The sequence below is a fragment of the Rhodamnia argentea genome, chromosome 6 (assembly GCF_020921035.1).
Source record: "Rhodamnia argentea isolate NSW1041297 chromosome 6, ASM2092103v1, whole genome shotgun sequence".
Taxonomy (NCBI): domain Eukaryota; kingdom Viridiplantae; phylum Streptophyta; class Magnoliopsida; order Myrtales; family Myrtaceae; genus Rhodamnia; species Rhodamnia argentea.
This window is the reverse complement of record NC_063155.1, coordinates 6968595-7231435: the sequence shown is the minus strand read 5'-3', so window position 1 is coordinate 7231435 and position 262841 is coordinate 6968595. Positions and strand designations below refer to the sequence as shown.

General features: G+C 40.5%; 27 protein-coding genes, 2 long non-coding RNA genes and 1 pseudogene across 46 annotated transcripts; 12 read left to right on the top strand and 18 right to left on the bottom strand.

The window, feature by feature from the left end:
* Positions 1–5255: 5255 nt before the first annotated feature.
* Positions 5256–8594, bottom strand: LOC115745159. 2 transcript variants are annotated; one of them, XM_048280325.1, is made up of 4 exons: positions 8135–8594; positions 7031–7802; positions 6287–6670; positions 5256–5506 (listed from the first exon to the last, which is right to left on the bottom strand). In XM_048280325.1, exons 1-4 carry the CDS (start codon positions 8465–8467, stop codon positions 5274–5276), a joined length of 1722 nt encoding a protein of 573 aa, XP_048136282.1. In that variant the 5' UTR covers positions 8468–8594; the 3' UTR covers positions 5256–5273. The 2 variants fall into 2 exon arrangements, with proteins under 2 accessions (XP_048136282.1, XP_030536427.1); XM_030680567.2 differs by having other exon boundaries at positions 6287–7802.
* An 889-nt stretch (positions 8595–9483) lies between these two features.
* Positions 9484–11098, bottom strand: LOC115745892 (annotated as a pseudogene).
* Positions 11099–14576: 3478 nt separating this feature from the next.
* On the bottom strand, positions 14577–16408 carry LOC115744918 (UDP-glycosyltransferase 89B2-like). Its single transcript, XM_030680339.2, has 2 exons — positions 16319–16408; positions 14577–16148 (listed from the first exon to the last, which is right to left on the bottom strand). Exons 1-2 carry the CDS (start codon positions 16406–16408, stop codon positions 14643–14645), a joined length of 1596 nt encoding a protein of 531 aa, XP_030536199.2. The 3' UTR covers positions 14577–14642.
* Positions 16409–29713: 13305 nt separating this feature from the next.
* Positions 29714–31459, top strand: LOC115744639 (E3 ubiquitin-protein ligase Praja-2-like). The gene has a single exon (XM_030679919.2). The coding sequence runs from the start codon at positions 29792–29794 to the stop codon at positions 31139–31141; it is 1350 nt and encodes a 449-aa protein (XP_030535779.2). The 5' UTR covers positions 29714–29791; the 3' UTR covers positions 31142–31459.
* Positions 31460–47808: 16349 nt separating this feature from the next.
* LOC115743794 (protein SOB FIVE-LIKE 1) lies at positions 47809–49261 on the bottom strand. Of its 2 annotated transcripts, none has more exons than XM_030678765.2 (2): positions 48959–49261; positions 47809–48566 (listed from the first exon to the last, which is right to left on the bottom strand). In XM_030678765.2, exons 1-2 carry the CDS (start codon positions 48995–48997, stop codon positions 48126–48128), a joined length of 480 nt encoding a protein of 159 aa, XP_030534625.1. In that variant the 5' UTR covers positions 48998–49261; the 3' UTR covers positions 47809–48125. The 2 variants fall into 2 exon arrangements, with proteins under 2 accessions (XP_030534625.1, XP_030534634.1); XM_030678774.2 differs by lacking the exon at positions 48959–49261 and adding an exon at positions 48689–48948.
* Positions 49262–54366: 5105 nt separating this feature from the next.
* Positions 54367–59298, bottom strand: LOC115743753 (serine/threonine-protein kinase 16). Its single transcript, XM_030678690.2, has 6 exons — positions 58665–59298; positions 57994–58136; positions 57478–57621; positions 56129–56314; positions 55399–55523; positions 54367–54758 (listed from the first exon to the last, which is right to left on the bottom strand). Exons 1-6 carry the CDS (start codon positions 58876–58878, stop codon positions 54533–54535), a joined length of 1038 nt encoding a protein of 345 aa, XP_030534550.1. The 5' UTR covers positions 58879–59298; the 3' UTR covers positions 54367–54532.
* Positions 59299–60952: 1654 nt separating this feature from the next.
* On the bottom strand, positions 60953–65799 carry LOC115742159 (agmatine deiminase). 2 transcript variants are annotated; one of them, XM_030676286.2, is made up of 10 exons: positions 65603–65799; positions 65346–65459; positions 65149–65238; positions 64991–65066; positions 64464–64519; positions 64019–64097; positions 63002–63136; positions 61942–62174; positions 61306–61464; positions 60953–61076 (listed from the first exon to the last, which is right to left on the bottom strand). In XM_030676286.2, the coding sequence occupies exons 1-10, from the start codon at positions 65681–65683 to the stop codon at positions 60984–60986; spliced, it is 1116 nt and encodes a 371-aa protein (XP_030532146.2). In that variant the 5' UTR covers positions 65684–65799; the 3' UTR covers positions 60953–60983. The 2 variants fall into 2 exon arrangements, with proteins under 2 accessions (XP_030532146.2, XP_030532153.2); XM_030676293.2 differs by having other exon boundaries at positions 65611–65748.
* Positions 65800–68732: 2933 nt separating this feature from the next.
* Positions 68733–76452, top strand: LOC115742139 (inorganic pyrophosphatase TTM1-like). Of its 4 annotated transcripts, XM_048280067.1 has the most exons (12): positions 68733–69047; positions 69696–70080; positions 71254–71368; positions 71552–71747; positions 71869–71982; positions 72100–72273; positions 73742–73936; positions 74423–74545; positions 74614–74726; positions 74905–75025; positions 75225–75497; positions 76170–76452. In XM_048280067.1, the coding sequence occupies exons 2-12, from the start codon at positions 69741–69743 to the stop codon at positions 76380–76382; spliced, it is 1977 nt and encodes a 658-aa protein (XP_048136024.1). In that variant the 5' UTR covers positions 68733–69047; positions 69696–69740; the 3' UTR covers positions 76383–76452. The 4 variants fall into 4 exon arrangements, with proteins under 4 accessions (XP_048136024.1, XP_048136025.1, XP_048136026.1 ...); XM_048280068.1 differs by lacking the exon at positions 71869–71982; XM_048280069.1 differs by having other exon boundaries at positions 71869–72273; positions 75225–75227; positions 76252–76452.
* A 912-nt stretch (positions 76453–77364) lies between these two features.
* Positions 77365–79645, bottom strand: LOC115742175 (H/ACA ribonucleoprotein complex subunit 2-like protein). Its single transcript, XM_030676306.2, has 4 exons — positions 79445–79645; positions 78670–78739; positions 77943–78048; positions 77365–77764 (listed from the first exon to the last, which is right to left on the bottom strand). Exons 1-4 carry the CDS (start codon positions 79581–79583, stop codon positions 77603–77605), a joined length of 477 nt encoding a protein of 158 aa, XP_030532166.2. The 5' UTR covers positions 79584–79645; the 3' UTR covers positions 77365–77602.
* A 3125-nt stretch (positions 79646–82770) lies between these two features.
* Positions 82771–84239, bottom strand: LOC115741193 (protein STRICTOSIDINE SYNTHASE-LIKE 12-like). Its single transcript, XM_048280070.1, has 3 exons — positions 83986–84239; positions 83448–83723; positions 82771–83277 (listed from the first exon to the last, which is right to left on the bottom strand). Exons 1-3 carry the CDS (start codon positions 84237–84239, stop codon positions 82800–82802), a joined length of 1008 nt encoding a protein of 335 aa, XP_048136027.1. The 3' UTR covers positions 82771–82799.
* Positions 84240–94037: 9798 nt separating this feature from the next.
* On the bottom strand, positions 94038–94445 carry LOC125315471. Its single transcript, XM_048280626.1, has one exon. It carries the CDS (start codon positions 94443–94445, stop codon positions 94038–94040), a length of 408 nt encoding a protein of 135 aa, XP_048136583.1.
* Positions 94446–102956: 8511 nt separating this feature from the next.
* Positions 102957–106350, top strand: LOC115745073 (plant cysteine oxidase 3). Its single transcript, XM_030680482.2, has 5 exons — positions 102957–103235; positions 104329–104480; positions 104738–104888; positions 105647–105847; positions 105963–106350. Exons 1-5 carry the CDS (start codon positions 103016–103018, stop codon positions 106076–106078), a joined length of 840 nt encoding a protein of 279 aa, XP_030536342.1. The 5' UTR covers positions 102957–103015; the 3' UTR covers positions 106079–106350.
* A 264-nt stretch (positions 106351–106614) lies between these two features.
* LOC115745049 (enolase 1, chloroplastic) lies at positions 106615–110643 on the bottom strand. The gene is given in 8 exon segments (XM_030680460.2): positions 106615–107021; positions 107212–107262; positions 107358–107504; positions 107906–108223; positions 108331–108485; positions 108608–108915; positions 109978–110123; positions 110125–110643. Coding segments are annotated over 8 exon segments (1485 nt in total). The 5' UTR covers positions 110419–110643; the 3' UTR covers positions 106615–106955.
* A 3577-nt stretch (positions 110644–114220) lies between these two features.
* LOC115745061 (tetraspanin-11) lies at positions 114221–115443 on the top strand. Its single transcript, XM_030680471.2, has 2 exons — positions 114221–114882; positions 115061–115443. Exons 1-2 carry the CDS (start codon positions 114373–114375, stop codon positions 115373–115375), a joined length of 825 nt encoding a protein of 274 aa, XP_030536331.2. The 5' UTR covers positions 114221–114372; the 3' UTR covers positions 115376–115443.
* Positions 115444–121897: 6454 nt separating this feature from the next.
* On the top strand, positions 121898–122722 carry LOC115745084 (ethylene-responsive transcription factor ERN1-like). The gene has a single exon (XM_030680493.2). It carries the CDS (start codon positions 122009–122011, stop codon positions 122720–122722), a length of 714 nt encoding a protein of 237 aa, XP_030536353.2. The 5' UTR covers positions 121898–122008.
* A 1515-nt stretch (positions 122723–124237) lies between these two features.
* Positions 124238–127012, bottom strand: LOC125315631. Its single transcript, XR_007198895.1, has 2 exons — positions 124922–127012; positions 124238–124464 (listed from the first exon to the last, which is right to left on the bottom strand). It is a non-coding gene; the product is annotated as an uncharacterized LOC125315631 (long non-coding RNA).
* A 3412-nt stretch (positions 127013–130424) lies between these two features.
* Positions 130425–131713, top strand: LOC125315630 (probable calcium-binding protein CML15). Its single transcript, XM_048281183.1, has one exon. It carries the CDS (start codon positions 130886–130888, stop codon positions 131372–131374), a length of 489 nt encoding a protein of 162 aa, XP_048137140.1. The 5' UTR covers positions 130425–130885; the 3' UTR covers positions 131375–131713.
* Positions 131714–132555: 842 nt separating this feature from the next.
* Positions 132556–138838, bottom strand: LOC115745034 (putative phospholipid-transporting ATPase 9). Its single transcript, XM_030680448.2, has 11 exons — positions 138022–138838; positions 136310–137649; positions 136021–136131; positions 135648–135924; positions 135344–135432; positions 135158–135266; positions 134858–135067; positions 134219–134344; positions 134025–134123; positions 133662–133853; positions 132556–133575 (listed from the first exon to the last, which is right to left on the bottom strand). Exons 1-11 carry the CDS (start codon positions 138412–138414, stop codon positions 132943–132945), a joined length of 3579 nt encoding a protein of 1192 aa, XP_030536308.2. The 5' UTR covers positions 138415–138838; the 3' UTR covers positions 132556–132942.
* Positions 138839–140439: 1601 nt separating this feature from the next.
* LOC115745095 (protein Dr1 homolog) lies at positions 140440–144290 on the top strand. Of its 3 annotated transcripts, none has more exons than XM_030680511.2 (6): positions 140440–140603; positions 140718–140809; positions 141712–141801; positions 142344–142438; positions 143141–143209; positions 143940–144290. In XM_030680511.2, the coding sequence occupies exons 2-6, from the start codon at positions 140755–140757 to the stop codon at positions 144099–144101; spliced, it is 471 nt and encodes a 156-aa protein (XP_030536371.1). In that variant the 5' UTR covers positions 140440–140603; positions 140718–140754; the 3' UTR covers positions 144102–144290. The 3 variants fall into 3 exon arrangements, with proteins under 3 accessions (XP_030536371.1, XP_030536378.1, XP_030536363.1); XM_030680518.2 differs by having other exon boundaries at positions 140447–140595; positions 143943–144290; XM_030680503.2 differs by having other exon boundaries at positions 140447–140595.
* A 405-nt stretch (positions 144291–144695) lies between these two features.
* On the bottom strand, positions 144696–149136 carry LOC115744689 (kinesin-like protein KIN-8A). The gene is made up of 7 exons (XM_030680014.2): positions 148127–149136; positions 147082–147355; positions 146795–146845; positions 146606–146698; positions 146154–146519; positions 145329–146015; positions 144696–145138 (listed from the first exon to the last, which is right to left on the bottom strand). Exons 1-7 carry the CDS (start codon positions 148987–148989, stop codon positions 145112–145114), a joined length of 2361 nt encoding a protein of 786 aa, XP_030535874.2. The 5' UTR covers positions 148990–149136; the 3' UTR covers positions 144696–145111.
* Positions 149137–155392: 6256 nt separating this feature from the next.
* LOC115743767 (piriformospora indica-insensitive protein 2-like) lies at positions 155393–158000 on the bottom strand. Its single transcript, XM_030678717.2, has 2 exons — positions 157536–158000; positions 155393–156684 (listed from the first exon to the last, which is right to left on the bottom strand). Exons 1-2 carry the CDS (start codon positions 157764–157766, stop codon positions 155401–155403), a joined length of 1515 nt encoding a protein of 504 aa, XP_030534577.2. The 5' UTR covers positions 157767–158000; the 3' UTR covers positions 155393–155400.
* Positions 158001–164017: 6017 nt separating this feature from the next.
* Positions 164018–166921, bottom strand: LOC115728827 (single-stranded DNA-binding protein, mitochondrial). The gene is made up of 4 exons (XM_030659232.2): positions 166555–166921; positions 165951–166177; positions 164877–164977; positions 164018–164350 (listed from the first exon to the last, which is right to left on the bottom strand). The coding sequence occupies exons 1-4, from the start codon at positions 166822–166824 to the stop codon at positions 164271–164273; spliced, it is 678 nt and encodes a 225-aa protein (XP_030515092.1). The 5' UTR covers positions 166825–166921; the 3' UTR covers positions 164018–164270.
* Positions 166922–170674: 3753 nt separating this feature from the next.
* LOC115741201 (protein decapping 5-like) lies at positions 170675–178279 on the top strand. Of its 5 annotated transcripts, none has more exons than XM_048281182.1 (13): positions 170675–170958; positions 171889–171989; positions 172271–172348; positions 172429–173301; positions 174539–174604; positions 174703–174765; positions 174850–174915; positions 175084–175146; positions 175261–175322; positions 175439–175511; positions 177595–177789; positions 177894–177977; positions 178079–178279. In XM_048281182.1, the coding sequence occupies exons 1-13, from the start codon at positions 170826–170828 to the stop codon at positions 178205–178207; spliced, it is 1986 nt and encodes a 661-aa protein (XP_048137139.1). In that variant the 5' UTR covers positions 170675–170825; the 3' UTR covers positions 178208–178279. The 5 variants fall into 5 exon arrangements, with proteins under 5 accessions (XP_048137139.1, XP_048137137.1, XP_048137138.1 ...); XM_048281180.1 differs by having other exon boundaries at positions 178061–178279; XM_048281181.1 differs by having other exon boundaries at positions 177879–177977.
* A 4863-nt stretch (positions 178280–183142) lies between these two features.
* Positions 183143–183563, bottom strand: LOC115745225. Its single transcript, XR_004015900.1, has 4 exons — positions 183523–183563; positions 183394–183453; positions 183278–183314; positions 183143–183200 (listed from the first exon to the last, which is right to left on the bottom strand). It is a non-coding gene; the product is annotated as an uncharacterized LOC115745225 (long non-coding RNA).
* Positions 183564–203774: 20211 nt separating this feature from the next.
* On the top strand, positions 203775–206416 carry LOC115743352. Of its 2 annotated transcripts, XM_048281499.1 has the most exons (5): positions 203775–204169; positions 204278–204399; positions 205739–205903; positions 206046–206198; positions 206229–206416. In XM_048281499.1, exons 1-4 carry the CDS (start codon positions 203948–203950, stop codon positions 206155–206157), a joined length of 621 nt encoding a protein of 206 aa, XP_048137456.1. In that variant the 5' UTR covers positions 203775–203947; the 3' UTR covers positions 206158–206198; positions 206229–206416. The 2 variants fall into 2 exon arrangements, with proteins under 2 accessions (XP_048137456.1, XP_030533956.1); XM_030678096.2 differs by having other exon boundaries at positions 203776–204169; positions 206046–206416.
* Positions 206417–209283: 2867 nt separating this feature from the next.
* On the top strand, positions 209284–214367 carry LOC125315429 (putative AC transposase). Of its 3 annotated transcripts, XM_048280333.1 has the most exons (6): positions 209284–209861; positions 209976–210040; positions 210232–210305; positions 211282–211503; positions 211825–212702; positions 213226–214367. In XM_048280333.1, exons 3-6 carry the CDS (start codon positions 210266–210268, stop codon positions 214138–214140), a joined length of 2055 nt encoding a protein of 684 aa, XP_048136290.1. In that variant the 5' UTR covers positions 209284–209861; positions 209976–210040; positions 210232–210265; the 3' UTR covers positions 214141–214367. The 3 variants fall into 3 exon arrangements, with proteins under 3 accessions (XP_048136290.1, XP_048136289.1, XP_048136291.1); XM_048280332.1 differs by lacking the exon at positions 209284–209861 and having other exon boundaries at positions 209974–210040; positions 210205–210305; XM_048280334.1 differs by lacking the exon at positions 209284–209861 and having other exon boundaries at positions 209983–210305; positions 211825–212165; positions 212271–212702.
* Positions 214368–214650: 283 nt separating this feature from the next.
* On the bottom strand, positions 214651–218700 carry LOC115742389 (translation initiation factor eIF-2B subunit delta-like). Of its 2 annotated transcripts, XM_030676640.2 has the most exons (7): positions 218019–218700; positions 217347–217481; positions 216564–216925; positions 215488–216232; positions 215303–215399; positions 215166–215220; positions 214651–215026 (listed from the first exon to the last, which is right to left on the bottom strand). In XM_030676640.2, the coding sequence occupies exons 1-7, from the start codon at positions 218557–218559 to the stop codon at positions 214964–214966; spliced, it is 1998 nt and encodes a 665-aa protein (XP_030532500.2). In that variant the 5' UTR covers positions 218560–218700; the 3' UTR covers positions 214651–214963. The 2 variants fall into 2 exon arrangements, 1 of the variants encoding a protein (XP_030532500.2); XR_007198681.1 differs by lacking the exon at positions 214651–215026 and having other exon boundaries at positions 215204–215220; positions 215303–215409.
* A 551-nt stretch (positions 218701–219251) lies between these two features.
* Positions 219252–246027, top strand: LOC115741208 (protein CHUP1, chloroplastic-like). The gene is made up of 2 exons (XM_048280394.1): positions 219252–220354; positions 245270–246027. The coding sequence occupies exons 1-2, from the start codon at positions 219830–219832 to the stop codon at positions 245561–245563; spliced, it is 819 nt and encodes a 272-aa protein (XP_048136351.1). The 5' UTR covers positions 219252–219829; the 3' UTR covers positions 245564–246027.
* On the bottom strand, positions 237022–252329 carry LOC115742403. 2 transcript variants are annotated; one of them, XR_007198692.1, is made up of 2 exons: positions 251633–252329; positions 237022–237031 (listed from the first exon to the last, which is right to left on the bottom strand). XR_007198692.1 is itself a non-coding variant. In XM_030676673.2 (2 exons), the coding sequence occupies exon 1, from the start codon at positions 252241–252243 to the stop codon at positions 251695–251697; it is 549 nt and encodes a 182-aa protein (XP_030532533.1). In that variant the 5' UTR covers positions 252244–252329; the 3' UTR covers positions 251434–251587; positions 251656–251694. The 2 variants fall into 2 exon arrangements, 1 of the variants encoding a protein (XP_030532533.1); XM_030676673.2 differs by lacking the exon at positions 237022–237031 and adding an exon at positions 251434–251587 and having other exon boundaries at positions 251656–252329.
* LOC115741215 (oleosin G-like) lies at positions 247698–248637 on the top strand. Its single transcript, XM_030674999.2, has one exon. It carries the CDS (start codon positions 247800–247802, stop codon positions 248361–248363), a length of 564 nt encoding a protein of 187 aa, XP_030530859.2. The 5' UTR covers positions 247698–247799; the 3' UTR covers positions 248364–248637.
* Positions 252330–262841: the final 10512 nt, after the last annotated feature.

Below are 262841 nucleotides of genomic sequence, written 5' to 3'. Positions count from 1 at the left end.
TGAATTTTTAATTCGATCAACAATGGTCCGTGAACTTTAGACCAATATCCAATGTGGTCCACGAATTTTTAATTTGATCAATATGATCCCGAACTTTTTAGAACATGTTTAACTTAATCCCTAAACTATATGAAGATGTTCAGTGTAGTCCTTTAATTAATTCAAGCTCGGGGATGACATTGGACATTTTCTTATAGTTCGGGAATTTAGTTGAACATATTCCAAAAGTTCGAGGACGACATTGAACAAATTGAAAGTTCACGGGCTACGCCGCACATTATGCTAAAGTTTAGATATCGTATCGATCAAATTGAAAATTTATTAACCGCATCATATATTTTGTTAAATTTTGGAGAGCATTTGCGTCATTTTTCTCAAAATAATAATAATAATAATAATAATAATAATAATAATAAAAGAGGGGGTTGAAGTGGCGCCGGTGAGAGGAGGAAAATATCGGAAAACGCCAAAATCGGAATCGAGGTTTCCTTCGGGAGGGGAAGGGCAAAACGGGGAATTCGCGGTGGCCCGAAGTGGTGGGGCCCGTGGGGGAGTTAGTTGGAGGCGCTTGGGGGCCATGTGACTTGCTTACGTCGCTTGACGTATTGACGTGGCGGGTCCCACCACCCCCACCCCCCACGCCCCCACAACAGAAAAGGCCATCGCACGTGAGATAAAGACGGATGTGAAGGCGTGTCGCTGCTTTTGCTCTCCCTATTAAAATCCATCGTTCTTCCCTTTTTTGGTTAATCCGCCATGACGTCATCGATACGTTGAAATTGTGCCGCACAAAAATCTCAAATTTGAAAATTTTCTATTTGTGTCGTCGAAACCCCGAATTTATAACATCGCGACCGGCCAGAAGATCATAACTTTTTGTCACCCTGATGTAAATTTTGGATATTATAAATTTTTTTTTTCTAAGAAATTGGAGTCACGATGGGAAAATTTAGAATCTCCTTCGTGATTAACGGAGGGTACTTTTGTCACGCTTATACGAGTTTAGAGGATTTTAGAGACGCGAAAAGGAAAAGTTTCGGGCATTGATGTCGACGCATGTACGGTTCAAAATTAAAAAAATTTAATAATATTTTTCATTTCATCTTTTTTTTTTTATCAGTCCGTCTTGTCTTCGATTTTCCTCTGTGACTTATGCTCTGCTTCTTTGCAGAGCGCGAGAGCCGAACCCGCTTATGGAGGGTGAATTGAGATCCGGGGTGCCGGTTTCAGATTTCTTATGTTGTCGGGTACCGGTTTGAGGTTTTTTTTTTTTTTTTTTTTTTGACCTTCCTGTGAGATAAATGTCAATCACATTCCGTGGAAAATAATAGGAGGGAGAGAGAGGGTCACGTGCACCCATCCCCTGCCACTCTGCTTGCCGGCTCGCGTGCGGTGGGGACCCTCCCTACTTCTTTCCCCGCTTTTTAATTTTTTTAATTTGTGGGTCGCTGAAAATTGCGGTCCCCCGTTCCGTTCCCCTCTTTTGACGGCGTCAACTCCGGACTTAACGTCCCGTCCGACATCTCCGTTTCGTACAGGGTCGTGCCCCGTCGGACAGCGAGCGTGATTCGACGGCGTCAGGACCGCGCACCCGCACGAGCCTGATTATTTACTGTTTCGGCCACGCGGCGTCGTCGGTCGTAGGTTGTTAAATCAGTTAATTAGGGCCTTGAGAATGTGGTTATAAGTGACCGGCTCTATCTTAACGTGGCACTTCTCGGATTATACCGATCGTACATTTGTCACACGGATGTGTTGAGTTAGGCTGGATTAAAAAAAAAAAAAAAGTTCAGCCCAAATTGAATTTGGATCCATTTTCATACATTATAAATCCGAATTATCGTGTTTAACCCGACCAATATCGGTAAAGGTACTTTTGTATTTAATCAAATCTATGAAAAAAAAAAAAATCATATCCAAAATGACGTGAAAACAAGGAATGAGCGAACACAAGATCGAATGAGGGCGAAGATTGATTGAATCTACAATAAGTTGTGAACCGATTTAGCACCCTTATTATTTTGGGCTTTACCATTTTAAACTCATTTATGACTCATATACTAAATATAATTAAATCATATAACAACTCAACATTTCAAGAATGGGTTAAGAAATAGGTAAATGGCCCGTTTTGACAAGTCTCCCTACCGGCGATCTTCGTTCATCAATAGTGGTTACTATAAAAGCCTTCCACATCATGGTCTATGGAATTTCATACTAACTTCTCTCAATTTGTCCCTCCTTGTCATGTTAACGGGGTCTTCGCACAAGTCGCATGAACAACAGGACAAGGGATATTATCTCTAACCGCTATCTTCATTAGTTCGTCGATCTCTGCTTTTTATTATTTCCGGCCATCCATTTTACTCGCGCAAATACAATTAATGGTTAGCATTTTTTCTTTTAGGTACGGCGAGAAAGGCGCTTTCGAGATCGAGCAAAATCTCCATCCTTGGAGCACTTTGCTCGAGTCTCACGAATCGGGTAAAACGCGAGCTAAAATCACCCTTATCGAGTGCTTAACAAATTACCATAACAAGGTTGGCCAAAAGCATTTCGTCTTTGCTTTTTCTACTTGTCCTTTTATCTACTTGTCGACATTAAATAGCACGTCATTCTCGTTTGTTTCTCAACCGTCTTAGATTGAGGTTAGACTCATAGCTTTAATTACGATGGCCTTGTCTCATTCCACTACTTATGCCTCCAAGCACTAATTTGTTCAAATAAGAATTTAAGGGGTTCGATTTGGTTGCACTTATAGAAAATAATACTCACCGGCTATCCCGCCCAATAGAAAAAAAATTATAAGAGATAATACCATAAAAAAAAAAACTCTAAATCAATGCATCAGTGCTATATTTATCCCATATTACTATTTATGTCACAAAAACTCCCCAACATGTAAACCCTTGCCACATTTATCTCGAACTAATGTTTATGTCACAGAACAAACATCCTAAACCAGTACACATATGCCACATTTATAAAAACCGGTGCACCCGTGTCACATCGCAAAAAATCCTAGATTTACCATAATTTGGGGTAATTGGGATGGACATATAATTTTGTGGTATGTGTGGCATGAGCGCAATAATTCGAGATTCTTTTTATACCACAAAAATTAGTTTTGAGTAAATGTGACATTTGTACTAGTTTTACATTTATGGGGGAAAATTATCAAAAAAAGGTCTTCAGCTTATAGAAATTGTGCAGAAATTTAGTTCCAAACATTTTTTGGCCAATTCAAGTATTCGACATTTTGCATTTCTTCCAATTTAGTCTATTCAACGAACCTTGGCCGGCCGAAGGCGGCGTGACGCTGACGTGACATTTCTATTTTTTCCTTCTCCTTCTTCTTCCAATCGATCGCCAAAACAATGCAGAAAAAATAAAAAAAATTTAAAAAAAAAACATGACAATAAATATTAAAAAAGCCAATGGCCGGCAAGGTCGACCTTGCCCCCTTGGCCTCCGGCCGGTTGGCAATTCGACGATCCGCTAGAGGAATAAGGAGAATAAAAAAAATAAAGAAAAGAAAAGGAAAAATGAAAAACAAAAAAAATAAAAAAAATATTAACATATTAGTAAAAATTGCATGTTAGCGTCGGCCGGCTAAAGTTGACCTTATGGATTGAATTGGCATAAATACAATGATTTATGACTCCATTGGTAAAAGAAGATTTATGAATGAATTGACATAATTGTAATAGATTTTAAATTTTTTTTTTGATAATTTTCTAATGGTATTAGCCCAAATTTAAACTAAGCATGTTCAAAATGAAGTAAAAAACAAAAAAAAAAAAAGTAAAAACAAACATTAAACCCACGCTAAGTATTTGAGCCCTTGTTGGAGAAATGAGCCAAATTTGGATAATTATAATATAATCGTACCCGATCACTTGACCCTCTGCCACAAGGACATAATCCATATGGTCTTTAATTGCCAAAAAGTGATTGTCTAGAGACAACCAGTAGGAACCCTCAATTGTTTATACACCATTTCATCAATGTCTCTCTGTCCCGCCATTTGATTGATTAATGTTTGTTGCGTACAATCGCCTCTTTGCTTGAGGCCGAAGGTATCGCCCCGAGGACCGCCCCGGTCCATTTCGACTTCTCTCCGAGAAGAAGAGGGGGCAGGGGGGGGGGGTTCGAGTTCGAGCGTCGCTGACGATCCGTCTCGGGCGCGTGGTCGGCGTCGGGGGGGGAACGCGGGACTTTCGATTCTGTCTTGTCCGTGTCCGAAAAAACGGTCCTTTCGATCTTTGTCGCGGCTTTCCGATCGCTCAGTTTGCGAATCGATCTCAAGATGCTGTGTCCGGAAAAACCAGCAGAGGGAAGGAAGAGAAGGGTGGCGGGGCAATGCCGTGATGACAAGAAGAGCCCGGGAAGGCAAGTGGGGCCCTCCGTTTGTCAAAAAGAGCCAGCGAAGAGGACGTGAGAGCACGTGCTGGTTAGGAAGACAACGAAGCGAACCCCGCCCACGCGCCTACGACGGGGCTCAACCCCTAGGCGGTGCGTCGCCGTCTCGTGACGGTGGTCACGTGGGGGGGGAGGGTAAAAGAGGGGACCCACAAGAAGAGAAGCCAAAAGCGGAACACCTTTGTGGGGGCCACCTGCTTGTGCTTCCCCTGGCCCCCCACCTTCCCCAAATTCTCACCTATCATATTCATAGGTTAGGTCGGGTCGGATCGGGTTTTCATGACACCCCAATCAATTTGAAACATAAAAAACGTGTGCTTGCTTATGGACCCGACTCGCGCATAACCCGAACTGCTGTGGTTCGAGTCGGATTGGGACTTGGGTCGATTTTTATCGATCGGTCAGCTCCCACGGCAATAGCACCACACGAAGGAACATATATTAATTTGAAATTTTTCGTAGTATCAATCGTTTTTTTTTTTCCCATCGTCGCCAAGAACAGCAAATCGACCCATGGATTTGGTGATATGATTTAGATGCATTCCCCACGTTTTATGCCACTGTCGGTTGCCGCTGTCACATCCCATTTTGCTCTGCAGTGAACTTGGTCATTACTTTCGATCATTACTCTCTTTTAACATTGGAGCTTCTTTCAAAATCTGTCATTCCACAGAGATAGAGAGAGAGAGAGAGAGAGAGAGAGAGAGCAGACATTCACTATAGATTCCAAGTTCTATGCATCTACCCTATTCTGGAGAAAGTGAAGAGCCCACCAATTCTCCCTTGAAAATCCATGGTGACTCTGATAAATGTAGAAGCAACAGAGGCAATTGGGGAAAAAAAAAAGACCTTTAATTAGCTTCACTTAGCTTCTCAAGCAGAAGGGTGTCGACGACGGTCTTTACGTAGACATAGAAACACTCTCTGCAGGAATTAGGCATGAGAGTGGACTTGTGGAGCCTCCGAATGTCGTCGGTGTGACGACACACCGACCTGGGAATGACAGACTTAGGCCGCTCTAAGCCACATGCGGCCAGTATGGTATGGGTCGCCGCTCTGGCGATTTCTTTGAATGCATCAACTCCTGCAGGAGCGACAAAGGATGAGAAACTCGCTATTAAATGACAAGAATGAAGAGTACAATAACGAGTGTTCAAAAATAAAAAACAAAAATGAGATCGTTGGAGTAAGTTAAGATGGTGAGATCCCAGGAATTGAGTGAGATGATGTTCGACGAAAAGTGGCAGTCAGGACTCTAGTTACCAAGCAAGAGATGATATTAAGATTAGCTACTCAACCCTAAGTCCGAGGAAGCAAGACTCGCAGTTATGGTTGATTCCTTCGTGTCTGAATCAGAAGTAATCCTTGCACCTAATAACAGGTGTTAACAAATTACATCCAACCGATTGGCTTCAAGGAGGAACTAATAACATGATGTGCTGTCTGCGCTTCTGTGTGAAACTCAACATCTGATTCTTCACAACTAGACGTGTCAACATTTCACTTATTTTTCTCACTGTACTTAAACAAAAACAGAATGATAACTACAACGGTCACGTTAACTGAAAAAGGTTCTCCTCCTACTGTGTTAGACATGCTGTTTTCTCGGTGACATTTCCAAACATGTTCAGGCAAAGCAAGATATACCAACTGAAACAGAAGATGCGATTGGTCACACAAAAGCCCGTAATAACATCCAAGAGAATCTTCTGGAAGAAAAATATAAATCTGTCGCCAGGTAGAACAATATCTTTATGATCCCCAAAGAAACTCAATCAAGATTACGCCCTAGAGATGTTCGTTATATCAGATTTATCACCAACTGAAATCCATAAGTAAGTAGAAGGTTGCTTAACGAACATACCGAGCCGTTTATTGCAGCTAAGCAGTTTCAAATTGAACTTGACAAGAGATTGGATTTCACTTTTTGCGCCATCACCTCTTCTAGAGTGGCCAGCTACATGAGCCTCTTCCAGCACTCCTTTCCCCTGGGAATTCTGTGATGAAGCAATGCTGGCCGCAAGTGTGGCAGGAGAAGAATTGGAGGATCCAGACACAGAACCAGCTGCAGATGTCACAGAAGGACAAATGTCTTCTTGGTAAGTGATGCTGTGTAACGTTCCGACAGATTTATTTGGGTCATACCCATGCCTTTGCAAGCCAGCTTGGTCCATTGTGGAAGGAGGCAAGCCTGGACATCTTTTCTGTCTCTGCCTATTAATTACTGGAGATCTAGGCCTAAAGGATCCCGATACCGAACCAGCAGAAGATGTCAAAGAAGGACAACTGTCTTCTTGGTAAGTAATGCTGCATGATGTTCTGACTGATCCATTTGTATGATACTCATGCCTTTGCAAACTAGCTTGGTCCATTGTGGAAGGAGGCAATCCCGGGCATCGTTTCCGTTTCTGCCCATCAATTACTGCAGATCTAGGCTTAGACAATTTATCACCAGCATGACTGACCTTATGCTGCAAAGCTGCTGCACATTCAGTATGGCTACTTTTATTTACTTGATTCCTCAATTCTAAGTGACCAATATTAAGACTGGCTACTTTTGGAGCATTTCCTTTCCCGACCAATTTGTTTGCTACATGGCGAACACTACCTGTTAAATCACGAGCTTGTCGTCTGGACTTGGCTCTATCCATCATTTTCCATGCTTTGGTGATACCATACTTATCTTTGTTGTTGGGAGCAAAACCTAACACAGAATCTTCATCTTCCGATGGTTGATGACTCGAGGATGGCTGAGCTAATCTGTCGTGCCCAGAATTATTATGGTCTTGCTCTTTACTCTGACCGTGCACAGACTCCACATTACCTGAATGAAAGCTCAATGAACCATGTCGCAGTGCATCCCAGTTCTCACGAAGTGCCTTTATACGAATATGCACATCACGACATCGTTGTAGAGTTCTTGCACCTGAATATTCCGCTGCTCTTTCTGCAACACCGGGATCCCTTCTTTCGCCTTCTTGGGACATTTCCCCATCAATTCCATCTCCACTTTCAGGTACGGCAGCACTCGAGTCTAAAGGTGACGACATTGTTGTAGTGGGGCGCCCGATGTTAGAGGCAATGCCGTCTCTTACGATATCGAATATCGAAACTCGCGGCTCAATTGATGGCATCGAAACATGTCCAATGCAGCTCTCTCCTTCATCAGTTCTCGCATGTTCATCCCTCATAACAGCGCAGTCATGGCAAAACCAATCCCCTTGGGGTACAGTGACACCCAAGCCCACACAATAAGTATGAACAGCCGAATCGCAGAGATCGCAAAGCAGCAGACACCATTCATCTTGTGTGCCTCGACAGACACCACACCGAGTTTCCATATAAGGATTAAAAGATCCAATTCCATGGGGATCATATACCTGCAAAAGAACACAGATAGCAAATTGCTTCCTTCACTAGATTACTCGGTGGAAATCAAGTCCACGATCATATGCTCAAGCAGAGCGGAGGCAAAAATCACCAAATTAAATCAAACACATTCAACTCAAACCCTTCATCCGAGACTGTAGCTCGAAACCTAATTCAATTATAAACCAATTTCGATCAGAGGAAGCAGGGAAAACCAATGACTCGCCATAAGAAGCCCGATCAAAATCTACGAGTTTTGCCGATTAAGCGCAGGAAAGAAAAAGGACCCAGTTATCAAAACCCGAAACTCAATCAAACCCGAATTCGAAACATCAGAACGGACCTGGTCACGAGGCGGGACGCACACGATCCTTTCGCCGGCAAAGACGCCGTCTTTCGGAGGCCTGAGGATGGTGGAGAACCTGCGCTTGCACATGGGGCACTTGGACTCCACCTTGGCCCACTCCATGACGCACACGAAGCAGAAGTAGTGGTCGCAGCTGTCGATTCGGCCTCGGACGGCTCTTCCCCCCTCCGTCAGGCAGATTCCGCAGCGCACGTCGCCGTCGCCGCCGCCGTTTCCCTCCCCCATCGGGCGCCGCTCGTCGTCGTCGTCGTCGAGGGCTTTCTTCAAACGCTTGCTCGGCGGCGAGGTGGGTGTGGCGGGACTCGCCATGGTTAGCGAGTTGCGAGGGAAGGCGGAGTCACCCCGGGAAGGAGGATCCGAGAAACTGAGAGTGGAACAAGAAGCCCAAAACTTGTCCTGCGGTTTCAAACTGAACCAACAGAATCTTTTCCCCTTTGGTTTTTCTTGGGCCTTCCTCCCTAATTTTACAAGATCACGAATTCGCGAAAATCTAATAAGGATAAGCATAAAAATTCTAAAACTTATCACAAAAATATAATTCGAGTTTAAAAATTATAAAAATTGCAACGAAACACTAGAATTTGTTCAATTGATGCAGTGAAATCCTTCTATTGACATCGTTCAATGAAAAATGCTCACACGTGTTTTTTTTTTCTTTTTAAATTTTATTGTTTTATATCGTACATGGCAATAATATGATGAAAATGATGTCGTTTTGATCAAAATTTGAATTTTCAATGCAATTTTTAAAAATATTTAAAAAAAAGGTGAAAAACCCATGGCGGCCGCCGCTACCCAACAATGGTGGGGATGGCTCGGCACCCTCGCCCGCGACCGGCAAGGGTTGTTGGCTCTCCCCCAGATATGGCCAAGGGCTGCTGGTGGATGGGGTGGTGATGAGGGCTCACCTGGGTTTTCATCTTTTTTTATATAAAAATATTAAGCTAATTTCTTAAGTTTATATTACATAAATTTTGGATTAAAAAAAATAAGATTTGGAAAAAAATATATATTATTTTAGCCTTATGCATAATGTCGGATCAAGTCATAGAGAAACTTAAAAAAAAAAAATCACATCACCATCTAATAGAAGAATTCGATTTCATCAATTTGATCAATTTTAGGATTTGCTTGTATTATTTGTAGATTTTAGGACTTTCAATACATTTGTTTCAATCTAATGTAAACGCAAATTCGTGAGAACTCGATTAGTACTGGACAATACATATTGAACATTACATTTCGTTGAATTCGGGTTAGCTCCTCATAATCCGTACATATAACCCTAGTTTATATCCCCGGAATACTCTTATGGCCGATCTGTCACCCCAATCTACTTAAACAATCCAAAGGCTTCGCCCCGTCCCGTTTGGAGAACGGCCCCTCGTCTTTACGTTCTCTCAACGTTGCTCGTGGCTTCGGTGCATAGAACGTGAAGATGCTAAGTACGGATTTTGCTCCTCCGTTGCTCGTCCACGCGCCTCACGAAGTCGCCCAAATCTTCATCGGAGCTCCCTCCTTTGATCGCGCCCCAAGCCGCGCTGCTCATCTCCTTGGCTCGGACCCTCTGGGGCAGATCACCCCTCAACGACTCGGCCAGAACCCGGGCCAACTCCGCCGCCTCCGGTACCTTCTCCGACCCCTCGCCGACTCTGATTCCCACGCCCAATTCGTCCACCAGCAGCTTGGCGTTCACGAATTGCTCCGCGCCCATCGGCCACGTCAGCATCACCGTCCCGGCGCTCAGCCCTTCCAGCGTCGAGTTCCATCCGCAGTGAGTCAAGAACGCGCCCACGGCTCGATGGCGCAGGATCGCCACCTGCGGGGCCCAACCCCTGATCACGAGGCCCCTCCCGACCGCTCGATCCTCGAAGTCCTTGCTGACCGTCCCGCAATCGCCCGCCACGTGTCCTCCTCCCCTGCCTGGCTCCCTCACGCATAGGATGAATCTGACCCCACTTCGCTCCAGCCCGGCTGCCAGCTCGTCCATTTGCCGCTGCGTCAGCACGGCACGGCTCCCGAAGCACACGTAGACGACGGACTCGTCCGGGAAGGCGTCCAGCCACGTCAGCACCTCGCCGGCTGATACCGAGGTGGGCCCGCCCCTATTGACGGGCCCGGCCGTGTCGTCGGCCTCCGCTGGCAGCAGCGGGCCCACGGCCCAAACCCGGTCGTGCCCGACCTCTTTCCTGATGTGATCCAGGTAAGCCCGATCCAACCCGTCGAACGAGTTGATCACGATCCCCCAACTCTGGATATTGCCGATGGCGCCCTCCCGTTGGAGCTCCATTTCCGGATCTCCCGCCTCGTAATTCCTGTATATCTGGGGTATGTGCGACCAGGGAAAGCGGGGGCAGTTCGGCAATTTCGGGAACGAGACCATCGACTCCTCGTCGGGCCTGGGGGGTCCGCCACAGGGCGAAGGAGACGGAGAGCGCGAACGCGCCGGACGGCGAGAAACGACGCGCGCGGGACGCCGCGCTCGCGGGCGAAGCGGTGGGTCCAGCCGAGGAAGAAGTCGGAGACGACGGCGCAGGGCGGGGAGGGGTGGGACTCGAACCACCGGGAGAGGAGGGGGAGGTGGAGGTCGCGGAGGGAGCGGACGTTGGCGGCTAGGCGCCTCTGCGGCGGAAGGGGCGTCGCGGGCGGCTCAGGGGAAGGCAAGACGAGAGGCTGGAGCGAGGAGGGGGAAGAAGAAGGAGAGGAGAGGAAGGGGTCGAGCAAGTGGAGGTTGTCGGGGGTGACGAGGACGGTGACGGTGACGGAGACGGCGAGATCGGAGGGGCGGAGGTGGAGGAGCTTGTGGGCGAGGTCGAGGAGGGGGATGATGTGACCGGAGGTGGGGTAAGGGTACATGAGGATGTGGACGGACATGGCTGGAGCTCCAATCAGTTGCGGTCGTCGAAGTCAGCGGAGGGATGGAACGTGTCTCGCTCTCTCTGCGCTTCGAGGTGGGCTTCAATGGAGGTGGAGGACGACGAGGCAGAGCAGGTGGTATGATGATGGGGGATGATAAAAGACGAATTCATTGAAAAAGAAGGGCCCAATATATATATAAAAAAAAAATCTTTACCTTTAGTATTTGTGATATTCGACCCTTTTTTTTTTTCCTCGTGAAAAAACTCTAACTTTTATATTTGTCTTAATTCTACTCCAAACTTTTATATTTATCTCAATTCTACCCCAAACTTTTAGTTTTGTCTCAATTATACCGATATAGTACAAAAATAATCATCAACTTTAGCATATGTCTCAATTATATCCAAAACTCTTTTTTTGTCCCATAAAAAACCTCAAACTATTACTTTTGTCCCAATTCTACCATTGTTAGCCTTCAATCTATAATCACAATTAATTAATCTCATGTGGTATTTTCATGTTATTTAATGAATTAAAGACGGCACGTTTCGTATTCTTTTCGGCACTCGGCAGCTCAAAAAACGGCTAGACATTGAGATATTCGAACTAACGATCTAAAACCTCGTCGCCCTCGAAACTTATTGTTTTTAAATTTCGAAGATTCATTAGTAAGTTCGGCGAGAAAATTTGAGCTACATAGGATTAAATAATGGTGATTATAGACGGAAGATTGACGGTGGTAGAATTAGGATAAAAATAAAAGTTGAAGATTTTTATGAGATAAAAAATTTTTTTTGAATATAATTGGGACAGATGCTAAGATTGATGTTTTTTGGGGTATTAGGCCGGTAGAACCGAGACAAAAATGAAAATTGAGAGTTTTTAATAAGATAATAAAGTTTAAGATATAATTATTATAAATGTTAAAATTAGAGTTTTTTTTGGGAGGTTAGGCCGCAAAAGAAAGAAGCTTTCTTTTTCTAGGGGCGCAGATGCAGCGGACATAGAGAGAGGGAGATGGTTTTCCGTTGACTTGGAGTCCATTGGTGTCGTCACCACTTACGAACTTCCAAACTTCCGACGACGGCGACGAAAACCCGACACGACAAACGAGTGGGACCCACCTCGGTGGAGTCTGGGGATAAAGGACTTAGTCGATAAATTAACAATCGAATTATACTAAATTACTCTTCGACCAAAAAAAAAAAAAAAAATTATCGATCTCGTCCTCGGATCAAAATGTATTGCCATCTTAGAATGGATCGTGCTCTTACAAAATTTTGAGGTTGAAATAATCCTTCGATTTAATTTCGAACGCGGGTAGATTTGTGTCATTTTCTCGTTTTTCTTCTAATTAGATTGCGATCACTACATAAATGTATTCATAATTTTAAGCTTTATTACATGACTAACACAAATATAATATCAAATATAATCAATCAATGATACGTAATATTAAACGAGATATTTGCACAATTCATGATAGATGTCCAGAATAAACTAAATATCTTAATATTGCTAATACGAAGGTGCAAGATGAGGAGGTGGCGATGCGTGGAAGTGGCCGAAGGGGGAGAGGGAGCGGAGCATTGGCCCTCTCAGCCAGGGGAGGTCCTTCTTCCGGTGGTCGACACCATTTTTCCGTTGCATTAGAGAGAGAAAGTAGAGGTTTTTTTTTTTTTCAAAGAGAGAGAAAGTTTTAGCAATATATATTTTTAAATATTCATAAGAACCAAGTTCTCTAAACTGAATTTGATTCTATCAATATGAGTCGGGCTGGGTTTGGATTGGGTGCGAGTTGGATCGGGTATGGGTCATTGAATTTATATTGCATGAACATGGGTCAACACAGATTAAATGGATTAATATGGTTTGGACCATACATGACCCGATCCAAATCTAATCCGACCTACCTATTTAACATCTCTATTACAATCGAGTTTCTTCCCAACTCCTTATACTTCGCTAATTTATTATCTTAAGAAGTCATTTGCATTTGTTGTTCATAAAATTGCTCATATTGTATGATAAGAAGGTTCCTTATTAAATATGGTGTTTCGAGAAATATTATCACAATTTAATCTCTTTAGATCTCGTCGAGGACTACCAATTTATCGACTTTATAAAATGGCTATATAGAGCAACTAGATATTAGGGTATTGATTATAATTGACCGAGAACATGCATATTCAAGAGAGGTATATACATAATCTCGAGAGATACGTCTCTAACAGATTAGAATGGTAAGCATCAAGAAATTCAGGCCGGTGAGACCATGAAGAGCATATTCAATGGTAGAATTTAATCTCAAAGTAATTGTAGGTGGTGGTATTGATCTACTCAAATTCTAACTCCAATCTAAGCTACCGTATTAATATAACAGGACCATCACCCGTATATGCAAATAATACATCACATCACATTCCTTAATGCTGCAAAATATCTCAAACTTCCTTTTTCGCTGTGGCCGATCTTCTAGTTGCATCAACTTACTCCAAACCTAACTCCAATCTTAGGTACCGTTTTAATACTCAAATACGTAAAAACAGGACCATCACTCTCTTGCTCATATACGTGTTATACATCAGATCACATTCCTCAATATTGCAAAATATCTCAACCTTCCTCGCTCGTCATTGTCGCATTAACTTACTCAAAATGTAACTCCAATCTAAGCTACCGTGGTAATACTCGAAAAATAATGTGGTAAAAACGAGACCGTCGCTATCTTGCTCATATACGTATAATACATTAGATTGCCTTCTTTAGTGCTGCAAAATGTCTCAATCTTCCCTTCTTGCCATCGTCGAACTTCTCTATAAATTCCCCACCAAGTCTTAGAGATTGCACGGTGCACTGCCAGCGATTTGGGTGCGCTACCAAAGATTGTGCTAATGGGATGTGCGAGAGTCAGGTGCACTTGATAGATCATTAGATCCAACGAGGTTTCTCGTGCTATCATGGTGAAGAAGTATGCAAATAATTGATATCCGTAAATGTTGTGGAGCTGGAAACTGAATTTACTGGTGATTTTGCAACCTACAGTCGATCGGATCGGTCGAAGTCCGAAAAGGGGTGAGAAAATTTCTGATGAATGGCCTCGTTCGCCCTTGATTTTTACTATTGATGAGAAATTGGGGGTTGAGTCGCTAGAACCGATGGTTGATAAGACATTCGACCGTTTTTCATGGGTTGCGGAACGAGAATTTGAGGTGAATTGTTGAAATATGTCATATCAAATTGGTTGTTATCGTGAAAATTCCGTCATTGCTTATTAGTTTTTTTTCTTTTTGTTGGTCGAATTTTTGCTTCTTAGTTGAGCAACAACTTTTTCTTGAATAGACGGTAACTTGATCTTTAATTGTTAATTTGCCTAATTCTTTAAATAATAAAGAAAGTAGACGGATAATCTTTGCATGGAAAATTGATACGCTCCTTCCATTACTCTATTAAAAAAGAAAAGAAAACTATCTTTCCTTGGCGTCCTCGGTTTCTATGTTAAGTATTAAATATTCACCCTTACACAAAATAATAAAGAAAAAAAAATGAGTCTGAAAAAGAAAAAAATAAAAAATAAATTATTCATATCGGACAAGCCATCAACCGCTCTCCGTCAACCCCCGCGTCACTTCTTGACGCGTTGAAGCTCCGCTAGACTCTTCACGAATCCGTCCAAATCCTTGTCCGAGCTTCCGCCGTTGACCGCGTCCGCCGCCGCCTCGCTCAGCTTCTTGATCCGGCCCCTCTCCGGCCTCGTCTCGTCGAGCGACTCGGCCAAGGCCCGGGCCAGCTCGGCGGGGTCGGGCACGGCGTCGTCCGGGGCCTCGCACGCCCTGATCGCCACGCCCAGCTGGTCCACCAGCAGCGTCGCGTCCGTGTACTGGTCCGCGCCCATCGGCCACGTCAGCATCACCACCCCGGCGCTGATCCCTTCGAGCACCGAGTTCCAGCCGCAGTGCGTCAGGAACCCGCCCACCGCGCGGTGCCGCAGTATCGCCACCTGCGGGGCCCACCCCCTGATCACCAGGCCCCGTCCCGCCGTGCGGCTTTCGAACCCCTCTGGCACGAGCCCGTGGCCGCCCAGCACGAGCCCGTCCGCGGTCTCCCTCACGCACCATATGAAGTGGACCCGGCTCATCTCCAGCGCCGTCGCCAGCGCCGCCATCTGGTCGTTCTCCAGCGCCGTGCGGCTCCCGAAGCACACGTACACCACGGACCGCTCCTTCCTGCCGTCGAGCCACTTCAGCACCTCCTCGGCCGGGACCGAGCTGGACCCGCCCCGGCTAGTCAGGCTCACCGAGTCATCCACGGGCGGTAGGAGCGGGCCCACGGCCCAGACCCGGTCTGGCCCGAACTTTTCCTTCATGTGGTCGACGTAGACACGCTCCAACTCCGTGAACGTGTTGAAGACGACGCCCCAGCTCGCCGCGTTCGCCAGCCAGCCCTCCCTATGAAACTCCATGTCGGCTTCTCCTTCCATGTATATCCTGAAGAGGTGCGAAATCTGCCACCACGCGTACGTCGGCGAGTTCGGCACGTCACCGAAGGTCACCGTGGAGTTCTCGTCGCCGCCGCCGTTCTTGGGTAGGTTTTGATAGAGCGAGAACTCGATGGACACCGCGAAGGCGGCGGAGGGGGAGAACACGATGCGGGGAACGCCGAGCTCCAAGGCCAGGTGTCGGGTCCACCCGAGAAAGAAGTCGGACAAGATGGCGACCGGCGGCGAGGGGTGGGACCGGAACCACTCGAGGAGCGCCGGGTAGTGGTGGTGGCGCATGGAGAGGGTCTTGACGATAAGGAAGTTCTTGGAGAGACAGGGGGTGTCGGGGGCCGGGATGACGAGGGGGTGGAAGAGGTCGGGATGGTCGGAGAGGAGGGGGAGGAGGAGGTGGTGGTTGGAGGGGGTGACGAGGGCGGTCACGCGGACGCCGCGGCGGAGGAGGCGGTCGGCGAGGTCGAGGAGGGGGATGACGTGGCCGGAGGAGAGGAAGGGATAAACGAGAAGGTGCGGAGGGCCGGCGGGCACATCGGCGGCGGCGGGGGCATTTTTGGTCGACGCGAGCGAACGACTTTTGGAGCCAAACGCCGAAGAGCTGTGATGGAATAAAGACTTGGGTGTACATGGACGGTCCTCATGTCGCGGGGAATAAGTACCATTTGGGTGGTGAAGTCAACGGTCGGATTTGAGCCACGATTTTAATTGGGGGGGGATTCCCATTCTTCTTTTTGATTAGTGGACGGTGAGGACTTTCAGTTGACTTTTCTAGAAAGAGAGAACTTTTTCTGTCTGGTTGGACCTACCGTGGAGCCCCTGACTCCTTCGATCCCGCGTATTTTCAGTTCGATTTTGATTAATGTTTTACCATTTTCTGATTTGAGTGCGTCACGCATGACGTCACGAGGGTTTTTGGGGGTGTTTCCCTTTGCATTTATTGAGAAAGTACCAAACCTCGATTGATGGGCCTGTTAAAGGCCCGCCGACAAAGTGGGTCTGTGAAAAGCAGGCGTGCTTTTGATAAAATAAAATAAAAAACAAAAAACAAAAGCAGGTCGGCGTGCAGAGCACGGCTCATCGCCCAGAAGGAAAAGGACAAGGAAAAGAAGGAAGGAAGGAAGGAAGGAAGAGCATGTGGGGCCCGTCCGGCGACGTGTCCGTATCGGACACCACGGGGGACTTGCGGGGCACGCAATAAAACCGTAACGCACGAGACAGAGGGACCGGCCGGTTTCAGCTAACTTTAATATGTCCAACCGACTCGATTTTTTTTTAGTAAAAAGTGTGCGGTCGTGGATTCGTCGTACTCGTACACACCGAAAGAACAAAATAAACGAATCTACCGCACTTTTATAAATGTAGTTTTAAATCTTTTAATCTTAATGATTTAATCTTAAATTCATCAATTCAGTCGGTCCAATCAATTTTAGACGAAAAATTACCGATATGGATACCGGTCATCATAAGTTGTACGATATGCACCGACGTGAATCATTTTTAACGGTATTTAAATATTTTTTCACAATTTTTTTTATTAATTTCTTTGATTTTTTAATTATTTTTCCTTTTCTTTTTTTATTCTTCGTAATTTTTTTTTTTGCTATGGCCGGCGAAGATCGTTGGGACCAAGCATGCTTGCCTACGATCGCGATGGCCTCATTCGTATTTGGGGGAGGTCGGGCGAGGGCTCGATGACCTCATCGGCCACATCAAGGGGAAAAAAAAAAAGAAACGAAGAGAAAAAAAAAAAAATTGAAAAAGCACAGAAAAAGTAAAAAAAATATTAAAATTTGTCTAGGTCAGCATCGGCTATGTTACGTAGGGCGGCCGACGTCCATGTCGTTGATTTTTTATTAAAATGGGTCCGATAGACTCAATTGACACAATGTGAAAATATTTGGGGTTCAATTAATAAAATTTAAATATTTAGAACCGAATTGACCAAAGTGCAATAGATTTAGGATTTTATGGACAATTTTTCCTCATGCACAATAAAGAATGAAACCTAATTCTATCGAATTGAAGGTTCGATTCGGTTTGAATTCGAGATCCAATTGGATAACTAAGCGCATTGTGCGTCTTTCCATACAACTCTACCTTGAAAACTCACTTTCACGTCCTTAGTTCTAAGTATCAATCCTATAGAATCAAGCATGGAAGGAATTCCAATCAAAGTGCACCGAATTAAACCTACTCATATGCTCACTAGCCCTGGATTTACTTATAGAACTAATTAGGAAAATTTACTTTTCGATCAAATTTAGCGAAATCTAGTTAAATGGAGGCACTTTTTCCACTCTTATTATGGCTAAAACACTCCCTAGCACATTATTTTGATAATATTGACCTTTGTGAGTCCCACCTTTTTTAAGCATTTTTCGTTTGCTTTTCTTCTTTGTCTTTTTTATGTCACTTTCCTTCTTATTATTTATTTCCGTGTTCTCTATTTCTAAAACACCCCTCTCATGTCAATAATATACAAGTTTTTGACGCTCCAATGTTCGACACCAAATTCGACATAAAAAAAAAAAAAAAAAAGAAGAAGCCCGTTACCAACACAAAAGAAAACGCCCCGTCACCGATACAAGCAATTGAAGTAGTTGAAGCCCGGATTTATAGAAACCTATTCCTTACTCTACTAGTCCTCTTCCATATTCACTTTTTCAAAACAAAACTATTGTAAGTGAAAAAAAAACCATCTCATTTATGTGAACTCTTCAACCTCATTCCATCCCTTTTGCTCTTTGTTGTTCATTTTTCCATTTTGCATCAAACACTTTGATCGATCAAAAACAAACGATCACGTGCATCATAATTATTTCCTTTTCCTTAGGGCCCCGGGAGAAAAAAAGTTTTTTTATTTCCCACCACAAAACATCACAAAGACAAGAAAAACCCCATTGAAGATTCAAATCCAGGAATTGAACCGCTCATCCAAATCCTCATCAAGCTCATCAGCAATATCCGCTTATCCGTCTTCGTTTTCTTGGTCCTTATCATCACCTTCATTGCCAATTCACCGTCATCTACCCGCCTCCGGATCCATCACCGGAATTCGTCCATACTCTCACTAAGTTGTTTACTCGTGAGGGTTTGGCCCTCATCATCCTCATGATCTCTCCTTCTTCTATGCCGATCTAGGTGGCTGGACTGCCTTCGTAGGTGATTGAGAGGACTGAAGAGATGATTGCGAACTCAACCCTCATGTCCAAGCCCTTAAGCAATGAGGAGGCTCCATTGTCTATCAATTGTTTAAATCTCCGTGCAAGAAGTTCAATGCGATAGCCTTTAGGTCAATTGTATTCTTGGGTGTCAAACTTCGATTAAAGATTCAAAAACCAATGAGTGCGAAGCGGCACAAATGACAAGTGACAAAGGCAAACCACATAGGAGAGATTTTTTTTTTTTTTGATATAACTACTAAGGCTTGAATCATGGTCAGATTAAAAGTGGCAGGGAGAAGTAAAAATAAATGAGGAAAATGGGACCCACAAGAAAAGACAAGAAAAAAAACACATGACACCATAACCAAACAAAAAGGATTCTTGAAAAAAGATGGGACCCACAGGAGTTAATATGATAAAATACCTTAATTGAGAGCATTTTAGCTACGGTGGGAGTGGAAAAAAACATAATCCCGAGTTAAAAATGAAGGAAAAAAAAGAAAGTTCTTCTTCTACAACTCTCGATTGTTCTCAACGGGGAATTCGCCACGGTTGGACGAGCGCATGGCCGCTCGGAACTTTGGACAGGGCTCCCTGCCACTCGACTTCATTACGGCCATTCGATCCTGGAACCCGAGGTTGCACAACCGTGCATGCTCCGTCTAGGAGCTCGGCCATGGTCTCCCATGCACACTGTCCATAGTGGGTGTCCATGTTGGCAAAAATTTATTCATGTCACACCTTGCCAGCATCTATAACCGACAACCACGTCAGCTGGATTTCAATAGATATGATGTGGGTGCTAGAGGGACTCGATCGCTCAATTTTGTAGAAATAGAAGGACTCATTAAAAAGATAAAAAATAAAAGTGATTTGGTTAGACAAAACATAAAAGCAAGAGGATGGACCAAACCACACGTACCCAATTTCGTCCATCAACAGAACTTTAGGAAAATTATCCAGAAAACCCTAAACCTATTGGTCATTTGACAGTTCAATCTTATACCTTTTAATTTTACCAATTGAGTTCTAAGCATTTTCATATTTTGTTAATCGAGTCCATCCGGCATCCACATCTCCCGCCAAAATTGGCCGGCTTGGCTCAATTGGTAAAACGTGAAAATGATTTAGAACACGATTTGCAAAATTAAAAGGTTCAAGGTTAAATTGACAAAAGTGCGATAGATTTAAGATCTTCTTTTTTTTTTTTTTTGGACAATTTTCCCGTAAGACTTTTGCACCGGTTTCGGCCCGAATTGAAATATGGGCCAGCCACATGGGCCCGGAGCTGGCTCTGTAAAACATTGCATTCGACAGTCTTCGATCAGCTCGATGCATCATCTCTCCATCGCTTTTGGACCGAAGCCCATCTCTGCTCAATCCCACGCCACATTGCGACGAAAACCGCTCGACTCGTAGGACAAGAAGCCCACCAAGACAAAAACCCCAGAGATCGACATTGGCTACGTTTGAAACTTTTTCCTCGTCAGTGCCAATCTTCTCGTTGCTAAACAAGATTGAAAACTTCATTTCTGCTTCAATAACGGAAGTTTTGAAGCTTGCTCCGCATGGATCGATCTCTTTTTCTCGTCGCTTTGACCATGTTTTAGCAGGAAATGGAAAAGCGGCGAAGTGTCGGGTAAGTCCATTGAATCCTCAACTTAGAAAGAAATTACAGCAGAAGCTATCATATGATCATGTCAGTAGTTTATACTGTGGTTTACAGTAAGCGAAGACAAAAAGGATTGCTTCTCATATAGAACGAACCCAAAATTTGAGAAGCAAGTTCGGGAAACTCTGAGAGAGACAACTAGGGCTTGTGCTGCCCAGACAAGGGTTGTCCGTTGTTGATCGGAGGAGGGTGTCGGCCGGCCCCTTGGTGGTAGTCTCTGTCGGTGAGGGCCATGATTTCGCGAGCAGACTCCGTGACTTCCTTTTGGGCATCGAGATTCTGGAGGCTGCCCTCGTGATAAGGTTCTTGGGATGGTGGGAATTTCGAGCTTCTCGTTGTGTCACGATGAACAGACCTCGAATCCGGTGAATACGCCATCATCTTCCTTGAGATGGAGGCTCTGATGGGCCTTGTTGTTCCTCCCTTGCCTCCTTCATTCTATGGCCAATATGAGTTAAAAGGATCAGAAGGCGGAGTTAAAATGTGCTGCAAGAAATGAAGACATTGTGTTGGATCTATGGTTGATATTGTATTGGTCTTAACAGTATGTCAGGTAAATGTCAGGGAAGCATTTTCCTAGATAGTATAAGTATCAACTTTCTTTCATGGGATTTATTATCGTCGTGGCGTGAGTAATCTGAGCCGTCAGATCTGGTGAGTTGCAGGGAGTACCATGATTCAGACTGTCCGATATACCACGGAGTACCCATACATAGAAAGAGAGAGAGAGAGAGGAACCTGATCTTCCATGTACTCGAGCGAGCTTGGTTGAGGCAACTCTGGAGCATTTTGATCCTTTCCTGCAACAATTCAAACAATCGGTACGATCAAACGCATAACAAAACCGTTTTTCCAACTACTTTGATCCATCTTTTGGTGTCGCATTGTAACAAACTCAAACAAATCTTCGATATTCGCGGGTTATTCTGTCGTTATGCGCTTATGCAAAGTAAAGGCACATCAATTAACTTGAGAATAGAAGGGGAAAATGAAGAACAAGAAAGATAAGGTAGAACGGGGAAGGAGCTCTGCAAAAACAGAAGCGCCGAACAAAATTTTTCCTCTCATATCATTAAAATTTCTGTAGTTTGGATACATACAGGTATGATATTCCGCACTTGCATATAGCTTGACAAAATTTCAAAGAAAGGGATAGAAAACAAAGGAAAAGAAAGGAAAGGGCAAAAAAGAAAGAGCCTTTTTTTTCCTTTGTGTGGCTCTCAATGGATGCAATCAGTCATTAGTTGTTCCTAGGAGGGTGTGGTTTCGGCACATGATAATCGGCATTGAAAGCTACAAAACCGCCCGTTTTGGCTTTGACGGAACGACGACGGGGGCTTCTAATTCTCGACGACTCGTAGTCTACGTCCGACATCCTTTTCCCTCTACGTAGGCTACTTTTTCCAAAATAATTCTTGGCACCTGTTGATGAAGATGATGTTGAACTCGATGATGCACTCTTTGAACTCATTTGCACACTCAAAGTCGCTTCTTTCGCCATGCTTCGTCCTGAGAACTTTCTCAACTTCAACTTCCTTTCCTCGATTGCCCCATCTACGTCTCTCGCTACTTCAGCAGTAGGAGGAATGCCACCATGCGGAGCCTGCAAAATACGAGCACCAGCAAAATAAATAACTGGTCGAACACTCCGACAATTGTTGAGTACCATCTTTATCGACGACGGTGATGTGCGCACTCGACAATTGTTCAGATGGAACGTAATTTCTTCTACCTTCTCAACTTCTGATGAGGAGCCTCCAGCTATGAACACCTCCACTCCATCTTTGTCGAGAACCGACTTTTCGTCCATGGCTGCGAAAGAGTTTCAAGATTCAGCGAGGCATGCACCGCGATACGACACACAAATTCGTAAAACTTACGAAGCATATTCTGCTTACCCTCGCCAGTTCGTGCATAGGAGCTCCATTGTTCCAGCGAAAAGAGCAGAAGCGTGAGCAGAAAGCTAGTGATCCTTATGGACACCATTTTTGATCCCTTTCTCCCTCCCTTTTTTTTTTCCTTCCTTTGGCTTCTTCAGAGTATGTCTTCTTGTTTTGAACAACGAAAGAGAGGGGAACATGTGGAAGCAGACAATGGTCTTTATAGAGTCTAAGACCTCGGTCAAAGGCTAGTGTCCCAAAGCTACATTTTTCCTTGTAGTTTGTTATACTTAGTATTAAAATTGATCAATGCCCGGCACTACTTAGAAGAACTCAAAAGAGCAAGCTAGGGTTTTCAGAGAGTCTTTGAGTTGAAAAGTTTGGAAAGCGGTTTTGTTTTTTGGGTTGGGTAGGCTTCAGAATATTAAGAGGGCTTTCAGCATGTGATCGCGTGGAATTGAAGATACGGTGTTCAGCGCCTGTCTGCCGCCATGCATGCAACGTGGAAAGCTTTCTCTTTCTTGATATGTCCAAACCCCAATTTTCTTTTTCATGTTCAATTTTCGATGATAGATATCATTCGCTAACGAGTGTTATAATTGTAATACTAAAATTAGGGAAACTAACGATCCCGATTCACTGTCTCACGAACAAGACTCGTGCAAAATCGAGAACGAATGTGGAAATGTGAAGGAAACGATACATACATGTAGCTATTGATGAAGTCGGACGAATACGGATGCGCAAAATGTTGAACGATCGGCAAAAGGGTGCTTCTAGCCGATTGCTCTCACCGAGCGATAGTGTACATATTTGATAATGACGGACGTTCTGTATGTATGTTCTGAAGAAAAACCGATTGTCAGAAGCATTTTGACTTAAATGGCCTTTATTTAAATACCGTCATTTGAACCTCTTCAGATAACCTCTCTCATCAAGACGGTTATTGGGTGATGCGGTTATCACGTAATTAATATGCATAATATAGCGTTAATAAAATTAAATTTCGGTAATTATCAATTGAATGTCAAATCATATTATTAATATTATAATAATGATTTGATTTTGAAGGTATTGATTTGTGCATAATACGCCAAAAAAAAAAAAAAAACAGTGGGTCCGGAACTTTTAAACTCTTTTTTTATGCAGTTGATTAGCAAGTGGGCTCATTAAACAAAAGATTCATGTTTCCATGCATATACTTTTTGGTCTAGAACTTCAAGCTTCACCCACGTTTATCGATGCCATGACAGTGTATAAGAAAGAGGTTTTTAGGTTGGACAAGAGAGATTCACAATGGCCAATGCTGCCCTTTGGGCACACATCCTCATAGTAGTGGAGGTTATGCTGGCTGTTAGCTCATTCATTTGATTATTTCGAAATTTATAATGTTTTGTGTTTGGCAAGTGAATTGTTTAAAGTTTGAAGAGAGGGTTTAGCTTCATGACAAATTTGACTTTGCTGTTTGAAAGCGTTTTGGTTGAGAATTTGGCCTAGTTTTGACTGCAATCAGTGATTTACCTTTGGAGAAGCCACAAAGATTTTGACTAGTAGGGTTAGAACGCCATGCACAAGTTAGGCCACGATATTTTTGCCTCGGGAAAATTTGCAGAAAATACTCAAATCGCGTGGTTAGGGATGAGACGAAAGCATCACGCAATGGATTCCGAACACTTCCATTCTCCGAGAAAGATAAATGATCAGCAATAAGTATCGTATCATTAGGTAAAGTTTGTGAAGACAATGTGCATACATACAGAGACTCGAGTTGTCGCAAACATGAATGGTCAAGATATTTGGTGTTAAAGCATCCAACATTATTTGTATTTGTAGTGTCAATTTGTCTTATAGACATAAAGTCTCCATCCATCTAATAATTTTTAAACTTTTTGGTTTGGTATTGTAACAATAGAAAATGGAAGCAGCATAGGATCTTAGATTATTTATTGAAGGTTAATTTCTCATACGACACTTGAGTTGATGCATGTTCGTCAACATGAGTAATTCCAGAAAAAAAGTGTGATGTTATCTGAAAAATAGTCTTCCTTATAATTAAATGTTCTTTGTTGAATGACTATATTTATATCTTTTCTAGCCTGACTCGACCTTCATGACTAGGTGGTCTGGATCCTTAAGTAGCAATGCGAGGAATGATCATGAGTTTCCAATCAAATCGGAAGTTTGCGGTTATAACATTTTACTTAGCTACTCTTCTCTCTCCCGGCTCTAAGTGATTTGACCACTTTCATGCTTCGAATCGCAGGAGATAGTTGCCCATCATACAGCTCACCAACTTCACTTGCTTCTATGGAAGGCTCGCTCCGGGCAGGTTTGGACAACCTACAATACACGACTTTAAGATGCCGCAAACAAGCCTAGTATTTGAATGCTCTATGTTGTTAACATTAGGAAATGGAATGATCGGGAATCTCGAGTAACCGACCGAGCCGGCTAAAGTAGCTAAAGTGGCGATAAATCCTGTCAGTATATATATTTGCAATCATCACATTATGCAGAGTAAAACACATAATATTCTTGTGTCGCATTTTATTATTATTTTCTCGTGTAATTAAATTCGAAGAGACACACTTGGTGATTGGGGCGACGTGGTTCCCTAGAGGCAGCATTGGAATTGGTGGGGAACATGGAAAAAGCGATCTTACCACCTTGAATCCGCCAGCCCTTTTGGTGATTAACAAACAATAAACAGTTATTAACGAATAGATTAAAGGGCTAGGGTTTCACGAAGTATAGAACACAAGGGCGTGCTCTCCAACGTTAACCTCTCGCTTTATTTTAATTTATGAGCAAAGACATATCTTAGTTTACAACCTAAGTCGCTTTCAATGTCGGAAAACGAGCCGTGCAAAGCGTAGTCGTCGGCCATTGCACATGCAAAGGTTGTATGAACTCTGCCCCTTGTTTTTGTTCTTCGTTTGTCTCTATTTTTTTTTCTTTTTTTTTTCTATAGAGGAATACAATATTCTATGATAAAATATAATGAAATTATAATATAATGAAGCTTGACCCTTTTGTCTATATACGCATTTGCAAACAAATATTCTCAAATCTGAACGCAACGTCCAAGCACTTTCTCGTCGGCGACTTGCTAAGTTAGCTAGCTCCCCATTGACTGCTGTTATGTGGAAAAAGAAAGATATATGCGAGAGCAAAACGTTTTTCTAGGGGCCGTTTGACATACTCATTGGAGCTGTAGTCAAGACTAAAGTTTACCATTTAAATCACCACAAACTACTTCCAAAACTAGACAATCGAGTGTGCAGACGCTTGGAAATACTACGACCTCGAGAAAGCCCTAATCGTCCGTCCGATCAGATCCGGGCAGGGTCCCGATCTTCCCTTGAGAATTGATTAGGTAACAATGTTTAAGTAATCGTGTGGCTCACAACATACGCTTATTCTCACGATAATTGATTAAGTAATAGTTTTTGGATGACTGTTATGCTAACGGTCCGACTTTGGCCACAAAAAATTAAAAAAGATAATCAATTAAAAATTATTGTGAATCCACTCTTTTAAGAATTTATAACTCACAACATACTGTTATTTTCACATTTATCTAAAAATTATATCAAAGTCTTATTTTCACGGCCCACCAAAGACTATTATGTTTGCAAAGGGTTTTTTTTTTTTTTTTTGACTTTTTTCTGAGTGACTGATTTGATCTCATGTTGTGGATTTCTTGCCATGTTTAATGTTATGTAAAGCTTTCTCGGTTTTCACCGGCATTGAGAAGGGGAAAAAGAAAAAAGCTTTCCGGGTCGGTCCGTGAAGTTCATGTCTTTGACTTGGACCGAAAGTTTTGACTTCAACGTGTGAAAATTCTCTTGGCTGTGCTTGCGTGGAAATTGAATGTTCGAATCACGTGAAGAGGGACAGCGATCTGGGCATGTTCCCACAATAACATTCAAGAGACTTTAAGAGATATTAGTAATAAATTTATTGCAATTATGTCAATTCAGTCCTAATTTTTTTTTTATGGCTAATTGAGTCCTAAACCTTTTGTATTTATGCCAATTAAGTCTATCCAACCAATTTTGACTGAAAATCACCGACGTGAATGTCGATCATATTACGCGATACAACTTGTCCTGACGTGGATAAGTTTTAATAATTTCTAATAATTTCTTGGATTTGTTACTTTTTATTATTCCTTTATTTTTCTTTTCTTTATTTTTTTTTTCCTTCCCTTCTTTCTTTGACCAGTTGTCAGACGTCGGAGATTGGCTAGAGGCTCTCCAAAAATTGAAGATACCCTGCCGGATTCGGCGAGGTAATTCTCAACGCATTGTCCATTAGTTGGTTCAGTCCATTTTGTTCTACCAATTGCAAAGTATGCCGCATGCACAAAATACAACAATAGGCAGCAGCAAGAACGAGCGTGCACAATATTACGAGGTCGAGTTTTCCTATCTTCTAACCCCAGCACGTTAGTTTCGAGAGGCAGGGTTACATCCGGATCGACTAGCCGCGTGTATATGGACGTGGATTCGAGCATATCGATTACAATCTTCGCAATAAAGACGGTGAATCAACCATGTGTTTTTTTTTTTTTTTGAGCTCCAAGGCCATCTTAGGGTTCTTTGAATTTTTGGGTGTAGAGAAAAGCTTTTGTACCCTCCCGACATGTACGGAAGGAGATGGGTTCGAGTTATGGAGATCCTAAAGATGTGTGGATCATAAGATTGTTGCCACTTCCATTCCTCTGTAAATAACATATTTTAGTTGGAAAGTGGCTTTGGTTAGGGAGCTTTCGATCGGCATTCAAAGCTTGGGGGGGTTTCAAAAAGGGGAGGAGAAGTTTGGCCTTCCCTTTACAGGACATGGCCACATGATTTTGTTGAGACAAGGGTCGCATGATCATTTTCCCATGAAAGGTTTGTGTTTTTTTTTTTGTAGGTTTTTAAATGAATTTTCTTTCTTTTTTCTTGTTTTTTTTTGGATGTGATCAAGGAATTTGAGACAGCTCTTGGCATGCAATGTGTCTCTTGTACGTGCACAAGGGAGCTTGCTTTTGGCAAAGTCGGTGCACTTTTTGATAAGTTGAGATTGTGGGTTGATTTTGTCGAGATCTATTCATGATCTGTGTTTTTTTTTTTTACTCAGGCTTGCATTCAAAAAGCTACGATGTGCAAACTCTTTGTTGGAAGTACTAAAACTTTTGGTCTACAAAGGGGGTGGCTTCATTGAATTTGGTGCTTTTGTTTCGCGAGAAGTGAACGTTTTTGAAAAATATTTTACTAAAAGTGATTGCTTATATCGCTTGAAATAATTAGTTGCTAAAAAATGTTTTTATTATTGATGGAAATGTTTTTTGTCCATTCATTTGTCGTAAACGATTCAAGCAATTTTTTTTTCCTCTTTTAAATGATTTTCAAATCATTTGTTTTTTCTCAAAACAAATGCACCCTAAAGCACGAGTTGATTGTTCTTTCAATAGGGGCTCTCGGGCCCAAGTAAAACAATTTTGCTTCCGTTGAAAGCATTATTGATTCGACGAATTTAATTATAAGTGCATTGGTGTTTAATTGTATGTACACACATTAGTCTCTCCTCGAGATGTTCTAACATTTTTCAACGAGGAAAATGTTCACGAGTGTTGTCCCGACACTCATTCAAATAGTACTTTGGAAATGCAAGAACCTAAATTCGCATGTTCAGTGTTGTTTTGGGTCTGGGAATATGAAATCAATACTACTATGTAACCCATCACTATGTTTTAGATATATGGAGTTCTTAAACGTTGTTGTGCGCTTAACAAGTGCTCGGGTCGAAACCTTGTCATTAGTCTATTTAAGTCGAGATATATTAGGGAACGCCCACTTGTTAAAACTCATTAGATCTGCATTTCAAATAGCAAATTTTTCCTATTTGGATGCAGATGATTGATTCTCTCGGCATCGTACATTGTTAATATTTCATGAGTTACAATATAAATTCTTACCGTATTCAGTATGATCGAACCAAGCCCATCTGAAAAATTGCTGCCCTGCCTGATGGTCAGGTTTGGTTGGGCCTACAAATCAGGCCCGAGCTTAGTCATGCGATAAAAAAACCCATTTAGGGGGCTTTCGAGTTAATTAAGATTAGCAGGTTGAATTAGGTTGTTAGGCCTCGGGGCCTAATCTATCTGTACTAACAAAGGCTTGACTAGAGCCCGACATATCTGGTGTGTTTTGATCTTTAATCAAATTCGATAAATGCCACTCGTCGAATCGGATCAGCATTTATCCGGCACGTTATGGGCACTCGATTATGCTTGAATTCTCTAATACGATTGTTGTCGGTTCCTAAGTCGTGATCACCTTATTCAAAGGGAACAAACGGGATCGTAAAAACTATTCTTTCGGCATCCGACAATGTTGAAGGGATTACTTGGCTACTCTTAATTCGAAATCACCAATTCCTTTTGCCAAAGATATTACCAAATCTTTGAATGGAAGGGGCCCGTTACTATTAACGGCTAAAGACCACTAGAGGCTAGAGCTCTCTCCCCATGTTCCTAAGGACTGAGATGCGCTCGACGCAATACTTATGTTGGAAAATTCATAATTTAAAAAATATTTTTTCAGGAAAAATAATTGCTTATATCATTTATAAAAATGAACGAACGAAAAATATTTTTATCATCCATGAAACCTTTTAGACTTGAAATATCGTCGATGATGCAAACATTTTTATCTGATTTTTTTTTTCAAGAGATTTAACCAATCATTTTTTTTTGAGAAATTATTTTTCGAATCATTCTTTTTTCTGAAAAAGAAACGGACCTTAAGAGCTAATATAATACCTTACGATTCATATTGATTAGGATCAATCATGTGCATATGACATCTAGACACCGCTCGATGAATTTGAATCCACCCAAGCCCCGATCGAACTCCTATCGGCATTGTCTTTGGATTTTCTTTTGACAGAGCTATTTGTGACTTGGAAAGTGGAAATGCCGATTTCTCCAATGCAATAATGTAAGGATTTTTATCGGTCCACTATCAGCATAAAAGATTTTTTTTCTAACATATTCATCGTGGAGATTAGCATCACATGGATGAATTCACTTGCACAATTATTTGACGTTATCCATCTAACAATGTATGCGTTGAATTTTTTTTTTTTTAACACCGACAATGAACCTAATAATCATCCATGATTTAATGGTCATCGACCAGAGAAAAAAAATAGTCAAAGGATTGAAAGCGCCGATAATTTCGAGCCTATTTGAACATTATCCTCTACTATGATTGGGTAATTTTGTACACTATAATTATAGTTACTACTATCACATTTATCATGAATTGCTTGGTGTCATGTCAATTTCCTTCCTACTATGATCCTTGGTATATAAATGGTTTTGTGTTTTTTTTTTAATAATAAAGTCAAAGAAAAAGAGAGTTTGACCAAAAAAAAAAAGCAAAAAAGAAAAAAAGGAGAGAAGAAGAATCACCTAACAACCTTCGAATTCCAAAGATCTCCACGTCACCTCCCAACCCTCCATCCACTCTTTCTTTCCCCGACCCGAAAACCTCGAAGCGCAAAGGAATTATGTCAGCAGAGGCCACGATCTCCCGCCTCCGCCACCTCGATCGCCGCCGCCGCCGCCTCCACCACCGGCGCAGCCTCCGCCGTTCACTCTCCCTCGAGCTCGACCCCCCTCCCCCCAGCTTCTCCCACCACCAGCGCCGTCGCGCCCGCCGCGCCTTCGATCTCTACGATTCCGATGACGACATGACGTTGCCCGTCCGTGATCCGATCGCCGCTGATCGAATTGGAGCCCTGAACGGCGACGTCGCTTCCGATCCCGACTCCGTCGATCTGCTCCTGGAGCTCGACGGCGAGGCCAGTTCTGGCATGGATCTGTTCGTCGAGCATCCGCAGTTCGTGGGCGGCGACGCGGATTCGGTGTCCGAGGAGGTAAATAGGTTGGATTTCGGGGTGATTGATGGGAATGATGACGTTTGTATGGATAATGTGGATGTAGATTTAGGGATCGGGTTAGGGTTTGGCGTGGGTGGGGACGAGAATTGTAGATTTGTAGACGAGGATTGTTGTGAAGATGAGATTTTTATGGAGACTGGGGCTTCTGGGTTGGATTCCTGTGAAGCAGGGATGACAATTTGTGAAATGGAGCAGTGTTGGAGTGGTATACGTGATGTCAAGTTCGATTCTGATTTGGAGTTGGAAGATGAATTGGGGGTTTGTAGAGATTCAGAGGATGAATTGAGTTTGAATCACGCGATTGATGAGGATGACTATTTTTGTAGTGTTCCTTTGTGTTGGGATGATTCCCTTCCATTGGAAGTGGATGCCGGAGAGGTTGAGGATCTCGATTTGGAATGGGAGGAAGTCGAGAGTTGCTTCGATGATAGAGAGATATTGAGCTTGTTTGGTGATCCTCTCAATGATGATGGATCCATTTCTGTATCTTCAATGCCTATTGTTGCAGATGAAGGGGAAGATGTGAGTGTTGAAGTAGTTGGAGGTTCTGGGAACTTGGAATGGGAGGTTTTGTTGAATTCAGATAATTTAGTAGCAACAGCAGGATTGGATCATGAGCTGGAAACTTACTTTGATGACGATGATTACTTATTTTCTGCGGAATATGAGACCATGTTTGGTCAGTTAACTGAGAACGAGAGTTCTCTGGTGGGAGGGTCCCCGGCTTCTGAAGCAGTGATCCAGAATCTACCGAAGTTGGCTTTGACTCAAGAGGATGTGGATGGAAAGGACGGGCTTTGTCCGGTCTGCAAGGATGAATTTATGGCTGGGGACATTGCAATGCAGCTGCCTTGCAGCCATGGATACCACGCCAATTGTATTGTGACATGGCTGCGCGTGAGGAATACATGTCCTGTTTGTCGTTATGAATTACCTGCTGATGATGCGGTATCTTGAGCGGGAAAGGACCAGGAGATCACAAATTGGCTTCTAATCATGAGTCGAGGGCGGCATTACTTTGTAGAAGTCAGACTGAGTATTAAGATGTGTAAAAATGTAGATAGCGGCATCAGAGAGACCCACCTATACCTTGTACTTTGTAGCAAGGAGGATTGAATTCTTTACAGGTTCATATTTTTCGGTAAGGGCAAAAGGAAGTTTTATTCCTAAAGAACCCAAATTGTTAACTGTTGGGTGAATAAGACTTGATGTAATATTAGGTTTTCTCCAGACAACTCTGCGTAATCTATGACTGCTTGTGCTTGTTGTCTCCAAGTCTTCCCCTTTGCTGGGCTTGTGGGGCAATGGCTTATGAAGTTGAATTTTTTATACTTCATGTAAGCATGTCTCTATAGGAACCATTTTGACTTGTTTGCCTCCTTGTGGTTTGCGAATTAAGGCAAGTTTGGTCTTTTTTGTTTGAATCTAAATCTTCCAAAGCCTTCAGTGGCTAGTGTACTTTTTCTTGCGCCCTTCTTCGTGCATGCCATATGCTTTTCTTTGTTCTCGAAATAGGAATTGTATGTCTCCTTCTGTACATGGTGGATTGCTTGTATGAGTGGTAAAGAGTTCTTGTTACTGGCCAATCGAATCTCCTATAGGCTGTGTTTGGTGGCTAGATATAACTTCACATACACGCGAACTTCCTCTACCTATAAATTTTTGTCATTTGGATTGGACATTTTAACATGACATTAGAGTGGAGTTCTCAGCTTCAGTTTATTTTTGCATGTGTTGTATCTCGTTTGTCAAATTCTACGGCTGTTCTTAATTCGATTTGCACTTGTGAGGAGGTGTTAAAGTATCTCGTATCGCTTGCCCGCAATATTCATATATCTTTATATGCACATGAATCTCCCTCCACCTATAAGGGTCTGTTTGGCGGTGATTCTGATCCTTTGTTTCTGTTCCCAAAAACAAAAAAGGATCAGAAACATGTTTAGTAATGAAAAAAAAAATGATTTTGATTCCGATCCCGGGAACACTTTTGAACCACTTTTCAGAAGCAAAAAAAAGATGATTCCGGTGTTTTGGAACACTTTTGAGAATCACTTTTTTGCACTTCAGATTTTTCTCCACTTCAGTTCTCCGCTTCAGTCCTTCACTTCACTTCGGTTCTCTCACTTGTGCCCTCCACCTAAAAACCAAGGAACTCCTTCACCGCTTGCTTGTGATTCACGAGCTCCGCTACCGCCGCCGCCGTCGCACTACCCCTATGAGTTCCATTTCGTCATTCACACCTTGGTCGGGTCTCGTCTCCCTTTCCATCTCACTCTAGGCTGCTGATTTGGGTGAAGACCCCTCATTGGCCTCGAGCGAGGGTTGACCTCAAGGGTCGCTCGCGGATCTTGGATTTGTCTCGAAAAAAAGGGGAAAGACATGGGGGTGTCGGATCTAGCAATTCTTAAGTCAAAAGGGTGTCTCCTCTTTAGTCAAGAGCCACGATTGAAATTTGGTGAGAGCAGCAACCCATCTCCGGGCTGGAAAGATTGCTGCGTTATTGAATCCCCGAACAACACGAGAAGAAATTGCGATTCCGTTATTTTAGCAATTTTCGTTTGAGAGTATCAGCATTTTTGGAACCGAACAACGCTATTTTGTGAAGTTCTGATGAGCCATTCTCTTGTATTTTAGAAGGGTCCGTCTGCTTTTTTGTCGCCAATTGATCCACGGTCCTCCTTTTTGTCTTGGTATTTCTTTCCCGCTTTCGAAAGGAATTTTCCTTGTTACTGCAAACCTCTCTTTCCCCTTCCTCTGTCCCTTGAAACTTCCATTCTGTTCCGGTGTTTGGTAACTTGAAAGTGACCCTAAGACCGATTACGGACTTTTTGGCGTCGTAATAGTTGAGCTTGCATTGGCAAATCTCCTTCATCGGTTCAATTGGAAACTACCCGAAGAAATGAGGGTCGAAGATATTGACATGGAAGAAGCTTATGGCCTCACGACTAACAAGAGAACTCCTCTTTGCCTAATAGCGACCCCCGTGAACGGTTGATGTTATGTTCCGATACTACCTACCAATAAGAAAGTTCGCTTGATTCACTCCGTAAAAATGCAGCTCTTACTCCGCTCTGCTTCACACCAATGAAACAAACACCGTTACCATCTGCTCCCCATTGTTGTCGGTGCTACTTGTGCCTTTGGATTTTGTTTTTTTGGTCTAGCCTTTTGTAGTCGATTTTTTCCCTTGTTCATCAAAGAAGCTTGGTCTCTTCCTCCTCTCAATGTAGGTCACTAGTGGAGCTTCTGCAACGATGTTAATCTTGCCTTTTTCTTTTCCATACTATGAAACCGAAATTAGTCGAGAGCCAATGTAAACTAAAGTGTTTTGTTGATTAAAATTGCTTATCACGAACCGAGTTTGTCTTGATTATACAGGAAGTGTTTAGAAGGGCCATACTGGAGCCTGTACCACTTGAGAATTTTGCTCTTTTCAACAGTTCAAGAAATATAACCTCGGGTATTTCACGCATCCCAGAACCGGATTCTCCTTCTTCAACATGTGACTAATGTCTTCGATCTAAAATGATTGAGTGTAGAAATTCTTTTTTCGATTATACCTCACACCTGCATTTATCAAGTTCGAATGACATGATTGTGCCGTGGGTATTTGGATTTGAAATGTCCAACATATGTATGCACAAAGGTATTGTCAGCCATTATATTGTTAGTTTATATTAAAGTCAAGAAAACCCTAGCTACAGTGTAAATAAGGCCCAAAAATTTTTTTTCGGGGGCGTTGCCCCCGAACCCCCATAAAGATCTACTCATACCACTAAAGAGATTTAGTTCACTTGCTCCGGGTTGGGCCTATTGGCCCAACTCTCCGTATCGCGAACTAAATCTCAACTTTTTCTCTTCTTTTGGGCTGCACAAAAATAATGTCAAGTTGGATGATAAACCGGACCGGGTACATAAAATTCAAGACATATTTAACAATTTTAAATGTTCACTTTGGTTGGTACAAGTCAATGAAATAATGTTTGATGAGCTCAAGAACTTATCATAGTCTACTATGCCTTTTAGTGGCTTAGAGTCTCCCTTTTCATTCTTACATCACTGTCTATATGCTCTTACCTTGCCATTCTTTACTTAATGTTGTCCACAAAATTTATGCTAAAGGTCTAATTTGGTATCTAGTTCGGTTGCAATGGAGCCTCCGCACTTTCAAGCTCTTTATGCTTGAAATACCTTTTATGTCTTGACAACTATCTAGGTGACGCAAGATTTGTGCTAGTTGCTTCGAATACCCACCAAGCATTCCCTGTTGCACTTTGATTAGTTTCAACTCTATGCACTTCCTTTTTTCTTGATTAACATCACAAGTATAGTAGCGAGGTGTGAGTTATGTGGACTGTTTTTCAAAGCGAGTGTTATGATTATGTTATGGTTGCATGTGGTAGCAAATGGCATCCCAAATAGAGGTAGGAAATGCAAAGTGGACCGACGCTGCCACAAACCTCTTTGTGAGTTTGATAGTAGAAGAGGTCAAAAAGGGAAATAGGACCTCTTGTACTTTCAACAAACCATGGTGGAAAACCATAAGGATTGAATTCAATACTCGGTTAGGACTTGGATTTACGCAATTGCAATTGAGGAACAAGATGAACAAACTAAGAAGACAGTTTGGTAGTTTTAAGAAGCTTCTTGGCAAATCCGGATTTGGCTGGGATAATGTCAATAAAACAGTTTAAGTCGATGATCCAAAAGTATGGGAAGAACACATCAAGGTATCATAATACCTTTGTTCATGTTGACATCATTATGTATGTGTGTTTAAAGCGGTTTGCTTGTATTGCCGACATATGTCATTATTGTGAAAATTGCGGGGTAATACCGAGTGGGCAAAATTCAAGAAGGATGGATTTCCTTATTACTCTGAGTTGATCCTGGTATTTGGTGATACTTATGCTACTGGAGAACAGTCAGTAGGAATTGCTGATGATTTGGAGTCGGAGGAAGGCAATAATGGTGGTGACAATGCGGATGGTGATCCATCCTTCTTATGTGAACACCAAATTGATGAGGGGGTTTTTACAACTGGAGAGCACAACTTGGAAAGGACTCCAAATACCAAGAGGAGAAGAAAGAGTAAGGCATTTGATGTTGCCAGAACCTACAAAGCCTTGCAAGAGATGATAAAAACTAGAGCAAGTCAACTGAGTGACTCTGCAGCCTACCTCACAGTCACATTGGCACCCGAAGACCTCTTTTCCGTATCAAATGTGATTAAGGTCCTGCTGAGCATTCCCGATTTAGAGGAGGATCTTTACCACAAAGCATTGGAACGTGCATGCGCTAGTGCCACATGGAGGGAGGCTTTCATCCAAACTCCAAGTGAAATGGCAAATGGAATTCTCCGACGTCTTTAGTGGATATTGGAAAATGTACTTGGGGTTTCGTGTGATTTTATGTTTGGTTTTATGTTGCTCTATGACTTATGTTATGATATTATTTGGTTTTTAAAGATATTTATGTTGAGACTCATTTATTTTTGTGGTGGCATGGGTACGATACATGCTGTATGATTGTAGTATTTGATTTCCTCCTACTTTATAACTTATGTTATCGGTCGTTATTGATTTTTTTCTGCAGTTGTTTAAATTAATGTTATTGTATTTGTGTGATGGCATAGGTATTATGGAAGGGGAGAAAATAGTTTGTCCGATGAGGAGGTAACATCGTTTGGACATTATTTGAATGACTTTGATATTGACATAATGATGATGTGGATGTGCATTGTCATGATTGACAAGTTTATGCATACGAAAGAACCTATTAGGGACAGTCGGTTGTCAAGACCGGAATGGATGAGGGAGCTTCTTTGTGGACATTTTGATAGAATATATGAAGCTTTTAGGTTGGAAAGACATGTGTTTTTGAACTTGTGTGATTAATGAGAGCAAGAGGCTGATTGAAAGATAATTGGTATGTTAAGGTAGATGAACAAGTTGGGATCTTTTTATCTTTGATTGGTCATGGTAACTCTAATAGAGAGTTATGTGAGAGATTTCAACGCTCGGGAGAAACAATCAGCAAGTATTTCACCGATGTGTTGAAAGCATTTATCAAACTAGCAAAGGAGAATATCAAACCACCTTCATTTGATGTTGTCCCGGAGGAGATTCTTATGGATCATAACCATAAATGCTATTTCAAGGTATAATTTCATAATGTTGTCACACATATCACTCCACCTTGTAGTTGATAATCTTATGTAACAGTTGACCTTCGTGAAATCATAGGGCTGCATAGGTGCTATTGATGGCACCCATATTAATGCTTCCATCCCCGTGTCGAAGCAAATCCCATATAGAGGCGGGAAAGGGATTACAACTCAGAATGTGTTTTGCGTTTGTTCATTTGACATGAAATTTACTTTCGTTTGTGCTGGGTGGGAAGGATCCGCCAACGATTGTCGAGTCCTTTCGGCAACACCGGAGACTCCTCGACCGCAATTTCCTCGACCACCACCAGGTACTTGCTTTGTTTATAATCTCATGATTTTCTTTATGATTATATTGCATTTGCATATCATAACAAATGTATATATAATTTTTTGTAGGCAAATACTATGTCGTGGATTCCGGTTATGCAGCACTTTCGAGATTTTTAACCCCATTTAGAGGTGAAAGGTATCATCCGAATGATTATAGGGGTAGAGGAAGGCGACCTAAAACGACAAGAGAATTGTTCAATCATAGGCATTCTTCGTTAAGGAATGTCATCGAGAGGTCATTTGGGGTATTGAAGAATCACTTTGCTATTTTGAGAAAGATGCCTCCATTTATCGTTCGAAAGCAAGCATTTATTGTCATTGCGTGTTGTGCTCTCCATAATTACATTCGTGACCAAGATAGGATGGACAAAAACTTTTCCCGATATGGAGATCCGGAGTTTGTGTGTGGACCTTTGCGGGAGGAGGTTGGAGATGATATGTTGCATGAGGAGGCTGCCGGTGGGATGAACATTCTTAGGAAAAATATTGCAAATCAAATGGCAAAGGATAATAATATGCCTGAAATTCATTGACTTTATGTTTCTCACTTTTGTAATCTTGTTTTTTTGAGTACTTTGCAATATTTATGTTTATCATAGGGTGATGGCTTGCCACCGGCAGATGCATTTTTTGATCTAATTAGTATAGGGTGATGGCTTGTTGATATGTACTTTTTCAGGGCGGAATGTCAATATGCACACCGATTGTATGCAGTTTTTACATCCGTGTTACTGGTTCTGATGATTTGAATGTATAAGTACTGGTATACTATGTTTGAGGAGATCCTGCAGATTTTTAGTTGAGAAGTCGGTGCACAAACGAACATTTGAAATGCTTGTACGATGTGTAAATAGGGCTCACAAGTCTCTCATGTAACAAAATTCTCTAATAAACGAAAAAACCCTAGCCACAGTGTAAATAGGGCAAAAAAAAAAAAAAATCCAACCCTCCACGTTGCGAACTAAATCTCCATTTTTTCTCCATTTTTCAAGCCGCACAAAAAATTTGTCAAGTCGGGTGAAAAAAAAAATCAATGTGGTTGAGTTACAAGTCTTATAAGCTTGTACGATGTGTAATTATAAGAGTGTGAAACTATAGGCGGTTACGCAATGAGGAGCTTTTCTTTCATTTTTTTTTTTGGTAATCAATATAAAAGTCACAAGAAATAATAACAAACAAATGATTTAGACAAAATTTGTAAATGTAATACAAATTACTTTTCAAACAATATAAACGATCGTATACTCATGACAAATCGACAAACGAATTAAGAACGAAAATTTTGTTGCTTTTTTTTTTTTTGCTCCATAATAACTATTTGATTATTTTCCCTATTCTTTGCCATCAAATGTGATTATATAATTATTTGATTTAAATGAAAAATTGGGAACGGAAATTTTGTGCAGCTACCAAACGCGTTTTTGTTCTAGGAACAAAAATTTTAAATAGTTACCAAACGCGTTCTAATTCTCAAAAAATCATCTAAGGAACAGAATAAAAAAAAGTGATTTTGATCAGAATCATTTTTTGGGAACAGAATCAACGCCAAACAGGCCCTAAGTCTAGGTGCTCGGGTTGTACTTTCTAACTAAAATGAATTAGCATATCGTCCTACTTGACTAATCTTGCCCCTCTCAACCGAAGTCCCACATTCCGCATTCTGCCTTTTGTGTAGAGTATGGTATGATAACAGGATACGTAATGAGCCAACCCAAAGGGTTGAAAGTAGCTTCCCCGAAATTAGGAAGCATTGCCGTTTGGGCAGGCACAAGAGATAAGTTCTTAGTTTTCTTTGTCGTCTAACTCGGATAGTAAGCTGATAAGGTGTTTCACGACAGGCTTCAAGTCAATTCCGGACAATCGGTGAGGAAAATTTTCCCTCCATGTGCGATAAATATGTGTCCACTCGGGAGATCTGTGATTTAGGAGATGCCCTAACAACTGAACATCATCAGAACATGAGTTTGGGAGGTTGGGCGTCCAATTTCTTCACCTTGCTCAACACAAGAACCACCCTCAACCACCCCATCTTACCCAATCTCTCAGCGAAAATATCCTCTCGACGGTAGCTGCCGCAGTCGCAGCCTCCTGCACCGTCCACTCTAGACCTTGAAATGGGTTGGGGCACACGACACTCCGCGTCGGCAGGAGACGAGGCATAGTCTCGCCTGGGAGAAGATCATCGTCCCGTTCTGCTTGATATCGCCCACGAAATTAGCCGCGGAATCAATTCAGAAGGGACATGACCTCACTCCGGCATATTGTTTATACTCGGGGGCGGTTATATTAGCCTCTAGCTTTCTCCTTTTAAGCAAATACGTCAATGGCAGCAGGCATACTTTGATGAGTTAAGGCAGTGAAGCATTTTTTGGTCTGGCATGCTATTTTACACTGCCCACAAAATTGATACACTTAAAAAATAATGAGCAGAAAAAGAAATGAGGAATTTCAATATATTTTGATACATAGAAAATGTTAGAATTCGGCGCACATTCACAGTAAGGTAAAGTTTAAAACAACGAGAAAAAAATCGAGACATGGGATTTTATCATGATTTCACTCTTAACTAGGGTTACGTCAAGCATGTGATTCCACTATAATTAGCACATCGCAGCTTTCGTTATATTCTTCAATTACAAATGAAAAAGAATAAATATATAACAATAACTAAATAATTATTCATGATACCAAAACCCAAACTACTAACCAAAAATTATTGGCTAAAAAGCGGGACCCATATGCTTTCGGGAGTATGAAACACACCCCAAAAGAAAAGAGTAAAGACTATTTAAAAAAATCAAATCAAATATGCATGATTTAAATGGATATAAAAAAATCAGAAGAAATATCCTAAATATCTCTAGAAGACGTCTAAAATATCTCTAACATCCTCACTCAAACTCATGGTGACTAAGTTACTTTGAGTTTGCATCAATGTCGAATAGTGCTCCAACATGTTACGTGGCATCAAGTTTGGTGGTTCCACAGCAGGGCGGTATGTGAGGCGGTGTCTACCAAATCCAACTTGTTTGAGAACATTGAGTTTGGAAAAGTCGAGAATCGGGGGAATTCGAGCCTGTAGACTTTGCTGTCGAGACAATAACTTAACAAACGCGGCCAATACGGCCGAGCGTGGCTATAACAATCGGAGTAAGTCAGGCACTGCTAAGCGAACATTACTGTACGAAGACGCAGCGTCGAAAAACACCTCTGTAGAAAAGAAAAGCTCGTCTTGGCGACGAGCGTGGCCAACGTTGTAACACGACCATCGTGACGAAACACTCGGGATGAGCACGGTCGAGTGGTGGGGGATTCTTTAATTTGCTACGGGTGCACAGGTAAGCACAGGGTTGCGAATTTCACTAAAAAAAGAGTTTGAATAGAATGATTACAAGTTTTTGGAGATTAAACTTCACAGAATTGTAAAGAGAATTCCAAATTTCAAATTCATTAAAACATTTGAATTTTAGAGGATTCTAAAAAAAAAAAAAAAAGAGGATTCTAAAGTGAAACTTTTGCTTCCTTTTGAAACCCAAATTGAACGGAAGCAACGCAAAGCTCGAGAAATCTTTTCATAAAATTAGAGCCTGAGTAATTAGATCCGGATCTCGAGCCTGCTTACTCTTCAATATGACTCGGCCCTCAAAAACAAAAGAGAATAGGAGTGATTATTGGCCTTACTTGACTCTTCATATTGGTTCGGGAGACCTTCCCTGTCATCCTCCAACTTGGACAAAGTATCTATGCGGAAAGTAATCAGACAAGCCAAGAACAATTATATTAGGAAACAGTTGGAGGAAGCTCAATTATGATCCATCATATGTGACAAGTGAAATATTCAGTTTTTCAACCGTTCTCTCAAATTAGGCATGGTGGCAGTAATTTGGGTTTCAAAAGGAAGCAAAAGTTTCACTTGCTAGCTTGTCTGATTTTCCATTGGCGGTTGAGTCTTTTCTTGTCTGGCCTGTTTTTTCTTTGCAATATTAAGTGGTTCCCTGAAGAAATATCTGGTCCTCCATTGAGTGCAGCGATTTGTGTTGTTCTCATCCCGCTCTTGATTCGTATGGTTCAAACTAGATTAGACTGCGTGAGCAATTTGCGTTAACTGTGTCACTGTTGGAATTAAAAAGTGGGCATCATGAGAGCTGTCTCATGTTCCTTAAAATGGCCATGCTGATTGAGTTGGGGTTTTATTGTGAGACCACATTAACGTTGGTCTATCAGTGAAAATGCATGTGTCTTGGGGTACATTGGAGCATTTAAGCGGAAAGCTTGCGGGTAGTCTGACATTTTCCTTTTTGACTATTTCTGCAGTTTGTGCATGTAAAGCCTCACTGTACATCTGTCTGTTGGTTGATAAATGAAAGAGCTGCTTTGGATTTTTCTTCCTTCTCCCTTTGCTCTTCCTGTTGTTGTTCAGATCTCTTCATCAGGAAAGTCAGATGCCATTGCTAGGGTGAGACCTATTCTCTCTGGTTTAACCATTCTTCCTCCTGACTTTATGTTAACTACTTAGGTTATGTGTATTGGATTTTGTTGTGTATGCAGCAGTGTCTGACAAACTACACATGTTTGAGATATTGGGGCAGGAAGGTCTGCTCAGCTTGATTACATAAAGCTCTGCCTATTTGGACGAATTGTTTATGTTTCTTATGGTCATGCCGTGCTTTAAGATTATATATCTGTCAAGATGTCTATAAATGTCTCTTAACTGTATCCTGGGTGGCCTTCATCAAGGAGTAAATGGTTTTGAGTCCTTTTGTTTGACTAATAAATTGTTACACTAAGTGTTGGATTTACGTTGCAGCAAATGTAAGTTGGTTAACGATCTGCTTTGAGGGAATTCATTTGGTTACCGCAGCAGAGGCAATTTGTATGGGCGTCAAGGCTGGTATTCATCCTTGGATTATCTATGACATTATTTCTAATGCTGCTGCAAACTCATGGTGAGAACATACTTTCTGTGATTTCACTTCAGGCAATCATAAGTGATGTTGTTACCAGGCAGTCAAATCAAACTTCTTGAGTCTTATCTGTTTGCTCTCTCATTTTTCTGTCGTAATTCACGGCACATTGCCCTGAAAATCAGTCAATTCTATATCTTCATCATCAAGGCTGGTATTCATCCTCGGATTATCTATGACGTTATTCGAATGCTGCTGGAAATTCATGGTAAGAACAACATCGATTCACCAGGCAATCAAAGGATCGTTACCAGGGCAAATCACACTCCAAGTCTTATCTGTCGCCGTCATTTTCCGTCGAATCATGGCACATTGCCCTGGGGAGTCATTTTACTTACCCTTTTCAACTATATTTAAAGGGTTGGGATCATCTCAATTGCTTGACTCAATCTACGCATCCTGGATCATGCCACAGTACCAAAAAACAAGAGCGGTAGATCAATCAGCAGCGCGATTCCAAGAGACCTAATCGTGTTTCAAAAGATAGTTCTTAAAACTTGAGGCCAGAAACAGGACCCAAAAGCCAAGTTGTTATCACCTAAAATGTACAAGTATCCCCAGTGCAGGATGCAAACCTCCTGGATTTCTCAGGTTAGTAAGACAGTGGGGATCCATTTTAAGTTGGATATATAGTAAGACAGTGTACAAGTATTCCTCCAGTGCAGGATTTTCAAACCTCCTGGATTTTCTTCAGAAGTTAGTAAGACAGCGGGGATCCATTTTAAGTTGGATATATAGTGTCTTAGCTGGGTCCTTAATCTGTATCTTCGTCATCCATCGTTTCAATTTACACTTTTCTTATATGCTGTTGCAAGTGCTACAGGTTATATCTGTTTCTCCTCTAGCAATTTTCTTCTTGTAGACGTCTAAATTATTTTGATCATATGGAGAAGGATCCTAGTGAAGAGTGTCTTTTATTCCTATTTGGTTATGAGTTGCAGGGTCATCCAATAATTCGTTTTTTTCATGACTGGACGATAATTTGCTGCAAATTGAGTCAGTCAGAAGTCATTCGAGTTGGTTTTAATTGGTCCTGGGGAGGGGGATTTGGCATGGCAACTCACTTCCTGAAGTCGAATTGCTGCATCACCAGATTGGATGCAATTGCTCTCCTCGGCTTCCCACCAGTGGTGAAAAGTCCTTGCTAGCCAGAACGGACCCAGACCTAAGTATGTTACTGTCATCTTATGTTAGCTCTTGATGCATCTGTTTCTATCCATATGCACTGATTTTATCTGTTCAAATTGCTTCTCAGAAATATCCTTACTGTGAGAACGGGAACTTTAAGGTCATGGGGCCATCTTCGAGTATCATCAAATGTGGTGATGTAATTTTAGGAGCTATTAGGGGAAATGACATTAGATGTCTACAAAGTAAAAGATTTTTCACCATGAAGTTGAAGTTTGTATACTCCATTTTAGCATGCCTGTATAGTAACCATTTTGGCTTGTTGTCGTTTGCACATCAAATGATCTGTTGCGAGTCACGGCGGGTTTGATAGTTTTTGTTTGATTCTAAGCCTTCCAAAGCCTTCAGTGGCTGCGTAGCAGTGTACTTTTATTGTGCCCTTCCTGCATGGCATATGCCTTTTGTTGTTCTAAGATACAGAGACTCTTATGTATCCTTTTGTACAAGGTGGATTGCTTACATGAGTTCTAGGAGTTCGGGTTACTCGCCATTGGAATCTCAATATCCATCCAAAATTCATATAGGCTGTACTTGGTGGGCCGGATGTAACTTCACATACACGCGGTCTTCCTCCATTTATAAGCTTCAGTATTCGTGTTGGACATTTTAATATGACATTGTCGGGTTTGGTCCAGTTTATTTCGCATGTCCTGCCTTCCGATTGTCAAATTCTGCGCGTTTGTTCTTAATCCAACTTGCAGGTGTGAGAAGGTGTTAAAGTATCTCACATCGCTTGCTTATGAGATTTATATGCCTTAATATGCACGTGAATTCCCCTTCACCTAAAAGTCTAGGTTCTCGGGTTGGACTTTCTAACTAAAATGAATTTTCTTATCGTCCTAGTCCCGCCACTCCCGACTAGAGTCTCACATCCCGCATTATGCCAATTTAGTCTTAAACCTATCGCATTTGTCCAATCGGCCCAAACTTTCAATTATCTAATTCGCCTGAATCTTTGACAACCGGTCAATTCAATCATAAACCTTTCAATTATGCCAATTTGGTCCTAAGCCTTTTCACGATTTATCAATTTAGTCATCTTGGCAAATTATTGAAATAATAGGTTTAGGACTAAAATGGGAAAATTTCAAAAGATTTAGGGCTAAATCGGCAAAATTTCAAAAGATTTATGACTAAATTGATATAATCGAAACGTTTAAGACTAAATTGGCAAGTTGTCAAAAAGATGAGTTTTTGGTGCAATTGCCCGAGAATTGAGACAGCTATTAGGACTAAATTAGCACAAGTGTAATAGGTTTAGGACTTTTTTGGTGATTTCCCATCTATAAATATGCTTCCGCTCAGGAGATCTGTGATTTAGGAGATGCACTAATAATAGAACATCATAACATGAGGTTGGGCAGTTGGCCGTCCAATTTTTTCACTTTGCTCAACACAAGGAGCACCCTCACCCATCCCATCTTTCCCAATCTCTCAGCAATAACACCCTCTTGGTCGCAACTGGCGCCGTCCACTCTAGAACTCAAAACCGGTAGGGCACACGACCCTCCGCGTGTGTCGGAGATGAAGCATGGTCTGACTTGGGAGAAGAGCATCATCTCGTTCTGCTTGACATTGGCCACGGAATTCGCCGTTGCATCGGTTCAGAAGGGAGATCACCTCCGTCTGGTGTTTTGTTTGTACTCCGGCATCGGTTATATTAGCTTTTGCCTTTCTCTTTGTAAGCAAATACATCAGTAGAAATACTGATGTACATGACGATATCCCTTGCTCTTCAGCACATTAGCGTATTGTTTGTGGCAACCGCCTTCTTCGTCGCCATGACGGTTCCATTCCGTTTTTGGCTCAAGTGCGGCGGTTGGGCCATGTATGCCATTGCGATTTTGGCCACTTTGGCTTGCAGATTCTCATGGACATCTTTAATTCTCTTTATATGTATAAGGGATTTCATGTACCAGCAGATATATTTCAATGTAGTCTTTGGAGCCATCAGACAAGAACCTGCGGGTTTTCAGTAGAATTCATTTCTCTGTTAGGTTAACCACAAGCCTAGGATTGAGAGCTGCTTGGTGTGGCAAAATCACTTCACAGACAGAAACAGGACAATCATGGAAGCAGTTGAAAAAAATGCATTGCATTTCATCACCCCTAGAGCTAATTCTAAAAGAGGGCAGGACCGGGCCAGGACGGGCTGAACCTTTCAAGTTTCAGTTAGCCCCGCTGGTTCGGTTTGGTTCGGTTCGGCCTACAGCAGCTCATACAGAATCTCGCCTGCACTCGATCACGGACCAAGAGCTCAATTTGGTCGACAGATATGCATCGAAATTCGCCTAGCCAAGGAAAATTGAAGCGCAACTCTTCATCTCCCCCAGCACGATTTTGGGGTGCTTTTTGGGCCTGATGGGCCAAGTGCTTGTCCAAATCAGCCCAAAAGGGATTAGAGGCCTATCTTCTTCACGGGCCGGCCAAGCCCATCAACATCGGTTACTTCCCTTCCTCTTGAGATGATGTGCATACAGGACAACTATCCCAGCTTCTACCGTATTTTGGTGCGAAGTAGGTCTTCGCAATTGGGAAAAATACGGTAATGTATTCGCTAGACCTGATCACCGGGCGAGCCGAATGACACGTCTACATAAAACCTAGAGCGGCACGATTGAAAAGACGGCTCTATTTTCGTCCTTATACCTTTCATCGTCTAGTTTTTGGTTATCCATGTCATTCTCGAGCCAACTTAACTAAATCAAACATGGCCAATAAATATGCTGGCGAACACCCGTTTATTTTGTGTTTCTAGCCTAGGCCTAGGCGGACCTACTAAGGTGCCGCTGCTAGGACATGAATCATGATTCGGTCTCGGTACTCACCTCCATGTTATGGTACCCCTCCTCTCAATCTCAAAACAGATTGGTCTACCATGCATCTATGGAGCAGCTTGTCCCAATTGAATCTGATCGAAGGAAAAGAAAACGAGGTTTGCACATCCACATTCCGCAGATTTGATGAATGACAAAACGGATTCTTTCAATGTGTAAAATACAAATTCCAATGGCTTTTTTCCCGACAGTCAAGATGGTGCAGGATGAAGTGCGATGCTTTCAATTCAGCTGAGATAATTCGTCTCGATTTATTATTGTGATAACAACATAAATGGTCTCCGAACTTTGATTAAAAAATGCAATGTCATCCCCGTAGTCTCTGAATTTTAACTTAATGTGTAATATTATCTCCGAACTTTTGATTTGCTCAATGGTACGGTATAAAGAGAGACATTGACGTTGCAAGTTGGCACATTGGTAATGACATTTTGTCAATAGAGTTGTCTTCATACATACATACATACATACATACATACATACATGTAACCCACAATCGGTAGGTTTTACCGCTTGTGGTGTTCAAGGCTTTGTTTGTCTATTTACATATCAACAATTTAATTTATCAGCAATTTAATTCATATACCCCGCAATCGTCAGGTTCTACCGCCTGTGGCTGGTACGCATTTCATTTACTATCAATTTATTTGTATAATTTTTCTTTTATATTATATCCTTACTTCTTATCATTATGCCCTTTTCATAATTTTATGCTTAGAATTTTATTAGAATCGACATACCATGAGCAGATTTGGAACTCTTAGGGAAATAGGGTAGATGAGATGAGGATATTGAAGAATACTTATTGGATATGGTTCCAGGAAGTAAGTATGAAAGATATTCAAGGTTATGAGGAGGGTACTCAAGACCTAGAAGGTGAGAAGAGAAGTTTTGGAGAGAGAGAGAGAGAGAGAGAGAGAGAGAGAGAGAGAGAGAGAGCCTTCTGGATCTGGGACTCTGGATGCTCTCCCTTGTGTTCTCCGAAAATTGATTTTGCCCCTCCCATCGTCTGAGATAGAATATTTGAAGAACATATGAAAGTACTGTGGCTATAGTGTAGCGCTACAGTGTATAGGGATATAAAAAGCCGCTATAGTATACAGTGAATGCTACAGTGTACAATGCTGCTAAAATGTTACGATGCTTATCAAATATTTAATCAGTTATATATATGTATAATTCATTGGTTCTTTGGTGTCTATTTAGCTGATATTCTCTCTCCCTCCTCCTTCCGCCCCCCACCTCACGTGCAACATATCATGTCCCGCAGACAAAAAGCAACCAAAGGATGTTGGTTTGTCGACCTATTCATGTGAGAACTAGTTTCGCACTAACCCTGTTCTTTTTATCGCACATGGTTTCGTGCTTCGATGCTCCTCGTGCATTGATTTAACTATTTGGTCCCTTTGGACTTTCTTCTTGCTGATGAACTTGCCGGTAAAAGAGATCTCTCATACCAAGTTGGACAGATTTCATTCATGTGCTGATGCAGCTATCTCGCTCGGTTTATTGCTGCTAAAGGAGAATTAGTGGTGAGCATGATTTTAGGATAGAACCGAGAATCGGAGAATTGAACGGGTGGAAACTTTCCAGGTTTCAGGGCATGTAGAATTTGTTTCAGGTTCCAAAAGTTAAGGAGCCAATCAGATGGGTAGGCCTGAAATTGCTCATTCCTAAGGAGAACGATGTTTGAGACATGTGAATCAATTTTCCATGTTCCATTCATGTCTTTTGCTTCAGCGGATTGTCTTGAATGTGTGCATTTTCACTTTGCGACAGCCTATGGCCCCTCCGGTCCTGGAGCATTGGCTCCGCGCGAACATGCGCTCGTGATCTGAGGACAAGGTATAAATTGCGAACTGCTTCATGGACTGCACAAAGTAAGCTCATGATGCATCTGTTTCCAATAAACTCGGGGTCCGACATGAACCCTCAATCAAGCAGCTTCACATGCGATTGAAAGAGCCAGTGGTTTGCTATGTCCTAAGAACATCTCTTTAGTTTCCCATGAATCCTCAGCACAGATCTCGCGTTTCTGATCGAACCATTGATCGACTTAGTCTACAGCTTCTCTCATCCGGCGCATAGTCTACAGCTTCTCTCATCCGGCGCATATATATTTATTCGACACCATGCGAATACAGTTGCAAATGCTTGCATCGATAATCCAGACGCCGTGCTGCACGATGCGCTTTTATAAAGTTGGACATTACGGAAGCTCTTTCTTTAGATATTTGCAATCTTTTCGTACCTTTCAACAACATCATACAACTTTGGATCGAGCTCTTACACTACTTAAGATTCAAGAAAGGAGCAAAAAAGGCATATCCCCATTGACAATTAGCTAAGAACCCCCTATCTCATATCAGTGAGAAAGAAAGAAACATTTTCTCCTCTTCATCCCCAAAAAGCTACGATGATTTCTAGTGCAGAACCAAAGAAAACACATGTATTTACTTCCTTTTCTTCATCCTCAAGCTCTTGCTCACCTTGCCTTTACTGGGAGAAGGATTAGTGCCATCAGCTCTTTGCTTGAGATCATCGTCGTCGTCGTCGTCGTCGTCTTCCTCCTTGTGACCATTCTTGGACTTGCCCTTTTTAGCAGCACACGACCCGCCATTTTTGGTGGCGACGCATCCTCTATAACTCGGACGTGAAGATGCGTCGGAGGCCATTGAATCATCGCTCTCAGCTTCACCATCGCCGCCATCTTTATCACCTTTATCACCTCCATCTCGTTCATCATCATCATCTTCATTATGAGTAGTGCCTTTTTCGTCGCCAGCGCCTTCATCATCTTCTTGCATTGGAGACCCGATATACATCGTCCACCCAGACTCGCTGCTCAGACATTCCTCCGAACCTTCAAACGCTTGGGGCGAAGACTCCATTGCCTCGAGAGAAGGAAGTAAGAAAGAGAGACCCAGATCAGAACCGAGTGGGATATAACAGAACTCTAGCTAGGGTTCTTAAATAGAAAGCCTTGGCCTTTTTCGCTTTGTAAGCATTTAGACACCTGAGGGAAACGATCTGGTCTCAGCAGGCTACTGCTTTTCTGACTCCGAAAGGCCCCTCCTTCATTAACTGAAGGCAAGAGAACACAAGTTGGAGCTATTGATAGAAGCAAGTAGACAAAGGGAGAGAGAGAGCTAGGGTTCTTAAATAGGAGATTTTCTTTGGCTTTGTGTGTGCGTTTGGGAAACCTGTGAAACACAACCACTGGCGTTATGCTATTTTCCTCTGACTCAAGAAAAGATTTTTCCTACACAAAAAGAGCAAAACATACGCATCTCATGGAAATCTTGAAAGCTACTTGGAACCACATTTGGTTTTAATGGCCCCCTGCACGGACAATCCAACGCCCCACCTGGCAACTCGATACCCCTTAAATTTTCTCTCACTGCAATCAGAAGATGACAGCTAGAGAAGCAGCCAAAGACAGAATTTTCATCTCTCTCTCTCTCTCTTCTCTCTCTCGAGGCATCAAAAAGAAAATGAAAAAGAGAGCTTCTTGAATTTGAAAGGACATGGGTTGTTCACTGGGTTCATGGGGCTTCACAAGTGAAGATACAACCTTTATTTACTGCTCTGCAATCTGTCATTAATAAAGAAGGGCAGTCTTAAATGCAAAAGGCCAGGTGATGAACTGAGCCTTACAAACTACATGGAGAATATATGTAAAGGCTCTAGCTTTTAAATGGTGTAAATAGGAAGACCTCTTTCACTGCCTCATTTAAATTCTTCTGTCCCGGCATTGAAAAACAAATGCGGACCAAGCTCTTTTGTTTTTTCCTCCCCAGCTAATAGTGCCAAAGAAGCAAGAAGATAACTCCAACTGGAGCTTTAGGTTCTGTAGATTGGGCATTGTGGAGGAAGTTGTCAAAATGGTATGTCTACTCCTGATTTTTCTGTCTCCCTCTAATTTTGTTGGGGGCTCTGTCTCCTCCGAAAGCAGGTTCATGTCTTTATTATACCTACATTCTTTGTGAAAAACAGGATTTTTCCAACATGGGGAGTTGAGGACTTTTCCTGGGACAGAAATCCCCTTTGACCTAATTCAGACAAGTCACAGATATGTAAAAACAAGAAGGGCAAGCCAAAGAGTTGCACAGGTGCTGTGATTGGCAACCACAAAAATACAAAACCCCTTCTAAAGAATAATGCCATATATACAAAAGCTTGTTTATTGGTCGAGCAAAGCCACGTGACGGATTCTTATTCGATATCTGGTGCGATCCGCTTGTTTAAACATGCACTCGCCATTATCGCACAAGGTTGTGCAAACCAATCCCGATATCCCCTACCGGCCCTCGAGGCCGAAAATTGCCATCAATCGTGCTATAAAGAATGACAACCACCCTGATACTAGCTAAGGAAACAAAAGGGCACCCCTCCCCCCCTCTTCATAAACTAGCAGGAAATCAGTAGGGAACTGCAAAAAATCCCCCTTCTCTATCTAGAGGATCTTCTGCGACCAAAATTAAAAGAAAGTCACATCTCTCGATTCTTCACAGTCGATGAGCAATGAACTTACAAGACCCTTTGTGGATTCCTGGTGGAAACTTGAGGGCACTAGAGTGTTCTAGGGCGGGGGATGGAGAGGTATTAAATCTTTGGCAGCACTCGTCTCTCTCGTCTGTTCCAATGCCAAAGCCGCGTAATGATCTGACCAAGTTTTAATGATCCCCCCTATAAGTTTTTGTCACGTGGCGATGGATGACGTACTCACCGGTGGTGATGTGTCAAGTTACAGTGATCGGACAGATAACCTCTTGAATTTACTGCACTTCATCATTATCCGAATCACGTTTTTTAAACACCAATAAGTGTAGCGTGTAACCGGTTACCTAATTTTTGAAATTTGAAACCCACCATGCATATCTTAAAACTTAGAACTTATCCTGTCACAGCTTCCAGGATCGATTTTAGGATTTATCCAAGTTTCACCTATATTCTTAATTGAACGATTGCAATGAATTATTACATCTAACGACCATCATTTGCTATTACAATCTACTAACCATAACTCATATTTAGACACACGAACAATATGAAATATTAACAAAGTAAAAGTCTCGGTCATAAATATTATCGAAAATGGAAGCTCACACTAATGGTTTCGGATTACACGCTCGTCATCGGATGTTGTGGAATACCGTAGGATCGCGCGAACGTATAAAACAAGAAAAATATAAAGACTTGGTCTTGCAACCGTCGAAATCGATTCTCTAATTTTTGAAACCTGAAATTTACCATGCATATCTTAAAACTTAAAACCTACCCTGTTTTTTACGGATGCGATTTTCCGGTTCTCCGTTCTGCCCTAAGGCCATCACTCACCCCTAACTAAATGAGTTTCCCCTCTAGAGAGATTTGCTCTTATATAGTGTCACAAGTTCTTTACATGTATCTGCTGCAATTAGTCAGTAACCTTTCAAGTTTTCGAGAAGATTCGGGTAAATTCTCATCGAAATGTCCGTTTTAATTTGAACTGTTTGATTGTTTACCACACGGCCTCAACGGTCATGCATGTACTCAATCGACACGACGAGGGACCATTATCAAGAAATCATTTTGGTTTACGTTGTGTTTCCTTGTCGAAGGATTCATCGTTGCATTCCCGCCATATACCCAAGGGAGAGGGGATAGTTGTCCGGCCCATTACTTTTTATGTCTGTGAAACCGATGGACCCTAACGCCGGACCATCTGTTTGCTTCGCGATGTCGGAGTCGTCACATGAAACGTGGCATACTGTTACCCTAACATGCTTAACAAGATGAGCTAATAATGGAACAGAAAGGAGCATCACCTCAAATGCTAAATCAAACCACAGAGAAAGAGAAACAAAAGACAAAGAAAACATCAAAGAACGCATCCAATAGGCATGGCCACACACTGTTCCCACTTTAGTGGGCACGATTCTGGCTGTTCCCCGCCTCTGATCTCCTGTCACAATTTGTAGACAAGTTAGGCCCCATGGGGATGAATTCTTGCTGCCATGTCCTTGTTGTAGGGACACATCTTGTATTCTTCTTTTCTCTTAGCACTAGTCGCAAAGTTTTCAAAAGCTCGGACGTATGCGACGGTCGCTGAACCTGACTTCCCTTTCACGAGATGGAAACGGGTATGACCGATATGCCCGTTTTAGACCGGTCCGATCTTGATTAACATAAGGATTGATTAACTAGCTAGGGCTAGGGAAGAGAATTCGTCACTTGGTCAAAAGGCTTTGCTCATGCACGTGAGAATGGGTTATGAAAATCTGGGAAGAGGACACAGTTTTTCAAAGCAGCAAGATCCGGTTGTTCCTTCACTTTGGACCTTCGGTTTACCTGCTTTAAGGATGTCTCCATGTGTGCATGCATGTGTTAAACCTAGTTTATCCAGAGATGTTTCAAGAATTGAGTCACGCATGCTCGTGGGGTTTGTGAGAGTCCCATGATGAATCTTTTTGACTTTTGGGTGGGGCTTGAGATTCGCTTTGCCCTGTTTTCCTTATTATGAGCTGGCTTGCAGCAATTGGGCTCCATGACCAATGCAGCTTCTTCTTTATTTATTTGGACTAAGGTCCAAAATCATACCAATCCCAAGGTTTTCTTTATTCCAAGAGCTTAATGCACGTGTGCAAGGGAAGTGACAAAAACATTTGACGCTAAGGACATAATGATAATTGTCTAAAAAAGTCTTAAACCTATTGTGTACGGAGGTCAATTCGATCTTCAATATTTTAATTATGTCAATTGAGACTTAAATATTTTGATGATTTGTTAATCTAATCCTAAACTGGTAAGCAATGGGAAGAGAGCAAACAGTGAGTGGCTTCCTTTTGTATAGGCCTAGGACTGTGCAGACACGCTACATTATGAAAGGTTCTTTAACTTAGGTTCTTCAGGATAATTGTCCCAAAAAGTCTTGAATTTGTTCTAGGACGGTTACTTCGGTTTTAAACCATTTAATTGTGTCAATTTTGTCCTAAACCTTTTGACGATTTGCCAATCTAGTCTTAAATTTTTTCGATTGTGCCAACTTAGTCATAAACTTTGTGAAGATTTGTCAATTTAGTCCTAAACCTATTATTTGGATGATTAGCCCGAATGGTCGTATTGACAAATCGTCAAAAGGTTTAAGACTAAATTGACGAAAATTTTTAAAAAAGTTTTAAATATTTCACACTTTTGCCAATTCAATCCTAAACATTTTAAGTTTATCGATTGGGTCCTAAACCTTTTTACCTTTTGTCAAAATTTGCTCACATGGACGCCGGACGTCTTACGTGGCACCGGTGACATTGATGTAGACAATTTTTACTAATTTTTTTAACATTTTTATTTTTAAAAATCGATTTTTTTTTTTTTTTCATTTTTCTGTTTGCTAGCTTCAAGGTCAACAACCTCCATTGGATTAGAGCCAACAAGGGTCGCCTACCCTTGGGCAAGGACCAACGGGGTCGTCGGCCCCCGGGTGAGGGCCGCGAAGCCCTCACTACCGAAGGCGATTGGTTATAGCTGTCGCCATCGTGGCCCTTGCCCGCCCTTACCAACCCTTGCATGCCTTAATCTGGTCGGGGTCACCGGCCTTGAAGCTAGCAACGAAAAAAAAAAAAAAAAATTAAAAATTATCACCAACAAGATTTCCAGCAAATAGGAGTTAATTGGCTAAAAGTGAAAAGGTTTCTAACTAAATCAACAAACTTAAAAAGGTTTAATACTCAATTGACAAAAGTGTGAAAGATTTAAGACTTTTTTGACAATTTTCCCCTAAATGTCAAAAGGTTTAAGCTAAATTTGACACAATCAAAAGATTTGGAAGTGAATTGACTGTTGTACAATAGATTTAGGGCTTTTTGAACAATTTTTCCGAGGAATTTTGAAAAATGTCGAATATAACATCACACAAAATTCTCTTATTGTGTACAGTATAGACACTAGGGGTGTCAAAAAAGCCCGCACTAGATGAGCCGGCCTGTCACCATGACTTTTTTAACACCAATGTTTTCTTTTTAATTTAATTCATTTTTATTTTTTCTTTATATATTCTTTCATTTGATGGGTTTGTTAATTGATTTTGATTCCAAAAAAGAAAAAAAAAAGAATCAGACCAAAATCCAACCCACCTCGAGTCGGGCCGGGTTGAGCTTGGTACTGTTCTGTTTCGAGCCAGCTCGGGCCGGGCCAAGACCCAGCCCATTGACACCCCTAATAGACACCATCTCGTTGGATACATTGAATAGAGGCGTCATAAATTTATCCCAAAGGATTAGCCTCCATGTCTAGCATTGTAATGACATTTCTATGTTCATCTTATCAAGGAGCAATACTAAATGAAAACACTCCTCTATTAGATGCACTGCAAACGTCGGTCAAATTTCACCCACATTTCCACCTAATGCAGGTTCAACAAAGAGTTGAATGCCGAAATTAAGGAATTGCTCGAAAAGCAATACCACGACGAACGACGAACCACGAAATATAAGACAGACGAATGCTGAAATCTTATTATCAATGTCAACTAGGGCAACAGAAATTATGGCAACGATCATGCAGTAGGGTCAGCAACCACGACTAGTATTGTCTGTACATAGTAAGAGTCGTCAAAACTCGGAATGTTCACCGAAAGAATTCAGAAGAGCGCGGCAAAGACCATTCAACAAATGCATTAGCTGATGAACACTACAGATACAAGAACCGACAAACTTTTACCTTAGTGAAATATTTTATAACGAACTGTTAAAACTGCTTTCATGGACAATCACAGAAGAGGATAAGAGAGGCAAAATAGGAGATAGATATACGGACTCTCTTTAAATGACCATTCTCTAGGACTAGCGCTACTCCCACATCGTTCTCATCCTACAAGAGCTCAGTGAGAGAACTTTGAGATCAACTTGTCGACGTGAATTATGACATCATCAATGTGCGGACGGATCGCGACCTGCGGCTGAAGCATCCACGTCACGAACTGGTGGAGCGCTTCTGGATATGGAGGATTGGGTCCAGCCGGCCACTTCACCTGCGCATTGACTATCGCTAATTGTAGGCTTCCTCCGGATTCTCCAAGGGCATACTCAAATGGAGATACACCAAACCTTTTGGGGGAAAGAAGAGTGAGAACAAGGATGAGAAAACTAGTAGTAAATAATGGCCACAACACCACAGACTCAAGCCTTTGGTTTTACTGGAAAGATTCTTTGTAGGGATAACTACATGCATAGCCCACATGGGAATCAAATGTTCCAGTCAAATTTCCGGCATAGCATTGAATGTGCAAGAGTTGGTTGTCGTCTAACCAAATATCCTTTATATGCCTGATTAACTCAGATAAAAGAAACAGGCTTAGGTCCTGCTAGCAAACTAATTGCACTCCCATTTGATTTCAGTCTAGACTAGTCATTACAGAAAACCAACAAGACTGGCAAGTCAAACTAGTCGCCTACCAGATAAACAAGTATAGGGCTCGAACAGATAGGCAAGAAAGAAGTTGGAGTACTTGTAAACAACAAAATCACATGATGTTTTGAGTTTTTTGACTGTACTTGTCTTTTGAGAAGAAAATACACACACATGTATGTATACATAAATATGACATACGTATAGGTAAATGCCCAAGCAAAAAATTGCATTATCAGATCCAATAGGTTTGTGAACGCATATGCAAACAAGAGCATTTAAGTTCTCCCAAGGCAAGAGTGAGATGAACAGAAACGACGCATGAGGATAATTACTTACATTATTGCGTACAGCGTACATCCTAAAGACCATATATCAGTTCTCTCATCAATGTCTGCCTGGCTCGGGCAGTCCCATAACTCAGGTGCCCGGAAAGGTGCTGAACAATGTTCAGAAGCCCACTCCTGTACAATGGCAAGCCATGGACCAACATAAGAAAGCAATACAAAGTGCAATCACTCAGCAAGAGATGAACCGGGCTTCTTTAGTTCACATGGATAACATTTTATATGGCAGAGGATAGGCTAGCCTCATACTAAAATTTTCACTTTACACAAGCTTTATTTGATAACACTTGGAAAAGCCAACTGAAAAGAACATACATCATCCAAATTGATGAAGCCCACAACACCCAATAAAATATTCCACATAATGGTACTATGACATAGACGAAAGACAGACCAAGAGTTTTTTTTTTTTTTTTGGTAACCGAGGTTTCCCATGTGCAATGGACTATTCCTCGGGGTAGTGGAGGTATGAGTGCCAATGCCACTAGTTAAGTCCCCCAAGACTCGGCCGGGGAGATTCGAACCCGGGACCTCATCGGTTTAACTGTCTAAGGCCCATAGATCTCACCAACTCAGCCAACGCCTCATTGGCACAGACCAAGAGTTATTGATGTACAAAAAATGCAAGAGATTTTTTCCTCAACCAAACTACAGACAAAAAGTTATAGACACCCCCCACATGCACGCACACGCATCCACACAGGTATAGGATAAACAAGCACCTGTAACTGCAGTGCCTCTGAACGAGAGCGAATTTGCCTCCTTGCAGGCCGAGCGCTTCCAAAATCCATCAATATTGCAAGAGGAGGTTGTCCCTTCCTATGCGTTATGAGGACATTACCAGGTTTCACATCATTATGTGCATAAGGTGGCTCCAAACTGTGCATATGTTTAAGTCCTGCACAAAGCTGTATCACCTACTTGCTTAGTCCAACAGCTCCTAATACACTCTCAACACATTGTGCTCAACTTGTAATGTCAACATACCAAGATATTAACAAGAAAAATGACACGGAATTGGAGCATTTGCTACTGCTCTTAATCCAACCGAGTGACATCGAGAGGGTGGTTAGATTCGCTGAAATCCTGTCTCATCAGGAACTTTTAAGGTTGGCAGCTTTATTTGATTAACTCGTATCAGATATTCTTATTTGTTCAAAATTGTTGGTTTTGGGCGTTGACAAGATGATGTGGCACCCAGCTAATAACAAGAATTTCAGTGTTAAATCATGTTACTCTATCTTAGGGCTTTATCCCCTCGCTCATTCCCCTCTAAAGCAATCTGTCGGCTCCTTATGCCTTATAGTATCTCTCTGTTTTATTGGACAGTAGCTTGGGATAAGATTCTAACTATTGGAAATCTCAGAGAAACCGGATTTCATTCTCACGGATTCGTGCTGCATGTGTAAGTATTCAGGGAAATCCATTGATCGTCTCTTTCTTCATTGCGACTTTGCTCTTAAGCCTTGGACTCATGTACTTAGCTCATCTAAGGTGGCATGGGTTATGCCAAGTCATGCCATCCAGCTTTTTAGCTGTTCAAATGCTTATCGAGGAGGCTCAAATTCTATGAATTCATGGAGTGCTCAACAAGTTTGCCTACTGTGGTGCATTTGCAAGGAATTCAACAAAAGATTGTTTGAGGGTTTAGAATCGTCGGTTGCTTCTGTGCAGTACTCTTTTATTCAGCTTTGGACATCTTGCTCTGACTTCTCATAGTCTTGTGATGCTTTCCTTTTCTTTGTTTCTTTCTATGTTCTAATAAATTACTTTATAAAGTCTCGAAAAAGAAATCCAACCAAGTGACATGGCATCAACTCAAGCAGCACTTCTACTATAAACACAATTCACTCTTTTAATATATGTTAATAGCTGCCGTGATTTTCTAGTTAGTAAAATTCAAGATAGTATTAAAAGAACAGATTGTATTGTGTTACTATGTAATGTGAACGAGCAAGAAGTGGTTCAGACGTGAATAAGCAATGGCATGTCACAGGGAAACATCTGTATATCAAGCACCTACATTGCGTGAACAAGAAAGAAAAAAATAAATTGGAAAATCGTTGTTTACCTGTCGGAATATTTGGAGGACATCAGCGGTTGAAAAGAACTCTTTTTTTGCTTTCATAGCTTTGGCATTATCAAATAAAGTTCCATCCAGATGAACTGGAAATAACAAATATGCTTCATGGTTCCAAGATCCTTCTTGTGCAGTCTAGAAAGTAGATCTTTATCAATATCATAACCACTCGCTCAAATCATATGTAACAAGAACAGGAAAGATTCCAGCCTCCAAGTATGTTAGTCAGAAACCATTTATCATCTTATGAAGATGATGCAAGCAAAAAAAGGACTCAAAAAAAGCTGGAAACATATTTCAGCAAAGGGAAGAAGATGGTGACACTATTTGGTTCAGAAAAAGATTAGTTGTTGAAAATGCAAGAGAAGCACCCACGACAACATTACTAAAGCCACTAAGTGAATGATTATTCTGTTTGTATCAACAAAGTAACGGTCATCTACGTGATAACATGCTGACAGGCGATCTATGCAGAATGATACCAAAGGTCAATCACTTGGTAATTACCTTAACAGCAATGATGGCGTGATCCAGAAGGGGAAGCAGATTGGGGTGACTAAACAGAGATGAAACACGAATCTCTTCCCTCACCAATTCCAACTGTTCACCATTCTGAATGAGAACTTTTTTCATTGCGTAAGTGCCATCATCTGCATAGAAACGAAATTAACAACAGAACTACAATGCAGAAATATTAAGATCCAGAATGAATTTCAGCAAAGTTAAAACAGGCGAAAAAACAAAAAAGCCACTCCTGAATTTCTTGCTAAAATCTAACAAAAACCAATGCAGACACCAAAGTATCCAACTCAAAGAGACTTCCGTGAAAGCTAGATGGCAGGACTCCTCAAACATAAACAAGCAAAACCTACCAACACCATCTAGGAACCAGATTAGACACATAACGGGGGCTCCTAATGCTTCTTTTAAGACACCAGAAAGTACCCCAAAAAAATGCAAACATCTTCCAAGCTGGACTCACATCGAGTCCAAATCGCAATTGAGTCTTTCGATTGGATCAATAGCCAGTTCATGAGAATCACAACCAAGCAGTCAAATCACTAGACAAAAGCACCCAGATCAGGAATTCCAAATACAGAACGAAAAGGGGGCGCCAACAAGATCTGATAGTACAAACACACAGCTGCAAAATTCAATCGAAAGGAATAAATTGGGACCTGAAAGATGAGAAGGGTCCTTCACTTTCTTGGCCAGACCTCCACCGGAGACAGAGGAGGAATCGTTGACCACCTCCTTGACCAGATACACGAACGCGAACCCACCTTCCCCGAGCTGCCTCAAGATCCTGAACCTGTTCTCGTTGATCCAGACGTCCCCTCCCCCATTCACGGCGTCGTATAGCGCGTTCAACCCAGAAAATGTACACCCCATCTGTACAAACTCCTCTCGTTCTTCAAGCACGTAGAAAGAAAGAAAGGAAAAAAAAAAATTCCCCCCTTTTTTCTTTTCTCACCCTCTCTCTGTGAAACGATTTCAAGATTGCTAATTTCTCATTCCTACTGTTTCACCATTCAATAGAAATGAATTGGGGATCTTGAAATCTCGTGGGCTCTCTCTATCTCTCTGTCTCGCTCTGCGTCTCCTTCAAGGCTTCTTCGCGTCAATGACTTGCAAGCGAGAGAGAGACGGAGAGCGAAAGGGGGGGTTGATCTGTTGCAATTCTGCGTCTGTGTGTGTTTCGTGATTATATATTTTTGGGCTTGCTAAATTGCTCTGATCTCTCGTTTTCCTTCGCGAGCATCACGTCCGGGATCCCCTGCAAAATTACAATCGACCACATGGGTTTCTATAGCTTATGGTCGGTCACACATTACATGGAGCTTCACTCGTTCAGTCAGTGGCGAGATGGGCGTTGACTTGTCGGTTGTGTATATATTGTGGGCGAGTGGCGAGCATCAAATCAGGGAGTGTGCAAAACGAAAGAGTTCGCCTACGTTGCTCGCTTCGCGGGGAATCAACCTCGGCCCTTTTGCCGTTACAAGTTCCCCTCGATTTCGTCTTATACAACGTTAAAGATCTTTTGCAACCTCGTAATTGCATGTAATAACATTCTGATAAAAATTGTATGCAATATGTACACGCTCAGATCTCTATGTTTTGCGACCACTATTTTAAGAATTTTCAGATTTTCTAGGGAAAAGTCTTAAAAAAGTTTTAAACCTATTATATTAGTGTCAATTCAGTCCTAAACTTTTTTTTTTATGTCAATTCAGTCCTAAAATTTTTATTGGTGCCAATTCAATCATAAACCTTTTGCATTAGTGCCAATTTAGTCCTAACTATTTTGTATTTATGCTAATTGAGTCAATTCAATCAATTTTAGCCTAAAATCGCTGGCGTGGACGTCAATTGCTTTACGTGGCACGGTTGGTGTTAACGCGAATAATTTTTTAATATTTTAAAATATTTTTTAAAAAACCAAAAAATGCTTATAAAATTATTTAAAATATTAGAATAGTATGAAAAAATGTCTAAGTCAGCACCGGCGATGTCACGTAAGACAATCGTTGTCTCCGCTTGCAATTTTCTGCCAAAATTGGCCGAATTAACTCAATTGGCATAAATACAAAGTATTTAAGATTGAATTGACACCAATGCAAAAGGTTTATGATTGAATTGATACCAATAAAATTTTAGGACTTAATTGGCATCAATGCAATAAATTTAGGACTTTTTTGACACTTCTCCCGATTTTCCATCATCATTCGATATTTGGAGATTATTAAGTAAAGATTTTTTACGAATGGCAATTTCAAATATCATAAGATTTCAAAGTTAAATGATTTCTAAAATCTATACATAATACTTTTTCCTAATATCATCTCCTTTTGTCTATGCCAAAGATTCAATCATTCGAAATATATATTTCCAAAAAGATTGATCATATCGCTGAAATAATTAATCAACAACTTCCTTTTTTATCATTGATAACAATTTATGCCTAAACATTATCATGTACGATGAAAATATTTTTCATTAATTCACTTTTATAAGTTATACAACCGATCGTTTTCAGTAAAATATTTTGCAAATGTAAGTTTTCCACAAAACATACCCTAAATTTGTCTCAGTTAATGACCCCTGACCGACCGTTACATCAGGGGACTCATGCTGCGCTTGATAATGAGCTCAAACTAGTTAGAAAAATCAACAAATGACCAGAATAATACTGTCAAATAGCTTATCACTTCACTGTTGAATGTTCTTCACGAAGAAGAAGGTCTTATGATGTTTACTTTGACGGAGCTAATGATGGTACATACGTATCCCAATGTCAGAATCGAATCCAAAATACAGGGGCCATCATAGGGCACACAAGAAGCAGCACTCGTGGAATCAGCACTCACGTATCAGAAAATATTTGGCAGTGATAATTTAGGTGGATGAACTTCTCGTGTGGTTTGGGAGCTTCACAGAGGTCCGCAAGCATTATAATGAGTTTTTGCCATATATTTGGCAATCGGCCATGAATCGTGTTACTCGGCAACAGTCGCTGGCTGCTGTTGCGTGATGCAGTGAATATTTCCACCACCTAATACAATTTCCCTAGCACCCTCAATTGTCACCACCTGATGCAAGCATCAATTTGTCAGTATCTTCGAAAGACCAAAAAAAAAGGGAAAAAAGGAAAGAAAAGAAAAGGTGACAATCAGATACGTGAAATGATCATGTTTTGTGCCCTTGCGCTCGTGTTTTCATTTGTAAGTGTGCTTCACAGTGTAACAGACCAAGTACAACACTGAGTAAGTTGTAAAATGAATCGAGAGAAGACTAAACCGACTAGGTAGTGTTACATACCCGATGATCTGGGAAAGCATCACCCAGGACTCGAGCTGCTTCATTATCCCACTTCTGATCCCCAAATTGAGGTACAATAACTGCTTGATTAGCAATATAGAAGTTCACATATGAAGCAGCAAGTCTTCTACCCGACGGTCTTGGTACTGCATCATCACCCTGTCATAAATTATAGGACAATCACCGGATGGATGACGCGTTTTCATCAACAATATAGACAGCTATTTTGGGCCAAAAATGAAGACACCATCAAAATTTCAAGGGGAAGAAGAAAGCTGCATCCTAATTAAATCAAAAGATCTATGCAGAAAGCTGAGTCACCGGATGGATGACGCGTTTTCATCAACACTATAGACAGCTATTTTGGGCCAAAAATGAAGACACCATCAAAATTTCAAGGGGAAGAAGAAAGCTGCATCCTAATTAAATCAAAAGATCTATGCAGAAAGCTGAGACATTGGAAAGCTTGCACACGTCCAAGTTCCAAAAAGTCAGTGTCTCCTTAAGCTAAAACAGATCCACAGAAAAGGAGCGTGAGAATATAACCATGCTTTTCATCACTCTGGTGACTGATCCAATACTATGTTAAAAGGAAGTACATACATAAGCACCTATCTAAAACTCTAAAATGCTTGCCTGCGTCAATCCAGCAGCCTCTTCATCTGTCGCATAAAGAGGATCAGGTACATGGAGTTTAATTATCTGCAATTTCCGACCAGCGGCATCAGTTGCATTAGAGAGAACCTGAAATGCTTCCACAGATCGTTCGTATTGAGGATCTGTTTCATCATTGGTCCACGAGAGTAAAACCACACTAGGCTTCACAAAACAGCACATATTATCAATATGGCCATTTGTATCATCATCACCTGCAGAAAGCTCATTAATCATTTAAAAACATAAGGAAAAGCACAGTATCTAGGGAAAAAGCCACCAAAAACCCTAAACTATGCCCGCTGTGACACATTTACCCCAAATTTTTATTTGTGACACAAAAAACCCTAAACTTGTACGCATGTGACACATTTACCCCAAACTTATGTTCGTGTGACACATTTACCCCAAACTTTTTGTTGTGACACTAAAAACTCCAAACTTGTATTCGTGTGACACATTTACCTCAAAATATTGAGGTAAATGTGTCACACGAATATAAGTCTGAGATTTTTTATGTCACAAAAAAATATTTTGGGGTAAATATGTCGCACGGGGTATAAGTTTAGGGTTTTCAATGTCACAAGAAAAAGTTTGGGATAAATGTGTCACATGAGTAAAAGTTTGGGATTTTTGGTGTCACAAAAAAAAATTTAGGGTACAGTTGGCATAATTCAGGATTTTTAGTGGTTTTTTCCCCAGTATCTACTAAATAGATGCGTGTTTTTTTATTCATGTACGGTCTTGTGAAAAGGCTACAACAATATCAGCGGGGAGCTGGAAGATTCCCTAGATTGTGAGAATAGTTTCCCGCGTCACTACGTGAGTGGTGGATAACAACACCTGAAACTACCTCATCATCTTACCTTAAGAGGAAGTCTGTTATGTTTTGGATACAAGCACAAGTATGCTGGGAGACATTGAGATGCTCTGAGTTATAGTATAAAACAAATATACAAGAGTTTGAAGAAAATTAGAAGATGAAATCCCCAGATTTTGATTTCAGCTTCATGATATAATTGCCAACTAATAAAAAGTGTACCATATAATCCACGAGGCAGCCATATGATCTTCTTGACACCAAGATATGCCTTGAGTTCATCCTCGATTTGTTCTCTGTTTAAATGCGGGTTCCTGTTCTTGTTCAGGAGGCATTCTTCGGTGGTAAGACAAGTATCTGAAGAAAAACGGCAATGAAATAACATGGGCCAATAGGTGAAGCATTCAGATAGCAAGAAATCAGAGTGGTTGAGACTGCAGCAGGACCAAAAGAAAACAGTGCCTTTCAGAATCATTGATAAATGTATTAGGAAGAGTAAATTTACTCTGCAGCGCCTCTGATAAAATTCTAGAGCAAGTTGAAGTGGATCTGCAAGAGCTGCAAAAAGCTTTCAACCCTAATGGACCCCAGGAATTACAGGCGGAGATAGCAGTCTGAATGTGAGCTAATTTCCCAGGCTCAATTGAACTGTTCATGATAGTTCAGATGGAGCTGAATTGCAACTAGAATTTCCTAAGCATCTAGAGGGACATCTTAATAACAAAGATGGAGAGCGATTTCCTCTACAACTCAAAAAATTACCAAGAGAGCTAATTTGGAAAAACCTGTACGACGATGATGCCATGGAAATATCTGATAAGATTAACGTGGGATGACACCGCAGACTTTCTTGTCATGCACTCTTCAATGCGTCCAAAGCACTTTGACTCACCAAAAACATGTGGATTCAAACAGAAACAAACCCCCTGTTTTAGCTTTCCTTGTTCCTGATATTATCTGGTTATTATCATTGAGAAAACTACACTGCAGTGAGCCAGGCTGGATCAAACCGAATGATGAATGATGACAGTGCACATGGAAGGAAGAAGTCAAATTTGGCAAAGGATCTCCTCCATGTATCCACTAAAAAAATTGAAAAAACAGAGTGCGAGCACAAATTACGCATTCAAGTATAATACCTGTCTGCATATGTGTGCGTTGCGACTAATATCTAAGAGTCAAATATCTTCACTTCTAGAGTGTTAATAAATTGCTGACTAACCAGCATGTGGATAATACCTTCTCCATCAACGTGGATGCTTCCACCTTCAAGAATCATTTCATGTGAAAACCTTGGAGTCTCCTCAATTTCAAGAATCTGACAGAAGATTTTGAGGTAATTAATCCACATTTGACTAAGAGGGAACACTGGATACAGGACATGAAACATAAATGAGACTGATGTAGCAAAATACAAAGCACAATGCTGCTCTATATTAGCAAAAATCTGCCTTTAATTGGTGGTAACTGCTAATTGCACCTTGTCCATTTTTATCCTCTTTATGTGGCAATGCATGCAATTGAGTGGGACAATGTTGCAAATCTGTCAGCTAACAGCTTTGGGATCCAAACCCAAAAGAGCAAAGGAAGAAAAAAGTATAAAAAAGGACAATAACTACTTAACTAGCAGAAATCACAAAACAAAAGAGAGACGCTTCACACTGTTTGATGTAGCCATACATACCTTCCTAGCATTAAGAATGTCAAGACTCCAATCTTGATAGCAACCTTCCTCAATACCTATACTCAAGGGGGATAGTGACATTTTAGAGAGAGAAAGCATACTTAAACTGACTGGTCATATCCTAAGATAATAAAATCTTTATATCTGCAGGTTATCTGTCAGAGCATGGAGTGCTGACTCTGTCCTGTAAGGGAAAATAACTATTTGTAATGAACGGTGACTTTTTATCAATTTGCAACTGGCTTTGTCGCTATTACCTAGGGAGGCTAAAAGGGAAGGAAACGTCTGGAATTGATTTAAGTATGAGCACTTTCTCAGAGCAAAGAACATATCTTTTTCTCCAATCCGTGATAAAATTACAGTAACAGCAGAATCGATCCAATTTTTCGTGTCAGTTAGAACATGGTTCTCCCACTATCTTCTTCTTTTCAAACTTGAGATATCAAGACACGAGCAAACATGACATCAGTTGTCACAATAACAACCCATCCTCACAGAGATAAACTCTTTAAAAAAAGCCAAGTTACCTCCATAGCTGTTGAAATTCCAATCGATCCCAGCTATCTTCCGCTCGCAACCGGGAGATCCGTCCCTCACCACAAACTACAATGGCCAACACCATGAAAAGCATCAGGACATCGACACCTCTAAAAAGAGACTCGAGGGGTTATTCATAGACACTCACAGTCGGTCCAGTGTCCCTTAACCAGGAATCGTTCATACTCAGCTCAATGACCCTGACATTCTCCGGCAACATTTTCCGCGCATTCTCCCACTAAGCACACAGACACCCGTGATATTAAAACCCAAAAAGCGAACCACAGGAAAACCCACACGCCAAGAAACGTCAACTTCAATCGTCGAGAAAACGCGGAACCAAACCTGAGAGGCACTCGCGCAAACGGTGACGGGCTCGAACTCGGATATCGCGGCGGCGACCCTGGCAAAAAGGCGCTGAGCGTGGACCGCGTTGTCTCTCCAGTTGTCCGGGCGTTCCTGCGAGGAGCAGAGTCACACGCCATTCACCGACCCATCGGTCGCCGGCAAAAAGAAAAAAAAAAGAAATTTAAGGGGAAAAGACAAGAGGGTCGCGAGGATTTCCGATTCCCCGAGACGACGAAGAGAGATGAAGGGTTTACAGGCCAACCGATCCAGCACCGCGAGTGGCGCTCCCACTCCGCCAGCATGCGGTATCCGTGAGAAGCTGGCGTCCCTTTCATGGCGTCTCTCTCTCTCTCTCTCTCTCTCTTCTGCTTGCAGTTCGAAGTGGGTCGTCACGGCCACTATTTATGGGTCTTCGGGTCGACAGGTTTCGGTCTCGGACAAGACAGGCTCCACCCACACAGAGTGGGGAGTGGGAGTGGAGGGTCCCACCTTCTTCTTGGATCTTAGTTAAGGGCGTGCTGCGCTGACGTGGCTTGCCCGACCTTTTTTTCTTTATTTTTGATAAAAAGGATTTTGCAAAATAAAAAGGAAATTGATTATATAAAAACCTCTGGCTGACTATTAAACTAACAGTTTATTTTGTGCTAAAAAAAATATATTATAAATTATTATAGGATTAATTCTTTTTTAAAATTTATACTTCACAACATGCTGTTATTATTTATTATTGTAATCATCCAAAAACTGTTATTCTAACCAAGTCTAAATAAAAATGCCCCTCTCCTTTGCTAATGGACCATATAAGGAAGTATTGCAATTTCTAGTACGTTTGTTGTGTTCGTGATTTGCTCAATCTTTGAATGCCTAATATTTCCTCATCATGTAGGCATGTTTAACAAATTGAATACAAGTAGGGTCATTTTTATTTTTTTTGGTCGAACAAGTAGGGCCATTTATTTGGCGAGATCTTTCAATAATTTAAGTGGCACGAGCATAAGAGTCATACTATTTGAAAATGCAATCCCGACTCGTTTGCGCTTGGAGGATTTTACACAATCAATCGGATTTGAATGGACGGCCTTCGTCTCCCGAAACTTTGGTGACAACTTTTTAAAATTTTGATGATATTGAGGAAAAATTTAAATAAAGGGCTCGGAGTGCTCTCATTTTCTCAGATAAGGACTTGAAGTGGATTTTGTTTTAAATAAGGGCTCGAAGTGCTTAAATTATTTCAAAAAAGGGACTAATCGAAGGGCATTGTCGCCCTTTACTATTTTGATTTCTTTTCTTTTTGTGTTTTTGGTTTTTCCTTCTCAGTTATGTTTATCTTTTTTCCCTTTTCCCCTCCCCTTCGCTCCCCTCCCCAGGCCATTGCCTTTCGCAAGACCTCCTCCCTCCTCGAGAACTCCACGGGCAACGTCTAGGCTCCTCCGCTTCTCCGCCCCCGCCGCCGACTGCGCCGACAACACCTACCTCGGCCTCTCCCCATCGCCGCCAACGAGCCCATCCTCTGCCACAATCTGATATGGTTCGATGTCGAGAATGTCACCGACCCAAACCGGTCCATGCAGCTTCTCTAGAAAACTTGAACGACGTGCCACGATCGCTTTGGGAAGAAGGCCACAGTGGCGACGAAAAACTTCACGAAGTCGGAGCAGCTGTACGCACTTGCACAGTGTATGCCGGACTTGACAGCATTAGACTGTTTCACCTGCCTCCACAGTGCAAGTATACCATCGCCACACTCAAGGCCAATTCCCTTCGTTACATATGTATCCATATTTTCTTCAACCATCTAAAGGAACTAAAGTTATGTTTGAATTCTTCGTTTACACACCGTTTTTTTTAGCTAACTTCTGTGGCCACCAAACACATGTAGAACTCTCTTCACAGAGCAATGACATGGAGTCCTTGCTGTGCTCCTGGATGGTCTCAAAAGCGAGGTGGCTGACGAGGCTGCGAATGATGTTCTGAGGGACGAAGAGGTCCCGGCACTTAGGTTAGTGGGCGGCGAGCTCGGAGACGGCCCAGGCAGTGATGGCCTGGACCTTCATGGGTCCCTCCTTGAGGATTTTGGCGAACACTTGACAGACGTCGGCATGGAACATGTGCTCGACACTCTTGGGGGTCGTGGCCGAGAAGGCCGATGGCGCGCGACTTTCTCCTGGCCCTCGGACTTGCCCTCCTTAAGGAGCCGTAGGAGGGGGCCGACGCCGCCTTCCTCGAGGATGAACTTGCCGAAGCCGTCGTTGTCCCTGGTGAGGGAGATGAGGGAGGCGGCGTCGGAATGCTCGTCAGAGCCACCCGTGTGGAGGATGGCGATCTGCTCCTAGATGAGGCAAAGGATGGGCTTGTTGGCGGCAATGGTGGGGAGGCCGGCGTAGGCACCGTTGGCGCACTCGTCGACGGGGGCAAAGACGCAGAGGTGTCGCTGATGGAGTTCTCGAGGAGGGAGGAGGTCTTGCAGAAGGTGATGGCCTGGGTAGGCGAGGGGTGGGGAAAAAGAAAAATAAAAAAACATATAAGAAAAGGAAAAAACAAAAACATAAAAGGAAAAAAATTAAAAGAGTAAATGGCGAAAATGCCCTTCAATTAGGCCTTTCTTTAAAACAAGGGAAAATGACACGAATAATCCATGAATTTTGACCTAATATGTAATGTGGTCCATGGACTTTTAATTTGTTCAATGTAGTCCATGAACTTAAGCCCAATGTGCAATATGGTCCCTAAAATTTTGACTTGTTTAATATAGTTCCCGAACTTTTAGTATATGTTCGATTTAGTCCCTAGACCATATGAAAATGTTCATTATTGTCCCTAGTCTTAAATCAATGGAAGAATTACATTGAATATTTTCATATAATTTATGGACTACATTGAACATGTAACAAAAATCTAAAGACCACATTGAATAAACTAAAAGTTCGGAGATCATATTTAACATTAAGTTAAAGTTCGAGGACTATATTAAACAAATTTAAAGTTCGAAAATCGTAATGCACGTTAAATCAAAATTCAGGGATTATTTATGTCATTATCCCTCGAAACAATTTAGACATTTCCGGCGCTTAATTGAAATAAAATCCATTTGAAATCTTTATTTGATAAAATGAGAGCACTTCGAGTCTTTTTTTTAAATTTTCCCATATTGATCAAGAGCCATGGAAACCCAACAAAACATAAGTATTCTGAAATTCAAGTCGGACACCGGCGCAATGTCACATCGAAGGGATGATTTACGTGATTTTTTTTTTTTTGGTCGGAATTTAAATGATTTTAATAAGCCAGTTTCCGTTAAACATTTTTTGTTTAAATTTTTCGAACGCGAATTTATGTCGAACGCGCTGTAGATATATCCACCGTCGAAGCTTAAAGCAGCTGGCTTTGGATTGCCGGCACATGGTAATGGATTCACTCTCTTCTTGGACTGCCACGCTCTGCTGCTCTCCCTCACGGAAAATCAAGAATCCCTCCTCCATCGCTGCGAGACCCAGCTGCGGGAAAGATTCGATTCCGTGCCTCCCCTAGCGTTTCTGAGACCACCCAATTGCCTCCCAAGAACCGTTCCGATTCTTTCCCGCCCCCCCTTTTGGTTTCTCGGAGACAGAGACCACCTCCGTTCTTGGAACCAGAAGATCGCCGACGTTGTTTCTTGCTGTTGCCTTGTCTGGCGTGGGATCGATCCTGCCTAAGCACCAGGTTCGTCTGGATTTACTTCTTTTGACGGGGTTGGGGGGGGTGTTTAAAGTGAAGAGGTTTATTTGATTTCGTTGGTTTTTGCCATTTGGGTGCGAATGATATTTACTTTGATGATCTTTTATGCGCGAGTTTGTTTTCAACGTCCTTCTTATGAATTCGATGGGTCCTTGCGTGAACAAATCGGGCCTTGGGCATGTTTCCATTAGGATCATCGGCCGGTAAGTACGATCGTTCGAGCGCTTTAATGTTCTTGATTGTTGATTTTCCTTTTCTTGGTACCTGCGGATTCGACCCGACGCATTTCCTCTTTGGGAGGAAGGCCGTGGATGTGTTCTCTTTTTATTGTTCACGGTCGTGTTGGTCCGAGATACTCTCAGTCTCAGCCAATAGCAATGATGCTCGCCGGTGAAGAATCTGTGTCGAGCTGTTGGCATGATCTTGAAGGTCCGTTTGAAAAATGTTGCTGCAGCTAATGCCCCCACTGGCGCCCACGCGTGCATACATTTGCTCTTGACTTTGCCGTTGTTTCTATTCCGCTTTCGTTGGCTCTCTGCTGTTTCAATATTACCTCGTATTCCTCGCAATATCAGAATTCTTCCACTGCTGATCTGCTACAGATGCTTATTGATAGCTCCTTTCCTGTTTTAGCTTTCATCTACAACTTACTGGGGGACGTACACATCTACTCCACACATGGCTCAAGATAATTCACCAAGTGCCGATTCACCTCGCCGGCGTTCTGGCCTCTTGCGGGATCAGGTCCAGATAGTTAAGAGAAAGGACTCTGATCGCTTTGAGATCGTTCCGATCCAGGAATCACTTTCATTTGAGAAGGGTTTTTTCATATTTATCCGGGCGTGTCAATTGTTGGCCCAAAAGAATGATGGGTTAATATTAGTTGGAGTAGCCGGTCCTTCTGGAGCTGGCAAGACCGTGTTCACCGAGAAGGTGCTGAACTTTATGCCCAGCATTGCTGTCATATCAATGGATAATTACAATGACTCCAGCCGCATAATTGACGGCAACTTCGATGGTGAGTCCTCTATTCATCCGTGTCGGTTTTGGGTTTATCTTCAATTTTAAATTCCTCGGAAGTTCTTGGGTTCCACTTCAGCCAGATTCCAAAGAGTTTTAGGAGAGATAGAAGGCACAAACTCAAAATAGCTAGGATTTATTAGGTTCACAGAATGTCCACTTTCAAAAGAGAGTACTTTTAATACCGAAGAGAAGTATCAGCTATTTAGAGGTAGGAGGATTAACAGCCACTTCGAGATTGTTAGCTGTCTTCCAATCTTAAAGAAACACTGATGTCTAGGAATGGGTTAGCTTTTCCGTCAGGAAGAGAGCTTCCTCCAAATGTTGGCACTGGAAAGAAACAGAGTGTTGGCTTGTGGCAAAGATCTATTAGCTTTGTGGGCAAATCTTCATGTGGCAGTTGATCAGTTCAATGGAACCAACCAGGTTAGTGAAGAGGAGCCAACCAAGTCCAACTTGGCAAAAATGTGTAAAACTTGATGACTTGGTGTATTTTATTTAGCATGAGAGGAACACACAATGCTCCCAGATACTTGCGTTTTGAGTTAATTAAGGCATTATTTTGCCAGCTGCCCTGGCTTTTGAGTAGGTCAGTGACGTAAAGCGGCCATTTTCCATGTATTTTTGTGATTTCTCTGGTTTAATTCTCGGGCATTGTAAGCCTGAATGCTTAATATTCACCCGTCACGTAGGTCTATTGATCTTCTTTTCATCCCTAAGATCTAGGCTTCTTTTTTCTGGAGTCATCTCTCTTTAATAAGTATTTCATCTCTTCTAGATGGGGCATGACCATTTCATCTCTTCTAAGATCAGTGCGTGTCCCTTCCTTCCGTAATTGTTTGATTTTTAATATTGGATCGATCTTTATCAAAGCCTGAAGGTTGAAACATGTCAATTTATGAAAGCTTTTTCTACATGATCTGGTTACGTAACTACTTTAATATTCTTCCTTTCTTCGCTTGCCTTATGCGCCAGCTATGTTTGTCACATATCTTCATTTTGATTTCCTTTCATGCGTGGTCTTTCTTCTGCCTAATTCCTTTAGTCATCTACAGGCACTCTAGGATATGGTTCCCTTATTGGCATCTTATATGTTGAAAATACTACTTATTTCATGAACTTTGCTAAATGAGAGATGAGGGATAAATTCTAACAATTATATTTGAAGCAGATCCTCGCTTGACGGACTATGGCACATTGCTTGAGAATATTCATGGTTTAAAGGCCGGGAAGCCTGTTCAGGTTCCTATATATGATTTCAAGTCTAGCTCGCGTATAGGCTACAGGTTATGCACATCTCTCTAAATATGGAAAGTTTTACTTACTTCATTGGTAAAAAAGAAGAAAGATTTACCTGATGAAATTTGAAAACTTTTGTAGAATACACACTAAAAATTGCTGCTTTTCATCTACTTGTATCATTGTACATGCATTACGCAAAAAAAAAAGTGACATTATGCTTTTGACAGGAATATTGAAGTTCCCAGTTCTCGCATTGTGATTATAGAAGGCATTTACGCCCTGAGCGAAAAATTGCGCCCTTTGCTTGATCTTCGCGTCTCTGTGACTGGAGGGGTTCATTTTGACCTTGTCAAACGAGTTCTAAGGGATATCCAACGTGCTGGTCAAGAACCTGAAGAAATCATTCAGCAGATATCTGAAACGGTTTTCTTGCTTTCCCTGTGTCAAGAGTTTAATTAAGTAATGGGGTGTCCAGTTGTCTGCTGATTATTATTTTCAGTTTTTCACCATTGATGCATCTAACCAAGGTTTTTTCTCACTGCAGGTGTACCCAATGTACAAGGCTTTCATTGAGCCTGATCTTCAGACTGCGCATATAAAAATAATCAACAAATTTAATCCTTTCTCTGGATTTCAGAATCCCACTTATATTCTCAAAGTTATTGTCAAACCTTTTCTATCTGGAGTTTGCAGTCTATTTTCACATTTCTATCAGATCGAGACTTGCTTCTTTTCCTTTTTCCGTATTTTAATTCATACCTTTTATTTAGCGCAGTCAACGAGGACAGTAACAGAGGATGAAATCAAGGCTGTTTTCCCTGGAACATATTCAGAGAGTGTCGAGGAAACTTATGATATATATCTTCTACCACCTGGTGAAGATCCAGAAGCTTGCCAATCATATCTCAGGATGCGAAATAGGGATGGCAAATACAATCTCATGTTTGAGGTGGGATAATATAAGGTTAAGCTTCTTGCTATGGTGTCATATTTTTCATTTTTTTTCTTACTTCTGGAGATATGATGGAAAACCAAGTAAAACCTGCCTTGCAAGCCTAGATTCAAATAACAGCTGCCAAGTTTTTTCAGAACGTAATAGAACCTTAAATCAGACTTTTCTCTAGTTCCATTCTTAGGCAGAAAATCAGCAAATGATTGTCACTTTAGCTCTTTCGAAACTTGCGATCCAAGTTCCAGATTTTAATCTCTTAGAAGTCACTTGGCATTGCGTTCCAAAATGTTATCGTTGTGTCACAACTCTGATAAAAATGACCTCTGCTGCAAAAGTTAAGTAATATCATTAAAGCATTTACCAGGATATTCAGTAAAACCAGCATCTAGTTTCCCGCTCAATTCCCATACCACTCTCTGAAAATAAGTTTCTGATTAGTTCTTGGTATAGTAGCTGCTAACTAAATCACCTTGTAAATTTCAGCTATTCAGAAAACTTCTTGAAATTGGTACTTGATCTAATGTGAAACCGACATTTGGGCTTTTTCCATAAGATACTGCAAGTTATGGGAGAAGTGTTGATTTGGAGTTCCTCTAGGAAATTCATTAGAGAACATGTTTTAAATAAAAACAGAGGCAATGGTCAGAGGTTGTTTTAGTACAAAGTGAGTTTGCAAATTATCATCATGATCTAAAGATACTTTTCACTTTTAGCTTGTCATTTTCTTGAGGGTCCATTAACTTCACGGAAAATAAATGATTTGGGAAACATTTTCCAAAAAATGAGTTGTTATATTGTTTAGAAAAACTAGTCACCAGAAAATGTTTTCCGTACTGACAACAATTTAAGGCTAAACATTTTTGTGGATGATGAAAATATTTTTCCTACGATCATTTTTAAGTAAATAATTTCCAAATCTCGGGTCCCTCACCCTTAAAATTACATCCTATTGGTCTTTCCTTTGGAAAAGATGCAATTTAGATTGTTCTTTTTTGAGAATGTTTTGGTGGGAACAGGTTAAAATGTCGATTTTGGTGTGGAAACAGGATTCTTTTCAAGAGCAAACACATTGAAAAGGGTTTTCATTGTATAAGATCCATGGGTTTCTGGTTAACAGGCTACATTCTAGTCCTTATATGCTGCAGTGTCTGTACTTGGTTCTAAGCTTTGAGTAGCCATTCTGTGAAAGGAAGTCGACAAATAATGTGTGACAAAGTTTGCTAAAACCAATGTCAAGCAACCATATGCATCATATTTACCTTATCAACACTATTCAGAGGGTAATAAAGACGTTTGTCTAGAATTGGGGATGGGAGATGGCATCTTCCATGGACAACTACATGGTAGACCAACTACTTTGGCTTTTTTTGGACAGTTCAAAGACAGTGTGTCTTTGCCTAATCATGACTTAATCAATCTAATGTCCTCTTCTGTGCTTCGATGAATTTGATGTTGTTTGTATCAGGAATGGGTTACAGATAGTCCATTCATTATATCTCCGAGAATAACTTTTGAAGTTAGCGTGCGCCTGCTAGGAGGATTGATGGCTCTCGGCTACACAATTGCATCCATTCTGAAACGAAGCAGCCATGTCTTCTCTGACGAGAGGGTGTCTGTGAAAACTGATTGGCTGGAACAGCTTAATCGCAAGTATGTTCAGGTATTGTTCAGCTGGTCCAGTTAGCATACTCCACTTGACATTTGTAGCCATTTTACTGTGTCAGTGGCTTATAACTTTAGATTCAAGACTATCATGCATTTCTTTCCTTGTTAATTTGAATTGAAAGTAACCCTGTACACTAAAAGAATCCTCTAGCGTTTGACAAAGGACAACTTAACATCACTGAACCATCAACCAAGATGTTCGGTGCCTTTTAGACCCGAAAACAACTTTCCTGATTTGTATATTTTTTCACCTATGAAAAATCAAGTATAAATGAATGTAAAGCCATAGCACTCAGAACTCATAAGTGTGGAGAGCTTTGTTTTTTGGTGTCCTATCGTGAAAATTTTATCGTGTATATACAAGTTGTCCAAGTGTATTCATTGAACTAGTCTATCTTGTTAGCAAGTTTGCGTCTACTAGCTGCTTCTGTTTTGATATTTGGAAGGCCAACGGCAAAATCTTTCTGATCTGGTTGTGAAGGTACAAGGACGTGACCGTATGTATGTCAAGGACGTTGCAGAGCAGCTGGGTTTGGATGGTTCATATGTTCCACGCACCTACATAGAACAGATTCAGTTGGAGAAGCTTGTCAATGATGTTATGGTATGCCTCTTCTTACCTCTCTGTAGGTTTGATCTGCTTTCTCCACTGATGATTGAGTTTCTTTGTAGGCATTGCCAGACGATTTGAAGACAAAGCTTAGCCTAGATGATGATCTTGTTTCCAGCCCCAAAGAGGCGCTTTCCCGGGCTTCTGCAGATAGGAGGACGAAATACCTTAACCGGTATACGCTCGTTAACCCACAATACCAGATACTGCCCTATTAAAAGCTAGTATAGAGCAAGTTTATATGGAGGAGCTTACATGTCCTTGCATCATTTAGAACAGATTTAGCATAGCACCATCTTTATTATGGGAAGTTCAAGCGATCTTTGCTTAAATTCTGTGTGTATTCCTTTCAGTGGGATGTCTCAGTCTTTCTCCAGTCAGAAAGACAAGAACATATCAAAGTTGACCAGACTCGCCATCAACAATAGAAGGTTTGACGGAAGAACTTTAGAATCGCCTGCAATTGCAAACCAGGTAATAATGATGAAAATCTGAAGGAAGCTCACAATTTTGAACCACCATCTTCTCACATAATTTTCCGCTTTTGTAACCTGTAACGATTTATCATTATTTGTTCTGTGGTTCCTCACCAACATATTTTGCTGATTTTGGGCCCCCATCCCTTGCAAGCAGTCATAAGGTTAGTTTTTTACTCGCATGTGACTGGATACAGGGAGTCATTACTCAACTATCTGAGCAAATATCCACGCTCAATGAGAGGATGGATGAATTTACATCTCGTATCGAAGAGCTCAATTCCAAGTTCAACGCCAGAAGAGTTTCAGCTAGTCAACAGAACTTAGCACCGCAGGCCGAAGCCTGCAATGGATCCGGACCCACTTCTCTTTTTTTAACTGGCTTAGGAAATGGGTCTTTGACTGGTTCTTTGATGCCCCATTCTTCATCCTCTTCCCAATTAGCTAAGGACACTCCACTTATGGAAGAGGTATGTTTCCGGGTCTCGTCTTTAGGCACTTAGTTAGGTGCAGTAGATCCAATTGACCAGGCATGACATTTACTTGATTGAGATATTAAGGAGAGATCTTCTGATATTGGAGATGATAATTGGCCTTATCTTTTCTGGCGTAGCATATGCTATAACCTCAGAGTATGATATCGAGTTTATCTTCTGAAACCCTGTTTTGGACGAACTGGTGACATATTCTACTGCGTAAAATTTGTGGAGCAGTGTTGTGCCATGTAGAATATCTTCAAAAACTAGGCGTGCCTTTATGGTGAATCCCAAAACTTTTAGGGGAGTTTACAGGACCAATAAAATACCAGAAAGGGCCGTAACCTGTTGCCTGTACAATTTCATTTGGCACAAAGTTGCGCGGATAGTTGTGCAAAACAATGTTTGCTCGTTTCTCTGGTTGACAGGAGGGATGTTGAACCATAGTCCAAGAGATAGTGAGTCCTGTTTGTGTTGAATAGGTATGTGAATTCATGCAAGTTGATGTACTCCTGGCCTGATGAAAATGGAATATTCTTGTCCGAACAGAGGCTATCACTTGAGGAAGATTGAATCGATCTCTCATTTTTAATCATTTCAACATGATTTTAGTTCATATGTTAACAATGGCCGTTTGTTATCCTTGCTTTGTTCTCCCAATGGCAGATACAAGTCATTGCTCGATCACAACGCCAAATCATGCACCAGCTAGACAGTCTGAGCAAACTTCTACATGAGTTTTGGGGAGAGAGGACACGTCAAGCAAGAACAAATGATGCAACCATGATGACTGATGCCGTCACTGTCCCTATTGTGCTGACTCTAGCTTTCGGCGGCCTAGGTCTGATTCTGTTCAAGACCTTGACCAGGCAAAGGTGATTCCACCGCTGGATCTTTTTTCTGCATAACTACAATGAAAACCGATACCCTTTTAGATTTTCTATCTGTATGTTTTTAATTTTCTTTGTGAGGAAAGCCACCGATAATCCCTGTACAGGCATGTCCCCGGGGGGGGTGGGCATGGGGGTGGGGTGGTTGTGTACTGGATATTGTAGATTTTCAGCTTCATCTGTGATACAGGGGTTTCTAGGACCATATAGTCAAAAGCAAAGACTATTAAGACATCATAGCAAAATAAACAGCAAACTCCTGCAAGTTTTAAAAGTGGTGCATGTACACGAGACATATGAATCAGTGAAGTTCATTCTTGATGAAGCTCCCGTCAATGGGGCAAAATTCATGCAATTCACATTGAAATTGTCAGTCCACTACCGATATGGAACTGGTTCATATCTTGCATTTTAGCAAACCTATTCCTAAAACAACATTACTTTCGGATTTCACTCGCATTCAACGCCGATCCCTCTGATAATGGGCAAGTTGACGGCCTGATTTCACTTTGAAACATCGGTTCAAACCGGAAATCGGGAGGGACATTATTTGATCTCAATCCTGTTCAAGAAACACGAACACGTATGGCACTCTCTCGCTCGCCCTTCCCTACCCCATCCCCCCCCCCCCGCATCTCAACAAAACCTCCGGAGATCGAAAAATACATTCACATCAACATTGAATCGATGGGTTGTGTTTAGCTTGCATGCTGATCCCTTCTCACTAAAGTTAAGTATCCAATGAACATGTTGCTGCAATCCACCCGATCACCTTTCTAGTCTTTACTTAACATTGTGGCCTTGGACCGGGATTGGACCGGGAACACATATCTGTCCCCTGACCAGGATTCCTGCGTTATTTAGTAATTAAATCTGCTAACCAGGATCTCCGGCATGCTATCGTTTTAAGAAACCAGCCCGTAGTCTCTGCATCTCCAAGGCAGCAAATTGCTAATTCTTTGGAGGCAAAATGATGTCGCAAGAATTCATTTGCATTCCTGTTCATGACACACCGAAAGGAAATCCCTCATACTGATATTGTTGTACCAGTTATTTTGGCACCTGCTTTAGATGCGCATACGTGAATTTATAGATGTGCCGTGGCACCACATAAACTGCAGAGATCAGTAGGCTACACCGAACAATACAATAGCCAGAACTAGCAAAGCAATGAGCATAAAGAAGCAGAACCCCAAGTATGGCCACCTTTTAGAAAAGAGTAGAGGTAAGTTCAGATACTTCTGTTACAACTTCGTCATAATCAGCCTTTAATTTTTCTTGCTCTTCTGGACCTAATTCACCCTTTGTCGGCTTCGTAAGTACCAGAACACAGCATGTTGGCCTCTTCGTTGCTCCAGCATTTGCTAGATCCTGAAACCATCAAAAGGAAATAGGATAATAGTTTCAGAGCTAGGAGAACCAAAAGTAAAAACAGCCGATTAGGTGAATGCGAACTAAGTTTCGAGGCAATGGCAACCTGTTCGCATCATGTGTGCTGATGACTTCACAAAAACCTAATCATTCAGATCAAAGGATGACGTGAACTTACCTCCTTCGAGGGAACATATATATAGGGGATATCATTCTCTTCACACAAAATGGGGACATGAGTGATCACATCAATCGGTGATATGTTGCCAGCAATGACACATAATCTGCACAATGCAAAAAGAAAAGGAAAGGTAACAAGAAAGATGAGCGATTCTACTCAAATACATAAAACACAAACTCAACATAACAAGAACAATCCCCAAAGGGTTTGTGCAAAGTGTTCTCTCTTTCCTTGGCGCACACTGCCAAAGAATGTAGCACGGGCAATACCACTGTAACTTGAGAACTCAAATGGTACATTTTCAAAATCGCCTTGATCACATAATGACGGAAGAATCTTCTTACGATTCTAAGCTCTCCATCATGGCATTTTAAAAAAGTCAGCAACACAGCTCATTCGCATACACAGACCACACTTCTGTTCAAAACAAACATTCTCCTACAACTCCAACACATATTTCGCCCTGCTGGAGCTGATAACATCACCGCGTAGCACTATTTATATGCCAAACTCTTCATTTAGTATCCCAACTCACCACTATCCAGAGACCCCAAACAAACATTTGAAAAAGAAGAATAACACGGACCCAAAATGATAAGTCGGTATTAAGCAATAGTAGAAAACTCATCTAACAAGAAATTAGAAGGACGTAAACGGGGTTCCAATAGTTTCACAGGAAACAGAAACTAGATGCAAGGATGGTGCAAAGAGAGCTGATGCTGACCCTTTGTGACCACGCCTGATGCTCTTGACCACCTCCTTCACGCCTCTTTTTAAGCATTTCTGTTCGGCAGCTGCCAGTCAAGACACAACATTCAAATTAGCTCGCATGCACATGGATTCCATCAATTTGATGGTACAAGCGAATCAATGGTCTCCGCAAGGCAACATAGCATCTCCAAAGTAAAGCCTTGAGAAAGCTGGACCGGATAGCTTTTGTTACCAAGCGTAGACAGAGGCATGCTAAAGTAAGGTCAGAATAAAGAAGAGAACGAACAAGTTCCAGTGAAATGTTCCCATGGAATATTTGGTTCGAAAACCCTGCATCATGGCCAATCCATTGAACAAAAAAGAAAGAAACAGAAGAGGAAGTATTTGATTTTCTTCCTTTGCCAAGCAAAATTTGGTGTTTTTACGTAGTTTCTGCTGACGAACTACAGCTCTTCTTTATCAAGCTCGCAGTTCCAACATACCACGATGCTCCTTCCAGGATCAAAAAACGAGACATCAAGACAGTTCAATTGCTTATTTTAGTTAAAATCGCGACGGATGATGAACAAGAATTTGCTTCTTTTTCATAAAGAGATTCTAATCAAAGCGAAAACCCAACATCAAAAGGGAAAGAACAATCAGAAACATCGTTTGTAAAATTGCCCTGTCATTCGAGTGTCCAAAGGGCAAGAAAAACCGAGCGACACGGAACATATTGATGAGCGGAGAGGCGACGAAAACGAATAGATTCGACGCAGGAATCCGTGAGCGTATATACGTGTTCGTACCTCGACGCACGAGCTTGAAGGTCCGCTTGCACAGCTTCTTGCCGGCGAGAGGCTTGGCAATGGGAGCCAGCGACAACTTCTTCTTCCTCTCCTTCTCCTTCTCTTTCCGTGCTCTCTCAGCTTCGCTATCGCTTCCCATATCTCTCTCTCTCTCTCTCTCTCTCTCTGAACTCGGAAGAAGCTCGCACAATCATAGAGAAATCGCGCGGGGGAGGGAGACTAGGGTTTTTCACTCAAACCGGTCCGGTAGAGCGATTCCGGTTCGCTTGGTAAAAGTATTGGTTCGACCGGTCGGGGGCTCTAGCACGCCCACGTGCCTATCATATCTCCGCACGCACGGTTTCTACAAATTACAATTTGTTGTTACATTTTTCTTTGTTTGTTCTAATTATATCCTATCCTATTCTTACTTGCGATATCTCTCGCTCAAGCATCCTCACCCCCAACCTCTGAGAAGGCGGGAAATCGAACTTTACACCACCCCTTTCCCAAATGAGAAAGATGTCCACCGGGACAACCACAGTGGTTTGTTGTTACATTTAAGAATACAAATAATGTATTTTCTTTCACAAACTAAAAAGATCATTTTTCATTTGAAAATGACATTTAAGATGAAAAGTGACATAATAGTATTTATCAAATCCAAATTAAGATGATAATGACAATGCATGCTTTCCTTTTCTGTTGTATACCTATAGCTTCATCCCACCTCTTTGGTGCTATGTGATCATTATTACCCTTTTATTGAATAGAATAGGCAAATAACGATGTTATGAAGCATGAACAATTCAAACATCCTCATATCGGGGTTACGTCGTTAACAAGTCGGTTCAAAAATATTGTGCGAAGCACAAGTCGACGACGCATGACTCGAAACTCCGATGATTCACCTTAGGCGCGAGACGCTACTATACGACCCTACCCGGCGGTAGCCATCCAAATATGACATGAAGTCTACTTTTCCCACCATCACCCCCTTAAATTAAGAGAAAATATTTTTCTTCTTTTTATTTTAAGGAATACCCCCGAATTTTGTATCCCAGAGTTCGGACGAAGCGGTTTAAGGACTTTACTCGGGTCCAAGACAAATAATGATGTTATGAAGCATGAACAATTCAAACATGATTCCTTACCCAAAAAAAAAAAAAAAAAATTCAAACATGATTTTTCATGTAGTGTCGTATATCCCTTAAAAACTCACATTTACCTTATATAGTGCTTTTCTTACATGAACAAACAAGGATTATAACTAGATAAGGCTATTAAACCCTTTATTAACCAGACAAACATGAAGTAGTTATTTCAAAGGGTCATATTTTGTGAAGAAGAATTACCAAAAAAATTATAAATACAAAATCTATGGCAATTATGCTAGTTTAGTCCTAAACTTTTTTTGGACAATTGATTCCAAAATATGTTGCATTTGTGTCAATTCAATCTATCCGGCCAATTTTAGCCGGTTAGCATTGACGTGGATGCCGACGCTCATGTAGCTAAATTTTAATAGCATTTTAATATTTTTTGACTTTTTTTTGTTATTTTTAATATTCTTTCTTCTTTTTTTTTCTCTTTCTATTATTAAAATATTATTATAAATTGGCCTCATCAATGCCAGCGTCCAAGTCAACACAGCCATATGAAGATGCAGTTCTTGCTTTTATTGCCACCCTTTTGGTTCTCTTGCTCTAATGGTTTACCTTCAATGGCGATGCTTTTGTGGTCATCCTTTTGGTTCCAGTCCAACGCTTCATCTTCTAAGAACCGGACATCGCTATTGATGATTACCTTTTCAGTGATCAGGTCATACAACTTATAACTTTTAATTGTGTCACTATAGCCAATGAAAATACAATTCTCGCTTTTGTCATCCAACTTTTTCATCTGTTCATCTTGTATATGGGGATATTCCATGCACCCAAACAATAACTTTGTTGGCATTATTTGTCTTCATGCTTTAGGAGCTCTCCCCATCAAATTGTTGTAGCTTTTGTCTTCATTTTTCTTCATGCACATGCTAGCATTTAGTGAGGTCTTCTCAGAGAGTTCGTCATTCTTGAGTTCATGCAGCCCGCCATAAATCATGCATGTTGATTTCAATTTTGTCTTCAGGGAGGGATTGTCAACACAGCAATCAATTTTATTAAAAATTTTAATATTCAGTTCATAAGTATGGACATATAGGACACGAAATGAGTTGAGTAGAAGACTCAACTAATTTTCTCCCGACAATGATATCTCTCCTCTTTGGGGAAATTGATGAACGCATGCATTCGACTGATGTTCTTGTGACTGCGTCAAAACGAAAAGGCTCTCCCTCTCCGAGTTTCAGCCTTTCTTCGCTTCTTCAGCTTCTAGCGAGGGGGCAATTTTACCTAAATATCTTCCTCCCCCACACGCTTTCATTGTTTTTCCTTCCATATTTTTCTTATTTGTTGCTTTACTCTTCCGATTTAGATGTAGATTTGGAAGCTCTGCTCTTTCAACTTCACAGATCTAACACTTGGGAGTTTTTCTCTCCCGATCTAGTTCTTGATCTACATGTTTTAATGAAAGATTTTGCTAACATAATAGTCTTTGGATGATTGTAAGAATAACGGCATACTGTGGGCCACAAAATTTTGAAGGAGTGGACTTCCCAACCATTTTAATTATTTTTTATTTAATTTTTGTGACTCGCAACATGCTATCAATCTTATAGTAGATAAAAAAACTGTCATATAAGCATATTCCTTTAATGAATAACGACTCCATCTCTAGTTTTAATGGTGGTCACGGTAGCTTGGACGTCAGATATGTGCTCGTTCGATATGTTTTTGCTGGAAGCTTTAATGTCTTGCAGACTTGCATTGGGCTCTCTCTCACAAGTGTTAGAATTAAGCTTGTTCAATATATTTTTCACCGTCTCTGTAGGGTAACGGTGTTGAGGAAGCCGAACTTGGGTGCACAACATGTAAAGGAAAAATTATAGCTGCGGATGGACATCTCGGCGTGTGCTCATTGTTAATGATGATGTATGATTCGGTGATTGACCCGCCAATCCTTTTGCTTGTGTGTAGTCACATATCTGTCCTTGAAAGACGAGCGTGCACTTGCCTCTACCGACCATGCTATGATAATATACCTTGATTTTTGGATTTTGGTTTGTTTTGCAAATTTTATACTTACACAAATGCAAGATATAATAAGAACACAATAAAGCTTCAGCACAAATGTCATGCTTTTATTCAGCATTATTGGGTGATCATCCTCATGCCTTTGATGCACCGTTATCATATCATTACGGCCTTTGAACCTTTTTTATTTTCCTTGAGTACACCTTTCTCAGAAAGGTTGTTCGTTATGCGGCCTTCGACATTTAGGCGAGCCCCAGCTCAGAGACTGGATCAATAAAGTTGGCATCCAGAGACGCAACGTAAGTAAACCCACGAAAGATTTGAACTCCGGTGACGACACTAACGTTGTTGTAAGGGCCACCGAGGGACACGTTCGCCAGAACCGTCCCGTCTCCGTTGATCCTCAGCGCCCTATGCGTGAAGGGCGCTACGGTCTCCGTGAAGGTAAACTCTCCTTCCACGGTTCGCTTGATTTTGCTCGCGATGGGGACGTTGTTCAGCAAGGTCTGAATCCTGTTAGCACTCGGGCCAGTGAGGAAGAACTTCTTGACGGTGCCGCCGACGAACTCGGTGATGAGGAGGTAGGAGCTGTCCTTAGCCACGGCGACGCCGCCAGGACCCGAAAGCCCCCTGGCCAACACGGCAACCTGTCCGGTCCTCGGGTTGAAGCTCAGTAGCCTTCCGGTTCTGTCCCCATTCAGGATGGCTTGGGTGGCATTGCTGATGCAAACCAAAGAAGTAAAATTGCCTTAACATCCTGGTGTTTTGTGCTAGCATAGCATCGTCACACTATTATTGAGCAATGGACGGTTACGCTAGCCGCTTCCTTTCAGTGTACTTAGAATTTTCTCAGTAAATATGGTGTGCTCTCGCAGGCTAATAGTTCATACCTGAGTACATATCGGGAGCTAGCATCTGTGAAGTAGACTAAACCGGTATTAGAATCGACGTCCAAGCCATCACAGAAGCGGATCGCTGCGCCTCCTGCGGAAGAAACGAGCCGGGTCGCTCGTCCTCCGGAAGGACCGACCACGTAAAGCCCCAAGTAAGCATCACAGATGAAGAGAAACCCAGTACTGTTGAATGCAATCCCTACTGGCCTCCCACAGATCAACCCCACCGTGGCATCGGCCGTCGCGTTTCTCCCGTCGCAGAACGTCTTGTTCCTAAATCATCCCGAAATGCACAAGAAAAATTACCTAATTAGTCCAGTAGATTCGTGCTGTTAATACCCACTTCTTTGGACATTGCTTTTGATGATCGAGTTTAAGCCCGAGCGCGTAACATTCCAGTACATATTGTGTATATACATAAAACCAGATGTATGAATTGGTACGTGTATTCGTATACTATACGGTTGAGAAAATCAAATATAATGAGCGGGCATAATATAGAAGTAGCCACTTTGGTTCGAGAGAGAAAAATTACCGGGTTTGTGCGGTGTAGGCGAAATCAATGAAACCGCGGAGAGGAACGTGTTTCACAATCCTACCATCGGAGATGCCGGTGTAAGGTCCACCTCCGAGGCGATCAAAGGCGATAGATTCGGGGCCGCCGGTGCCTGGTGGCAGTGAGAAATTATTTGTGTAGCTGGGCAGGGCGATTGCCAGAGGCATGGCGAAGAGAAGGAAGGCGGCGACGGCGATCATCGTGACTGATCTCAAGCTAGAAACGACCGCCATGTTTTTGTAGCTTCGGTGTTTTTGGATGAAGAGACAGAGCAAGTGCATGAGGGTATTTATAGGCTCCACGAAGGTAACACTGATGCCGCTTCTATTGAGCATTTTCATGCACGAGATCAATTAAGATGAGTAGGGTGGGCGGATTAGTGTGTGGCCCAAGTGGAAACCTCAAGAGAAGGGATCGACCATATGAAGTTGACATAGGGAAGGGTAATTCCAATTCAAAGGACAAGTTAGGTGTGCATCGGGGCAATGACTTGAGCGCTACGTGGCAAATCCTGGTGAATATTGATTGAGAGGGCTATATTGAAATTTTGTGCTAAGGTTGTCACGACCTAAAAATCCGGGTTTTTAGGCTAATGGATTATTAGGTCAATTATTCAACTAACCTAACTCGGACTCTCCCAAGTCCATACCAAATTGCAACTTAACATGCAAATATTTGAATTGGAGTCGCCACTAATCGTTTTTTGATAGGTCGATTAGAAACCTAAGTAAATTAGCGGGAGAATTAAATTACTTCTACGAACCGGAGATTCTAAGTCCGGGGACTTGATTACGCTAGATTACTCTAACGCCCTTTCGGTACCATTTTATTTCATGAAAAATTTTTGTCGAGCAACATTAATTGATTTTAACCTAAGTCACTAACAAAGGTTATCATGCGAATGCACAATCAATTAATTGAACATCCAGAAGTCAAGGTAATTGCGGGAAGCATACGCCAAGACAAATTGTTCTCACTTTTGAATTTTTGCTTTTTAATGGGATAAAGACTAACCTATATGCAATGCATGAATTTAATCTAAGATGCAAATGAATTAAATTTAATGCAAGGAAATCCTAAGCATGCATATGAAATTAATTTAACTACATGACTAACCTGGATGACATGCAATTAAATGTAACTAAAGTACAAATGATGTTACGGTCTAATTAAATTGACTACATGACGTAAAGATCGAGACATGCAACATGCAAATTCTACGTATTCCAAACCTAGCATGCAAATGATATGGCAAGCTTATTTTATTTTTTTTTGTATTTTCGGATTAATGAATGACCCTAAATAAAACTATGGCTAAAGATAATTATCTTACATATTTTAAGGTTCAGGTTTGCCTAATCCCTAACATATTAAAGATAAATTATTTTAGACATGAAAATCAATGTAAATATGCATGTTCTATCCTAGAATGCGAATATACATTAACCTATTCTAAAATTAAATTAACGTGCAAATATCTACATGATTTTAATGCAATTTTTTTATCTAAAAATGCAATGCAATATCTTTTAGAATTTTAAATATCACGTAAGAGCATATTCATTCTAAAGATATTATGCCGATCAAATCAATCAAGAAAGTGGATATCTCAACCAATTTTTGAAAACATTTCGCGAATATCTGAATCCAATCTTTAATCCGTAATCTTACGGTTAACGGTTGAATTCAAATCCTTGCTCGTGTGGCAAGTTGCGGATTAGGAGATTTTCCTAATCGATCACATTTTGAAAGATTTTTTTTTTTTTTTTGATATCTTGAGTATCTTGGATATATTCAAAAGATTTTTTTTTTTCGAATTAACCAGATTATCAGCAAGATTTCAAAAGAATATCTCAATCAAATCATAAGATTTATTCAGAATTCTCGGTTTCTAAATTTAACGTGCAAATCTTTCAATCAAGGTAACCGAATATTGAATCTCGCAAAACAACCTTCGAGATATGCAATCCTCACATTTTCAAGCACACAAATTTCCGAATTAAAGATATGCTGCCAATTTTAGATGCTTCAACTGGATAACATATTTGATAGTGCAAAATATGACATCATTCAAATAACATGCAATCGAAGCACGAAATCAAACAAAAACGAGCAACATAATCTTCGGAATATCAAATCAGGAGATATACCTAAATTCGAAAATTCACTTTCGGAATTTGATTTTTGCACTCGATTCGCCGATGATACTTCGAATTTGCCGTTAGCTCGGGGGGAATGACTCTCGCACGGATGAACTTGGCTTGGACGGGAGATTCCTTGGGTAAGGCGACGATGAGAGAACAATAGCTCTCGTTCCTCAATGTCGTGACCGCCTGCACCACGTATGGGCTACAATAGCTCTGGATGCTATCACCGAAGGTCAAGGATGACAATGGCTCCGGATCAGATTGTGGACGTCATGGCAATCTGGAGTAAGGCCAACGTTGCAGGACAGATGCGTTGGTCTTGAGTGCTTGGGAGTGAAATCAGACCTATTCTCTCTTCTTTTTTTTCTTTTGGGTTTTTTTCTCTAGCCCGTCTCTTTTATCTCACGAGGAATCCGAAGGCTCCCTCTCTCTGCACTCTCTAATCTCTTTTCAATGGACGAAGCCTCTCCCTCACCCTTCTCTCTCTCGCTCATGTAAAAGACATGGTGAAGATGATAAAGGGAGCAATCATTAGACGCCTAGGCGAGACTTTTCATGGCTGATCTCATCCTCTTTCTCACTCAATCTCTCGTTTTTTCTTTTCTCCGAGCAACCTCACTTACACCAAAACTCCCCCCTACTTTTCTACACTATAATACTGTGAAGCTCCCTCAACTTTTCTGCATTTCCCTTTTTCAACGAAGCTCTCCCCTTTTTTTTGACTTTTCTGCACACTCATCCTCCCCCTGACAGTTTATTGATGGTCCCTTTTTATAGACCCAAGAAAAATCCCCACAACCATTTAAGTGCCCGCGAGATCCCTTCATCGTAGGGATTCGGCAACCTTCTATAAACAACTGACTTTTTTTTTGCTCGAGATTTTCTTGCCACGAAAGTAGTGTTCAACCGCGCCTAGAATGATTTCGTGGATTGCCCAGATCACTTTTGATACTCCACAGTTTCAGATTTTTTCCAATTCGTTAGTGGAGAGAGTGTGAGTCTAACGGAAGCTTCGCGTTCCGTTTTTCTCTCTCTTCGAGAAATGCTTCTCTTCTTTTCTTGTTACGCCCACATTCATTATCATCATTTCCTCCAAAAATTCCACGCCCCAAAGATCCCATTATGTCGTGCAAACCTTTGCGATATTTGACCACATGGAGGATATCGGCTTGATTGATTTTCACATTCTTGCGAGCTAAATCCAAATTGAATTAATTTCATCCGATGTCGGTCCGACTCAAATGCAAATGTAAGTGCATGCTAAAATATTAATCTACATAATAACTATATGAAAATGATTTTGATATTTTTGCTAAGGACTAATGTTAGTCCCTAATTTTTATGCCATAAATAAGAATTCAACATTTAGGTGTCAACAAAGGTGTAGGTCTAAATCGATAGAATTGAAAGGTTTAGGATTGAATTAGTATCCATACAATAGATTTATAAAATGATTAGTTGCGACGTACTTGTGAAGCATAACCATGTGTACGTGGCCTTAGTAACCTTCAACCTCGTGTGTGAATCACTCGCGATTGGCCTAATTAGTTAATTGATGGAAAAATTGTTCAATTGATTATAAACATATTGTATGAATACTAATTTAATTCTAGACTTTCTAATTTTGACAAGTTAGTCCTAAATCATTGCGCGAAATTCCAATGTAGCGTGCGTTTGGTTTGCTTTTTGAGGAAAGTGTTTGGGAAAATGCAAAGGCCTTGGTTAAAGAGATTTTTCGAAATGCAAGTAGTGTCTAATATATTGTAATTTTTGAGTGCATTGAGAACAACTTTGGTTCAAACGGCATTTGGAAAAATCACACTCTATAAAGCATTTTTTTATTGGATTAAGCTAGGATGACCGTCCCACCAATTCTGATAGTGGGACGGTCAAATTGGATCACAAGTTCCTTTTGGTGAAATCGGATCACTTGCTGATCCGGTTTCATCAGTTTGATTGCTTTTTTTTTTAATTGTAAGCTAAAATGAGAAGACAAAATTATAAGACGTGGAATTTTGATCGACAAGCATATCACGCGAATATGTGGTGCGTATATGTTAGACGTGACTTTTGACTGATAAGAATATCACGCGATTATGTGTTGCATATATGTCGGATGTGAACTTTTAGCCGATAAGCATATCATGCAGATATATGGTGCATACATGTCAGATATGGACTTTTGGGCGACAAACATATCACGCATATATTTGATGCGCGTTGTTTCGTCATTTTTATCTTTAATTGTACGACCCTCTTATAATTTTTTCTTTTAATTTTAGCTTACAATTGAAAAAAAAAAGTTGGAAGTGAAAATGATGAAACACCAAAAAAATTTGAGGTCGGAATTGGATCGTTGTTGACACCTAATTTTTAATCAATTTATCTTTAGAAAAATCTTTAAAAATCCATAAAAATCCATAAAATTATAAAATCAACTTTGGAAGCCTTAGCCAAGCCTAAGGAACCATTTTTGAACAAAAAATATTTTTTGGTATTTTTTGCTTTTTTTATATATTTTTCGTATATTAGAAAAATACTCAAAATTAAAAAAAAAATAGTATTTGTGGCCAAAAAAGTATGAAAAAATATCCAATATTTTTATTTTAATTCCATATTCATTTTGGCCTTTGAAAAATTGAAAAATTCAATTTGGGGATGCATGAGTCTTCACAAACGCGAAACCAAATTGAGCCAAAAAATTCATTTGAGGCACTTCTAGTCTTTTTATTACCTGGTCCAAGTTTTGACATTTGGTTCTTACACCTTTAATTGCATTTTGGTCCAATAAATTTAAATTTTTGAGCAGTTTTCAAGTGGACCTATTTGCATTTTTCGATTTAGCCCTCGATTTTCAAATAAGGTCAAATTGGTCATTTCAAATGGGGATCCATACACAGATGAACCTTCACCCGCAAGTTTTTCGGCATTTTAAACATTTTGGTGAGGTCAAATTGACAAGAATTGGTCGTTAAGGGGCCTAATTGGACAAATTTTCTATTCGGGTCAAACTTGAAATTTGGGGCTTTTGTACAAAATTGAACCGATTTGATTCGAAGTTGACATTCCTAGATGAAATTCATATTGTAGAGTTCAATTTTAAGCTTAATTTCTTGAAAATAGAATAGATAGATAGTCAATTGGACCAAAAACAAGAAACCGGGTCAACCGGATCAGGTTAACCCAACCTAGTCAACCTCGATTGACTAGGTCAGCCCAAGAAGCCACAAACAGAAGCTTTCTGGAGCTTGTTTTCACTCACAGGCAGGAAACCAGCAAAGGGAAGGACGCAAAATCAGACTCCAAATTGGAGTACCCAGGTCATGATTGGTCACTGCCGGTTTGCCCATTCCCGTCCGGCGTCATCCAGCTGTCACGAGCACGTGGTACGCACATAACTGCAGATTGGATCACCTGTAATAGAATTGGGCATGGGCGCGAGAATTGAAAAATGGAAGGGGGAAGTATGTTTAAGGTTGAGTCGGTTGCAACAAATAAAAAACGGGAGCAACAGAATCAGAGAGAAGGAAGGATATAGAGAGAGGAGAAGGAGGAGAGCTCTGGGTAACTGGCTTTTCACCATTACAGGAGGGGGAGCTGAGAGTTTCAGAGGCGGATCCCGGTGAGTTCAGGCAACGCTACACCGCATCAACGACGTCATTGGCTTCGTCTCAGTACCAGGAGCACGCCGAGCCCACCAGTTTTTGCCGATAACCCCGAAACAGGTGAGCTCTATCTCGGCTCAACTGAAGCTCCATTAATGGTGTAGTCCGATCTATTAGCTTTTCCTTCGTTATTTTTTGTCCCAACTCATATAGAGCTCTTACTGATCATAAATCTACGGTGTTTTTGCGTTTTATCTGCATGAAAACCATTGAGTCCACCCCGAACCCGAAACTCATCTCGAGCTCGTGTGCTCATCTCGTGCAAAACCAATCCGAGCGAAGGTGCAAGTAAGTCTTCTTATCCAAGTTTGATGTTGTTTGATAGGTTAGATCGATCCATTTAACACACTATATGGACTCGTGTTAATCAAATATACATTTACCTCAATTGTAACATCCCATAAGTGTAACAGAAGATACGCATGTAGTCTCATGCATCTTGCACACTCCAAAATAGTCATGTTCATCCTCTCAGCGACACCGTTCTATTGAGGAATTCTAGGAATAGTCTTCAACCCAAGTATGCCTTCATGACTCAAATATTCTACAAATTCTTTGTTTGTGTATTCACCACCCTTATCAAACTTCAAAGCCTTAATCTGATAACATGTCTCTTTTTCACCATGGTCTTCTATATTTTAAACACCCCAAATACTTCTAACTTTTCTCCGAAAGAATAGACCTACGTCTTTCTTGTCACATCATTAATGAAAGTGACAAAATACCTCTTACCACCATGAGAGAGTTCCTGAGCCGATCTCCACACATCGGTATGGATCAACTTTAGCTTTTGGCCTTTACTCTGTCGCCCATTCAATTGAAAACTAATTGCTTTTTGTTTTTCGTAAATGTAACTCTCACAGAAATCTAACTCAACTTCTTAAAAACCTGGAAGCAACTTTATTGAGTGTAACCGCTTTACACCTTTTTCACCAAAATGTCTCAAACGATAGTGCCAAAGGGTAGACAAATTATCTATAACCATCGTAATTGCAACCATATTATTGATATTGTCCCCTAGAGAAGGTAAAGTGTACCCGTATGCTTTCCATTTGCTACTACTACTCTTGCCCCCGAGGTTATCTTCCACTCTCCACATCCAAAAGTTATTACTATACCTTCTTCACCAAGTTTACTAGTTGAAATCAGATTTTTCTTCAACTCGGGAATATATCTAGTTTCATGCAAAATTAGACGTCCTCCACATAAGATGTTCACAATCACAATTTCTTTTCCTAAAATCGGACACTTGTGGCCATTTCCTACAACCACTTGTCCAAAATCTCCACTAGAATAATCAACAAATATGTCTCTTTGTGAGGTGCAATGAAAAGATGCACTAGAGTCAACAAACCACTTATCTGTCGGTAAATCAAACCCTATAGACAAACATAAGTTCTCTATCAAAGGTTCATCACTTATCACATTAGCTCTTTGTTGTCATCCCGTTGCTTCTTTTTATAAGCTTCACATTGAAATCTACTGTGTCCCATCTAGTGGCAAAACCAACACTTATCTTTTGCAAACTCTCTCTTCCCCTTGGATTTTGACTTGCCATGCCCACTGAATTTTTCTCTGCTTTTACTTCTCCCACGATTCTGCACCGCTAGTGCTGTCAAAGACGTAGATGCCGAAAATTTATCTCCACCTAAGACTTTCCTTCACATCTCTTCATCCATGATACTGCTCACAAGATCGTCCGTAGTCAAATCATCCTCATGGTGCTCAAAATTTCCTACACCACGGTGTTGTAGCTTTTGGGAATGGAACACAAAAATAATAAAGCTTGGAACTTCATATCCAGATTTATGCTTGCGGATTCCAACCGACTCGTGACCTACTTAAAATTATTGATATGCTCTGCCATAGAGCCTCTATCAGATAACTTCATATTAACCAGCTTCTTTAGCAAAAATATTTGATTTGATGTGGACAGTTTCTAATAAATATTCATTAGAATATCCATGGCTTCTTTTGCGGTTTTTGCTTTCGCGATGTGGTAACCTATTTTTGTCGTCAACTCTAAATGAATCGCACCTAACACCACCCGATCAAGAATTTCCCATCCCGATTTTGCTATTGGATCCACTTTTGCAAGTTCGGATTTCCAATCCTCAAGTGTTGCATAGAGATCTTTCTAATAAAAATAGTCCTCTATTTAGAGTTCCACTATCTGAAATCCCGCCCATCGAACTTATCTATTCTTATTTTATCTTCCGCCATACCATTTGCTTTCAATCGAACGTCATCCAAAAATCTTGATGTTCTCAATTAGCCAACTCGAGGCTCGATACTAGTTGTCGGGAATCGCACACCAATTGCCGAAAAATAACTTAAGCAAACAATCTACACCGCAAACTACAATAATAGAAGAACATAATTATTAGAACATACTAAAGAATTTGTTATCAAAGTTCCCCCAAACTTGGGTTACGTCTCCGCACGGAGGCACTCTGCGAATCACTAATCTTTGAGAAAAGTAGGAATACAATTGATGATCTTATTACAAGATCGGGGCACAAAGAAAATTGAAAACATTCATAATGTGACGACCTAAATTTTTACCTATTGAGTTAACAAGCAGAATAATAGTAATCGGACTTGGATTATGGCACTAGTGGAATTGGGAGTTAACAAGATGGAAAAGTGAAGTTTATATTTGAACTTAAGGACGAAGTTTGGGGGTGATAATGATGGACGGCTCATATTTTATTCGATGGAAAAAAAACCCTTCAAAAGTGGGGAAAATACTTTCCTCATTTTGAAAAGAGGAAAACATTTTCCACATCTTTGTTTCCTCCATTCTTTCACACTTCCTTTCTTTATAATTATTTTTTTAATTTTTCATTATTTATTTATTTTTTAAAAAATTCAAAAAATTTCTTTTGTATTTTTTAATCTTTTTATTTTTTATATATTTCCTTTTTTTCTTTTTTTTCTCCTTCTTCCTCCTTCCTCCACCAGCTACTCCTTCCTCTGTCGACCACGGACCTTGGCAACAATAGCCTCTCGACGATCGGCCATGACAAGCGGGCCGACGAGCTCGGCTTCACCGGATCCGAATCGGCCTCGAGCAAGCGAGGCTTGGTCTCATTCGAGGCCGAGACCGGCTTGTGGCTAGCGACCGGCTAAGAAGAAATTAAAGAAGGAAGAAGGAAAAAAAAGAGAAAAAAATTTAAAGAAAGTAATTAAAAAATAAAACAATTTTTATTCAAAAAAATTAAAAAGTCGAATTATTTAATAATTATTTTTAGGAAATCAATTCCATGACAAATGATGAAAATTGTTTCCTAGTTCATTTTGAAGTCTTAACTAAACACTTGAAAATATCATCATTTTTCTAGAAAATAATTTTCCAGAAAATATTTTCCAAGAACATCATACTTTTCGCAAAATAAACGAAGCCTAGCCTAAGTTCAAATTCCAGTTTCAAATTAGATTAAGTGGCTTGGGTTTTTTTTTTTTTTTTTGGTCAAAAGATTGAGTGTCTTGGTTCCAACATTTATTTTTGTCCATAAAAATATTCCATGACTGAAACTGGACATAAATGGCTAACGGAAATGATTGAAACGCGTGGAGAAAGTAAAGTAAAAAGCTTACATTTGCGTTGGGAATGCTTTTTCCTTCTTCTAGGTCCATAAATGAATGCGCAAATGAATGCATGATTCAATATTTAAGAATTGTAACATTTCCCCACACATGTTAAGGGGACTTTGGCCTAAATCGAAGGGTGAAAATATATAATAAATGAGACAAATAAAGGGCTTGGAAAGATTTGAACTTAGAACTTATGATACCATAATTTTGTTTTGGAAGAATCACTGTCAATATTCAAAAAACTTAAATTGTTTGATAAAAGCGTGATTTAATAATTAGGGGATAAGTACAGTAGAAGTTCATAAACTTGTTACCGAAGTGCGATTAAGTTTTAAAATTTGTCATATGTGTGCAATCAAGTCTTTCGATTAACTCCATCTAATTTGACTAACGAAAAATGCCGACTTTTAAAAACAACAAAGCCAAGTGCGATCTAGATACAGCAAAATAATTCTATTCGATATCGCTTCCGCTTCATCCACCCCTGCTCTCACTGGTGCTTCCCTCTAAGGGGGAAAAAACTAACACACAATTTCGTGTTTTTATTCAGCATTACTTGAAGTCGGGTTTGATTCGGACAACATCGTTGCTTTCTTCATTCCGTAGAAGCACCGCGGTAACCTTACACGGGCGTTTTAACTTTTAGAAGAGCCCAGGACTTCACCATGAAGTTTGCATACAGAGACCCAATGCAAGCAAACAGACCGGAGATTTGAACTCCGGTGACAACGGTACTATTGTTGTAAGGGCCGCCGATGGACGACTTCGCTAGAACCGTCCCGTTTGCGTTGATCCTTAGTGCTCTATGTTGGAAAGGCCTTTCCCTCTCCGTAAGTGTAAACTCTCCGCCCGGGGTTCTCCCGATAGTGCTTGTGCCCGTGGCCTTTAACAAGGTCCGAGTCATTTTGGCGCTCGGGCGAGTTAGGAAGAACTTCTTGACGGTGCTGCTGATAAACTCGGTGATGAGGAGGTAGGAACTATCACCAGCCACAAGAATGCCGCCGAGACCCGAAAGTCCCCTTGCCAACATGGCAACTTGTCCCGGTTGTCGGGGTCGAATCTCGTTAGCCTTCCGGTGGTGTCCCTATTCGAGGTGGCCTGGCCGGTATCGATGAGAGTTGTGTAGATGGGCGGGGCAAATGGCGAAGGCATTGCAAAGCGAAGGAAAGCAGTGATAGCGATCGGAGGAGATCAAGATGAGTAGGGTATGGCGTATTGGTGTGGCCCAAGTGGAAACCGAGAGAGAGTTGATCCACGAGAAAAGTACTAAAAAATCCTAAATCTATTGCAAATAGCAATTATCGTACAACATAAAAGGGCTGACATCCATGTTAATGATTGCCGGCCTCGCCCAGACAAAGCAAGGTTGTGCCTCGATAGAGATGGGCAAGCTTTGCTTGAGGATGGCAAGTCGCCGGTCGCGAGACCTCGGCAATTGGCTAGAGGATGAAGAAGATAGGGAAGAAAAAAAAAAAACAAATAAATAATAAAAGGTCAATAAAATTGATATTTTATTAAAAATTGTCACATTAATGCCGGCAATGCCACGGCAACAATTTCCAACCAAAATTGATTGAATGGACTGAATTGATACAAATACAAAAGGTCCAGGACTAAACTGAAAAAAAAAAATTAAAACTGAATTGGCATAATTGTAAAAATTTTAGGATTCTGTTTTTGTTTTTGGAATTTTCCTTTTTTTGACCATTTGACCTTTGACTTGGTCAATCTCCAAACATTACAATATTTATAAGCTTCATGCCATCTTGTTGTTGTTGTCAGAATCACAAGATCATTTGAATAATATAAAGTTACGAATTTGATCAATTCAATTGAGGTATCTCGAAACAAGATTTTTTATTATTTCGTCATTCGAAACGGGTTTTGTATGGGGACTGGAGCAGGCTACCAAGAGACAAAAGATCTTCTTTCTAAAAAAATTCGATTCGGAACTATTGTATGTCCAAGGTCCAATATTGAAATAATTTCAGAGGTTTTTCCTAACTTTGTCCATGTGAACCAGCAAAATACTGATGCTAATAGCAAAAATACTAATAATCCTAATCATGAAAAATAGAATACGTTATAAAGAATTAATTAGTCGGCTGAATATTTGGGCGTCAAAAACTCGACGATGAAGCTTATCCTCCATCGTCGAATTAGCCAACCTTGACCCCTACTATTTGGAGGTCATCCTTGCCTCCTTAAGCCTTCTTATGCTTTCATAATATTTTATTATTCGAAATAAAAAATAAATAACTTTTCCTGATTTTGAAAAAAAAAACTTCATTTTTTCTGATAATGTTTTTGAACATAATTTGACCTTGATTGCTTGTTACTAAATTTGGCTGTTAGTGTTCTTAAAAGAAGGCCATAATTTATGGTGGGTGCCCAAAGAAGAATGAAGACAAAGGAAAGATGATGATGGGTGTCGCTGGAAAAATTTAGGGTTAATACCATAGAAAACCCTAAACTGGTACCCCTATGACAAATTTACTTAAAACTATTTTTTTTACCACAAAAAATCTCAAATTGGTACATCCGTGACAAATTTACTCTAAATTGGTACACTTGTGACAAATTTATTCTCCGTTAGTTTTCGTTAAATTAACCATCAAATTACTAAGTTAGATGTCACAGGTGTATTAATTTGGGATTTTTTGTTATATTAACCTAATTTAATGAATGGTGAATTTGTCACACGTATATCGTTTTGAGATTTTTCGTGATCAAAAAAATTAGTTTGGGCTAAATTGGTCACAGGTGTACTAGTTTGAGGTTTTTTGTGGTATTAACCCAAAAATTTATTCTACTTTAGATACTATCCTTGTCTTGGAGCAAATAGTCATGAATGCAGTGATTTTTTTTTAATAGTAAAACTTTAGCTATAAATAGAGCGTTTGTAAAGCATTGTAAGCAAGCCACAAAAGTAAAGTTACCTTCGGAATAGAGAGTTGTAATACAAAAGTAGAAAAGCATTTGCATTTTTATTCGTTCTTCCTCCATTTCAATATTTGTGCTCTTACTCCAAACTTAAAAAAAAATTAAAATTAGAATTGAAAATTTACTAACTACTAATTTTTTTAAATACATATTTTTAAAATTAAAATTAAAAATAAGCTTTAAAATTTTAAAAAAAAGTTAAAAATTTAAAAGAGGGAATTTAAAAATTCAAAAATATAAATATTTTTAAATATTTTTAAAGAATATAAAAAATAAGGGTAAATTAAAAATATAAAAAATAAAATTTTAAAAAAATAAAAACAAGTTAAAAAAATTAAAGGAAAGATGAAAAATTTTTAAAAAAAATTCTCGCTACCTAATTGTTTCTAAGAATAGAAATTTTATACCCTTGCAAAACACGTTTACGTTCCGGGAGTAAAAATCTTATGCGCTTAACAAACGCATTCCGATTAACCCCACCGTCGCATTAGCCCATTGCATTCCGCCCATTGCAGAACATCTTGTTTCTAAATCATCCCGAAATGCACGGAAAAAAATGGCATATATATATTTATGGTGGAAGACATCAAATAAAACGAAGTTGTAAGTACTGGTACGTGTATTCAAAAACTTAACTATAACTAGCGCGCTTAATATATATTGTAGGAGCCCTTTGTCTCAACAGACAAAAGTTACCGAGTTTGTGCTATGTAGGCGTAATCAATGAAACCGATAGGTGGAATGTATTTGACAATTCTACCGTCGCCGATGCCGGTGCGGGGTCCACCTCCGAGGGGGTCGAAGGCAACAGATTTGGGGCCGCCGGTTCCCGGCGGCGCTTTGGGAGTTGTGTAGATGGGCAGGGCGATAGCCGGAGGCATTGCAAAGAGAAGGACAGTGGCGGTAGCGAACGTCATCTCTGATCTCACGCTAGAAATACCCGCCATGCTTGGTAGTTTCGGACCTTTCGGTGTTTTTGGATGAAGAGCAAAAGCAGTACATGAGACTATTTATAGGCATCATGTCATCACAAAGTTGAGAGAGGGGGGGACCATTTGTAGAGAGCATTTTCAAGGAGGAGATCAAGATGAGTAGGGTTTGGTGGATTAGTGTGGCCCGAGTGGAAACTGTGAGAGAGTTGATAAACGGGGAAAAGTTCTAAAAAAGTCTTAAATGTATTTTAAAGAGCATTGATCATGGACGGCCGGTAAACATGTTAACGATTTTCAGTCAGAATGGACCATATTGGTAAATCGTCAAAAGATTTGGGACTTAACCGACACAATTAAAAAATTTAGGACTAAATTAGTACAAACACAATAGATTTATAATTTTTTTTTTTTTGTACTTTTTCCGATGATGAAAGGTGAAAAAGCATTCCACATATAACGTCAACATACGGGCATAGTAGCAAAAATCAAGAAACCCCAGTGAAAGGTTTGTGCTTAGAAACCTCAGTGCGTGGCAAAACCTTTGCTTATGTCATCCTAGAAGGACATGAAAATAGGTTAAGGGTGTGTTTGTTTGAGGAAAAGTATTTTTCCGGAATTAGTTTTTCACCCGTTTGGTTCATCGAAAATGATTCAATCAATAAGAAACACTTTCCACTCAAAGAAAGTTTATGTACAAAATCATAAAAGTAAATTCCCTAATCCGAAGAAGTGAAAACACTTTTCAAAATTGCTACTCATTAATATTTGAGTTAATACCATGAAAAACTCTAAACTGGTATGCATATGATAAATTTACCCTAAATTATTTTTTTAATCACAAAAATCTCTAAACCGGTACACTTGTGATAAATTTACCCCAAACTATTTTTTTGACCACCAATAACCCTAAACTAGTATATATGTGACAAATTTATCATAAATTAATTCTTTTGACCATGAAATACCTCAAATTGGTACACCCGTGACAAATTTACTCTCCTTTAAATTGAGTTAATATCACGAAAAATCTCAAATTGATAAACCCGTGATAAACAGAGGATAAAAATTTCAAACTAGTATACTCGTTGATTGCCCATGTCATCCAACTCAGCAATTTGACGCTTAAATTCAACGAAAACTAACGAAGGGTAAATTTGTCATATGTGACTAGTTTGGGGTAAATTTATTACAAGTGTATTAGTTTGAAATTTTTTGTGGTCAAAAAATTAATTTTGGATAAATTTATCACATGTGTACCGGTTTGTGATTTTTCGTGGTATTAACACTTAATATTTTAATAATATTTTCTTTTCTCTTCTTTTCTTTTCTTTTTTTTTTCCTTCCTCCCTCACCGCGACTAGCGACCGGCAAGCCTTGAGGCCGTTGGATCTAGCGACCTTGTCATCGCCAATGGCCTTGGGCATATACGGTGGCCTCAAGCTCACTAGTGGCTGCCAGGCTCGTCGATGGCAGTGGAGGAACAAAGGAGAAGAAAAAGAATAAAAAAAGAAAAGGAAAGAATAATAAAACAATAAATTAAAAATTAGAATTTTTTTTTTTGCCTCAAATAAAATTATGAGATTGAAATTATTTTTCAAATGAAATCCAAATATGAAAAAACGTTTTTGGTAACATATCACCAAACAAACAAAGAAAACGGAATTCCGAAAAAATGTTTTCGATGAAACAAACGCACCCTAAATATCTGATCACAATCCGTCACGTCCTTTTGCAAGAGGAGTCATTTATGTTCCGGATATTACACAAACGTTACCTAATTTAGGGTCATTGAAAATATAGATTATGCTTGTTACACATTGCAATACGGGGAATACAACACACACGAATATATATATACCCACTTTTTGGGATTTGACTTCCACCTTCCTACGCTGTACGCCGAATGGGGTTATAAAGATGCATAGGCATGCAAAATTTAGGTCGAATTGTAAGAAAGTCAATTGCCAAACCGGGCCGTGATAATATACTTGACAAATAAGCTCTGAAGGTCATGCCAATAAAGTTGACCCACAAGACCTATTGATATTGTTCGAATTAATTGCGTCCATAAAGAGCAAATCAGAAATTGCTTTTAATATATGGTCTCAGTTACCATATAGAAGAAGAATAAAAAGGCAGGTCTTGGTTGATAGCAATAATGGACAATTTGATTATCAATTCCAAAAAAGAGTATATTGCATATTCTCTCAAAGAAAACGTACACGTTTTCACTTGTGCAAAAAACTCTCTCCAAAAAAAATTCTCTATGAAATTCTCTCGAAGAACAAGCGATCGTCGGATCTGGATTCCTTTTGTTCTTCTTTTGGTGCTCTTAATATCGAGGTATGTTCGTTCTACGTGATATAACTTATTTGATCGATGATGCAAGTTACGTTCTTGGGCATGTTGTTTCCAAGTAATTCCGCGGTGTATGTATTGGGATCCATTCCCATCAGATATAATACCTGATGAGCTCATCAATCATGACTTTCCAACTAGGTGAGTTCAAGCGTAGTATACTATTGTTAGGCCAAAAATATCCGTGACAAAAAATCTTTCACCGAATGTGTAGATCCTCGACTTTGATGTTTAATTGAGTTCTTGTGGCGATTCCGAACAGGAAGCAACTAGGCGAATTAAAGATAAATTGAACGATAAAAGTAAATACAACGTGATAGTAGAAGCAGATAATGTAAATCGTACAGTAAATTGAAAAGTGCTACTACTTGCGAATCCTTTACAAGGATTGGTCTCCGACTATTTATAGCCAAGCACAAAGGATAACCGTCTATAATGGTTACTTTCGTTGGTTCTATCCCTAGATTCTCGGGCAGGCTTCGGTAAATGCTCATCTTATCCACGGAGCGATTGATCTTCTCTTATTTCTACTATTGTACTTGGGTGCTAGATATTGATTTATCAGTATTACCGATACTTTCTCAGTTCGCATATCGAGTACAACATATCTTTGGTTGCCGACCCATTGCAATGGCTTTGGGTTCTCATGCCCACGATGCCCTTTTGGCTTTCTGGCTCTCTTGGGCCCGAGCCAATTTTGAGTGTCGACAACCAGTCGATCGACTCAAAGTGCGCACATTAAGGGCTGAGTCAAGGAGAATCCATCTACCGAGGAATGACTTTAGCTCCACAATCAGGAACAGTTGCAAATCATCCCTTGAGGAGCATGCAAGTGAAGATAGCTAGAAATTGTTGCGGAAGATAATCAGCGTAATGGAATGGCCAAAAGTGAGCATCAATCAAGCATAAGGAATAAGGACGTTAAAAAGACCAAAAGTGAATCTCTTAATTTAATTATGAAGATATGAAGACGAGAAAAGATCACTTGTTAGGAAGATTAAGATCAGATTCGACCTAGGTTTGAATTTAGATCGACAATGCAAAAGTGAATGCAAACTGCACAAACCATCATTAATCAACTCATCATTGACTATAAATATACCGTGCTCGAAATTGCGAATTGCCTTATAGTGTTTTAGAGTTTCACACAAATATCTGGTTTGATTTGTTTCCTAATTCGATCTGATTTTTTTGCTCATCCCTAATTTTAACTAACCAAGTGGGGCCTCTGAGAATATTGGGAGGAAAAATAGAAAAGAACGGAAATGGAGATGATATTTATTTATGCTCCGTTTGTTTCGCAAAAATTAACTTTTCAGAAAATATTTTTCGAACTTTTCAGCATTTGGCTTGCAGAAAATAAGCTAGTCCAGGAAAACATTTTCTTCTCATGAAAAGAACTCCTTCAAAAGTGAAAAAAAATATTTTCCTCTTCTTAAGAAGAGAAAAATATTTTCCTCATCTTTCGTCTTCTCTTTCACATCTTCTTTATCTTTAATTATTTTTTCACTTTCTTTTCCTTTTTTATTTATTTTTTCAAATTTTGAAAATTTTATTTTTTGTTATTTGTTATTTTTATTTTTTTCCTTTTCCTTGGACTAGCTTATTTTAAAAAAATAAAAAAATTGAATTTTAAAAAGCTAAAAAATGAAAAGAAAAAAGGAAAAAGAAAATTATTGAATTGGAGTGCATGAAGGAAAATTAAATCCAATTTTTCTTACGAAACACGGAAAATATTTCTGAGTCTTTTTAATACTTCAGCCAAACACTGGAAAACATAGTCATTTTCTTGGAAATTGACTTCCCGGTAAACATTTTCCAGAAACGACTGATTTTCCAAAAGAAAAACGGAGAGTACTCTCATTTCCTCCCATTTTCTTCCATTAGGACAAATTGGGAAAGATTTTGTAATTTTAAGAGGGAAAAGAGGAAAATTTCAAAAACCATTCCCAACTTTGCTATCTATATCATATATCTCACTCACTTTTTGGAAATTTAAAAAAAAAAATCGGTCAAAGGAATTATCAATTTGAATCTTCAGAAAAAAAAGACATGCAATCGTAAAGACCAAACTACCCCTTAACAACACCCAAACTTTAACCCCCTCTCTCTCTCTCTCTCATGCTCGAATTCATGAACGGCTGCATGGAGCTTGAGCAGATATGCGATCGAGCTCAATGCCGCCATCGATAGGGCGAGCGAGGGACGGACCAGAGTGCAACCCAAGGAGGAGGGGTCGCCATGATGACGTGGTGCCTGGCTCGAGACGACGGGGTTGGCTCTTGTCAAGGGTGCTAAAGGTGTGGATGGTGGGTTTTGTGGTTGGTGACTTTGGAATGTTGGGTTGAAATCCAACGGAAAATGAAAGATCTGGCCGAGGGACAAAGAAAAAGAAAAAAAAGAAAAGGATATATAATTAAAATATCAAAAAATTCAAGAAGTAATTTTGAAAAGTGTTTTTACCTCTTTAGATTGAAAAGTTTCACTTTTTTGATTTTAGGAAAAATTTCAAAAAAGAGCACAAAGTGCCCTCATTAGGACCCAGTCGAAGGATATTTTTTATCCACTTTTTATTTTATTTTTCTTTTTGCCTTTTCTTTTCTTTTATTTTTCTTCCCTCCGTTCTTCTCCCTCCCCCAAGCCATCGCCAGCCTCGGGAGAGGGCCCGAGTCGACGTTGGACTACCCTTGCACAGGCCGGCATCGAGCTAGGGCAAGGTTACCCTCCCCGGCGTTGGGCGACGATGAGGGCAGCCTAAGAACGGCAATCACCAAGGGAGGGGAGAAAAAGGAAAAAAAGAATAGAAAAGGCAAAAATAAAAAAGAAAAAAAATTCAAAAAAGTAAACGATCAAAGTGCCCTTCGGTCAAGCCTTTTTTTGAAATAATTTGAGCACTTCAAGTTTTTATTTGAAACAAAATTTATTTCAGGCTCTTATTTGAGAAAATGAATGCACTTCGAGTCATTATTTGAAATTTTCACTTAATTTTATACATGATTATTTTCGTTGACCGAAGAGTGTTTTTGATTGACTTGTCATTTTCGGTGAACCAAACGAGCGAAAGTTCGAAAATCGAATTTTTGAAAAATACTTTCCCTCAAATAAATAGGGTTAAAACCTTAGGTAGCTTGAGAAGGAAATGTAAACGGGAAGACGGTTATTCATAGATTTCCCAAATAGTTACAGATGTTTGACAGGTGGGGTCAATATAATGCAATCTTTAAAGTTTTCAAAAGAAGGAAGAAGAAGAAATCTCTTGCTGACCATCAAAATCCGTACGAGGAATCGCGGAACGCAATAAAAATCGCTTTCTTGGGCCTTTTTCTTTACTTTGCCGACAGAATCGGTAAGCAAAACAGACGGAAAAATGCTTCCGAAATTGCGAAAACTAATGAGGGATAATGGTGTCGGGTGGTTCCTACAAAATGGAGCGCTCTTCTTGTCCACCAAGCAAGCGACCATGGCCCGGAAGAGCCCTGGGAGCCACAAAGTCCAGGCTCTCTACGACCTCTGCCGAAAGACGTTCACCCCCTCCGGGACACCGCCTCTCTCTTCTCACTCCGCCCAGAAGCTCTGTTCCCTCTTGGGTACTTTCTGGATTCGCCCCTCTGTTTCTCCCTTCCAACACTAAAACCTCAATTCTTGATCCTCCGGTACATCTAGTCCGCAATTCTTGATGTGGGTGTTCTCGATTCAGTTAATCTCGATTTAGGCTTCTTGTTTTGTTTCGTGAATCGACTCTGAATTCTTTACTTGATGCGGTGGTTTGGAAGAAGAGGGGTTGTGATTGTAATCTTGAGGTAGAGTGCAGTGGATTGAGGAGTGATTCTGATTAGAATGGTGCTACTGGTTTGCTACACGGATTCGGATAAACTGCTCGATAGGTAGTTTGAAAGTGTCACGATATTGGTTAATGGGAAGAAAGGGCAAATAGTAATGTTGTATTTCGGCCACACACATTTTTACTTCCTTTAGTTACAGAACCGAATTGTGCTTGGTTAGCAAAGGAGGGCTGCGTTGTTGATGCGAATCAGGATGATTGTTTGTTGAGCTTTACTGGTGTTGGGAATTAGCCGCCATTTTGTGCAAACAAGGAAAATCACCACTATCAAGTTTCGAAAGGTTCTTGATGTTTCTCTGTCTGTCAGGTGGAGCATATCAAGTTTTGATTTTGCACTAGTCAAGGGCCGGTAATCAGTTCATATGCCATAATACTGAGGAGCTTAAAGGAAGATACCTATGAAAGTGTGCCATTGAAAAAAGAATGTGCGAGTTTCTGGCCTATATCAGGCGTCATCTCTGCTTCTTAAATATGCATACAAAATTTATTCTTCCATGTTTGACAATCCCGTTGTAGTGTAATCAACAGGAAATGCATTACTAATTTACTAGTGACAGATTCAGCAACGTACTTGATGTTTTGACAGATGGTGCAGTTAAAAACTGTTTTCACTCTCCATTTTTTTTAGCACTCTTAGGTACCGTGCACAATTGAAGTTTGTTAGTGTGGGGCAACACGGTGCATGTACTTTCTTCATAAGCATGGTTATGAAAAAGTAGAATTCTTAGTTCTAGAATTTTTAATAACTTGAAGTTTCGGAATTCTACTTGAACTGATTTTACAGATAAGAATTGAATTTATTTAACACCTGATAACTTTAAGTAGATGCTATTTTGCAGACACAATTGGCCCTGCTGATGTTGGACTTCCCGAAGATGCTTTGGAGGATGATCGTGGGCATGGTTTCTTTGGACTTAATCGATTAGACAGAGTCCCTCGCTGGGCTCAACCAATAACATATGTGGATATACATGAATGTGAGAGTTTTACGGTAAGTTTTGTTTGGTTTCTCTTAAAAAATTTCATGGGAAGATGATGCTCTTCATACGATTTTTACACTTTTAAGTATGACTTATTATGAAGTTAAGATGTTTTCTTTTCTTTTAATCTGAATGGGCTTAGATCTTTTCTTTCAAAATATATGGCCTTTGGGAAAATGAAATCTCTTCATCGATTCTGACCTAAAATTATGATAGATATGTTTTTTCTCATGATTACATTCTTAAACATTTATTATATTCTTTGCAGATGTGTATATTCTGTTTTCCTACTTCTGCAGTCATACCTCTTCATGACCATCCGGGCATGACTGTTTTCAGCAAAGTTCTATACGGGTCTTTGCATGTTAAAGCATATGACTGGGTTGAGCCTGCCCGTATCCTTAATAAAAGCGGACCAGGTTGTTTCTTGCTTTAGTCACTTTAACATGTTTTTTTTTCTCCATGTTGTTGCCTTTCAAGTAGCTGATGGGTGGATTTTCTTTGGAGGAAGAGGGGTGGGTGGGGTAGGAAGGAGGGTGCATCAGCAACAGCTGGGAAATTTTGGGAGGAAGTTCTGTCTTAGATTATTACACAGTTCTTTGAGAGATGCTATTCAGCTTGATTTAGGATTTGTCTGAGTTGATCATAACGTGAATGGCCTCAACGATTGTACCAGTTTGAAATTGGAAATAATGATCATTGAGATTTCGTTTTTACTTTGTAAGGAAGAGAACTTAATGAACTCATTAAAGCTGTAACATTTAAGTGATCACAAGGATCTCCATGTATGAGACTCCTTCTCAAGATGCTTGCACCTCCTTGTCATTTCTATTAGGAAAAATAGCCACTTTACCGTGCATATCTTTAAATGACAAATTACTAGAACTCATTCTGATAGGGCAGCAATAGAGATTTTACTAGTGAATCACCCACCACTGGCCAAAAGAAGAAAGGAATCTACCTAGTAGAACCATAACATGGTATGTAAAGCTAATAATTTTGGTAGTTGTGGAGCCCAATAATTATGGAGTTCAGTAGAGGATAGCTAATGCTGACAGTGTATTACTGGGAAATTCTATTGACTGGGCAATTTACGCCACATATGTAATTTGCTTCTTGCAGTCGGTTCTTAGAGTAGATGGCTGAAATACTTACTACTTGACTCTTTCTTTGGCAGTGAGATTGGGTAAGCTAGCTGTCGATAATGTCCTAACAGCGCCATGCACCACGTCAGTTTTGTACCCTAATACTGGCGGCAATCTGCATTGTTTTACTGCAATCACTCCTTGTGCAGTACTGGACATTCTCTCTCCTCCTTACAGGGAAGATGCTGGCCGAAGATGCACTTACTACTGCGACTATCCCTATTCAACCTTCTGTAAGTACCTAGTCTGTGTGCATGTTGCAACAAATGGAGTGAAACTCTTGATATACTGCAGCAGAAACAATATTAGATATTTATGGTCTCCTTGGTTGTTTCCACTACTCTGCAGCAAACGAAGATGAGAAGAGTGATGAGGAAAACTACGCGTGGCTTGCTGAGACCAGTACACCTGATGATCTATACATGCGGCCCGGCAAATATAACGGCCCTCCCATTCAGGTTTAGCTTTCTTTAAAGATATTTGTGAAGGAGGCGCTACTAAGCGGGTTTTGGAAGCGGAAAAGGTTTCATCCTATCATCTAGTGGGTGTGGAAGGGGAGGGAGTGTTCAGAGCAGAATGGTGGTCCAAGTTGCTAATCACCGGCTCATGCCCATCTATAAATCGTGAGCCATGGCGAGTATGCGCATTGTCGTTTACCTCGAACTGTATGAGATTATTATACAGCTCATGAGCATGTTGATAATCTGACTGGACGACCAACTTTTGCATCCTCAAAGTTAGATTTGTCTTTGCCAAATTCGCCCAACACTTACAAAAATTTGAGGTTGCCTTTGATCTGGAGCGATTGCATCTCCATGCTCCAATTGATCCTTTGAAGGAAGGTGTGAACGTAGTCTGATTTGTTTAGTCAGTTTTCTCTTGTACAGTGCCACAGGTTGTGTTCCTCAGAAAGCTCTCTTAACTGATATTTCTGACAGCTTAGTGCATACGAGGTATTTCAGTGTGTTCATATGTTAATTTGAAAGGTTCATGCTGCAACTAGAATAACGCCTTTAGCTCAAGAAACGGGCATTCAACTATTGCTACAGTTAGTATATTTCATGTTTGGAACCAGCTGATGGCCACTTCAATTTCATATAAAAACCAAATACAAAACCACGAGGTTTGTCCAAGGACAAAATTATTCAAACAGAAGCTCAACGTCAGTTGCCTCCACTGAGTATGAGCTCTTGATCACAAGCATGCTGATAATCTGCCAAAACTTCTCGAAATGTAGCTGCAACGTAACTCTTGCCCGGACCTCGTCAATTTCTGATGACTGCAAATTTTGGCACCGTGCCGCGTTATTACGAGTATGAAAGGTAGAATACAAGCTTGTCTCTAGGGTGATCTGAAAGCTTCGCCTGCATAACGAACGTTGCCAAGTTCCTCTTCAATGCGTAGGAGCTGCAACAGTCAGCAACCCCAGTTGTACACGAGCATTGTTAAACATGGTTCAGATGAAAATATACACAATAGACATACTGCTGCGGATGTGCAGTGCAGAAGCAGCTATAACACTTCGAAGTTCAGCTCCAGAGGGGAAGAGAAAGCAAAACCAAAAATTTCTAGAGAATAAAGAGTGACACTCAGTTACCTGGTTATACTTTGCCAACCGCTCGCTTCTGCAAGGAGCTCCGGTCTTGATCTGAAAACGAACCATGAAACATCTTGTGTTAGTTCCGTGGTATCGGAAAAGATGCATGGCAAGTGGTGGAATATGTCATTTATGTTAAATCGAACCTGTCCAGTAGCCAAACCCACGGAAAGATCAGCAATGAAGTTGTCCTCGGTTTCACCACTGCGATGGCTGACCATTATCCCCCAACCAGCAGCTTTTGAGTCGAGCGCGGCTTGAATGGATTCAGTCACTGTGCCGATTTGGTTTACCTGCATTGAGGTTATCCAAATGATGAAAAAACATCATTCGGGGTAATGCCCTTGCCCATAAGATCACATCAGATATTTCAAATCCGTAATAAAAGGTGGAGTACCAAGTGACCAATCAACACTAGAATTCCCCATATCACTCCTTTGAAGGCTACAGGTATTGTCTATACCAGTCACAGGAATACATTGAATATTCTCTTCAATAAACAAACTGCTATTTTGCTCTTAAGAAATATCTGAGTGATTAAATGAAAACCATATCATCATAACATTTTAGAATATACTCCTCTTGGAAAAATTTTGGAACTAAAATTGGCTCTTTATATACTAAGCTCATATGGTTCAATAACTCAAAAGCATGGGAAAAAAAATCGGTCGGATGATTTGGAGTTAGAGGCTACCTTCAAAAGTAAAGCATTGCAAGCCTTCTTGCCAATGGCTTCAGCTATTCTCTTTGGATTAGTAACCAACAAGTCATCTCCCACAAGTTGAATATCAACTGAGGACTGAAGAGATGCCCATGAGCTCCAGTCGTCTTGGTCAAATGGATCTTCAATGGAGACAATAGGGAAATCTTTGACAAAATCCTTGTAGAGATCACAAAGGCTCGGCGCAGAGACCACGTGAGCCCCGTCATTTGGCTGTTTCTTGAAATTTAGGTCATATCTCCCATCCTTCAAGAAGAACTCGGAAGCCGCAACATCCATCCCTATCTTGATCTGCACCATTATTTTGCTTCCATGAATACCATTAACCAGGGTTCTACAATGAAGGATCCATAAAGATTAGGATAATAAGGGACTCCTAGACCAGTAGTTGCATGTACCTTTCCTGTGTACCCGGCCTTCTCAATCGCATCCATGAGCAGAACAAGTCCCTCCCTATTATCCTGAACATTGGGAGCAAATCCACCTTCATCTCCAACATTACATGCATCCTGTCCATATTTGGCCTTAATGATCCCTTTTAGAATATGATACACTGTTCAACCCAAAAAACAAGGAAAATATGAGCATGTTCTAACTTTGAAAAACAGCAAGAAGAAAGAAAAGGATTTAGAGCATCATGCTTAAGGCAACTGATGCAAATAGCAGCTTCCTGACCTTCACTACCCATGCGTAGTGCCTCAGCAAATGAGGTTGCACCCACAGGTAAGATCATAAATTCTTGCATAGCGAGATTATTCCCCGCATGACTGCCTCCATTTATCACATTAAATGCTGGTACCGGCATGACAAGTTCCTTTGTTCCGGAGATGTCCTGGATATGCTTGTATAGGGGCACTCCTTTTGCTCCTGCACCTGCTCTGCACATGCTAAGAGACACTCCCAATATAGCGTTGGCCCCCAAGGTCGACTTGTTCGGAGTTCCGTCAATGTCTAGCATAATAGTATCTACATCAGCTTGATTCCTGTGGAACGTCACATGCCATGAACATGATCATGGATTAAAAGGAGGATTGCTTCAAAAGGGAAATGACCACAAAAGCAACATTAAGACTGATCTAACAGAAGTGCATTGCCGCTGAACAGGCACAGTATGTTTGCATGACTCTGTGATTATTTAGTTGGATGACCAAATACTCAATTACTGAAGCTCCTAGATGAGTATTCCGAAATCGTATATGAAAAAGAAGATTCCCAATAGACTGTTCAAGTTAATCTATAAACTCAAATCATCTGAACTTGCAAATTCTAATCATTCAAGTAATCCAGATACCACTGATCTCCGTATCTTTCTCTCCTCATTTCACAAAGCACACTAGAAAACAAATGTTTCTTCATCTAAAAATCAATCGTTTCATGCTCACTAAAATTCACTGTTGAGTATATGACCGTGGCTCTAAAACCACTTGCTAAATGCAGACGTGTGGCTTTGATAACACTTGATGAGTACGGAAGCGTGGTGGCACAAGAAAATTGTATTAGGTAACTCGAGACACACTTACACCGAATACGGTACAACTAAGTAGCCAGAGACCACACCTCACTGTTCCAAAACTTAATTTCTCGCACTACACACAAGACTCTTAAGAGTAAACAGGGCCATACAAACACACACTCTCAACTCGAATGCCTCGCTGAATGCCTTATTTATAGGCACATAAGGAACATATGCAGATGAAAAATCTTGAACAAAAGTTGACGACCTGTCACTTTTCTTTCTTCTTCAAAGACTAATGGAAAATAGTAGCCGCTAATGGCCTTTGTCTCTTATAGCTTTAGGTACTACTCTTTTTTTATAGTGGATGGTAAGCTCACTGTTTTGTCATGGAGTATTGAATGATCCTTCTAGCAGGTGTTGATTTCAAATATTCACAAACCCCTCTCATCAAGAAGCAACCAACTCCGCATCTAAATTTCTAGAAACCGAGGACTCCCCCAGTCAACTTCATTCATTTCCTATAATTTCACAAACTATTGACATCTGAAAACAAACAGCACAAACGCTGATCAGTGATCACCAGCAGTACCTGACATCAACTCCAACGAGCTTAGGACCAAGAACCTCGTTAATGTTCCTGACGGCATTGAGCACGCCTTTACCCCCGTACGCGCTCTTGTCCCCATCTCTCAGCTCCAACGCCTCGTAAATCCCAGTGGAGGCCCCGCTGGGCACCGGCGGATCGGTACAGATCGTCCGTGATGAGGTCAACCTCCACCGTCGGGTTACCCCTGCTGTCGACGATCTGCCTCGCCCTCACCGACTTCACCCTGCCCTCCTTCGCCGCCTTCGCCGGCGCCGCCGCGGCCGCCGCGGCGACGGAGCACTTCACCCGGAGGGCCTTCAAGGATCTGGCCCTCGGGATGGCGGAGGCGGAAAGCTGTGAACTTTGGAGCGGCCTCGAGGAAATGAAGGGTCTCTCCAAGAGGGTATTCGCGGCGGTGGCGTGGGAAGCCAGGGCCGAGGCCATTGCTGGGTTCTAGAGAGAGAGAGAGAGAGAGAGGGAGTGAAGCTGGTGATGGGTCAAAAGAGAGAGAGTGGGCGTGTGTTTATAGAGGAGGGAAAGAGTGGGAAAGTCCGCTGAAGGGGGCGATGAAAGCAAAGTTTCGTGCAAGAAAGCTGGCTTCTTCCGGGGTGGTTGGGACAGACGTTGAGAGAGACTCCAAAGTTTGGAGAGCAGCAGGCGTTTTTCTTTCGAGTCGAGTTGAGTTAGGTGTCATCGTGCGGAGGCTGCTGGCTTTTTGTTGTCTGGTTCTTTTGTGGGGCCGGCATACTGTGTTTTTTCAAGGATGTGGGTCCGAAAATGTTAGAAACATGAAACTAGAGTTGGAGAAAAAGGGCAAGAAGGAAAAACTTAGATAGTTGGTACAGTCAAGGTGATTTGGTCCGGTAATTTGATTGGTGTCATTTTAGTCGAGGAAGATTACACAAATGGTCCCCTGAACTTAGGTATAATATGCTTAGATCTCTGAACTTTTAATTCGACCAATAAGATCTATAAACTTTAACATGATGTACATTGTGGTCCCCGAATTTTCAATTTATTTAATGCAATTCTCGAACTTTTAAAATATATTCAACTTAATTCATAAACTATAAGCAAATGTTCAAATTCGTCCTTGAACTTGAATTGATGGAAGGACTACATTGAACATATTCATACAATTCAAGGACTAAGTTGAACATATTCCAAGAGTTTAAGAATCATATTAGTCAGATTAAAAATTCATGAACCACATTGCACAAGAGGCTAAAATTTAGGGACCATATTGATCAAATTAAAAGTTCATGAACCACATTATACATTGAATCAAAGTTTATAAACCATTTGTGTCATTACCCCTTTAGTTATTGAAATGTTACAACATGATTATAAAATGTTCTTCTTGAAGAAATAAATATGAAAGAACAACTGGGTCATTTAACCCAGCAAACGAGCCGGAACCGACCTTACTCGCCCGATTCAAAGCTACCTCACACGAGGATAAATTTAGTTTCCGTGTATAAGGTATTCTCAGAATGCATTTGGGACCCAAGACATTTGGCTAAAGGCAAATGGTGTTTGGCAAATTTTTTAGAGAGCTCCGAAAAGATGCAATTCGATTTCCAAAGGTCTCTAAAGTCCTTTAACCAAGGCAGATGTCCAGATGTACTTTAGATTTTAAGCATTTTTGGAATGATAATACATTTTTCCCTCCACCTTTGTCCGCGCTAAATTTTCATAATTACAAAAATACCCTCACCTCATGTGACATTGCCGACGAAGGGCTCAAGCCGCCGACCGCCGAGCTCTCTGCCGATTTTGAGGTTTATTCATAAAAAACAACAAAAGTTCTTTACAAAGTTTTTCCAAACACCATTTAAATCAAAGTTGATTCCCAAAGCACTTTTAAATTGGAAAAAAGACACCATAAGTGCTAAAAATTTTGTGCAACGCTCACTTTAGTATAATTTTTTTATCACTTAAATTCCAAATCTTTTAAAGAAAAAACAATCTCTTAAGTGTCAACTTTGATCCGTTTGGCCAAAACTCGATATGGCCTTTCTTTTTTATTAATATCTAAAGCCAACGTGGCTCGCCGAAGATCCCGTCAGTATTTTAGGCACAAAATGATGACGTTTAACGCATTTCCTCAACTTTTTTATTTATTTATTTTCTTATCTTTTTCTTTTTTTCCTCCCTTTTTCCCCGTGGCCATCGATCGGCCGCTGGAAGGGCCAACGAGGTCGACCTTGCTATAGTGAGGCGAGGCCCTCCTCGCTTGGCCGACTCTCCACCCTCCCTCCGGCCTATTGCCAATTCGACGATTGACCAAAGGAAGCAAGTAAGAAAAACAAATATAACCGGATTGTCACTTAAAAAAAAATAGAAATTAAAATGTCATGTCACTAAAAAAAAATCTAATTACAAATGCCATGTATATTTTTTGGCTTGAATTTCTCGCTGTTGGCACGTAAGTGATCGATTTTTTTCCTATTTAGCATTTAAGTGCGCCGGCAACAAGTTTTGACACTAAAATGGTATTTGTACACAAATTTTGGCACTTTTAATATCATTTTGCACTTTTAAATCATAATTTACTAAACATTAAATATATTTCAAAAGTTTATTACGCCAGATGTAGGGCATCTAATGCGTGCTTAATCCTAGAATTTATTAGGACATACACGACTTATGGATGGGCGAACATGCTGTCGGATGCACGTGGAACCTTCTCCTTATCGATAGTGTAGTTCATTCCCTTGAAACATTTTTTTTCATTTGCTATATGACGACATGTTGAATTTTGAATTCTAATGGATAATCGCGGGATGAGTTTAATTAATTTTTAGAATATAACCTCAACAACAAACCTCTCCGATAAGATAAGCATTCGTGGAGTTTAAAAGTCAAATAAACATCACTAATTTTTCGGGGAAGCTCATGAAATCTAAGAGTTTTTTTTTTTTTTTTTCAGGGGTGGTCGAAATGAAATATAAGAGTTCACTTGAATCGATTTAGCAGGTTCTAAGAATGAGCACCACGTTCGGTTCAATTCGAAAATCGGATCACATCAAGCTAAATCAACCAATTCAAAGACGATTATTAAGGTAAATTGATTTAATTCCCGGTCCCATGAACCAAACCCCTTAGGCTCGGTTCGATTTCCGAATCTAAGGCCGGAACAGTTGGTTCTACCCCAGATCGAACCAAATCTACACTAGTTTTGAAGTCTCTTTTAGGGAACTTTATTTGTTGCACCCATCAAGAATCGAGTTTTGGCTTTTCGACATGAACAAACAACAACATAATTACTTAATCGACAAATATTTTTGTGGCGAAATGGCATAAATTTCATATTCAATAATAATAATTTAGATTTTTACCCAAGATATAAAGTAAGCTGGCTTTCGTGTAGAACCGAAAGCCAAACCAATTCGTAACAGTCTGTTCCAAAATCAATCAATAAAGTTCTCGGATTCCAAGGGTTATAGGATGGGTATCTGACTCTATGGTAGAAATTGACCCATCTTAATATCTATTGCACCCAAAATTTGATGTACATGATAGTTCATTGTGCCAGGGTATATTTTTAATGGGAAATGTTTTCCTACTAATACTATCGAATCTGACACAATCTCAACCGTATATCTATATATTATTAACAATATTTTGCATAAAGTATTCATTAATTAAAAGATTATGTAATCATAAATAATAAATTGTCAGACTAGCAATTTTCTTATCAAATAAATACTGAGATCCGACTGCGCCATGCCTAAGCATTAATACATGGAAAACAAAAGAAACACTCCTTGTCTTGTCCTCCTATAAGTCAACGAGTCAAATATCCATGCAAGGATTCCCTCCAAACAAACCGTACCCCCCACGTCCTCCTTGTAGACCCCACCTCCCCAACAGGTCAGCGTGTTGCGGAGCAACATCACCCGTCTTTATTTTCTCGTCTTGATCGCGTACATTCGAGAATAGATTTCACAAATCCATTCTGCGCAACCAACGTCATCCTGGGCCGTTTATCACGTGGCCCACACGAGATGATGTCCGTGTTATCAACGGCTATGATCACGATACTCCCGTAAGTTACGTTCGTGTAGCATCTTTCCCGTGAATGCAAGAACTCCAAATCCACGCCCCACGTGTTCCACAGGCCCCACCATCTCCACCTCCACCCATTCACCTTGCAACACGTGGCAGGAAGTTTCCGCACGATCAAGACTCCTCCATGCACGCGTTCACGAAAAACAGTAACCAGAAAAGTTTTGCCACTCCTACACGAACTCTTCTTCTTCATCATCCTTTTGATTCCAATCTCTCTCTTCATCAATATCACTCTACAAGGACACCAAGAAGAAATTAAACCCTAGATCCCTTCACTTACTCAGAGAATTCCACACACAGAAGTGCTTGATCTCGCCGGAAAAGATGGTTCGCGCGAGCAACTTCGTGGTCGGGCTCCTGAACGTCTTCGTCGTCCTTGTCTCGCTTGCCGGCATTGGCTTCTCTGTGTACTTCCACGTCCACGGGAGCCCCACCTCGTGCCAGAAGTCCCTCCAGGACCCGCTCCTCATCGCCGGCGTGGCCTTGCTTGCAGTCTCCCTCATGGCCGTGGTCGGCGCGTGCTGCGGCGTGAACTGGCTGCTCAGGCTCTACCTGGCGCTCATGCTAGTGCTCATCATCGCCCTTGTCGCGCTCGCCGCGTTCCTGTTCCTGGTGACCAACAAGGGCGCGGGCAAGGCGGTTTCAGGGCGGGGCTACAAGGAGTACAGGCTGGGCGACTACTCGCACTGGCTGCGGAACCACGTGGCGAGCGGGAAGCGGTGGCGCGAGATCAGGAGTTGCTTGGCCGAGGGAAATGTCTGCCGGAGCCTTGCAGCTGACGGCGCCGGCCGGGAGGCTGCGCAGTTCTTCAAGATGAATTGGTCCCCGATCCAGGTGATGTGGATGAGTTTTTGTCGCGCACGTTGTTCATGTTTATCTCTATTTCTTTGGTGTGCATCGAAAAATTTAAGGTGGTTCCGTAATATTACGGATCTAAATCTTATCCTCATAAGATATGCTAAAGCTGATATATTCTTAATTCCTTTTTTTTTTTTTTTTTTAATTGCTTCAGTCGGGTTGCTGCAAACCTCCGAGCGACTGCGGGTTCGAGTTCAAGAACGCGACCTACTGGACGCTTAGCCCGGGGTCGGGCGCGGCAGACGGTGACTGCGGCGCGTGGAGCAACGACCCGAAGACCTTGTGCTACAATTGCAGCTCGTGCAAGGCCGGGTTCTTGGCCAGCATCAAGCGGCAATGGAGGGCGTTGCTCATATTCAACGTCTGCGTCATCGTCATCATCATCTTCGTCTACAGCGTCGGGTGTTGCGCTGCCAAGAGCAACCGGTCGGACGGCTACAAATACGGTGGCCGCGGATGTTGCGCATGAGGGATCAGACGGTGCAGACTGGGGTGTATGGTTACTTTATTCTTAGATAGGAGACTTGATACTTAGTACATTTGTAGGTTTCCGATGTTTGTGGATCTCATTTGCTCAGGAAACTTCTTGCTGGGTTTGGTTTTTAGGTGCATTTGATTTAATTTCGATTCTCTAGTTTTTGCATTTGGACATGTATCATTCGATTAGTGACTTGCTAATTGTTGCATTTGGACATGTATCATTCGATTAGTGACTTGCAATTCCCAATCGAGCTTTGGTGTATGGTCTTATTTAATGTGATCGCGAAATAGATAGATCTCCTCAGCACTTCAATAATTGAGTTCGTAGATTAAATAATATCGCGGCTTAAGTAAGAGTGCCAATTGTGCTTTATTTTGCAATCGAGTATGTACTATATGCATTGCATGATCGATGAGAGTATCCAGTTGCCCATATTGGTTAATTATGATGTGTCTTAACTATATATGACTTATGAATTGTTACATGGCGTGCTATATAACAAATTTGCCGTTCATTCAACATTGCTACAACCGGAGCATGCATTCGTCGACCGGCAGAAGATGCTGGCCTAAAGAGTCAGGCGAATTCATAACATCAACTTTAGAAGAATGAGGTTCGAGTTGATGAACAGGAGAAGGCCACAACGCATCTCCATCACAGCCCGGGGATGATTAATTAGGTGAATTTTGATATAAGCTTGTGCATCGAAGTGACTGGACTTCGGTTCTTTATATCGACCAATGTAGTTTACTGAGTACCTACGGTCATGCTCTGTGCATAAATGCCACTATCTCGAGTGACGTCTCGCTTTTGACTTGAGTCTCTGGCCAGACAACAATGGAGTGGATCGACTCGGGTTTATGGTTGCGTTTGATTTGATTTTGGAAATGGTTTTCAGAAAATTGCAAATGTTGAAAGCTTTGGTTGCATTTGGTTAAGCTTTTTCCAAAGCCCCTCGAAAAAATACTGAAGTGTTTGACAAGCCTTTCCAAAGAGCATTAGGCTAAATGCCAGCTTTGGAAAGTCTAGAAGCTCAATTGGCTCGTTCACATATTTGGCTCGCCGGAGGCCCTCTTGGCCATCAGTCCTTTGCTGATTTTAAGTTTTATTTTTTTTTTCCTTTTGAATAAAAGTAAAAGGGTTTTGTAAAGTGTGATTTTTCCAAACACTATTTTAACCAAAGTTGTATCCTAATGTATTTTTAAAATATACTTTACTAACCATTACTTGCATTTGGGAAAACCATTTTAGCCCAACGGCCTTTGCATTTTCCCAAGACATCCTCCAAAGCTGAACCAAGCATGCCCTAATTGGTAGGAACTAGTCTTGAGCTTTAGCATTTGGCCAAACGAGAGCCTAGGGCTATTTTTTTTTTCTGCCAAAAATACCTAGCCAATTAGTCAAAATGTTGGTTTTGCCACCCTTATTGTTCATCTTCTTCTTTCCGTGAGGCGGCCGACGAGAGCCCAAGGCCGGATCTGGCCAACGAAGGGCCGGCGAGGTCGCGTGATTGCCCAAGTGAGGGCCAACGAGGTCGCGTGACCCCGCCGACGGTCGCTTAGGCTCACGCGACACTAGGCAGCCCTCACTAGGGCTTGCCCGACCCCGAGCAACCTTGACCAACAGTCCTCGGCACCATATCCGGCTCATTGGCGGCCCAAGCCCTAGGGTTTGATTTTTTTTTTTTTTTAAAAAGAGAAATAATGAAGCAAAGCCCTTTTCCAAAAAACAATTTGCCTAACACTACTTGGCCTAAAGTTGCTTTCCAAAATGATTTTTTACCAAACACCATTTGTATTTCCCCAAAGACCCTTATACTAAAGGTATTTGTATTTTTCCAAAGCTCGTTTCCAAAGACAAACCAAACGTAGAGTCTTTTGGAAAAGTACAATTTGCATTTGGTAAGAAAAAATTATAAATCAACTTTGAGTTAACTAGTGTTTGAAAAACTTCTTCTTGCAAAGGGCTTTTGCTGCAATTTTTTTTTATATTTTTTATTTAGAAAAACTTAAATTCTCCGATGGAGCCGGCGAAGGGCTCGGGTTGTCGCCGTGTTAGATCCGGTGCCTACAACCTTCATATGAGGTTGCTTAACCTCGAGTAGCCCTCAACGAGGGTCATGCAACCTCCGTGAGGGGTTGCGATCCCAGGCGGCCACTCGTGGAGGTCACGCAGCCTCAATAGGGCGCTTTTGGTTGCAACATCTGCCGAACCTTACCGAGATCGTGCAACTTTCGGGAGAGATCACGATGGTTGTACAACCCCCGGCGAGGGCCGGTTGAGGTCATTAGAACCCGGGCGACCATCGCCGATAGTGGCACGACCCCAGGCAACCGTCACTTGGGTCACACGACCTTGTTGACCTCTCATCGACCCCATGCCGGCTAGATCTAGCCTCACCAGACAGCAACAACAAGGGCAAAACAAGAAAATGAAAAAAAAAAAAATAGTGAGGATAGTTTTGGAAGAAAAAAATCATTTGGCCCTAGAATGGCATTCCCGCAAATGCCGAAAGCCACAACAAGTGGTTGACCTACCTTGAGCTTTTAGCTTTGTTAATGCCAGCATTTGGCCAAATTTTTAACCAAATGCCTCATTTTTTTATTCTCAAGAGCCCAACATCTCTTGAGAAAGCTGAACCAAACACAACCTACATCGCTTGAGTAATATGGATTTGCCTATGGCATTCATGTTAAAATTGTTTCGTTCACATATTCTATACATGCCGACTTGTGTCCGATATGATTATTTACATAAATTGACCTCCTGGTTGGCGAGCGGGTATCGACATCTCCCTTTTGAGGAGTTAATTACATGCACGTTGGCCACTTACTTGAATTTCTACTCTGTGGTTGCTAAGTTTAATTGTTTATCTGTAGAATAAAAAAATAAAAAAAAATTATTCTTGGCGCTATCAAGCATATATTCGACCAAAAAAAAAAATGTGTGACTGGACACGTGCTTGTCTATGGTACGCCGATGGGCCTAATCACCAAACCATTGGGCCTCTGAGCACGCATTTCGCCAACAATGGGCCCACAGAAGCTCCGGCCTTGAGTTCCTCATCAAGTTGAAGATCGGAGCACATCATTTTGGAGCCTTAAATTGAAGGGTTAATATCACAAAAAACTTCAAACTGGTACTCATATGAAAATTTTAACTTCCTTTTTTTTGTCGAAAAATTTACCCTCCGTTAATTTATGTTAAATTTTACCTTGAAATTGCTAAATTGGATGACACGTGAAAGTTGATGGGTGTACTGGTTTGAGGTTTTTACCCTCCATTTATCACGACTCACAGGTGAACCTGTTTGAAATTTTTCATGATAATAGAAAATTTACCCTTCATTAAATTTTACCATTAAATTGCTAAGTTGAATGACACATGAAAGTTGACGAGTGTACCGGTTTAGGATTTTTACCCTCCGTTTGTCACAGCCTCACGGGTTTACCCATTTGAATTTTTCATGGTAATAATCTAATTTAATAAAAATTAATGGAGGATAAATTTATCACATGTGTATCAGTTTAAAGTTTTTTATGGTAATAATCCAATTTAATGGAAACGAACGGATGGTAAACTTGTCGCGAGTGTATTAGTTTGGGAGGGTTTTTTGTGGTAAAAAAGTTAGTTTTTGATAAATTTATCACATATGTGCAAGTTTGGATTTTTCGTGATCAAAAAATTAATTTAAGGTAAATTTATCACAGGTGTACCAATTTAGTTTTTTTCATTGTATACGGAACAAAAGTTATAGGGATCATGTTGCTGATGTAAATTATCGTCGTTTTCCTCAAGTATGTCAAAAAAATTTGGAGTTACTATAGTACAATCGGAACATAATGTTTCTATAGTAAAATCACGTCATTTGTACTATATATATATATATATATATATATATAAGAAAATCGTTCATGTTGTAACAATACTGTTTAAATTACAAGATTTCATAGAGATATCATACACGATTGAGATATTTTCTAAGTCATTCGTGCTATCCTCTGAGAAATAACGAGTATATTATACTTACATATCTTGGATATATAAATGACTCCTCTTAGATCATTCGTTGATTAAAGAAAAATACACAAAATAAGTTCAAAACCAAAGTATTTTTACACGAGTATAACATGGCACGGACTTGTCTTATTTTCAGCAAATATGCGAGAGATGAAGGTTTTATTGAAAGAGGCAGCCGTGTACTTGAGTATTTTATTGACGGTACCTCATTTTAAGAGAAAAGTGTCAAAAATGTCTTCAATCTATTGCATTAGTGTCAATTCAGTTATAAACTTTTTAATTGTGCCAATTTAGTCCTAAACCTTAGACAAATGTGAATTATGCACAAATCTTGCAGGTGCTCGCGCTCCTTTCGCCTCCTAGCTGGGTTTCTTTATTTCGAATCACTTAACTTATCAATCTCAAATTCCTTCTTTCACACTACATTCAATTGATTCCATAGAACTTTATAATGTTTCAAGCCCTAAGTGAGGAATGTAACAAGTCTATTCAAAAGTTTATGCATGTTCAGTGAATTCGACGTGGAAAAAATGATACGTGAGGAAAATTTCAAATTAAAGTCCGAAGGGCTCTCATTTTTTCAAGTAAGGGTCCGAAGTATATCGTCTTTCAAATAAATGCCTAAAGTGCCCTTATTGTTTCAAAGACAGACTTAGCCAAGGGCATTTTCGTCCTTTACTTTTTTGCACTTTTTCCTTTTTCTTTTGCTTTTGCTTTTGCTTTTTCCTCTCCCCTCGTCGGCCATCGCCAGCCTTAGGTGATGGCCGTGCTCACCGGGGTTAGGCAAGAGTCACTCACCCAGTCCAACCCTCGCCCAATGCTCGGCGATTGCCACAAAGGAAAAAGAAAAAGGAAAAGGAAATAAAAGGAAAACAGGAAAAAAAAAAAAAGAAGAAGAAGAAGGAAAAATTGCAAAAAACTAAAGGAAAATTTTTTCCTTCAACGAGGCTTTTTTTTTTTTGTAAATAACGAGATCATTTCATACCCTTATTTGAAACAAGGTCTATTTCGAGTTTTTATTTGAGAAAATGATGATATTTTAAGTCTTTATTTGGAATTTTTCCTAATATGTGGACAAATTTAGTTCCTCATTCAAATTGGACGGAATGAATGAAGAGAAGACTCGGATTTTTCTATCCGTGAAATGAGGATTGAAATTCAAACGAAGATCTCATAGAGAGTAGATAAAGCTTAAAGGGTGATGGTGAAAAGTACGTACAGAATCCGACAAGAAAAGCTCAAAAAGTACTGAGGTTGATTTGCGGTCCAACAAGATGCGCAGGCCCTCATTCAGATTTCATTAAGGAAAAAATTTCTGATAATCAGGGAATATATAGCTAATCTTTGATTATTGCAAGATTTAACTAAGACAGACAGACAATCCACTAAATGACAACCTTAAACAACAGTTCATCTTCCAAGAATAATATGTAATGAGTGAGAGGAAAGATGGTGGGAGGTGAAGTCAAGAAAGCAAACGTGCATGTTTTGGTCGTATTTAGGCCTTTGAGGTGTGAAAGTTTTTGTCTGCTGGCTGTTGGATGTATTGCACCAGGGGCATTAATCTGAATTAACAGAGAGGTTTAGTGCTTAATCAATTCGCTGAGCAATTTGCCTCAGCCTAACCCCATATCTCCTTTGGAGCTTTCTGCAGCACACTCGAGTCATGGCAATCTGATCCAAAAACCTTGGCAAAATTGTGTTCCCCGGATTCCTGATTTAGCCCTTTTGACTGTAACCTGGAAGTGTTGCTTTGGACTCGTGTTCATTACAGTGCAGATGCATTCACAAGCTTCCAGCATATGCAATCCCGAATCATCGCGAAGTTCGGAATGCAATCTACAAGAAGTGCTACTAAGCAGTCAACGACCGGCCGCCTGTTTTCGGTGCCCCGGGAGTTCGTAACAATGGGTCAATTCGAGACAAGGGTAGGAAGTCTGAAATAGTTCCTTCATTGAAGAGATTTCCTATCAAGAATGTCTTAACGTATCGGGTCGCACAAGCGACGTGTGGCGTAACTGACCAATCACATTGCCTGCGTGTTACACATCACATCCAACTTTTAAGTTTGAATTCTCTCAATTTTTCATTGGCCAACTTCTTCACGTGTCACCGCCACATGATATGACCGCTGCACAAATCATCCCCTCTCTCTGCGCAGCAAGAATGGCAATGTTCCAGAGCATTTTGGACAAAGCACGCTTATCCAGCATATTTTCCTGTCTTTTCATTATGAGCATCATGTAATTGGTGACTAATGCACCATTGATTGTGGTCCTCCAGGCTACGGACAATACAGGATCAATAGAGATTATTATTCAAAGTTCATCAGCATTTTCTCCACAGTTGTCACTGCCAACCTAACACTTCTTTGGAAGTTTGAATATAAATTTTGCACAACCTACATAGGAATCTCTTGCTCTGTTACTGAACTAAAGCTGCAATCTTTTTGTGACATTATTCTTCTTGTCTTCACATGGGAACAAACCCTAATCAGACAAATAAACTTCTCCCATAATTGTTCCTGTCATCATTCTTGTGCTCCTAGTTATCATGACACAATAGTACAGACATAGTCCTCTCCAGTCTTCTCCTCTTGCTATGGACAAACCCTCGTCATGCGTGACGGTCCAAGAAATCCCATCCAAAAGCTCATGGACGTCTGTCGAAAGAGGGAGGAATTCTGACCAAGAAGGAGAGGAAACCATAGCCATGAGGAAGAACATCGAGAAGAGAGCAAAGGGCAATGATGCAACGAGAAGGTTTCTTGGGGTGAGACAAAGGCCTTCGGGGAGATGGGTCGCCGAAATCAAGGACTCCATGCTGAAGCTGAGGCTGTGGTTGGGCACCTTTGATAGCGCTGAGGAAGCCGCTCTGGCTTACGACTGCGCGGCCCGGCTTCTCCGAGGGAGGAACGCGAAGACGAACTTCCCATGCCGCCAGCGGATTGGTAATCACCACGATGTGAACTGCAGCTTCGTTGGACAGCATCCGAAGGTCGACCAGATTCTCCAGCATGCAAACATGAAGCAGCCACCGGCAAGATCGTCGTCGCCATCATCATCGTCAGCTCTCAACTCTTTTCTCAACTATCCATGGCGAGATCGGAATGAGAGAAGTGAAGGCGGTTCGAAAGGTGTCGATGCCGTCGTCGAAGAAACGATAGTCTGCTTGTCGAACTCGTCGAAAGAAGGTTCGGACCGTTGCGGTATGCAAGGAAACGAGTCCTGTGGGATCTCATTATTCGGTAGTTCTAAGGTGTATTCCTCAGTGTTTGTGGCTCCTTCATTTAGTTCAAGAGGCTTAGTTGAATGACAACCTAAGCTCATGATGAGCACTGTTTCTCAATCTGTCATAAGTATATGAAGCTTGGCCTTCCGGTTTGATGCTTTATGAGTTGTTTGGTAAATCCAATAATGTCTCCAATTATGTCAATGTTCTCCAATTGTAGTGATAATTTGATATGAAGTTAGCTTCATCACTTGGAGAACTTAGCTTCCATGTTTTGCCATGGTTTTGTCCCGGTAATAAGGAACGTCTCGCCGGAAAATCTTGAGCATCTAGATGAACACAGAAGACTACACACAAGCTTAACTCGCTTTATTTCAATGAGGTGTAATCTCGATGTCTCGGATCGGGAATAGTCGATTTGGATTTGGAGGACCTATCTTCCATGTTTTGACGTTGTCTATTATCGGTAATAAAGAACGTCTCGCCGGAAAATCTTAAGCGTCTAGATGAACACGTAATCTGGAAGTCTCAAGTCGGGGATAGTTTGATTTAGATTTGGAGGACTTAGCTTCCTTGTTTTTCCATTGTTTCTTCTCCCGTGATCAAGAACATCTCGCCGGTAAATGTTGAGCATCTGGATGAACACAAAAGATAAGACGATAAACAAGCGAAACTTGTTTTATTTCTTTAGACCAACTCGATCTACTGGACGTCGATAACGGTTTCGCAACGAATCTTAAAATCAAAGTTTGAGCCTAAGACGTGCGCACGAACCGGTTATCAGAGTTCACAAGAAGAGAACTCCGAGCGGCACTATTTGGGAGAAGGTAGACATTGAAATTGATGATCAACTAGTTTTGGCTCCGTTTCTCCGGTAAATGATTATGTCCGAGTACCGGAACGACTCAAGCGACAAAATTCTCGGAAAACATGGCGGTAGTCGCTCGCCCCCCGTCGCAATCCACAAGAATAGATTCGTTTAGAGTGCTCGACAAAGATCATTCAGATCAGATAAACTCAAGGCCTGAAAAAGAGAAAGAACTCGTGCGAAAACCTGCTCTTTTCTCCTCTGTTTCGAGTCCCATGTCTCCTCCAAAATCTCACGGTGAACCTCTCTACTTCATACATTTGCCGATCATCGACCGCAGTTTGGTGAAACACGAAACTCTCTACTAGCAAACGATCTCGCATCCAATTAGCACGGTCCTTGATAATTCGTACCCACGCGTCTAGAGTCGTTAGAGGCTAGATTCATTCGATGGCCATCCACCGACCGTATCATCCTAATCCGGATCGCCGTCATTCAACCTCGTGGATCTCATGAGATCTAATGGTTCCAAATCCGTCGCACAAACCATTCACATGATTGTACGCAACAATCGTTCTCGTTCAAGTCGAATTTATCGGTCAAGAAGCCATTGCCATCATCACCGATTTCGTCTCATTGTGAAATTCCCCTTCTCAATTGTAACACAGTCCGGGCCCAAGAGAGATGGAGCACATCTGATGGTGGCAGGATTACTCGCTGGTGTCCTTCACGAAACGAACAATGCGTCCTACTTCCTGCCCCCGAAAGCTAAATCAGAACTTAGCTCCAAGTTGACAGGAAACTAAAATTTAACTTGCGGAACTCCTTAAAACAGTCTAAGCCAATAATTTCAACCTCACCATCATTAGGCAATACACGAGATTAATCGCGAAATAATATGAGGAAATACTGCACGGCGAAGTTATTATCTTCTCTGAGGACAAGCAATAAACGGCACGAAACAGCCCGATTGATGCCAATGGGGGCGAGCCGTTTTCTTCAAACAAAACTGAAGGCCCTGTGAAACACAATCGCGCGCTCAACCCAGGGAGGAAAAATAACAAAGAAGAGAGTTCGAGCGGCAGACAGGGCAGCAGCTTTAAGGCAGCCGACCTCATAGCAGCTTCAAGGCCGAAGCCGGGCAGCAGCAGGGAGAGAGAGAGAGAGAAGGCGAAAAAGGAAACACACGACGAAAAGAAGCGAGAAAGTTAAACTAGAAACACAAACTACTACAGGTAAAGTATTCCTTGTAGGTGACAAGTACACAATGAATGCAAGCAACATCTTCAATTGCGGTATCTCACAACTACGATGCCACCGCGTCGTAACCATACGAACAAAATTCACAAACAATCCACCAAACCACAGAATTAGACATCAAAGAGTAATTATGCTAAGCATAAACATTTTAAGACAGCAAGAATCAAAATGAAAACCAACCGAAAAGGAAAAGACAGAGAGAGAGTATCCTCAACCTGCAGATGTCATCCTAGATTCTTCCACAAACCCAAGCCCCCAGATTTTGGTGATTCCTCCACAGTGTACACACAAAAGAATCTTTTCCTTTCTTTCCAAGCTAGCTTCGTAAGCGGAACATGATGCCAGATTCCAAAAGTGCTTCCCTTCAAATGTTTCGGATTCTCTCTCCCAAGTTGTAGTCCACAAGCTGTTGTTTTCCTCACTTTGAAGCCGCAGCTTGTCCTGCGGCTGGAAAACTTCATTCAAAGATGGTCCCCTTGGGGAACCAAAAGGAACCAAGGAACCACTTTTCTAGCACCAGATCAAAGAAAATGACATGTTCATGGGAAGGGAACCACTTTCATCCCAAAAACTAGACAATGGCTACCATGAGAAGACTATGCGGTACATTGCAGACGGCCAGTATCACACTTCCACTAACAAAGATAGGGACAGAGAAGGAAAAAGAAAATTAAAATGCCTAACGACTTCCTGAAACTCAAATCATGCGTGACCCAGTAGAAACTTCTGGATAAATCACTCCCCGGAGTACTTATGTCAAAAGGTACAGAAGCAATAATAAGCTTGAGCTTGTAAATAATCCAATGCGTCAACACGAAGAACACAACTTTTGGCCAAAAGGTGCAAAGGAAATTATGAAGAAGAATCAGGGGAAACACGTCGCTTTGAGGAAGGCATCTAGAAAGATAAGCTAACTGAATTGTTAAACGTATGCAGGCTTGTAGTGAAGATAACGACCATTCGGCAAATGATATCAAACTTGTACTTCATAAAAGGAAACCACAATTTCCCACAAATTTCGACATCTTTTCGTATTGGAGAACCTTCATCAGCAACTATTCGAAGAAACTGGGACTGAGAGGGAGAACCAGAAATGAACTGAAATGATGATGATGAAACACGAGAGGAGAAATCAACTCCACACATTCAATCAACAATAGTCCGCTCCGCGCGCATTGGCAACTATAGTAATGCTTCAAAGCAGGTCAATTTACTCGGAGAAATCTATGGGTAAGCAAAAAATTTGTCAACTTCATATGGTCAAATCTCAACAACAAATTGCAGCTCTAACAGTTGCAAGCATAGTGAAATCACCACCACAACTGCAGAAAATCCTCCTAAAAAGCGTCACCTTCGAATGATCCACACTATCCTTCTCTCTTTCTTTATTTCTTTCTTTCTTTTTTCAAGATCACAGAAGTTCCCGACAATTTTTCCTTATCAAGAAATACTACATTTCATAAAAATCTGTAAGTTACCACAGCATCACAAGCCAAGCGGACATGGAAGCTGATAATTTGCATTATGAAAGCATGCAAAAAGCATTATCAAGCTAGGAGCACAAACAAGAACCTCGTTTAGTGTGAAAACCCAAGAAAACAAAACAAAACAAAACAAAACAAAAAGAAAAACGCAGAGTAAAGAACCACAGACCAATTCATCCATTAGAACCCAATTTCAAACTACTCGCCCTTCTCAACATCTAAAGATTTCACCAAGCCAAAGAGATCGAAGAGAAAAGAAAAAGTAAAACACACCCAAAGAACAAGAAAGGAGTGAGCGCTGGATGCAGAGGTTTATCGACCGATTCATGCGTTTTGCTTATTTGAATCGACAAAATTCCCCAGGAAGAGATCGATGAACCGCTGCCTCCAGTGACTTCACCACACCCTCAACACCATTAACGAACAACCAAACGAACACAAGCTCTCTCAACAAGTCCGACCCACAAAAAGAAAAACCGAGAAATCAATCCTGGAAACACGACCGAGAATTCATTCCGACAGCAAAATCTGAGACGGAGAAGACCCAGAAGAGAACGCAGATCCGGGCACGACCTCATCGCATTCACAGAAGAACTCCCAATCCATGCAACAGTACCGAGGAGAAAATGCGAGGTGCGGAAGGGAAGAGAAGAACGCATAAAGAGTGAGGCGGATTTAAAGGATGAACCAGGAATCTGTTGCGCCACCGACGCCGCACGTCGCTCCGCCTCCGCCTCCGACTCCGCCTCTCCCTCTCTCCCTCTCTCCCTCTCTCTCTCTGACATGGACTGTTGTAAGTGGTTGAAGTAGATATTTAGAGAGGGATTGGCTTCTGCCCTTAGCAAATCGCATCAATTTTTTTTCCCTTTTCGTAATAACTCCACCAATAATCCTGATAATTTATAGGGAAAATTATCCCAAAAAAAAAAATTTGCATATGTACTTTCCCTTAAATCTTAAGTTAATGTTTGACTAAAGGAAAAAAAAGAAAAATCCGACCGGGCAATTCCTTAATACTTACCAGAGATGTTTGGCGACGATACGACAATCAAGCAGGCGTTAAGACAAAAAAAAAAAAAACCCCGTAAATTTAAGAGGAACAAAAAACAAATAAATGCCAGAGAGAGAAAAATGTAGAGTTAACAGAAGTTCTTAATTACGGTGATCGGACAAGCTTCATAAATTAATTTTACTAGTTTTGAAATGCTAACCTAATACTTGATCATGCTAATTACGAGAGAAACATCGCGTGCATATTAAGTGACATTAGGTTACGAGATCGAAATATCATATGGCCGAGTGCGTCATTCGAATGTTCGCTTGTAATTATCAATCCGGTATATCGCGTCATGAATGAATTCTTAATATTCTCATTATCGCCCTAATTGGAACAATCGTATGAAAGAGGAGACTCGTGAATATTATACCGTTGTTGACGTGCTATGAATCAATTCAGTTGGATTCTATGTCGACATGAAATAATGGTCCGCTCGTTTCGCCACAATGAGTTGTTCAGAAAGCATTTTTTAGGATTGATCGTTTGTATCGCTTACAAAAGTGAGCGAACAAAAAATGTTTTCATCGTTTACGAAAATTTCTAATCAAAATTGTTGTCAATAATGAAAATAGTTTTTGTTGATTAGTTAAAATTGGAAAGAGCAAGTAATAACTTCTAGAAAGCTGGTCGAGCGGTCAAATACTTAGTCTAAAAATAATGAATTTTGTGCTCAAATTACAAAGTTATGGATCAATAGTAATTTTCGGAAAGTACTAAAGTCAGTCGATTTCCAAACGTATGGATTTCTTTGACCAAAATAAAATAAAATAGAAAAGGATTTTTTTTTTTTTTTTGGCGTGGTGGGGCCGGGGGAAACGGAGGAGCAATGACACGTGCTTGGTTCCGAGTGCTCTGCGGATGGCGTCATTACGCAATACACGTGGATGTGCAGGTCTTTCATTTCAAACCACCGTACATGAATATTATTACGCAAATACAGAAATGGTGTGAGAATTATCAAAAATAAAGTCATAAACTTATTATAATTTATTTTTTTATTTATTCAATTTTAAATATTTTTAGAATTATGTTAATTCAGTCCATCCGGTCAATTTTAGTCGGTCGACGGTGATGTCAACCAGGCCTTTCGGAGACATATTATTTTAATAATTTTTTTTGAATTTTTCCCTTTTTTTTTCTTTTGTTTCTTTCTTTTTCTTTTTCTTCCCTCTTCTTCCTCTAACCGGTCGCTGGCGACGGCGCCAATGAGGTCGACCTCACCCTTGCTGGGCGAGGTGCGAGTCTCTAGCCCGGATCCGGCGAGGCCGACCTCGCCACCGGGCCGATCTCCCGCGGAAGAAGGGGGAAGAAAAATAAAAAAAAAGGAAAAGAAAATGAAAATTTCAAAAAAAACTAAAATATTATGACACTTGATGGCCGACATCCACGTCAGCACCAAGAAGCCAAAATCGATCGAATGAATTGAATTGAATTAGTACAATTACAAAAGGTTTAAGATGCATAATTACAATAAGTTTAAGACTTTTTTGATAATTTTTCTCAGAAAAAGTAACATAATTATGATCACCAAATATTGTTCCAAATAATTATATCTTATGACTATAGATGAAATGTGCTTTATAAAAAATAAATTCAATCTCTACCGAATGACATAAAGAACGCGAAATTATAAATTCACGATTTTTGCCGAAGGGTTCCCGTTAATTGTTATATTTGAAAGTGCGATTCCTCGTTTCTCGCGTGTATTCTTATTTTATCCCTTTGACATATGCATGTACTAATAATATTCCCAAATATATTCCCGATTTTCAATTTTTTATGAGCTCCTTTTTGTTATTTTAATATTGCAAACTATTTATCTTCAGTACTTTTAATTCCTTCTCGTGGCACGCAAAGCCAAAGCACAGATACTTTGCCACCTTTACGGCACGCCCTGCAAAATTCGTCAACCTGTTAATTCCAAACTTTTAGGCTGGTCTAGAGCACTTTGGCGAGAAATTCTGGATGTTTTGAAGATGTGACTTCCAATTCCTGAGCCGCGAAATTCCTGTCGCCCCCGACCGACGGCGCAGTACTTCCAATCTTTTGACCCATTTATGTTTCGCGGCGAGCCGTCGAATTAATTATCGGTCATATTTTATGATAAATTTATCATTCGTTAGTTTCGGTTAACTTTTATTGTCAAATTATTGAGTTAGATGACACATGACAGTTATCAAGTGCACCGATTTAAAGTTTTTACCCTTCGTTTGCCACATGAGTACCCGTTTGGAGTTCTTGATAGTATAAACCCAACTTAACGGAAATTAACGGAAGATAAAGTTATCACAAATGTACCAATTTATGATTTTTGATGATCAAAAAATTAATTTAAAGTAAAAATATGTCACAAGTGTATCAACTTAGAGTTTTTTGTGATAAAAAAATTAGTTTTGAATAAATTTTTTTTACGGGTATACTAGTTTAGGATTTTCTATGGTATTAATCCCATTTCTTTTACATTTCTTGAATCCTTAAATTAACATGAACTTATACATTTCCATATATTTTAGTGGGATCACCCAATTGATCAAAAAATTAAAACTTGAAGGCAAAGATGAATAAATGGGTATAAAAGTAAAGACTCTCGTTCGAAATGTTCGAACACAAGACGTCCCGCTCCGATACAACTTATCTAAAGATTTGATATTTAAATCTACTAATCTTTTTTTCGATTTTTGCCCCTTTTCCCCCAACTTTCAAGTTCTTCATATTGCTTAGGATCTGACATTATGGTAGCGAATCTCTTGGGGAGAGTTTGCTAGTAAATTGCTATGTGACACCGTTCACCTTGGAGAAAAGGTATGCATATAAGTACTTTGTTTTGCGAAAAATAAATAATTTGAAAAAAAAATTATTTCTTAAAAATAATTGCTTATATAACTTTGAAATAATTAAGCAAATAAAAATATTTTTCCATGATAAATAATAATTTATGTCTAATTTTTTTTTTTTTTGCGGACAATGGAGATATCTTTCATTTATTCTTTTTTCTCAAGTATCGCAAACAATGATTTTTAAGAAAATATTTTTCGAATCGTTCAATTTCCATGCAAACCCAGCCTTAATTCAAAGTTCATTGTCCTATCCGCATACAAATCTCTCATTTCAGATTTATCTTAGCACTTAAATTTGACCTACCATCAAGTATTTTTTTGTTTTTTTAATGGCTTGTCCCCTCAAAATGGGACACTCCAAAATTACAAAATGCCCAGATTCTCTGGCTCTAAGTCCAACGTTATATGAACAATGGACACCTTCCTCGTACCTTCCTAGTCCAACTAGACTAACATGTCCTGCGAATCTTCAGCTTTCCTGTACAAATTTTAATCACCGACGCGCTTTTTCCGTTATAAAGTCTGTGCCATTGGACCAAATTGAACCTCAAATCCATAACCAACCTCAACACCCCCCTCCTCCATTGCGTAATATACCAAAGATCCACCCCCCTTCCTCCTCTTCTTTCTTCCACCACCACCAGACACCCACCAACGTCACCGCCACCCACCAACGCCACCGCCTCCTCCTCCTTCGGAGAACCCGCATTTTCATCTGGGCATCCGCTTCCAGCCTCACTGTCGAGGAGCCCAGCGAGAACTCACGTCGCGGAGCATTGCGTGCGACATTAAATCCTAGCCATGGCCGCGGCGACGCTGCGGGTCGACCAGCTGAGCCAGCTGAGGGACATCTTCGCGCGGTTCGACATGGACTCCGACGGCAGTCTGACGATCCTGGAGCTGGCGGCGCTCCTCCGCTCTCTCGGGCTCAAGCCGTCGGGGGACCAGGTCCACGTCCTGCTCAGCAACATGGACGCCAACGGCAACGGCCTGGTCGAGTTTGACGAGCTGGTGAACGTGATATTGCCGGACATGAACGAGGACGTGCTGATCAACCAGGAGCAGCTCCTGGGGGTGTTCCGCTCCTTCGACCGCGACGGCAACGGGTACATCACGGCGGCGGAGCTAGCCGGGGCAATGGCCAAGATGGGTCAGCCGCTGACGTACAAGGAGCTCAGGGAGATGATCAAGGAGGCCGATGCGGACGGCGATGGTGTGATTAGCTTTAATGAGTTTGCCACCGTGATGGCGAAGTCGGCCTCTGATATTTTCGGCAAGTCCTTCTCCTAATGTAGATGGCTTCTCCAATTGTGTAACGTGTTGAATCTATGGCAAGCAAGAACGACATATGGTCATCCACATTGCAGAGAATTTGTGCAGATTCGTGGAGTCTCTGCAAAATCAATGTCGATTAGATGGTTAGAATTCAAGAAAGCGAGTTCTTTCTTGCTTTGCGATGCACGTGATTTGTGCGGCGCAGGGCGAGAACTGGAAAACATGGGTCGGCCTCGATTCTTGATTAATTCTTTAACATGTAGATAAGATCTGTCAGCTGACAATTTGTATCCTAGATTTATTCAATCTCTTGAGTTTCTCTTCTTTGGCAAAGTCCTGATGTTGGTGTGGATTGCTCACTGCGTTCTTTTCTTCTCATGATCTGCACTTTCACTCCGAACCCGGAATCCGATTCTGCAGAAGAACGAATGGATACAAGCCATGAGATTGCCATTGTTATACCTGTGCTGTAACTATACATCTTTTGATCTGAATGGCACAAATTGTCAGAGTTTGCACACATTCTAGAGCTGTAGTTGCATTAGCTGAGATTAGTTCTGCATAGCATACTGATCTGCAGTCCCTGCATCAAAGTTGCCATCGCATGGAAGGGACCCGTTTTGCGTCCCGAATGTGTTCGGACCTTCGACGACAACCGAGAGAGATATGTCCAGACCAAGATTTGCTACCAGAAGTAAGTGGAAGTAACACCATAAATTCTATGTAAAAGACATAGCAGCGGCACGAAGGTTGCTTGTTCTTTGCTTATGCTAAATTTACTGAGATGCCAAGATTAAGATTTCTTAAACACTATGTAATGTCAGTGACAGGAATGGTGGCTAGGAAGAGGAGCTTGCTGGGTCATTTCTTGACAAAAAGGAAGAGGTCTTTTTACTGCTCGAGTCCTGGAACTCGTCGATTTAAACTGCCGTGTCACGTCTATAACATATAGAAGCTCCGGTTGCAGTTCTGTGTTTCTCAAAAGCCAAACAGAAGAATAAAGATCGCGGAGAATATACTGGCTGTAAGTTACGGAATCAGCTTGAGGTCGGCGAGTGCTAAGTTGAGCAGATTTCAAATGACCATGATAAGCTTGTGTTTTGGCCTCCCAATTGGGTCAGGCGATGTGATGCGATGCGATTGCATCACATCTCAATTAGGTATGCATAAGATTCTAAATCTATACGAAGAGCTTGTGGCAGCACCTAGATTTTTTTGTTACTGGGTTTTTCCCAAATCACATTGCTGATCTATTGCGAACAGATAGAGAAATCTCGGCAATGTTGGTTCCAAGAGTAATGGCAAGAACAGCTTACTAATTTCATCCGTGACAAGGTTGGCGGAAAATCCTGTCTGATGGCTCTCCATGCTTCCAAAACATCAAATAATTGTCTTGGAGCTTCAAAATGTTCCGGGAGGACACAGCAGCACGATCATAGCTGAGACCGTCATCTTGCGAACCTCCTTTGAGAATAAGCGGCTCGAGAGTTGATCTCTCATGGTATACATGCTTAAAGAACCTTAATAATTGCAAACAAAGTTGCAGCTATCCTAATGATGGCCTACAAAGAAAGAGGATCTCCTCATTCTTCTTCAGCCTTGATCTCCTCGAAGCGTCTCGATGTTGCCTCATAACGAGCTGTGAAACCGACTGTGGTGGGCTTCAACGATCTCTGGCGCACCAGTTGACAGTACTCAGGATCATCCGATTGCCCATCATTCCTTATCCAATGTATCATCTGATGGTACATTGGGAAAAACCGCATTTGAACGGCTGAGTAAATGAAGTATGTCAGGAGCGACGAGACCACAACGAAGAGCGTGATGAGCCAAAAGGAGAAAGCCGGGGCGCACGCCTCGAGGAAGACCATATAGGCAGTCGTGGATATGTCAGGGTCCATTGCTCCGTATGCTAAGAGGAATATGTACCAAAATATAATCCCTCCCCAGATGAAGAGATGTTGAATGTATGTGAAGTAGTTGATCGATAGCGCCATCTGGCAGTTGACGACCCAAACGACGCAGGTGTACATTGTCGTTCCAAGGATTTCGAAGCCGACCACTTCTCCTCCTTTCCTAAACGCTTGAGTCTCCACGGAATAGACACAGAAGAAGAAGACGCAAGTTGCACTGAGGACTCCGTTTAACACCCATCCGAGGATTCTGCCCCAGCTGAATAGCATATTTTGCACGCCTTCTTGGTATAGAAGCGGGAACTGTAACATGGAATGAGATCAACTGATAAAGATATAAAAGCATACAGAAACTACGAGGAACATAATTGCTGCAGTAAGGAACCTACCCTGAGACATAAGCAAGCTGAGACGTCTTGGTCGAATACTCCGAGGGCAATTACGGGAAGCGAGGTGAAGAAAACGTTGTAAAACGAGAGATACCAATCGTTGTAAGCTGCTTCTCCAGAGAATGCGGCATAGGCCTCGAAGTAGAAGAGCGTGAAGCCAAAGGCAATGTTCTTGTAGAAGAAATAGCAGATCTGTAAATAGATATAAGCAGAACATGAGTGGATAGGTCCTTTGGACGGAAATGGCAAGGGGCTAAGAAGCAATCTAAATTTATGGCTGTCCAATATGAGAACGAGTGTATCCATAACTACGACAAGACATTTCTCCAATTCTAGAGATTGAACTTTCTTGTTGATTGTTACCATTGAAGACATCCTTCTGTAACACCAATGCCCGTGGACAAGAAGCAACCTTTCCAGGAACCGGAACTGCGCAATCGCAATGTCGCTGGACATAACAGCCTGAAAAATTTGAAAAAAAGTGACAGTGAGCTGATCAGACAACAACAAGTGGTACTGGCATACAAAGAAAAGCAGAAACTCTGGGGAGTTGTTACCTGCATTCCTTCAAATCCACTGATGCCAACTCCAATATCTGCTTCCTGAAGCATTCCGACATCATTTGCACCATCGCCAATCGCCAAAGTGGTACCGCCAGTTCTGAGTTTAACCAGCCTTGTGACCTACTCATTTCAAGTAGAGAAACTCAAGAATCTTAAAATTGGAGATAACGCAGCTCGGACATGGAATGCTTTATATAGTCGGCCTTCAAATTGAGGCATTGTTAATGCATGAGTTCTCAAAGGCGGGAATGTTTTAGAAAGTCAAGCTAGTTTAGCATCTACACACATTTATCAGGATTGTCTTGGAAAAATTGTCTTTTTCACAGTGGCTTTAAGAACCTGCTGCAACATAACATAGTAAATGAAGTTAAGTGCAGAGCTGATTTTAACATCGATTCTGCATAGCATGACAAGATTGTCCCCTAAGATGTTTCTTATGCAATTCATCATCATTTGCTGGACTAAAATCCAAATTACTATCTGCGCTCCATAGCGACTTTAGAAGACTCTGGAACTGAGAGAAAACATAAGTACAGTCAGGCATTGTTTTTGAAAATTATCTCAATTCGACAAATTATAGTGAAACCACTGGAACGACTAATAGGGCAATATGCTGAACATTGCGCAACTTACTAATGCTTTCTGTTTGGGAGATGAGCGACAGCAAATGACAGATGCACAGCCAATGGCAAGGTCAAGGAACATGTCCTTGGCATCATCTTCCAGAGCATAAGTAAGTGAGTTGCCATCAATGATCAATGCCAACGCGTCAGGGCTTTCCCTAGATGCATCAAGCAAAGCTTTGCCTTCGTTTATTTGACGGAGGACGCTCGCCTTGACTGCCTGAAAAAAGCAAGCAATCTCTGGCAACCTCACTACTAGTCATATTTGAACATGTAACCAAAGGAAACATAATAATATAGAAGAAAATACCGCAGCAGCGGCAGAACTGTCCCTTGCTTTCTCCAAGGACTTATTCTCCAGTGTTTCGGAGTTGATTATTATCTGCTTCATTCCTTGTCTAAGCAAGCTACAGGCAAAGCTGCAAACGATCCAACGGTAAGTTTAAATTCTTCAAATGTTGCCTTAATTTACTCCATATATAGAAAGAAAACCTACCCAATATTGATCGCTGTTTCCATCTTGTCTCCTGTGAGAACCCACATCTTGATTCCAGCTTGAGCAAGTTTGTCAATGCAATCAGGAACCTATCCAACATAATTCATATGATGTCGAACCTTTTATTGACAATTGAAAAATATGGTCAAGATATGGAAGGTTGAGATTATTTTGCAAGAAAACCATAAGCAGCTTTGACTAACTTTCACCACTAAAAGACCTTGTTTCTACCATCATTTTCCAGTTATGATCAGTCCCTGCTGGAATCTGTAATTAGTTAAAGTGTCTCAACTCAAGTTCTCACCCCATTTTGAAGTTTATCCTCGACAGCTGTAGCTCCTAGGAGAATTAAATCCTTCTCGATCCTTTCTTCAACTGCCTCAATCTCTTCCTCACGATCGGCACTAACTATATTCTTTGCAGCCGTAAATGCTTCGTTGAACTCACTGTACTCACCCTCATCAAGTTCGCGATATGCTAGCACCATTGTCCTCAAACCTGCATTGGCATATTCATTTACGTGCTCCTTTGTCTGTTTTACATATTCGCTTCCAGTTTCTGATAGTCTCTCCAACATGACACTGTTTGATTAGAAAGAGAGAGAGAGAGAGTATATTTTAGCCCAATTACAGAATTCCCAAGTTGAGAACATGAGTAGTCCATGATAACTGTCAAACCTGTCAGCTCCTTTAGTGAGGAGTAGCAGCTTCCCCTCCTCATTCATCACAATTACAGACATCCGCTTCCTCGAGCTACTGAACTCCAAGATACTTAGCAGCTTATAGGTTCTGCAAAAATCCAAAATAAACATCTGCTGTGACTCGCACCACAAGGATGTTTGATTAACGCAAGCAGGATATAGTAATTACACCCTCGACATGCCATTATCACATATATGGAATACGAAAAAACGTAGCGACTTATTGCCAGGATAAATAACGCAACAAGCAAAGACAAAAATCTGACCTTTCCACTCTTTTTCCTGACATCGGGTCTAATTCACGCACTGAGATGCTCGTCTGAGTCCTCTCAAAAAATTCAAAACCAAGTTCTCTCGCTGCAATAACAAATGCTGCCTCATCTGGTGATTCAGCTTCATATGAGGTTCTTCCTGTTTCTTCATCCACTTCTGGGATTGCAGTGTGGCAAATTGCTAACAAGCGCAGGAACTTCTGGATGACGTCTGCCCGAGGCTCATTTACCCAGTTATCATTCATAATCCGTTCATCAGTGAAATTAAATCCCTTTACAGATGTCTTGTCCTCAGTATGGACTTCCTCTCCTGCCACCTCTTCATCTAAAGGCGACCCTTTCCTCCTGGCAATAGCCCTTTCTACTTCCGTGACTCCGGTGCCATAAGCAGTACCAGCCACTGAACACTTAATGAATTCCATGGAGTTGCAGGTCAAAGTACCGGTTTTATCGGAGAGAATCGTGTCAACCTGGCCTAGTTCTTCATTCAAGTTTGAGGTACGGGCCTGAGCAGGCTTGTCTCCTTCCTCATAGTACATATACAGATCTTGATTAATGAAGATGCTTTGAAGAACCTTCACGATTTCTATGGACACATACAAGGAAATGGGGATGAAATAGCTGTACAACATTAGTGCTGTCAAAAAATGCAATAAGGCTGCAATCGCCGCTCTTTTAGGGTCATAGTAAATTGTCGTCTTGTCCGGTCGTAGATACCACCTTGTCATAAATCCGCCTCCAAGGTCTTCACTAGTAGAAATTCCAAAGAATATCGAGCCAATGATAGACAGAAGAACCAAGAGAGCGAACAAAAAGTACACAATCTTATCTGTTCTTCTCTCGATCTTGCTTCTCTTGGAGGGCGGTGCTGTTGAATTCTGAATGACCTTCGTGTCATGACCTGTGAAAATGACCACCCCATAAATGTAATCTGTATTACGTAGTTTCGAGTCCCTTAGCAGAAGTTGCTGAGGACTTAGAGGGTGGTGTTCTTGCCCAAGATCCAAGGTCCCAATGAAAGAGTACAAGTTCGCATTTGGGTCTTCACACCTAATCATGGCCCTAAAATTTTGAAAATCCGAGTCCTCTTGCAATTTCGAAGTTGCATCAAGTGCTTGTTTTAGCTTCAGGTTGGTTTCTCCATCAAGATTTGTGGTCTCAACATAGCAAATTGCTTCGTCATAACTGGATGAGAGCAAGATCAGGTCAGCTGGGAAGAATTCGTCCTTCTCTACCTTCACAACAGCTCCGACTTTCAAATCTCGCCATTTAGTGTCGACGAAAACACCATCACCCTGATGCACTTTTACCTTTCTATTGTTGACTTCGATGTCCTGTCACAACAGTGCCAGCAAAACCAGCCAACAGAAAATTGTTTTTACGACTTACGAGCTTCAAATACAAGAAACAAAATGCCGATGTTACATGGATAACCGTCCCCTCTAGCATGAAGTAGACATAAATGCACAAATAAAACACACACAGAAGCACACATTATTGGATGATCAGACAATGTTGGAGAACTATATTAACCAATGCCACGTACATTTTTCGTACTTAAGGCGAGCACTCCTTGCTACCTCAACATGCTTATCAAATGATTCCTAGGTAGAAAAGCAAGAAAACTTTGATCCGTATCCTAATGGACATAAGAAAAGGAGAGAATAATTTCGTCCCTCTGCAAGCAGAGACTGATGAAGGTTTACCTGCTTCTTCCTCCGCCAATCTTCTATAATCTCCTTGGCCATCGTGACTCCGATAACGACAACCAGAGGAAGCACATTGCTGAGGGCGGAGTAAGGAGACATAGGAGTGAAAGATAACAAAGCGCAGAGGAGGAAATATACGTTGGCCACCCTCCTGAACTGCTCAAACAATGACTTGGGAAGGAATGTGGCAAGGGTGTACTTTGTGCTTCTCACGTAGTTACTATCATACTTCTGAAGACCGGCCTCAATGCAATCCGGGTCGTTGCAGAACACCACTCTCGAAAAACCAGGCCCTCCGATCAGGAAATGCTCGCCGAAGAAGGAGTCTTTCCCGCTCGAAGAAGCGTGGATTCGGCCGAAATGGTGCTTCCTTTTCCTACCACCGGCCATTGCCTTCAACTTTTTCTTCAACTTCTAGGCCCAACGTCCTGTTTCAGACCCCATAAAGAGCTACTTCGGAGGACACAATCCCTCCTCCAAGAATTGAAAAGACCGTGAAATCAACTTCCCCTGTATTGCTGGATCCATCGTGAGCATCAGTACCCATTGTTCATAAACATCAACTAGCTTGTAAGAACCGAATATTGGGAAGCAACTGATCCTGAATTCGGACAGGATTGGGTGGAAACTTAGAAAGAGAGCGATGTAAGAATATAGCTGGAAGTACAGTTCAGACAGCAAATCCCAGGATGGAGAATGGAATGAAAGTTGCAGCTGAAAGGAGCCAAAGAAAGGAAGAACATGTGCTTCAAAGGGTCAGATTCGACACTGAAGCGACCTGATCTTCGAAGAAGAGACTGACATACGGAGAACCCAAAATGGTAAACCGTCTGGAACTGTGGTTCTTTGCTGAATTTCTTTTTGTTTGCGTTAGTAAAGTGAGATTTTGTCAATGTCAAACAAGGCCAGAAGCTATTTCGCTTGAGCTCTGGACCTTCCTGTCAATCCTTCATTTTGACCTGTAGGTGGAAGTGGCGAGTGGGACTTTCTTGCAGGTGGTGTTAGACCAGACACTCAACTACTTCTCTCACTAACACTTCTTCTGGGGGAGAAGAAGAAAAGAAGCCAGAGAACGGTGGGGGAAGAAGATGTGAGTTAGAAGCTGCCTCTTTTTCATAGAAATCTCCAAGTAAGATCAGGACAGGTAATTCTCGAGAAAAATTCCAAATAAGGATATCATTTTCTCAAATAAGAACTTATTTCAAATAAGAATTTGAAGTTTGAAGTGGCTTATTATTTCAAAAACAAAGCCCATTTGTCATTTACTTTTTTCTTTTCTTTGTTTTTCATTCCTTTTCACCGGTAGCCTTGCTGGCCACAGGCGAGTGCCCGCCTCCTAGATAGTGTGAGGGTCATCTCGTCCAATTAGGCGAGGGCTACCCTCACCGGACACAACAAAGAAAAAAAAAAGAAGTGGAAAAAAAGAGAAAAGAACAAGGAAGTAAATGACAAGAATACAATTGGTCAAGCACTTTATTTGAAACAATGAGGACATTTTAGACCTTAAATTTGAAATAAGGTTCGTTTCGAGCTCTTATTTGAAAAAATAAATATGGCTTTTATCTGGAATTTTTCTCGCAATTCCCGACTCGACTTTTCAAGATATATGTACTTTAGTAAGTGTCGACTCTTATTCACAATACTCATCTCTCGAAGATGATTTGGAAAAGAGTCGACTCTTATCGTAAGCTATGAGTCGACCAAATTGACGGATCGAGTTCATTTTGTGGCTCGCGTCTTCACATGTCGGGCCTCGGGTCTCGACACCACCTTTAACGGCTTCTTGAGATCGAGTCGAAGCAGTCCGATTCATCTCTAGTCGAAGCTAAAAACATTAGCTTAATCTCAAGTCAATGAAGCATATGGCAAAACTATTGCCGCTATCTCCACCCCTCTTCTATCGCTCTTGGAGTAATACAAACGGGGTTGTACAGAAGGGAGCCTAAGCCCGTTTCGGGCCCGGCCCTCAAATTCATACCAACTAAGTCTTATCTAGGCCCAATAAGTAAAAGCCCAACATGCCAGGCCCATCTCAGAGGTCAAAACCGGCTTTTCCCTAAACGGCGTCGTAGTACAGCTCGCGCAGGAAATTAGTTTCTGACCTTTTCTCGTGTCAGCTCCTTTCTCTCTATTTTTATTTTTATTTTTTTTCCTTTTCTGCGAGAAATAAGAATAAGAGCAAGCCCCAGGAGGGAGCTCGACTGCCTATTCACGCTCTTCAAAGCCGCGTGCGCGATCGTCGCCGCGCGAATCGTCCTTAGCTGGCGCGCGATCGAATCCCACGCGCCCACCTGACGCGTGGCGGGGCAACCCCGGCAGATTGAAACATTTTTTCGCTTTGTTTGCCCTAATCTGCTGCGAGTCGTCTTATCCTGTGGATTCCTGAAGAACCGTGATGCCGTGATGCTCTTCTTCTTCTTCTCCTCGATAGAGATTTGATTTTGATCGTGTGTGTTGATCCGTGCCACGCCCCTTGACGCCGTCTCGCGCATCGATTTGGTCGGTGGTTCTGGTTCGACAGCGTGAAGATCAGTCGCTCGATACTGCTTCCCGTTCGGCTTCAATCACTAGGTGAGTAGGTGAATGGCGAGGTTTTCGTCGTTTCCGATCGTTTTTTGAGGTCTCTGCGTCTTTGCTCGTGATCGGATTGTTCTGATTTGCCTACGGGCGTGTTTGATCGCGTGTTTGGTTAGGGTTTGGTTGTTCGCGTGTCCGTTTGAAGTTCGAAAGATGGACCCGATGGATATAGTAGGCAAATCGAAGGAGGATGCTTCGCTCCCCAAAGGTCAGCTTTTTTCCGCCTTCCCTCTCTTTCTTTGTCTAATGTGTATTCGACGGATTGCTGTTGTATTGGTTTGTGAATATGGTGTTTTGTGTCTCTAATTGGGGGTCGAGTGGCTGAATCGGGGTTTCGTTCTCTTTCCTTCACTGCATGATTGGCTTAGTCAGTGAGAGTGACTTAATTTGGGGGAGAACTATATGGAGTTTGTCGTTTCAGTTTTCTTCTATCTTGCAAAATGGAAGTAGGGTTGGTGGCAATGGTACTGGTTATTTGCAATTTATGAGTGAAAGTGAGTGTTTTTGGGATACATATAGCACACTGTAATTGAAGAACCTTTCACAGGCAAATCAATGGGTTGATCCCTTGTTTTAATCTCAAATCAGTGTGAGGTAGTCATGAAGTGACCTATTTGTTTTGACCAGCTTCTTGATTTCTGCAGTCAGTATTCCTTCTGGTAAATATGTTCTTCCCATATGACTTAATGGGATGACTTAATGGGATTAGGAGATCGGTTCGGCTACAATACTTATACAGATTTGTTTCAACCTTGCTTTAATTCCTCTTTTTCCATAGTTTTATTTCAATATGCTTCCACTTATTGCAAGTATAGCCATGGGAAGCCAAGACATGAGTTTACTCAATTCTAATGCACTAGCTGATTAAAAGAAATAATTGTGTGGTGACCAATCTTGCAGATGAAGCAATATTTGGTGGTGGGGAGTTTATGCATATCTGTATAATTTCGCTATGTTGTGCGTAGTGGATTTTTTCATAACACTTATAACAGTTGGAAATAATTTGATTAATCATGTGGTGTTATATTCGTCAAACTGGTGCGTTACAATGCTCCACTTCGTGCTAAAGCAGTCTATCTGTTTATTTATTTATTTATTTATTTTTTGCAGCAACTATGACAAAAATTATAAAGGAAATGCTACCACCTGATGTTCGTGTTGCACGAGATGCTCAAGATCTATTAATCGAGTGTTGTGTAGGTGAGAACTAGTTGTTTGAATAAGATTTTATGGCAGGCATAAATTAGTCATAGATTATTTTAGTTGATGCGGTACTTCACTGCTTGTTTATGGATGGACAAAAAGTTGTTTGATGATAATTTTCATTGAATATCGCTAGTAAATTATTTGGTGGTTCATTTGTATGTGATCAAATATTTTTCTTTCCCAGAAGTTGAGCTGGTGCATTTTGACACCTGAGACAACAATTGCTTTATGCTGGGGCCTTTTTTTTTTAATTAAGGTCGAATGCTGGGGCTCTTTTACCAACTATACTTTTATACCCACATTTGCTTCCTGATAAGTTAACCATACTCCATCCCTTTGAAACAGCTCTTGTATGGAAACTTGTGCATTTGTACAGAGGTTTTTGCTAAGTTGACTTGTTGCAATGTTTTTATATGGTTTGCGTTTCTCCTATTCTCATTGGTCCATAGCTATCGCATTCCTTTTCTTTTTGTTTTTAACAATATTCTGGTTGCCTTGTATCTCACATCTTTTCCTTTTTATGTTTGTCTCTTCAGAGTTCATAAACCTTGTGTCATCTGAATCCAATGAAGTTTGTAATCGAGAGGAGAAAAGAACGATTGCTCCCGAGCATGTACTCAAGGCATTAGAGGTGCTCTTCTTGTTCTGGTTCTTCTTATTCTAATTCTTCATTGGACACACTCTGCATTGTAATTGCTTTTCTTCTGATCCTACACATTCTCCTATCCTAGTACATTTAACCATGTGCTTGAGTTCTGTCCTTGTGAATAATAGTTCGCAATGCCAAAACCTTACTTCAACGGGAGAATCCATGGGCTTTAGCAGCGTTATTTGCATTTTGTCCTAATATCTAACCAGACAAACCAACGCTTGAATTGTCATCATCGGATTGTTGTTGATGGCAATGGCTTTTATCTTGAAAGCTAAATTGTCTTCCTTCCTTGGCATACATCCATTAGGATCTTGGAATATATCATGTTCTCCTGCATGCTTACTGAAAGCCAAACTATGGCAGCATTAGTATAAATCACATGGATATGCCACTCAAGTGGTAGAAATCTTTCATCTCGAATGCCAGTGATTATTATTTTATTTTTTTGGGAGGCTTAAACACCTAATACTTCCCATTAGTTGAAGTGTCAGCAAGTCCACCATTACTTTGTTACTTACAAGGGAACATTAAAAACAGATGTTGAAGAGAAGGGAATATTTCCCTTGATATTGTATGTATTTTTGTGGCTGTCTCTTTTCTTGGACTATGATTTTAGATGCTCATAGTAATTGCTGTTTCAGGATATTCTAGATCTGATTTGGTAGTTGATTGACATTTCAGGTTCTTGGATTTGGGGAGTACATTGAAGAGGTTTATGCAGCCTATGAACAGCACAAGCACGAGACAATGGTACTGCTTTCCTTTTCGTAAATTGTGTTCTTTTTGTAACTGTGTGACTAGTTAAAAAAGCTTGCCACTCATTTGCTCCATGTGCGGCTGTTAATATTCTAAAAGCTGGTACAAATTGGAATTTCAAGATACTTTCAGAGTGGATATCATGATCCCTAACAAACTTTACGGAGATGAACCGTGCTGCAATTTCTAAAGTTGTCTAAACTTCTAAGCAACTGAGTTTTTTGTGCTAGGTAAAATTTTATTTTATCTAAAGGGGTCAGCTTTTGTGTAGGGACTTCTTGATTTCGTGGTTTACGACGAGTTCTCTTATCAAATGTTTGTTATTATGGAGGGTGACTCGAGGTTGGTCCTGTTCCTTAAGAGTGTCGGGAAACAAATACTTAAAGATGTTGGCCTCTGATGACCCAAATGAGCATAAACCACTGTTATTTCTCATTTTCAATGTCCCTAGTTAGATCTTGGTCTCAGCTTGTAGAATCAACAATGTCTGCATATAGCTAATCCCTTGTTGAAAAGACAATGCTAGAGAAGAATTTTGAAGTGGAGGAATCCAAAAGCTACTTGAATTGTGCGCACGTGGCAAGATGCAAAACATAAGCAGTGTCTGGTCTTTTGTTTTCTGAAACTCATTTAGCGTTTTGATCCCTTCTTGATTATTGCTTTTGGGCCATGTCAGTTTCAGAAGTCGGCGGGAGCATTAACATCTTCTCTTAAATGTGTACAGCAGGATTCTCTTAAAGGTGGTAAATGGAGTAATGGAGCCGAGATGACCGAAGAAGCACTACTAGCAGAACAGCAAAGGATGTTTGCTGAGGCGCGCGCCAGGATGAATGGTGGGGCCGCGGTGCCTAAACAAACAGATGTAGACTCTAATGTGGAGAGCTAATTTTAGGACCTTGATTTCCTTAAACCATAGGCAAGCATCTCTAACTCTTCTATATGTGCTTCTGATCTCCTCTTATTTTGTACAGAGCCAGTTGGGAGGTAGTCTGGCCTTTGTTGATATCATTATACATTTCGAGCTTGTATTTTATGTATGGATGTTTTCCTAATGTAATTAGCGAGAGCTCTTACCCTGCTCCAATCTTCCTTTTCTGGTCCGTGATTGCTGTAGTTACTTTTCTGTATACACTCGTTCATCTTCTTAAGAAATGAAGGCTGTTGTTGAGAGCTGTGGCTGCTGATGTTATTAGATGCAGTTTTGATTCTTCGGAGAAAAGATTTTTCTCGCAAATTGGAAACAGCCAGAACTGCTTCGTCAGGATTGGTGATATTCAATCCTCAAGGATGAATCATGGGAAGATTCCAGCCTTTTGTTGTCGATAATTTGTGTCATGTTGCTTGGAATAGCGTAATTATGTTGAGGGAAATGCCAGTCTTCACTCTATGTTTGGCATTTTCTTTCTCGAACGGCTCCTTGACCCTGGAATGGCACATGCCAACACAAACTTCACCAGCATAGAGTACCGCATAATTCAAAGTCAAATTGATGATGTCCTGTTGTGATTGCGAGTTTGCAGTAGTCTAAAACTAAAAGGAAATACATGGATGGCTAGGGAAGCCGACCGCCTGAGCGTACATATTGCGCAGCCATTTCGTAGTCAAGCAGTACATTAAAACATAATCTAATCAAACTAATAAAAGAATCTGCTATGAGCTCAATTGAAACTATTGGGAAAGAATAGATGGTAAGGATACAAACAGATTTTAAGAGGCTTCATCGATGGCACGCATAGAGGAAGAGAAACATGAAAAGCAGCCCCACAAAGCAAATGTCCTTAATTATTGAATGCCACCAGCATATACTGCCTCTCTCCATCTCCTTCATCTACACATTATAATCCTCGAGCTCTATCTCTCCGACTTTTCTTTCTTTAGTCGCCTCAACTTGAAACATTATGGTTTTTTACGAGCAAAACCCGGCTGTATGAAAACAATTTCTTTTGTAAGCAAAAATAGACATGGAAAAAGAATTTGCAAACTCGATCCGCAGCAGCAGAAGAAACTCAGGAACAGTATTAATGTGCTTATGATTGTTCGGTGGATGCCTGTCAGTTGGAATAGCATAAAGCCATTCTGGAAAATGGCAGGGATGGGGTGTTTATTACTTTACCTGAAGCAGCATGGAGGGAGCTCCAGCCGGATCTGGAACAACATGGCTTCTGGTCTTTCTTCCATTGAGCGTGGCAACCGAAGGGCTACTAGCCGTTGTTATGTCCCAAAAGCTGCGCTTCTTAGCTGCGGCAATTGGTGATTTAAACCGGTGACTCGGGCTCCTCAACTCACCAGTGCTCGGCTCCATAGGTCTCAAGCTAGCCCTTGTGACTACCCTTTTCACTCCTTCCCCTCCCACTCCTATCGATGATCTTCTTTCACCCTTTCGTGAAAGCTGCTTTATGCAAACGTCCTTCTGTTTCAATTCCAAGGCGTGTTCTTTCTTCATCTTTTGCATGTCCGCCTCCAGGGCCTTGATGGTTTGTTGAAGCTCTTTAACCACTTCATCCGCTCCCCTCCTTTTGAATTCTGGAGTGAAACAAGTGCCTGATAAGAAAGAAGCTCTGGGTCTCCGTTTTTCATTCGGCTGACCTGCTGTAGGAGGAGTCAACAGAGAGGTCACAGAGGACGGGGTGGGAGATGACAGGGCAGCCAAGGACTGTGCCTGAAGGGTGAGAAGCTTCTGTTGCTGCCGAGCCAATTGTGCTCGCAACTCTCGATTCTCTTTCTGTAACTCCAGTAACAGCTTGGCCTGATCTGTTTCTGATTCTGGTACCGGCAATGTTTCTTCATTCACCTCACATGCCTGTGAATGTATGAGCAAGTATCAATAATTATTGCCAACATCTCCAAAGAAAAGCCCCAAAGTTTTAAGAATATGCATCGAGAAGGAGCATTGTTCGTTATCTAGAGAAAGGAAAACAATAGTTGCAAGGAATTAGACCTTGGTGCGGATTTGTTTGGCCCGGTCTGCCCAATGAAGTGTGTTTTGTGTCTCACCAAATGAGAGATTGCTTGGGCTGATATTCGCGATCATCACAGTATTGCAAGATCCCCCCAGAGAGTCCTTGAGCAGTTGTGTGAGTTTCGAGTTTCGGTATGGAATGTGCCTTTTTCCCTCCACAAGAGCATTAATGCAGCTACTTAGTGCAAGAAGAGACCGATTGATGTTGGCACCTTCAAGTGATCTAAGTGTTCTCTGATCTGTGGCAAGAGCCCTCTCTGACCCGGCAAGATCGATCAATGACAACTTACCCACTCGGTTGACCACATTCATGGCGGCATCTTTTACTCGATATTCAACCACAACCTTATTACGACAAAGTAGGGGGTAAGAGACTCGGAATCACAGTTCTTGTGGGAAACCTTGTTAAGGATATGTATCTGCAAATATACCTGGAGAATGGCATGGGATCGGGAAGATGTTTCATTCGCCCGTGTTGGTTCAGTAGTTCGGTTTTGGTTCCCTTGGAAAAGCAGTGCCATTACCTGTGTCACAAGCAAATGAGGAAAGAAGATTATCAGCCTCTACATTCAACAAACTCTCCCCTAATCTGAAAGTTTGACAGGGAATAGTATTGTTACTTCATCTGTGGAATAAGCTCTGTATTGTGTGAGACCAGCTGCCACAATCCCCTGAAGAACAGTCAACCGCAATTTAGATATTACTGACTTTTATTACTTCATATAAGCCGAACTCCTTATGCAATTCTTGAAAAAAAAAAACTGAAAATAATCATTTTCTATTCCATGAAGCAAGTTCATATGGAAGGCTAGACTAAAGAGAGTAATATTGATAAGGTTGATCACAATGCAAAAAAATTTTAAAAAAAAAAATCTTCTCGAATAAGTGCACATATCCGTGATTCAACCTGTTTATCTTCTCTGAGAACAAGAGGCCTTCCAGGAGAGAGCAAATCTCGGACAGTTTCGTTATAGACCTCGAGATAGGACAGGTGAACCAAGTGGTTTCCATCACAGCTCCTCTGCCTGATTTTGGTGAAGAGATCCTTAATTGCCAAAACCATGACTCCAGGATTCTCAACAGTGCCGAGCATCGTGTAAGTCTTTCCAGCTCCAGTTGCACCATAGCAGAATACGGATCCGTTCCTCCCCTGCAGAACTGCTTCGACTAATTCCGCTGTTCTGTTGATAAAAGTAAGTAACAACTTCATTCTTCACTTCCATCTAAAATTGATAAGAAAACTACAGCATTTCCATTCCTAGAGAACTTAAATAGGTACTCAACAAAAGAATTACTTCAGCTCCTTCAAATGCACACATTCAAAATCCAACTACAGCATTTCCATTACTGGAGAACTTAAAAGAGCTACTCAACAAGAGAATAACTTCAGCTCCTTCGAATGAACACATCCAAAATCCGATACACAATCAAATCCTTTCTCTTTTGGAACTTCTCTGCCACCTAACAGTATGCTTGATGCAGATGCCAATGGAAGTGAAAACTTGTCTGAAAAGCTTGAATTTAAAAACAAAGAAAGCGCGAGACAGAGAACAGAACACCCTTGATCTCTCTGAGGCAGGATCTCTAGCAAGAACTCGTTTCAACGTCAGAATCCTCTAGGCAGGGAAAAAATAGAAAATTTCGCTCGTCTGAAGCTTAATAGTTCCAGAAAGCTACAATGGAGCAATAACCTCCTACCAGTCCCTTGTTTCCAGCTACCCGATTCGAGAACTAGATAGACAGACCACCGCCAGCTTCATTTTTGTGATAAACAAACTAAAATTAGCAAGCAGGGAGTGGAGGGACTATTAATCTTTTCAACAGGTTGTCATTTACCAAAGCTTATGACTTCATAAGCAAAACTGGAATCGAACTCTTCACTAGCAATTTAAATGCATTTGACCATTAAACCCTCGAACTTTTTCAAAAAGGAAAAAGAGAGAGAGACTCACGTAGCGGAATAAACTTCTTGCTGAGTAGCGGAGTCTGGGAACGAAGCATCAAAAGCGAAATGCCTCCCTCTCAACCTTTTCAGCCTCAGGTAATCGTTCTCGTTCCCAAACTCCGTCAAGTACACGTCCCTCCGGTTCACGATCCTGACGCAACACCTCGACCCCGCATCCCTCTCTCTCTTCGCCATCGGCCTCAGCCTCACGAACACCAGGATCCGACTGTGATCGCCTCCGCAGTTTCTCTCTCCAGCGGCCTCCGGTTTCTCCATTTCAGGAACAATCTTTGCCGGCCCACCCATGGACAGCCTCCTCGCCACCGTCGTGGTGGTGGTCTCCAGAGCCGCCTTCCTCGGGCAGGTCGAGAACCCGATTATCCTGTCCTGACCCGACCCGATGTTCTCCTTCGCGTCCTCGGGTCTCGGCTTCGGGTTGATGGGTTGGGGCAAGACGAATGTTCTTGTGATAGTTGAGTTGGTCATCGTGTTCTCTCTCATGACCTGACCCGGTTTCGACCCATTTTCAGCGTTCGGCTCCGTCGCGTCTCTGACTCCCCGCCGGTTGGATCCGAAAAGGTCTATACTCGGGTGGGTCGAGAAGCCGACTCGATTCCTGCTCTTTTCCTCCGCCGTTGTTGTTCTTGGAATGTTTCTTGCTTGCTTTTGCTGCTCGTAGAGGAGGGTCAATTCCTTCATCTTCTCCTTGAGCCCATGGTGCGGGTTTCGCAGTGGGAGATTGAGGTTGCCCATCTGGGTCGCCCTCTCTTGGTGGGTCCTGATCCGGGTCCTCGGGCCCGTGCACGAGTCGTCGTCATTGCTCTGTTCTCGGTTGCTGCTCTGAGAGTGAGACCGCGTCGACACTGGCATTCTAGTGATTTTCTCACCATCCAAACCAGCTACGACAAATCTTTCCACCGACCCAGTTGCAGAAGGAAGTCACACAGTGGCCAAAGATCAGAATCTTTTCCCGGAAAAACAGACCAAAGATCGAAAATCTTCCCCGGAAAACAGATTTCAAAGTCAGTGACAAGACTGTGAAAGTGGGAACAAGAAGCGCAGTTCAGTTCAAGAAGCTGAAACCAGAGGAGCAGCAGCAGCGCAACCAGCTCTTGACAAATGGAAAATTGGAAAGAGAAGAGGGAGGGAAGAGTACGAATCGAGTGCGGGTGACTCGGGGAAACGATTTCGGTGGAATCTCGGCCGTTGAGAGACTGATTAATATGGACGGCTGGCGGAGAGGGAGGGAAATGCGGCTTTTGAAGGGAATTTGCTATGAGCAATCTTCTTCCGTTCGAGCCTCTCTCTCTCTCTGTGGATGCGTACTGACTACGGAGTATAAAGAGATGGGAGTGGAAGTAGGGAGAAGTGGTGTGCTCTTAGGTGAGAAATTTGAATGGGCATCGGCTTCGTAACGTTCAAACTGCGTGTCAGAGAAGACCCCAAACGGTCAGATCTCGCTCTTTATGTTGAAGGGACATTGTCAATCTTTTTCTTGATTTCTTTTTAATTAGGTGACTAATTAAAAGGCTTATTCTTTCTTCAAGCGAGGGAATGCACTTCTCGTGTAATTATTATAATTAGGTATTCTCGAAGCATATGAAATCGGATTTTTTATGTGCTATGAAATGCTTCAAACAAACAATAATTTCTCTATCGTCTTAGATCGATTAGAAAGAAGCGGCTGCATTTTGTGTGCGTGTGATGTAACCCGTGCATTTGGCAACACGTGATTTCAAACTATAAAGTATTGCGTTGTAAGATTGATGTAGCCATGATATTATCATCTTCGCCGGTTGAAAAACACATCGAATATCATTTATCAACCCCATTTTCGGATAGAGATAACCCCTCAGCGATCGAAGGCATGCCATGCATGTTATATCCATCTTGGGTGGGATCAATAAATCCATGAGAAGATAGTTCAAACTTCAAAATTTCACAGTTTTGGAATGGAAGATCTCCATCGATTATTCCTAAGGATAATCATTTTCCAAATAGCTAGATTCTAGGCCTAAATCGGAATTGACCATGGGACTTCTTATTTTTATTTTGGGTTAATATCACAAAAAACTCCAAACTCGTATACTTGTGACAAATTTACTCCAAACAATACCTCAAACTAGTACATTCGTGATAAATTTACCACAAACTATTTTTTTACCACATAAAATTTCAAATCAGATATATTTGTAATAAATTTACTTCAAATTATTTTTTTGATCACCAAAAATCTCAAACTAGTATACATGTAACAAATTTATCCCAAACTCGATATACTTGTGACAAATTTACCCTATGCTAATTTCAGTTAAATTGATTTAATATCTCAAAAAATTTCAAATTGATATACATGTGACAAATAAAGGATAAAAACCCCAAATAGGTATATCGGTCAACCGCCACGTGTCATCTAACTCAACAATTTGATGGTAAAATTTAATGAAAACTAAGGAATGGTAAATTTATCACAAATATACCAATTTGGAATAAATTTATCACAGGTGTATCAATTTAGGATTTTTGTTGGTTAAAAAAATAATTTAAGATAAATTTGTCATATATGTACCAATGGAGGATTTTTTGTGGTTAAAAAATAGTTGATGATAAATTTGTCATAAGTGCACTAATTTGAAATTTTTCGTAGTATTAACCCAGAAATTTTGAACCAAATCGCTTTGTTCTTGAAGTGTTGGGAAGCAACTTTTTGCGTAATAAATCAGGTTGCGTCGTTTTACTGCAAAAACATATAATGATACTGTTATTTTTTTGTGTTGAAGACAATGGTTCGATTTTCGTCAAATAAAAAAAGTATTCTTTTTCCCCTAAAAGAAGTTTCAAAACCGGTTCAACCTGCTAACAAAATCTTCTAACCTTTTTCACTAGGAACCGAATCGGTCATAAACCGATTCTAGTTTTGCAAAAATTGGAAGCCACACCCGTTTTCGCTAAAATCGGTCGCTCCTGACCGGCACTCGAGCCGAATCGGACCCGGTGCTCACCCCTAATTATCACTCTACCAATCCTTACTCGACGCACGTCGCATTCGATTGGATGATCATAGTACATTGTCGGCAAGATGATTTCATGGTTAGTGCACTATCCTTAGATGGTCAGATTAATGGGCGGTGGGGAATGGAATTGGAGTGTGAGCGTTTGTCCTTAAGCTTTATGGCATTTTTATATGCTAAAACCACGTTAGATGAATGATGACAAGCTATGCATTTTGTCCTTGGCTTTATGTTTGGAAGAATAATCACCGATTTAACCTAACGACTTTGTCTTTACTTTCACGTTTTCTAATCTGCCCCTCATTCAGCTTTCCCAGATTTGAAGTCAGAACACAATGATCAGTCCAATTTGATTATTTTTTTTAGAAGGAAAATCATACCTAACTACTTGTCCTATGTGTAGGTGCATAGCACTATAGTCATTATTAGCGTTTAACATATCGAATTAAAGTGAAAAAAAATCCAACCTTGATTGATTCGAAGAAGGGAAAATGGCATAAATAGTCCCTGAACTTTGGCCTAGTATAAAATGCGATTCATGAGTTTTTAACTTGATCAGTATGGTCCCTGGACTTTAACCCAATGTGTAATGTGATCTTTCAATTTTCAATTTGTTTTATATTGTCCCCAAACTTTGAAACATGTTCAACTTAATCCCTGAATTATAAAAAAACATTCAAAGTCGTCCCGAACTTGTATTGATGGAAGGATCACGTTAAATATCTTCCCATAATTTAAGGACTAAATTGTACATTTTCAAAAGTTCATGGACTATATTGGTCAAATTAAAAGTTCAGAGATCATATTGCACATTAGGATAAAGTCAAGGGATAATATCAATCAAATTAAAAATTCATTGATCACATCGTATATTGGATCAAAGTTCAAAGACATTTGTGTTATTATCCTTTTGAAGAACTAGAAAAGGACGATGAATGAGCTGGTTGAATCGTTTTCACTCAACTCGATCGAATCATAGTGCGACTACACAAGTTATCGAGTTTCGAAAAGTAATTCGGACCGACTTCGAGTGAATTATCGAAGAATACATAATTTGCAACGATAATATATATGATAAAAGAAAAAATGAAACCTTTGACCGTACGAGGTAAGGAATCTGATTATCTTGTCCGATCCGAATTTTGTAACCTTGTGCAGGGGAAAAAAAATGTTTGGTGGGTGGATTTTTTTTTTTGCATTTTAAACGAGCGTAGACATGACTTTCATGAGTTTAGAAAATGTCGAACTCTGTTTTCTTTTTCAAATGGATGTGTGTCGAACTGCAGTCCGAGTTGGGCTCGGAGTCTCGTCGGGTCGACCCATTTCTAATTTTCATATGGGCCAGCATCTTGGCCCATTTCTATTAGGGATGGAAGTTCATTGATGTGGGCCCCACGGTCCGACCAATTCTTTTTTTTTTTTTTTCGAAATCCGTCCAATTCTAGGGAGCTAAAGTTTTCTTACAATCTAGGCTCGATTTGTTTTGCAAAAAATGAATAATTTAAAAAATACTTTTCATAAAAACAATCGCTCGTACCGTTTGAATTAATTAGTCGACGGAAAATTTTCATCAACAACAATAATTTATGTCTAAATATTTTCATAGACAATGAAAATATGGTTAGGTCATTTGTTTACGTAAGCGATACATGGGATTATTTTAGGAAAATATTTTTTAAGTTATTTATTTTTCCTGTGAGGTAAAGTAATTCATGCGAGAAACCTTCTTTTTCTTGTTTTTTTCTTTAAATGTAATCCGACTTTAGACAAATTTATTTTCCAATTTCAATTTGTTGTTAACATCCTCCTTATTTTGCACCATGTTCATGAGGAATAATGATATCTATGCCAAAAAAACAACTTTTTTCCGACCCTTCGGAGATTTCTCGAAAAATTGTCATATTTTTTTAAATATTTGGTTTCTTTTGTTTTGCAAAAAACAACTTTTGAGACAATATTTTCCAAATTTTTCGGCTATTTGTTCATGCAAAATAAGCTAATCAAGTAAAATATTGTCCACCCATGAAAAAAACATCTTTAAAAGTGGATAAATTTTTTTCCTCTTTTTCAAAATAGGAAAACATTTTCCTTCATCTTTCCTCTCTCTAGTCCTATTCACTTTATTTTAATCATTTTTTTTTTTTTTCTTGTATTTTCTTTCTTTTTATTTTCAAGTTTCTTTAGTTTTTTAATTTTTAATTTTTTATTTCTTTGTTCCTCTGCCGGTCGCAAGCCATGATGATAGCCATTGAGCTCCTACCTTGCCAACTTCGAGCAAGGCCGAGCCTCGTCGGTCGTAGACGAGGCTCCCCCTTGCTAGATCCAACAAGGACAAACTCACCCGATGAGGTCAGAGCCGACAAGACACGAGCTCCCTCAAGCCTCGCAACCTCACCAATGAAAAATATTCATTTCTTCCCAAATGGTGAAAAACATTTTCCAATTTATTTTTAGGTTTCAGCCAAACACGGAACAACATCGCTATTTTTTTGGAAAATGACTTCTTGGAAAACATTTTTCAAAAACGTCATATTTTTCGCGAAACAAACGGAGCCTTTGAATTTAGTCTTTTTCCAACCATTTTTGCGTTGAATTATGGAGACTCACCACTAATGCAATATCATAAGAAAATTTCAAATAAGAACATGAATTTCTAGTTGATAAGAAATTTTCATCCTTTAGTTAAAAAAACATTTTCTTTCTATCTTTTTCGTCGGTAGCCGGTTTCCGATGATGCCCGGAGAGGGCTGCCCTCGTCGACCATAAGGGAGGTCGGCCCTTGTCAAATCTAGGTCAAGGTTACCTTGCCCAAGCGTGGAGGGTGAGGGCCTAAGGGAGGCAACCGTCGCTAGCGCTCGGCAAGGATTGTTGAGCCCTCGCTAGTCGCAACAACGAAAAGAAAAAGGAAAAGAAATAAAGAAATAAAAAATTAAAATTGAAATTGTCTTTTGATGAAAATTCCCTTGATCGGTTGGAATATTTAGCTAGCCGGCGAGGCAAACCCTTATTTGAAACTGCCATGGTTACTTTAGGCTTTTATTTGAAACTGTCATGGTTATTTCAGGCTCTTATTGGAAATTGACATGGTCACTTTAGACACTTATTTGAAATATGATCCACTTCATGACCTTATTAAAAATTTTCTCAAATATCACGAGTAATTCTTTGAGTTAATTTTTTTTTTTTACCTTTGACCCAACATAAATATTTTGGTTTGACATTATCTCCCTGTCGAGGCGAGGGCCTGTCGCCCTTCGCCTCTACTCGGCAGAGTACCCGACCCTTGCCGAGGCGTAGGCTACCCCGCTGGTGAAAGTCGCCTCCCTACCGGCATTGGGTCGGCGGCCACAAGTGGGAGGGCGGACCCCTCCTACATGTGTTTTTCTTCTTCTTCTTCTTCTTTTCAATTTTTTTAAAATTTTTAATTTAATTAAACTAATAAAAATTTATTAAATGACTAAAATGCCACTATTAACTGGTGAGTCATGCCATTTTTTGAGATCGATAATGTCACTTCATGCCTTTATTTGAAATAATATCCACTTTATGTTCTTATTTGGGAACAATGATGTCACTTCGCAACTTTATTTGAAACAAAGTCAACTTTAAGCCCTTATTTGAGAAAATGAAGGCACTTCGACCTTTTTTTGAAATTTTCCCCAAAACAAATAGAACCTTAGATCGACCAACAACAAAAATTCAACAAATAACGAATCACTTATTCTAATGGTCATTAGCAGGTTTTTCTCATACATGTCATTTCATTATAATATGTAAATAAATTTTCATTGAATAATTTATGCCTCTGCAAATAAGGAAATCAACCCAAGAAATAAACGTGGAGGGATCACGCCATTTGAGCCACTTTTTTTTTTTTTTCATGTTTTTCCCGAAAATAGCGACAAGTTCTCTACTGATACGGCCATGGAGTGGCGGAGTGCTTTCGCAATTAATTGTGTTATAATTGATTTTACTATCAAGTTATATATGAAATTCATTGTCAAATCTAAAATTTAAATAAGAATCCGTGCAACACACGGGCTACCAAACTTGTGCGTACTAGCTTATATTTGAAATGTTTAATTTAATTCGAAAATACCCATTGTAGGTTAAGTAAAGAAGAGCGCGAATGACAACCATTCTCTAGAGTAAGAAATAGATATTTTTATTTCTATTCCTCCATTGTGTTTGTGAGCGGACACATGCGTTTTCCTTAACCTTTGAACCTTCTTCTAATTCAAACCTTGCGTATACATCTCCCTCTCTCAACCTACACGAACACGACGATCAAGGCTACACCAACCAACGCCATCGTCACCTTCCCTCTCGAGCCCCACCATGACCCATCACCGCCCCGACTCGGGCATCCCACGGAGACCTCGACCTGCAGATCCCAATGCAGATCATCGCGTCCTTCGCTTATCTTGGCTATCGATAGAGACGACCCCACGTGGTTGCTGCTGCTGCTGGCGTTTCCTTCCCGAGAGCACGGCCTCACCCCAAAAGGCGCATCGGCACCCGATGATGACGACGACGACGATGGCGTTAATGGGAGCCGGTGACAGAGACTGGGATTATTCCACGCTCCGAAACGCCTGCCCATCTTGCTGAAGAACGTGCCTGGGAAATCGAGCTGGCCGGTCAGATTGTTCCCGTTCAGGTAAAGAGCGCTGATGCAAGGCAGTGATGCGAGCTTGGGAGGAGGAGTCCCCGAGAGGGAATTATCGCTGAGTCCCAAGAATCTCAGCCGTTTGAGCTGGGTCATGGACTCTGGAATGTGGCCTCTCAGCCCGGTGTTGGATAGGTCCAGCACTTCAAGATCCTCCAGGTTCGTCCATTCGATGCCCGCGAGCTCGCCGCGCAGTGTTGGGTTGTTGGACATCACCATCTCCTTTAAGGAGACCATTCCTTGGATGTCTTCGATCAACCCGCCTGAGATTTTGTTGCCCCCGAGGTCCAAGAGCGTGAGGTTTCTCATGTTCCCGAGTTCTCGGGGCAGAGACCCGTCCAGGTTGTTGTTGCTCAGGTCGAGCTTCAGGAGCGTGGTCAGCCCACCAAAAGTCAACGGCAATGGCCCGGATAGGTTGTTCCTGCTGCAGTCAAGGATCAAGAGGTTGCTCAATCCCCCGAGAGCCGGTGGGATCTGACCCACGAACCCGTTCGATGAAAGGACGAGCCTTTTCAGGCTGATCAGATTGCCCAATTCCAGTGGCAAAGGCCCAGTTAGCCCATTCTCGAGAAGGATTAGGGATTGGAGATGCTTGAGGCTGCCAATGCTGGTGGGAATCATTCCGACGAGTCCCGGGTTTGATCTGAACTCTACCGACTCCAAGGTGTTTGATAAAGCTCCCCAGCTGAAGCTGGAGATCCTGACAGGGCTTTGGTGAGGGGACAGGAAGCAGCTGTAGATGGAGAGTGTCGTGAGGTGCTTGAGCTCGAACAAGTGATGCGTGAACCCTGCATCTTGGGCGCAGTTCAGAGAGTTTTCATAGACCGGTCCGATGTTCAAGGCGCTCACGTACCACGAGCCATTGTAGAGATCACAAGACACTCCCTGCATCGACCATGGAAAATGGAAAGTCAAGGTTGGCCTCTTCATGAAGCACTCAATTCCACTCAAAACAATTAGCGAGTGAAGGTGACAAGGCGTGTACATTACTTCTCTTCTGAGTTGCAGGAGGAGTAATGGCTCTTGGGCACTAGATGGACATGAAGGTCAAAGGCCATTGCTTTTGGTGAATCAAGTGTGACCTTCAAGATTGATGAAGTTCAGTTGGATTACCAGAACTAATGAAGCTCAACTCATTTTCAATGATCATACTCATGGGTTGGATTAGGGCCCTTTTTTTTTTTTTTTTTTTTTTTTACTATTTTTGCCAAATCCTTTCGCCATAATTACCATTTAGATTTGCAGGTCTTGGTTGAGTAATTTGGGCAAAAAATGCTCCATTGAAAGTAGGAGGAAGTAAACTATTGGAAGATCCTGGACACGTCGCGGATCCTAGTACACTGCTTGTCTAATTTGATATTGAGGGAGAATTTCTCTAGGGAAGATTCCAAGATACATGTATTGTACTGGAAATTTCTAACTGTGATTTGAAACTCAAAAGGGTTTCTTTGATGTTGACAATTGCACGCGGGGAAACTCCAAGAACTCACTATACAGCATTAGTTAGCTGAGTTTACAAGACCCCTCTTTTCTACTTGAAACAAGAAAAAGTTGACCTGGATTTGGACATTCATCCGATGACTACTTTCTCTTCCATTACATATCTTCGCATGTTTTTTCCGACAAGATGTCCATTTTCCTATGAAACTGAGACAATGCATAGCCAAAATGCTGGTAACATGATCTCTGATCTCCACTCATCTCTTGCATGTTATTCATAAGAGTAGCGAAAGTACCTGAATCGGTGTCCACCCACAAGGGTCTGGATACAAATCAGAGCCATTCCACCATCTGCCCACGAAACCCTGAATTGCAGAGTACAGTGCCTCTTGCTCTCTTCTCTCCATTGGAGCCCCTGAAGAACCGTTCTCCTGTTCTTGGCCTCTGCAAGAAACGCTCAACAAGGACAAGGACAGCAAGAGCAGCACGATCAAGAAGCAAAGAGGAGGGCCAAACGACATCTTCATGGCCAAATCTAGAAACCAGAAAGCCACAAAGACCCAGTGAAGAAGCAACTAGCGCTCCTCAAAACTCGTATGTATCAACCCTTTTAAAAGCCAATGAGAGAGACAGGAGTCTGTTTTCCGAAAGGGCCACGCTAAGCTCATCTCATCACAGGTCACACCGCCATAAAGAGAGGAAACATGACAAGAAAGAAAAGCAAAATGGGCAGGATGTCTGGTTTTCCCGGAAAACACCGACAGCACAGGAAGAGAAGCTCCCGTTAGACCGAGCAGACTGGAAAACACGGAGGATCATGAACTGCTCTACTACGTGACTTCCGTACAGATCCCCACACAAACAGCGAAGCAAGAAGCTTGCACAGGGCAGAGGAAGATCTAATCCGGAGTTTCTCTTTTCTGCAGCAAAAGCAAGTACCGGAACTCACTTTCTTCGAAGAAATTCAAGAAAATTTTTCAAAGCATGTACTCGCAGAGTACGAGGTGGTCTTGGCGCGACCTCTTCTTTGGGCATGTGGTTGTGTTTTCCTGTTGGGGAAGAATTTATGTTAGATTGGCAGGAGGATCAAAGAGCCATCGACGATGGTTGGGACTAGGGTTTCTAGTTCCGGTTAAAACGCCAGGATTTGTCGCGACGTTACTTTTAAGGATGCAACAAGCATCGATGCTTTATCTTTCAAGGGTTAATAGAACGAAAATCACAAACTGATGCATTTACGATAAATTTACTGTAAATTAATTTTTTGACCATCAAAAATCCCAAATCGGTATACTTGTGAGAAGTTTATCCTAAACTAATTTTGCGATCACCGAAAACTCTAAATTGATATACCTATGGCAAATTTACCTTCATTAGTCTTCGTTAAAATTGGGTTCTTATAATAAAAATTTTAAACTGGTACATTTGTAATAAAATTAGGATAAAAATTTCAAACCGGTACACTCTGTCAATTGCCACATGTCATCCAACTCGGCAACTTCACGATAAAACTTAATAAAAACTAGCGGAGGGTAAATTCGTCACATATGTACTAGGTTAGAGTATTTCGTGACATTGTTCCATTTTTAATTTAAATTACGCGGCGAATTGTAAATAAGTATCTAAACAATCGGGTCATATTCAAGCTCTTTGATAAGAGCTCCCAGCATTACTTCCTACGACGAAAGAGGTTCATTCCATCTCCTAGTACATACATAAATTCTTGTTTTTTCGAGTTATATAGCTAGGGTTAGGGTTAGGGTTAGGGTTAGGGTTAGGGTTCTTACCGGGGGCCAATATATGATCGGGGGTGTCATAATGAGACGTGCCATGCATGCATGTAGGGGCTGCACGCAGACACAAGACTGGATTTATTTATTGATGCCTTCTCCTTTCTTAAGGAGAGTGGGGGGCGCAAGTTTTCACTCTCCTTTTTCTTGCAGCAAGTCATTCATGGCGGTTGTCACTACATTCCCTTGATCTAGAATCCAAAATGAAAGGATCCATGGAACGTACGTCCCTTGTGAGCTAAAGGAAGGCATCTTTTTTTTTTTTTTTATTCCGTCCTTTTAAAAGAATCAAGATACGCGCCGCGTGCATAATAAGGACTCACGCGTGAGCAAAGTTCATCGTCGAAAGGAGGAATATGCGAGGCTCGTGACGGTGTTTTGGGTTGATTCTTGATCGGAAAGAATGCGATTGAATTTTTTTCTAATGAAGTGCTAAATAGAACTATCAAAATGGGTCATAAACTTATTCCTTAACTCGTATATGATGAGCTGAGGTGTTAAATGGGTTCATAACTTATTTAGACTCAACTTACATATATGACTCTTTCTCTCCATTCTCTCTCGCCCTTGATCTCGCTCCCACTCATTACACACTTTCAAATTAGTTTAAGTATGAGTTTTCTTAAATTGTGTTAAATGTAAAAGTGTTTTAGGAATATTAGTCGAGTATGATTTTCATTGTATGAAAATGAACTTATTTGAGCCGAACCATTTTCGATCCGACCCAACTCGACACACCCGATTTACGGATTTAGGGTGCGTTTGTTTAACTGAAAACGTTTTTTGGGAATTCATTTTTCCGTTTTTCGAAAAATGATTTCCGCAAAATCATTTTCCCAGAAAATGCTTTGTTTTCCTTTGTTTGATGATATGTTACCAAAAATGTTTTGTGATATTCCATTTGTAAAATAATTTCAATCTCATAACTTTATATGAGGTGAAAAAGAAATTAGAATTTCTAAATTAATTTTTATTACTTTTTCTTTTTCTTCTCCTTTCTTCCTCCACTTTCATTCCTGCCATCCGCAACCCACGGGAGCCGGTGGCCACCGGCGAGCTCGAGGCTTGCCTAAGGCCACTAACAGCCTCGAGGCCGCCAAATCCGATGGCCTTGAGCTTGCTAGTGGCCGCTGCCGGCCAATCACGATGAGGGAGGAAGAGAAAAAAAAAGAAGAGAAAATAATATTAAAATTTTAAACTTCAACTCTTCAGATTGGGAATTTCACTTCTTTGATTTTGCACATGAACTTTCCTTTGATCGAAAAGTGTTTTCTATTCATTGAGTTATTTTTCGATGAATCAAATGAGTGAAAGTCCGCAAAATTAATTTTAATAAAATACTTTTTTCTAAAACAAACGCAACCCCAGTGTTAAAAATGGCGGATGGGCATTTAATTAAGGTCTGGTTCTGCAGCCTGTACAAGAAGGGCCTATGGTGGAAGCTAATGGCTGTTCACTTTCGCCCTACTCCTGGGGACTACAAGAGGCTCCATGCACTTTGCCAGCGACCTTTCCTTGGCTCCCAATTACATGCAGATGACGTGGCACTGGCATTTGCTTCCATTGCCGTTGACAATACGATAAGCAATCATCAATGCAAAACGATATAAATGCATCCCAAACTTTGATCCAATTCTACGATGTCGTCTTTGCATTTTCAATATGTTCAATACGGTCCGTTGAACTGTTAATAACTATTCGATGTAGTCCCTAAACCGTATAAAAATATTCAATACCATCTTTCCGTTATAATTCAACTTAACAGAATTTATAGATGTGACTTTCAATCCGATTAAGTTCGAGCACCGGATAAAATGAAAGTTTCACAGGGACCATTCACATAAGATATTGATCTCAAATTTGAATTTAATTATTCATATCATCAAATAACGATAAACATGTTAAAGCCTCAATTCCTCCTCATTTTTTTTCATTTTCTGAAGTGGATGAATAAGAATGTAGAAATGTTGACTCATCATTTTTAAAAAAAAGAAAAATTTCCAACCCATTATATAATAATCCGAGTCATCAAATGACGTGTGATTTGTTGTTTGAGCAAACGGAAAATATTTACTAACAGTTCAGAGATCATATTGAACAAATTAAAAGTCCGAGAACTGCGCTGCACATCGAGCCAAAATTTGGAAAACCACTTGCATAATCATCCCTTTAAGGCGAAATTCGCTAGCAAACGACACATGCATCCTCTTTCCCCTATAATCAATCATGCTTGGGAATAAAAGCACTCCAATTGCTTGATTTAACTTGGGCTACATCCAGCAATTTTCCTCTCAAACCCCTCCTAAGAAAACATCAATATCCCTAGCACACAAGTAAAACAAAAAAACAAAAAAAACATAAGGAAGGAGACAGAGAGAGAGAAGAGCATTTAAAAGCTTTTGGGTGCCTAAAACTCTGGACCACCCTATCATCTTTTGAGAGAGCGAGAGAGAGAGAGAGAGAGAGAGAGAGAGAAACAGAGGCATTATTCCAAAGAAGATGGTGGAAAACGACCTGCCGTTTGTTCCTCGTAGGCCTGCACAACCGAGTACTGCCCACTGTTTAGATTAGATTACAGCTCCCTCTCTCTCTCTCTGTCTCTCTCTGTTTCTGCCATTGAAGGCCCATCTTCAAGAAACTAGCTACTTTAGCTTTTGTTGACAAAGCACTTTTGTGCTCGAGGTCAGGCCTATCATATGCCTCTTTGTTGCGGCGACGCCCAACAAAACCGTGACCGAGATTGGTTCAGACCAAACGGGGATTTACAGTTCTGGTTTTCGTTTCCCCAGTCCCTTTTGGAGTGAGCAGAGGTCCATTCGTTTCCCCCCTCTCCCTCCTCTTTATGGAGGATTTCAACTTCTAGCACCGCCCGCTGAATTTGAAGATTGCGCAATGGCCGCCATCAATGCACCCTTTTGTGTTTGGCCTGCGTAGATGCGATCCAAACGGAAAATTATTGCATAGATTCATTTAAATCAAGAAACAGAGAAGCTTGCGGGACGGCACGGTTCTTAGCTTTTCGAGGTATTTCCTGTGCTGTGACCGCTTCTTGTCTGTAAAACTGTGCAAAGAGTCCCAAATCTATTGTGCTTTTCCGAATTCAGTACTAAAACTTTATAATTTTATCAATTAAATTCTAAACCTTTCCACGTTTTACTAATTGAGGTCCATCTGTCAATTTTGACAGAAAATAGCTAACGTGGACAACTGTTGTAGCACGGTCGGCGATGACGTGAACGATTTTTTTTTATAAGATATTAATATTTATTTCAAAAATTTTATTATTTGTGTTATCATTTTATTATGTTATCGTGTTTTTCTTTTTATTTTTGTTTTTTTTCTTCTTTCATCAAATCGGTGAGGGCGAGGGTTGCCCACACTAGCCTAGGCGAGGGCGGCCCTCACTCGAGGCTGACGACCTTCATCCGAGGCCCGACAGTGGCTAATGGTGGGAAAAAGGGTAAAAAAAAGGAAAGAAAAAAAATATATGTATAAAAAAGAAAAAAGTAAAGAAGGAAAACAAAAGAAAGTAAAAGAAAAAATCGAAACAATATTACAATATTTTTTAAAAAAATTATTTGCATCAATGCTTTCCGGGTAAAATTGACCGCATTGACTCAATTGGCAAAACGTAAAAATATTTGGGATAATTAACAAAATTAAAAGGATTACGGCCCAATTGAAAAAAGTGCAATATGATTAGGACTTTTTGGATAGTTTTTCCTGTTCTTGTCCCTGCATTATCAGCGCCGATCCTAGACACAGCATGATAGTAGTGAGCTGCGTATAATGCAACAGAACTAATCAACCATGGCTAAAACAACGGCGCATTATTCTCGAGCCTAAGCAGTCGCGGACTCGACTCCCAGACCTATTCTCTCCGCCAAGCCACCAGCAAGGTCACCCAGAGAGAAAGAGCATAACTTTATCCCCCTCCGGAAAATTTCAATTATACGTTTTGCTCTGGCACTGCCTTGTCATCGGTTGGCTCCGTCGCCGGTGGCGGGACTGACGACCGGGCTCGAACCCATGATTCCGCCGCACATGGAGATCTAAGGCTAGGCACACTAGTAGCAAGGTTTGTCCAGTCGAATTTACTTTCGGATACTATTCCCTTTTCTTTTATTATCTCTGGGCTCGGGGGTTTTGAGATTTTTGGGAAGAAAAGAAAAAAAAGGAAAAATAATAAAGAAGTTTTTTTAAAAAATTATGTATTAAAAATTGTTCAAATCAACGGTGATTGTGTCAAGTAAGATAACCGACGTTCACCCGACGTCCACGTTAGCAATTTTCGATTGGTCTCCATTGAAAAAATGTGAAAATATTTAAGACTCAACTGACGAAATTAAAAGATTTAGAACTGAATTGACAAATGTGTAACAGACTTGAAACTTTTTCGACAATTTTCCCCGAATAAGGTGTTCGAGAGCTCGTTGAAACTCTAAAACTAAAAGCTTCGCCTCCACAGTGCTCTACAGTTCTCCAAAAGATTTGAGGTCAATTCCTCTAGTTAAGCTTCTATAAAATCACGGTGCTGGCGTACTTCTCACGAGTCACTGACTCGAATGGCAATTGGGTTCGGGGTTCGATCGGCCCTCTGGATTGGTGTAAACCAAGAGACTAAGTTGTTTGCAGCTCGTCAAGTGTCGACCCTCTACTCGGAACGGCTTTAGTACGATCTTCGGCGAACTCGACCCCGAGTTGGTTCTAGACATTCTCTATACTCTCCTATTGTGTCCCAACATCCTCTCCAACGAATGGGCTGGCTTTGGATGCATCTCCGTTCAGTGTCACATCTTTTTGATGCCAACGAAGTAACTAGCAAAGCTAAAGAACTTCACCCAAACAGCTCACAAGAAACATTAGGCAATCTGTATCTGGTCACCACTGTTTACACTTCAACGGTGTGTCAAAGTTTTGGGAGAACTCTGAAGCAGCAAACGTAGAAAGGCTGAGCAACATAGAGGAAAGTCAAAATCAATAAACTCAACAAGGAGGCAGCAGATCATCTCTGCATAAAACTTGAGATGATTTCAGAGACTGATGAATAATCAGCTCCGCTTCACACTGACGAATTTCCCTTAATGTCACAGGCGCCCAGGACAAAAGAATTTACATGGGTCAGCCATAAGAAGTGAGAATATCAGCTTTTGCATGGCCCTGTAAAGTCTTAACGGAGACGAGGTTTCAAAAGAAACGCACAAAACTGAAAACAAGCTCTCCCTTTTCTCTCATCCTCCTTCAGTAATAGCCAGCACCTCTCGTCTCACCCTGTGATGGCTGCTGGGAATCGCCACCTTTCCCGACAAACACAATGCGACCTGTATGATACGCACAATAGAAATAAGATCACGACAAAAGAGAATCTTCTGCACCTTAGATTATGTCCTCTAACTAACATTCCCTTGAGAATTCATTTCTTCCTTAACTTTAGAACCTAAAGGGCCAAACAGCTACAGTAGAAGCCTCTTTTTTTTCAAAGGACCTCCATAATTGACACCGGAAGGAAATGCTAAGATGCAACAGATACCCAGAGACACCTCATTTCCAAATCGAACTCTGCAGCAGTTACGCAACACGTTTCCACATCCACGAAACTAGGTAATATACAGTCATTTGCTTATCCATTTAGCAATTCCTAAGTCAATCATAAATTTGGCAGGTGAAATGAATGTCGGTTGCCACCTTCATTTCCAAGGAAAAGCATATATAAAAGATGGCTAAAACAAAAACTTTCCAAGGACAGCATTAACTAGCTTTAAGGATTACAGGACCTCATATCCCTGTCATGTCAGTAAACCAAAACCATACAACCATTAAAAGAGAGAAGTACAGAACTGCACATACCGTTTCGACGGATTGCAATCTCTCTTATACGTCGAACAAGACCAGATACAGGATCAGTGAAGACTTTGGACTCCAAATTGCCCTCCAAGTACAAGATCATGCTACAGTCACCAAAATATATGAAAGTGCGTGGCACGTCAGTATTCTTGTGGAAGTATAAAGAGCTGCTCTTAACAATAATAAAAACTACGAAGTGTGGGCTGGTCCATTAGCAGAATTGCCCAGCTACAGCTCCCAAGAAACTAATTCTGGATAAGTTACATTTCCGCACTTCTCTTTTCCCCCTCCGTCTCAAACCCAGCTCACTAAGCAAATAAACATCTTATATTGTCAACATCCCAGCCCAAATCAAATCCTCAGCACAGATATGCTCCTTCCATTGTCCTGACCAATGACACACTCCTTCCTTTTCTTGGCAAAGGATATTCTCCTTCCTTGACCTTTAAACCTTCAGCCATCAAGAATCGGATGAACATCATGCACAGCGGGTACAAGGACCACCAAACAAGTTAAACCACAAACCAATCTTTGACTCAAACATTTTGGAAAGGAACGTACATTATTTAGCTTACAGTCCGCAACTACTGCACTAAGAGCAACATAGTGTTTCGAACACATTCTTCATAAGAACAGTATAACTTTCTGTTACAAATCATGTTAAGGGTTCACTGATCGGCATCATCAATTTGACCTCAAACATTTCTCCCATAACTACATTCAACTTCAGTCAATCAAAATGAGCAAAAATAAGATTAATTCACCATCAAACCCACGGCTTTATCAGGTCAACTTACCAATATTACTTTTGTCATTAGTGCGACGGGACCTCAATACACAAGTATGCTACTTACAACCAATAAACCCTTCCAACAAATCCAAATGCCATTAGTCAAACCTATCACGACACCATGCCATTCAACCCACCTGTGCTACTGCTAACTGCAGCTGCATATAAGCACTAGCTTTCTCAAACAAGTGTGACCTAGGACATAACGACTGACATCCCCAAAGGTTGCCAAACGAGTTACAATTGGCACAGAGATACACGGCAGATAAGGAAGATAGGACTCTCACCCAGGACTAACATGCTTCCTGACCATCTCCCCCAATGCCTCGGGATAGACCGAAACACGATGCCACTGGACCAAAGAGCGATCTGCATACTCTCTGGGCTCCTCATTTTGCAGTGGCCTCCTATTGTTGCGGACGCCTCCTGTTCCAACTGAGAACAGGGTTACCGTCCTCCCACTCTTCAGCTTCTTCGCAATTGGGTTTTGCCCAACCTGCCCCATTATTATAGCCTAGCAAACCTCGCAAGCAGAACCTCCAATCAAAAACCTTCAAGTCAAAACTATCACGCTATCAAAACTATCGCGCTAGACGAAGCGCAATTAGGCCAATCAAAAGGAGAGATCAGCATGGAGCATGGACAACCCACTAAGACATAAAAAGAGACTTTTGCGCTTCACGAGGCACATACAGAGGAAGCGAATCCACAGAAACACAATGTCTAAACGTACATTGACGTCCATTGCCCGCTACAGTACAAGTTACATTTCCACTGCCTCGTGGATTTAACAAAAGGCCAATCTCACCGATTCATACGCAGGTTACGAAGTGGGCTTAGAACGCACGTCACGGAGAACGAGAGCGCAGAGCAAGTCCGTCGGAACCTCACCTTGTAAATCCCGGTGTCAAGGCCGTTCTGGAGAGGCCGGTCGTAGACCGTGCGCTGCTGCTCCGGTTCCTGCGCCGAGGATGCCGGCGCCGGCGGCGATTGCTGCGAGGGAGCTGAGTCGGCCTCCGACTCGAGGCTCCTGTCCTCCGGTTCCGAAGTGTCCTGAGACGAGGCCGCCGTGCACAGGGACATGGCGACGCCAGGAGCTCTGGGATTCGAGAGGAGGCATCGATGGAGGTGGGAGGACAGCTTGGAGAGTGAAGTAGCCATTGCTGTGAACTCGGGAGAGCGGGAGATCGCGCGGGTCTTGCAGCGTCTTCGGTCAGGGGGGCTTAAACCCTAACGACGGGCACGAGAAAACCTCTTCTCTACAGAAATGAGAAGAAGGGAAAACAAATGAAAAACAAAAATGGCGAGCCGTATTTGAACCGATAACCGAGCCAAATCAAACCGGTCTATCTCCGCCTAAAAAAAAAAAAACCGGTTTATCGACTTATTCATTTAGTTTTGATTTGGATTTTATTATTGGTTTGATATTTGATTTACGACTTCGGCTGATAAAACCGAACCACACCGATAAATTTAATAAATGATTTTACTTTTCTCTCGACTAATACAATTTGTAGTTTAGTCTAACAAAGTAATTTATTCTTATTTAGGTTTCTACTACACTATTGAACAAAAGATTTTTCTTGCCTAAGTGAGCAGTTGTTGATTGATTCTTAATCTCAAATAATAGGAGAAATTATACAGAACAAAACCCGTTGAATTTTAGGGGTGGTACGATGTTTGCCCCCTTGATTTTTAACTGTTCCAAATCACTCCCAAACCTTCATTTTTTGGGTCATTAAGCCTTTGTTATTTCTTCCTTGTTAATGCACATGATTTTTAAGGGGTAAAATTATGTTTCATCTTGTTTTTTGAGCGAAATCTTTGTTTTACCCTTTTTTGCTAAAAAAAAAAAGTATAAAATGTAAAAAAATTTGGGAGAAGGATAAATTAAATAAAATGCAAAAATAAAAAAAATAAATGGTAATAATGTTAAACGATAAAATTTGATAAATATATCCACTGCTATAGAACTACATAAGATATTTTAATTAAAAAGAACAAAAAGGGAAAAGGGATAAGCGCAGGTTAAATACAAAAATTGTGTGTTCATTATACATTTCTAAGGGTTAATTAATGCAAAAATGATTGATTAGTAAAAATATTTTAAAAAAATTACCTTAGCTTTGGGTTAATCATTTCTTTTTTTATAAATTGAGAACATCATTTCCTTTATAACTTTATAAAATGTTCTTAGTAATCAATCATTATTTGTCGCTAATTAAATTTTTAATAACGCATGATGAGAATTCAGCTTTTGTTATTTTGACATTTTTCTAATCGAGACCTTTTTCCTATTCGCGTAATTGTGTTTTTTTTTAAATATCTTATAAGTTCTATGAATATATCCATCAATACATTTCACAATTTTTTTTTTTATTTTTTACTATTATTATCAATATTTTTATAAAATTAAAAGTTTCTAAAATTATAAATTTCACAATTTTTTAGTTTTTAATATTATTATCAATTTTTTCATTTGTCATTTTTATAGAAAGTGACGCTGAAATATAATGAATGGTTAATGATTATAATAAAATAAAAGTCCAGGGGATCATGAGCGGAGATAAAAAGTTATCGGAAAACGTGTACTGCAACGATGGAGTTTTGTGTAATTTCCCCCGATTAATACATATTGAATATTTCTCTCTTTGTGTCTTTCCGTTCAATTAAATAGGATCTTCTAATGTTTCGGTAATTTAATCCGGTCTAGTTGCGATTATATTCTTTTTTCATCAATACGTGTGTACAAATAGGTCTTTTCATCCATTGCATGTGGGAGTTGAATAGTATAAGCATATATTATACTTCTATGAATCGGCTCGATAGTGACGACCTGAAAGCGAACCAAACCGATAATAAACCGAAGTTATAGGTTTAGTTTAGGTTCGGTGATTTTATCTTAAATCAACAAGTTCGACGTAGGTAGAAAATACCTCTAAACCAAATCGCGAATGCCCACACCCAACAACAGCAAAAGATCTACATCTAATCAAATGGCGATTGGGTATCTTTTAGTAGTTCAAACTTTTTTTGATGTCGTGTTGTTTGTTTGGATTGAAATCGGTATATCGTTAAGGTCTTCGCGTATTACTTATATCGTGACATATGTGTGTGATTCGTTTGTTTATTTCGAATTCCTCTTATGTCAAACAATGGCCTCGAGTAACACATGCATCGTTTGCTCTGCTCACGGACAATAGAACATCCATCAAAGGGATCGAAGAAGAGGGGTTTGAAAAACTAGGGTTTTAAAAGGAGGGGGAACTCGCTTGATTTGTTTGAATTGGGGTTTAAATTTGGGCTCGAACATGCTACGGGACGTCGTTTGGGGCTATTAATGCTGACTCGGAGCGCCGGCAAGCCACGTCGGTTTGAAAAAAAATGATAGTATATTACCATGTTGGCTTTCCGCCATTCCAAATCGGCAATAACATTTGAGTGGTCGTTTTTCTACAAAAGTGGCACTAAAGTGATCTAACGAGAAGTTGCACTGAAATAAGCATCGCATTTCTAGTATTTTTGGTATGATTTCTTTTATATGGGAAAATATTCTTATGGGAACGAATTTGAGCATGAATCTATGTTATGAGTGAATCTACGTGAAGATACGACCCTCGCGCTCTGCAGAAGTGGTTGCACCTCACCAAGGTGAGTTTTTTTGTGTCCCTATAGATAGTATATTAAAGAAATAATTACTTGTATCGTTTAAAATAATTAGATAACAAAAAATATTTTCACAATCGACGATAATTTACATCTAAAAAATTTTCATGGACGATGAATATATTTTTTGTTCATTTATTTTTATAAGCGAAACAAGTGATCGATTTCAAAAATTATTTTTTTAATTATTAACTTTTTTCAAGAAAACAGCAAAGCCCCAATTTATGGAAATCTGATATTAAATAATATAATTATTAGATGACATGAATCTCACGTTAAACCCATCCTTAAACATAACAATTTATCCTAAAACAAGAATATTCTTTTTAAAGAAAAAAAATATTTTCAAATTAATTATTTTTTATGAAATAAATGAAATCGAATTTGGTAATAATATGATTTGTCCATGCCATTGCCTAGGCTAGGCTACACCAATGGAAACCAAAAGACCTACCAAGCCCCCCAAAAATAAGGAAAGAAATACAAACAAAATGAAGAAAAGCTATCTAAATGGTTTTAAGAAAAAATCACTAAAAATTTCAAATTATATCCATTATAATTTTTTATTTTAAATTATCCCAAACTTGTGATCATATTCTCCATCAAAACTTTGTTAGGACACATGTGTAAATTATATTAGAGAAGTTCTATATTGAAAGATTTATGTGGTATGGAACACTTGATATATCATAGTTGACTCATAATTCATTGACTCAAGCTTTTGACCGAAAGTGTCTCTAGCTAGATATGTTGACGGGTTCGAATATGAGCTTTCTTTTGGTGATTTCCTCACGCGACGGAATTTTGATGGAGGATATGTGATACATGATAATTTTTGAGAATTTTTGTGCTACAGAAAAAAAAAATAGGATATAATTACATCACAACCGACATAATTTGAAAAAGTTGAGAAAAAATCACTAAAAATCACAAACTATATCCATTCCGATACATTTACCTTAAGTGAAATATTTACTCCCGTCAGGTGATATTCCAGCCAAAACAAGTCCTATTTATTTCACTTAAATCATGTAAGCTAAGCTCCATGTTAACACGATTTGTCTTCCGTCGTCATGCGGGCATATATTTAATGGTGCTCATTGATGAAATTTTGATGGATGATATTTATGTGACACATGATTGATTTTGAGAATTTTTGTGTTATAGAAAAAAAATTTAAGATAATTGCGTCACAACGGGCATAATTTGAGATTTTTTACGGTTTTTCTTCCCAAAATTTTTTCTTGAGCGTCAAGCAACGGAGCAAGAAACGTTTTCATTTAATTTCCACTTTTCTCATTTATTTTTATCGATTCCCATTTTCCTTTACCGGCAAGAAAACTGATTTCGAAACCACGTTCCTCTCTCCGCCTTCCCTCTCCCGTCATCGCTCGTCAGTCGTCACTCTCCTCCTCCTGCTCCACTGTTTTAGGAGAGAGAGAGAGAGAGAGAGAGAGAGAGAGAGAGAGAGTCGAAGCAAGTGGAGGAGAACAACAATGGCGTCGACGGAGGCCTCGGCGAATTCCTACATAGGTTGCTTCTTGAGCATACTGTCCAAGTCGGAGATGCGATATGCTGGCGTTCTCTACCGCATCGACCCGCAAGACGCGGTCATCGGCCTCGCGAACGGTACGGCATCTTCGTCCCCTTCCTGGTCTCGTCTCTCTCAGAGAGTCCGAGTTTCCATATTTCCGTGCGCCGTTTGTTGTTGATCGGTTCGGCTTTACGACACGCGTTGTGCTCGGCATTTGGTCGTGGTCGTCTTGACTTCTTTGTTACGCAGTCCGTCGAAAGACGATGAAACGACGACTCTCCCTGGGGGGCAATCGGAATTGCCGCGTTATGGTCGCGGACGGAACTTTCCGACGCGTTGGTCAAAGATTGAACGGCATTTCGCGTGTATGTTACTTGTTGTAATGACCAAATGTCGAGGTTCCTATCTCGTTACAAGAAGAGAAAAGATTGGCGGCGAGGACTTGTGCGAGACAAATGGCAGTGTGTGAAGGTAGTTTTGGTTGGCGAAGGGTCGATTCCCGTCTTGGTAAGAAGCAGAAGTCCCGGAAAATACGTGTCACCAAGAGGATGACTGCGCTCATCAGAGATCTATCAAAGATTTTCTCAGGGTGGATCATTGTAATTGTTCGACGATTATCAAATTTTGGAAGCTATGCACCTCGGGGTGACTAAATTTTTGGTGATCACATGATTATCGCATCAAGGAGCAAGTTGCAGTTCACGGGACAGTAATTTTGGAGAAGAAGGGACAATGGAAGACAAAATATTCATGTCCATGCTTATAGCATGAAATGCTTTTGTGAAGTTTGGCCTGAAATTCACGGCACATCCTAACTGATGAGATCTGATGATTTATCTGTTTATTGGTCTTGGTGCTTTTTGTTTCTTTCAGCAAGTATCTTGGTTCTTATTGTTGCATGTTACTTCAGTTCTGAGTTGCTTTGGAAACTTTTGCCTGCATATTTGTTATCCGTAGACAAGTAGACATAAAATAGCTCTTCCAATGTCATTTTTCCATCTGACTCTTCCCTTCATTTACTGCAGTACGATCTTTTGGAACAGAAGGGCGAAGAAAGGATGGTTCTCAGGTCCTTCCTGACGACAGAATTTTTGACTACGTAAACTTCAGAGGGAGTGACATAAAGGTTGGAATTATAATTGCACAGTTGCCATCTGTGATCTGCATATAAGCAAAGCATATATCGTATCATAGATTATCCTGCAGTATAGTTGTTCATTAACACAGGAGTATGGCAGTTCGTAATTCTGACTTATGCTAGAATTGGTAACTACTAGATACTGAAGCTTTGTTTTGGTGATCTAAGTATAGTTGTCCATAAACACACGAATATTGCAGTTCGTATGACAATTCACATGATCGACTAAAGGAAAGGAAGGAACAAAACTGCTTGTCTATGTGTTTCAGGTATTGCAGGTTTTATCTTCAGAGGCTCAACCTGAAAAAGTTACGTCAGACCTGCCAGATGATCCAGCCATCATACAGGTTTAATCAACTTTACGTTCTGATCTGATGCTTGAGATGGAAACAAGCCACTATTCATGTTGGATTGGCTTCTCATGCAGGCTTATTTGCTTCACTCTTCATCTGCACCTGCAATCACTCCACAGACCCCCACAATAAGCGGACCCAATAGTTCCAGTTTAGGAATTCCAAATTTGGCCGTCCACCAGAGTCTTTCTTCATATCAGCCCATACAGAACTTGACATCATTCAGTTCATTGCTCTCTACAAACGCACTTGCTGCTGGGCAGCCCATGCTATTACATGTGCAAGAGTTCAATAGGAGTAGAGGGCAAGACCCTTATCCTCAACAGCAGTTACTGGCTGGACTGCCGCCCGGTCTGGCTGCATATCACTCTCAGCAACCAATGCAACATCCTGTCACAAATTTATTGACAATGAGTGTTGCAGCTACTTATGGATCATCTGATTCTTTGAAGCCCCCTGTTGTCATGGATTCCTTGACACCTACACCGATTTTCATTCCCTCAGATCTGCCACTGGATCCTGCTTTATTGATTCCGGACACATTGCCTAATGTGGCAAGGGATTTATTGAGTTCTAGTATAATGTCAATGTCTTCGGCAGCAAAGTATTCTAGTACTGCTGGTCTGAATATTAGCCACATACCTCAAGTTATCCGTGGAGCAAACTTTGTCCAAGGCTCTGGGTTGACTCTGGAAAGTTTGGCTCAAGCTACTTCTTCTATGAATGAATCAGGCTGTCTAAATCATATGGAGGATTTGAAACCATCACCGAAGACCCCTTGCCAAATTTTACAGACTGGGGCCCATCCACTTTCTTCATATCATTTTCCTAGAAGTGCTCATGAAGATGAAGAGGTCGTTAAGTTTTTGACTTCTGAATCGCTGCCAAGGGAACCAACAGGTGCTCAGGCACCCATTTTGCTTCTTCCAAAACCATATGCCAAAAAGGTTTTTTTCAAATTTATCGACTCAGTTCATATCTGTGATATTGTGATTCTTGAAATAGTTATTCACATGTTGTACAACTTTAAATTAGATAGCCTACATCTTGTGGCATCCAACAATGCAACTCTTGTGCGTCTAGTTTTCTCTTGCCTAAGGATGTACATTGATTTTCCCTACTACAGGTTTAAGTTAGTAATCATGCACCTTTAAACCCCCATCCCCAACACACATTAGACTTGTAACAGATTTTGTGATATGTACCAGATTTGTAATATCTATATACTAGAGCTCTCATGTTGTCATTTCTGTCTAATAAGAAGCATCTGAGTGAGGAAACTTGTCCTTGGCTAGTAAGATGGGCTCCAATTCTCGTTTTCTTATCTGTGATTGCATGACTAGTACTCTCTAGATCAGCTGAAGGACCTTTTGACACTCTGAATCTTGTCTTCCTTCTCTTTTCTTGAAACATCTTTTCCCTGAAAAGTTATTTGTTTTACAGGCTTGCTAGTGGGTTTTTGGAATAGGTTGCACTAACAAAAACTTGATTTAGTTGAAAATATATTGCATCTTTAGCGGCTGTTACATGTGTAATCTGGTTGAAAAGGAAATGGAAACCAAAAGAGGCACCCGCATTTTGTAGATCATGTTCATGGACCTCTTTTACCCTGTTTTGATTGCATTCCCATTAGCTGTCCTTTCATCCTCTTCCCACCTTCTTTTAGGCTTATTGAAGCCAAAGATTTTATGCAAATGAACCGGTGAAGATTATGGGCTTTGCAGTTCTTGCTTATCTGTTGTAGACGTATCTAACTTTTTAATGAAAATGCCTTTACTTTGTATCTCTGGAGTTAAGAGTTGTTTCTCTTACTTTTTCAATAAGCCGCTTTCTGGTATTCTTTTCAAACATTACCCGCATTGTGTGAATAACATAGAGGCAAAGCTAACTTATGTCTGTTTTTCAGTTCATATCATTCTTTTCCCTATCCAGCCTTTGTTGTATCTAAATCTCCGTCAGAATTGGATTTTCATAGGGCATCTGCTCTCCCCCTCTGCTTCCTTTTGTCAGCATAATAGTGCCACTTTAGACTCTAATAACATTCATAAAGCTAATGGTCTGACCAAGGGAAATACAGTAAAGATTTTTTCTTTCTCTGAACTTGCCTGTCCATATTCTTTGCCTTAAATTGCCTTGCCGTTGTCTTCATAGCATAAAAATCTCTGGCTTTATCCATTATTTCAGGTGTATAAGGGCAATCTGCAGAATCGCAACAGTATTACCAGCAAGTTGGCAGAACGAGGAAAGAGGGTATTACACATTCGCAGAGTAAACACTGTGTGTTCTAATGCATGTGAGTGTCTATGACTACTATTAACACAGGGCCTTTCTCTCTCTCTCTCTCACAGCATAAAGGTGCTCCTCAGTACATTGATAATCATAAAGCTTATGGAGAGGGAAAAGGAGAGAAGGTAAAAGCTTTTTCATTTTTGAGCTTTATGAATTTAGCTTCTTTTCTTTTTATCAGACTAATGGTTTATTTTGCCTTGATTCGGATGAGAACATCTAATGTACAGAATCCGAGCGATGCTGTGAGCAAGGTGGCAGAAAAAATAAAGAGGGTATAATGACTTTCTCCAATTTTTTTCTCAGGACCTTTTAGAACATCATGTTGTAAGTCCTGAAGATGTCTTCACCCCAACCAGAGAAGCCCAGGGGCTTTGTTTGCCGTCTTTGCATGTCCTTATTATTGTATGTTTCTTGTTATTGCACCGTCAACTTTCTGTCAGATCAACACAGCTGATTCTTGTCTTCAAATCACTAAGACCAAACCATGGGAAAGGGAAAACAAGGTATACAGATACCTCTCAATGTTCTTGTCATTTCTGCCAACAATCACTTGAGTTGGAGATAGTTAGTGAAAAGCGCGGTTCATTCTTTTCATTCCGTGTTACCATGTGTTCCAGATGACTAGGGCTGAGTCAAGAACTAACCAAAACACTAGCATTTTGGGGAAAGGAGGAAAGAAGGTAATACTAGTACTTGATATCTTTTTGTTTGAGATTTCTCATGCCCTTTCCCTCTTCACCACAAACCTGTTTGCCAATTATCTTTGACTCTGTTCCTTTCTATATTTCCTGGGTCGTTCCAGATAGATAGGGCTGACAGGCAGCATCATCAAACTAACAAGAGCATCTCAGTGGGAAGAGGAAAAAAGGTATCACATTTTATAGTCATAATTGTTTGTATATTCCCATGACATGAGTTACTCTGTAGTTGATTGGAGCTGCTACTCTTTGTTATTACCATAATAAAGGAATTGTCCAAGGAAGAGGAGAATTTGCGGCATGACTCTTTTCTTCTGATTCTAAGGAAGTCTTGAAACTTAGCAGCACTTAGTAAGATGCACGTAGAAAGGAACAAACAATATGGAAAGCTAAAAAAGAGTAAGACACATCACCTCTAAAATGTAGACAGCACTTCCAAAAACAAAGAGCAAAAAAGAGATTTAATTTCAAAGTTGTGGAAAGAAAAATGATGAAAATCTTAAAGATGAATATCCAACAAATGCACCACATATGAGTAAGAAGAGTACCGACAAATAATTTGTAGAAATAATTAGCTTGCAAACCGAAAGAAATTGGATAATACACATGAAATTCACAAAATAATTAACTTGAAACAAAATAGAAATTGGAATTAGTAATCATAATCATTTTTATGAACAGACAATATACAAGGTAAGAAAATGTAGAGCAGCTGGTTGACAATATTGATTACAATCCCAAATGAGATGGAAATTCAAGGAAAAGGGAGAAAACACTAACTAAAAGGTAAACTTGGTAATTCAGAAGAGTTGTGGTTCAAATTATAATTATATTTCATCATCAGTTGGATGAGTAAATCATTTGACATGCAAAGCTGCAAGTTGATAACAGGGGTGTTCCATTTATTATCTAAGTCCTTTAGTGATTTTGTATGTCGCTATTAACATATGGTGAAAAGAAAAGGAATAGCTACGGGTGGTTGTTGATATAAACATTTGAAGAAAACAATTTTTTTTTTTTTTACTTGTTTGAGCGTTCAATAATATCTTTTTTGGAGGTTTTGTTGTGTACGAGCTTCCTCATTCAAAATCCCACTCAAAATGGATGCGTGTATATGCAACAACAATAACCATTGGTCCTTTTTGATGGGGTTTCGGGATGGTTCAAAAACGCAGCGGAACATAATTCTAAACCGAAACCCTAGACAGAATCCATGCGTATATTGAAATCAATAGAAGTTCAAGGCGTACCTTTTGCAGATCGAAGATAAATTGACGATCGGTTGTATTTAGATTAGTGCCCCAAGTGTTGCGTCTCTCCTGGTATCCACACACACGAACCGAAGTCTCCAACGATCCAAATGCTAGCTTACAGATCTTGGAGTTTCTTTTGCGAGATTGCCTTTGATCTTTGAGACTCTCTCAAAGATCTAAGAATAGAGAACGATTCTCCGTGTTTCTATTCTCATCTACCTCTCCGGGGTTTTTCCACGTCTATATATAGTCTCAATATTTACGCGTAATAAAAGAGGTGGGGCTGGGCGGTTCGGGCCCGCCAAACCGTCTATCTCCAATCGTGCGTTTCATCGTTATCTTATAACATGCACGATCGCGTAGATATTTAGAATAGGAGAATAAATTAAAATCTACTTCTTAAGTAGATGAAGGCACAGAGAAAATATAAACTCGGTTCGCTATTGTGTGCGACTCTGTAGGTTTACTAAACATTAGCAGTGTGCTCAAAACCCTTTTTGGCCCACAAGTCATAAGTGGTCTCTAGCAACACATTATGACTATCTAAGTATAGCGAAGATCGTTTTTCGACACAATCTAATCCACCAACTAATGTTAGAGTATCAACCTTGATTGGTTCCCAGAGCAGACCGCTAGACCGCTAACACTTTTTTCACTAATTGGGCTGCTTGGTTGCATGTATATGCAACAACAATAACCATTAGTCCTTTTCTCACTAATTGGGCTGCATGGATTATCTCACAATAGGATCCATGTCATATTGTTATACGAGTCTGAAAAAGCTTGTATTTTCAATTTGAGCCTATAGGCATGCACTTTTACATGGATTGCCATCTTTTAGTTCAGATTTATGTGGGATCATCAAACGCTTATGTTGCCTTCAATCTCTCTCTCTCTCTCTCTCTCTCTCTCTCTCCTTTTTTTTTTTTTCAGACATTCCTTAGGATATTATGTACACTTCTTTATGGGCTGCTCTTTTTTCTTCCGCTCGACTTTCCAGATTCCACATTTGGCTGCCAAATATCCAGAGGATTTTGATTTTGTGGCAATGAACAAGAAATTTAACAAGGACGCAGTGTGGGGTGAGCTTGGCAAGCAGAATGAAGCTCACCTAAAGGCAAAAGCAGATGGTTGTGATCTTCCTGCTGAGGATGATGCTGAGCATGTAGATGCTGCAATGAAATTGGATAAGAAGGTGAGTGACGGTGAGCTTAAAGAGGAGTTACAGGTTCTATTTCATTATTTCTTTTGAAATGGAGATGTCTTTTCCTGTTTGGATGATAGCCTGGTCATGTGAAGGACGATTTTTTCGACTCACTTTCAACCATTCCACCTGGGCCAAGAAAGCAGAAAATATCTGAACAAAGGAAGTCGGATATGGAGGTATCACTTCATGATCCTTCTAATGCTTAAACTAATGACTTACGTGTTTTTTATTCCTAACATTTTCTGAACTTGGTCCTCAGACATTTGGTTATTTCCAGGTGCACCAAAGGAGTCACGGTAGCCGAACGTCGAGGCTTGGTGGCAATCCAAAGGTCTTTTCTGGCAGAAGAGAAAATGGTAATGCAGGGAGAGGCCGGGCGCATCCTATTTGGAGCCGTGTCTCATAGGAAACTTGACGGGAAGCTTACAAATACTGGATACATAGAATTAGAGCTCTGTACAGGGGCTTGTTCTTGTCCCTTAGCCTCAAGATAGGGATTGCGAAGAATGTTGTTACATGCAAATTCCGTTAGCCTTTTCCCTCCCTTTTGCCAGACTCTGAATCTCGTTGCACGATTGTCGATGGTCCTTAAGACTAGAACAACTTACCAGCAAATCGGAAGTTTATCCGGCATTATATCAAATTTTAGTGAGACGCTTAGGATTTTTCTAGACTGCATTGTTAGGCGGGGAAACGCCAAACTTATCCTGAGATGGTTGACTGAGAAAATTTAGCTTGGAAGGTACTCAGGTCTTGGTTGAAGGAGAATTAGGAATGATTGGCCCTCGGCCAAACCGTGTCGAGCGCTAGTGGCCCCTGCCAAGGGCCACCACAGTTGGGCGAGGTGGCCCTCACCCAGATCTTGGTGGAGGCCTGTGACTCACGTCTAGATCTAGGTGAGGGTTGCCGGCCCTAGCGAGGCTCTGGCGTTTGGGGTGGTAGTGGCATGTGCTTGCTGCTTATACCTTTGCCCCTTTTTTGTGTATTTTTTAAAATACATTTTCACAATGTTTTTAATATTTTGGTTAAAAAATTATAATTAAGGTCAAAATAAATGTCGTTTTAACCCTATATTCCATGTTTTAACTATATCATCGCCACGTAGGAAAAGCAAAATATTTAAAAAATGCCACATCGGCATTTTTTAAGATTAAATAGATGGAGTTAATGGTAAGATTCGATCACATCAAACTAATAAAATTCTAAGATTTAATTGTATTTTCGTGATAAATTTTAGGATGTACTAGGCGCCTTGTGCCAAACCTAGTCGAAAGACACTCCTGATAGCTTTCAATGTCAACACTCGAGAAAAGACGAGTACAACAACTCCGCTAGGACACTCTGATATCAAAGGTTCGATAGGTGCTATGGTTTCGTCAAAGCGCGACAGACTCCGCAAGCTGCGCATTGGAAGCAAGAGTCAATGTGTCGGTGTCTTTATCTTGTTTACACATTTTCAGCAGCCGATGTAGTCTAGCTGGTACATGCTTTGTACAACTTTTATCACGTCTGGTTCCTCACCAGGGAATTTTGCCAGTTCAACTACATTGTTTTGATCACTAAACACACCAGTCCCTCTACTGCTCTCTTTGTTTTTGGATCAATGGCTCAAGTTCCTCGTACAAGGATGGACTGGCCAGGCCGTGATGCATGCCATGGATCAGACCGTGGACCGAGCATGATACAGGCCATGAACCAAGGCGAAGAGCGTGTGATTCAGACGGACCAGCGCGTGAACCACTGCACGATCCATTGCATGATCTGCATGGCCCGACGCATGGCCAGTCACGATCCTTGGACAATTCTGTTCAGCCCAAGAGTCATCTTAGGGCTTATCCCAGCAATGATGGGGACATAGCTGATGGAGTCCAACAAAATGGAGGAAACGAAGTCTCACAAAGGACAAATTATGTAAGACGAATCATAAAGATCCCAACAAGTAAAATAAGGGGAATAAGGGGAATAGGACGAAAGGAAAATGACAAACCTAGGGAACCAAGGGGCACACCTCCACCCTTGTATCCACTTAATTAGTGCAATAGGCTCACAATTCTATTGCTAGGGACAAAGCTAGGGACAAGCCATATAATCTGAATTCTGCCCCATCCTTGTATAAATAGGGGAACATCTCCACACTTGTATTCACCCAACTATTGCAATAGACTCACAGTTCTCTCCCATAACTCTCTCTCTCTCTCTCTCTCTCTGAGTGTGTGAGTGTGTGTGTGATCGATCCTCAGGCGTAAGGCTTTGCTTAGGTGATCTCTCGATCCACTTAGCCAAAGTTGCTGCACAACGATAGTCCAAGCAGCTGGCTCGTGACAAGTGATATCAAAGCCATTGAGCTAGTCGGGAACCGATGTCACTTTCCTCATGAGGCCACGGCAAGCCGAAACCAATTGTGGTGTCCGAAGGATTTTTCTCGTCTTGCTCAATGGACTGGATATCCGAGCTAAGGTGGGCATGGTACAATCCGATATGAGAATGCTATTCGACGTACTGTTAACTATAGAAGGAAGGTTGGATTGGTGTTTTTGGCTCATCGGGCGCCACATGGGCTAATTCCGTGGCCAAATCTGCTGATCCGTGACACAAGTCTAAGGGTATAACATTGGAATATTGATGTTTGTGGGGATAAGTTTTAGCCATTTTTTTAAAATTTAAAATAAAAAACACAAGAGAAAAGGTTTTGTCCGCTCAAAAAATGTCTCTATTACCATGAAAATGACACACAAGGGGAGTCAACGGTGATCAATGGAACACTATCATTTTCGAGCTAGGAAAACTGAAACAGCCCGTTTTGATTAGATAGTGTTTTATATTGATGCACACGTGTCAGCTTATGACATGGTCCTCGGGTTAACCTCATTTTCTAAGAGCTGCTTAAGATTTTCTGAACTTGATTTTGATTTTGAACCCCTCCAATCTCTCACTTTTTGACATTTGATTTCTTCCTCATGCTTCCATAATTATTATTTTTTTCAGAATAGATTTATATCAATTTTTCCAAATTTGACAAAATGTAAAGAGCTGCTTTTAGTGTACCAAAAAATAAAGTGCTTTTGAAAAAAATGTAAGGGTTAATCCGTATAAAGCTACAAACTAGTACCATGATGCGTTTATCTCAGACAACTCTTCGTCTCATAGAAATCTCAAGCCCATACTCCATGAAACGTAATTTCAAACCCAGTTTCCATCTCATCGAACATTTCAAGCCAGTACTTCCATAACACGATTCACCTCAAATCTACCGCCATTTGCAGTGTCGGATATGACGCGGCGGGCGGGTTGAACTCAAGGGCACCGATTTGAGATTTTTCGTTAGACGGAAATCAGTTTTAGATGAGCATGAGTTTAGGATTTTTCAACGGTATTGGCCCGGAAAATTATAAGGCCGAACGCGACGAAACAGATGCTAACATTCGACGGTCATTCTTATTGACTTATTGCCAACTCAGAAAGCATTGTAGCGCGAGACGTGTAAGCATTGTTTCGACAATGAAATTCATACTTCAATAAGACATAAGATGCTGAAAGAGTTACCATTTAGATGTCGTTCTTCTTTTAAGTCGATTCGCAGCATGACAAAGGTGCTCTTAATTAACATCTGCAAATAGCATTCCAGATCCCCAGAATGACCGTGCGCCAAAAGGAAACGACCTCGGATGTTTATCTATGCACAAAAATATACATCAACTTATGCATGTGGAAACATAGTCCTTGAAAGTATTAAGGGAAAATTTCAAACAAGGGCATGAAGTGCCCTCATTTTCTCAAATAAAAGCCTAAAATGGATATTATCTCAAATAAAAGCTTGAAATGCCATAATTATCTCAAATAATGCCCGTAACTACCCTGAAGGCCATGGCCACTTCAAATAAAAAGAAAGAAAAAAATAGGAAAAAAATATTAAAATGTTATTAAAAATTGTCACATCGGTGCCGGTAGGCCAAAGTTAGCCAGATTGATTGAATTGTCACAAATGCAAAAAGTTTATGAATGAATTGACACAATTGCAATAGATTTAGAACTTTTTTGATAATTATCCCGGATGGACACAAATGCGTCAAGAGCTAATATGAGATGAAGGTACCATATTTAAGAGCCTAGTGTCACGGCCCCGACATTTCCCATGCACAAAAGACCGTGTACGAACCAAGAAGAGAGGGTTAGTCTCCTAGGGTTTCCGGAGGCCTCTAGAATGGGCCTAGGGATGGATGATATAGTAATGTATCTATGTTCTAGGGCTTTCTTGTTTTAAACGTCTGTAGTTAGTAGATGAGGAGATGCAATATCCACCATTAGATCTAAAGTCAATCAATGGTTGAAATGAGAGGAATTCTTATATAAATTGGGGAGCTTTCTCCCTCATTCATATCACCCAAACGATGCGAAGTTATTATAGATGGGACTATAGCAAGATTAAATCATAATATCCAGAAATTCCCGCTAGCCTATATCTCTAGCAATATCCGCAAAATAAAGAAAAAATTCCCAAAATCAACGGTGCCAATAGCTCTAGCAATATCCGCAAAATAAAGAGAAAATTCCCAAAATCACCGGTGCCAATATCTCTATAATTTCGGCAAAATGAAGGGAAAATTCCAAACATCCTCCTAAAGTGGTGCCAGTATGACTATAAACACTATGCAATGGTGGAATCCATAACCGAAAGCCTTGGCCTTGGCAGAAATTCGAAACCCATGATTGCCAACTTGGCTGAAGGTTTCTCGTTCTGCATTTCGAAAAGAAGAATCGGACACTGTGAACATGCACAAAGCAACTCCAAAAATGTAATTTGTACTTTGAAGGAATAAATTACCTGGTCCCTCTTATTCAAGACCTTTTCTAGTTTAACAATCTTCGCAACAAATGATGCTGTGAGAGACTCATCACTCTCTCCTGTTATCAACAATCAAGATACTTAGCACGAGAGCGATAATATAACATGAGAGTTTAATTCAGCCCTCAGACACAAAAGAGAATAGAGTGATTATTAGTCTTACTTGACTCTTCATATTGCTTCAGGAGACGCTCCGTGCCCTCATTCAATTTGGAGAAAGCATCCATGCAAGTAGACGAATGTTATGAGATGAATGGTATGAGGGAAGTAATCAGACAAGCCAAGACCAATCTATTAGGAAACACTCGGAATCGTGGTTCTTATTTATGAGTGAGATATTCAGTTTTTCAATCATTCTCTCACATTGCAAATCACATTGTACATGCTTGTAGTGCATGCGTACAAGCATGGTGACAATAAAGTTCTACCAGCAAATAACCTTACCCTTTAGAGCTTGCTTACCCTGTAGAGCCTGTTTATGAGAGGTTTTGCACTTGAGAAGCTCGTCAAAAAGTTTGTCCAACTTTATAGTGTCATCCTTTAATCCTTCTCGGCACTGCATATCATCAAAGTAACGAATCAGATAAAATCCTCAGCACTCCTTAAAAAAAAATTGTGGTTGTAATCCTTTACCTTTTGATAGCTACTTTGTTCTCCCAAAAAGCAATATCTACGTTTATAACACATCCATCATATCTAGTCAACATACTGAAGCATAAAGTGTTTATCTACAGTTAAGCAAAATTTACCTATTTATCTCGAGCTTCTTCTATAGTTCAGCAATCCCCAATTTCGTGTCTGTAAGCGATCTGCAAAACAAGAGTCCTATAAACATCGATGGAAATTTGCATTAGTCAAAACTTCTTCCAAGAGTTCACCTGCGTATCATGCCGATGATTTTCTTTTGCAATCGAAGACGATTCCGTACCATGGTCTGCATCCAACTATACATTTACGATTCGGATTTTTACAATTCAAAATGAAAAATACATATTACTTCAATCGAGACTCACCACACATCCGCACAATAGTCATCGTTGTCATCGGCGATGTCGTCGCCATCTTCAGTCTCGTCATCGGTGATAATGTCGTCGTCATCTTGAGTCTGGCCATGCGGTGGCCAAAAATATGAGAGACTGCTCACTCTTTCCTGTTATCAATAAGTAATAGATTTAGTATGAGAGCGATTATGTGAGTTTGATTCAGCCTCAGGGACAGAAGAGAATAGGAGTGGCTTGACTCTTCATGTTTCTCCACAAAACGTTCCCTCTCCTCCTCCATTTCGGATAAAGCATCTATGGGAGGGGCCAAAGTAATCGGACAATCCAAGAAGAATTTATTGGAAACACTCGGAAGAAGATCAATCATGGTTCATCATATACGACGAGCTAATTTTTCAGGGAAATATTCAGTTTTTTAACCACTCTCTCAAATTGCATATCACAATATACATGCTTGTAGATAAATATTATGGGTTTACTTGTTTCCCTCTTCGTAGCTCTTTCGAAGTCGTCCCAAAAAACATTATCTACATAAATAGCATATTCATCGTATCTAAACATTATACTGAAACATGCAGTTCATCTGCAGTTTATCGAAATTTACCCTCCGTTTCCACAGTTCATGGGTAACCAATCTCATATCAGAGAACAAACTGCAAAACAAGAGCCCAATAGAGCATGAATGGAAAAGAGCATTTCACCCAACTTCAATTGATACATCATTGCAAATGAGCATTGGGGCTTTAAAGTCCCTTGGCCAAATGCAAATGATGTTTGATTCATTTTTTAGCTCACTTTGGGGAGATGTAATTACATCTCAAATGTTCTCCAAAGTTCTTTAACCCAAAGTAACTTTGAGGTACTTTGGGCTAAATAACTTTTGCGAAATGCAATTAATTTTATTATTATTTTAATTTTGTCACCTTCGCTTGTTGTCGCTGCCGCCGCCGGCCACCAATTGCCGCCTTTTTTTCAAAAAGAAAAAATAGTTTACAAAGTTCATTTTTCACCAAATAACATTTACGTCAAAGTTGCTTTCCAAATGTGTTTTTAAAATACATTTTACCAAATACTACTTACATTTTGAAAAATGCCTTTAGCCCAAAGGTATTTGCATTTTCTCAAAGTCCTTTGGTCAAATGTTGAACCAAACAGGGCCACGATCTTCCAAGAGTTCACCTCATTGATCGTATCTGACCGTACATTTACAATTCACTCGATTTTCAGGAAATGAAAGATAGAAAATACAAATTAATCCAATCGAGACTCGCCCCCACTTCTTCGATCATGACGTCGGCAGATTGAATCTCCGTGCCGCTGACAGCATGAATCGCGGTGATGTTTTTGTCTGAATATGCTTTGGGGAGAGTATGTTTTTTTTTTTATTCATGAAGGGTGAGATGTGCAAGGTAGATGGGCCTCCGAAGAAAGCAAGACCCAAAGTACAAAGGGAGGAGAGGAGGCCCAATCACCGGGCAAGTGGTGCTGTCTGTGGGCTTGACAAATCCAATGGGCTATTCGGTTTGCATCTCCGGAGCAGTGATGAAACACAACCGAGAGCCCAACTTGATTTAGGATATGAAGACATTCCAGCGGGATTGAGGGTTTTGCCAATCCGTCGAAGGAGAATCCATGAAGGTAAGGTCGCCTACTACATTGGCACAATCAAATTCAAACAAGAGATAGCAAGGTAGACCGATGTTCGGTGCAAGATTGTTGACGATTTGCCCAGAATAGCGCCCCTTCCTTGCGGGCCAAAGCTTCAACTTGCTCCGAGTCGATAGCGGGGACATCCTTGGCAAAGCCATCAATGTAGGCTCCCTGTTCGTCGCGTAGAATGCCGACGACCACTCCCGACGTCTCACCTAAGAGGAAGGACGCATCAACATTCAACTTCTGTGTCCCAATTGAAGGAGGCCGCCATTGCTCAGGTAAGATTTTTGCTTGTAGTTGTATGTTTGGTTGCCATCCGGAATAGCTAGTATCATTAGCAAGTGCAATGTAAACAAGATATTTTGGATCCGGAGATTGTTGGCGAAAGATAGATGCATTTACGGCATTCTAAATATGCCATGAAAGATGGGCGATAATGGTCACAAATGCATGATTTGGTGGTGGTTTCTGCAGGCGGTATATTAGCCACTCTTCAATTCTTGTTATACTACGGGGATTAATCGGCATATTGATTAGCGGATGTGACTAGACCTTTGTTGTTGAGGGACACAACAATAGCAAGTGTTCTACGGTTTCAAGGGCTTGGTGACATAGGTCGCAACTGGGATCAGGTATAATATCTCTTTGAAACAGATTTGCCGTTGTTGATACTGCATTGTGACACATACGCCATAGGAAGTGTCGGATCTTAGGAGGCATTGGTAGTTTCCATATTTGTCTCCATATCCGGTGGTGGGGTTGGTAAGAAGTAGATGGGTGCACTATAGGCTTAGTAGGGTTGGACGTTTGGAACATTCGATAAGCTGTTGTAACAGAATACTAACCTGAAGTGGAGGGAGCCCACATCAACCTATCTTGGGAGTTCTGGTCAGTAAGTGGTATTGTCACTATCTCTTCAACCTTTTGCGATGGAAAGAAGTTGCGAAGGAGATGGAAATGATGTGGTAATAAGGCCAGCAGGTAGCTGAGGTTCTGAAGATGGTGGTTCACCGCCTATAGGTCCAGTTGGTAACCAATTATTATAGCGAACACGAATTCTATTTCCATTACTGACTTGCTAGCGCACAAAAGGAGCGATAGATTTGCAGCCAATCAACAGACTTTGCCACCCCAAGGATGATAAAATATTAGGTAGGCCGGGGCCAACACGTCACCGTGCGCCCTAGCCAATCACATAACGCCACGTAGAGCCGTGTGAGCTAGTGGTCCCTACCGGCTTTTCTGCATAAAAATATTAATTTTTCCTTTTTCAATTGAAAAAACCCTCCTCTTACCTGACCTGTGTACGTTAACTGTCCTAGATTTAGCCTACTTTTTCTCTCTCCTCTTTTTGCTCTTCTCAAGAACGAAGACGTGACTCTCCTCTCCCCCTCCCTCACTTTTGAAATTTTGGGTCTCTGTCTTCTCGCTCTCTGCTCCGCTCGCTCCGTACTCTCTGCTCTAGTACTCGTTCGGTCTTTGCCCCGGCGCTCTCTCAGTCACTCATTCTCCCTCTGCTCCAGCGCACACTCGCTCTCACTCTCACTCTCACTCTCACTCGATGCTCCTTCAACATCTGTGTCTCTCTCTCCTTCGACGATCGCTCTTGGCTGCATCGCTTTCTCCTTCAACGCTCCCTTTCGACTCCAGGTCTCGCTCCGGCACTCGCTCCATCGCTTGCTCTCGACTCGTCACTCGCTTGTTCTCGGTTGCGAGCTCGCCTTGTCTCTGCTCCTTCGCTCGCTCGGCGCTCGTTGCTCCTCTAACGCTCGATTTTACTTAGGCATTTTGGGTGCACTCGCCTTCTCTCATCACAAGAGTACATTTTGGATATATTGTGAGTCAGTTTGTTGTCTAGGATGGCTTTGAGTTTGTTAATTCTAATCTTTTGGGTTGGTGTGTTTGTCTAGGACGGCACTGGGTTTTGAAGTTTTAGTTCTCTCCGAATCTGCTGCATTGTTTCGCTTCGGGGCTGATCTAATCTGGAAGCATTGGCTCGGTGAAACAATGAATTGATTTATTCATGTTAATAGTTTTGGTATTTATCTTCAACTAGGTGTGTCGCTTTTTTTTTTTTAGGAAATATTGCCGAAAAGGAGAAAATTTTCATGTTCGGCAAGATTTCCAGCTTGATATTGCGTTTCCTTTTTTATGGTTAGAGATATTTGTTTCCTCAACAGCTGCATTTTCCTACATCAATGTGTTTCTATGTGTGCTATATGAGTTGGTTCATTTGGGTTTCTATTGATTTTTTTCAGCCATCCATCCTTATTGTGCTAGGCTTCTTCGGATGTAAAATGATCTTAGATTATTTTGTTATGCTTTTTTAGGCTTCTGTTTCAGCCATCCATACCTGCAAAAACTGCAGTTACCAAAGGGGTCATCAAGTTCTTGTGAACATCCTGGGATGAATAAATTGAGTGGTCCCAAAGGCATTAACAATGCATGGTCGCAATATAATTCATGAGGAGGCAGAAGATTCTGATGTATTGGAATAATGTGACCGTCAATCTTTGTTGATTATGAAGACACTTCTTCTCTACGGATAATTTGTTATGCATATCTTTTGTTATCAAAATGTACTTCATTGAAACTGGAGTTACTAATCCGCATAAGTCTCTTGTTACCAAGAAATTGTTGCTTCTGTTCATGAAAGTCTCCAAATCCTTGTGCTTGTATGTGAGTGTTAAGACTTTTGGGGGCGGTGGACATCCTTCAAGTTGATCCTATGCAAATATAGTCAATTTGTCCACTTGGATGTGGGGTTACTATCACCTGCCTTACTCTCTGATCATTGCCCTAGTCTTGTGAATTTGTCCCCTGATTTTGCTAATTTTGCAGAAATAATTCAATCCGACTTAGAAAACCTAAGCCATTCACATGCCCATATTCATACCTGGGCTCAAGATTTGCAAATCAGTTGCACTGAACTATGATGCTACCAAATATATATGCACCCTTGCGCGCGCCATAAACTTCCATATAATGATTTAGCTCCGACGTATATACACGACTTGGGAATTTTTTTTTTTTTTTGGTAAAGTAAGATATGTATTAACTTACCCAAAAATACGGATTACAAAACAACCCTCGACAGCACAAAGGAAAGCCTTGCCCTCGTAATGACACCAAGAATGTCATTACAAGTGCAACGGAGCCATGGGAAAGAAGACCAAGGAAAAGAGGGAGGGGGAGGATCTGACGTGGCAATCGTCGGGAATCGCCGAAAGTCGAAACTATGAACAGTGTCAGTCAGGGGAAAGGCGAGAGAGAACTGGGAGAACAGTGCATGCGTGAGGAAAAAGTAATACAAGACTTAGGATTTTATCTTCAATAAATTGGTGTCGTCTCCTATAATTTCACGTCCCATTAAGAACAAGAACCACCTTTTACTCAAACCTCTCGAGGTTCAAAGAAAGGAAAAATGAAGAAAAATTTCAAATCCTCATATTCATACCATAACCAGATTCCTAGCCTCTCTTAGAGCTTGAGCGAGTAAATATACTCGGACAACCAGAAAACTCCATCGATAGTTAGCATACATGTAAAAGGAAGAAAGGTATTGAGGGATTGTACCTAATGTTCATCCCCAATCTCATTCGAACTTACCGTTCGTAATTATTCGTTCATTCGAACGATTTTGCGTATACATAGTTCTTAAAAGAGGGGAGAGAGAAATCAAGATTTACAAAGATAGGATGCTGCAAACATTAGAACCGAGATTTACAAGAAGCGAGCACTGGAGCAGTGACCGAGCGAGACGTGGAGTCGAAAGTGAGCGTCAGAAGAGAAAGCATCGAAGCCGAGAGCGATCGTCGAAGGAGAGAGACATAGACGTTGAAGGAGCACCGAGTGAGAGCGAGAGCGAGCGTGCGCCGGAGCAGAGGGAGAACGAGCGACGAAGAGAGCGCCGGAGCAAAGACCGAACGAGTACAAGAGCAGAGAGCACGGAGCGAGCGGAGCAGAGGGCGAGAAGACGAAGATCCAAAATTTCAAAAGTGAGGGAGGGAGAGAGGAGAGTCACATCTTCGTTCTTCAAAAGAACAAAAAGAGGAGAGAGAAAAAGCAGGCTAAACCTAGGGCATTCAGTGTACATAGGTCTTGTAAAAGGAAGGTTTTTTTAATTGAAAAAGGGAAAGTTAATATTTTTTTTGCAAAAAAGCCGATGGGGACCACTTGCTCACGTGGCTCTATATGGCGCTACGTAATTGGCCGGGACGCACGGTGACGTGTTGGCCCGGCCTACCGAATACTTTCTCCCCAAGGATGGCCTCGCTCCCTTTGTGGCTTCCCAAAATGAACTATGTGGGATGACCAAAAAAAAAAAAAAAATGAACTATGTGGGAAGTAAAGGCCCTTCATTAAGGCAGCCCATAGGCTGACCGAATCAGAGTAATATGTCTCCATTAATAAATAAAATTGATTAAAAAAAAACAAAAACAAAAACATTCCACTAACATGGATAAATCAATCTTGTTGTCCCTTCTTCTTTTGTGTCCAAATCGAAAAAGTTTACAGATTTACTTTTTTTTAATGAAAATTCGAATATTGTAATAAATTCGATGATCAAATTCTATTTTAAAAGAATAAAATAGATTTACGATGTTGTATAACTTCTATTTACAATTCTCTAAAGTTAAATCTTTAATAACTTCATGTCATATATAATTATTCTATTCAAAAATTCTTTTTTAATTGAAATTCTTTGGTTAAGATTGTGAACTCTTCGTTATATAAATTTGAGATGCGCTAATTAACAAAGACTACTAACAACTTTCAAACTCATTACGAATAATCCTTTGTAAAATTCAGCTTAGTCACATTAGTAAGTTTAAGAGAGGAAATAAATTTCTTATAAAAAGGGAATCGAAAATAAGAATGGGTAATGGAACAAATAATATTATTTTGATTAAAATAGGAAGTCTTGTAGCGCCCCCAAGCTCAGAAAGTGTGTAACAAAAGGTGGATATTTTGATGTGGACCACGTAGGATGGTTCATGTCGGCGATTTCTGGTTAAAATTAAACGGATGGACTAAATTGGTAAAACGTGAAAAAAATTTAAAAAGCAATTGACAAAACGTAAAAAGACTTAGAACTAAACCCCATTCATAGATCCGAGATCTAGAGTAGGGCTCTTCTATGGAGTCTTGGTTCACAAAATTGGCAAAATTATAATAGAATTTAAGGTTTTTTGGACAATTTTTCCTAATAACGTCACAGCTTTTGTCATCATGCTTTTCCAGCCGAGCCAAAGAGGTACATCTTTCTGCAACAAAAGCCTTTATGGCTTCCCTCGCAAACTTGGTGTAACTCTCTTCGACGATTTCGAAGAGAGTTACATACATTTTGCCGGTAAAAGATGAATCTCTCGCTAGGCAATTGGTAGAAAAAAAATTAAAGGATTAAAATATTATTAAAAATTATCCATGTCAGCACCGATCGTACCACCTATGATGCACGACGTTCATGTCAACGATTTCCAATCAAAATTGACCGAATAGACTCAATTGGAAGAACGTGAAAAGATTGAGGTCTCAATTGGCAAAATTAAAATGTTTATGACTGAATTTGCAGAATTGTAATAAATTTATGACTTTTTGGACAATTTTTCTACTGATAAGTGTGAGGTTTGCACAAGTCTTTCTTATTCCATGGGCCTTCGAGCAAAAGGGAGTGTTAAGATCTGAACTACTATTCATGCCCGTTTTAGAGAAGACCGAAAAATGAGCTTCTCACTATTTCAATGGTGTGGGCAGTGTCAAATAGCAGTAATTGCAGTAATTCGACTTTAGTAAGTGAGTTGTCATGCTAAATCGCATTGCAGCCGGACCAATAAAACCAATTCGAACGACTGTCTGTCTCAATTCGCAGCAAATTATTGTCCAGTCACAACCAAATAGGAATAAAAGACACCCTTTTCTAGGATCCTTCCTTCATATGATCAAGATATTCTAGATGTCTAAAACGATTGGGTGAAGAAGATATAGATTGAGGGCCCAGATAAGAGACTATATATCCAACTTAAAACAGATCCCCACTGTCTTACCAACTTCTGAATAAAATCCAGGAGGTGTTCTTCCCTTCCATTACCCCTTAATCGCCCAGGAACATGACTTTTGAAAATCCTGCACTGGAGGAATTCTCATACATTGTTAGGATGATAACAGCCCAGGAACCTATATGAAGATATCAATTTCTAGACTCCAAATGCAGAAAATAGAACACGCCAGGATTTGCGACCTTCGAATGCCATTTAATCGCCAACAGGCATGCGGCACCTGCTAGTAAAGGGATTGGGGGATGGGGCGGAGAGTATCAAGTCCGGGGTTCGATAACAGTTTTTATATGCTTACAACCGAAATAGTTAACATAAAGTCGGGAGGAAGAATGGTTAAACCAGAGAAAATAGGCCTCGCCCTGGCAATGGCATCTGACTTTCCTGATGAAGAGATGTGAACAACAACAAGAAGAGCAAAGGGAGAAGGAAGAAAAATCAAAAGTAACAGACAGATATCTATTAACCAACAGACAGATATACAGTGAGGCTCCACATGCTCCAATGTACCCAAGACCGTCAATATGGTTCCAGGACCCATTTTTTGGCTCAAATTTTGTACAAATGGGTTGTAAGTTTTTAAAGGGCTGAGTGAAAATGAGTCCAAAAGTTAAAAGTTGAATCAGATAGATCAAAATGGGTCAATTATGGGTCGAACCATCTTGAACCCGATCCAAACTCGACCTGACTCACCCGTTTGACACATCTACTCAAAGACACACATATGCATCTTCTACAAAAGAGACCTCAGCATTTTGTGCATACAATAAGAGAGATCAAGTCTGTCCAGAGCAGGCAACACTTACCAGGGTCCTCAAACGGTGCTTTGCATTCACAAGGGAATATCTGCCATTGATAGACGAAAGTTAATACGGTCTCACAATAAAACCCTAACTCAATCAGCACGGCCCTTTTAAGTAACATGTGAAAAAACTCTCATGAAGCCCACTCTTTGATTTCCGACAGAGACACAATTGACACAAATTGCTAACGCAGTCTAAATCTAGTTTGAATCATACGAATCACTGGCGTATGAGAACACTACAAATCGCTGCACTCTCTGGGGGACCAGATCTTCATGGAACGAATTAACGCCATGCTCGAGAATTCTCGCAGTGTCCAAGATTTGCCTCATCACACGGAATCGATGAGCTAATTTGTAGCAGAAGAGAAAGAAGAAGACTCGGAATGATTGCAGGAGGAAGAATCCTTTATATACGAAGCTGAGAAAGCTCAGCGTCAGTGTACACAAAGACGATGCGAAGTTATCAGAAATGAGACTATAGCAAGATTAAACCTTAATATCCAGAAATTCCCGCTAGACAATATCTCCAGCACTATCCGCATAACAGAGGGAAATTTCCCAAAATCACTGGTGCCAATAGCTCTAGCAATATCCGCAAAATAAAGCCAAAATTCCCAAAATTACCAGCGCCAATATCTCTAGCAATGTCCGCAAAATAAAGGGAAAATTCCAAACATCCTCCCAAAGTGGTGCCAGTATGTCTATAGACAAAGCCATGGCAGAAGTTCGAACCACTGGATTGCCAAATTGGCTGAAAGTTTGTCGTCCTGCATTTCAAAAAGAAGTATCGAACACTGTGAACGTGCACAAAGCAACACCAAAAATATGATCTGTACTTCGAAAGAATAAATTACCCGGTTCCTCTTCTTCAAAGACCTTTTCTAGTTTAACAATCACTTCAATCGATCTCACCGCTTTCTCTTCATCCCTGCGCTGGGCTCGGCAGATTGCCTCGCAGGGACATTGACAACTTCCATCTCGGAGCCGTCGGCAGCTTGAGTGGCGGAGACATTTCCCTCAGACATGACTTTTCCCTCACGATTTGCGCACTGTTCTCAATCTCGCTTCTCTACTGTTCAAAATAACCCTAGCCCTCATTAATAATAAAATTAATAGGAAAAAAAACGAACTTCTGTTTCAAAAATATAAAATAAATTTATGACGTTCATTTACAATTCTCTAAAGTTTGATAACTAATTTTGACCAAAAAAAAAAGTTTGATAACTAATACTTTTTATGTTGTATATATACCTATCCAAATTCCTTTTCGAGTGAAAATTCTTTGGTAAAAAATTGCGAACGGAAATGTGTTCCGTATAAATACGAACGGAAAATGTGAATGTGTAGTGGAACAAATAAAATTATTTAGATTAAATTTCCCGCGCCCTCTTTTACCATCATACTTGCAATCTCTCTCTCTTAGCCTGTATGGTGCACTAGGAAATTCTATGTACCTAAATATTTCATTAGTTTTGCTTCGAGATTTTGTGTACACATTTTTTTTCATGATGTGGCTAAATTTGCATTTGTGCTCAAACTTTTCTACTCAAGTACACAAACATTAGAAGTGTCTTGACCATCAATGCATCATGGTTGCTGTTGAAAGTTTGTTTATAAAACAAACAAAAAGTGCATTTGTCCATGTGTTACGTATGAAAGATGGGAGAGTGCAAGACACTTTATTAGTTAGAGGCTATCATAATCTTTCAACTTCCATTTTCATTTCTTCCAAAGAAAAAATAGCCTTCTGTCCTAATTGTTTCCCTGCGATCAATACATACTTACACTCTCTTATGTGAGATGTAAGTTTTTTTTTATTAAAGTAGAAAGATGAAGTCGCGCAACTAAACAAATATGTTTCTACTCTAGAAGTTGCATTATTGGAAGGATTTCTGTCCGAGAAGCACTTTTGGAGCAGAAATTCTGCTATAAAAGTATTGTTATGTGAGCACTAAAAGTGCCAAACTCATTTCATTGTTTTGACCACTAAACACACCAATTCCTCTACTTCTCTCTTTGTGGCAATTCGTCGAACACATGAGTACATATGGATACGCACGTTACATATGTAAAAGGAGTTGGTGGGTGTGTCGACCTTTCTATGCTCAAACTCATCTTATTTCAGGGCTAGCTAGGATAGGACAAATAAAGTGAGAAAGAAGGGAAAAAAGAAGAAGGTTTAATTCCACCAATAAGCCTAAATTTCTCCGTGCAACATTAATACCTAATGTCGCCACTCACTCAAAAGTACCTTCGATTAGAGTTCCGACAACAATGTCCTTTCAGAAAATGTGGCGTTCATACGTGCCACCATGTCGGATTTTAATGGCCATATGGACCGAACTATTGGGTCAATGACGCAAGTTTAAAGGTATAAGATTGGGATATTGATGTTTCGGGGAAAAAATTATTAAAAAAATTTTAAATTTAATTCGGTATTAATTTTTTTTTTATCAATTGAATCATAAACTTTTTGTATTAGTGTTAATTCAATTAATGCGTCCAAGTTTGGCAGAGTGGCATTGATGTGGCTCTGCCTAGAGGTGGCCATTTGGAATCGTGGGCTCGGAACCGGCCCATTGACCGGGCTCACGGTTCCAAGGGCCGGTTCCGGTTTCACAATTTTGGGAACCGGCCGGGAACCGCCTGTTTCGGGCCAGTTCCGACCCTTCATTTAGTATTATAAAAAAAAATAAATTGTGGGGGTGGGGGCCGTGGGCCTCTTTGCCCTCCCCCGCGGGCGCGAGCCACAACGGCTCTTTGGGCCGCTTGGCCCAAAGAGCCGTTGCACATGCAAGTGATGCAACGGCCAATTTAACCGTTGCCTTAATAAAAAAAAATGATGAAATTTTTAATTCTTGTCTATAAATACATATCTTCTCCCTTTTATTTTTTTCACAAATCCTCTCAACAATTCTCTAAAATCCTCTCAATTAGCTCAAATTCTCTCAATTCGCTCAATTCTCTCAAACCCGCCTCAATTTTCTCAATCGGATTTCCAATCAATTCTCTCAAAAATGACAAGTGGGAGCAGAAATGCTGACAAGGGCAAGATGACTATGGGAGATTCCGAGAATCCCATTCTTGAATATGATCCTCGTGAGTATGCATGTTGGGAAGACAACGACGATAATATCAACTATGTCCCGATTCCGAACGTCGAGCACATCCCAAAACAAAAAAGTCTTCATCCTCCCACCGGTATCGAAGAAACGTTAATGGCAAATGAGCCGGAACGGAAGGACCAAGATAATACATCCAACTTGTGGCTACACTTCGACAAGGTACGTGATGAAGACGAAGGTAAGTATAATATAAAATGTAAATATTGTTCGCAAACATATAAATTTACGAAAGGAGACGGCTACGGAACATTCTATTGGCATCCGACGAAAAAACATCCAACGTAAGCGGGGATCGACAATATGCAACAACAAATTTCCGGGTACGCCACTTCTAATCCTCATCATATATTCCGTTACACTGATGCACTTTATAAACAAACATTAGCTGAATATGTTGCCCTTGATCATGCTCCGTTTAATACTTGTGAAAATTTTAATATGAAATATTTGATAAATACTGCGTTGGTTCCGCAAGCACCAACTATTCTAAAAAATACTCTTAAACGCAAAGTTTTTCATCAATATAAAAAAGGAAAAAAAATCTTTAGCAAAATTTTTTGCGGAATTCAATGGACATGTGCATATAGGTAGCGATATTTGGAGTGATCCTTGGCAAATTCATTCTTATATGGGTGTCACGTGTCATTGGATAGGTGACGATTGAACCATTCAAAAAAGACTTATTGGATTTCGAGTTTTTGATGAAAGACATTCGGCTCATAATATTTATAGAATAATTAGGCAAGTTTTAGAAGAATATAATTTGATAAATAAAGTATTTTCAATTGGTTTTGATAATGCCGCCGTAAATACCGCTTCTATTCCCGAATTAGAAAATATTTGCAAACCCACTTTTAGCGGATAATTTTTTCACATTAGATGTGTTTGCCATGTTTTAAATTTATGTGTACAAGATGGTTTACGAACTCTTGACACTTCTCTTGCCCCAATAAAGGGTGCAATTAAATTTTTATGGAGTCGTCCCCATTTTATGAAATCATGGGGAAAATTTTGTAAACAACATGGGAGAATGGCAAGAAGATTTCCAAAAGATATTCCGACTCGTTGGAATTCTATGTACGAGTTGTTTCGGCAAACTTTTGATTACAAAGATTTATTATGTATGTTTATTTTACAAAATATTCCCGAAATTACTTTATTTCCGCAACATTGGGACGATTGCAAAAAAAATTTAGATTTTTTGAAAATTTTTAATGATGCTACTAAGACTTTATCTGGTATTTATTATCCTACTACGCATTTATTTTTAATAGAGTGTGTTAATATTGGTAGTGTTTTTAGTGAATATGAAAATGATACTGAATTAGCTCGAACTATTTTAGTAATGCGAGAAAAATGGTTACATTATTATTTGTAAATTCCTCTTGTCTATTTAGTTGGTATTGTTTTTTATTCACGTATTAAATTAGACGGTTTATTAGATTATTTGAATGTGTATTATCATGATTGTTTACATTTGGGAGATTCAATAGATATTTCAAATATACAAGGAGATGTTAAAGAATCTATAGTAGTATTATATAGAGAATTTTGTAGTAGATATGGTTTAAGTGATTCTAGATCTTTACAATCTACCGCCTCACGTAGCGAAGGTGGTAGTTCACTTAGTAGAGGGTATAATATGCTCAAGTGTAGACAAAAAAAAAAAAAAGGGGCAATAGGTAGTATTTCTGAATTAGAAAAATATTTAACCACTCAATTTGAGTTTCGTGATGCAGAACATAGTACAGATTTCGAAATCCTAAAGTGGTGGAAGAGTCACCAAATCGATTACCCGGTTCTCGCCTTCATCGCTCATCATATATTAGCAACCCCTTTTTCAACGGTTGCGGTTGAACAAGCATTTAGCGTTGGAGGATTAGTTTTGGACTCTCACCGTTCAAGATTAAGCCCGGAGTCCGTGGAAGCTCAAGCTTGTGTCGACGATTGGACGAGGGCAAAATTTCTATACCAAGAGTTAGATCGAGAACACGAATTTTTTAGCGAGGATTGTGTAGATACCACCGCTACGGGTACCATAACGGGTAGCGACGATTGACGATGAGGTAAGTTGGGGTTATCAAAGGTAAAAAAATTACATGGGTTTTGATTCTTCTACCCCAAGAAGATATATAGGCGCTTAATGATAATTCATTAAGTTCAAGCTCATTCCTCCTCTCTCTTTTTTTCCCCACATTTTATTACAATGTACAATTTGATTATATTTTATATTTTATAATTTATTATGTTTATTTTATTATTTATTATTTTAAAAATTAAAATTTAAAAAGGAACCGAAATGAATCGGCCCGAGAACCGGCCCGGAATTGGGATTTTCAACGGCCGGTTCTCGAACTGGAACCGGCGGTTCCACATAACCGGCCATCTATAGCTCTGCCATCATTGAAGTGCCAATTTTTAATATACTTTATATTTTTTATGTTTATTTTTATTTCCCTTTTTTATTTTCTTTCTTTTTATTTTTATTTGCTTCTCCTTCTTCCTCCGACAGGCAACGGGCCAGAGGTGAGGGTCGGCAAGGTCGGCCTCACCATGGTTGGGTGAAATCGATAAATTTCTGCCCTAAAAATTGCATAACCAAGTTTGGTTGGACGGCACTAACGTGGCTCTGCCGGCTTTTAATACATTTTTATACATTTTTATTTTTATTTTTCTTTCCCTTTTTATTTTCTTTCTTTTTCTTTTTGTTTTATTCTCCTTCTTCCTTCAACAGGTGGTTGGCCAGAGGTGAGGGCCGACCTATGGCTAAGTGAGATCAACTTCGCCGTCGGCGCCGCCCAATTAAAGTTAGGTGGGATAGACTGAATTGATATAAATGCAAAAAGTTTAGGACTTAATCGGCATAAATACAAAATGTTTATAATTCAATTGGCAAAAAAAAAAAAAAGATTAAATTGATACAATTATAATAGGTTCAGAATTTTTTTGATAGTATTTTCAATGTTTCAAGCGATAAAAATTAACATTTTTATGTAAAACTTAAAAAAAAAACAAAAAAACACACACACAAAAGAGAAAAGGCTTTGTCCCCACAAAAATGTCTCTATTACCATGAAAAGAGAACACCCCGCTAGTGGTGGGGAACCAAAACGGAGCGTTGTTTTTTCAGAGTGCTAGAATCACTGGAAAGCCGTCGGATCGACCTTATTGGTGGGGCCCGATGATGACGTGGACTGTGAAGATTCCTCCCTCGGAGCTTCTGCTTGTCTCATGACAAAATGATTATTTTTTGGGTAAGCGACAAATACGAGAAAACAGAGAACACAATCATTTTCGAACTAAAGAAAAACTCAAAATTTAAGTTTGGAGAAGAGAGAGCCGACACGACAGCCCGTTTTGATTAAGATAGTGTTTTTCCATTCATGCACACGTATTGCCTTGTCGTACGCGTGGGACACATGTGTTGTCAGCTAATGACGTGGTCCTCGCACTAACCTCATTTTCTAAAGAGCTGCTTAAGATTTAATGAATTTTGGTTTTGATTTTGAACCGCTCCAATATCCCGCCTTTTGACATTTGATTCCTTATCTCATGCTTCCGTCGGATCTGAGTAAAATCTTTAAATTGTTTTCTCTAAACTCGGAGATATAAAATTTTAAAGTATTCTCTCATAAGGATTGGATAGGGAAGGATAAATATTTTTGCTTATCCTTTCCAGTGTTTGATGGTGGGGACATTTTCACATGCTATCATATTGATTTGGATGGCTATATATCAATGTAAAAGACATATATGCCCCCTACGTGATGCTCATGAAATATTCCGATCTTATTACTATAAAAATAACATTCTCATACACAAAAAAAAACTTGAAAATATATACATTTTATTAGATTGTCAAACCTCTTTGCAAAAATAAATAAATAAAATGAAAATATAAACAAATGAGACAAGAAAGTTGTCATCATTTTAAAAAAAACTTTTATATGACGGATAAGAGAAATCCTAGCCGACCTTATTCTACCCCACCCCGGATTTTTTATCCGGGTTATATCCCCTCTATATCCGACATTATACTATCCGGGACACCTACCAAACATGGGATATGATAAAACATATCCTATCCCGAGTTTTATACCGACGACCAAACGCAGCGTTAAAGTATGCTCTAAAACGAAGAGAACATAAATATTTTTTCTTAACTTAAAGAGTGATGACGGGACCCGTGGTCATCTTTGGATAGCTATTACCGGATAGGGTCGCATAGTAACTTCTCACACTTGTAGTGAATTATCGAGTTTTGACTCCTGCGTCGTCGACCCGTGCTTTGCACAATGTTTTTGAACCGACTTGTTGGGGATGTATCTTTTGATTCAGACACTTGTGCGTCCATAAATTTTTTTAATAGATTAGCAATTTTCAGATTTTGACGAAAAAGTAAAGACTTGCTTTTGGTGTACAAAATAAAATAAAAATGTGTTTGTAGGAAAAATTTGAGGGTTTATTACAATTAAAAATTGTAATAAAATACCATGATATATTTATTCGAAACTAATTTTCATTACGTAAAAAGCCTTCAAACCAACGTGATATATTTATTCAAACCTAATTTTTGTCTCCCAACATTTTTCAAACCAGTACTCCATGACACGTTTGCAGTTTGAGATTTGACGTGGCGGGCGGGTTGGGGTCTGCTCTGCCTTGAAATTTTTGGTAAGACGAAATCAGTTTGGGGCAGATTGTGCTGTGGGAAAATCGATTTGTGATTTTTAATGCTATTTGTTAGAGATGATTATGATAATTGTTTATGAATTTTTTCCTATATTAGAGATAATTAGGACCTTTTTGTTAACACTCTGCACTGGTCGAGATTGCCCTTATATCACCTTTCGATTGTGTATATCATGTTTTGATCCACATATTATCTTAGATAGTCTTCTAATAAAGTTTAGAAAACCAGTCACAAAAATTCTCAAATTATGTTTACTGTGACATATTTATCCTAAACTTTTTTTTTTACAACGCAAAAAATCGTAAATTATGTCCACCATGACATATTTTCCTTAAACTTTTTCTCGAGACGTCAAAAGCCCAAACCGGTATCTGCGTGGCATATTTACCATCCGTTAAGGTCTTTTCAAATCATTTTTCAGCCAAAATGATATCGTTTCTATTTCACTTAAACCACATGAGCGTTGTATCAACATTGTTTGCCTTCTACTGTCGGTGTATATGGATTTTTAATTGTGCTCATTGGTAGAACATTGACGAAGGGTAAATATATCAGGCAAGTACAAGTTTGTGATTACTGGTGTCACAGAAAAAAGATTAACGGTAAACGTATCACAGTGGAGCATAATTTCATAGTTTTAGCGACTTTTTTTCCCTATTATTATAAATATACTCGTGTACTCTTCTTCGAGATATATCAAACATAAAAAATAAAAAATTCCTCAAATCTATTTTCGGTATATTCATTATTTGTATTCGACCCGAAATTTAAGGCCGAGCTCGACGAAGTAGGCGCTAGCACTCGATAGTCTTTCTTAACGACGTATTGCTCGCTCAGAAAGCTTCATGAGAATGCGACAAGGGTAAGACAAAACCTTTGTGGGGGGCGTGTCGTTGCTTTTGTTATTTCATTGTCTCATTTGAAATGAGATTTGTATATAGGGGTCGGTAGCCATGTATAACTTCCCCGGATCATCATTTACATTTATTTTTTAGCTAGAGACTTTAATTGATTTATTAATTCATTAATTTATCTATTTATTTATTTATTTATTTCATGATTTGTAAGTTAATGAAATTGGAAAGACTAGTGCTCTCAGACATTTGGCAGTAGCTACAAGGACAACGATGGTTGACTTGAGTACTAGCTTGAGTTGAGTCAATCGAGGATTTCTGTCTTTTAAATAAATAAAAAAAAATCACTTATATTTGTCAGGGTAGCAAAAAAATTTCAAATAAGAACTCAAAGTGCTCTTATTTTTTCAAATAAGGGCTTGAAACGGATATTATTTTAGATAAGAGCATGAAATGCTCTTATTATTTCAAAAAAAGGCCTAACCAAGGGTATTTTGTCTTTTCACACTTTTTAAAAAAAAAAAATAAAAAACGGCATACTCTAAAAAATGAGGATACTTTAAACCCTTATTTAAAATAAACTCCATTTTAGTTCCTTATTTGAAAAAATGATGACACTTCGAACCCTTAAGAATTTTCCCTTAATAAGTGGAAGAAAATTAAATTTAACAAAAAAAATAATTGATTACATGATTTTCTAGAGAATATTAAATACAAATCTTCTTATTTAATTTAATTGCTTAATCGGAATCTTAGGATGCTCTTTTTACATTATCCTAAACTCTGACAAAGGAAAGAAACAATGCCCTAATTAATTATTGATAAAAGATATGAATCTAGGACACTCTCTGTGTTTGTGCAATGGAAAAGAAAGGTCGGTTGTCATTTTTGTTTCAAGGGTTAATACTATGAAAAATCCCCAAATTAGTATACATGTGATAAATTTATCCAAAATTAATTTTTTTACCACAAAAATCTCAAACCGGTACACCCGTGATAAATTTATCCCAAATTATTTTTTTGAACTCAAAAAACCCCAAAATGATATATCTGTGATAAATTTGACCCAAATTAATTATTTTAACCACCAAAAATACCAAACTAGTACACATATGACAAATTTATCATTCATTAGTTTTCATTAAAATGGAATAATACCACGAAAAATTCCAAATTGATACTATAGATGGTAAAACCCACAATCGTATACATCCGGCAATTGCCACGTATCATTCAACTCAGCAATTTGACTATAAAATTTAATAAAAACTAACGGATGGTAAGTTTGTCGTAAATGTATCGGCTTGGGATAAATTTGTCAAAAGTGTACAAGTTTATGATTTTTTATGGTAAAAAAAATAGTTTGGGGGTAACACTTTATCACATTTGAAATTTTTCATGGTATTAACCATTGTTTCAATTTGCGCAATTCATTAAATATTAATTCCCGTGGAATTTCCTTTTTTTTTTTTTTTAGTTTGTAGTTCTAAAATTTTACAATTGGATCAACACATAACATTTATAATTGCCCGGATGGTATTGCCGTGACATACCCTAGTCTACACTGCTTGTTTTGTGAAGTTTATATGCTCTTTATGGGTGCCATCGTTGAGCTAAAGAAATTTTTGGGAATAAGCGGATTTCATGCGTTCGATACGTGTGATTAGTCAAATAGAAGGTCATTTACGGTCAAAAAGAAAATCCATGCTTAAATTCAGTAAAACTGAAATTCCATAATCCAAAAAAGGGAAAACATCTCACTTGAAAAAGAATTTCCAAGAAAGCGTTTTCCTTTATTACGGAATTGTTGTTGAAACAATTGCACCTTGTATTGAAATGCATTTTCTCTCCATCCCTTATCTTAAACTTTTGGGGTTAAATTTTCCAACGTCACATTGAAGCCAAGCTTTGCCCTGGATTATTTCGACGTCCGCGCCCTTCCGTTTGTCAAATTTCACGTGTCGTTTTAATCCGATTCGTCGGACTTTCTAGCGTCGCCAGCATGGGCTCAATCTAATGGCCCAAGACAAACTACATAAACTTAAGACAAATAAAATTAAAATTAAAAAAGGATCAATAATAACCATATTAGAAAAAGAAAAAGGCTTGAACATCACATACCATAAAAAAGGTAAGGCCTCAATTAACATATCATCCCACATTAATGTCCAGGGAAATTTTGCAGAAGGTGTGAATGCAATGAGGGAGGGTGAGAGGGTGCCCAAGATTGGAAAAAGAAACCGTTTCTCAAAAATAGAAATCATTTTTCCCTGAATTTAGAAGGATATTTTTTATTGACTGGAAAATATTTTCTTAGAATGCATATGTTCTGCCCTCAAACACTAGAAATTGGGGAAGATGTTTTCAAAAAAAGGTTTTTCGTTAAACAAACGCAGCCTAAATAGAAAGTTATTTACGTTAAGAGAGAATATCCATGCTTAGAGTTAGTAAAATTGAATTCCCTAATATGTAAAAGGGAAAACATCTCACCTGAAGATGAATTTCCAAGAAAGCATTTTCCTTTGTCATGATATTATTCTAGAAACAAATGCACCTTGTATTGAAATAAAGCTTCTCTTCATCCCTTATCTTAACCTTTCGGGGTTAAATTTTCTGACATCACATTACAAAAGCCAAGTTTTACCCTGGATTATTTCGGCGTGCCCGACACCAATTTGTCAAATTTCACGTGTCGTTCTAATCCGATTTGTCGGACTAAGGCTTGAACATCACATACCATTAAAAAAAGGTAAGGCCTTAATTAGCATATCATTCCACATTAAAATCGAGAAGACTAATGAATAAATTTACTTAAATGGCCGGTAGGCCATTCGAGCACACAATAATGTTCTTGCCATAGTCAGCTTCGTCTTCCATCGTCGCCCGAAATCATTAATTTAATGATTCAGTTCGATTCATCCTCTTATAAACCAAACCCCCTCCTCGACCTTTTCTGCCCAATCCCATCCTCGTGCCGCACCTAGACACCCTCTCATGTCCTAGAGCTAGAGAGAGAAAGTTAGAGAGAGAGAGGGGGGGCCCCAAGGTGTGGAGTTTGTGACGGACCCAACTCTCAAAAGGGTCATTCCAGAGAGAGAGAGAGAGGGGAGAGGGGGATGGATGTGAGGAGGATAGTGGTGGTGGTGGAGGACGTGGCGGCGGCGAGGACGGCGCTACAGTGGGCTCTCCACAACCTGCTCCGCTGCGGCGATGTGATCACCCTCCTCCACGTCTACTCCGCCGCCAATTCCAGGAGCCGGAAGAAGCTGAGGCTCCTCCGCCTCCGGGGCTACCAGCTGGCCCTCTCCTTCAAGGACGTCTGCAGCGGCTTCCCCAACGTAAGCTCTCTCATTGACTCGGTTGTTCCTCCTGATGCAGAGTCCATTTGGGCTCCATTGCGCGATCGGAGGAAATGGAGGGGTGGTGATCTCGTGTCTGTTTTGCAGACCAACATAGAGATTGTGGTCGCGGAGGGCGATCAAGAGGGCGCGAAGATCGCGTCGATGGTGAGGGAGATGGGCGCGTCGGCGCTCGTCGTCGGCCTCCACGATCAGAGCTTCCTCTACAAGTAAGCCTTCGTTCCTGCAGAAACTTACAGTTCGATTGCTCTTTCTCTGTTCCCGAAACAGAGCTCGTCCTCTGCAAAATCCAAGCCTGCGCTTGATGGGTTCTTAGCTCCAATTGATTTGATTGCCTGCAAATCACGAACTCCACCATTCTCGTCCGGCCAACTAACACAGAGAGTAGAGAGAGAGAGAAATGTTAGAGAGAATTGGTCAACTTACTGGCGACGAAGTTCAAATTTGACCACCTAATCTTTATCTTTTTTTTTTTTTTTGGGTTTTTGGAGTTTGCTTGACGCAAATTGAATAGAGCAGTAATAGCAGTGCAAGCACTGGTTGACCACGTGTTTGTGCGCATTCATTCATTTCATTCTATTTCCCAATTTTTCACTTCTATCTTTTGATTCCATTTTTGTTAGGTTTATTTGCACGCATGCTAGGTTTTTAATCTACCACAATTTCAAAATTGCGCTCATGATTTTCTTCCGACTAGAAAAAAAGGGTACATAAGAAAAAAAAGGCTCCACAAATGAACGGACAATATCGGACACACGAAAACGAGATGAGACAAAGTACAAGGAAAGAGTTCGAGTACAAGACGACGCAACTTGTCAATTTCGTGCAATCGCTCTAGTGCGAAATCGTGCACTAGAATGGGATTGACCGACGCTAAGGGAATAGGATCATGGGAAGATGACGGCCTGATCAAAAAACTGATCAGTGACTCACGTGTTGTGTTCGTTGGAGCCAAGCCAAGACACAGTGTATTGGGTTCCACCACCACAAAGGTTTGGTTTTGTCAAGTGGGGTCTTGGTGCACCATCGGGACCATGCAATTCCATGATTTGCCCAATTCATTCTTCTTCGTTCGCACACCAAAAGTCCCAAGAACAACAGTAGTATATCTTCACGCTGTTTGTCCGTCGTTTTACTATCGTTAGCTCATCCAAGACCCCGGAAAAGAGCTGATCGATTTGATTCTCGTTTGCGGGATAAAGAAAACCGAGTCGTTGTCGGAGTCATGATGACTTCCTAATTCGTTTGGTCACGAGTTGTATGGTTGGTCTATAGTTGGTCTCGGCGATTACTTGCTACTTTAGTCGTAGTTGAGGGAAAAAAGAAGGGTGGAATGTCACCGTGTTATGCATCGAGACGGCAATTAAGAGGCGCTGCGATTGCGAAGCTCTTTATTGCTCTCGAGTGGCCCCTGCTAATTATGGAAACTGGGTTTGGTGGAAGCATCCTGCAGAATCCTAGTACCTGCAAAGGGCAAATGCAGTGATTTTTCTTTAGGTTATTTCAACTGCTCAAAAAGCCTAAACCAGAATTTTTTTGTTTTTGCAGGTTGGCCATGACCCACGACAACTTTGCAAGCAGCTTCAACTGCAGAGTTCTAGCAATCAGGCAACCGCCTCCTTCCCCATTCAGTAGCACCAAAACTCATGTGACTACACCGGACGCTTCGTCGGTCAACTTGGACTTTTCGCAGGTCGATATGACCCCGTTGGAGTAAGATTCTTCCCTTAAAGTTCTTGATTTATCAAACACTTCCATGATATCAATACAATGAGAAGAAAAAGAATCCTGCTCTCTAGAGTTTTTCTCAGATGAGCTTCTAAACAATGCATTTGCTCAAATGGACATATTGCAGCCTACCCGATATCCATCCGCCTAAAATCCCTTACCGGATATGCCCGAATCCTTCGGCGATCATCTGGAGATCGAGGAAACCGAGGAGAAGACGAGGCGGTTCTTCGAGATGACCCCATCAAAGCTGGGTGAACCCATTGACACACAGATCTCTCTCTCTCTCTTTTTCTTTTCTCTTTTTTCCTTATTCATTGGAGAGTTGGGATGGACTGGGATTTAGTTGTGGTCCATGGTATGATCCTTCTCTCAACTCACTCTCACAGATGACACAACACCCTCAGATTATAGAAAGGCTGAAAATAGATGAAGATTGACAGCACAGCCCTACTGTTTTGAGTTCAACAATCGCAAGCTTTTCGATTCATTAGCTCATCTCACTTTCCTTCTTCTCTGTACAAAGCCATTTACACTCTTCTATTCTTTCACATCGTTCATCTCCATAGTTCATAACTTGAGGGTCGGTACTTCGACATTTGCTAAGGACTGACCTCTGTTTCGGGAATGACTCCGAAAGTGTACACTGGTTATATGGTAATCGCACCACAAGCAGTGAATGCTTACATTAACCTGTACGCGCACACGCCGGGATGTGCTAAACGAGTATACATCAGCGAAAGCTTTGCTGTTTGGCGATGCTTCGAAGAAAATCGAGTTTTGTTAGATTCTGCTATCCGATAAAGAGTCCAATCCTGTTCTCTCTCGAAGGCAAGAATTGCAGGAAGGGATGTCATGACCAAATGAGAGTCTTCTCAAACTCTAGGCCAAGAAAGAACAGCTCATTTAAACTCTTGCCTGTTGGCTTAATGATTCAAGAATTATGGACCTAAGGACACGATAGGCGTTCGATTCCACCGTCGTGCGAAGGATGAATTCATTGTGTTTGCGATTTGCTCGTGTTTCCGCTTTCCTGTTTCTGATCCTCAGGGAATTTGGTGAAATGCGGTTCCTTGCAGAATTAGGTATTAATGACATCGCAAGAACATGAATTTTCGATTCCTCTACAATTGAGTACTTAAATTTTTGTTCTGCTCAATCAAGTATTCGACTTTTCAAATGTGGGTCAACATGGAACCTCCGTTGAAATCAGGAGTGCAAAATACCAGCTTGGATACTAACCCCGTTGAATAGTCATTGGCTATCTACGTTGGTATCCAATGTGACTTCTTAGGATGATGTCACGTTAGTTCAGACATATTAAGTGACTAAAATCATCCGAGGCGGCACTTTCTCCCCCACCTCATTATCTAAAACCTTAAAAGGAAATGGTACACTTTTTGTAAGGTAAGCTATCCACGTTCTTAATTTTAGGAAAAATTTCAAATAAAGATTTGAAGCGCTTTCATTTTTTCAAATAAGAGCTTGAAGTAGATTTTATTTCAAAGAATGGTCCGAAGTACCCTTTTTATTTCGAAATCGGGTCTAATCAAAGGATATTTTTGTCTTTTACCGTCTTATATTTTTTTTCCTTTTTTTCTTTTTCTTTTTTCTTTTGCCCTTTTCTTTCCCCTCCCCTGGCAACCGCCTTCCTCAGGCGACGGCCGCCCATGCCGCCGTCGGGCGGGGGTCGCCCTTGCCTGGGTCTGCTTTCGCGTGAGAGTGAACTCGCGAACTTGTGGCCAACCTTATCCTCGATGATCTTCAAGCGGACGAAGCTCTTCCCGTTGTAGATCTGCACGGTGGTGTTGACGAACTCCAGCAAGATGGAGGACCCGCGCGACCAGACCTTGTTTGAGAGGTCTTTCCTGTCCTTAATCTTGGAGAGGAACGCGCCGATGGAGATACCCTTCCATAAGGATCACTCCATTCCATCGCTTTCAGTTCGGGCCATAATCAGAGTCGTGTTTTTTTAACTTTCCAATAATGAAAGAAAAAAAAAAAGGGAACAGCTAAAGAGCCATTGTTCAGTGACTGAACAGCGATAAGATGATTGACAAAAAATGGGCTAGGCCTACCCTCGTCGACGTCGGACGAGGCAACCCTCGCCCTCGCCCGGGCTGGCGAGGTCGGCGTCGAGCTACAGTTGCCTCGCCAGATTTGGCGAGGAAATCCCTCGCCCGCGGGGTTGCCTTGCCGGATCCTGCGAGGCATTCCTCGCCCGACGCCGACCCAAGTGAGGGCGACGCCGGCTCGGGGGAAGTTGCCTGACCGTGGCGCGGGCGGCTCGCCTGATGCCTATGTTAGCTGGGGAAGAGAAAAAAAAAAAAAAAGAAAAAAGAAATAATAAAAGACGAAAATGCCATTTGGTCAGGCCCTTTTTTGAAACCAAAAGTGGAACTTCAAGCCTCTTTGAAACAAAATTCACTTCGTGCTCTTATTTAAGAAAATGAGAGCACTTTAAACTCTTATTTATAATTTTTCCCTAATTATATGCTCAGATTTGGCTGAGTAAGCCGATCACGTCAGCAAAATCACATTACATGATTTTTTTTTTCATGGAGACCTCACATTGTGTGAATTTAAAAAGTTGACATACTTGATTAAATTAGACAAAAATGTAGGTCCTCAGTTTTGATAAAGATAAAAGTTTAGATACTTACACTATTGTCGCCTTAGGGTGCGCATGACAACACATATGCTTTAGAAATTTACTTCTGGTTAAAAGTTGATTTTTCTATTTCCGGAGAGAAATAATTTCTTTTTTACTTTAATTGGTTCCAAAATTACTTTTGAAGTTAAAAATGCTCTAGAAGTAGAAAAATGAAATCTCGTAACCAAACGAGTTTCTGCTTTAGAAGTTACGTTATGAAATAGTTTTCTACTTCAGAAGCATTTACGGAGCGTAAATTATACTTCGGAAATGTTGTCATGTGCGCCCTTAGATTGATGAGCCGAGCATTTTACTTGCTACATAAATGTAGATGGACAATACACAAGTGTTACGACAAATATATGAATTTTTTTGTTGTCATTGTTAGAAACAAGTATGAAATAAGTACGTAATGACGATAAAACGATAATTGAATTTTGCACATGTTTCGATGGCGCTCTTCACTCGGTAATTCGTGGAAAAAAAAATCGTAAAAGTCTCGGCAAATTTCATACGTTCGGTATCTCCAGCCTCTTAAATTAAAGAAACAGAAAAAGGGCGCGAAGAGACAACTTGAGCAAAACGATTTTCCCTAGAGGTTTAAAAAAATTACAAAAATAGTAAAAAAAAAATTCAAAAATTGCCTCGACCGTTTTATTTGAATTGTTATGTTGGAGTTAAAGAGCGAGTGAAGCTGAAGCTCAAAGCCAGCGTAGTTAGCTGGGCCTGGGGGCTCAACAAAAAACTGAAACGAAGCGAAGTGACTCGACTCGACTCGAGTCCAGCCTTATCTCCTCACTTTAGCCGCTGAGTCAAATCCCGCTCGAGTCAACTCAGCAGCCTATCCCCCTCTCTCTCTCTCTCTCTCTCATCTATTATTGTTTCGCTCGTCGTCGTCTCGTTCCTCCCTTTGGATTTCACGGCTTCACTCGGAGTCGACGCGAACTCATCTCGCCTAAGCCGTCGACGTCGAGTCGCTGAGAATCCAACATCTTCGCGGCTTGCTCAAGCTGATCCCTCTCTCTCTCTCTCTCTCTCTCTCTTCTCGGCTTCGATTCGGCTCAGGCGTTTTTAGTCTCTCAGCTTCGATCTCCCTCTTTTCTTCTTTCCCTCTCTTTTTTCCTTCTCTCTGCAAATTTTCCGGGAAAATGGAAGCCCCGGTCTCTTGAACTCTTCTCTCCTAAGCTTGGCCGATTGGGTCTCCTCATGGCGCTCTTGTTCGTGAACATCGTTCGGCTCCTGGAGTGACAGAGCCCATGAAACGGAGAGCGCTCTCGGTTGCATCCGTCGCCTCGAGGTGAGTGCAATTCTGGCGAGATCATGAATCGAAGCCCTAATTTCATTTCAATTTTGTCGATTGTTCTTTTTAACTTACGTCGCTTGCCTTTTTGTATTCATTGTATCAGACTATGAGCTGTGCTGTCGTCAGCGCTCCTCCCCGCCAGTTCGATTCCGCGTGAATTTGCTCTGTAAGAGTCCCTAAAAATCCTCGTCCTTGGTCTGCGCGATCGAAATGTTCTTGCTTTCAAGCTTGTTTGAGAAGTGATTTGTAGAGAGATACTGGTTTAAGAAACGTGTTACCATTGACGGCTTTGGGTTTTCTTTCCTTTGTTCTGTCTCCTTTCGAGGATAGAATTCGGAATTGCGCCCCAACTATTAGACGGGGAACTCTTGGTGGGAAGACGGCGAATCAAATGGACTGGAGTGTAAACAATGCATACAAAACTTACAAAGGTAAAGATTTCTCGCATTGTTCAGACGGTGGTTGCTCTTTCATACGCTTATGTTCATCTGCAGATTGTGCAGTCTTTGGGAGAGTGGATGTCATATGGTGGGTTTAGTGTAACTTTAAGGTCCGTTTATTTTGCGGAAAATGAACGGTTTGAAAATATTTTACTAAACTTAATCGCTTGTATCGCTTACTAAAATAAATAAACGAGGAATGTTTTTATCGCCCCGAAAGTGTGGACATAAGTTATTGTTGATTATGAAAATATTTGCCATTGGCTAATTATTTCAAGCGATACAAGTAGGTTCATTTTTAGGAAAATATTTTTCAAATCATACATTTTCTACGAAACAAACGGACCTTTGGTGTACTGTCTTTGACTTCATTGTTCGAAACCCAAACTTTGAAGTCTTAGCTGTTTCGTGATTGCTTGTAAGCCCCAAGTTTTGGAGCAGACAATCACATTTCGATCTTACCCATTTTCAACACCGCTTTGCATGAGTGTGGATCGGTGGTTTTTCCTGCACTTTTTCGTGGGAGCATGACTTCCCTTGAAGTTTTAACAGTGCTCCATAGTTCGCTGCAATGTCTGTGTTGTGATGTTCATTCACGTTCGTATCAAAATTTCACCACTTATGTACCCGAAGACTGAATAACTATTGGTGGACTTTTTAACCATATTCTAAGCCATAGCGATGGACTTGAATTTGCTTGCATTATGCGGGACCTGATAAGGGTGTTTTGGCTCAATCACATGTCCATGGTGGCGCAGCAAATTTTTTGCAGAAGGTCTTCTTTACCTAATTCCCTTTCCATCCTTCTCTTTTTGCTAAAGCAATTCAAATCATTTGGGTCGTATCATCCTAAATGTGATTCTTTGAACTCAAATATTTTTTGACATTGAATTTCTCTGTTCCAGAAATTCATCACTTTTGTTTTTGACTGGGTTTATGATTTTCTTAATCTTGTTTCCTGGAATAGATTTGGAACCGAAATCCGCGATGGACATGGCACTTCTGCCGACAATTGATCCAATAGATATGGGGCTGGGTTCGTCAGAAAAGGGAAATGCTATTCCTTCAGCAAAACCGAGAAAGAAGACAATGACATCAGTCTATCTCAAGTACTTTGAGACTGCGGCTGATGGGAAAAGTAGAAGTTGCAAATTCTGCGGGCAGAACTACTCTATTGCGACAGCCACTGGTAATTCCCGTATCATCTTTTCAATTCTCTATAATTGGCTGATGGTGATGCAGAAAAATCATATCGTTTAGGGCTCTAATGTGTTCTGTTCAAAACCATCATTTCCTTATTCTTCTTTAGAATCATAAAGACAGTTTGTTGCTAACACGTGGTTCATTTTATTGTGGGAACATGATCAAGCTGTTCTCTAATTATCTGTGTGGTGTACACATTGTTTTTAAGTGACTTCTTTTTATGTTACAAGCACAGCAATAATAGAGGCCGTGATATATCTGCATATTAGTCAAACTATCTCAACCATCTATCCTTTTATTGGTGAAGGGAATTTGGGAAGGCACCTTACTAATCGCCATCCAGGTTATGACAAGGCAGGAGATGGTCTCATCAATTCAGCCCCTCAGCCGGTAGTCTCCATTGCTAAAAAACCTCTGCCCCAAGGGAAAACACCCATTCAGGTGGATTATGATCACTTAAATTGGTTGATCATCAAGTGGCTCATTTTAACTTCTCTACCTCCCTCAACCTTGGAAGAGAAGTGGCTTATAAATTCCTACAAATTTTTGAACCCCTCCATACATCTCTGGCCTGGAGACAAGTACAAAGTTGTACTTTGCGAAGTTTTTAGGAGCATGCAGGAAGATGTTAAGGGGACTTTGGAGCAGGTTTGTTCTAAGATTTCAATCACCCTTGACTTCTGGACTTCTTATCAAAAAATCCTCTATATGAGTGTCACTAGCCAGTGGATTGACGAGACTTGGTCCTTCCAGAGGCTGCTTCTTGATATCTGTCACATACCTCATCCTTGCGGGAACACTGAGATCTACCACTCCCTGGTGAAGGTCCTCAAAACATATGAGATCGAAGGAAGAGCCCTATCCTGCACCCACGATAACAGTCCAAATGCCTTGCATGCTTGTCATACACTGAAAGAAGACTTAGATGGAAGGAAAATGGGGCCCTTCTGTTATATTCCCTGTGCTGCGCATACTTTAAACTCGATCATTGATGATGGATTGAAAACAACCAAGCCAATACTGTCTAAGGTCCGGGAGTTTGTTCTCGAGCTGAACGCTTCTCCAGAGATCTCAGATGATTTCATTCAACTGACAACTGCTTATCAAGAAGGAAGTTGGAAGTTGCCCCTCGATGCATCACCACGGTGGAGTGGCAGTTACCAGATGCTTGATATGGTCCGCAAGGTAATATTCTGAGATTTCATGTGCAGTATGCAAAGAGGGTGAAAGGGCTGTTAACATATAATCCATCCAATGGGTATGGATTGCAACAATATTAGGCCTTGGTCTTCCCTATGATTGCTTTTAGGCACATGTGCAATGTCTATCCTCGTCTCTCTAGGCATCTAAACACTGACCATATTTGAAGATGGAAGCATTGGATAGAAGTACAGCTAAAAAAACTAATTTTGAACATAAGATAGACCCCTTTTCGTTGCTAGAGTAAAAGTCACATTTTCTTTTTGTCCTTTTTAACATTTACCATCACTTAGCATCATTAGAGAAGGTATATTTCTCTCTGGTTAACAAAATGGAACAAACAGATAGAGCTCATCACATTTCTTTCTGGCTTATATTAGTTTAGGAATTCAGCAAAATTGTGCAGTGAGGTGACCTTATGGTCAAAATTTCTTTTCATCGTTTTATTCCTCCTGCATAAGTCCAGTATTCACATCGTGTTCATTTTGGCGGTGCTTACAAAACACAGGCTAGTAAGGCTATGGATGCTGTAATCAGAAAGTACGATCAAGCTCTAGGCAGTAAATTGCTGTTGAGCTCCGCGGAGAAGAATGCTGTGAGCATCGTCCATGCTTATCTTGAGCCTTTCTACAAGACCACAAACAACATATGCACGAACAAGGTCCCCACCATTGGGCTGGTTCTCTTCTTCATGGAGCACATATCTGAGATGATTGCCTCCTGCAGAGACTCGCGACACAACCCGGACTGGCTAAAGAGCGTGGCAGAGGAGATGGCGAAGAAGTCGAGGAGTTACAGCGGCCAAGTCTGCAACATCTTCACTTACATGACGGCGATTCTGGATCCCCGAATCAAGAGTGAACTCATTCCCGAGAGTCTCAACTTGGATAATTATCTAGAAGAAGCAAGAACCTACTTCATGAGAAATTATTCAGCCAGCCATTTCGCACCTCTGGCTAGCACATACGGTCCTCATGAAGTTGAAGATGGAGGGAGCGTTTCTTTTGCAGAGGAAATCGCTCGAAAGAAACGGAGGGCAAGCATGAATGCCACGACTGATGAGCTCACTCAGTATCTGTCGGAACCTCCTGCTCCATTATCGACCGACGTTTTGGAATGGTGGAAGGTCAATAGTACGCGGTATCCCCGTCTCTGTCTCATGGCCCGTGATTTCTTGGCCGTCCAGGCGACCTCAGTTTCAGCTGAAGACATGTTCTGCGGTAAGGGCGATGAGATAGATAGGCAGAGGTACACAATGCCGCATGATAGTACCCAGTCTCTACTTTGTATAAGGTCATGGTCTCAGTGTGGGATCCAGTTGAAGTACAAATCGACCGAAATAGATTATGAGAGGTTGATGGAGATGGCAGTCGCCGCTGCCACAGAAAACAGCGGCACTGGTATCGACAAGAAACCCAAATGATGACGAGAGAATACTCAACGATAATGCCCGAAAATGCGTTGCCGAGCTGATACTTTCATGTCCACAAGCAGGAAAAAGCCCAAAAGCTAACTATTTCGTCCCCTTTCCCTTAGGTCTCTGTTGTAAGCTGAGAAGGAAAAGGTGTACTTATACAGAGGAAACCTACCGATTGATGTACAGTGTTGAAGTCCTGTGAATGCTAAAACCCCAATGGATACTGAAGATTTGTCGTGCTCCTGACGGTTACACACCCTGCTTTTACATGAATCACTAATTATTCAAAGTGCGCAGCTGGTGACACCTGTGACACCCCCGTCGCACCGTCTCAAGTTTCATTCGCCAAATGGGAGGGCTAAAGAGTAAAGACACCCTCTCTTGAAGACCACCGAGATTTGACTTACTGAGTTCGTAACCCAAGTAATCTGAAACAGAATTCATCAATGTATTCCCTGCAAGTTCCATTCACCTTACCATAAATACAGATATAAAAAATCAACCAACCAACAGATCTTTGACAAGCCCAACAAAATCATCTGTATTTACAAAGAATGGACTATTCAATTACAAGACATTAACGTTACTCACCAATTTAACCACAAGTAAAATATATGCAGCTCAGCTTTTACCAAACAAAGAAAAGATGACCTAGAAAGGAAACATCATCTAGAAACTAAGAGCTACCTTGGAAACCTAGAGTTAGCAAAACATGCCACAATTATTTCTGTTGGTGAGCGGCTTGACTGTCCAAATGAAAGCAAGAAATCTCCCCATCAGCCAGTGTATCGAACTCTAAAATTGTGGAATTACTGCTCCAATAATAAGACTATATCCATAACTGCTCCCTCCGATATTCTCGGACAATCACGGGCACGCTTGTTGGAGGGATCTACAACCATAAAAATAGGGTAAACGGGGAACTATCCATACCACTGTAACTACAAGTTGGCGATTATGGTTTGTATAGAATCCTTGAAAGGTTCTATGAAGACTAAAATTGAACAATTTAAGGAGTACATATGACTTACCATGCCATAATCTGTGATAATCATGGACACATATTCTGAAGGTGTAGCATCATACCTATTTAAGCATCGCATCAAAAAGCCAATATCAAATCAACCTATAATGGATGTTCCTCACACCAAAAACACTGAAAGCTTACATGAGATTCAGCAATTGAAGATTTTCCTTATTTCGCAAGCTACCCAAATAATTCACGTCCATTCTTCCAGGAACCTTTATAACAGCATCCGGATCACCTAAAAGCAACTTAAGAGTATTCACTGGGTGACTTTATGAGGAAAATATAGGAGCGTAAAACAATCGTAAAAGAGGCCAAAAACGTACCCAATTCATTGAAGCAAATTGAATCCAGCTGCACTCTCTCGTGAAATTTATATGCTTCGCAGCATATTATAACGGGAACACGGAAAGCATTAGCAACCATTGCCACACTTGCAGTTCCAACCCTTGAATATACGGTACCATTAGACAATACAGAGGAAGCCCCCAAGAAAACTCCAGTCACTTCATGCATTATATAAGAAACTGCATTTATATGTGTATATGTACAACTCAGTCCTTTAGCTATCAGCCTTCGTAGTAATGATTGGCCTTCAAGTTTGGGGCGCGAATCAATTACCACTACACGGAACTGTTTCCCATTTTCATGGGCGTACAACAAAATCATCTCAACAACACATGATGCACCATATGTAAGAAGAACATCCCCATCTCTGATCTTAGTTGCGGCGTGTCTGACTATTACCTGGTCAGCCACTATAATCTTCTCATTTATAAAGCGATCTATATCGGAGCAGAGTGAAGCCTTCGCTTCTGATTCAGAGAGAGACACTGCTAACTTGGCAATTCGATTCTTTATAAATCTAATTGCATTTCCCATGCTGATTGAAAGTGGTCTGCACTCGGTGAAAAAGGAAACATAACTGCTAATTTTTGCTGTCAAATCTCTGTTGAGAGTTTTCTCAGGTGGCGTCACATAGTCTTTGATGGCCTCTTGAAAAGCTTGCAGCATTGCAATACAACGAGCATTGCCACCTGTAATATCTCCTGCTAAAAACTGTAACCCAACCTGTAAATTACATGAACAAGACTTAGCAGGACATTGGGCACACACTTATTTCTGTAGATAACTACTCCGTACAGCTTTGTTGCATAGAGGTCACATAAAAAATGGAACCAAGTAGTGACATTTATTTTAAACAAGAGACATAGCCACATCTTTTAAGACACAAAGGTCCCTAATATTGGGGATTTGGAGTAGAATAGCAAATCTAATTTTTATTATATGCTGCATATCTCATCTGACTATATTAAGCGTTTCGCTGAGATCTCAACGATATACCAGCCTCCACCTCCCAGAAGTTCAGGAAGTACAACAAGCACCGTGTTCTTAGAAGTACCTTGTAAACAGCAGGATGGATAGGCTCTAGTTGAAAAAACTTTGACTCAAGATCAGCAAGCTGTGTTCCCTGTTCATATTCAGGCAAATGTCTAAACAATTCAACTCTATTTCTAGCTTCAGTTTGATTGACAACAGCTCTCCTTTTAGCCTTTTCCACCCGACTCTTCTCATCAAATTGCATGCGTGGAGCAGGGGCATCTTTCTTCCTGTCCTTCTCCAGTGCACGGTCACTTCCTTTCTTCTCAGAAGCTGCCACAGAGGGTGCAGCTGAAGCAACAGCTTTCTTTTGTGTGCGTTGCTTTGATACTTTAACAGAAGCGACTCCACCAGATGCAGCAGCAGTGGACTTATTTCCCTCAGCTGCAACAACGGATTTCGGTTGAAATAAATAGACTGCTTATAAGTTATCACCAACAATAAATCATAGCCAGGGAGCAAAACTGATGCTTGGAGCTCCAAACTTGTGTAGATGTTATACTCTTTCTATTTATCCTTACAACTGAAAAAGGCCTTTTTCCATTGAGGAGAAGCATACCAAGTGTCTTCAAAATTGTTAAAAAAGATAAAAGCAGCCTTAAAATGAAAGATGCCTCCTAATGGATTATGCTCCAGCTCAAAATCAGATTTGAGCAGTATTCCCATGCATGTCATGGGTGCATTATGCATTAATCATGCAAAGCTAACCAATGTGAAAATTTGATTCCAAGTGGTACAAAATAAAAGACGAGTTTGACATCTGCAACTCTAATGGTCCACAAAAGTAAGAGGTCATAGAAATAACCTCTTGCAGCAGCTTTTGCAGCTCGCTGAGACTCCTGCAAGGCACGCCTTTCAGACTTTGTAGGCTTTGCCTTCAGCGGCTTTGAACTGGGGATTGCTTCATTATTCACTTCCAGAGCACTCCCCTCACTCTTCTCTACAAAAAGTCATGAATAAACAGAGGTGCATCAGATATGAAGATTCACCATATAGAAATGGGCTGAGAGTCAGAATTGAAGATCTTTTGATATCACGACAAGTTGATATCATCATATATAATTCTTCTCCCAATGCTCCCAGCTAACTGCATAGATCTAAAACATGACCTCCAGACCAACCTGCCTCCCACATCACTTCCCATGACAACATGCTAACTCGGCACCAACAGATCAAATGCAATTGGAATCTGCAGAAACTAGCATATGCTATAGCATCAGACTGCTGCATCACCGATGAGCCATTAGGGACCAAAGAATTAGTAAACGAGCCAGACCCAAAGAAGCACGCGACAAACAAACTGGACTTGTCCATACTGCATCAAATGCCCATTCAAACGCTGACATGCACGAATCGCAAATGTTGTTTGCAAAAAGCAATCTTCTCGTACAGAACCATCCTTAGCGAACTATTGATTAAAGGACACGAAAGTTAAAGAAAAGAACGCATCAACTGAAAGATAGAAACTAAAACTCACCGATCGTCTTCTCCACATTCACGTCGGATGCAACAGTCTTCTTCAAATTCACACTGGATGCGAGATCAGCCGCGGAGACTGCCTTCACGGCGGTCAAATCAAAACCTCCGCCCGGGAAGCTCGAGGCAAACTTCGCCGAATTGCTCCGCCGCAGCCACGACTCCTCCGAGAACTCCCCGTCGCCGATCAGCCTGCCGCTCGACGGCGGCGACGGGACCGGCGACGAAGTGCCGAGTAGAGACTCCGCCGGATCGTAGCTCCCGACGACCGGCGAGTGGTACGCACGCCGCCGCGTCGACTCCGGCACGGGCACGGCCGGCGTGCGGAAGGTGGATATGTTGTCGGAGAGGTGCCGAGGCGGCGGAATCATGACCGGGGAGAGAGAATTGCCCGCGGGGGAGTCGGAGAGCGGGGGAGAGCTGGGCTCCGCCGGGTAGGACGGAGCCCGGGCCGGTGGCTCGGGCGGGGCGTTGCGAGGCACGAAGCCGACTTGGCGGACCTTAGGCTTGCTGGCGGCGTTGGGGGTTCGCCGCGGGTCCATCGTCGGAATCTCCTTCAGGCGACGGGCGATCGGGGCGACAGAGACAGAGAATTTCGGATTAGGAGGGAGATGGATTAGGGTTTTGCAGGGTTCAGAGATGCGAATTGAAACTTATTCTGATTCAAGCAAATCATATCGCTGAAGATTTTGCCTAATTACTTTTCGAGCGCAAAATGATTTAGGATCTTTATGCCAACATAAATCTTATACCATATAAATAATTTAATTTAGGAATATTATATATTACAAACAAAGAACCTTTTCGTCTATGACAACACTAAAAATTACTTCAGGTATTTCGAGCTCAACTTATAAAATCAGCTCACTAAATTACCGTAGAATTCACAAACGCTCGATAAGAATTTATCGAATAATTGAAGCCTTGACCTATCTTTTATCGAATACACTACGGAAATCTCATAACTGATATTCTAGCACGGAAAGTGTGACATCGGAGCATGTTGTAACTTGAATCGCCTCGGGCCATAGCCACTTTATTTGCGAGTTGAGGAGCGAGTTTCAGTGGTCGCCCGCCGTGGCGAGTCGATTCGAGGCGGCGAGACCTGCAACGACCATTCTTGACGGTTGATTTTCTGCATCATCCTGCACAAAAAATCTAATGGCTTAGCAGTAAAAGATCTTCCAGGATTGAAGAAGGGGGAGGGATAAGAAGAAAATATCTTGAACTTGTGTGGATGTTATGTGCGCTCTTCTTCTCTCGCCCTGGTCCTTCAACAGAGTTCTTACAAAAAGCATCTAATGTTTGCGGTCTGAAAGCCAAAATTGACAGCTGATTGGAGATGAGATATGTCATTTTGATGCTGAAAGCTACGAGATATGGAGCGGAATTTCTGAGCTTTCCAAGGCCTCTGTTGGAGGCTCAAAGCTGTTGGGCTGCATCAGTGGAGGAACCATCACAATGATAATCAGAGCAAGCTTGCTGATCCTCGCTACTGTTGCAGCTCTTGCAGTTTCCGGTAATGCCATCGCCAAGCCGTCGAAGAAACGGAAACCCCGTCTTGAATCATCAGGTTGTTCCTCCCTTTTATCTTTCGAGAATTTCTCCCCCGAGTTAATTCGGAATTCAGTGGAGTCGGTTCCGCTTTGTTTCTACTAGTTCATTGATGGTGTTCGCATAGTTTCAGGAGAGGAAGACCGGCAAATTGGCCATGTCGAGTAAAAGGAGGAGAACGACACTGGAGATGCGAACTGGCAATGGGCAACTGCCCGGCAAGGCAAGAATCCGAATGGCCTCGATGAAGCAGAACGGATGAAGCGTCTGCTTAACGACAAGAGGAGAAGGGAAATAGCAGTTGAGAATAAGCTGTTGGAGCTCTATGGGCTGAGAGAACAACGTTCCTTCATCACACATTTGCAGAAGCAATTAAGGGTCAGATCATCCAAGGCCGACATGCTGAAGTCCGCCGTCAGCTCGCTCGAGGCCGAGAAAAGCGATCTCGAGAAGGAAATCAGAGAGAGCTCCGTGGCAGAGAAGCAGCTGGAGGCGGCGCAAAAGGCGATGAAGCAGTGGCAGGATAAGGAGAATGCCGGCGAAATCCTAATGAAGGCACAACTGAACATGATCGAAGAGAGAGTCCACGGCTTCCACGGTAAAGAGAAGTCATCTAGAGAACCCGTGATCAACAGGAAGAAGATGAAAAGGATGGAGGATCTGAAGTTGGAGGTCCTGGAGATGAACCGGAGGAACAAGGAACTCGAGCTCGAAAAGCGGGAGGTAGCGCTCAAGTTGAATTCTGCTCAGGCGAAAACCAGCTCCCTTTCCACAATGACAGAGGTATGGGAGAACTTGTCATTTCTACGCGTCTACGACCAACTGCTTCTGCCCGAGAGAAGCGAAACATGCGCGAACTTTCTTGGATCTGTTAGTTTTGAGGAAACTCTGTTCGGATCTCAAGCCGTACATTCGTTGATTTTTATCTTTTGTATCGGATACCATTCTCCATGTAAATTTCAGGTTTCTGCTAAACATCTCGCAGAGCGAAGTGATCGCCAAGGTCAAAGAAGAGGCAAGCGCACTGAAATGTCTGAACGAAGACCTCTTGAAGCAGATAGAGACGTTGCAGAAGCAGAGATTCGGGATGGTGGAAGAGCTGGTGTACCAAAAATGGCTCAACATTTGCTTGAGATTCGAAATCCAGGAGTACCGAATCCCACCAGGCGCTCCTGGACGCGATCCTAGTGAGGATTGGAGTTTCGGGTCACAGCAGGAAGCGAAACCTGCCGCTCATGCCGCATTCGACCGCGCTGATTTGTCTGAGACTTCCGCGGAGAGCCACGAAATCAATGGCACGGGCTCAACCCTCGAAAGCACCTCAGGCAGCCGACGCAGCATAAGCAAGGGATCAAGCCTGATCGCTAAGATAAAGAGGTGGAACAGGAGTAAGGGGGACGTCATGGTGGATCCATCACCAGAGAGGTCTCATCCTAGCAAAAGATCTTCAGCGAGGGCGGGATTAATCCACAGATTTTCAACATTGATGGTCCCCGAAGCACGGTGGGATTTCGCTACTGATGCTTCTAGGAAGACAAGTAAGAAGGATCTTGCTGAATCCCCGGGCCCAGAGATTCGCTCCTGCCAGAGGAGGGTATCTTTCAATGATCGCATTAGCGTTAGGAATCTAGAACCGGAGTTTGAAGATCCATTACCACCTGGTGAGATGGAACCCTTTAGCAGGGAAATATATGACGGGAGCTTGAGCCGGATGCCGAGTAGAGAGTCCAGGGACAATGCAACATCGGTCATGCAGAAAGATAAGGAGAAAAAGCATCGGGCTGTGACCGCATCGGCGGCAACCAGTTCAAGTCATCAGAGCACGGATGAATTAGAACAAAACAAGACGAATGAGCGAGCGGTCAGCAAGATCGGGCCAGCTGGATCGCCGGAGGCGCGATATGGGCAGATGAACTGGATTGAAGCCCGCTCGCCAAGCCTTGTTTCTGCCTTCATCATCTTCATCTTCATACTGCTCGTACCAAGATTTTGCTCTTGGGTTGTGTTTCGGTTGACAGCCCATTGAACCGAATGTGACAACGTAAATCCTAGCCATGATATTGCAATACGAGCTGATTATTGTCTAATTAGCATCTGTCTGGAATTATTTTTACTTTTTTTTTTGCTTAAGCTAAATTTTATAGCTCACATATTTTTTGCAATTCGAATACGATTTATCCATACTCTTTTGATATTTTAATAACATTCTAAATTTTGGAGGAAAAAAAGCACTTTTTACTTTTATTTAAGTCCAAACAAACACTTAATTCCATGTAAGAAAAAAGAATACCCAAGCGTTCCATATTCATAATTTGGGCGTAATGGAGTCCCTAATTAAAACTTTCTGCGAAATAATGAAAAGTCGGTTGTCTCTCTTTTGTAGGAAAAACGAAAAATTGTAATAACTGAACATTACACTAATAAAACTCAAAAAAACTACCATTCTAACAGTAATACTCTGCCCAAAAGAATACAAATTCGCTCAAGCAAAAAAAAAATTGCATTAGCTTTTCTAAAATAGTTAATCGGACGTAAAAATAGTTTCTGCTCACACAATTAAATCAACAAATTTCCTTCATCCAGTCCCAAATAGTCAGAGTTCGCGCCACTTTTTGTTGCAGTTGTTGGTGGTCGATCAGTGCAACCTCTTACCATTTGCGAAAAGAAAGCAAGAACTCTAGCTTTGCGTATGACCAGGAAGCGACGACCATGTCTATTTGCATTCTCTTCTTATTGTCTTTCCTTTTTTTTTTTTTCATTTAAGATTTATTTAATTGGAAAAAGCTTACATACAGTCTAATAGCACTGTCAGTTTTTTTTTACCGTAAATCTACACACTATCACCACGTATTTTGCATGAAGTACTCATTAATTGAAAAATCGCGAGGTCAAAAATAATGACAATACCGTCAGACTATCATGATAGCAAAGTTCTATTTAATTGGGCATCAGTCCAATACACCGTTTCACTATTGCCTCATGGGCTTGTTTAGTTGATTTTGGGATAGCCCAACGCCCCAAACAAAGTGCACCGGACAAGAGAAACGGCCACCACCAATTCAATGCGAGCCAACTCGCAATCTTGAGATTTTTAGCAATTTAAAATCGTGATTTCACCGATTCTACCCCTACCAACGATGTTTAGCCGAGTTAATGCAGTTTGCATTTTTTGGCCCATAAAAGTATACGACTTTACTTAACTCGCGAATTTAACAAGACTTAGAGGACAGGTTCTCCTTTTTAAACTAAAAAGACTTGTCACAGTATCATTATACAGGTACTTGATCCTAGAATATTTAAAGTCGCAGCAACATTTTTACTCTCCTCCTTGTTCACCACACTTCTCCTTCACTGCTTTCCCTTCCAAAATCTTTCTGATTCAAGCTAAGATGAAGAGGCCACCACAGCAGCCGTGGAGCAGTAAAAAGGGATAATCTCCCTTTTCATTTACTCTGTCATTATTCCACATAAAGCAAACTTAAAAAATTAAATTATAAAATCAAAAATATCAAAATACAAACAACAAATCAAACGGACGGGTACTTGTTTCTATCATATAGAATGACTCTCATCATGTTGGGATACATAATGAAGCGATGAAAAGGGATAATCTCCCTTTTCATTTTCTCTGTCATTATTCTACATAAAGCAAGCATAGACAATTAAATTATAAAATCAAAAATTTCGAAATATAAATAACAAATCAAATGGATATGTATTTCTTTCTATCATGTAGAATGACTCTCATTATGTTGGGACACATGATGGAGCGATGAAAAGGCATAATCTCCCTTTTCATTTTCTCAGTCATTATTCTATATAAAGCAAACATAGAAAATTAAATTATAAAATAAAAAATATCGAAATACAAATAACAAATCAAACGGATATGTACTTCTTTTTATCATGTAGAATGACTCTCATCATGTTGGGATACATGATGGAGCGGTGAAAAGGGATAATCTCCCTTTTGATTTTCTCTATCATTATTCTATATAAAGCAAACACAGAAAATTAAATCATAAAATAAAAAATATAGAAATAAAAATAACAATTCAAACGGATACGTACTTGTTTCTATCATATAGTATGACTCTCAACATGTTGGGATGCATCATAGACCGGTGAAAAGGGATAATCTCCCTTTTCATTTTCTATGTCATTGTTCTACATAAAGCAAACATGGCAAATTAAATTATAAAATAAAAAATATTGAAATACAAATAACAAATCAAACGGATACGTACTTATTTCTATCATGTAGAATGACTCTCATCATATCGTGATACATGCTGGAGCGGTGAAAATGGATAATCTCCATTTTCATTTTCTCTGTCATTATTCTACATAAAGCAAGCATAGAAAATTAAATTATAAATCAAAAATATCCAAATAAAAATTACAAATCAAACGGATACGTAATTGTTTCCATCATGTAGAATGACTCTCATCATATTGGAATACTCGATGTCTAAAATTTCACTTGGACTTCTATAGACAACCTTTTGAAGCTACAGTCCAATTTATTGCATTTTGAGTTCAGACCTTTCCTTATTTGGTACTTCATGTAAAAGTTTTCGTTTCATAACTTGGAGTTAATAAAAAAGTAATAAAAAAGTTGTCGAACAAATATTAGAAAATAACAAAGAACCTACGCTCTTAACAAAGAACGAAAAGTTGTCTCACACTATCGAGCTGGTCCCCAAGCAAGAAGTCGGCCTCATATTTTCGGATTTTTCCAAAGCTACCCGGTGAAAAGGGATAATCTCCATTATGTTGGGATACATGATGGAGCGGTGAAAAGGCACAATCTCCCTTTTCATTTGCTCTGTCATTATTCTACATAAAGCAAACATTGATAATTAAATTATAAAATAAAAAATATTGAATTACAAATAACATGTCAAATGGATACATGCTTGTTTTTATCATGTAGATCGACTCTCATCATGTTGGGATACATGATGGATTTTATTTTCTCTGTCATTATTCTACGCAAAGCAAACATAGAAAATTAAATTATAAATAAAAAATGTCAAAATATAAATAACAAATCAAATGGATACGTACTTTTTTTTATCATGTAGATCGACTCTCATCATGTTGGGATTTCATTTTCTCTGTCATTACTCAATATAAAGCAAATATAGAAAATTAAATTATAAAATCAAAAATATCCAAATACAAATTACAAATCAAATGGATACGTACTTGTTTCTATCATGTAGAATGACTCTCATCATGTTGGGATAATCGATTTCTAAAAACTTCACTTGGTCTTCTATAGACAACCTTTTGAAGTTATTGTCCAATTTCTTGCATTTCGAGTTAGACCGTTCCTCATTTGGTATTTCATGCAAAAGTTTTCGTTTTGTAATTTGGAGTTAATAAAAAAGTAATAAAAAAGTTGTCGAACAAATATTAGAAAAGAACAAAGAACCTACGCTCTTAACAAAGAACAAAAAGTTGTCTTACACTATCAAGTTGGTCCCCAAGCAAGAAGTTGGCCCCATATTTTCGGGATTCTTCTAACTCTACCTAGTGAAAAGGGATAATCTCCATCATGTTGGGATACATGACAGACAGGTGAAAAGATAATCTCCATTTTCATTTGCTTTGTCATTATTCTACATAAAGCAAATATTGATATTTAAATTATAAAATCAAAAATATTGAAATAAAAATAAAATATCAAACGGATACATACTTATTTCTATCATGTAAAATGACTCTCATCATGTTGGTATACATGATGGATTTCATTTTCTCCGTAATTATTCTACATAAAGCAACATAGAAAATTAAATTATAAAAATAATAAATCAAATGAATACATACTTGTTTATATCATGTAGAATGACTCTCATCATGTTAGGATACATGATGGAGCGGTGAAAATGGATAATCTCCCTTTTAATTTTCTCTGTTATTATCCTACATAAAGCAAACATGGCAAACTAAGTTATAAAATTAAAAATATTGAAATATAAATAACAAATCAAACGGATACGTACTTATTTCTATGATGTAGAATGACTCTCATGATGTTGTGATACATGATGGAGCAGTGAAAATGGATAATCTCCCTTTTCATTTTCTCTGTCATTATTCTACATAAAACAAACATGGCAAATTAAATTATAAAATTAAAAATATCGAAATACAAAAAACAAATCAAATGGACATGTACTTGTTTCTATCAACTAGAATGACTCTCATCATGTTGGGATACTCGATTTCTAAAAACTTCACTTGGTCTTCTATAGACAACGTTTTGAAGTTACTGTTCAATTTCTTGCATTTCGAGTTAGACCTTTAATCATTTGGTACTTCATGCAAAAAGTTTTATTTTCGAAATTTGGAGTTAAACAAAAAGTAATCAAAAAGTTGTCGAACAAATATTAGAAAAAAACAAAGAAACTATGCCCTTAACAAAGAACAAAAAATTATCTCACACTATCGAGCTAGTCCCCAAGCAAGAAGCCGGCCCCATTTTTCTTGGATTCATACAACGCTATCCGGTGCGAAGGGGTAATCTCCATCATGCTGGGATATATGGTGGAGTAGTGAAAAGGGAGAATCTCCATTTTCATTTGCTCAATCATTATTCTACATAAAGCAAACATTGTAAATTAAATTATAAAATAAAAAATATCGAAATACAAATAACACATCAGATGGATACGTACTTATTTTTATCATGTAAAATGAGTCTCATCATGTTGAGATAGATGATAGGCTTTCATTTTCTCTGTCACAAACATAGAAAATTAAATTATAAAATCAAAAATATCGAAATACAAATAACAAATCAAACGGTTACGTACTTGTTTCTATCATGTAAAATGACTCTCATCATATTGGGATACATGATGGAGCGATGAAAAGGGATAATCTCTCTTTTCATTTTCTCTGTAATTATTCTACATACAACAAACATAGAACATTAAATTATAAAATCAAAAATATGGAAATACAAAGAACAAATCAAACGGATATGTACTTGTTTCTATCATGTAGAATGACTCTTATCATGTTGGGATACTCGATGTCTAAAAGCTTCACTTGGTCTTCTATAGACAACCTTTTGAAGTTACTATCCAATTTCTTACATTTCAAGCTAGGCCTTTCCTCATTTGGTACATCATGCAAATGTTTTCGTCCCGTATTCTGGAGTTAATCAAAAAGCAATCAAAAAGTTGTCGATCTCCTAACGAAGAACAAAAAGTTGTCTCACATTATTCAGCGGGTCCTTAAAGAGGAAGCCGGAACCATATTTTCGGTATTCTTCCAACGCTACCCGATGAAAAGGGATAATCTCCATCATGTTGGGATACATGGTGGAGCGTTGAAAAGGGATAATCTCCATTTTTGTTTACTCTATCATTATTATATATAAAGCAAACATTGACAATTAAATTATAAAATCAAAAAAATCAAACTACAAAAAAACAATGAAATGGATACGTAATTGTTTCTATCATGTAGAATGACTCTCATCATGTCAAGATACATGATAGATTTCATTTTCTATTTCATTCTTCTTTATAAAGCAAACATAGAAAATTAAATTATAAAATAAAAAAATATCAAAATACAAATAACAAATCAAATGGATATAAACTGGTTTCTATCATGTAGATTGACTTTCAGCGTGTCGTGATACATAATGGAGCGGTAAAAAAGGATAATCTCCCTTTTCATTTTCTCTGTCATTATTCTACCTAAAGCAAATATAGAAAATTAAATTATAAAATCAAAAATATCGAAATATAAATAAAAAATCAAACGGATAAGTACTTGTTTCTATTATGTAGAATGACTCTCAACATGTTAGGATACATGATGGAACAGTGATAAGGGATAATATCCCGTTTCATTTTCTCTGTCATTATTCTACATAAAACAAACATAGAAATTTAAACTATAAAATAAAAAATATTCAAATACAAATTACAAATCAAACGAATATGTAATTGTTTCTATTATGTAGAACGACTCTCATCATGTTGGGATACTCGATGTCAAAAACTTCACTTGGCCTTCTATAGACAACCTTTTGAAGCTACTGTCCAATTTCTTGTATTACGAGTTAAACCTTTCGTAATTTGGTACTTCATGCAAAAATTTTCATTCCGTAATCTGGAGTTAATAGAAAAGTAATCAAAAAGTTGTTGAACAAATATTAGAAAAAAGCATAGAAGCTACGCTCTTAACAAAGAACAAAAAGTTGCCACACCCTATTGAGTTGGCCCCCAAGTAGGAAGTCGGCCCCATATTTTCGGGAATCTTCCAATACAACGCGGTGTAAAGGGATAATCTCCATCACGTTGGGATACATGATAGGGCGGTGAAAAGGGATAATCTCCTTTTTCATTTGCTTTGTCATTATTCTACATAAAGCAAACGTTGATAATTAAATTATAAAATTAAAAATATCAAAATACAAATAACATGTCAAATAGATACGTACTTGTTTCTATCATGTAGAATGACTCTCATCATGTTCGGACACATGATAGATTTCATTTTCTCTTTCATTATTCCATGTAAAGAAAGCATAGAAAATTAAATTAAAAAATAAAAAATATCAAAATACAAATAACAAATAAAACGAATACGTACTTGTTTTTATCATGTAGAATGACTCTCATCATGTTGGGATACATGATGGAGCGGTGAAACGGGATAATCTCTCTTTTCATTTTCTCATTCATTATTCTACGTAAAGCAAACATAGAAAATTGAATCATAAAATCAATAATATCCAAATACAAATTATAAATCAAAGGGATACGTACTTGTTTCTATCAAGTTGAAGCACTCTCATCATTTTGGGATACATGATGAAGGGGTGAAAATTAATAATCTCCCTTTTCATTTTCTCTGTCATTATTCTAAATAAAGCCAACATAGAAAATTAAATTATAAAATCAAAAATATCCAAGTACAAATTACAAATCAAATGGATATGTACTTGTTTCTATCATGTAGAACGACTCTCATCACGTTAGGATACTCGATGTCTAAAAACTTCACTTGGTCTTCTATAGACAACCTTTTCAAGTTACCGCTCAGTTTCTTGCATTTCGAGTTGGTCCTTTTCTCATTTGGCACTCATGCAAAAGTTTTTGTCCCGTAATCTGGAGTTAATAAAAAAGTAATGAAAAAGTTGTCAAACAAATATTAGTAAAGCACAAAGAACGTCCGTTCTTAACAAAGAACAACAAGTTTTCGCACACTATCAAGCTGGTCCATAAACAAGAAGCCGGCCCCATATTTCCGAGATTCTTCCAACGCTATTGTTGATACCTGATTTTTTATTACCTTTATTTCAATTTTTTATTTATTTTATTTTTATAAAATTATTAAAAAATAGGTAAAAAATTAAATAATTGCAAAATCAACTTTGGAAGCCTCAGCCTAGCCTTAGGAACCAATTTTGAACAAAAAATATTTTTCATAATTTTTAATAATTTTTTCGAATTTATTTAATTATAAAATACCCCAAAAAAATCATAAAAAATGCCATTCGTGGTCATAAAAATACAAAAAATAGTGGATATTTTTATTTTAATTCCCTCTTCACTTTGGTCACTTCAATTTTTGAAAATTTGATTCGGGTCATTATGTTCCTTCACAAACGTAAATCCGAATCGAGCATAAAAATTCCGCTTCGAGTCTTCTAATTTGTAATTTTCATTTTTAATAAGCCATGACACTGATATCTAGAGCCTTGAAATGCAATTGTGTCAATTTGGCTTCCAATTTCTTCAATTTCAACCAAAAGGGCTTGATTGCACAAATTCTTTACAATTTAGTCCCTGGTTTCACAAATATTAAAATTAAAATTTTCCTATGGACACCCATACAAACCCAAGACCACTACCCTATGTTTTTCATCATTCTGAATCAATTGGTGATGATAGCTCAGCTTGATTCGACCGTTTAGGCTTTGAATTATTGAAAAATCATTACCGGGTCAAACTTTGAATTTGGGGTTTTTATGCTAAATAAAACCATTTAATCCCCAAGATACCTCTCTTAGATGTAAAACATGCTGTAGAACCCAATTCCAACTTCAATTTAATGGAAAAACGCCAATCTGGGAGTCAATTTGATAAAAATTGTGAAACCAGGTCGGGTGGATCTGACCCACCAACCTGGTCACTGTTCATCGTCTCCTTCATTCACCCCATCACACACACGCAGCATGCCCGGTGTATGAAAATGTCGAAATTGATCGCCGAAATGGACCTAATCAACGGTGTGAATAGATGGGCATTCTTGGAAATTCATTCCCGCTCGCATTGGGTACCATTTTGCAACTCGACGAACGACGCGATGAGCTGTCGAGGCCGTTTTTGTACGGGAATCCTCGGCCAAAAAATGTACGAAGGGAATCTCAGCCATTGAGGGAGAGAAAAGGAGGGTTTTGTTCGTCACTGGAAAAGAGGGGTAAAGGCAGAGAGGAAAGAAAAGAAAGAGGAAGGAAAGAGAGAAGGGGGCGTAGGAATTTTTGGGGGAGGATGGCAGGGACGACTGGTTCTCGGTCCGCCATTAAAGGAAGTGACCCGAGAGCTTTAAGCTCATTTTCTGGTGCACTCAGGCAACATCAAGCTATGCCATTGGGCCCTATAGCTTCTCCTCGAACCCGTGAACAAACTGAGCCACCTTGTCCGCCATTTCATTCCGAAAAGGTAAGCTTCGCTCAAACCCTTCACCTCGGCATCCATAACATTCGACAGTCATACTTTGTTCTATCAAAGTTTTTTTTTACTGAAACTTGCTCAAATCACGTGCTAAACTGGGTCTTATGTTATTTTTCACATCATTTCTTTCCGAAAACACCCGAGTCGACCGTCATTACCCTCACAGCGAGTCCGAACCTGCAACTCAACCTCTCCGCCGTCGTGAGCGTTTCCGGGCCATTCTGGCCCGTAGGTAAACTTCCTCGTACTCCCATGATGATGCACGCTGATTTCTACACCTTGCTACGACATTGAAATGAATAGATGTAACTCGGCTGGAAAACCGGTACTGTGATGGTTGAATATGCTATGTTCCGGGTGCATTTTTGGTTGAAGTTTGAATGTATGTGCTTGGAGTGGTTGAGTTTTGTTTTGGTGTAAAAATCTTTGAGTTTCGGGTGCCTTTTTACATCAAAATCGCGACTCTGGCGAGGCGGGCGCGCCGATCATCTTCCCCGCAAAGGGACCGACCAGTCAACCTTTGTTGACTGGTCATCGCCGACGTGGCACACCACGTAGGCGGCCACGTCGGCGGGATGGGGCCAAATCTAAAGAATAATAAATGGCTCGATCGAACGGCCGTGGTGTAGCCACGTGTCACGATCTGGTGATTTTCCACGATATAAAATGATTTTCAGAAAGCATAAAAAATGGATTTTCAAAATATAAATTTTTTTTTAAATAATAATAATAATAAACCAATCCGATGGCCATCGTTATGACATGTGACGCCATGAGAACCGTTAGATCAGTCCTTTTAAATGAAATTAATTAAATCGGGATCAGACGCACAAAGAGAAGCCACGTGGCACATCTTAGAGCGTCCGATGGGGGAGTTTGTTGATAAAATCAAAACTAAGTCGTTTTAGACCGGTTTTCAACCCATACGGTCGGATTGGGCGCCCAAGAGGTGCGGGCCGGGTTGACCCGGTCCGAAAAATTATTTAAATACACAAAATTCGAATAATAATAAAAAAATTCAGAAAATTAAAAAAAAAGGAGGGAAAAATCATAAAAAATTAGTAGATATCGAACAATAAAAAAAAATTTCAAAAAATTTCCAAAAATAGGAAATGGCCACAATCAACTGGCCAAGACCTATTTTGGGTGTTTCGATTCCCGAGCCTTCAAAAATGTCGATTTCGCCCTTATGGCGAGTCGTCTCCAAAAAAAAATAAAAAATTTCCAAAAAAATTTCCAAAAATAGGAAATGGCCACAATCAACTGGCCAAGACCTATTTTGGGTGTTTCGATTCCCGAGCCTTCAAAAATGACGATTTCACCCTTATGGCGAGTCGTCTAAAAAAAAATAAAAAAAAATTTCCAAAAATAGGAAATGGCCACAATCAACTGGCCAAGACCTATTTTGGGTGTTTCGATTCCCGAGCCTTCAAAAATGATGATTTCGCCCTTATGGCGAATTGTTTCCAAATTTCTCCGTACTATCCCCGGCCTCGAATTGCACATTCCCTAAACCTTTAGGGCTATACTAGGAGGCCATTGATTGAAATTGATATCCTTTTTCCCATGCACTTGATTGCGTATTTACCTTATTGATTGTAATCGATAGAATTAGTCTTTCAATTTGCATGAAAACCCCGATCCAATTCCCTTCACCGGAAATTTGAGCCTGCATGAAATATTAGTTAGGAAAATCACTCGTGTTAGGTACCGAAAGGGCGTCGGTAATGATATCGATGTAACCAAGTTCCCAACCCAAATCTCCGGTTCCGTGTAACCGAACGACCTCTCCCAATCGTTCAATGAAGTTTCCGGTCCACCTTCTAAAAAGTACCCGTGGCGACTCCAAATGTATGCACACATCGCACATGCCACCATGACCACACCAAGGTCGAACACGATTGACTCTTATTGTCGAAAAACTCAAAAAAAAAAAATTTACTCCCGCCGCGATTTGGTATGGGCTTCGGAGGGCCCGCGCCGAGAAAGGCCCGAGGTCTCCTTAACGAGGAAGTCGAAGGCCCGATCGGTAATCCATTTACCTTCTATCGGATTGGGGTCCAAAATAGAGGGTCGCGACAGACTTGGCGACTCAGCTTGGGAACGAACCCGGAATCTCCGGGTTTCGGTTTCCAAGTGGACTTAGGCCGTAATTAATACTTTGAGTGATTTTTCTAACGCATTTTCTGCAGATGCTCTTGAAGGTGAGGTAAATTCGCTCATGATAGGTGTTATATGGTTTTGCAGATTGGAGTGATAAGGGGTGTAGTCCGTGCTTAACGTTGTTTTATGCAGATTGGGAGTAGGAATGTATGTCATATGGATGGACTTGAAGCGCTGTTTTGAATATAAATTGTTATGCATGATTCACTTGCATATTTGAGGATCACAACACGTTGCACAAAGCACCCAAACCCAGTCTGCGAACCACCCATTTAGGTAGCCATAGATAGGGAATCGATATGCGAGGCTTTAGCGTCGGCTTGCGCTGGGGTTGACCATATTCGATCCCACTTACTATCCGAATCGATGATTTTATCCACTTGTTGTTGATTGCGCTTGTGGACGAATTCATCGATCCGAATAGTTTGAGCCCTTTTAGGTCCACACCTTATCCCATTTTTCGATTTTTAGAGTTAAGCTTCACTTGTCTCATACGCGTGTTTATGGGCGGTTGGTATACCTAAAACCAAAATTCATTAGGTAGCATGCTTGGTAAGATCCCTTTATTTCTCTACTCAATTTACTTGTAATTTTTCGTTTAACTTGCTCTTAATTTGCATGACATACTGCATTCATTAAGTTCGATGGTTGAGTTTAATTCCTTTCTAGAGTGCGGGTAGAGTAGAGATGGTTTCCCCAAGTCAGTCTAAGATCCTAGAAATGTTCGAGTACGAGTGACACACCATTTGCCTACCGACCACCGAGACGTTCAACGGGTTCCAGTCATTCCGTTTCGTCCAAGAAAAGGAGCTTATCGGGTGAAACCTCATCCGAGGAACGAATTGCTTCTACACTAAGTCCGCCGAAGAAATTGAGCGAAAACACCGGAAGGAAAGGATGTGGAACCTCTACTTGAAGTTGAAGGACGCCTTCCACAAGGCAAGAACCGCTCCGAGACAGTCACCGGAGGTCATTGAAGTATCGCCCGATAGAGAAGACCCTCCTGGGATTCATGCATCCTCATCGGTCCCTATTCAAGTCTCATCCGATGAAGACAATGACCCGAAATAGCTGGATCAAAGACACCAAGAACGTCCCAGGAAGACCCGACTTGGGGCATCTCTTTTCATTTCGAGTCATCGAGTCTATATCGGGTCCCCGCCCGTAGAACCTGTTCCTATCCTTTTTTTTTAGATATGGACATCAAAAATCCTTTTAGAGTCGTGTTTAGGCGTCTTTGCATTAGAACGCGAAATTGAAATTTTTCTCAACCATTCGGATTTTCCCGTTCAATTACATGCCTCATCTAGATGAAATTTTTATTAGAGCTCATACTTGGCGTGTTTAACTCAAGACGAGAATCTAATCCTCATTTCACGGTGCATGAGACATGGAACCGAACCGGCTAGCATCATGCATGAGCATATCATTTGCATGGCTTTGTGATTCCCATTCGATCCATTATATCCTTTGATGGAACTTGGGTTGAAACCCTCATTCAATATACTCTTTAATCAAATAAGGGGACTTGACCCTCGTTACATCAAGAGGAAATAATGAATTGAATGAGTCTCATGACCTTGTAATCCATGATAATTGATTTGGAGCATTATTTTCATTATCCTAGACTCGATGGGGAAGGACGATATCCAAGTCATTCCGGTCCCGCACGGAGAGTTACCGATTTGGTGGGGCCGCCTCAACGAAACCAACCAGGCTTACGTCGCGCAGAGGCTAGGACATCTTATTGATTTACTTAAGGTGACATACCAACCGACACTTATCCAAGCATTGGCATGATTTTGGGACTCGACCACACCGACCTTCAATTTCGAAGGCTTGGAAATTACGCCCGCACCGGAAGAATATACAATCGTCATTGGGGTTGAGTTCAAAGACCAACTAGTTCACCCTCCCTTAGGTCTAGATCCCTCGAAATTACTTTCTAAATTCCTTCGCCTCAAGACTTCTGAAATCGAGAAAATCTTCAAGGCTAACTCTGATAGATTCCCATTCTCGTTCCTCTTTGACAACTACTCCAACCTTCCCATCATCACTGGTTATAGTGCTAGCAAGGTATTCATCTTAGCCTTCTTCGGGTTCGTCCTTTTGCCTACTTTCAAAACTACCTTTAATCCTCTCATTATCCATGTAGCCCAACAAGTGTGTGACCGGTTAGACTATTCCCACATGATTCTCGCCGAAACCTTCCTTTCTTTGAACCGTTACAAAGTTGCTTTATACCGTTCCGGATCCGCCCGAAAAATCACCTTCCAAGCGTCAAATGGTCTTCTCTACATGTGGTTCACTTCACATATCAAAAGTCTCAAACTACGTGTTGGCTGCTATGAAATTAGCCAACACGTTTACCCCCTCAAGTCCCGTCTTAAGTGCCAATCACTCATTACTGATCGTTTTTTCAACGATTGGTACAAGCTCCTTGAGAACCTACAACCCGACCAAATCCGATGGCGATTGACATGGCCCAAGATGTATGAGGCTCGGATTATGACTAGTGATGGAGGACCTATCCCGCTCATGGGATTCACTGGAGAGGTCGCGTATTATCCTATCGGGGTCGTTAGGCGGTTTGGTATTCTCGCGGAGATCCCTCCCCCGAGTCATCCCGACGAGTACGCCTTTGAACTCCCTCATGGAACACTAACCAAGGAGAATAAGGCTCACTTCCAAGCAAAGATTGATGCCATAAAACAGGCACTAAAGGATTCCCTTCTCCAAGAGGTGGAATGGCCGGATGAGTTGAGCAAGGAGATGGACCTTCACTGGGCCTCCGAGGAGTATATTCAAGCCTTCAAGAAGATTCGCCAAACTCTCGCCGAGCCATATGTCCCGTAGTATATCGTCCCATATGTACCAGGAGTGAAGCCGTACATACCGGAGAACGTGAGTTCACCCGCCTACCCCGAAGACGAAGAGCTTTACGATCGAAGAACGGCCCCCACGGTGACTTCAGAAGACGACGAATGATGGGAGACCAGGACTAGGATAGAGAGATTTCCCATCGAGTTTAGGATATCCGAATATTTTCACTTGGCTTTTGAACAAAACTCTTTTGAGAACTTTAATATGAATGTCTTTAATTCATGTTTATGCATATGAAATATCTTTTCCCAAGTCCCCATTGCGATTATCATGGATTACTACCTTCCTAATAATGTGTCTATTTGTGTGAACGACGAGAAGAGCCTCGTGTGGGAAGCACACTCACAAGCGAGCCGTCATTCACATTATGACATGTTATCAAGGAGGCCTCACATTGTATGACTCGCCCTTCATTTCGACATTACCGATTCCCGTCTTTCCAAATAGGTGATTTTCAATCACGAGGACTCGAGCACAGGCTCGTCGACAAGCATGCATGGAGCAAGAGGAAATTGGTTCCCGTGTAAGGAATCTCGAAGCGTAGATGAATCGGATGGTCACGTTAATAGCCGAGATGAAGGCTATGATGGCTGCGGCCAACACGGGACCCCCTACTTCGATTGACCTCAATCAAGCCGCCGATCCGAACTCATCTACCACCTCTAACGTGAATGGGCCCACTAGGGCTAATCTTGCGGTTCACCTTGAGCAGACCCCGGTTGTTGAAATCCCGCCAAAAGCATTGCCTATCATGGCCGACCTCGAGGAGAAGTAGAAAGAGAAATCGGTCATCAAGGCCGACGAAATGGGAATGGCTAGCTATGACATCCCGTAATCCGGCTCGTTTTGAAGCCTTGAATAAATGAAAAGTCTCATCGATGTATTTCAATCGAATCTCACTCGGAATTGATCCCTCTCGAGCAGACTAACCAAATGGGAATGGCTAGCTAGGAAAATCAAGTACGTGGACCTAAGAACTTGATCATGGACTGACTCTTTGGCCATGAAAATTGTCGAGGGAATATTTTGGACCAATATAGGCCGATCCTAGAATAATTAAGGAACGATTTGGGTAATACCATACGCTTGGATCACGGGTGATTCCGTTAGACCTCGTGTGGGTTCCGAACGTCCCCGAATTATTTTCTAATGATCGCGACCATCGGGACTAGTGATTGACCCTCGTAAATGAATGACAACTAAGGTCGCCATGGCTCGAGTAATTGTTAAACGTGATTTTAATCACGGGTCGATACGCGTAACTCCTAAAAACCACTCGTTAGTTTGAGATGCGCTGAAAATTCTATTGATCGAGATTGATCGCTAATCAAGTTTCGGAATTTGACGTCGGACCTTCAAGGGTTTCAATAAATAAATTTTGGACGTTTCCTCATCTAGTGTACAATTCCTTCGTGGTTCGCCCCAAAGAGGTTCGGGAAAAATAGATTTGGACTGGATATGGTATTTGCCCTTGAATAATACCCCATTTTTCACTTGGAACGAAGGGTATTTTGGTCATTTTTCCTCTTGGCCGAATTTTGACTATTTTTGGTAGAGAAAATCACCATTTTACCTCTCTTGACTTTCAAGACACCAAGAATATCCCACCCAATAATTATCTTAACTTATATTAATTATTATTTTGGCCCCCTTCTTCTTCATTTTTCAAGAGCACACTCTCTCTCTAGCTCACTTTCTCTCTCTACCTCATACTCCCTCACTTGGCCGAATTCTCTCTCTCTCACCCTCCATTGCCGAAAATTCTTCAAGCTTTCACCGGCATCTCTTTGGATCGCTTGAAGTTGCTAGATCGTCGTCGAGTCGCCACCTGTGCAAGAACCGCCGGAATCGCCACTTGATTCGAGCTTTTCCCAACCGTTCAATGGAGGTTTTTGCAAGTTTTTGAGATAGGATTATTTCTAAACCTAAATTAGGCGGTTAGGTTGCTAATAGACCTTGTATTTGCAAAATTTTGATGAAGAAATATTTGGAATTGAGCTTGGATATTTTACATAAAGCAAACATAGAAAATTAAATTATGAAATCAAAAATATCAAAGTACAAATAACATATCAAACGGATACGTATCTGTTTCTATTATGTAGAATGACTTTCATCATGTTGGGATATATGATGGAGCGGAGAAAAGGGATAATCTCCCTTTTCATTTCCTCTATCATTATTCTACATCAAGCAAACATAGAAAATTAAATTATAAAATAAAAAATATCCAAATACAAATTGCAAATCAAACGGATACATACTTGTTTCTTTCATGTATAATGACTCTCACCATGTTGTGATACATGATATCTAAAAACTTCACTTGGTCTTCTATAGAAAACCTTTTGAAGTTATTGTCCAATTTTTTGAATTTCGAGTTAGACCTTTCCTCATTTGATACTTTATTCAAAAGTTCTTGTTCCATAGTCTGAAGTTAATCAAAAAGTAATCAAAAAGTTGTCGAACAAATATTAGAAAAAGAACAAAGAACCTACGCTCTTAACAAAGAACAAAAAGTTGTCTAACACTATCGAGGTGGTCGCCAAGTAGGAAGCCGGTCCCAAATTTTTGGGATTCTTCCAACACTACCCAGAACTTGGGACCTTGTTCTTTCAGGACTCCTAGCCTTTCTTTGCATAACTCGGCCATTACCCACTTCAAGATTGTATTTTCTAGGCACCCCTCTCACAAGGGTGCGGGAGTACCGAGAGGAGATATAATTCTAAATCAGCCCAAAAAAATAAAATCAAATGAAAATTAAAAAAGCTGAATATCTTGATTATTCACTGCGGAAACAGAAGACCACGGGATCATACAACATCAAACACAGTACTAGGGAAAACCGTTAGCTATAGAGGTCCCCGAGCAATTTTTGTAGCTCATGTTTGTATGATATTCTTTCTTTGTTCGAAACATAGTGATTTTTGTACTTCTAAGTATATAGCTATAATAATCCCAAATTCTCTTCCATTGCAAACAGCATAAATTAATTTAATACCATTAGAATGTCGTTTGAATTTTAAATAGTTTTAAGATTTGGTCAGCCTATGAGATAGAAAAGACATCAACTTTAGTGAAATGGAAGATCACTGGATCATTCCTGGTGAAAATAGAAGATCACGGGATCTTCGAAATCAAACACAATGCTACGGAAAACTATTAGCTACAGAGGTCCCCGAGCAATTTCCGTAGCTCATGCTTGCATGATGTTCTTTCTTTGCTCAAAAGATAATGATTTTTGTACTTCTAAATATATAGCTATAGCAATCCCAAATTCCAATCCATTGCAAACAACATAAATTAACTTCATGTTGTTAGAGTTTCGTTTGAATTTCAAATAGTTTTAAGATTTGGTCAAATAGAGAAGACATCAAATATAGTGAAAGAGAATATATAGGATCATTCGGGGTGGAAACAGAAGATCACAGAATTATTTAACATCAAACACAATGCTAGGGAAAACTATTAGCTATAGAGGTCTCTCAGCAATTTCTATAGCGCTCATGTTTGCATGATGTTCATTTTTTGCTCGTAACATAATGATTTTTGTACTTCTACGTATGTAGCTATAACAATCCCAAATTCCAATCCATTGCAAATAGCATAAATTAAGCTCATGCCATTAGAGTTTCGTTTGAATTTCAAATAGTTTTAAGATTTGATCAGCCTATGAGATAGAAAAGACGTCAACTCTAGTTCATATTTTAGGAGGAAAGAAAATTTCTCCAAAACCTAAAGCTAAATTAAATAAACAGTACCTCACTATCACGTTTAACTCCAATCAAATATACACTGCACCGTCCACCATTGTTGCCCAACAAATTGTCAGAGTGGCAAGTAATGCGATCCAAATTAAATTGTATTGCATTGGCACTTCTATAATTCTAGCAAGTTCACAATCAATATCACGGTCACCCTCAATGGTCGAGATATAAGGCACGGTCATATAACCATCCAAAGTGTGCTCCCATCATCAGCAGTTAAGTCATTAAACTTTAATATTGTTTAACAATAATATTAAACCTATTGAAGAAGAGCAATTAATAACCTATAATTACGGAAAAGGAACCAGCTTCCATGGGCGTAACTTTCTATTGACACATTTTTTTGTTTAGAAACGAAAAATCAGTAATAATGTGGCAACACATACTGTTCCATCCCCAAACATGCCAGGGCCTACCTATTGTTTCATAAATAGATTCTAGAGTTTTAAGAATATATGATAGCACAACTCCTAATCAATGACAATTATCGCATTGTGTTATTTCAATTAGCCATGTTTGAAGAGAATAACGAGAAAAAGGGGGTGATGAAACAATGGACTATTTGGGAAACTTTGTAAAGCTTTCCGTTTGAGAAGAGGAAAATCAGCAAACTCTTCTTAAAGTAGAATCATATTTTTTCGGATTAGGTCTTATGCTGGCCTTCACGGTTAAAACAAACTGGCTAAAAACACCCAACTATCACTATCAGAGGACCATTTTATTAGCTTCTAGAATTAGATATAGCCGCCTACCAATTATTTTATAAATAGGTTCTAGATCGTTCGGAATACATGATAGCTCAACTACTAATCAGTGGCAATCATCACATTGTGCTATTTCAATCAACTTTGTTTGATGAGAATAACGAGAAAAGAGAGTGATGAAACAACAGACCTTTGAAAAACTTTTTTAAAACTTTCCGTCTAAGAAGAGGAGAATGAGTAAACCCTTCTTTAAAGTAGAATAACATTTTTCAGAATAGGTCTTATACTGGCCTTTACAGTTAAAACAAACCGGCTAAAAATACCCAACTATCACTATCAGAGGACTATTTTATCAACTTGTAGAATTAGATCAAGCCACCTACCTATTGTTTCATAAATAGATTATAGAGTGTTTAAAATACATGATAGCACAACTACTAATCAGTGGCAATCATCGCATTGTGTTATTTCAATTAGCCATGTTTGAAGATAATAAAGAGAAAAATGGAGTGATTAAACAATAGACTATCCGGAAAACTTTGTAAAAATTTCTATATGAGAATAAGAGAATCTGCAAACCCTTCTTTAAAGTAGAATCATATTTTTCAGATTAGGTCCGATGCTGGCCTTTACAATCAAAACAAACCGGCTAAAAACACCCAACTATCACTATCAAAGGATCATTATCTCAGCTTGTACAATTAGATCAAGCCGCATAACTATTGTTTCATAAATAGGTTCAAGAGTGTTCAGAATGCTTGATAGCATAACTACTAATCGGTGGCAATCATCACATTGTGTTATTTCATTCAACCATGTCTCAAGAGAATAACAAGTAAAAGGGAGTGATGAAATAATAGACTATTTGGGAAACTTTATAAAACTTTCCGTCTAAGTAGAGGTGATTCAGCAAACTCTTTTTTAACGTAAAATCATATTTTTCGAGTTAGGTCCCACGCTGGCCTTTACAGTAAAAACAAACCGGCTAAAAACACCCAACTATCACTATCAAAGGACCATTTTATTAGCTTGTAGAATTAGATCAAGCCGCCTACTATTGTTTCATAAATAGGTTTTAAAGTGTTCATAATACATGATAGCACAACTACTAATCAGTGGCAATCACCACATTGTGTTATTTCAATCAGCCATGCTTGAATAAAATAACGAGAAAAAGGGAGTGATGAAACAATAGATTATTTGGGAAACTTTGTAAAACTTTCCATATGAGAAGAGGAGAATGAGCAAACCCTTGTTTAATGTAGAATCATATTTTTTGGATTAAGTCTTACGCTAGCCTTTACAATCAAAACAAACAGGCTAAAAACACCCAACTATTACTATCGGAGGACCATTTTATCACCTTGTAGAATTAGATCAAGCCGCCTACCTATTATTTGATAAATAGGTTCTAGATTGTTCGGAATACATGACAACACATCTACTAATCAACGGCAATCATCATATTATGTTATTTTAATCAGCCATGTTTGAAGAGAATAACGAGAAAAAGGGAGCGATGGAACACTAAACTATTTGGGAAACTTTGTAAAAATTTTCATCTGATAAAAGAAGAATCGGCAAACCCTTCTTTAAAGTAGAACCATATTTTTCAGATTAGGTCTTATGCTGACCTTTACAATCAAAATCAACTGGCTAAAAACACTCAACTATCACTATCGGAGGACTATTCTATCAACTTGTAAAATTAGATCAAGCCGTCTACCAATTGTTTCGTAAATAGGTTCTACATTATTCAGAATACATGATAGCACATCTACAAATCAGTGGCAATCATCACATTGTGTTATTTCAATCAACTATGTTTGAAGAGAATAACGAGAAAAAGGGAGTGGTGAGCCAATAGATTATTTGATAAGCTTTGTAAAACTTTCCGTCTAAGAAGAGGTGATTCAGCAAGCCCTTAAAGTAAAATCATATTTTTTAGGTTAGGTCTCACACTAACCTTTACAGTGAAAACAAACCGGCTAAAAACACCCAAATCAGAGGACCATTTTATCAACTCGTAGAATTAGAACAATCCGCCTACTTATTATTTCATAAATAGGTTCTAGAGTGTTCAGAATACATAATAGCACAAATACTGTTCGGTGGCAATCGTCACATTGTGTTATCTCAATTAGCCATGTTTGAAGGGAATAACGAGAAAGAGGGGTGATGAAACAATTGATTATTTGGGAAACTTTATAAAAATTTCCATCCGAGAATAGGAGAATAAGCAAACCCTTCTTTAAAATAGAATCATATTTTTCGGATTAAGTTTTAAGCTGGCCTATATTGTCAAAACAAATTGGCTAAAAATACCCAACTATCACTATCAGATGACCATTTTATCGGCTTGTAGAATTAGATAAAGCCGATTACCTATTGTTTCATAAATAGGTTCCAGTTTGTTCAAAATACATGATAGCACAACTACTAATCGGTGGCAATCATCGCATTGTGTTATTTCAATCAGCTATGTTTGAATAGAATAACGAGAAAGAGGGAGTGATGAAACAATAGACTATTTAGAAACTTGGTAAAACTTTCCGTTTGAGAAAAAGAGAATAAGCAAACCCTTGTTTAATGTAGAGTCATGTCTTTCGGATTAGGTCTTATGTTGGCCTTTACAGTCAAAATAAACCGGCCAAAAACACCCAACTATTACTATCAAAGGACCATTTTATCAGCTTGTAAAATTAGATCAAGCCGCGTACCTATTGTTTCATAAATAGATACTAGAGTGTTCAGAATATATGACAGCACAACTACTAATCGGTGGTGATCAGCACATTGTGTTATTTCAATCAGCCATGTTTGAAGAGAATAATGAGAGAAATGGAGTGATGAAATAATAGATTATTTGGGAAACTTTGTAAAATTTTCTGACTAAGTAGAGGAGAATCAACAAACCCTTCTTTAAAGTAGAATCATATTTTTAAGGATTAGATCTTATACTGGCCTTTGCGCTTAAAGCAAACCGGCTAAAAACACAAAATTATCACTATCAGAGGACCATTTTATCGCCTTCTAGAATTAGATCAAGTCGCCTGCCTATTGTTTCATAAATAGGTCTTAGAGTGTTCGGAATACATGATAGCTCAACTACTAATGAGTTGCAATCATCACATTGTGTTATTCCAACCAGTCATGTTTGAAGAGAATAACGAGAAAAATGGAGTGATGAAACAATAGACTATTTGAGAAATTTTTTAAAACTTTAGGTCCGAGAAGAAAGGAATCAGCAAATCCTTTTTTAAAGTAGAATCATATTTTTCATATTAGGTCTTATGCTGGCATTTACAGTCAAAATAAACTAGCTAAAAACCCCCCACTATCATTATCAGAAGACCATTATATCGGCTTGTAGAATTAGATCAAGTTGTCTACCTATTGTTTCATAAATAGATTCCAGAATATTCAAAATGCATGATAGCATAATTACTAATCAACGGTAATCATCACATTGTGTTATTTCAATCAGTCGTGTTTTAAGAGGATAACGAGAAAAATGGAGTGATGAAACAATATACTATTTCGGAAACTTTGTAAAACTTTTTGTCCGAGAAGAGAAGAATCAGCAAACCCTTATTTATAGTGGAATCACATTTTTCAGATTAGGTCTTATTCTAGCATTTACAATCCAAACAAACCGGCTAAAAACACCCAACTATCATTATCAGAGGATCATTTTATCGCCTTGTAGAATTAGATCAAGTCGCCTGCCTATTGTTTCGTAAATTGGTTCTTGATTGTTCAAAATACATGATAGTACAACTACTAATCGGTGGCAATAATCACATTGTGCTATTTCGATCAGCCATGTTTGAAGAGAACAACGAGAAAAAGGGAGTGATGAACCAATAGACTATTTGGGAAGCTTCGTAAAACTTTCCATCTAAGAAGGGGTGATTCAGCAAACGTTTTTTTTAAAGTAAAATCATATTTTTCAGGTTAGGTCTTATATTAGCCTTTACATTCAAAACAAATAGGCTAAAAACACCCAACTTTCACTATCAGATGACCATTTTATCATATTGTAGAATTACAACAAGCCGCCTACTTATTGTTTCATAAATAGGTTCTAGAACGTTCAAAATGCATGATGGCGCAACTACTAATCGATGGCAATAATCACATCGTGTTATTTCAATCAGCCATATTTGAAGAGAATAACAAAAAAAAAAAAAAGTGATTAGACAATATATTATTTGGGAAACTATGTAAAACTTTTCCTCCGAGAAGAGGAGAATCAGCAAACCCTTCTTTAAAGTAGAATTATATTTTTCGGGTTAGGTCTTAAACTGGCCTTGATAGTAAAAATAAACCGGCTAAAAGTAGCCAACTATCACTATCGGAGGACCATTTTATCGGCTTCTAGAATTAGATCAAGCCGCCTACCTATTATTCCATCAAGGAGGTTCTAGAGTGTTCAGAATACATGATAGCACAACTACTAATTAATAATATTCATCACTTTATGTTATTTCAATCAGCCATGTTTAAAGAGAATAACGAGAAAAAGGGTGTGATGAAACAATAGTCTATTTGGGAAACTTTGTAGAACTTTCCGTCCGAGAAGCGGAGAATCAGCAAACCCTTCTTTAAATAGAATCATATTTTTCATATTAAGTCTTATACTAGCATTTACGGTCAAAACAAACCGGCTAAAAATACCCAACTATCACTATCAGAAGACCATTTTATCAGTTTTTAGAATCAGATCAAGCCTTATCTTTATTCTAAGTCTCGTTGGTCGAAAAATGCAGAAAATGACATCTTCTTCCTTTTCATGGCCTTCCTCCTTCCGGGGTTGCTTCCTTCTCCAGCCATGAATGTGTGAATCACCCGAATCGTCTATGGAATCATCTATGGAATCGTCGGAGTAAAAGTGTCAGGGTGAGTAAGAGCAAGACAAGGGCAAGGGCAGGAGAAGAATTCCATGAATCGAGCATGGGCGTGCGTCGCCTCTATGGGAAGGAGTAAAGTGTCTAGGTGATGGCTAATGTTTACTAGGGTTTATGATATATTTGCAAATGATGGCAAATATTTATGATATATCTGCTAGTGTTTACTATGTTTAGTCCAAATATAATAAACAATTAAGCCAAAAAAAAATCTAAAAAAATTTCAAAAATTTTTAGTCCTGATTTACTCGTAACCACATTAAACAATAGCCTTCTCACTTTCGCCTCAAGTTAGTTACGTGTTATGGGAAGTCTTGACTTTCCGTTCGAGTTATATGTTATGGGAAGAACTGCTCATTTCTCCATTTGAAAGACTACAATAGCCTTCTCATATTTAAAGTGTCTTGCACTCTCTTATCCATCCTATGTAGGACAAGAAAAATGCCTTATTTGTTTGTTTTACAAACAAACAGCAACAGTACATTCGTCGATTTTTTATCTTGTGTATCGGATACAATTCTCTGATAAATTTTCGGGATTCTGTTGCATCATCTCACAGAGCGAAGTGATTGCTGGGGTCGAAGAAGAGGCGAGTGCCCTGAAATGTGGGAACGAAGACCTCTTGAAGCAGATAGAGACGCTGCAGAAGCAGAGATTCAGCATGGTGGAAGAGCCGGTGTACCAAAAATGGCTGAACAGTTGCTTGAGATTCGAAATCCAGGACTACCAAACCCCACCGGGCGCTCCTGGACGCTATCCTAGTGAGGATTGGAGTTTCGGGTCACAGCAGGAAGCGAAATCCGCCGCTCGTGCCGCATCCGACTGCGCCGATTCGTCTGAGACCTCCGCGTAGAGCCACGAAATCGACGGCACGGGCTCGACCCTCGAAAGCACCTCAGGCAGCCAAAGCAGCATAGGCAAAAGATCTAGCCTGATCACTAAGATAAAGAGGTGGAACAAGAGCAAGAGGGACATCATGGTGGATCCATCACCAGAGAGGTCTCATCCTAGCAAAAGATTTTTGGCAAAGATGGATTAATCCTCAGATTTTCGACATCGATGGTCCTCGAAGCGAGGTGGGATTTCGCTACTGATGCTTCTAGGAAGACAAGTGACTAGGATCTTGCAGAATCCCCAGGCCCGGAGATTGGCTCCCACCGGAGGAGGGTATCTTTCAATGATCACGTTACCGTGAGGAATCTAGAACCGGAGTTTGAAGATACATTACCACCGGATGAGATGGAACCCTTTAGCCGGGAAATATATGTCGGGAGCTGGAGTCGGATGTCGCCGACAAAGTCAAGGGACAATGCACTAACAGTCAGGCAGAAAGAAAAGGTGCAGAAGCATGAGGATGTAACAGCATCGCAGGCTACCGATTCAAGTCATCAGAGCGCGGATGAACCAGAACAAATTGACACGAATGAGCGTGCGGTCAACACAATCAGGCTAGTTCGATCGCCGGAGGCGCGATATGAGCAGATGAACCGGATTGAAGCTCGCTCACCAGGCCTTGTTTCTGCCTTCATCATCTTCATCTTCATACTGCTCATACCCAGATTTTGCTCTTGGGTTGTGTTTCGGTTGACAGCCCTTTGAACCGAATGTGACAACGTAAATCCTAGCCATAATGTTGCAACATGAGCTAATTATTAGCATCTGTCTGGAATTATTTTTACTTTATTTTTGCTCAAGTTAAATTTTATAGCTCACATATCTTTTTGCAATTCGAATATGATTTAGCCATGCTTTTTTGAAATTTGAATAACATTCTAAATCTCGACGGAAAAAAGTACTTTTTACTTTTATTTAAGTCCAAACAAACACTTAATTCCATGTCAGCAAAAAGAGTACCCAAGTGTTCCATATTCATGATTTGGGCGTAACAAAGTTCCTATTGGGCCTTCTGGTAGCGCTTCGTCCCGATAGGATTCGGAATGGGCCACTTGGAACTAAAGCCACGGGCTATGCACTTACTTATAATCCAGGAAAATTGTCAAAAAAATCCTTAACCTATTATCAATTTTTTTTCATTTCATAAAAAAGCCTTAAATATTTTAATTATGCAAATTGAATCCTAAACCTTTGCACTATTTGCTAATCGAGTTCATCTAGTTAATTTTGATTGGAAATCGTTGACTTGAATGATACGTTCAAGTTAGCGATCTTGAAGTCACCAAAAGGATCGGACCCATGATAGCCGCGATGGTGGTAAGGGTCCATTTGTATTGCGAGAAATGAACAGTTTAAAAAATGTTTTTCTAAAATCGATCGCTTGTACTACTAAGAAAAACTAGTCAATCAAAAAAGGTTTTATTATAGACAATGTTCTATGTCTAAAGACTTTCATGGACGATGAGAATACTTTTCATTCGTTCTTTTTTTATAAGCGATACAAGCAATCATTTCCAAGAAAATATTTTCTAAATTGTTTATTTTCGCGAAACAAACAAGGCTCCGCTTATTTCACGAAAAATAAATGATTTGAACAATATTTTCGTAAGAACGATAACTTATAATGCTCGTAAATTTTTTTCATCGTCCAAGAAATATTGAAACATAAATTGATGCTCGTGATGAAAACATTTTTTATTGATTCAAACAATATAAGTCATCATTTTTAGGATAAATGTCTTTCAAAATATTTATTTTTTAAAACAAATGAAGCCTAACATTTAAAAAAAGTACCTTACCTTCCAAAATAAAACAATATAAGTCATCATTTTTAGGATAAATGTTCTTTTTTTATCTTGAAAATATTACCAAATACTTTCTTCCTGTGAGAAGTCGTTCATAGAAATATAATCAGAAAAAAATCATTTCCGTTCAGAAATTATTATCAAAAACAGAAAAGTTGTTAAACGTACCCTCATAGCCCTCCAAATCTCCTCAAATTACCACTTACACTCCGACTAGCACTGTAGCAAAGAATTGTTTAATTGCGGATTAATAGTAATTCGTCGTATATGAACGACAAACGATATTCTTGGTTCCTCTCAATCAAATTGTGGCCAAGAAGGAAAAATCCCCTCGTTACACGCGGGCATCACCCATCATGTGCTCCATAGTTCCCACACGTGTCAACTCGCATGTCTCCACCGGAGCACCTTCTCCACACGTGTAAGGCCACGCCCGCTACCGCTACAGTCCAGGACACTTGGAAAGAACTCTTCTTTCCCCTGCCTCTTCCCTTCCCTCCACTGACTCCACTCCCCTCGTCTTCTCGAAGCTTGAGCTCTCGATTCTCAACAATGGCCGACCTCCAGAGACCTCCCAGACCCTTTTCGGCTCACGGCGCTTCCATCCTCCACAAGCTGCACGAGCACGCGCCCAACTCGCCCCACCTCCTCGGGTTCCTCGCCCTCCTCGTCTCCGACGCCATCCTGCTCCTCCTGATCGGCCTCACCACCACCGCGGCCGTCATGGGCCTGATCCTCTTGGCGCCGCTGGTCATCCTCTCGAGCCCGATATGGGTCCCGATCGCCGCCGTCCTTTTCGCTGCTGTCGCCGCCGCGCTGTCCGCGTGCGGGTTCGGGGTCATAGCGTTAGCCGGCCTGTCGTGGCTGTACAAGTACTTCAGAGGGTCCGACCCGTCGGGCTCGGGTCGGGGGGAAAATGCCTGGGCTGGTCACGTTAAGGACTATGCAAAGTAAAAGGCCAAAGGTGAGAGGTCTTTTGATGCTTCTTCTCGAGATCTTCTTCTGCGCCATGGTTGGGTTTGTGCTTGCGCCTGTGGAAATGAAGAAGCGCGAGGAAATCCAGACAAAGGGACATCAACATCGACGTGGTCCTGTTCTTGTAAGGAAAAACCCGGAAGTGTTGTCGACAATTGAGAATGTGAAAGAGAGTAACTTTTGTTCTGTCTGATGCATCTTTTGGTCGAGTCAACTCCAAAAAGTCGAAGTCAACGGACGAGGGAGTGGCCATGTAGGGCCAAGGATCGACATTCGCGAACCGGGCGCCCTTTTTCTTTTCTTGAAATTTGACTTGAAATTTGTGAGTTTCGTGCGGTCAAAGTGTCGGCGAGTCCCCAGCCCTTTTAGTTTTACCGCTCTAGAAGTCGAGAAAGGCTTTGGTCTTCTTGTGAGGGCCGCGGGCCTTTCGGAAGCGTATTGCAGCCGCTGTTTACTTTGCTGTTCGAGCTTGAACGAGCGACTTGAATTGGCGATTTACGTCAAATGCACGCGCGGTTCGACAAAGAAGATGGCCGGAAAATGTTTCTTGGTCGTTGTCGTTTTTCACGAGGCGAGGGTTAGAAGAACACAAAATTAGGTCCCTTTTTCATGCCGAGGAATGTGAGACAATGCATGTTAATCAGGGAACGTAGCTAGCAAGTTGCTTAATAAGCACGGTGCGAAGTAGGCCAGCCATGTAGGACCTCAAATTTCGATGACTTAGCTTAGGCGTGCAAGTAGAGATGGCTGGTTCAGCCGAATCGCCAATTTCGATTTCACGAAAAGGTGGAACCGGCGGTTTCGGTTCGGAACCGCTGGTTCCCGAGCCCAACGGCTCTTTACCCCCGGTCCTCTCTTTTAAAAAAAAAAAAATAGGTCGGAACCAGCGGTTCCGGGCCGGCTCTGACAATTTAGAATTGCCACTTTTGCTAATTGAATGTAGAATCAGCAGCTGTTCAAATTGTAGTGAAGCACAACTGACCTCAAGACGAAAATTGTAGTGAAGCGCTCGTCTTAAAGATTGAGTGCCTTCGTCGTTGGTCTTTGGCCTAGATTGCCTATGGTACGTCGTCGTACCGTAGCGCCAAGGATGTGAGCCCATTGGAAAGAAAAAAAAGAAAATAACAGGCGGAAAGAAAATCACTTCAACGGTTCACATAAATCGCCGTGATGATTACTCTCCCGTGCAATCTGAACCGTTTGTTTGTTGGCGGCACACATCACACCCGTTGCCGCTGAGGGCGGCTGACCTTGCCACAAGCTGACGAGCGAGGCCTAAAAGAATCTTTTTTTTTTTTTTTGTTCTTTTTTCCAATGGTCGGTGAGGGTTGCTCAGCGCCGAGGGTCGTTGGGCCCTTGCTGACGGTGGATGAGGATCGCGATGCTCTCGCTCAAATCTAAGCAAGGCTATCTTGTTGGGAGGGCATCCAGGCCCTCATCCATGGCCGGCGAGGGACTCCGGCGACCTCCTTCACCATAGTATCATTAAAATGACATAAGAAAAGAAAAAAAAAATTCAAATATTATAAAAATTGTCCATGTTAGCGTTGATAATAAGACAACCGACATTCATGTCAGAAATTTTTGGGTAAAATTGGCCGTATGAAATGAATTTACATAAATGCAATAAATTCAGAACTTGGGAGAATTGTCAAAAAAGTCCTAAACTTATTGTATTAGTGCCAATTTAGTCCTAAACCTTTTTTTGGTGCCAATTCGGTCCTAAACCTTTTGCATACTAAACCTTTTGCATTGGTGTCAATTAAGTCCTATATCTTTTATTGATGCTAATTTAGTCTTAAACCTTCCGTATTGTTGCTAATTCAATCCTAAATCTTTTATATTTATACCAATTGAGTTAATCCAGCCAATTTTGATAGTAAATCACTAACGTGGGCATCGATTGTCCTATATGGCACGGCTAGCGCTAATTTGGACATTTTTTAATATTATTTTAATATTTTAAATAAAATTTTAAGCATTTTTTTGGTTTTTTTCAAAATTATTTTTAAAAATTATTTAAAATATCAAAAAAATATTTAAAAAATATCCACATTAGCGCCAACCGTGCCATGTAGGATAACCGACATTCATGCCGGTGATTTCCAATCAAAATTGTCCGAATTGACTCAATTGGCATAAATACAAAATTTTTAGGATTAAATTGGTACTATTATAAAATGTTTAGGACTAAATTGACACTAATAAAAGGTTTAGGACTTAATTGGCACCAATACAAAAGGTTTAGGACTGAATTGGCATAAAAAAAGGTTTGGGACACTAATGCAATAGGTTTAAGATATTTTTTACACTTTTCTCTTCAGAACTCAATTGGCAAATAAAAAAAATTATGGCTGAATTGTTGTGATTACAATAATTTTAAAATTTTATTTTGTTAATTTTCCCGCAATTCGTGCTCTTTTTTAACATAACCGCATTTGCAATTTGTATTTATTCGGGTTAGGGTGGGAGGTTGTAATTGTGATTTCATAACGTAAACACGTCAATTTGTGTCCAGCCTTCAGATGACACGAACCTTCTCCGTGACTTCTGAACGAAAGGGCCGTCTCCCGATACCCACAGCCCTAACATGGCACGAATGGTCGCAGGTCAACAACTACTGAACAAATATGTATTTTTGTGGGTAAAGCCAGGTAATGCACGCTAAAGTTTATGGTCCCTCACTATATGTATATGTGACTATCTCAATATTGGCGGCGCCTGGAGCAGTCTTACCTTCCGGGACTTTGCGTCCTGTGCCAATCCGCAAAGCAACTCGATCGTTTGACTCGGCCTTTCTCGCATTTGACGAGTAGGATAGAGCTCGGATGATAGAATAATTAAATAGTAAACGATATCTTTATTTAGCAGCTTAAACTTCAAAATAATTGTTACTTGATAGTAATCTCACAAAATGTCACATGATATAGAAGAATAAGAGGTCGCAAGTAATTTTCTTCTGAACCCTTTGAGCTTTTGATGATAGAAATTAGATGGTCCGATCAATTCGAATTGATAGGCGAATTTCAATTTATAATGGAGTTCGAAAGAAGACAGAGATTGCTTGGTGAAGGGACAGCCCAACAAACATTATGGAACGACCAATTCCTGGCTGAAGCATTTGTACAGTCAAACTTCACCTCTTAGCTCACAAAACTTTCTGATCACAGGGCGAAACGAACGACCATGCTCCCCAAACCCGAAACTAAAAAGGCGAAAAGTTGCGCTAAGGACAAACCATTTCTTACCTTTCCTTATAATCAAACACGGGTCAGGGTCGCGCTAATTTGGTATTACTATGAAGCTTTAGCTACTTCCCCAATCCGCCGAAGTCGAATTTACTGACCCGTCCCTCCTCCGGGCAGGCGCGGGAGAGGTACCCCGGCAAGGGGCTGGCGCGCGGGGACCGGAGGGGAGCCTGGTCGAGCTTCTTCCCGTTCTCGTCGTAGTAGATCACGCCGGAGAAGTCCAGCGGCTGGCACTTGTCCCCCATCAGGATGCTCCTCTGCCAGACGCCGCCGTCCCCGAAGCACAACTCCTCCGACTCCGCCTCGGACTCGTCGCCGCCGCGGGAGGCACCCTTCTTGCGCCCGTGCACGAACGCGATCGCCTTGCTGCTTATGTTCGAGAGGAGCTTCTTCGGGCGCCCCAGCGGGGACCCCATCGCCGCAGCCGGCGATCTCGGCGAGAACTTGCCCCGGTTGTGCCGGTGGTGCGCGAGCTTCTTCGAGACTTGGCCGGCCTTCTTCGCGCACAGGGACACAAGGGCCGAGACGGAGACGATGAGGCCGAGGGCAAGTGGCCTGTGACGAGAGGTGCTGGAGTCCGTCTCCGGCTGCGCCGCCTGAGCATGAACCATCTCCGGTGACCAGAGAGAAAACAGCTGACGCTAGAAAATGGTGTGGAACGTGACTGGAGATGGCTTGAAAAGTTTAGGTGAGGTTTTGAATGGAGGAAAGTTATATATAGGTGAGGCAGGAGTCTCTAGAGGGAGTGAAGAAAGGGGTGTAGGTGACCGGTGATCACCGGTGCTTCCGGTCGACTCCACTTCTCGAAGGATTTGTTCACTAATTTAGAGCGATTTTGTGGACGAATTACAAGAAATTGAATAATAGTCATAAGGACGCGACTCCGCCCAAAATTGACAAAAAAAAAGATAAAAAAAAAAACAAGAAATAAATTTGCTTTTCTAACACCCAACTGTTTAGCTTTCATGCGGGCGATTCAGTTAAATGTGCAAACGCACACCAAACAACGCTGTGGAAACGACACGACCCAAGCTGTGTGCTTTTTTCTCGGTGCGTGTTGACTCCGATATGGAGTTTTAATCTTGTCCCAACTGCCAACTTCCAAGTCTCGTTTTGAGAGGAGCAAATTAGAAAGTTCCAACTCAAAAATTTAGACAAACTATGTGGGTTACTTTATCCTCTCTCACTCCAAAAATTATTTCAAAAGATTATTTTTTCCTTTACGCTTGTAAACAGACCACCAAGATAACCCCAACAGAGCAGCAACAACCCGTACCTCTTTCGTGTGTCCGTTGGATCCAGACATGTTGGTAACTTGAGCTATAATATCGGTGTTGGGTGATTTTGGACCTCTTTCACTACAAAAGCTAACTCAAAGATGAAATACTTTCTCGCGCTTATAAATCAACTATCAACTCATTTCACAATCGAACAAAACATTGATATGGAAAATTAAGTTGTTCCTTGCATTAATTTTTAAGTCGCCGATCGATAATCACGACTAAGATGTTCCTAATTGTCAATAATAAATAAAAACAATAATTCCCTTAAGAGCACTTATTAAGCTTGAGTAAAATTTGGGAAGTGGGAGTCTTGCATTTTTTTTTTTTTTTCTATTGAGAACGCTCCTCAGTTTCCATTTCCATTGTAGGTGTGTTTTTCCCTTCAAGGCGTCTCAATAAATGTTTTAATTGTCTTTATTTTCCTTAATCAGTGCTTTCAGAATGGCCATCCGTGAGAACCCAATGGAAAATTCCGTGCCACGTGGGTCATAATAGGGATTAAAAGCGAAAATTTCGGTGGAAGTCGGCATAGGCCACATAACATGTCACTCGTGTTCAGCTCAAGTTGACTCCACGTGTCCACGTCTGATTGGGTAGGCAAATTTCAAGAGCAAAACGGCGGTGAAGCACCGGATAAAAAGTGGAACTCCACACACCATCGCACTGAGGGGAGACTTACATTTTGCGCCCCCAGTTTTTTGAGATTGTGGCAAATTGCCCCCTGAATTATCGATTTTTGCAATTTTAACCCAGGCTTTTTGAAGTTGGTGGCAATAGTACTGGGTCCAGCCAAATTTTTCTCACATATATGACCACGTGACTGCACATTATTTGTCACAAAAGGCAAAATGGTCACATATCATTTGTAAGCAAAAAAAGAGAAAAAAAACAATATCAATTGTTCAAACAAATATTTCAAAATTGCAGCATATCCGTGCGCATTCGACGTCAACTCCGGTTGTCATTTTTTATTGGGTTGGGACTCTAGTCACATGATCTGACACCTGATATTTTTTTATGAATATTCTTCTACTTTTGTGTATATGCATATGCATGACGAATTTGCGCTTTACAAACATTTACGTGTTGTCGCGTGGTCGAAGCTCCAAGCAAATTCGGTCGGAGTCAAAGTCATGAGACACATTGCAACCGATTTCTGAAATTCATGGGGCGAATTGCAAAGATTGAAACGTCGGGAGGCAATTATCAATAATCCCTAAAAACTTGGGGGGTATTATGTAATTTGCCCTAGCACCGAGCTTGGCGATATTTAGGCACGAACTTGGAGAGGGGGAAGTGGGGGTCGAGTCAACGGAGGATGGATGAGGTCGACATCTCGCTAGTCAACCTCGAAGCATGCCTTCTTTTTTCCACATAGTGGGGCTGGCGTGGGTGCGTTCCGATCTTTGGTCGCATCTTTTAATGTTTGCGGACCAAATTTGCCAACATCCCTAGTTGCACAAATTTGTGTGCTTCTCGTTCCAAATGGGTCCACTACTCCACGACCGAGTCTTTGCCCTTTAGAATTATCAAATTTATTCAATAATTTCTTGCCAATTGAGGCTGGAAAAGTTTTGTAAATGGAAAACCACGGTCATCTATTCATGTGGTCCTCGTTCTATCGAGAGTCACAGAACTCTCCGTAATAATCGCATGATACAACTCAATCAATATCCCGAAAACAGCGGCTCTCGAGACTCGTTACGTTGGTCTCGTCCTACCTAAAGGCTCTCGGTACATCCCTTTCGTGTCGTGAACTCGATAATATTATTCTTTTTCACTCAATTCTCTTCAAATATTTCGCTTTTGTAAAATAGAATATAGAAAGGTATTCGGTGTGAAGAAGTTTAAAATAAAAAGACTAAGGAAAAGAAACTTCTTTTCTTCAAGTAAGAAGCTAACTCTTCTTCTTTTCATAAGGTTAAAATAATTTAGGGTTAGGTAATAAGTTACATGATTAACTTGACTGATGACCTGGTCTTTGGCGAAGTTCTATAAATTGATTAACAACTAAGTTAGCAACTTCATGATTAGGTTCAATTTTGTGGGACTATCATATCTCATATTAGTGAGTGGAGTACCACATTTGTTAATGTTGGGAATAATTTAAGCATCGCTTGATTTTGTATGTACTGTGGTTATAGAATGATAGGAAAGATTTTCCCTTGCGTTGGTCAGGAGCGGCACCTGCCCATTTTGGCCTCAGCATCATCAGTTTGACCTATCAATGGATCTATAAAGACTATATTACAAGATTGAATTTTCAAACTAATGTAGAGAAGCTTTTATTGGATATTGAATATGGTCGATTTGCTTAAGTGAGCTTTTGAAATTCGTCGGATCACTTTGCATAATAATGCTTGTATGTGTAGAACTATGGTATATGATTTTTTGCAAAATAATCGTTAAATTATTGGTCAGGAGAGATAAAAACGAAATCTACATGCAGAGCTCCAAGATTTTGGTAGGGGTTCCTCGGATTTTCAGCTTAAGAACAAGAGGTCACTTATTCAAATTACGTAAACAGCACGTAAACTTCATCGAGTCGGAGCCACCTACATGAGACAAAAGTCCGAACTTAATCGATTCAGGAGAATTGCATGGTTTTTCGTGGGTCTCCAAGTTGCCGGGTTTCTATATTAGTACCCTTGAATCAAAAAGGAGGAAAAAAAGAAATACCTCTCACTTATGAAGCTGTGGCAGCCAGCTAGTTTTACCAAAAATCTTCCAAGTACTCAGCTTTTGAAGTCACGTTTCTAATCAATTAGGGTTTGACAAAGTTTAAAACCAGTCTGTCGTGGATTTTCAATGGTGAAGGGTCTCACCCTCCATTGTCTTTTTCTATACGTGGTTGGCTAATCGTTTCTTGTCATCAAAGTGGGATTACGTCTCAAATGGGATTAACTTGTAACTATTGCTTAATCCGGATAAAGTTTATATTCAGTACGAAATCTTTACCAATGGCAATAAATAAAAAATCTATGTGAGCAATATCGATCCATTATTAGACATTTAAACTTGCCCTAATTAAGATAAATCAAGATTTTCGTGCCCGATTTTGCAAAGATTGATTTGACTTCTAGAGAAATTTGGAGGGGCTTGAGCATACCGGTGTCAAGAAATTGGTGGTGGCGTACCAAGACGATCACCCCTTGGACGTTGCCTTGTCACTAAACCATGATTGCAAGTGGTAGGTTACCTTCCAATTCTCTAGTGCTGCGCATCCTAATCATTGGGGCTTGTTTGCATACACTCTTAATTTATCTCTAATTAAGTTACCTAATTATCGGTTCTCTTACCGACAAGAAACTATAGTATGGTGTCCTACACGAAGACGCGTGACATACGTTTGATTTTCAATGTATGGTATACCTCAAGTCGTATGTAGCCGGTCCACAAATTTAGTGTGATGTTTCGTGAGATCAAAATTTGTTGACTCGGCACAAGTTTCCTCATTAAAGTATATCTTCTTGAAGGGCGTTCCTAGGTAATATAAAAATCGTAACTTGCCAAAATGTTTCTTAAACTAATTTCTTAACCCACATATAATGGGCTTAATTGTTATGTGAGTTGGTTATATTCAATAAATGGGTTAAAACATAAGAAGAGTATTAAATGAGTCGTAAATGGGTTTACAACTTACTTAAATCCAACCCACATTCATGACTCTCTTCATTCTCTCTCTATCTCGCGCTTGCTCACTGCATCCCCACTCTTACCTCAGTCGTGGTATGAGTTTTCCTAGATTTGATTAAATACGAAGCATCTTAGAAATATAAATCTCATTGGGTATCGGTTACTAGATTTGCAACTGCAATAAATGCGTTATAAACTGGTTAAATAGGTTTATTTGGATCGAACCATTTACAGTCCGACCCAAACCATCGTTGGACGGGTCTAGATTAATCATGCATTAGTTGACTAGCATAATGATGGGGTTTCTGCCCTTAAGTGGGAGGAAATCCAAAGGACTTGCATTGGTTTATTGGAGGCGGCTTTGCTTGAATGACACATAAGACTTACCCCAAAGCCGTCAATAGTGGTGCAATGATGAACTCTCTTGCCTTTCTATTTTGGCTCCTAAAGCTTGGCCTCAATTCTGGAAGAACGAGAGAAACTAGAATAAACATTTCGTAATTGGGTTTGTGGGTGGTGATTTACCAGTAAGATCGCACTTAATCATCATACTAATACAATGAACCAGGTTGTTCATACGCGTGGCGAGCAGGAATAAGGTTTCCGGATTGAGTTGACCACCAGGAGTTGATTTGGAACCAAAAGAGCTTTCCCGATATCGGTAGAATGCGTTCTAAATTTGAATAAGACGTCGCCGTTCATCTAAGTTAACCATCACACGTCAAAATTACGAACTTTCCTGTCTGTTTTTTTTTTCTTTGTCTTTTTAAGCTGATTTCGCTTGAGCGTTGGATGATTTGTTTTGGCGATCGGAAATATCGCACATCAGAGCACCTATAGAACCCTTCGATTCCATGGAGGTCGATTCATATGTTGTGCTTCTTTCCCTTAGCCAAAGAGTATTTGAAGTTGTCTTTGGGATGTCTGAGAAGTCAGCTGTTGTTCCCGAGAGCATTTGGGCCACAATGAGGGCCCCCAAATGAACCGATGATGACGATGATGATGATGATGATGATCATCATCATCATTATTATTAAAAAAGATGGTGACATAGACAACTATTTCGGACTGAGTCTTGCATCCATGACACACTCACTCCGTATCAATGCATGAAAGTGTCCTTTGCGTGACGTTAAAAAGGCCAGATTGGCATTGCTTGCTCTCGTTCTACGTGACGATATTATCTAGCTTGGGATTTTCTTTTTGGGGTCAAATACGCCATGAATCATTGTCCACTGTTGATGCAAAGTTTTATCCTCTTCTTTTCTTTCTCTCTTTCGAAATTATCCGAACATGTTATAAATAGGAGTGAACACGGTTTTAGGGTTAGAACTTGAAACCAATGGTACCAATTTGATTTCTGGTTTCAAGGTATACAAGATAGGTTTTGGGTTCAAAAAATTAGGGAACGTGTTATGACGGTTAAGTTCCGGGTTTTGGGTCTTGTAATAAGTTTTTGTGTGTTTCTTAGTATATGTATTCTCACGATCCTACGGTATTCCATGGCGTTCGATAATGAGCTTGTAATCTGGAACCATTAGTCTAAACTTCCATTTTACGGACATATCCGTTTCTGAAACTTTTACTTTGTTAATTTTTCACATTTATTTTGTGTTTAAAAGTGATTCTCCATATGTGGTATCCAGTGACGTCCAAAACATTTCGGAGTAGCAAATGATTGGTCATTAAAAAGTGATGTTTAGTAGCAAATGATGTCATTAATCGAAATTTAATTAAGAATATCGATGGAACTTGGGTAGATCCTAGAATTGATTCTAGAATCTATGACATGATAGGTTCAAGGTTGCAAGGTAGGTTCCATGTATAAAAAAATGAGGAACGTGTTTTGACGGATAAGTTCTAACCGAAACCTATGCGAAATTTGGAACCGCTCACCCCTAATTATAAACGGTCATATACTTGGTCTCGGTAATATACATATATGTATGTATGTTGGTCAAAACAGTCAAGAGTAGCTCGAAAAATAACCGCGCCCAAAAGATTATACTTTGCGGTCATAATTTGAGGCGAATTCTTTTTTTTTTTTTTTAATACTCATCGGAACGACAAGGTCCGATCGGCCCATGTGAATTGCTACATGTCAAATATAGTGCCTTCTATTTGATTTGCCTTTTGAGAATGGGGCACAATGACCGGTTTGGGCGGACTGCCGTGACGTCGGAGGCGAACGCCGTGCTCCGCTCTGGGCAGCAACTGAAAGGGTTTGGTATTGGGCCCCAAGCCCAAGTGTTCCTTTTGTCCTTGTCTCTACAAGAAGGCTGCCCAACTACGTCGGATGACCGGCCCACGACCACAGAAGAACAGTGTGATCCTAAACTTTTTCCACTTCTGCACTGAATATACTTGTAGTTAGCTATGGTTAAGAGATTAGCTAATTCAGTGAGCATCGATTAGATTCTACCGTCAGTTGGGTTCTTAATTGGCTGAAACATCTCAAATTTTGACTCTAATAAGGATACAATGGAGCTCTATTTTGATGGTACATCATTGGTATTTTAAATGCTTGGGGTTATAACAAGAAGTGTGAGTTCTCCCGACTAGTCGTACTTGTAAAAATGGATGCTGCAATTTGTTCGAAGGGTTTGATAAATTGCAGCACCTCCATAGTAGATCAATTGATGAAGGGAGCAGGCCCAATCGTCTTCTAGAAATTTTGTGTTTTTCATTATATTCCTCTTGAAAAGTTATGCGGAATAAAAAAAAAAAAATTGCCCAAAAAAGCTGTTGGAGCAATGAGATACACACTCCGGATGTTTTGACCTCTCAAACTTCTTACAACATGATAAATAACAAGAGGACATGCTCTAATAGCTTGATCTCTCCTGATTTCTGGAAATTTCGTGTTTTTCATGAGATTTTTCTCCAAAGATTATGTGGAATCAAAAGGAATATCGCCCAAACAATTTGTTGGATGAGTAAATGAAATTTTTTAATATTCAAGGTTCAACATGAGCCAACCCCAAAAGTTGAGGGAGCTAAAATGAAAATTTTCCTTTAGTTTTGCATACAAGGTTGATTAGATTTGGACAAACTTCGACACAGGCCAATCCTAGAAGAGATTGCTTGCCCCGACCAGCCAATTTTGCTTGCCCCGACCTCTAATTTTGCCCTTTGAGTCAATCCGGCTAGAAAGACGGCAAAGGCATCGAGCGGCCGGCACAATGATGAGGTCTACTGTACTTTTAGCATTTTGCAACTATTTTCGGAAAACTATCCCACCCAAATCAAATAATGCAGCTTTATAGTACCAACAACACAAGATGTAGAGGCATTTTGCAGTATCCTTAAACGACACAGTAGAACAGGAAAAGTCATATGAAGCGAATTTAAATTTTTTTAAAAATTACTTCCATCTCTATAATTTTGTTCATAGAACCTTCCGGCAATCATTCTATTCGAAGGAGAGCATAATCCGAAGTGGTGTCGCCACTCCCATTTTGGGACTCAAACTGACAATCTGAGCCACAGTTGCACCAACAATAAGGCAGCGAAAGTCAGAACCATAACAGTTGCAGATTCCAGAAATTTCAACCCTGGACACGAACTTCCTCTTTTGAAAAACTTGTCAGGGTTCGAAGACGAATGATCGGAACAAAATAGAGGGTAAAATTGAAAAAGAAAAATCGAGATACAAAATTTATCCCGATTCACTTTTAAATTAGAATTTTTTAATATAATTAGCACCCCGTACCTCTTTGCTACATTACTCAATTATAAGGGAAAGTGATAATATATAACGGCAGCTATTCATGTGCCAAAGTCTAAACTACTAATAAAATACGGGCTAAAATTATAAAAGCCATCAAGGGGGGTATTCCCGCCGGGGTGGCTTCCCGGACCTTCCGATCACCAAGAAGCCGAGCCTCCGTGCTTTCCCGTCGATTAAGAGTATAAATTAGTGGTGAGCAAATCGGATCGCCCGAACCAAGACCGCCGGACCGGTAGTCCGATTCCCGATTCTAGGGTCCGCCAAGATCGGATCGATCGAATTTTTTTTATTTTTATTTTGATGGAGTTTTCTCGATCTTGCCTTTTTAGTTCCCAAACAAAATCCCCATCTCGATCTTGCCTCAGTTGGTTCCTAAGTCGTTTTTTACTCGAAGGGAGATCGTTTCTGCTTGAATCCCATGTGCATTTTAGAAACAATCTTTCAAAAAGTTCTCATCTTTGCCTTGAAAGACCCGTTTCAGAAAATGAACTCAAAATTTTTTATGTCCAGCCTCTATATTTGATGGACCAGGAACGTCCGAAAATTGTGCATTTTTTTTTTTTTGCATGTGTCCAATCCAATGGAACCTCCCGGAAACCGGATCGGACCGGTGGCCCGGTTCCTGGTTCCGGAAAATTGAGAATCGGGACCACCGGTCCGGTTCTTGATTCTTGAGGGGAGCCGGACCGGACCGGGAACCGATTACCCTCGTATAAACCATACCACCAACAATATTGGTCATGCGTTGCCCAAAGAAACCCAATAACACATCGCATTCATCCAAAAATCGACATCAAATCTGCTAGTGAAAGCAGCACTTTGACATTTCCAGAGCACTAAATACCAACTTTGATGTTGAAGCGAAAAAAGATTATTGTCGGTACAACGAACGCCATGGTTTGGTTTTGAAAAAAAAGTGCCTTGGGAGGATCATAGGATCCGATGCTAGCTGAAAGATGAAGCAAAAAAAGCAAAGAAAAAAACTAAGTATAATCACAGAGGAGATTTTCTTCAAAAGCTTCTCGGCAATACAGCTCTCCGATTGGCCAGAACAAAGGCAAAGTCAACCCTTTTTGCGCACGCTTCGCAACGTGTGAACGCTCCTCCTCAGAGCTTCTATGGCGATCGCCACTCAGCTTCCTTTCCTAAATTTCTGCATTTCTTGAAACGCCGTGCCCTCTCAACTACGTACATTGTTCTTTATTTCTATTTTTATTGCAAGATGCACGTTAGGTTATGCATATGAATCAGTGAGGCATGAAGCAAGTCGCAGGAACCGAAGCTGGTAAGTAGGCAAGAAGGAAAATAAACTCAAGACGTGCTGAATGATGGCCATCTAGAAAATGATGATTGCTATCATGATATTCAAGCAGATATCTTCTAATGTTTGTGATAAGAAGCGGCTAAAAGAATTAGGGTTTGCTGCACATGTGCTTTTTTCTTTCATAGAAATTCCTTTGGTCAAGAAATAACCAAGATGACTAGAATTGATTACAACAAAGCGTTGAATGGTACATATGCAAAGAACCTCTGTCAATGGTGCAGTGGGTTCGGACCGGACGGGATGAGGCGCTTGTCCGACCCGTAGAGCGGGTCAGGCGGCCCGGGCACCACGGGCGCGTGCCCTCTTTGATGATGATGGTCATTATGTTGATGATGCCGTTGACGGTGGCGGTGACGGAAGTAGGGCGTGAAGTCGTACTTGCTGGCCAGCGCTCGCCGGTTGCTCCAGCTCAACTGGTTGTCGGGACGGGCGCTGTCGCCGTGGCGTGAGAAGAAACCGCACCAACCATGGAAGAAGAGGGAGAGGGAGAGGAGAGAGAGGCAAAGAATGGCTTTATGTCTTGGGAGCTTCATGGTGGGAGAGGGAGAGAGAGAAAGAGAGGAGCATGCATGGAGATGGGGGAGAGAAATGGAATGGTGGAGGGCTAGAGAGAGATAAAGACAAGTTTCGAGCTGAAGAAGCAGAAGTAGTTTGTGTGTAGAGAGAGAGAGAGAGAGCTATGTGTGGAAGCTAAAAATGACAGCTTGAATGAGCTAGACTGTAGCTTAAGAAATGGTGGAGGAGGGTTGACATGGAAGTGCGCTTGCTTACTTCCATGAGACTCAGAGAGAGTAATGAGGGTCCAAATGATGCGGAGAGGGAGCAAAGAATTGTCGACAATCCTTCCAACGAATCTTGCTTTACGTTCAAGGAATTCCAGTGGGGGAAGCGCATTTAATCGGTGGTCGAATGTCAAACCTTGATTTATATAATGTGACGACCGATAATATAATAATTATATTACATATTTATATTTACGAAAAAATGGGAAAAATATTGATATAGTTTGAGTGTTAAGTAGGTGACATTGCTGTACCAAAAGCTATAGCTATAGAAACCTATCATGGTCAAATGTTGCAGAATGGAAACAAAAGTACCCCGAGATTCAGCAATTTGGTCAGTTTTTTGAAAGATAGAACATGCGAAGTTGCTATGCGCAAAGTATTTGGTTGCATACAGGCTAGCGATGCGAACTTCATTAGAAGCAAAGGGAAGAGTAACTTTGAAGAGAGGAGA

What these genes read in the sequence shown, in the direction of transcription:
- LOC115743767 (XM_030678717.2), bottom strand. Translation starts at nt 157,766, where the DNA reads ATGAAGATGTCGTTTGGCCCTCCTCTTTGCTTCTTGATCGTGCTGCTC. An exon ending in GTGGGTGGACACCGATTCAG is followed by an intron (nt 156,685 to 157,535) that starts GTACTTTCGCTA and finishes TGGTCGATGCAG; the next exon opens with GGAGTGTCTTGTGATCTCTA.
- LOC115745159 (XM_030680567.2), bottom strand. Translation starts at nt 8,467, where the DNA reads ATGGCGAGTCCCGCCACACCCACCTCGCCGCCGAGCAAGCGTTTGAAG. An exon ending in GCGTCCCGCCTCGTGACCAG is followed by an intron (nt 7,803 to 8,134) that starts GTCCGTTCTGAT and finishes GTTCTTTTGCAG; the next exon opens with GTATATGATCCCCATGGAAT. An exon ending in TAGCTGCAATAAACGGCTCG is followed by an intron (nt 5,507 to 6,286) that starts GTATGTTCGTTA and finishes TCGCTCCTGCAG; the next exon opens with GAGTTGATGCATTCAAAGAA.
- LOC115744918 (XM_030680339.2), bottom strand. Translation starts at nt 16,408, where the DNA reads ATGCGTGACGCACTCAAATCAGAAAATGGTAAAACATTAATCAAAATC. An exon ending in AAGGAGTCAGGGGCTCCACG is followed by an intron (nt 16,149 to 16,318) that starts GTAGGTCCAACC and finishes CCGCGACATGAG; the next exon opens with GACCGTCCATGTACACCCAA.
- LOC115741208 (XM_048280394.1), top strand. Translation starts at nt 219,830, where the DNA reads ATGAAGCGTCTGCTTAACGACAAGAGGAGAAGGGAAATAGCAGTTGAG. An exon ending in CCCTTTCCACAATGACAGAG is followed by an intron (nt 220,355 to 245,269) that starts GTATGGGAGAAC and finishes ATCATCTCACAG; the next exon opens with AGCGAAGTGATTGCTGGGGT.
- LOC115744689 (XM_030680014.2), bottom strand. Translation starts at nt 148,989, where the DNA reads ATGCCAGTGTCGACGCGGTCTCACTCTCAGAGCAGCAACCGAGAACAG. An exon ending in CAAGAAGTTTATTCCGCTAC is followed by an intron (nt 147,356 to 148,126) that starts GTGAGTCTCTCT and finishes TTTTATCAACAG; the next exon opens with AACAGCGGAATTAGTCGAAG. An exon ending in CCAAACAAATCCGCACCAAG is followed by an intron (nt 146,016 to 146,153) that starts GTCTAATTCCTT and finishes ATACATTCACAG; the next exon opens with GCATGTGAGGTGAATGAAGA.
- LOC115743352 (XM_048281499.1), top strand. Translation starts at nt 203,948, where the DNA reads ATGGATGTGAGGAGGATAGTGGTGGTGGTGGAGGACGTGGCGGCGGCG. An exon ending in GATCAGAGCTTCCTCTACAA is followed by an intron (nt 204,400 to 205,738) that starts GTAAGCCTTCGT and finishes TTGTTTTTGCAG; the next exon opens with GTTGGCCATGACCCACGACA. An exon ending in GTCGATATGACCCCGTTGGA is followed by an intron (nt 205,904 to 206,045) that starts GTAAGATTCTTC and finishes GACATATTGCAG; the next exon opens with CCTACCCGATATCCATCCGC.
- LOC115745034 (XM_030680448.2), bottom strand. Translation starts at nt 138,414, where the DNA reads ATGGCCGGTGGTAGGAAAAGGAAGCACCATTTCGGCCGAATCCACGCT. An exon ending in AGGATAAACTTCAAAATGGG is followed by an intron (nt 135,433 to 135,647) that starts GTGAGAACTTGA and finishes TATGTTGGATAG; the next exon opens with GTTCCTGATTGCATTGACAA. An exon ending in ACAGTTCTGCCGCTGCTGCG is followed by an intron (nt 135,068 to 135,157) that starts GTATTTTCTTCT and finishes TGCTTTTTTCAG; the next exon opens with GCAGTCAAGGCGAGCGTCCT.
- LOC115743753 (XM_030678690.2), bottom strand. Translation starts at nt 58,878, where the DNA reads ATGGGGTGTACATTTTCTGGGTTGAACGCGCTATACGACGCCGTGAAT. An exon ending in ACGCCATCATTGCTGTTAAG is followed by an intron (nt 57,622 to 57,993) that starts GTAATTACCAAG and finishes TCTACTTTCTAG; the next exon opens with ACTGCACAAGAAGGATCTTG. An exon ending in CAGAGGCACTGCAGTTACAG is followed by an intron (nt 55,524 to 56,128) that starts GTGCTTGTTTAT and finishes GCCATTGTACAG; the next exon opens with GAGTGGGCTTCTGAACATTG.
- LOC115741215 (XM_030674999.2), top strand. Translation starts at nt 247,800, where the DNA reads ATGTCTCCACCGGAGCACCTTCTCCACACGTGTAAGGCCACGCCCGCT.
- LOC115742175 (XM_030676306.2), bottom strand. Translation starts at nt 79,583, where the DNA reads ATGGGAAGCGATAGCGAAGCTGAGAGAGCACGGAAAGAGAAGGAGAAG. An exon ending in CTTCAAGCTCGTGCGTCGAG is followed by an intron (nt 78,740 to 79,444) that starts GTACGAACACGT and finishes CTTGACTGGCAG; the next exon opens with CTGCCGAACAGAAATGCTTA. An exon ending in ATCAGGCGTGGTCACAAAGG is followed by an intron (nt 78,049 to 78,669) that starts GTCAGCATCAGC and finishes TGCATTGTGCAG; the next exon opens with ATTATGTGTCATTGCTGGCA.
- LOC115745095 (XM_030680511.2), top strand. Translation starts at nt 140,755, where the DNA reads ATGGACCCGATGGATATAGTAGGCAAATCGAAGGAGGATGCTTCGCTC. An exon ending in GGATGCTTCGCTCCCCAAAG is followed by an intron (nt 140,810 to 141,711) that starts GTCAGCTTTTTT and finishes TATTTTTTGCAG; the next exon opens with CAACTATGACAAAAATTATA. An exon ending in AGCACAAGCACGAGACAATG is followed by an intron (nt 143,210 to 143,939) that starts GTACTGCTTTCC and finishes AAATGTGTACAG; the next exon opens with CAGGATTCTCTTAAAGGTGG.
- LOC115728827 (XM_030659232.2), bottom strand. Translation starts at nt 166,824, where the DNA reads ATGGCTACTTCACTCTCCAAGCTGTCCTCCCACCTCCATCGATGCCTC. An exon ending in TTGACACCGGGATTTACAAG is followed by an intron (nt 166,178 to 166,554) that starts GTGAGGTTCCGA and finishes GAGGTTTGCTAG; the next exon opens with GCTATAATAATGGGGCAGGT. An exon ending in GATTGCAATCCGTCGAAACG is followed by an intron (nt 164,351 to 164,876) that starts GTATGTGCAGTT and finishes CGTATCATACAG; the next exon opens with GTCGCATTGTGTTTGTCGGG.
- LOC125315471 (XM_048280626.1), bottom strand. Translation starts at nt 94,445, where the DNA reads ATGTTGGCAAGGGGACTTTCGGGTCTCGGCGGCATTCTTGTGGCTGGT.
- LOC115744639 (XM_030679919.2), top strand. Translation starts at nt 29,792, where the DNA reads ATGTCAGCAGAGGCCACGATCTCCCGCCTCCGCCACCTCGATCGCCGC.
- LOC115742159 (XM_030676286.2), bottom strand. Translation starts at nt 65,683, where the DNA reads ATGAAAGGGACGCCAGCTTCTCACGGATACCGCATGCTGGCGGAGTGG. An exon ending in GAATTTCAACAGCTATGGAG is followed by an intron (nt 64,520 to 64,990) that starts GTAACTTGGCTT and finishes CCTTGAGTATAG; the next exon opens with GTATTGAGGAAGGTTGCTAT. An exon ending in GCTGCCTCGTGGATTATATG is followed by an intron (nt 62,175 to 63,001) that starts GTACACTTTTTA and finishes AGCTTTCTGCAG; the next exon opens with GTGATGATGATACAAATGGC.
- LOC115741193 (XM_048280070.1), bottom strand. Translation starts at nt 84,239, where the DNA reads ATGGCGGTCGTTTCTAGCTTGAGATCAGTCACGATGATCGCCGTCGCC. An exon ending in GCCTACACCGCACAAACCCG is followed by an intron (nt 83,724 to 83,985) that starts GTAATTTTTCTC and finishes GGGATGATTTAG; the next exon opens with GAACAAGACGTTCTGCGACG. An exon ending in AGCTCCCGATATGTACTCAG is followed by an intron (nt 83,278 to 83,447) that starts GTATGAACTATT and finishes GGTTTGCATCAG; the next exon opens with CAATGCCACCCAAGCCATCC.
- LOC125315630 (XM_048281183.1), top strand. Translation starts at nt 130,886, where the DNA reads ATGGCCGCGGCGACGCTGCGGGTCGACCAGCTGAGCCAGCTGAGGGAC.
- LOC125315429 (XM_048280333.1), top strand. Translation starts at nt 210,266, where the DNA reads ATGGACTGGAGTGTAAACAATGCATACAAAACTTACAAAG. An exon ending in CTCTATTGCGACAGCCACTG is followed by an intron (nt 211,504 to 211,824) that starts GTAATTCCCGTA and finishes TTATTGGTGAAG; the next exon opens with GGAATTTGGGAAGGCACCTT. An exon ending in TGCTTGATATGGTCCGCAAG is followed by an intron (nt 212,703 to 213,225) that starts GTAATATTCTGA and finishes TACAAAACACAG; the next exon opens with GCTAGTAAGGCTATGGATGC.
- LOC115741201 (XM_048281178.1), top strand. Translation starts at nt 170,826, where the DNA reads ATGGCGTCGACGGAGGCCTCGGCGAATTCCTACATAGGTTGCTTCTTG. An exon ending in CAAAACCATATGCCAAAAAG is followed by an intron (nt 173,302 to 174,538) that starts GTTTTTTTCAAA and finishes CCATTATTTCAG; the next exon opens with GTGTATAAGGGCAATCTGCA. An exon ending in GAGAGGGAAAAGGAGAGAAG is followed by an intron (nt 174,766 to 174,849) that starts GTAAAAGCTTTT and finishes GCCTTGATTCGG; the next exon opens with ATGAGAACATCTAATGTACA.
- LOC115745073 (XM_030680482.2), top strand. Translation starts at nt 103,016, where the DNA reads ATGCTTCCGAAATTGCGAAAACTAATGAGGGATAATGGTGTCGGGTGG. An exon ending in ATGAATGTGAGAGTTTTACG is followed by an intron (nt 104,481 to 104,737) that starts GTAAGTTTTGTT and finishes TATTCTTTGCAG; the next exon opens with ATGTGTATATTCTGTTTTCC. An exon ending in CTATCCCTATTCAACCTTCT is followed by an intron (nt 105,848 to 105,962) that starts GTAAGTACCTAG and finishes ACTACTCTGCAG; the next exon opens with CAAACGAAGATGAGAAGAGT.
- LOC115745061 (XM_030680471.2), top strand. Translation starts at nt 114,373, where the DNA reads ATGGTTCGCGCGAGCAACTTCGTGGTCGGGCTCCTGAACGTCTTCGTC. An exon ending in TGAATTGGTCCCCGATCCAG is followed by an intron (nt 114,883 to 115,060) that starts GTGATGTGGATG and finishes TAATTGCTTCAG; the next exon opens with TCGGGTTGCTGCAAACCTCC.
- LOC115743794 (XM_030678765.2), bottom strand. Translation starts at nt 48,997, where the DNA reads ATGTGGTTCCAAGTAGCTTTCAAGATTTCCATGAGATGC. An exon ending in TCAAGATTTCCATGAGATGC is followed by an intron (nt 48,567 to 48,958) that starts GTATGTTTTGCT and finishes CCTTCTCTCGAG; the next exon opens with GCAATGGAGTCTTCGCCCCA.
- LOC115742403 (XM_030676673.2), bottom strand. Translation starts at nt 252,243, where the DNA reads ATGGTTCATGCTCAGGCGGCGCAGCCGGAGACGGACTCCAGCACCTCT.
- LOC115742139 (XM_030676267.2), top strand. Translation starts at nt 69,741, where the DNA reads ATGGCTCAAGATAATTCACCAAGTGCCGATTCACCTCGCCGGCGTTCT. An exon ending in AGCTTGTCAATGATGTTATG is followed by an intron (nt 74,546 to 74,613) that starts GTATGCCTCTTC and finishes GTTTCTTTGTAG; the next exon opens with GCATTGCCAGACGATTTGAA. An exon ending in CGCCTGCAATTGCAAACCAG is followed by an intron (nt 75,026 to 75,224) that starts GTAATAATGATG and finishes GACTGGATACAG; the next exon opens with GGAGTCATTACTCAACTATC.
- LOC115745084 (XM_030680493.2), top strand. Translation starts at nt 122,009, where the DNA reads ATGGACAAACCCTCGTCATGCGTGACGGTCCAAGAAATCCCATCCAAA.
- LOC115742389 (XM_030676640.2), bottom strand. Translation starts at nt 218,559, where the DNA reads ATGGACCCGCGGCGAACCCCCAACGCCGCCAGCAAGCCTAAGGTCCGC. An exon ending in GAATGTGGAGAAGACGATCG is followed by an intron (nt 217,482 to 218,018) that starts GTGAGTTTTAGT and finishes GACTTTTTGTAG; the next exon opens with AGAAGAGTGAGGGGAGTGCT. An exon ending in CTTCAATTGCTGAATCTCAT is followed by an intron (nt 215,221 to 215,302) that starts GTAAGCTTTCAG and finishes ATGCTTAAATAG; the next exon opens with GTATGATGCTACACCTTCAG.